Source organism: Bubalus kerabau, chromosome 7 (assembly GCF_029407905.1).
Source record: "Bubalus kerabau isolate K-KA32 ecotype Philippines breed swamp buffalo chromosome 7, PCC_UOA_SB_1v2, whole genome shotgun sequence".
NCBI classification, from domain to species: Eukaryota; Metazoa; Chordata; class Mammalia; order Artiodactyla; family Bovidae; genus Bubalus; species Bubalus kerabau.
Genome location: NC_073630.1, coordinates 53232987 through 53521344, shown reverse-complemented (window position 1 = coordinate 53521344; position 288358 = coordinate 53232987).

Sequence of the window (288358 nt, the reverse complement as noted above, 5' to 3'; positions counted from 1 at the left end):
AATGCTCAAACTACTGCACAATTGCACTCATCTCACATACTAGTAAAGTAATGCTCAATATTCTCCAAGCCAGGATTCAGCAATATGTGAACCATGAACTTCCAGATGTTGAAGCTGTTTTTAGAGAAGGCAGTGAAGACAGAGATCAAATTGCCAACATCTGCCTGATCATCGAAAAAGCAAGAGAGTTCCAAAAAACAACTATTTCTGCTTCATTGATTATGCCAAAGCCTTTGACTGTGTAGATCACAATACACTGTGGAAAATTCTGAAAGAGATGGGAATACCAGACCTCCCGACCTGCCTCTTGAGAAACCTATATGCAGGTCAGGAAGCAAAAGTTAGAACTGGACATGGAACAACAGACTGGTTCCAAATAGGAAAAGGAGTATGTCAAGGCTGTATATTGTCACCCTGCTTATTTAACTTATATGCAGAGTACATCATGAGAAACGCTGGGCTGGAAGAAGCACAAGCTGGAATCGAGATTGCTGGGAGAAATATCAATAACCTCAGATATGCAAATGACACCACCCTTATGGCAGAAAGTGAAGAAGAACTAAAGAGCCTCTTGATGAAAGTGAAAGAGGAGAGTGAAAAAGTTGGCTTAAAGCTCAACATTCAGAAAACTAAGATCGTGGCATCTGGTCCCATCACTTCATGGCAAATAGATGGGGAAACAGTGGAAATTAGCTAATTTTATTTTTCTGGGCTCCAAAATCAGTGCAGATGGTGATTGCAGCCTTGAAATTTAAAGACATTTACTCCTTGGAAGGAAAGTTATGACCAACCTAGACAGCATATTCAAAAGCAGAGACATTACTTTATCAACGAAGGTCCGTCTAGTCAAGGCTATCGTTTTTCTAGTGGCCATGTATGGATGTGAGAGTTGGACTATAAAGAAAGCTGAGCACTGAAGAACTCATGCTTTTGAACTGTAGTGTTGGAGAAGACTCTTGAGAGTCCCTTGGACCTCAAGGAGATCCAACCAGTCCATCCTAAAGGAGATCAGTCCTGGGTGTTCATTGGAAGGACTGATGCTGAAGCTGAAACTCCAATACTTTGGCCACCTGATGCGAAGAGCTGACTCATTTGAAAACACCCTGATGCTGGGAAAGATTGAGGGCAGGAGGAGAAGGGGACGACAGAGGAGAAGATAGTTGGATGGCATCACCAACTAGATGGGCATGGGTTTGGGTGGACTCCCGGAGTTTGTGATGAACAGGGAGACCTGGCGTGCTGCGGTTCATGGGGTTGCAAAGAGTCAGACACAACTGAGCAACTAAACTGACAGAACAAGTCACAAAGCCAGTTTTCTGTCTTTGAAAGGAACTAAATAGTCATGGATGCTAATGGAGGATAGCTAAGCATGGTGCCCTGTATTTCATGGGGTCGCAAAGAGTCTGACATGACTTAGCAACTGAACAATAACAACAAATTGTCACATGGCAAAGAGTGCAGATAGGGGTAGGATTAAAACCTTGGACAATTAATGCAATCAGTCTTTCTTCCTTAGTTACATAATTTTGAAACTATCACTATGAATTATTCAATTAAATAACACATTGATCCGGGGGTTTCTTTATCCTTTTATCTGTTTTTAACCTAACATGTACTGTGTATATATATATATGAGTTCCCAGATAACTCAGTTGGTAAAGAATCCCGCTGCAATGCAGGAGACCCCAGTTAAATTCCTGGCTCAGGAAGATCTACTGGAGAAGGGATAGGCTACCCACTCAAGTATTCTTGAGCTCCCCTTGTGATTCAGCTGTTAAACAATCTGTCTGCAATATGAGAGACATGGGTTGTATCCCTGGATTGGAATGATCCCATGAAGAAGGACAAGGTTACCCATTCCAATATTCTGGCCTGGAGAATTTACAAGAGTCCAACAGGACTGAACGACTTTCACTTTGAGAATCTGTCTTATGATTGAATGTTTTAAGAATATATAGGTAGGTAAGGAGGCAAATGTAAGCTTAAACTATTCATTGATAATACTATTCAGGATACCACAATAGATCTAATGGCTTAACAGGAAATATATTTAGGAGGTAGGAAAACAGTGTGGTTGAGAGCATCCTTACTAGATTCAGTCACCTGACTCCACTATCTCTTATCTCTCTTAGGACTTCAGTTTCTTCGTCAATAATGGTGACAGGGATGAAAATGATACTTACTTGAAATGAATCTTGAGAGAATTAAACAAACACACAGACACAGCAGTATCTAGTATCTACTAGGTATATCAGCATTTTAATAAGTACTATGTTAACAAATTATCATTATGATAAATAATTTGTTGTTATGACGACTTGATTTTTCTTTGTGTGATTCTACTACTGTTGATGGTTGACAGCACATCTCACTAGGCTTCTTAATTTGTACTGAAAAATCTTTTTGAGAGAATCTGATGGAATTTAGGTAATCAGAGTAACTACACCTTTTCACCTGAGTCCACTTACTACCCCAACCAGAGAACCTAGGGCTCACTAGTTGTGAGAATTGAATACCATGTTACAAAGCATCTGCTTCTCATAACTGAGAGCATTACTCTTCCTTTAGTCAATAATGTATTTGTCTAATATTTTTTTAATTTATAAAGAGAAGAGTGTAATGCTTATAAATGTTTTCTTGCACATAAGTGTATTTCCCCAGCCTAAATATGTGAAAGTGAAATTGTTTGGGGTTAGTAGGCTATGAACATGTATTTTTCATGTAAATTACCCAGCAGAAAAAAATGTAAATGACGTGAATAAATGATACAAGACAACAAGTGTTAGTCACTCAGTCATGTCCAACTCTTTTCAATTGCATGGACTATAGCACACCAGGCTCCTCTGTCCATTTAATTCTCCAGGCAACAAGACTGGAATGGGTAGCCATTCACTTCTCCAGGGGTTCTTCCCGACCTAGGGATACAACCCTGTTCTCCCGCATTACAGATTCTTTACACCTGAGCCACCAGGGAAGCTCAAACAACAATCCAATAGATTAAAAGGGACACAATGCAGCTTAATTCCTCCTTAATTACTACTGAGATTTATCATCTATTAAAATATATATATAAGATATTTTATATTTTTTCCTCTATGTTATATGTCAAAATACTTTGTCATTTATCTGCTTGTTGATGTCTTTTTTTTCTTACTGGGGTGTGGTCAATTGCTAAGCTATATTTTCTGAAGAGAAAACTTGCTTATTGCAGGAGGATTTTTAATTTCTTTCTATCTTGATATATCCAAAGCCTATAATAGTAAAATAACATAAGCAATAATACATTTTGTGCAAGTTACAACTACAGCATTTAGTATTATGCTAGTTTGCATAATGTTTTAATAAGGTTTTGTTCTAGTCACTTATGCATAATGACATCTTAATTTCAATGTACATGATTAAAGCTGTATCCTAAAGGCTCTTTAGTGTATTATGAAACTTTTGTGATGCTGTTGTGAGCTGTTTTATAAACTTTATCACTTCGGTACTTTTAAGTTATTACTCATTCTTTTTCTTAAAAAATTATACGTACTTGAGTTTTTGCTTTTCTGATCATTTTCACTATAGTAAAATCATAAAATTTTTAAAAGTATGAAATCTATTTTGTAGCATGCAGATATTTTTTCCCCTAATTTATAAATATCAACCAAATAATTTTATGTGTCTGCATTGGGTTATCTATATAATTCCATAATATTACTGTAATATAATTTATAACATAATAATATACCTGTGTGTTATACTATACCAGTATAATATACACTGCTGCTGCTGCTGCTAAGTCGCTTCAGTTGTGTCCGACTCTGTGCGACCTCATAGACGGCAGCCCACCAGGCTCCCCCGTCCCTGGGATTCTCCAGGCAAGAACACTGGAGTGGGTTGCCATTTCCTTCTCCAATGCACGAAAGTGAAAAGTGAAAGTGAAGTCGCTCAGTCATGTCCGACTCTTAGTGACCCCATGGACCGCAGCCCACCGGGCTCCTCCGCCCATGGGATTTTCCAGGCAAGACTACTGGAGTGGGTTGCTATTGCCTTCTCAGATAGTATACAGTAGAATGGTAAAATTAAAAGGACTATCAAGAACAAGTGTTGGAAAACTTTAGAAAAAAAATCTGAATCTTTCTTTCTTTGTTACTGTTTTAGTTGCTAAGTCACATCCAACTCTTTGTGACTCCATGGACTGTAGCCCACCAGGCTCCTCTGTCCATGGGATTTTCCAGGCAAGAATATAGGAGTGGGTAGCCATTCACTTCTTCATTCTTTGTGTGAGTTTCAATTGGTACAATACTCTGGAAAAATATTTGACCATAACTACTAGAGGTATATATTGTCAATTCCTGTGACCAGGTACTCTCATTTCAGGGTTTTTACCCAATAGAAGTGGCTCTTGTACACTAAATACCAAGAATGTTAGTTTTAGCTTTATTTACTATAGCCTCAAACTTGAATCAGGTTGCATTCATTTTGTATTACTGTGTAACATATGATCATATATTTAGTAGCCTAAAAAAGCAGGAGTTTATTATCACAAAGACACTTTTGATCATAAGCAGTGTACAACTTAGCTGAATACTCTGCTTTGATCATCTAAAAGCTGCAGCTAGGATGTTGTCCATGTTGACTTTTCCATCTAAGGCCCAGGGGCCTTTTTAATATTCACTTGGTAGGTGAGAGCATTCACTTAGGATTTCAAGAGAGAGAGTGAGGATTTATTTGCTCAGTCTCTGTGGTCACCCATAGTTTCTAGAGGGTACCAGAAGTTCTTTGCCATGTGCTCAACTCAACATAATGACCTACTTCATCAGTCTAGGTAATAAAAAACAGAGTTGACTAAGAATATGGAGTCATATATGAGTGATATCTATTCATCTAAGGCAATGGCACCCCACTCCAGTACTCTTGCCTGGAAAATCCCATGGACAGAGGAGCCTGGTGGGCTGCAGTCCATGGATCGCTAAAGAGTCAGACATGACTGAGCGACTTCACTTTCATGCACTGGAGAAGGCAATGGCAACCCACTCCAGTGTTCTTGCCTGGGGAATCCCAGGGATGGGGGAGCCTGGCGGGCTGCCGTCTATGGGGTCGCACAGAGTCGATCACGACTGAAGCGACTTAGCAGCAGCAGCAGCCATGTTTTAGTGGTTAAAAGTAAATTAGGGAGAATTGACATCTTTATCATTATGTAATATCCCTTTTTATTCATGGTAAGTTTCCTTACTCTGAATCTACTTTACCTGACGTTTATATAGGTACTTCAACATTTTTTTTAATTAGTGTCAGCATGTATGTCTTTCTTCATTTTCTTCACTTTTAATCCATCTGTGTCATTATGTTTAAAGTGAGTTACTTGTATACAATATAGAGCTAGATCTTATTTTTTTCAATCCACTCTGATAGACATTATTATTATTTTCATTCTTGTTATATAGACCGTTCACATTTAAAGTGAAATTTTATATAAATAGCTGGACTAATACATATCATATTTGTAAATGTTCTCTACTTGATGCTGTTGTTGTTTCTTTTGTTTTCCACTATTTTTGGTTCTAATTGATTCATTATTTGAGATTCTCTTTTTTTCCTTAACAAATGCATTATACTTCATTTATTATAAATTTCAGTGGCTGCCTCAAAGTTCATCAAATACATTTCCAACTAATCTATATCTACTTTTCTATGGCTAAAATAGTTTCCTTTCTGTTTCCCAGACTCACACTTATCAACTATCAATCAGCATTCGTTTTAGGCAATACAAATGGAGTTTCTTTTTCCCCTACAGAATAACTGCTATAAATTGTATAGCTAATAAATGTCATTATTTTTGGAATAAGTATCATTTACTGAATATCTGTAATACACAACTCAATATTATAGAGATGTTAGATTATGGGGTAGGGAAAAGTTTGGGTAGTAATGAGTGGCTTTTTTGAATCTAAAATTTCTCTCTGGTAAAACACTCCCTGGCATTTTAATAATTATACAACTTACAAGCAACTTTGCTGATGGCAAATATTTGACATGTTGGTTTTTGTTTTGGAAAGTGGCACAAATAAATAGTAGAATCTCTTCTGGGGGAAAAGGAAAAGTATTTGGGGTTTACCACTTAATCAACTATTGCACAAACTCACCCCTGCTGACCACCCATGCTGTCACTTTATTGTACTTTGCTTTTCAGGCTTTTGAATGTCCTGAACTTATTCATCTTGACAACATCCTGGTATTTAATGAAAGACTTATTGAAAAACTTATTTCAATAAGTATTTTCAATGAGTACCTGGTATCTAATGAAAGACTTACTGAATTATTTAAGACAAATAGTTAAAATATGTAAAATTAAGAATAGGCTATGTAAGATTTATCTAATATTTGGAAGACCTGTTGTCCTTACAAATCTGATGCTCTTAGACAACAGGAATATTTCATTTAAATATATTTCCCAAACACCAGAGAGACAAACACACACAGTTATGTTTATTATACCTTATATTAAATAGTTATGTTTAGGTTGTTATGCATGTAGCAAAAATGTGTTCCCAACCTTAATTAGGATCTCTCTCAAAAGCCTTTCTTAATATGTTCTCTAGTGAAAATTGTATTTTAATTTTAAAATAATGAATCAAGATCCAGAATATAGAGTACCTAGTGAGAAATATCAGTTTAACTTAGCTTTACTCAGTGGAGGTTCGATGCATACCAGTAGATATTTTTCCCTGTATTTAAGCCACATTAAGAATGTCAATATATTATACATAGTATTTTAACGTTAAAGTCATTCAAGCTGTTCTAATTATCCAGAGATAAGCCTGTAAAAAAAAAGCACAAGCTAACAAAAATTTCTACAATATATGTTTTATTTTATCAGAAATAAACAGTTTCTGCTTAGCAATTTCAAGTTACCATGTTGCTTAACTTGTCCAAGCTCATTCAAATTCATTTATTTTTCCAAATGTCAGCAATAATCTAAACTGTTCCACATCACAGGCTGCTGACAGTTGGTATGTAAGATAATAAACAGAATTATATTCACTTGGGGCAGTAAAACTCATACATTTTCCTTTCTATGGGCCCCACTATCACATAATTTAGATATTAGTTTGTCAGTGTGATTTTTCAATTCATTCTTCATAGAGTTAATGTAACTGAACTGATGTTTCTGCTCACAGGTGTCAACAGAAATGTTAACTATCTCCATACAAATTGGTGTGTAGGCCAGTGCATTTTGCTATTCCAGAGGAGAATATATGGAGAAATAAAAAAACATATATGTTGTCCACTTCAAAAGAAATCTTTCACATTCCATTTTATGGTGACATAATACTCTTTGAATGGGTGGGAAAGGAACTAAGGGTATTTTTTGTTTGTTTGTTTGCCTTCCTCCCAAGGGACTTTTGGCATTAAAACACTTGAGCTATCAATCTCTTGTATTTCTAGCTTTATTAGTTAAAATACTATCAAAATAAGAAAATCTAAATTGTTTTATTTTCCCTGAAGAAAATATTTGTTCAAATAAAGAAGCATAAAAGTAAAGACTAATGTTAGTTACTAATGTCAAATATTTTCCTATAGTCCTTTGTTCAGGAATCAAATGACAGTATAATTTTTTTAGAAATCCCCAGTAATGTCCCTTATATATCTTTATCTCTCCATCAATATAATGTTGGACCTATTGCTTTCAGAAAAGTTCAGTCAGTTGTAAAAGAATGAAACTAGAACACTTTCTAACACCATGCACAAAAATAAACTCAAAATGGATTAAAGATCTAAATATAAGACCAGAAACTATAAAACTCCTAGAAGAAAACATAGGCAAAACAGTCTCTGATGTAAATCATAGCAAGATCCTTTATGACCCACCTCCTAGAGTAATGGAAATAAAAGTAAAAATAAACAAATGGGGCCTAATTAAAATTAAAAGCTTTTGCACAATGAAGGAAACTATAAGCAAGGTGAAAATACAGCCTTCAGAATGGGAGAAAATAATAGCAAATGAAGCAACGGACAAAGAATTAATGTCAAAAATATACAAGCAACTCCTGCAGCTCAATTCCAGAAAAATAAACGACCTAATCAAAAAATGGGCCAAAGAACTAAACCAACATTTCTCCAAAGAAGACATACAGATGGCTAACAAACACATGAAAAGATGCTCAACATCACTCATTATCAGAGAAATGCAAATCAAAACCACAGTGAGGTACCATCTCACACCGGTCAGAATGGCTGCTATCAAAAACTCTACAAACAATAAATGCTGGAGAGGGTGTGGAAAAAATGGAACCCTCTTACACTGTTGGTGGGAATGCAGACTAGTACAGCCGCTATGGAGAACAGTGTGGAGATTCCTTAAAAAACTGGAAATAGAACTGCCATATGACCAAGCAATCCCACTGCTGGGCATACACACTGAAGAAACCAGAATTGAAAGAGGCACGTGTACCCCAATGTTCATCTCAGCACTGTTTATAATAGCCAGGACATGGAAGCAACCTAGATGTCCATCAGCAGATGAATGGATAAGAAAGCAGTGGTACATATACAGAGTGGAGTATTACTCAGCCATTAAAAAGAATACATTTGAATTAGTTCTAATGAGGTGGATGAAACTGGAGCCTATTACACAGAGTGAAGTAAGTCAGAAAGAAAAACACCAGTACATTAACGCATATATATGGAATTTAGAAAGATGGTAACTATAACCCTATATGTGAGACAGCAAAAGAGACACATACGTAAAGAACAGACTTTTGGACTATGTGGGAGAAGGTAAGGGTGGGATGATTTGAGAGAATAGCACTGAAACATGTATATTATCATATGTGAAATAGATCGCCAGTTCATGTTTGATGTGTGAGACAGGGTGCTCAGGGCTGCTGCAGTGGGATGACCCTGAGGGATGGTATGGGGAGGGAAGTGGGAGGGGGACTCAGGATGGGGAACACGTATACAGCCATAGCTGATACATGTGAATGTACAGCAAAACCCACCACAATATTGTAAAGTAATTAGCCTCCAATTAAAATAAATAAATTAAAAAAAAAGTTCAGTCAGATAAACTAAATCATGCTAGCCTTATAACTTCTTTAATATATTTCAATGAAATTTTTAAGTATTCTAAAAATTCTCAGGGCAATAGCAGTGAAAACCCTAAAGTGATGGATCTTAATTGATTTCTTTCTTATTCATTCTTCTTGCTCAGATAAGCTGTTAACTCATTCTTTAGTGAACTTCTTGCTCTTTTCCTTATCTGAACAGTGTAAATCCTACTCTTCTGAAATACTTCAGCACCATTTCTGTAATTCCATTGCTGTACCTATCACATCATGTTAAAATTTTTTTTGAGAATCTTCTCAGAATCTAAACTTTTTTTGATTCAGCCTCAATTTTGGAGAAAAATAACTGAGCACCTTATGGAGTACTTGCCAGACAAACTCCTTCTGTGAATGTTTCATATTTTGTTGGCTGTTCCCTTGATGATATATGACATTTCTAGGTTTTGATCTAGAGTTTTAAGGGAATAAATGTTGTCACTTTCACAATTCATATCTCATAGTTTTACTCTATAATTTTTGTTTAATATAGCATGTTAGAGGTTTGAAGAGCCCTTCATAAAAATGCCCAGTTTTATAGATGATGAAACTAGGTCACTCCAAGGTTTAAACTCTAAGCCCAAATTTCCTCATCTTCAAAAATACAAACGAACAAGCAAAACCTAACTAAAGAAGTTATTCTAAGAAGTAAATGTGTACTTAAGACATGGTAGGTCGTAAGCATTCAAGCAACAGTATGCACTTGGATTATTTTTCTAACAATATGTCAAATAGTTTTAGAAACTCTCATTTATTGTTTCTTTGTTGAATACATTCAGCAAGTTTCCCCAAAAAAGAAAACCTTGCCTTTCCTGTTAACATTTATATTTGCCTGTCAATTCAATAATATCCTCCCAACCTGCTTTTCATGGAAATGACTGTCCCCAGGCTGCAGATCCTGCTGTGTTCTGCAGAGCTCTCCTGACTGTGTCATATCCATAACGACCTTGTCTCCTGTGCAACAGCTGTGCATTCTCAAGTTTGAGTCAATATGGAAGACTCATAGATAGAACTCACATAGCAGCTTAAACACCTGTGATAGCTTTCACATCTTGCTCTCACACTTTAATTTGTTAAGATTATCTTTTTGTTCAGGTGTTTCTGGTTGTCCATTGAATTATTATTACTTGAGAATTAAGATTAATAGAGGATTGAGATCTGGGAACACATTAATATCACGATTACCTAGTATATGCTTTAATTCCACACTCTCTAAATTATATTTTGTACAATTATAACAAAATAAATATTTATAACCATTTTGTTGAAATCTGTCTCATCCATTAGGCTGTAATTTGTGGAGAGGACATATACCAGGCATATTCAGTTTATTCTAATCCTGACACATGGCTAGGTCTAGAACACACCTGACTATTTGATGAATTTTTTTTTCACATTATTTGCACTCTTTATTTCAACTTGAAAAATAAATATTATTATGCAACCATGTGTCTTTCTTTTATTTCAAACCAGTTATTGGTTTATTCCATCACTGATAATTTTCTTTAGCTTTGATTACTAATTATCTTCATTATCTTACAACAGATATGTTGGTTTCTAAGCATAAGTGAAAATAGAATCTAGATGCATTATAATGATAGATTTATAGTTTATACAAAGAAAAATATTCATATCAGGTATATCTAGGTAGACTATTTAAAAATATATTTGTATTAATTATTAATATCTGCTTTTATATGCATAATTACCTCTTTTTAATAAATTTCTGTTCAGTGTATAAGAGCTTTTATAATGTGGTTGTCTTCTAAATATTAACCTGAATATATAGCTGTATGATTGGCAAGCTACTCTTGTCCATATTTTCTCATGTATGAGAGATAACATATGTCTTTAGCCACTGAGGGCCAGTGAATACTGTCAAAGGGGCACTTTTGAGCAACATTGTTTAGCATCACACCGTAAATTCTCTCAACCAATAAGTGGTGCCTTCTCTTTTGAAGCAAATAGTCCCTTTCTTTGGTGGCCTCACTTTCTTCTGATTTTGAGAGACTTTGGCTGATACTGGAACACAAGAGTTCACGTGGTATGGTAGACCTGCACCAAATAAACAATGAACAGGTATCAAGCTCAATGGTAAAATACAACATTTAGAGTGCTTAAAAAAAACACTTTGTAAAAACAAAACAAAGATGAGCAATCCAGTACTGAGGCTTTCAGAAACAACAGTGTAACAAGGGGAGACCAGTAATTACTTGGAACATTTATGGAAACATCTCTAACCTACAGCATATCATAACTCACAGAAATTTGGAGATGAGAATGTATGGATTACAAGCAGCCCTGCAACCCACTCTCTCCCTTTTATGCTCTGGGGGAAAAAAAATCCATTTGCATTCCTTTGTAAACTTTTTAATAAAACCTCATGGAAAACATATTAATTACACTTACTAGCTGGAAGAGTTCTTATCTATGGACTTTCTTTAATGGTATATACCTGGTCAGGCTACATTGACTGTTAGAAATAAATCTCCCATTTATAGATTTATTTGGGCATTTCTAGCTAAAGAATATCATAATGATTCTGGAACTAATGGGGTATAACAAAGGAGATGTTTTATAAAGATAATGGTTTCCTTTGTGCTAGCAACATATCTTTCACAGAAATGTTAAAACTCAACCAGAATGTTACCTGATGCTGGATTAGCAGAGTTGGGATGAGTCTTAGATTTTTGTATTTTGCACATGCCTTAATATTGCCCCTGTCACTGAATTATCAGTGTAATGAACAGAACTATGATTTCTGTAAGTATGATTTGAGAATTCTATTCCTTGTGTTTTCCAGTGTAAGACATCTGGAAGACACGACCACAGGCCTATGCTATAAGAAACATAGATTGAACTTTGTTATGGATTGAATTGTGACCCCGTTACAATTCATATGTTGAGCTCCTAACCCCAGTGCCTCTGAATGTAACCATATATTGAGATATGTTATTTAGAGTTGTGATAAAGTTAAAATGGGGCCATGAGGGTGGAGCCCTAATCCAATATAGCTGGTGCCCTTATATAAGAAAAGGAAGAGAACCTAGGTATTAGTGTATACAGAGAAAAGGACAGTGGCAAGATAGATACTTGCAAGACAAGGATAGCAGCCTCGGGACAAACCAAGCCTGAGACACCTTGACTTTGGACTTCCAGTCTTCAGACTGTGAGAAAATAAATTTTTGTATAAGCCATCTGATCTGTGGTATTTTGTTATGACCACTTCAACCAACTAATATAAACTAATTTAGTTTGCACTCTTATACCCAGGAACACATATTTTGCTTAAAAAAGTATATACATTTAATGGGTTTCCCATGTGGCTCTAGTGGAAAAGAATCCACCTGCCAATGCAGGAGACTTTATTTATTTATTTTTTATTATATTTAAACTTTACATAATTGTATTAGTTTTGCCAAATATCAAAATGAATCCACCACAGGTATACGTGTGTTCCCCATCCTGAACCCTCCTCCCTCCTCCCTCCCCATACCATCCCTCTGGGTCGTCCCAGTGCACCAGCCCCAAGCATCCAGTATCGTGCATCGAACCTGGACTGGCAACTCGTTTCATACATGATATTTTACATGTTTCAATGCCAGAGACAAAGGTTCAACCCCTGGGTCATGAAGAGCCCCTGGAGAAGTGCATGGCCACCCACCCCAGTATCCTTGCCTGGAGAATCCCATGGACAGAGGAGTCTCATGGGCTAAAGTCCATAGAGTCACAAAGAGTCAGACACCACATTAATGAAGCAACATAGCACAGACATATATGCACATATGCATTTAATATGGTATATTTTCTAATCAGTGATTTAACTCAAAGTGAAAGTTTCATGGAACCTTGAAACTTTAGTTATGATTGTCTGTTATTTTACAAATAGGGAAAGGAGGCCAAAGAAGCAAGGTGACAGACAACCTGTGTGTTCCTAATTACGGTGGTGGTGCTGGTGAGATAGGCCAATACTTAACATATTTCTTTCTCACATTCTAAACTAAAGAGAAATATGAAAAAAATAAAAAGAATCACAGATAGAGGCCAAAAATCATCTCTTTTACTGTTAAAGCATAACTAGAGAAATGAGCCTAATGGAAAGAAATGAGCTTGCTAAATGCATTCCAGAATTCATCATGATAATCTACCCTATCAAGGCAGTGCCAGAACATGGAAGAGATTTCCAGTCATTTCTATTAACAGAGTCAGATGTTCCTCTTGAAAGAGAAGAATAGAATGCTTGTCCTTTTTGTGCAAATAGTATTGGAGAAAAAAAGTAATATGGAGTTGGGTCGCTTCCATTATCCATTGCTACATAGATCTTCAATTAGGATGGGGCTCATGGAGAAAGACTGTCTCAGACCCAGATGGCATATAGGATGGCTTCTTCCCTAACATGCCTGAGTTTTAGCTGGGTTGGCTGAAGCAATAGGGACTGCTTGGAATTTTAGTGTCTCTCCACACAATCTCTTGTTGAGCTAGTTTTATTTTTCTCCCAGTGTGGAAATCTCAGTTTAGCCAGATTTCTGAGATGGTAGCTTACTTCCCTCCAGTACACAAAAATAGAACTACTAGGCTTGCTTAGTGCCTGAAATTTGAAGTTCTAGAATGATTTTTTCACCATAGTTTTGATTAAAATTGTCAAAGAATGACACAAGATTCAAGGAGAGGGAAAATAGACTGCCTCTTCATGGAAGAGTGATGTTAAGAATTGCAAAGCCAGGAGATATTTTTACACCAGTTTTCAAAAATAGGAACCACTGGAGGATCCCAACATGCCAAGTTCAGTCTTACTTAATTTCCATCCCTGATATGGAATTAATAAAGTGTCAGTGAAAAGCTATGGATGCTAAAATATTTGGGCTTAAACTAGTATGAGCTTAAGCTAATGCAAAAAGGAAAATGCAAGAGAAAGAAGAGTTTTACCCTAACAATATTAAGCTAGAGTACATAAAATTGTTAATTGCCTAATTACATTAAAGGAAGTAAATTTTGTATTTAAAATACTGTTCACACGAGTTCCTCTAATATTTATTGTCTTCTATGCCACACTCCATTCTATGCTCTGGGGAGAGAGCAAATCAAGTCATGATCTCACAGACCTTAAAATTTAATGTATGTATGTGTGTGTGTGTGTGTGTGTGTGTAGACAGAGTGGCTTTGAGAAATAAATACATGTATAATATATAATAAAGAAACATAAGGTAAAGAAATATAAAGCCAGATGAGAGGAAGAACATTTTCCTATCCTTTTCCTTTCTGCACATTCTTTGATCATAGCACAATCACTATAATTAACAAGTTACCCTTTTCCCCTTAGTGTTCCCCCAGGTGAAAGAGAACTCTAAGGAAAGACATTGTATTTTGTGTTCCAACTTTATAGTGCGGAATCTGGATCTACTACTGGCTCAATCCGTGGCTAATTTTCATAGCCTATCAATCTGCCTTCTCTTCCCTATTTTTATGTAGGAAAGAATGCACAACTTATCTATCAACCTGCTTTAAATGTTGTTTCCTAAAAACTAGAACACTAAGCCTCTATTTTTAATAGCATATGTCTTTACATGGAACAACAGCCTGGTTCAAAATTGGGAAAGGAGTACAACAAGGCTGTGCCACATTTTAGATTCTATATATAAGTGATATCATATGCTATTTTTCTTCCTGTTTCTTACTTCATTTAATATGATAATCTCTAGTTGCATCCATGTTGTTGTGAATGGCATTATTTTATTTTTTATGGCTGAGTAGTATCCCATTATATATATATATATGTACCACATTTATTTACTCATTCATCTGTTGATAGATATTAGGTTGCTTCCACGTTTTGGCTATTGTGAATAGCACTGCTATGAACATAGGGATGCATGTATCTTAAACAGGCAGCCTTTAATTATTAATATGTTATCTCCATTTTCCTCCTTTCCATTTTATACTTCATTTTACCTCATAATTATATGAATCCAGTATGTAATGTTGAGCAGGATTAAATGGTTATAGTGTAACTTCCACTGAAGACAGAATTTCCCCATAACAACAGGTGATTCTTAGAACATCAACTGAGTGTCCTACAATTCAGTTAAATTCTGATACTATGTACCTGGAGCTGGTTGAGATTTCACAGGTTAAGGGTTTAGTCCTACAAGTCTGTCCTCCCTTACTTTAGATGCCAGTCACAAACCCAGGTTGCCACCTGAACTCTGACCAACCAACTACAGATTGGAGGTTATTATGGCTTCTTCTTTGGATGCAATAAGTTTTAGTTGCTCAGTTGTGTTCAACTCTTTGCATCCTCAAGGACTGTAGCATGTCAGGCTCCTCTGTCCATGGGATTCTCCAGGCAAGAATACTGGCGTGAGTAGCCATTCCCTTCTCCAAGGGATTTTCCTGAGCCAGGGATTGAACCTGGATCTCCTGCTTTGCAGGCAGATTCTTTACCAACTGATTCCAGACTGATAGCTGTACTGAGCCACTGGTTATGAATCAGAAGTTCCCAAAATCCCCTCCTCAAGTTTGACTAAATTGCTAGAAAGGCTCATAGAACTCCGATAAAAAATTTACTTACTGGATTATTAATTTACTGTCAAGAATATAACTCAGGAACAGCAAGATGGAACAGATGCACAGGGCAAGGCATAGAGAAAGGGTGCAGAGCTTTCAAACCCTCTGCAGGCTCACCACTCTCCAGGCACTTCTTGTGTTCATCAATCCAGAAGCTCTCTAAACCCTATCCTTTGGAGGATTTATGGAGGCTTCATTACATAGGCATGATTGGCTAAATCATGACCATTCAACCTCCAGCCCTCTTCCCTCCTCAGAAATCATGGGGATGGGACTGAAAGTCCCAACCCTCCAATTACAATATCAGTTTCTCTGGTAACAAACCCATATCCTTAGATGATTGAAGAGCATTCCAGCTGTCAACTCTCTAACATAACAAAAAACATCTTTAACTTTCTCAGCACTAAAGAAATGCCAAGTGTTTTAGGAGATCTGTGCCAGAGAAAGGGACAAAGATCAACTATCCATTGCTTATTATAAATCAATATCACAAGGACTTAATAGCTACCATCTCTAATATATGCTTGATATGTACTAGACACTGCCTGTTGTGTTCTGACTTTCTTAAATTTTTAAATTTCATCTAATAGTGACAATAATCTAGTAAAACAGATTATTAAACTTAGACTTAGAGAGTTCAAAGCCATGGCCATAGTGAGAGTTTGTATGTGAGCAAGCCGAGACTTTAAACCAAGCCTGGCTCATTCCATAATTTTATGTAGTTAATCAGTATGTTCTTATACTACACTTAATGAAATGGAATATTTTGTATCTTTTTAAAAGTCTAGACTGGCTGATTTTCATTACAAAATTCCCCCTGTTTTAGAGTAAATTATCTAATTATCTTTGGCTTGTAGTATTATGTCAGTCAATTCTTAATCTTTGTTAGGTCGAAAACCCTGCTGAGTATATGGAAAGAAAATATGCAAAAATAACAACAAACTGTGGACAGATGGACATCAATATATACAATTCGACTTCAGAAGTTTTGCAGACTTTCTGAATCCTGTCCAAAATAGCCTTTCAAGTAATATTTTCCAAAGTACAAGGAGGCTATTATTTGCACACCCCAAATTAAATAGCATTGACCTATGTATTGTGTTGACCTGAAACAAATAGACTGACAGATATTTCTCTAGCAAAATAAGTTTATTCAAGATCATCAGAGAATTGCAATTCAGAGAATGCAGCCATGGCCAGCACCACGCAAGTCCCTATACAGCAAGGGAGAAAGACTGCTCTTATAGAGAGGAAAAGGAAGGATTTCAGTCAACAGAGTCCATGGCTTTCCACTCACTGTGTCCCTGCCAGGAAAGATGAGTCTTTATCTTGTTAGGCTCTGCTATCTTCTCAGGGTATAAGAGTGCTCCTTTCTGGTCTCCTAACTCTAATTGAGGTTTCTCTTTATTACCTCTTCACAGTTGTAACATAGGGCTACTTTACATTTTGTATCCATCATTAATGTCTTTATCACCTCAAAAATTTAGTTTTAACTAAGTGAAACTATGTCACAGGCTCAAAGCCTTCAGCAGGAAATGCTCTCCAGCTATAATTGAATAATATTGCTTTTTGTTTATATTCTTATTTGAGGGGCATTTGAGAGCTTTACAAATATTACCTCACCTACTAACAGTGTCCTATGTCAGTGATACAAAATTTTCTTATAAACAAATAATTTAAACTTAAAAAGTAGATTAATTAAAAGAGGTAGTATAAAGTATTGTCAAAAGATTATTAATGTGGTCAGTCAGTTCAGTCACTCAGTCATGTCTGACTCTTTGCAACCCCATGGACTGTAGCATGCCAGGCCTCCCTGTCCATCACCAACTCCCAGAGCTTACTCAAGCTCATGTCCATCTAGTCGATGATGCCATCCAACCATCTCATCCTCTGTCATCCACTTTTCCTCTTGCCCTCAATCTTTCCCAGCATCAGGGTCTTTTCAAATGAGTCAGCTCTTCGCATCAGGTGAACAAAGTATTGGAGTTTCAGCTTCAACATCGTTCCTACCAATGAACACCCAGGACTAATCTCCTTTAGCATGGACTGGTTGGATCTCTTTGCAGTCCAAGGGACTCTCAAGAGTCTTCTCCAACACCACAGTTCAAATGCATCAATCCTGCTCTTAATCTTAGGTTATTAAAATTTGAGAAATATTTTCTTAATGAATGTTAAGTAATCTTGCATAAAATATATAGACCACACTTTGGGTGATTTAGTCTCTTTTTTAATATTAATTATCATCTTGGAAAAGATTGTGTCTCTTAGTAATAGATGATGGTTATTAGTTATATGGGGCTTCCCTGGTGACTCAGCAGTAAAGAATGCTTGCCAGTGCAGAAGATGCATGTTGGATCTCTGGGTTGGGAAGATTCCAAGAAGAAGGAAATGGAAACCCACTCTAGTATTCTTGCTTGGGAAATTCCGTGAACAGAGGATTCTGGTGGGCTACAGTCCATGGGGTCACAAAAGAGTAGAACGCAACAGAGTGACAACAAAACAACAACTTATCTATGTATTCCTGTGTTTTTGCCCTTAAAGAGAAGTATAGTGTGAAGAAAGCAGTGAGTGTAAACTATTCTGCTGTAAGTCATACCAGTGATTCCTTGCTTGTTCCTGTGCCATCTGTGACGTCCTCATGAAAGAATTTGAGATAGAGAAGGAAAGTTGGCTGAAGTGATAATACTGGCATATTTGTGGCCACCCTTACAGACTGAGAAAAGGATCTTCTATTCAGCTTCCCATTCTTAACACACATACCACAGTTTGCTAATACTTAGCCATTTTCAGTTTTACTCTTTCAACTGTATTGTATATACACATATGTATACACACATAAATTGTATATTTAATGTGCAGTTTTATGTATACAATTAACAAAATGTTTTAAAAATCTAGAAAGAAATACAAGTCGAGTGTATACCTGTGGCAGATTCACGTTGATGTATGGCAAAACCAATACAATATTGTAAAGTAATTAACCTCCAATTAAAATAAATAAATTTATATTTAAAAAAAAAAGGTTTGAACAAAGTATTAGGAGAGTTCTTACTTTGCAGATATCAGTTCTAGTTGAGATTATACTTCATGGAAGAGTTTGTTTCAGGAGGGAATTTAGGAAATGAGATCAATTTCTACAGGGGAAAGGTATGATGGAAGAACTGAAGTCTCAGGCCAACAAAACAACATCATTAAAGACATCAATAGAGGATAAGTGAATGACATTCTTAGAAACTCAGAATAAAATTTCATAACATCACTTTTTTCCCCAAAAGAATACCATGCAATGGGCAAGTAATCCGTTTATCTTCATAATCATAGTTAAGGCGCCCTGAACATTTAATTCATATCAGATCAGATCAGATCAGACCAGTTGCTCAGTCGTGTCCGACTCTTTGCGACCCCATGAATTGCAGCACGCCAGGCCTCCCTGTCCATCACCAACTCCCAGAGTTCACTCAGACTCATGTCCATCGAGTCAGTGATGCCATCCAGCCATCTCATCCTCTGTTGTCCCCTTCTCCTCCTGCACCCAATCCCTCCCAGCATCAGAGTCTTTTCCAATGAGTCAACTCTTCACATGAAGTGGCCAAAGTACTGGAGTTTCAGCTTTAGCATCATTCCTTCCAAAGAAATCCCAGGGCTGATCTCCTTCAGAAAGGACTCATTGGATCTCCTTGCAGTCCAAGGGATTCTCAAGAGTCTTCTCCAACACCACAGTTCAAAAGCATCAATTCTTCGGCACTCAGCCTTCTTCACAGTCCAACTCTCACATCCATACATGACCACAGGAAAAACCATAGCCTTGACTAGATGAACCTTTGTTGGCAAAGTAATGTCTCTGCTTTTGAATATGCTATCTAGGTTGGTCATAACTTTCCTTCAAAGGAGTAAGCGTCTTTTAATTTCATGGCTGCAGTCACCATCTGCACTGATTTTGGAGCCCAGAAAAATAAAGTCTGACACTGTTTCCACTGTTTCCCCGTCTATTTCCCATGAAGAGATGGGACCGGATGCCATGATCTTCGTTTTCTGAATGTTGAGTTTTAAGCCAAATTTTTCACTCTCCACTTTCACTTTCATCAAGAGGATTTTGAGTTCCTCTTCACTTTCTGCCATAAGGGTGGTGTCATCTGCATATCTGAGGTTATTGAGATTTCTCCTGGCAATCTTGATTCCAGCTTGTGTTTCTTCCAGTCCAGCGTTTCTCATAATGTACTCCGCATATAAGTTAAATAAACAGGGTGACAATATACAGCCAAGATGTACTTCTTTTCCTATTTGGAACCAGTCTGTTGTTCCATGTCCAGTTCTAACTGTTGCTTCCTGACCTGCATACAAATTTCTCAAGAGGCAGATCAGGTGGTCTGGTATTCCCATCTCTTGAGGAATTTTCCACAGGTTATTGTGATCCACATAGTCAAGAAAGCAGAGATAGATGTTTTTCTGGAACTCTCTTGCTTTTTCCATGATCCAGAGGATGTTGGCAATTTGATCTCTGGTTCCTCTGCCTTTTCTAAAACCAACTTGAACATCAGGAAGTTCAGGGTTCACATATTGCTGAAGCCTGGCTTGGAGAATTTTGAGCATTACTTTACTAGTGTGTGAGAGAATGCAATTGTGCAGTAGTTTGAGCATTCTTTGGCATTGCCTTTCTTTGGGATTGGAATGAAAACTGACCTTTTCCAGTCCTGTGGCCACTGCTGAGTTTTCCAAATTTGCTGGCATATTGAGTGAAGCACTTTCACAGCATCATCTTTCAGGATTTGGAATAGCTCAACTGGAATTCCATCACCTCCACTAGCTTTGTTCGTAGTGATGCTTTCTAAGGTCCACTTGACTTCACATTCCAGCATGTCTGGCTCTAGGTCAGTGATCACATCATCATGATCATCTGGGTCATGAAGATCTTTTTTGTACAGTTCTTCTGTGTATTCTTGCCACCTCTTCTTAATATCTTCTGCTTCTGTTAGGTCCATACCATTTCTGTCCTTTATTGAGCACATCTTTGCATGAAATGTTCCTTTGGTATCTCTGATTTTCTTGAAGAGATCTCTAGTCTTTCCCATTCTGTTGTTTTCCTCTATTTCTTTGCATTGATCGCTGAAGAAGGCTTTCTTATTTCTTCTTGCTATTCTTTGGAACTCTGCATTCAGATGTTTATATCTTTCCTTTTCTCCTTTGCTTTTCACTTCTCTTCTTTTCACAGCTATTTGTAAGGCCTCCCCAGACAGCTATTTTGCTTTTTTCCATTTCTTTTCCATGGGGATGGTCTTGATCCCTGACTCCTGTACAATATCACGAACCTCATTCCATAGTTCATCAAGCACTCTATCAGATCTAGGCCCTTAAATCTGTTTCTCACTTCCACTGTATAATCATTAGGGATTTGATTTAGGTCATACCTGAATTGTCTAGTGGTTTTCCCTACTTTCTTCAATTTAAGTCTTCATGGAAAATGTAAATAAAAAATTTTTGTAAATCTATGAAGCAAGAGGGAGAAGAAAAGAGGAAGTATAAGCATTAATTTCCTAATGGATGGCTAAAATATTTTTTGAAAATGCAATTTTAAAGAAATAAATAAAATTAAATTTCAGGCTTACTTAACACAGTGACTTCAGTTAATGACTTTTTGACAAAAGTTATCTTTAAAAGTTGCAAGTTTTTAATGATTCTTTTTTCAGAGAATGAAATTGTAGCCTCCAAACACACTAAATAAATATAGAATTTGAAGGCAAATTTTGACATTATGATTTTAAGCAGAGATAATCATAAAAATAAGTTTCAAGTTTTAAATCATGATATAGAACATTTGAATTTTACATTCTTTCTCCCTCACTCCCTCATTTCTTTCTGTCCTTCTTTTTCTCTTACTTTTTTATTTTATTTTTTCCCCTCTTCTACCTCTCTTCTCCTCCCTTCTCCTTTCCTTCCCTTCTCTTTAAATTTCTGTGTGTGTGTGTGTGTGTGTGTGTGTACGTGTGCATACTCAGTCATATCCAATGGTTTGTGACCCTATGTACTATAACCCATCAGGTTTTTTTTGTCTAAGGGATTTTCCAGGCAAGAACACTCGAGTGGGTTGCCATTTCCTTCTTCATGAGATTTTCTCTGAGTGCCTTGAAAAGTCTGAATTATAGTCTCTTTCTCTTAGAACTGCTTTCACATTAAACCATTATTCTGGTTATAGTAATTTCAATTATTCTAACCTGACATTAACCACCTTGGGTGAACTCACTGTACTATCCTTAGAGTGCCTTAAAATCACTTTAAAGAGAGCAGCTTCCTATGCCCCATGTCACTGTAATTGGGGCAGATGGCTGAAAAACAAGAGTACCATCTTTCCTAACGGGATTACTATCTTCCTTCCTTTTGGTCATCTTTCATAAGAGCTTCCCTGGTGGTGCAGATGTTAAAATATCTGCCTGTAATGTAGGAGACCTAGGTTCGATCGCTGGGTCAGGAAGATCCCCTGGAGAAGGAAATGGCAACCCACTCCAGTATTTTTGCCTGGAGAATCCCATGGACGGAGGAGCTTGGTGGGCTACAGTCCATGGGTGGCAAAGAGTCGGACACGACTGAGCAACTTCACTTTCACTTTCACAGTAGTAGTGATCTTCGCAAAATAGTCCCTTCTCCAGGACCTATTGTATAGCACCAAGACCTATATGCAATATTTTGTAATGACCTATAATGAAAAAGAATCTAAAAAAGAATTTATAAAGACCTTGTGTGTGTGTGTGTGTGTGTGTGTGTGTGTGTGTATCTCAGTCTTGTCTGACTCTTTGCTACCGTATGGACTGTAGCCTGCCAGGCTCCTCTGGCCATAGAATTCTCCAGGCAAAAATATTGGAGTGTGTTGCCATACCCTCCTCCAGGGGATCTTCCCAACCCAGGAATTAAACCCATGTTTCTTATGTCTCCTACACTGGCAGACAGGTTCTTTACCACTAGCACCACCTGGGAAACCCCATAAATAAATAAATAAAAAATTATATATATATATATATATATATATATATAATTATATATATAATTGAATCACAACTTTATTATATGCCTGAAACTAAGACAACATTGTAAATCAACTACATTTCAATAACATTTTTTGAAAGATTAAAATTCCAATCTATCATCATTTTTGAAAAACAAATTTTATGATTGGCTGGGTTCAGGAGAAGGCAATGGCACTCCACTCCAGTACTCTTGCCTGGAAAATCCCATGGATGGAGGAGCCTGGTAGGCTGCAGTCCATGGGGTCGCGAAGAGTTGGACACGACTGAGCGACTTCACTTTCACTTTTCACTTTCATGCATTGTTGGATAAATGGCAACCCACTCCAGTGTTCTTGCTTGGAGAATCCCAGGGATGGTGGGGCCTGGTGGGCTGCCGTCTATGAGGTCGCATGGAGTCGGACACGACAGAAGTGACTTAGCAGTAGCAGCAGCAACGCTAACTAAGAGCAAAATGTGCATTGATAAAGCTAAATATTTATAAAATAATCTTTAAATTAGTGCAGATTGTAATACTATTTTTATTTCCTGTGACACCAATTTATCTCCTTTTATATATGTTTCTTAAATGACAATGTAGATAAACTTTAAGCCTCAATATTTTCTGCATGTAAATTAATGATAATAATAGTACCTATCATTCAATAATGATAGCAGACTGTTTTAGTCTACTAAGGTTGCCATAATAGAATACTCCAGACTGAATGTCTTAGATGAGAGAAGTATACTTTCTCAAAGTTCTAGATGCTAGAAGTACAAGATCAAGGTGCCAGAAAGGTACTTTCTTCAGCGGTCTCCCTTCCTGGCTGCAAATGGCCTCCTTCTGGCTGTATTTTCACATACCCTTTCCTCTGTGTGTATGAATGCCTTTGTTTCTTCCTCTTCACGTAAGAATACCAGTTCTACTGGATTAGGTCCCTACCTTATCACTTTAATAACATTAAGACTCTTGAGAGTTCCTTGGACAGCAAGAAGATCAAACAAACCAATCCTAAAGGACATCAACCTGGAATATTCACTGGAAGGACTGAGGCTGAAGCTGAAGCTCCAATAATTTGGCCATCTGATGCAAAGACCTGACTCATTGGAAAAGACCTTGATTCTGGGAAAGATCGAAGGCAAAAGAAAAAGAGAACAGCAGAAGATGAGATGGTTAGATAGTATCACCAACTCAGTGGACATGAATTTGAGCAAATTCCGGGAGATGGTGAAGGTTAAAGAAGGCTGGCATGCTGCAGTCCATGGGGTTGAAGAGTCGAACAAGACTTAGCGATGATACAATAACAAAAGCACCTCAAAAACCCTATCTAAAATAAAGTCATTCTGGGCTTTATGGTTTCAATATATAAATTGAGGAAGGGAAGGAATACAATTTAATCCATAACACAGACACTGTTGACTATGCTTAAATTCCCTCAGATCCTTTTATCAATTCTAAATACTCACCTGAAAACTTCTCAGTGCTTTTGCTTTGGCTTAATAATAAAATGAAGTAGCACCTACCACTCTCTCTTCAAGACTGGATCCACTATACACAGTTGGTGCCTGAAAGTTTCTGCCATCCCCTTCTCCCCTATATAGGCTGATTGGCTTATTTTTAGATTGAAAATTTGCTTGATATCTTGACCTTTCCTGTCCTGCTTTCCACTTATCAACACCACACCCCCCGTCACTTAACTTGGAAGACTTTCCTTAATAAATTGCATGCACAGAAATACGGGGTATGCTCATCTAAGAAAAAGATATTACAAGGGCTGAGAGAAAGCCTTAAAAATAATTAGACTCTGCAGGGGGGAGGGGTAAATTAGAGGTTATAAATCAATGTCAAAAATTTTGTTCACAGATTTGCAAAATCATAAATACTTCAATACAGTTTTTTTTTAAAAATAATTAATCTGGTATTTGCAAACATGATATTTCCATACCTGATAGTTACTGTTTCTACCACTATTGTTATTGTGTTTGTTATAGTTGCTATTTTTTTGTTAATTTTATTATAATTCAAGGTTCATATCATGTGTCATGGAATTGATTGAACTTCAATATATTTTTACACTTCAGTATTTTCACCCAAAAATATTGATAAGGGTACTCAATTAAAATTTTTGTAAAAATTTAAATGAGAACATACAGTTTTTTTTTAATCATAGTGAGTCTCATAGGAATTATTAAATAAATACTGGTCTTATAGTGAGTATCTGTAGGATCCCTAATGTAGTTAGTGTGTTTGAAGTAATTAGTCTCAAAACATACCAATTGAAGATTTTAACTTAGATATTCATCTCAATAAAATGATTTTCTCTGTCATTGCTCTTCATAACTTTTCAAAAAAATCTAAATGATATTTTTCAATTTGTTTTTTAAAGGTGAACATGTAATTGGGACTTCCTCCATTGCAAATTTATTTCATTTACAACTACTGAGAACTTCTTTAAGGTCAAATATCTTGCTTTATTTCAATAGCCCATCAAAATAATCAATGAAACATATACATTAGGTTAATAGGAGCTTTCTAGTCACCAAAAGAAATTCTTCACCATTTTACAGCAGTTTTGTTTTCATTTTGAAATAAAATTATTCCTTAAGGATTTAACAAAATAAAATGTTTACATTTAAATTATTGTTTTCATTAAAGCATCAGCTTTAAAATATGTAAGCATCTTTTCAGCTTGGTTAAAGACTGCAGCTTACACTTAAAATGTCACAAGATTGCCTAGGTTGATAGTAAAGTCTTCAAAATGGATTGAACAAGGTGCAGATTGGGAAGAGGGAAAGAAGCAATTTACTGAAGCTAACAAAGTTGACTTATTTCAATATGCTTATTTGCTATGCCAGCAGGGAATAAAAATAGAGGTACTATACTTTCAAAGTGAATCCTAAAGAAAAGGCCTTGTCCTTTGGAAATGAAAGCTCCCTGAATAGGGCCAACCTTGATGCATTATAAGAACTGTACTATCAGGATTGCAATAAAAATGGTTCATTCAGAGGTTAGGGAAAAGTATTATTTCTAGCAGGCATGAAAATAAGAATTTTCTGTTTTACAGGTCTTAAGATAAATCTTTGCAAAAAATAATAAAATGAGATGAAATGCAAAGTAGATTGTCTCTGTATTTTGCCATTTTTCTCAATATACCTCATTGAGAAAAATACTAAATTTCCATGTCTTCAGCAAAATTGTTCCAAATTCAAGCTATTCAATGTTTTCTATGTCCTTAGCCCTGAAGGAAATGCCAAAATTATTCTTTAGCTCTTCCATCTCAATTAAACCCTTGCATATTCATGATCAAAGGCTTTTACTCTACACATGCCAGTCCATTTGTGTGAATAAACTTTGTAGTTTTCATTAATATAAGTATTAATATGTGCTGAATGACCACAAATATTAAATAGCTAGATCTATAATATCATAGGGTTCTTCCATGGAAATGAGTGGAAAATGGGAGGAAAGATTTTGTTTTTTTCCATTTGCTGTGCTTGACATGTGTCAGGCAATTATGATTGTCATACATTAAAACACACTGGAAAACCAGACAGTTTATTAACAGATCCCTAGCTTGGTGAGAGATCTTAAATGCATACTATAAGAGACCTGGAGAGGATCTTGGAAAGTTTGCAATTGCACTAGAGAGAAAATAAGACACAAGACTCAGAAGTCTACATTTTGACCCATTTGAACTACATAAACTTTAGTAAGAGATAAATCAGAAATTTGCTTTGTGTTGCTCTACAGAGCAGAACTAAGGCTAGGGAGAATATTAAACAGAAAGATGATTATTATATCATTGGTTTATTTACTAAATAGTTTTTGAACACCTGCCATGTGTCAAACACTTATCTGGGAAGCAAAGATATAGCAAGCACAAAGCAAACAAGCACACAAACAAATAAGCAGGTAAGAATCACTGCCCATGGGAGTTTACCTTTTGGTAAGGAAAAGTTGAATTAATGGGCATCATTATTAAAACTATTGAAGCAGAAGTATGGGTGATCATATTTAAGTATATTGAGAAAGGAATTTTATACTTGGGGTAAAAGTTGACTTTAAATGGTCCATCAAAGAGCCTGTGCATTTATATAAACATTTGAGCCACCAGGGAAGTCCATTTATATAACTAAATCATTTATTTATGCTGCACTCAATTATTCCCTCGTGCTTCTTTTGTTTTTAAAACACATTTATATTCAGAGATCCAACCAGTCCATTCTAAAGGAGATCAGTCCTGGGTGTTCTTTGGAAGGACTGTTGCTACAGCTGAAATTCCAATATTTTGGCCACCTCATGCGAAGAGTTGACTCATTGGAAAAGACTCAGATGCTGGGAGGGATTGAGGGCCGGAGAAGAAGGGGACGACAGAGCATGAGATGGCTGGATGGCATCACCGACTTGATGGACATGAGTTTGGGTAAACGCCTGGAGTTGGTGATGGACAGGGAGGCCTAGCGTGCTGCAATTCATGGGGTCGCAAAGAGTCGGACAAGACTGAGCGACCGAACTGAACTGAACTGAACTGAATTTTATTTAGATCAAAATTTCTCAGTAAAACAGAATGACACTTACCTAAATTATTTATTTATCATGACAAAGGCTAATATACTATTTTTGTAGGTGATACTGTTATCAATAATAATAATGATATGCTCATATATTATCTTGGAAATGACTCATGAAATAATTGAAAACCAGTATTCAGAATTGAGATATTATAAGAAGGAGTAAGTCTTTAAAAATAAAACTAATTTTATTTTTAAATATCTCTCTTCAGGAGATATCCATTACTGCTTAGTCGTTTGTGCTAGAGGAAAGCAAAACTGCAATAGAAAAGGAAATAATAGAAATAATAATAGAAATAAATCTATAACATGGATTGTACATATCTAGTAAGATGGCCCAAGGCTTCAGTTAGAAGTAAGAAAAAAATATGGCATGTTATTGTAAAGCTGTGAAGCTGGAAATTGTATGACTTACAACACAGTAACTCCACCTGTAGGCTTTTAGATATAGATAAGCTCTTTCACATGGACATTGGAAAAAAATTGGCATAAATATTCAAAGCATAGATTTTAAAATAGCGAATCAGTAGAAGCAACTCAGAGTTTTACTGGCAAGAGAAGCACCCCCCCCAAAAAAAAATAGTTGTAGAAACAAATACCAGTTTGTGGGAAAATCAATCCTTATAACTACTTACATGCATGTTGAATGTTGAAAAATATATTTGATTAAAAAAGCAAGTCAGAGAAAATAGTTATATATATGCTACTGGTAAGTCACTTCAGTCGTGTCTGACTCTGTGCAACCCCATAGACATCAGCTCACCAGGTTTCCCTGTCCTTGGGATTCTCCAGGCAAGAACACTGGCTTGGTTGCCATTTCCTTCTCCCATGCATGAAAGTGAAAAGTGAAAGTGAAGTCGCTCAGTTGTATCCAACTCTTAGCGACACCATGGACCGCAACCTACCAGACTCCTCCATCCATGGGATTTTCCAAGCCAATACAGTATTGTAAAATAAAAATAAATAAATAAATAAAAATAAATAAAAAAATAAAAGTTAAAAAAAAAAAGAGTACTGGAGTTGGGTGCCATTGCCTTCTCCGAGTTATATATATATAAAATGTTTTATATAATATATATTTATAATGATACAAAATATATTAAAAATTGAGGAAAAAGAGGTAGATGTGACTGCTGAAATGGAAAAATTGTCTCTGTAAAACTAAAGGAACCACCCATTAGTGAAGTATTTACTATTATTATTATAGCTATATAGTAGTGTTTTTAGGGAGGAGAGTTCAGGATGGGGAACACATGTATACCTGTGGCAGATTCATTTTGATATATGGCAAAACCAATACAATATTGTAAAGTTAAATAAAATAAAATTTAAAAAAAAATCACTTTGCTCCACTTAAGAGAAGCTGAAAATGGGAGAGTAGATGATAAATGGGTATGTTTGTGCAAGAAAATCCCCCCAAAGCATAACTACATTAAACAAAAATGACACTGCCCCAATTTTTTTCAGTCAAATAAAATGTTTAAAGTATGTAAAAAAAATTTAAATGTGTACATATATGCAACATATAAAATGCACTTATTAATACACATCTATACTTATATGTATATATTTTTTTCTAAGTTGTGTCCGATTCTTTTGTGACCACATGGACTGTAGCCCTCAAGGTTCCTCTCTCCATCAGATTTTCCAGGCAAGAATACGCAAATGGTTAGCCATTTCCTTCTTCCCCACCAGGGACTGAATCCGCATCTCTGGCATTGGCAGGTGGATTCTTTACCACTAAGCTACCAGGGAACCCCTTATAATGTATATTTCAAATAATATATAGCATTCAAAGTCCTTATTATATTTTTCATTTTTATTTTATATGTTATTAGTTTTATTTGCATGTGATGTTAAATAACAGATCTAATCAATATTTGTGTTCTAAGGTGATATCTGACATGTGTAATTTAAATAATTTCATCAGTGTTTCTTTTGCATACAAAGTTTGAGATCTTGTGAGGAATGTATTCATCAGACTTGCAAATTAGAAGAATCATTTTGGAAGGCACTTGATTGGAAAATTGGAGGCAGATAAAAGAAAACGTAAGACAATCTGGAAGAAGCCTACTTTCATTTTTATTAAAGAGATGGTAAATTTCTAGACTAGTTCTGTGACAAGGAAGTGAAGAGGAAGTGTGTCTATCTTCAATTAGAAAAGTTTACTGAATAATCAATTGGACAAGGGGATTATTTTATTATTGGTGGATGGGGCTTCCCTGGTGGCTCAGCAGGTAAAGCATCTGCCTGTAATGCAGGAGCCTCCAAGTGGCCCCTGGATTGGGAAGATCCTCTGGAGGAGGGCATGGCAACCCACTCCAGTATTCTTGCCTGGAGAATCCCCATGGACAGAAGTGCCTGGTGGGCTACAGCCCATGGTGTTACAAAAAGTCAGACATGACTGAGTGGCTAAGAACAGCAAAGTATGTGTGCATGAGAAACTTAGGAAGTTTAATGCTTTTCTAGATTATATCACCAATTATGTCACTAGATATCAAGTAGAGAATACTAAATGGGAAAAGTCCTAGAGAGAGATAATAAAGACTCTCTGGGATTGGCTCAGTGTGAAGTGTTTGGGGTAGATTTAGACATGCATGGTCAGTAGGAAGTTGAATGCATGAGTCTGGAATTTTGGCAACAAATATGATCTAGATTTCACATTTGATGACTGAAGTCTTTCAAGAAAGACAATGTAAAATTAGAAGAGAAAAATATGGAAGGCTGAATACTTTGGGCACTATACCATCAGAAGAATGAGCTGAAAGAAAGGAAACTAAAAGAGATGAAGAGAGGATTGCCTGCCACACTGTGAGCCAAAAAGCAGAAGGGAACAGGGAGAAATATTATCCAAAGAAAAAATATGATATAGGGAGTTTAGAAAAACAGACTCTGGGACTGAGTTATTAAAGAAAGATGAAGAGCAGTGAGACCTGCAAATTGGATAGAATTAAGAGACTGCACATATTTATGATAAAAAAAGTATGATTAATAAATATTCAAAATAGTCTAAATATACAAGAATGTGGGATTAAAGCATATATATATATTTATATATCTGCTTCGAGTTATATATCATTAAAATTAAGTTATCAAATAATAAAACAGTATTTGTGGTATATATAAGATTAAATGATAAATTTAAAACATTACATGCAATGGAATCCAATTCCTGTAATATAGAGCTGCAACAGAATATAATACAAGGTTAAGAAAATCAATTTCTTGTTATGGAGTAAAAATTCTACATTAGTACTTTTCCAAATTTATTCTATGGATATATTTATTTGTATAATCAGAAAAAAGTAAATTTATTTATATAATATAATTTCACCTTTCCATATTGCTCAAAATGCTTCATTCTCAAATTATTATCATGCTTTATATGAATAATAATTGTCTCTTTTGCAAGATTCTGGAGTTTTTCTATTTTTATCTCTTCCAGTTCCTCTCCTATTCTCTTTTGAATATAATTCATGCAGGTCATCACATTCACTGAAGAATTATTTTTTCTCAAGTGTATCAATGACCTTCCTGTTACTGAAAGCTCAGCTTCTCCTTGAATCAAATCTAGGAGAAAGAGTTTTGGGTCAAGTCAAAAGGACAAATTTATTACTTTGCCAGGACTGAAGAATTGATGCTTTTGAACCTTGGTGCTGGAGAATACTCTTGAGAGTCCCTTGAACAGCAAGGAGATCAAACTAGTTAATCCTAAAAGAAATCAATCCTGAATATTCATTGAAAGGACTGATGCTGAAGCTGAAGCTCCAACACTTTGGCCACCTGATGCAAAGAGCCAACTCATTGGTAAAGACCCTAATGCCGGGAAAGATTGAGGCAGGAGAAGGGGACAACAGAGGACAAAATGGTTGGATGGCATCACTGACTCAATGAAGATGAGTTTGAGCAAGCACTGGGAGATGGTGAAGGACAGGGAAGCATGGAGTGCTGCAATCCATGCTGCATAGAGTAAGACATGACTGAGAAACTGAAGAACAAGGCAAACAGGGACACACCAAGCTTCTGCCCTCAAAAACCAAGTGTCCCAACCCCAGAGGATTTGGTGAAGGGTTTTTAGTGGTTCAAAGATATTATATCTCTCTTAATCTCATCTCCCAAAGAAAGGCAATGCCAAAGAATGCTCAAACTACTGCACAATTGCACTCATTTCATACACTAGTAAAGTAATGTCTAAAATTCTCCAAGCCAGGCTTCGGCAATACGTGAACTGTGAACTTCCAGATGTTCAATCTGGTTTTAGAAAAGGCAGAGGAACCAGAGATCAAATGGCCAACATCTGCTGGATCATCGAGAAAGCAAGAGAATTCCAGCAAAACATCTACTTCTGCTTTATTGACTATACCAAAGCCTTTGACTGTGTGGATCACAATAAATTGTGGAAAATTCTGAAGGAGATGGGAATCCCAGACCACCTGACCTGCCTCTTGAGAAACCTGTATGCAGGTCAGGAAGCAACAATTGGACATGGAACAACAGACTGGTTCCAAATAGGAAAATGAGTATGTCAAGGCTGTATATTGCCACCCTGCTTAGTTAACTTCTATGCAGAGTACATCATGAGAAACGCTGGGCTGGAGGAAGCACAAGCTGGAATCAAGATTGCCGGAAGAAATATCAATAACCTCAGATATGCAGATGACACCACCCTTATGGCAGAAATTGAAGAAGAACTAAAGAGCCTTTGGATGAAAGTGTAAGAGGAGAGTGAGAAAGTTGGCTTAAAGCTCAACATTCAGAAAACTAAGATCATAGCATCTGGTCCCATCACTTCATGGGAAATAGATGGGGAAACAGTGGAAACAGTGTCAGACTTCATTTTTTGGGCTCCAAAATCACTGCAGATGGTGATTGCCGCCATGAAATTAAAAGACACTTACTCCTTGGAAGGAAAGTTATGACCAACCTAGATAGCATATTAAAAAGCAGAGACGTTACTTTGTAAACAAAGGTCTATCTTGTGAAGGCTATGGTTTTTCCAGTAGTCATGTATGGATGTGAGATTTGGACTGTGAAGAAAGCTGAGTGCTAAAGAATTGATGCATTTGAACTGTGGTGTTGGAGAAGACTCTTGAGAGTCCCTTGGACTGCAAAGAGATCCAACCAGTCCATGCTAAAGGAGATTAGTCCTGGGTGTTCATTGGTAGGAACGATGTTGAAGCTGAAACTCCAATACTTTGTTCACCTGATGCGAAGAGCTGACTCATTTGAAAAGACCCTGATGCTGGGAAAGATTGAGGGCAAGAGGAAAAGTGGATGACAGAGGATTAGATGGTTGGATGGCATCACCGACTCAACGGACATGGGTTTGGGTGAACTCCGGGAGTTGGTGATGGACAGGGATGCTTGGCGTGCTGTGGTTCATGGGGTCACAAAGAGCTGGACAGGACTGAGCGACTGAACTGAAGTGAATCTCATCTCCATGGTCTTCTAATCTTGATGAGCTTCTCTGGTTTCTTTATTCTTGCCTCAGGTGGTTTCTGAGCTGCTCCTTCCTTGTGTGGCTTTGTGCTGCTGTGCTGAGTCTTGTCTGACTCTCTATGATCCCATGGACTGTAGCCTGCCAGGCTCCTCTGTCCATGGAATTTTCCAGGCAAGAATACTGGAGTGGGTCACCATTTCCTTCTCCAGGGGATCTTCCTGAAGCAAGGATTAAACCCATGTCTCCCACATCTCCTGCATTTCAGGTGAATTCTTTATCACTGAGCCAGCGGGGAAGCCCTCCCTTGATTAGCTGCTGTTTGAATTGCCCTTTTGAATATTGAAGGTCCTGGAAGGCTAGAGTCTTGCCTATAAAAAGTGGGGGACAAAAAGGACACAGCTCCTGGGAGCCTCACAGGGCCTTGCTCAAGTTTTAGTAGTGGCCAAGCTATAGACTATCACAGTGGTCCAAGCAAACACCAGCCAATACATTTAGCTTGTGTGGTGGCAGCAGATGTTTTTGGAATTAGGTTAGATGTGCCATTTGGAAAGACCCTGATGCTGGGAATGATTGAAGGCAGGAGAAGGGTATGACAGAGGATGAGATGGTTGTATGGCATCACTGACTCAGTGGACATGAGTTTGAGTAAGCTCAGGAGTCGGTAATGGACAGGAAGCCTGGCGTACTACAGTCCATGGAGTCTCAAAGAGTCGGACACAACTGAACGACTGAACTGAACTGAACTGAATTGGTTGTGTAAAGTGAGCAAGAGTCAAGCATGGCTCCTGGGACACTGGAGTAACTGGGTGAATTATAAATTTAAATTGCACACAGTGAAGAAAGGAACAGTTTCAGTGGGGATGGGGTGTTTTAGAAGCATTTTGTACATGCTAGAGTTGACATTGCAATGAGGTTTCTGAAAGCAGAATTTGTGTAGTCAATTAGTTCTATGAGTTTTAAGGTATCCTGAGAGAAGGAGAGAGAGGTTAAAGACATGAAACTGGGTAAATTATCCTAAAAACATACTATTAATAGAACAGAAAATTGTCCTTCAAGAAACTAACATTTGGTGTTTGGTTCCATGAGAAGGAAGCAGAATAGAAAATTGAGCTTGAAATGGAAGGACAAATTAGTAAAATGATAAAATAAATCATGAGAAAATATAATTTTGAAAAAGACAAGAAAGGGAAGTCATTAAAGTCTGTGGGTTGTATATATTGTGCTGAACTTTAAAAAAAGTATATATGATGCAGCTGCTGCTAAGTCACTTCAGTCGTGTCCGACTCTGTGCGACCCCATAGATGGCAGCCCACCAGGCTGCCCTGTCCCTGGGATTCTCCAGGCAAGAACACTGGAGTGGGTTGCCATTGCCTTCTCCCGTATATAACATAACATAATTTGAATCAGAAGAGAGGAAAATCATTAAAATTTAATTTTCCCATTGATTTTAATCAAAATAGGCTAACAATCAGAAAATAGGAATTTCCATCAGAATTCTAGACTTCTGCTGAGAAAGTTTCTTCACATTATTGCTTCTTAGGTTCCTTATTATATCACTCTTGTCCTCACTATTAGAAGGACTCTTTCAGTCACAATCTTAAAACATGATTCATCTTTTCACACACTACAGAATTTAGGAAGTGTAGTATGACATAGGCTTTTACAGTATATATATGTACTTCTCAAAACAGAAGGATTTTTATTATCAATCCATTATACAAATGGAGAAATGGTAGTCTTGTAAATTAAAATAACATGCATATATTTCCACTGTACAAAAAGTTGGAGTTTGAGTAAAACCTTGTCTGGTTGATTTCTGATCATATGCTCTAGATCATTTTGAGGTGTTTTTTAGTTTTCAAGTCATATCACCCTCTAAGATATATTTCCAATCTATGTCTTTATATTGGTCAATTTTAAGTCAAAACTTGTTAAATTCTAAGTTTGTTATATTAGGCAAAGTATTCCATCTGTTTTCTTCATTAACTCTGTAAATTTGAAAAAGAGCTCATCATTAGTTTGCATAATTATAAACTAGCACATCAATATTCAGCTATTTGCTGAATAAGCTACCTAAACTATGCAATCTGAAGAATACTTTCTCTAATTTATATGTTAAGAATATGGCATAATTTTATTCCAGATCCTTATCTTGCATATAGTATATTTTGACTAAGGTGGTCAAGCTATTTTTATTTCATCCACTTTATATACACTTCTAAAAAGTTAGATAAAATAATTATTCAATTGTCTTTACAGTACTTAAGTGATTACTAGTTTCTTGTATGTCAGAGTAGGAAATACATGCATGAAATTACCAATAATTTAAATAGATTTGTAAAGCTTATTCTCTAGATGGCTATATTCTTCTATTTAGTGTAGGTCAGTTACCATTACTATAGCTATCAGGGTATCTTAAAACAAAAGGAAGCTTTCTAAGAAAAGAAACAATATGATCATTGCAGTCTTTTCTACTCATTTGTAGATTTTTAATGTCTAAAATACTTTAATGTTAACACAAGCATTATATTCAATGTTAGATGGATTATGATCTGTATCTACCTGGTTCAATGACAAGAATAAAAGGAAACACAGTTTAGATACCAATGCATTTGTCACTCAATTGTTCATCTGTATTTTACTCCACTTTTCATAGTTTAATCTACCAAAAATCTTTTGGGGCATTAGAATTTAGCATATCATAATGCCTAACTGTGCCATTTTGGGAACCTTTTTGTTTACCAGCCTGTGAAGATGGAAGCTTTCATGGAGGTAGGTAAGAAACACGGTATATTGCTAGACAGTTTTTTAATCTCTAAAAGGTGGAAAACATGTATAACATTTAGGATGCTTGTGAGGATTAAATTATCCATATGAAATTCTTAGACTGGTTCCAGGCATGTAGATAAGTTATAGTAAAGCTAATTTTATTGCTGCTTGGTTTGTACTAAGCTCTATTTTTTTTTTTAAGTATACAAATTGACTTATTTACAAAACAGACTCACAGACTTAGAGAACAAACTTGTGGTTACTGCAGAGGCAAGGTGGATGGAAATGGGTGGAAGGGGCAGTTAGGAAGCTTGGGATTGACATGTACACGCTTCTGTATTTAAAATGAATATCCAACTGGGAACTGCTGTATAGCACAGGGAACTCTGCTCAATATTTATACAACAACCTAAATGGAAAAAGAATTTGAAAAATGATAGATTCATGTATATGTAAAAAAGTCTCTTATAGTTTTCTTCCACTGCAACTACAATCATGTTTCCAAGACTAATTCTTGTATCAAAATGTTGTGCCATTTTTCCTTCCTCCAACTTCTACAAATTTTGAATGAAAAATACATTGATCTCCCTTCCAAAAATCTTAACTGTGTTTTTTCCCAGGACTCAAGGCAAGAGGAACATAGAGTGCCAGGTTTCTTTCACAACGTTTGTTCTCTTGAGATTCGTAGCCCAGCTTGCATGTTTTATTTTTTCAATAAAGAGTAGAAATACCCTTTTGCAGCCTACTTTTTCAAGCCCAAATCTCTGTAACCTTTTCCAGTTCATAACTATTGGTACTGACTTTCAATCCAAGTTCTGGAAATATTTCTAGTTATTTCTTTTCCCTAAAAATTGTAGTGTCTTCCTTGCTTCTGTTGGGGCTCCTATGCGAAGATTAGAGTTCATATTTTAAGAAATGGAGTGTACCAGAATTTTAATGACAGCTGCTTAAATTGGTATCACCTAACTGATCTGCCAAGCTCTGCTCACCAGGAGGAGCCACCTGCTAATTTATCTTTGAACTGTTTGACTTTGCCTGATTTATGCTTGGAGGTTTTAAACCCATAGAGACATGTTATCTTGTTCATCTAATAGACACTCTTCTAGAAACTAGTTAGCCTCCTGGCATCTATACTATGTTTTTAGAATCTAAGAGGAAACAGATCTCTGTGTTTCTAAGTGGAGATTATACTTAGTTTGTAACTTGTAGGAGCAGCAGCATAGCCTCCATTTCAGACACCATCCTTTACTCACTCATTTTGTGAGAAGGTGCAGTTTCTTTACTTTTTGATATTCTGGCTTTTTGCATTTGTCAGACATAGCCCTTTCAACATACAAAGAACTAAAATGAGGCCATTGACATAAATGTTCCAAGTAAAACACAAAATAAAATGATAAGATGTCAATATGCCTTAAATACCAAACACACAAACAGACAATACCAATTGCTGGTAAGGATGTGGAGTGACAGAAGCTCTCATTAATTGCTGATGGGAATTCTAAATGGTATGGCCAGTTTGGAAAATAGTGTGAAACTTTCTTTCAAAGCTAAGTAGAATCTTGCCATGTGATCTAGAAATTGCACTTCCAAGTATTTACCCAACTAATCTGAATTCTCACGTCCACAAAAAATCCTGCATGCTGATAATTATAACAGTTTTGTTAATATTTGCCAAAAACTTAAAATAATGAAGTCTTCAATAGGTGAATAAAGATCAAAACTGTCTTACTATCTCTGGGACTTTATCTACTTACAAGAGATATGAGGTACTTTTCTAGGTGACTGATAACATTCTAAACTTGATTTATATTTTGCTTATCTGGATGTATATATGCATGTAAAAATTCATTAATCTGTACATAAAGGATTTGTGTACTTTGATGTCTAAAGCTCAGTTAAGAAAAAAAGAGAAATTATTTGAAAATACTTTTTAATTATATAAATATTTGTATGTAGAGTTGTAATTTGCTTTGTTTTTATAATAGAAAACATTGCACTTTCTACAGAGCATTTTTTACTGATAAAATATCATTTTTGAGTCTGAGCTAATGACAACCATTAAATTAGCAATTCACTAAGCAGTTGAAAAATTACTTCATGCTACTGTGCACACTACTGGCACATTGTGTATAAGCCATTAGCCTTCAGTGTTGAGAGTATAGGAGTGAGCGGTACACTGGATTAAGGAATTCCACGAATGAATCTGTAGTCTGAAGCCATCACGAGGAGTTAAGAACTTTATGTTGGAGTAGTCTATAAACCTCAGAAAACTTTGTCTAAACAGGTTGCTTACATTATTAGAAACATTTGAGACAGTAATCCATTATAATTTCCTGCTTATTCTAGACCATCTTTTCACTGCATAAGAGTTCACATAGAATAAAAAGTTAAGGAATTGTTGCAACATCAAGATATTATGAAAGCCCATGATAACTGGGAAAAAATATATAGGTTATACAAGGTGATTTTTAAAAATTTCAGCTAAATGGATGTTTCAAGAATTTTCTCTCTTCTCACTGTCCCCCTCCAAGCTACAATACCCCCCCTCAAAAAAAAAAAAAGATACTTTGTTGGAATTTGGAAAAATTGACTGGGAAAACTTAACTGAAAAGAGAAATAGTGACAGATCCTTAACTCTGTGTGTGTGTATATGTGTGTGTGTGTGTGTGTGTGTGTGTAAGACTATTTATAAGACTTCTAAGGAACTAAATTTGGTTTGAGCCAGTGAAATGATCTGTTTATTCTTATATCATTTCATGTCATAAAGGTATATTTATTATTATGAATATATATATTATATAATATATAATCATATACTATGATTTATTATATTCATTCTTTACACCTAAGTCAAAGACTGTGTAACAGATTCTTGATATTTTCCTACGTAGTCCCAAAAACTGTGTAGATGCTTAAAGTAGTTCTGGGTTTTTCTGCCAGCAGAGTTACTCTCACCACCTGCTTTGGATGCTCCAGAATTTTTTGTCATTATCCAGGTTCATAAGCCTTAAGATAAATATTCAGATGTGTTCTACTTCACCATTGTTGGTGATATTAATAGAAAGAACATAAACTGTATTACAAAGTAAGATTTCCTCTTTTCCTGATCAGAGTCTAAGCTAATACTTAAAAACCAAAAAAAAAAAAAAAAGAAACATCTTAAAAAGACAAGCACCTCAAAACTAGTGCTCTGCAGCAACAATGCAGAAAAGTATGCGATTAATGGTGAAAGCACCTGTGACCAAACTGAAACAGAATGGTTTGACTCGAACCTCACTGAGACAGAGATGGTGTATAGCTCACGCTGTATGTAAAGGAGCAAACGTCCTCAAACAGCATCATTAATGAATGTGGATAAAGCCCCACAGCTGCACATTTTTTTCCTCAACATTTTATGTGAAGCAAAACTTTTTAAGAGAAGGAAAAAAAAAAGAAAGGAAGAAAGCACTATTTGAAAAAAAATTAGAATAGTCCTTGTTAGCAGACTGTGGAGGCAACAAAGTACTTATGAAACTTCTTTCCCAGGTAGGAAAACTAAAATATGTGTATCCTTTCACTTTCAAGGGTTTCCCTTGTGGCTCAGATGGTAAAGCATCTGTCTGCAATGCAGGAGACCCAGGTTTGATTCCTTGAGTTGGGAAGATCCCCTGGTTAAGGAAATGGTAACCCACTTGGATATTCTTGCTTGATAAATCCCACCAACAGAGGAGCCCGTGGGCTCCACTCCATGGGGTCACAAAGAATCGAACACAACTGAGCAACTAACACTTCACTTTCAAATATTATGTAATAAATCCATAAACTGAATTCCTTTCCTCTTCTGAGCTCTGTTTCATATTTTCAAATAAGTATCTCATAATCTAGTAGAATTTTACTGAGTCACTGCAATGTTTTGTTTGACTATAGTGCCATTAATACTGTTTTATGATAAATTCTGTGCTTATTTGAACACATCTGTTCTTCTATTAATCCAGACCAGTAGGAGAGGAACTTTAATAAAAATTATAAGGTAAAATTAGAAGTATACAAGTTAAATATATAGGACAGAGATGGAGTGATAACATCTGCTTTGTTGAGAATATGTGCTTCTTGAGATAGAAATATTGCTTTAATTCAACTTTGCATGTCTGTATTTCGTATATCACAACTTTAAGTATCATAGTTGTACAGTAAATATTTTGTAAATAAGTGATACTGCATGACTGGTTGAACATCATCTCCATGGAAAATTTAATAGGAAATTACCAACTAAGGTTTACCACACCTAAAGTAAAGCATTCCTGTACTTCCTCCTTTAACATTTGGCCCTTCTCTTTCTCACCTATTAGACACAATCATTGCTTGATAACTTTATATTATTTTACTGTATCTTGACTACATTCTTCTGGTTGGGGGGAAAAAAGTTTTAATGACTATTAGTATAGTACAAAAAAAAAAAAAAAAAAAGTTTAACATTGGAGTTTACCCTGGAATGAAGAGATAGCTCTTTTACTGTAGCCTTTTTCTTACCTTTCTATGTATGCCATGATCTCCTGCCTGGGGAATGCATTTGTGTTGGCGTACATATACCCATAAACTTTGAATTACGTCTAAGAAACTACTCTGGAATCTTTGGAATCTCTATAAAACAAATAAATAAAGAAAAAAAGACCCACTTTATTTTCAAAGTATTATTGGATTTTTTATCATTAAAAATATTAAAATTTGTGAGTAAGTTTTTTTTTTTTTTTTATTGTGGGGTAGATGAGAGACTCACTAAAATTGTTTTAAACTAAACTTTGGCTGAATAATTTAAACTAAAATTATTGAATAACTTAAAAATAATCAAAATTATTGAATAATTTAAACCAAAAACGTCATAGATATGACAGAAAGGAAAAACACTACAAAAAGTAAAATAATGTAATAATAAATTGTCTTTTTAAAGTACTAGAGGGCATCTAGGAACTGGATTCTATTGTGCTGTATATTCAGTTTGTGTGTATTTTTCCTTCATCTGGCTTGGGTGTGTGAAGACAAGATTTGAGGCTTTGTTAGTGTTAGGGTTAGTCTACTTATGGTGAAAGAATGAACCTGTAAAGGCTACAGGCCATAATGATATTCAGATATTCTTTCTTACTTTGTGTCTTTGTCCTTTGAATTATTAAAAATGTGGCTTTTAGAGGAAATAGACATCCGGTCATGTGTGATAAAGGAATGAGAATTTTCAGGCCATGAAAGTTAACAGGAAAGTCTTGTACCATATAGAGAAGTGTGTTCCATAAGGATTAGAAGTCATGCAAATATTTGATTAAGGTTGGTTCTTTAAAAATCTCATTTGTTAATTAAAAAATAAACTTAAATTCTTTACCTTCACCTGCTCACTTTCTTTTTACTCAAAGAGATTTGTACCAGTGCCATTTCTTCTTTACCCCATTATCTTCTGGGTGAAGGAAGGTACCAATTATGATTCTATGCCATCACAACTGATAAGAACTCTGGAGGGATAAGTTCACAGCAGAGTTTCCACATTATAGCTCTTTCAAAGCTCATGCTTTCATCTTCCCAAAGGTGTGGAAAGCTCATTAAATTCAGTATTGATTATTTACACAGCCTAAAATGTATTGGTGAATAAATGATTTCAAATGTATCTTTCAGGCATAAAAACTTCCATAAGTTGCTGTTTTTTATATGTAACTATAGACTTTGAATATATGCAGTGTCATTATTTGCATAGTCTCACATCATTAAAATAACAGAAAAATTAACCTCAATGTGGTACTGAAAATGACATAAAAAGGCAGAAAAAGAGCCTGATACCTATACTGCATTCTTTTCTGTTTATTGAATAATCCTGGAGATAAGCTGAGCATGCAGTTAGTGTAAAGGAAACTCAGGTTTTGTTTCTAATCTATGGAAATAATGTAACTGAAGTTACCTGGGGAAAATATGATTGCAGGAATAGGCTCTTGCCTGATTTTATGAGGAAGGATAGTTCAGTTAAATGAGAAGAAATGAGAAGGTGGTAATAAGCAGTAACAGGTCCTGCAGGCAGAGTCAGTTGGGACCAACATCTGGTTGGTTCATGTCTGCAATCAATATGGCAGTGATTACAGCCTGTAGGTTGAGCTGTGTCTCCTCCACCTGCTCTCAAAGGTGGTTTTATCAGTAAAAGAATATGTTCTGGTTACTGTTTTTGGAGAGAAGCTACATATCTGATAATTCTACTCTCAGCATGGTGGTAACTGGAGAACAATGAACTATCTGGTATAGAGTCACTCTGCTTCAGTATTTTTGCTTTAAATAAAATAGATGAGTAACATTGTCATATTATCACCTATTGTCACATTAAAGATCAACCATATATTTAATCTGCACAAGTACATGAACTAGTCATCTTTTTGTCCATTAATTGAATACTTTTTATCCAATGTATTCATACTGCTACTGAGAAGCAGGCCTTCCTCAAGCATACTCTCCTGGTGTCAACTATGTTCTCAAAGTATTTTGTCAACAGGTTTGATAAATTGGATTAAGAGGACAAACTTCTATAAAATATAATTTAGCAAAATTTGAAAGAAGTAGAATGAAAATATCTTAGTAGTAATATAACATAAACTTTAAATCTGTGATTATTTTTTACAAAAAGCAATCCAGACTCAGATGACATCACTAATAGTTTTATTCACAAATATTTGAAGAAGAGAATATATTGTACAAAAATTTTTACAGAGCAAAAAAAAGGAATGCCTCCATACTTGTTTTATGAGGAAATATGTCTTTGATAATAACACTAAATGAGAACAATATCAAGGCTAATTCTTTTATTGAACATTAATACAAAATGGTAAACAAAATAATAGCAAATCAAACCCAGCAACGTATAAAAATGATAATAATAATGAGTTTCTTAAAAGCATGCAAAGTTGGTTTATCCTATGACGATGAAACAATGTGATTCACTGTGTTAATAAAATAAATAAGAAAAGTATTATGATCACTCTAGACATGTAGCAAAAGCACATGATAAAATTCAAAATCTGTTTTTATAAAAAACATTTAGTAAAATTTAAAGGTAAAAAGGTAATAATCTGATAAAGGAAATCCAAATGACAAATCCAAAATCCAAAATGGCAAATGACAGCAATCTTTATATTTAATGGTGAAATATTGAAAGTTTTCCCAGTGAGATCAAATTATCGGCAAGGATGCTTGTCTCAACACTTTAATTTAATGCTCTCCTTTAAGTCATAGAGAGTGAAGTAAGAAAAGGAAAGTTTTAAAAGTGAAGATTGGAAAAATAAAATATTTAAACTGTTATTATGAGTAAGATCAAGAAATTTTCAGCATGACATATCTACTACATTCATGGAATCAAAGTAAAATTATCAGATTCAGTAAGTAATATCAATAAACAAAAATATACATTTGATATAGAAACAAGAGATCATTAGAATAGGAAGTTTAATACAGAATTATAATATCAATGAAAACATCAAATATCCATGAATAAGTCTAATAAAAGTGTAAAAATCCCTATAGAGAAGTCCATGAACTATTACTGAGAAAAATTCAAGACCTAAAAATTGAAAAAATGTACTACATTCATTAACGCTGACATTCACTAATGTAAAAAGATAAATTTGTGTCAAATTGATCTGTAAAATTGTTATTATTCTAATAAAATCTTAGAGTATTTTTGTGATTATTAAGATAATTCTAAAAATTTATGGAAACGTGGCACTGCTATAAAAATAGACCCATCAAAGATAATAGTCAAGAGGAAGGAAAAGGTGAAGTGGAGTAGGTAGGTAATAACCCATTTTCTAATTCTACTCTGTGTGACCAGCTTGTTCATAAGGCACATAAATATAAACTGGTGTGTGTATAGCTTTAAGCAGTCAAAAGAATTCATCATTTTTCATTTGTAATTGCCAGTTATATAACTTAACAGAAGTTAACTTAGTGTAATCAAAACATAAGTGACAAAATGACAGTTGTTAGTTATATAAGTATTTAATATTTGTTGTTGTTCAGTCACTCAGTAGTGTCCAACTTTTTGTGATTCCATGGAATGCAGCACACCAGGCTTCCCTGTGCATCACCAACTCCCAGAGCTTGCACAGACTCATGTTCATCCAGTCGATGATGCCATCCAACCACCTTATCCTCTGTCGTCCCCTTTTTCTGCTTTCAATCTTTCCCAGCATCAGGGTCTTTTCCAGTGAGTCAGCAATTCGCATCAGGTGGCCAAAGTATTGGAGCTTCAGCTTCAGCATCAGTCCTCCCAATGAATATTCAGGATTGATTTCCTTTATGATAGACTGGTTGGATCTCCTTGCAGTCCAAGGGACTCTCAAGAGTCTTCTCCAACACCACAGTTCAAAAGCATAAATTCAGAAGACAGATAGAAATGTAGTTTTTAAAATTGAAGCATTCAACAAGTTCCAAAGAACTAGGGTTCTTTCTTGTTCAAAGTACTTTGGAATGTAAATATATCAACACCAGTTGAAAAGTAAAGGCAGTAAGTATATAATATCTTAAAGGATCATAGTATATGACATCATAGAAAGCAGAGTTCTAATATTTGCTCTGCCAGTTGCTCATTGTAGGTTCTTAAATCACTTAGACTCACTGATTTCCAGTTTGGTAAAGAATCTGCCTGCCAAAGCAGGAGATGCAAGAGATGCGGATTCAATCCCTGGCTCAATAAGATCCCCTGGTGTAGGAAATGAAAACCCAGTCCAGTATTTCTTGCCTGAAAAATTCCATGGACAAAGAATCCTGGCAAGCTACAGTTCATGGGGACTCAAAGAGTTGGACATGACTAAGCAGGCACACTCACACATAATGAGAAGAAATACTGTCATGGGTATACAGGGCTGTTCTCAAGAGTAAATGAGAACACAATTCAAATACAGCCATTAACACTGTTATTCACCTACAGTTAGTATTCAGTTGCTGTTGGGTATTATTATTACTGACATTGAAATGTTCTAGTGAAAGTAAAATAGTGTTTAGTTTGATGTGCTAGCAAGTTTATTTGAAAGTTTTTTAAAAATATGACATAGTAGAACCAAGAGAGCTAGTGAAAGAAAGCTGAGTCCAAAGAGATGGCTAGTGGTAGAATATGGAGGAATTATCAACGTGACAAAGTATGTAAAGAAGTGATGAAGGAAAGAAAACTGCAGTTGTAAGGCAAGTGAGGAGGAAGAATATTTCTTATTTGAGAGAGAGTAGGTGATACTTGGTGAGAATTCAAAGCAAATAGTTTTAACAAATATAAATTCCATGATATCTAGAGAAAGTTCATGAGTTCAAAACTGAGGACTCAGACAGCAATTAATTAGGAAGCAAGTGTTTGTGGAGAGGTAAGGAGGTGAATCAGAGATTTGGATCATGGGTGGTTGAGATGGAACAAAAATGACCATTAAGTTACCTCTCATGCTGAAAGGTAAATGGAGTTATTGTCTATCCCTTGACTTCAGGCTGATCTTGTAACTAGCTATAGAATCCATCAGAGTAACATTACCACAATTCTGTACCAAACTTTTTAAATGATTGAAATGTCTGTTTTTTGCTTCTTGGAATACTCACTCTTAGAAATCTCCTTATAGCAGCCAACTGTCATATTGAGAAAAAGCACAAGAAACCATGTGGAGAAATCTGCATGAAGGAGAATCAGGGCTCCGGTCAACAATCTTTGGCTTAGCTTCTATCTGATAACCAGCACCAAATTGTTTGAAGAGTGTAACTCATCTTTGAAATGAAGGTAAAGAATATTCTAGTTCTACCTGAACTGCTCAGGGTATGACCCCTAAAGCACAAGCAGGTTGTCCCCACCAAGCTCTGTTCCAAGAGCAAACTTCAGAATCGTATGGCTGATTTTGTTTGCTTTAACTTACTATGTTTAGAGTATAAATCTAGATAACTGAAACAAGTAGCAAGGGGAAGTTTGAAAGAATCTAATCTATAGTGTGCAGTGACTGATTATACATATATTATATATAATTTCCCAGATATTAAAGAAGAACAAAATAGGCAAACAACAACTGCAACAGAAACAGAGAAGGTGGTGAGAAAGAGAGGTAGTGATATACCACTTCAATACCACTATTAATACAATTACTCTATCTGGGAAACAAAAATATCCAAGACTAAAGGAGAGATCAGTAAAAGCTAAATTAAAGGGATTTCTGGAGAGATTGAACATTTAGAGAAAAAAAAAATCTAACTTCCACAAATCGGTTTGTTTACCTACACCTTCTGTTCACACATAAGGAACATAAATTATGATTTATGAGAGACAGAAGGTTACTTTACATATCTACAGAAGGCTTCCCTGGAGTCAAACCCGTCTTATGGTAAAATTAAGGGCAAGTGCCCTGAAGCATGGTCACATAAGTTGGGGCCTGGCCCAAACAGTCTCATGGACTTACAAACCTTTTACTAATAAATGACAGTAATGCTGAGAGAAAACATCCTTTTTCACTCACCAGTGCACATGGAAATTTAAGATGATAGCATTCTATTTTCCTTCTATGAAAGTTTCTTGAAGTGACAAGTATATTCTATAAAAACACATACTTTAAATGCTGTCTTATTTAGAGACATATCTCTGATATTATTCAAAATAACTCATTTTAAATTTTAATTAACAGCATTGAGTTGAATATTATGTTATATATACATACATTGCACACATAGTAACATTCATATATATTTATGAATAATATATACTTATAGGTGTATATATAAGTATACATATTTATATATACACTTATTCATACACATATATACACACATACTCTAACATATATGTTAGAAGTACATCATTGAAGAAAGGATTTAAAGGTAGTTGTAAAAGAGAGAAAAAAGAATCTCAGAGAGTCCAGGTTGACATACAGAGTTTGATTTTGCCTGATAAGCAGGTGGAACAATTAAGTCTTTTTTAGTGAAGTAACATTTTTTTCTTTCTGATCATATAATGCATGCTAATTTAGGAAATGTAAAATAAAGTTCATTCCATAATTTAATTTCTGTATCCTTCTTGTCTTCAAAATTTTTCAAACTTATTTTCAATTTTTTTATGTTCATCATGATAAAAGAGCTTATAATATTTTAGGGGTCAAAACTTAAGATATATTTGGATAAATGGTATCTGAAATATAAAGTTTGTTACTTATGTTTTAGGCATACGCAAAGATGCTCTACATCATATGTTTCCAGGAAAATGAAAATTAAAGCAACAATGAGATAACACTATACACATACTAAAATGACCAAAATCTGGAATAACCAAATCCTGTCAGTAATATAGAGCATCAGGAATTCTCATTCATTGCTGGTGGATGCAAAATGGTATAGCTACCATGGAAGTTAGTTTGGAAATTTCTTGAAAAACTAAACATAATCTTACCATAAGAGCCAGTAATCACACTCCTTTGTATCTAAACAAAGGAACTGAGAATTTATGTTCACAGAAAAAACTTGCACTGAGATGTTTCTATCAACTTTATTCATAGTTTCCAAATCTTGGAAGCAATCAAGATATTCCTCCGTAGGTGAACAGATATATAAATTGTGGTATGTATAGACAAGGAAATATTTTCATCACTGAATAAAACAAGCTATCAAGACTTAAAAAGACATGGAATGACATTAATTGATATGACTAAGTGAAAGAAGTCAATCTAGAAAAGCCACATACTGTATGATTCCAAGTATATGCCAGTTTGGAAAGGCAAATGAGGGAGACAGGAAAAAATGCAGTTGTTCCCAAAAATTGGGATGGGGAGGAAGGAGGACTGTGTGAAAAGCAAAGGTTTGTTGTTTTTTTTTTTTTTTTTGTCTTTTAGGGCAGTGAAATTATTCTGTATAATACTATAATAAAGAACACAGGTCATTTTACATGTGTCAAACCCATAGAAGTTTCAATATCAAGGCTGTGCATGCATGCTCAGTCATGCCCAACCCTTTGCGACCCATGGACTATAGCCCACCAGGCTCCTTTGTCCATGGGATTTTCCAGGCAAGAATATTGTAGTGGATTGTCATTTCCTACTCCAGGGGATCCTCCCAACCAAGGGATTCAATCTATGCCTCTTGTGTCTCCTACATCGGCAGGTAGATTTTTACCACTGCACCATCAGGGAAACCTCAATACCAGGAGTTAACCTTAATTAAACTATGCATTCAGGGCATTAATGATGTGTCAATGTAGGGCTCATAATTTATAGCAGATGTCCTATTCTGGTGGGGAATGTTGACTTGGGATAGCTATGTATGTGTGAAGGCAGGGAATATAGGAAATCTCTGTACCTTCTCTTCAATACTGTTATGAATTTAAAACTGCTGAAAAACTAGTCTATTAGAAACAGATAAAACTTGCGAGATTTTAATCATGATAGAAGCTCATTTCAACACAGCAGGAAAATACTGATGGCTCCAAAACGTAGAAGATAGTAACTGAAATAGTAAAAATGCATGGAGTCACTGATGTGACAACACAGTAAGACAGTTGGTAACAAGAATGGAGATTCATGTTGGAATAAGAGATTCAGTTCAGTTCAGTCCCTCAGTCATGACCGATTCTTTGCAACCCCATGAATCACAGCACGCCAGGCCTCCCTGCCCATCACCAACTCCCGGAGTTCACTCAAACTCATGTGCATCGAGTTGATGACGCCATCCAGCCATCTCATCCTCTGTCGTCCCCTTCTCCTCCTGCCCCCAACCCCTCCCAGCATCAGAGTCTTTTCCAATGAGTCAACTCTTCGCATGAAGTGGCCAAAGTATTGGAGTTTCAGCTTTAGCATCAGTTCTTCCAAAAAACACCCAGGACTGATCTCCTTCAGAATGGACTGGTTGGATCTCCTTGCAGTCCAAGGGACTCTCAAGAGTCTTCTCCAACATCACAGTTCAAAAGCATCAATTCTTCAGCGCTCAGCCTTCTTCACAGTCCAACTCTCACATCCATACACGACCACAGGAAAAACCATAGCCTTGACTAGACGGACCTTTGTTGGCAAAGTAATGTCTCTGCTTATGAATGTGCTATCTAGGTTGGTCATAACTTTCCTTCCAAGGTGTAAGCGTCTTTTAATTTCATTACTGCATTCACCATCTGCAGTTATTTTGGAGCCTCCAAAAATAAAGTCTAACATTGTTTCCACTGTTTCCCCATCCATTTCCAGATTAGGACTATATACTTATAATGAAAACTGTATTCCTAAGAACTAAATATTGGAAAATTATATTTAAATAATTTGTAATTTATTATATCAAAATTTATGTAGTAAGTGACTCACAGGACCTCGACATTCCAGAGAGGGGAATAGGCAATTCATTAAAAAAAAAAAAAAAAGACAGATAAATAAATCAATAAAATACCAAAACAGATTGAAGAGACTTAGAAAATGATGGTAATGCCATTCTCCCAAATTATCCCACCCTCTCCCTCTCCCACAGAGTCCAAAAGACTGTTTTATACATCTGTGTCTCTTTTGCTGTCTCGCTTACAGGGTTATCGTTACCATCTTTCTAAATTGCATATATATGCATTAGTGTAAAATAATTAACCTCCAATTAAAATAAATAAATTTATATTAAAAATAAAAAAATAAAAATAAAAAAAGAAAATGATGGTAATATACAAGTAAAGTGGCGTATACTGGACTCTATAGGTTATCTGGGGGGGCTTTGTTCCAATCGAAAGAAGTGATTTCTAACTGGGAAGTTAGGAGAGCATTTCTGGGGAAGTTGAAAGTAATTGGAGATCACTGAGGAGAGTTAATTGGTTGACGGGTTCAAGTAGGATGCCATTTCAATTAGAATTATTTCCATGTATGCAAGAGGTTTTGATATGGAAAGAGAAATAGGCACTGTGTCAGAGACAATAACATGCACAGATAAGAATTCCATATGGTAAATAAGAAAAAAACTGACCATTGAATTTTTATGGAGAAAGAGCAGGGAATTCATGCATAAATATCATTTATTCATTCCATATATATTCATTGAGTGCTTACTATGTTTTAGGCATGCTGCTGTCAGTAAACAGAGTAGACTAAAGTCTTATCATGGAGCTTTTGTTAGAGGAGTGAGAGACAATAAATAGCATAAATCAATTCTTTTAAATGTGGTCAGGCTTCCCTCATAGCTCAGTTGGTAAAGAATCCGCCTGCAATGCAGGGGACCTGGGTTCAATTCCTGGGTTGGAAAGATCCACTGGAGAAGGGATAGGCTACCCACTCCAGTATTCTTGGGCTTCCCTTCTGGCTCAGCTGGTAAAGAAACCTCCTGCAGTGTGGGAGACCTGGGTTCAACCCCTGGGTTGGGAAGATGCCCTGAAGAAGGAAAGGCTGCCCACTCTAGTATTCTGGCCTGGAGAATTCCACAGACTGTATAGTCCATGGGGTTGCAAAGTATCAGATATGACTGAGTGACTTTCACTTTCATCTATGGACAAAGGTAATCAGCACATTAGAAAAGAAGAACCAAGGAATAGGGGAGGGTGTTGTCAGTATGAGATGCAGTGAAACAAAGATTTCAGGAAGGTGAGAGGATGAACTATGTGGATATCTAGGAAAAGATTAGTCTGATTGCATGATGTTCTATACTTTAGTGTGATCGTATGATGTTCTGTACTTGAAGAACATCAAGGAATCCAGGATTCCAACAATGGAGTGAACAGATAATAGTAGAACATGTTGTCAGAGAAGTCCTGTGTGGTGGGCAGGACTCCACAAGAAACCTTGTAAATCGTTATTTGTAGGCGCAGGCTTCCCTTCTTCCCTTGAATCCAGAGATGAGAGGTCATTGGAAGGCTTTGATTTCACAGGATGACACTGACTGTTCTATTGATAATAGATTGCAAATTTATATATTTCTGAAATGTAATAGTTTCATCTAATCTTAATTATAACATGATATACACTTTTGACTTTTTTTGTTTTTGTTTTTAACTAGTCCTGCTTCTCAAAGCACACTGCACAATTCTCTCTCCACCCATGTACTAATCCTCTAGGAGCCTGGCCTTCATCTAGCTTCGACTCTAGCACACCACTTATAATAACTCACACATTTTCTTCTTATTCATTAGTTACTTAATGTATGAATTTCCAAAAGTCAATCAGTTCAGTTCAGTTCAGTTCAGTCACTCAGTCATGCCTGACTCTTTGCGACCCCGTGAATCACAGCACGCCAGGCCTCCCTGTCCATCACCAACTCCCAGAGTTCACTCAGACTCACGTCCATCGAGTCAGTGATGCCATCCAGCCATCTCATCCTCTGTCGTCCCCTTCTCCTCCCGCCCCAAATCCATCCCAGCATCAGAGTCTTTTCCAATGAGTCAACTCTTCGCATGAGGTGGCCAAAGCACTGGAGTTTCAGCTTTAGCATCATTCCTTCCAAAGAAATCCCAGGGCTGATCACCTTCAGAATGGACTGGTTGGATCTCCTTGCAGTCCAAGGGACTCTCAAGAGTCTTCTCCAACACCACAGTTCAAAAGCATCAATACTTCGACACTCAGCCTTCTTTACATCCAACTCTCACATCCATACATGACCACTGGAAAAACCATAGCCTTGACTAGACAGACCAAAAATCAATACCTGATTGTTAATAGAAAATCTAATATTCATCCAGTGGTAATAGAAAATTTAAAATGGTACAATTGGTTCTATGATTTTCTAATGTAGCAAAAGGGCAAATATTTTGTGTTTCCTTTTTATGTTAACTTTAAGGCCTTTTATTCAGGTAGCATAGTATTATATAAATCCAAACCTCCCTCTTAATGCAGGATAGCCTATTTCATCCTATTGAAAAGTTTTATCACTTCACTCAGGTAAAGTATAAACACACCCACACTGACTTGTCTTTACCTGTTGACTAGTTCTGTAATGCATAATTACGTTACATAAGGACACTTGCTTATTTTACAAGCACACAGAAATGAACAAGTTTTTGCTCTAATGTTTTCTACAAAAGGAGCACATGTACTGAAAAAAAGCAGTAGAAAATCACTTTCATAAAAATATCATCAGAGAGCCAAGGGTTTTAATGGAACATTCAACCTCTCTGATAAATAAATGTTGTCAATTCAAATATGTAATTTAATAGAAATATGATAGCAAAGACCAACTGCCAAATGATTCTTAAGGGGAAAATTTTTTGACATTTAAGAAAATGCACTTTTTGGAAGGCACCTGTCATGGAGTCACATATTCATTTTTAAGGTAATCACTAGTAAATTATAGTGACCCTGCATCTTGTTATACACTGTTCTTTTCTATAATTGATCATCACTTCTTTTGATATGTATGGAGTTGGACTCTTTATGTATGCAATCCTTGAATGTATAATTCCAGAAAGGAATAGTCAAGGAATAGAAGTAGATTCTAATAGAAACATTTTTAAAAGATTCATTTATTGCAAATATACCACATAAGTGCAAAAGACATTATGGAAATACTTGTTTTTCCATAAATTAGATTCAACAGCTGTGTAAATCTGTGCATTTTATGTCTATAAGAGACATAATTGCTAAATCAGGTGTCCTATGTCCCAAAGCATTTGAAATGTAAAGAGGATACTCTTTTCAAAAATAGTGGTTAACTATTTTTATTTCATCCATTTTTTTTTGTATGAAATCCTAGAGTTGGGCATAGTAAAGAAAAGAAAAATGATGGGACTTGTTAAAAATTATACTTGAAGATATTGAATAAATGAACAAACAAAGTGCATTCATACATACAATAAACATATATATGTGTGAAACATATTCATATAAAATCATATAAGCTCTGCTGGAAAATTTAAAGCCTAGTGTTACTTCCAATATAAATGATACTTATTAAAATTCATTCTTGACTTCTTTTTTCTAATTCAGGACATAACACAACTTCCTACTAAAATGAAGGTAAATCAGAAGTTTATTGTTCAGAGACACTCAGCTCTTGTTTCCTCTGCTGACACCACCAATATGAATAATGACAGTATCAGTGATGAGGGCGTTTTTGTGATGCAAATCTCTCCACAGGGAGAGGACTATAGTCATCATGAGTTTATTTCACAATTCACCTTCTTTCTCTAGCAAGCCACTATAATGAGAACAACTGTACCCTTTCTCTAGATTGAAAAGTCAAATTCCCATGGATCACAGCAGGACTGATTTGCGTCCTTCAGCCATCATGGTCATCAATTCCTAAGGACTCCAGGTCCATGAAGAGATTTGCATCTCTTATGATGGTCAAAATGAGCAGGACGATTCCATTGTGGTTTAGTTCATCTCAAGAATGCAGAAAATCTGCCAGTTTGTGTTTGTAGCAGAAAATACAGGTCACATAACTATAACTACTTCATAATCTATTAGATTTTTACATTAACACAATTATTTCTTTGATTAAGCTAATTTACCTTACCCTTCATGACCTGCTCACTCCTCTTTAATTTTCCCATTAAAGCTAATCACTTCACATCATTTCTTAAGTATTAATAAACAAGTTTTCTTAACTCAATTTTGATTTCTTTGAGGCTTGAGGTATCAAAGAGCTTTAGGAGTGTTGAGATCTACAAGATTGGCAAAGTGCTTGGGATATGACAAATGTTCAAAAAATCTACCTCCCACAAAATAATACTGTATCAAGTGTGTCATAATGCCATTTGTTAAAAGACTTTTGGTAAAACTGAATTTTCTGTGTATTATTTCTGTGACTAATATATCAGAAGAAGTAAATTGCATAGTCTGCCAGTGTCTAAAAGTTCTAACCAAATAGAACTTACTTCTATTCATCCGCTGCATAGCAAAACCAATCTATTGACAGCAGGTTGCGGTAAAGGAAAGTACAACATTTCTTACAGGGTGCCAAGCAAGGAGAATGGGCTGTTAATACTCAAAAGTCCTGATCTCCCATTGGACTTAAGGCAAGGGTTTTTAAAAACAACATTTGGAATGAGGATTGCAGCTTGTGCACGTTCTTCTGATTGGTTGGTGGTGAGGTAAGAGGGTGGTATTTCTGGAATCCTAATTATCAAGCTTCTGGCTCCAACCTGGTCTACATGCTTGTGATCTGCATGTTCTTCTCATCCTCTACCTGGGTGGGGATCTTAATTTCTGTTGAAAAAGTCAAAGATATGCATCAAGTTGTTAAAGGCATCCCTTTAGGAGAAATTAAGATTCTATGTTATCACCGAACTTTTGTTTAAGCTATCATTATTTTATTTATTCATTGCTTGACTGCTTTCCCTTAATTTCTGCAGTCCCACTCTTCCCTGACTAGCAACAGCTTGAGTCTGCTCTTTGGAGCTCAGGAAAGACCTAGGAGACTAAAGTACTTTCTATAAATGAGAAGCTTGGGAAATAAAGGAATTTTATGAAGCCAGGAGAACCTTGAGGGGCCCTGCTTGGTTTTAACAGGATATGTTGAAAAAAGTTTAAAGCAAATACCTAGCTGGATAATTTTCAAGTTCAGCTATTTTTATGAATTGATTTGTGAGATAAGAATTCTATAGACCATACTTCAGGAAATGCTCATCTGAGCATGTTTTAGGGATGTTCTTTTGGATAATATTGTACATGCAATGAATCACAATATTAAATATTCATTTTTATGGCAATCCACTATGATAGATATATTTTAACCATGTTTCTCTATGGGTTATATATACATACACACAAAAAAGATAGAAAAAAGGCTTTATTGATATCACTAGGCATGATTTACATTTGGCAATTTTGTGTGAAAGTTTGGAAGTGGTTTGTTAACTGTGGTCACCATTTAGAGCACTATAATACTTGATTATGAAGCATGTTGCAGAATTTATTTCAGACACTGAATTTGTCAGATGTGTATTGCCTATTTTGTTTTTGCTTTTCCTTACTCTTTTTTGTCTTCTCTGTATTAAAAAATATTATTTCCAAATGTTAACTTTTATATTTACTGATTAAATAACATTCTGTTCTATTTAAAGGCTTCCGCCATCCCTTTACTTTGTTCTGCAACAATAAATCTCCAGTAAACACCCTATTCTCAGGAAAAAAGAATATATCATCAGGGTTGCTAGTGACAAAGAGAAAACAAATGAACATAAGCAAGCTTAAGCTCGATTAGATCCACAGGGAAAAATCAATGACATGGAAAAGAACAAAGTTACAGAGGAATGAGGTTGCATCTTCCAACTTGTACACAAAGGAGCATAAAAAGAAAGAAACCACAGGATTACAAGACCAAGTTGATGCCAACACATGAAAAGTAAAGCACACAATGAAAGCAATTAACTGGATAATTGGAGCAAAACCAAACAATTTTGCCTCAATTAAATGGTTTACCTCACTTTAAAGCAATTTTGGACTTGAATTATCCAGAATGGTTTGATAAAATTATTCAATGGGTAGGGTACTTTATTGCCTCCAAGTGCCTCTCCAGAAATGAAATGACAGACTTTTTTTTTTTTTTTTTTTTTTTTCAAAAAAAGGAAGTGACAGATGGGAAACCTTATCTGTTTATGACCATATGGTTGTCATCTTTGTTCTTGGCCTGACTACTTCTCAATCTCTGTCAATGTGTGTGTACTTCTAGCAGTTTATCTTCTGCCCTTTCTATATTAACCAGTTGGAAAATCTGGAGATCTGGATATTCCCAGCAGAGTTCTATAGAATGAAGTTCATGATTTTTTTGTTATTTGAATTCTGTTTTTTTGCCAATATATGTGGCCATTGGTAATAATGAGACATAACATTTATTGTTTTCCTGCTGTGATTTAGAGGCAATAAGCACTGCTATAATCCATACAGAAACAATCAAGATGATAATTATTGTAATTTTACAGAGAAATGGAGGCTCCAATAACTCAAATAATTTACCAGAGGTCACAAAATTAGTCAGAGGCTAAGCTGGAACCAATTTTAAGTTCAGTCTGACCTTAAAGCACATGGTATTTCTATTGATATTATTTTTATATTAGTTCTTGGATATCATTAAAAAATCTTACTTTGTTCTGTTTCTCATAAGAACAGGTATAGAAAAAAGGAAACATTCATTTCATTTTAGGATCAATGGCCTTCAAACATTTTTTTTTTCTTTTTTTAGTATGTTTGCATTAAAAATGAAAGGACCATATTCCTCAACACATTTTTATTTCTCTCCATACAAGAGTCAAATAGACCATTTAAAAAGGTAAATCAGGTTGTGTCACTACCTCACCTGCTCAGAAGCTTCCAGTGACCCATCACACATTGACTAATGTCCAAAGCCCCGACCATGCCAGAAAACCTGTCACCACCTGACTTTCCTCCATTTTACCTTTCCTCCAGCTTACCCCTCCTCCCCCATTCCAATCTCACACCACCCCCATATGTTCTGGCATTTTTCTTTTCCTCAGACACGCCATGATTTTTCACTTCATAAGACCCCTTTTGATAGGTCATCTCCTTGTTTCCTTTTGTCCTCTGTTAAAATTTTAGATTTGCCCCTCCTCTCCCCATAACATCTTTCTCAACATAACTTCACTGTTTTCTGTTCACTTATTCTGCCTTATTAGTTTTTACTGCATTTATCACTATCTAGTATTAAATTACATATTCATTCATTTACTCTCATATTTTATGAAACCTTGACATAAAGAAGCTTTTTAATATCGTGAGTTTGGGGTTGTCTCTATTACCATTGGCTCCTCAGAATCTAAAGTGTTTCTTGTATATATTAATTGTTCATAAATATAGAACTCTCTTTCCTTGTATTAAGTATTAATATAACAATGCTTATTTCTCACATGTTTAGATTAAAACACTAGACATTCTAATATTATTTTAATACTCCCCACTGGAATATCTTGCACTTCCATGGGAAAGGAATGCAGTGTTTTGGAGAATACTAATTTGTATTATTGAAATACAGTATGCTAGTAATGATGTCCTTTTTTTTCATTGAAGTTGGAAACAATTTAAGTGAACATATGAAAAATCAACCATCATCTTTTTTTTCCCCTAGAAAAGCTGTACAGACAAGAGATTAACTTGAGTATGGTCCAATGGCCTGCTAAGATTTCACAGTAGAAATCGACACACTTATCCAATTAGACACAAACTGAGGTGCTCTGGCTTGGAAAATCCCATGGACGAAGAGCCTGTTAGGCTGCAATCCGTGGGGTCGCTAAGAGTCGGACATGATTGAGCGACTTCACTTTCACTTTTCACTTTCATGCTTTGGAGAAGGAAATGGCAACCACTCCAGTGTTCTTGCCTGGAGAATCCCAGGGATGGGGGAGCCTGGTGGGCTGCCGTCTATGGGGTCGCACAGAGTCGGACACGACTGAAGTGACTTAGCATAGAGGTGCACCACAGAAACTTCTCTATCAAGAAATGTGTATAAAATTTAGAACATGGAGGACAGAAACATAGATAATTAACTTATGCAGGTAAGTTAATGCCAAAGGTAAAGTAAAAAGACAAGTCTTGAGCCAGGCACACCCAGAATTTACTCTGAAACTTAGCAATCAGGTAGACAAGCTACATTTTCCTGCAGAAAGTCAGTGATGAGATGGTAATAGTCTAGTAGTATAACTAAAGTGGAACTCCATCCACATGGAAACCTAAGGCCAAGGAAAAGAAATTCTTCTCCTATATTACGTTAAGTTATATTTTATTAATCATTTTGACACAAGTATCAGACTTCTGCTTGACCAAAGTTGTAGATGCTGCTTCCAGGGAAGGAGATAAGTGTTTTCTCAGGACAGTCCACATGCATGACTAATAGCTGCCTTGTGCTGATATTTTTAGAAATCCATCTCCAATTTGTGCCAATTTGTACTCCACACAAAGCACTAAAATTTGATCTGAAAATTCATTAACTTTTATTATTTCCTAGTGTAAATAAAACTCTATATATTTCTCCAGCATAGATCCTCCAAGGCTATGCAAGTAGGTTTGATGATAATAACGTTAGGAATCCAAGATTTCAATATAAGTCAACCTCAATATCAGGTTTCTAGGGAGACATTTTAAAATTACAGCCTTAGTCTGCTAATCTGCCACAACAAAATATTAAAGAGTGGGTGATTTAAACAACAGAAATTTATTTCTCCTAGTTGTGCAAGTTGGAAGTCTAAGATCAAAGTGCCTGTAGATTTGGCTTTTCTGGAGTTCTCTTTACTTGGCTTGTAGATGAATGCCATTTTATTGTGTCCCAGTGATACTGAACCTGGACTTGGCAATACTTGCTGACACACAATAAATCCAATCTACTGACTGAGTTGGGTTGAAGGAAAATATAGAGTTTATTGCAGGGCACCAAGCAAGGAGAAGGGGCAAATAATGCTTAAGAGACCAAAACTCCCCGAGGCCTTTCAGGGAAGGGTGTTAAAGGCGATGTGAGGAAAGGGGCTGCAGGATACATGATGAGATCATGCACAGTTCTCAAATTGGTGGCCATCAAGGTGAAGTTTTGAGTGCCGCCATTCTTCTGGTTTCAACTGGTGGGGTCTACTTTCTTTAGGTCAGCACTTTACATCTGGTGGGTGTCTGATTCCTGAAAAACAACCTGGGAGTGTGTGTCAGACCTTATAAAGGAGGTTTGACATATATCCATGGCTACTCCATTTCTTCTGAGGGATTCCTGCCCGCAGTAGTAGATATAATGGTCATCTAAGTTAAATTCACCCATTCCAGTCCATTTTAGTTCACTGATTCCTAGAATGTCGACATTCACTCTTGCCATCTCTTGTTTGACCACTTCCAATTTGCCTTGACTCATGGACCTGACATTCCAGGTTCCTATGCAATATTGCTCTTTACAGCATTGGACCTTGCTTCTATCACCAGTCACATCCACAACTGGGTATTGTTTTTGCTTTGGCTCCATCCCTTCATTCTTTCTGGAGTTATTTCACCACTGATCTCCAGTAGAATATTGGGCACCTACTGACCTGGGAAGTTCCTTTTTCAGTATCCTATCATTTTGCCTTTTCATACTGTTCATGGGGTTCTCAAGGCAAGAATACTGAAGTGGTTTGCCATTCCCTTCTCCGGTGGACCACATTCTGTTAGAAGACCTACAAGACCTTTGAGAATTAACACCCAAAAAGATGTTCTTTTCATTATAGGGGACTGGAATGCAAAAGTAGGAAGTCAAGAAACACCTGGAGTAACAGGCAAATTTGGCCTTGGAATACAGAATGAAGCAGGGCAAAGACTAATAGAGTTTTGCCAAGAAAATTCACTAGTCATAGCAAACATCCTCTTCCAACAACACAAGAGAAGACTCTACATATGGGCATCACCAGATGGTCAACACCGAAATCAGATTGATTATATTCTTTGCAGCCAAAGATGGAGAAGCTCTATACAGTCAACAAAAACAAGACCAGGAGCTGACTGTGGCTCAGATCATGAACTCCTTATTGCCAAATTCAGACTGAAATCGAAGCAAGTAGGGAAAACCACTAGACCATTCAGGTATGACCTAAATCAAATCCCTAATGATTATACAGTGGAAGTGAGAAATAGATTTAAGGGCCTAGATCTGATAGATAGAATGCCTGATGAACTATGGAATGAGGTTCGTGACCTTGTACAGGAGACAGGGATCAAGACCATACTCATGGAAAAGAAATGCAAAAAAGCAAAATGGCTGTCTGGGGAGGCCTTATGAATGGCTGTGAAAAGAAGAGAAGTGAAAAGCAAAGGAGAAAAGGAAAGATATAAACATCTGAATGCAGAGTTCCAAAGAATAGCAAGAAGAGATAAGAAAGCCTTCCTCAGTGATCAATGCAAAGAAATAGAGGAAAACAACAGAATGGGAAAGACTAGAGATCTCTTCAAGAAAATTAGAGATACCAAGGGAATATTTCATGCAAAGATAGGCTCGATAAAGGACAGAAATGGTATGGACCTAACAGAAACAGAAGATATTAAGAAGAGGTGGCGAGAATACACAGAAGAACTGTACAAAAAAGATCTTCACGACCCAGATAATCACGATGGTGTGATCACTAACCTAGAGCCAGACATTCTGGAATGTGAAGTCAAGTGGGCCTTAGGATCAAAGTTAGTGGAGGTGATGGATTGCCAGTTGAGCTATTTCAAATCCTGAAAGATGATGCTGTGAAAGTGCTGCACTCAATATGCCAGCAAATTTGGAAAACTCAGCAGTGGCCACAGGACTAGAAAAGGTCAGTTTTTATTCCAATCCCAAAGAAAGGCAATGCCAAAGAATGCTCAAACTACTGCACAATTGCACTCATCTCACATGCTAGTGAAGTAATGCTCAAAAGTCTCCAAGCCAGGCTTCAGCAATATGTGAATCATGAACTTCCAGTTGTTAAAGTTGGTTTTAGAAAAGGCAGAGGAACCAGAGATCAAATTGCCAACATCTGCTGGATCATGGGAAAAGCAAGAGAGTTCCAGAAAAACATCTATTTCTGCTTCTTGACTATACCAAAGCCTTTGACTGTGTGGATCACAATAAAGTGTGGAAAATTCTTCAAGAGATGGGAATACCAGACCACCTGACCTGCCTTTTGAGAAATTTGTATGCAGGTCAGGAAGCAACAGTTAGAATGGGACATGGAACAACAGACTGCTTCCAAATAGGAAAAGGATTATGTCAAGGCTGTATATTGTCACCCTGCTTATTCAACTTATATGCAGAGTACATCATGAGAAATGCTGGGCTGGAAGAAGCACAAGCTGGAATCCAGATTGCCAGGAGAAATATCAATAACCTCAGATATGCAGATGACACCACCCTTATGGCAGAAAGTGAGGAGGAACTAAAAAGCCTCTTGATGAAGGTGAAAGAGGAAAGTGAACAAGTTGGCTTAAAACTCAACATTCAGAAAACAAAGATCATGGCATCTGGTCCCATCACTTCATGGGAAATAGATGGGGAAACAGTGGAAACAGTGTCAGACTTTATTTTGGGGGGCTCCAAAATCACTGCAGATGGTGACTGCAGCCATGAAATTAAAAGATGCTTGCTCTTTGGAAGAAAAGTTATGACCATCCTAGATAACATATTGAAAAGCAGAGACATTACTTTGCCAACAAAGGTCCGTCTAGTCAAGGCTATGGTTTTTCCAGTGGTCATGTATAGATGTGAGAGTTGGACTGTGAAGAAAGCTGAGCGCCGAAGAATTGATGCTTTTGAACTGTGGTGTTGGATAAGACTCTTGAGAGTTCCTTGGACTGCAAGGAGAACCAACCAGTCCATTCTGAAGGAGTTCAATACTGGAATTTCTATAGGACACAAAAGAGCAACTGAACTGAACTGAACTGACATATATCCGTCAGGGAACTGGAAGTTCATTGAATCTGCTATGTGGCTAAATCTTGCCAGTTTCCTTGCCTAACATCTGTCCTTTGTTTCCACATCTTCTCATTTGCTAATGATAATTCTTGAGTCAGCCTTTGGAAACTCAGGGCAGGCGTGAGACACTAAATCAAAAGCTTTCATTTCAAAATACAGGGATGTGGGGGCTTGCATACACTTTCAGTAACATTACCTTTTTATGTGCATTTTTTTCCCACTTCTTATAAAGATACCAGTCATATGGAATTAGGATCCTACTGTAATAATTTAACCTTTATTACCTCCTTCAAAGCCCCATCTCCAAATACAGTCATTCTGGGGGTTAGGACTTCAGTATATGAATTTTGAGGGGAACACATAATGTCCAAAATTAAGATACTTTGTAAGTAAAAAGACCAGAATTTTTACATTAAAATTAAAAATTTTTTAGTTTTATAAATTTCATAACTCCATTGTGGCAGGAGGCATGTGAATTTCTGCATGAAATCAGGATCTTCCAGGATTTAGCAACCGAATTGTATCTTACTGGAAATGTGTACTTGGTTTAGAATTTTAGAAGTTGTGCTTGTCATTATCAGGATGTAGAAAGTAAAAAGCTCAATAGAAAAATATCTCATTATGCCAAACTGGCTCCAAGTCTACCAAATTTTGAATAGAAGTCAAACATCAGTCTTTGAGAAAATTATCTAAGATAAAATGTGTTACCTACAAACCATTGCTTAATGTTTCCAGAACAAAAGTTCAATAGAAACTGAGGAAGCAGTTGGAAAAATTCTTGATTTAATATTTTTCAAAATGTAATTCTATTGCTGAAGAAAGAAAGAAGTTTACCAAAAAAAAGAAGATTAAATTTTGTTTGGTATGTACTCTGTGATGGCTGGAGTTTGGCAGAGAGGAAGTAACTCCTATCAATCATTGCTATATACTTTGTACTTCATCTAACATATAATTTAATTTAAAGGCTTTATAAGATACAGATAAAGCACATGTGGCAAAAAACAAAACAAAACAAAACAAAAAAACTGGTAGTGTTTACTTTATAAGAGGTGAAGATGCAGGTATCAGGTTGTTATATACCACTAGGAATGCTACGCTTCATCACTTAGGTCAGGCAATGATGCTTAGTATTAGTATTAAAAGTAACTTTTCCTTGATCAATGAAACATCAAAAAAAAAAAAAAAAAAAGTCCTGCTGCTGCTGCTACTAATTACTAATTTGTGTTTTATTTATTTATTTGCCATTTGCTATTTCCTTGCTCAGTCAGGTCTGACTCTTTGCGACCCCATGGACTGTAGCCTACCAGGCTCCTCTGTCCATGGAATTTTCCAGGCAAGAGTACTGGAGTGGGTTGCCATTTCCTTCTCCAGGGGATCTTCCAGACCCAGGAATCGAATCTGGGTCTCCTGCATTCCAAGCAGATGCTTTACCATCTGAGCCACCAGGGTAAAAAAAAAAAAAAAAAAAAATGTAACCTCTCTCATTAAAGTTCCTTAGAAATGTCTTATTTTTGTGCTTTTTGCTTTATCCCCCCTTTCATTCGTAGTTTAATTAGCCATTACTGTGTTAGTTATATAGTGCTTATTAACTGTAAGCCAAAAGTGTGATGGCTTAGACAATACACATTTATTATTTCACAATGTTTGTGATCAGGAGGCACCAAGTACAGGTGTTCCTGGCACAAAGTGTCTCATGGTTTTGCAGTGAGAGTGTTGGTGAGATTTGTGGTCTCATCTAAAAGCTTGACTATGTAAGGATCCACTTCCAAGCTTATCGTAGGGTTGGTAGCATGATTCAGTTCAGAGCTAGCTGTTAAGTTCCCTTAGTTGTTTTCCTTTGAGCCTCTTTACAGAACAGCTCAGAGTTGGCAGCTAGCTTCCTTCAGAAGTAATCCAAGAGATCATGAAAGAGTGTGTTAAAACTGAAGTCACAGAATGCTCAAACCTAAACTCAGAAATGCCATCTTGTCACCTTCTGAATTCATTCAAACTGAATCACTAAACCTAGCCTGTACTCAAGACTAAGTAAGAATACAAGACTATGAGTGCTAGGAGGTAGGGACCATGTGGGGATTATTTGAGTGGTTTCTTAGCATAAGCAATTGGTCGGTTTACATATTTTTTCTTGAAGTATTGCTTATTTATTTACTAGTTCTTATACAGTATTTTTGTTTCCTAATTCATACATTTCTTCTATATAATTCCCTTCCTTCACTTTTCTCTTGTTATTTTTTTCCAGTATTTTCAGTTGGATATTTAATTTACATAATTTTATCTTTTATTTTTATTGATATGAATATTTAAAGATTTGAGGATCTCTTCTGCTTGCTATTTTAATTTATCCCATATATGTTATCTTATATACCCTTATCCATGTTTCTTCATTATCATCATTGTATAAAAATCTGCTTCCAGTGAAATTGTTTTTTGCACAATCCCCACCTTATCTCTGCTCTATTGTAGGCTTATAAAAGTGCCATTCTGGTGTAGCATATTTATTTTATTATTTTCATATAAAGTGAAAGTTGCAGAATTCTTTCTCTATTTCAAGTTATAGTTGGGAATTTTGGGTCAAGTGACCATATGTTCCATTTTGTCCTAGACAAGTCTTGGTCCATTGTTATTCCAGGGTAGCTATTGACAGCACCTCCTTTATGCCAATAAATTATTTTTTTTTTACATCCAAGAGTATACAATTGTACCAACAATGGATTTTATTTGCCTTCTTGGTGTGTGTGTGTGTGTGTTTGTGTCTGTGTGTGTGTGCGTATTTATAAAGAGAGAGAGTCTAACTTACCCAGGTACTATTTTCTTATAAAAATATAGAACCCCCACAATCTTTGGAAACTTTTGAAATAAGAAAACTTTTAACGAATCATTTTCTGAGTAACATTTGATGCCTTTTTAAAGAGAATTAATTAAAATTAATTTAGACTCTGCCCTGATCAAATATTCTTTGTCACTGGTGAGTTTTAACATAAGTGATAGTGTAAGAATATGATTGAGGCCATCAAATGAGACTCTGAAAGTCTTGGGTTTGAGAAGAACTGATTTTGCCAATATCCTTTTGCCTTTTCAACTCTGAGAATTAGTTTCCCATGTTATAAAAGTGTAATAACGTCATAGGATTGTTGTGAGAGTTAAATGCCCAGTACATAACAGAAGATTAGTAATGTGTAGTTATTAGCTTTAACTATTAATTATGTTGAATCAAAATCCTTTTTTGGGGGCTCCTTGACTTGAGGGATTTTGGATTTTAATAGAAAGTAAATGCTTGCAAATGGAGTGTTGTTCTGTATTAATAGTTTACAATGATAGAGAAATTTTAAAAGGCACAGAAACTACTAGAACATGAAAAATGTAAACATTATGTATAAAAAGGCATGATAAAATTCATGTTGCATAGAAAAAGGGAATCATTGACACACATTTGAAAGACAATAAATTAATATAGCAAAATCTAAAATTTAATTAAACAAGTATTGATCCAGTAGGAGAAAATGGGAAAAGTTTTAAATAGAGATTTTGCAAAAGCAGAAAGCAAGCAAGACAGAAATTGTAGCACATAACAAATACATATAACACAAATATTAATGATGAAAATCTAGTGTGTAAGTAGAACCATGCTATTTTTCAGCTCTAATACTTATAATATTTAGAGTTAAATAGCAATACTAAAAATATTTTTCTTTTTAGGATGCAGAGAGTGAACTTACTTAAATCCTGGTGACAGTAAAAATAACTACAACTGGTGTGAGAACTAAAGTTTTCAAAAACTTTGTTTACTATTATTGACTTCATAATTTAGTGTGAGAATTTCATCTTAAAACTATAACCAGAAAATATAATTAAGATATATGTGTAAACAGAAATGTTGATCTCCAAGTTATATAATAATGAAATATTTAGGATCCAAATTACCAAAAACAAGAGAATATAAAGTACTATTTTGTTAGAGCAATGAAATAGAATATAATTTTAGAGTAGTTAAAATTTTGCTATTGTCGTAAAAGTACTCACAATGTGATTGCAAATGAAATAGAATTATGCATAACTCTGTAGAATGAGGTTTGAATTTTTAGCAATGTATATGTTAACATTCACATATATTACACTCACATAAAAAAAAAAAGATTGAGGAAAATAATATAGTAGAATGGTCATGATTGTTATTCTCTTTGACATTTGTGAAATGATTTTTAAACTGTTTTCTTCCACAGTGTTACCCTCCTATTTCTCCTGAGATGACTTCTTAGGTTCTATATGAATGCCCTTTCCTTTCTCTTCTTCTTTTTGCTCACCTTCTTGATGAAAGTGAAAGTGGAGAGTGAAAAAGTTGGCTTAAAGCTCAACATTCAGAAAACGAAGATCATGTCATCTGGTCCCACCACTTCATGGGAAATAGATGGGGAAACAGTGGAAACAGTGTCAGACTTTATTTTTCTGGGCTCCAAAATCACTACAGACGGTGACTGCAGCCATGAAATTAAAAGACACTTACTCCTTGGAAGGAAAGTTATGACCAACCTAGATAGCATATTCAAAAGCAGAGACATTACTTTGCCAATGAAGGTTCGTCTAGTCAAGGCTATGGTTTTTCCTGTGGTCATGTATGGATGTGAGAGTTGGACTGTGAAGAAGGCTGAGCACCGAAGAATTGATGCTTTTGAACTGTGGTGTTGGAGAAGACTCTTGAGAGTCCCTTGGACTGCAAGGAGATCCAATGAATCCATTCTGAAGGAAATCAGCCCTGGGATTTCTTTGGAAGGAATGATGCTAAAGCTGAAACTCCAGTACTTTGGCCACCTCATGCAAAGAGTTGACTCATTGGAAAAGACTCTGATGCTGGGAGGGATTGGGGGCAGGAGGAGAGGGGACGACAGAGGATGAGATGGCTGGATGGCATCACTGACTCGATGGACATGAGTCTGAGTGAACTCCGGGAGTTGGTGATGGACAGGGAGGCCTGGCGTGCTGCGATTCATGGGGTCGCAAAGAGTGGGACACGGCTGAGTGACTGATCTGATCTGATCTGATCTTACTTGTAGGTAAGGCTGCTTATTGACAGCATAACCTAGGAAAACTACCAAATTAAGGCTATAAGATGCTAAAATGATTTTCAACTTAAACCAATGGAAAAATTATCACTAGATATATTTCCTTTTCCTAGTTTTTAGGTTTTCTTTGATGGAACAATAAAACTGGGAGAATTTGGTGAGGCAATTCAGACCTATGAATATTTCCTTTCCTACTCTAACTACGAACGTGTCACAGATGATATAATGAATCAGCAGAAAGTGAAAATTCTTATTTCCCGTCTCTTCACAATACCACCTCAAATCACAATCTTCATGATATCATTTAATGATTACTGAAGGCTGAATGCCAGATGACTTCGTGAGGTAGTACTCTTCCAGGAATTAATGTTTTATTCATTTGCATGAAACTTACTCTCATTATAACATCTGCAATATCAGGAGAGGGGTTCTCCTTGATGAGGCAGCTGCGAATTTGAGCTGTCAGTTTTCTCTTAAAATGACTAAAATTATATTATTGATACATTCCATTTTTGTTATCAAAGAAAATTAAAACTCCTACAGTTTACAAAAATTGTTTCACATAAAATCAAAGAGTACCAGAGGATGGAGGAGGGGAAAATGAGAAGTCTTTAATCAAAGTGAAAAGTGAAAGTGTTGGTCACTCAGTCTTGCCCAGTTCTTTGTGACCCCATGTACAGTAGCCTGCCAGGTTCCTCTGTCCATGGAATTTTCCAGGCAAAATATTGTAGTGAGTTGCCATTTCCTTCTCTAAGGGATCTTCCTAACCCGGGGATTAAACCTATGTCTCCCGTGTCTCCTGCATTGCAGGCATATTCTTTACAGTCTGAATCACCAGGGAAGCCCCTTTAAACAAAAGTCATAGTCAAAAGACTTTAACAGAAGTCTTTAATCAGTTAAGCAAGAAGAGAAAGTTCTAGAGATATACTCTACAAGATTGTAGCTATAGTTAACAAAACTGTATTGTACACTTAATTTCTTAAGAGGGTAGATCTCATATTGTGTTCTTATCAAAATAAAATGAATTTAAAATAATAAAACAGAGATAATTATATCATAAATATATAATTTCTGACAGTCAACATAAAATTGTACAGCAAAGTAGTAAGTTAGAGAGACAGCCATGATCAAGTAAAAAAAAAATCCTAAATTTTTTCACTTCAAGTAAAATATATTAAAAAACCAAATGATTATTTTGTTGGGCAAAATTCTATAATGACTCTCAGCGACTTCTCCCTCTTGAGTGTTGTTATGAATTTTGTATGTAAGCAGATGAATACCAGATTTTAACTTAAAAATCAGTAGATCAAAAAATGTCACAGAAGACTTGAGGACTCCTTTGCCTAAACATGGTTCAGTTGTAAAAGATCCACTTGTGAATGCAAGAGATGCAGGAGGTGTGGGTTCAGTCACTGGGTCAGGAAGATCTCCTGGAAGAGAAAACGGCAATCCAATACAGTATTCTTGGTGGAAAAATCCCATAGACAAAGAACCCTAGCGGGCTACAGACCATGGGGTTGCAAAGAGTCAGACAAAACTGAGTGACTGAACACACAATACCTTTGCCTAAACAACCACAAAGTCATGTAGTCCCACACAAATAAAGAAACCATCTTTGAGAGGAGCAGGACATGAGGAGAAATATTAAAGATGAACAATTACAATGTAAGAACTAACATTACTTAAAGTGACTATATTGTTTGTTTAACCTAATATTATTGGAGAGAACTGTAATAGTATTCTTTTGATATCTAGAAGGTTAAGTCATTTACAATAATTATAGGTAAAGAGGTGACACTATTTCTGCCACCCTAGTCATAACATTAATAGATATTTGATACCAGCATACACACATATATCTTTACTTAAAAACTAAAAATTCTGTATATTCAAACTTTTAAGTAATCAATTTATGTTTTCACATAAAACAGTACAGTGAAAGAGCAGTTTTAAATTCTAATAACATATTTTTTAATTTTTAATAACATTTTATTTCATTTATTCTGATAACATACTGCAGTCTAAGTGTAAGCAATAATGTAAATATTTTGCCCTATTTAGAAGACACTAATCTGAGCAAGTAACTACTTGAAAATCATGATTGCATTACCTGATTATGGGTAGTTGATACATTTTGTAATTTTCTAATATGCTATAGACAGGACTGAAAAGTCAATCAAATTTAGTTGCAGTCAGTCTTCAGCCTTTTTTTTTTTTTTTTTAATTTTTCCTGAACAGACATAGTAAGATGTCTAGTTTCCAATTCCAGTGGCATCTGGAATGAGCATGGAGTTCTGCAGCTCATTAGAGTGCTGGACCAGAGTGGGAGATTTTTTTTTTTTTCTTGTTTCTTGATACTAAGTTCAAGTGTTCATATTTTTTATCTTGTCAGTATTGGCATAATAGATACTTCCAAATTTGGAGTTTTGGAAGGTAACCAGGAAGGTTTTTGATTTCATTAACAATAGAACATTTCACAAATTATCACTGAATAAGATGTTATTCCATCCATCTTATTAACCTGAAATGAAGATCTCAATATTTTCATTTTTATTCTTTTCTTTTTTCCTTTTTGTACTTTTGGTGTATGTTTGTGAATGCTGAGGAATTCTAGGAAAATAGGAGGCATAAAACTCATATTGTTTCCATATCTGATGATTCTTTATTAAAAAAAAAGTAGAATATAGAATCAGACCCTAATATTCTGAAATGAATTTGCGAATAATTAACTTGTGTGACAAAAGTAAATCTTGTGTTGATTCATAATAACTATCCACTATTGTATTTTCAAATCTTAGTCCCAGATAGAATTTATTTCAATCCCTGAAAGATAGAACTGAAAAGTATTATTCCACTTATATTCTAAGGATGATTCAGTTATTCAATCAGGAAGACCATTATGTTGAGATATAGGTCTTACACATTTATTTATTAAAAGTTACTTTCCACCTACTCTCCAAATATCCAATTATTTATATAGATAAGAGATTTATATTTTTAAAGTTGCAACTTACATTTTCTTTTTTCTTTTTTTAATATAAATTTATTTATTTTAATTGGAGGCTAATTATTTTACAGTATTGTATTGGTTTTGCCATACATCAACATGAATCCACCACGGGTGTAAACGTGTTCTCCATCCTGAACCCCCCTCCCACCTCCCTCCACATCCCATCCCTCTGGGTCATCCCAGTGCACCAGCCCCGAGCATCCTGTATCATGCATCGAACCTGGACTGGTGATTTGTTTCACATATGATATTATACATGTTTCAATGCCATTCTCCCAAATCATCCCACCCTCACCCTCTCCTGCAGAGTTCAAAAGATTGTTCTATATATCTGTGTTTCTTTTGCTGTCTCTTATACAGGGTTATCATTACCATCTTTCTAAATTCCGTATATATGTGTTAGTATATTGTATTGGTGTTTTTCTTCCTGGCTTACTTCACTCTGTATAATAGGCTCCAGTTTCATCCACCTCATTAGAACTGATTCAAATGTATACTTTTTAATGGCTGAGTAATACTCCATTGTGTATATGTACCACTGCTTTCTTATCCATTCATCTGCTGATGGACACCTAGGTTGCTTCCATGTCCTGGCTATTATAAACAGTACTGCAATGAGCATTGGGGTACATGTGTCTCTTTCCATTCTGGTTTCCTTGGTGTGTATGCCCAGCAGTGTGATTGCTGGGTCATAAGGCAGTTCTATTTGCAGTTTTTTAAGGAATCTCCACACTGTTCTCCATAGTGGCTGTACTAGTTTGCATTCCCACCAACAGTGTAAGAGGGTTCCCTTTTCTCCACACCTTCTCCAGCATTTATTGCTTGTAGACTTTTGGATCACAGCCATTCTGACTGGTGTGAAATGGTACCTCATTGTGGTTTTGATTTGCATTTCTCTGATAATGAGTGATGTTGAGCATCTTCTCATGTGTTTGTTAGCCATCTGTATGTCTTCTTTGGAGAAATGTTATTTAGTTCTTTGGCCCATTTTTTGACTGGGTCATTTATTTTTATGAAATTGAGCTGCAGGAGTTGCTTGTATATTTTTGAGATTAGTCCTTTGTCAGTTGTTTCATTTGCTATTATTTTCTCCCATTCTGAAGGCTGTCTTTTCACCTTGCTTATAGTTTCCTTTGTTGTGCAGAAGCTTTTAATTTTAATTAGGTCCCATTTGTTTATTTTTGCTTTTATTTCCAATATTCTGGGAGGCGGATCATAGAGGATCCTGCTGTGATTTATGTCAGAGAGTGTTTTGCCTATGTTTTCCTCTAGGAATTTTATAGTTTCTGGTCTTATGTTTAGATCTTTAATCCATTTTGAGTTTATTTTTGTGTATGGTGTTAGAAAGTGTTCTAGTTTCATTCTTTTACAACTGGTTGACCAGTTTTCCCAGCACTGCTTGTTAAAGAGATTGTCTTTAATCCATTGTATATTCTTGCCTCCTTTGTCAAAGATAAGGTGTCCATATGTGCATGGATTTATCTCTGGGCTTTCTATTTTGTTCCATTGACCTATATTTCTGTTTTTGTGACAGTACCAAACTGTCCTGATGACTGTGGCTTTGTAGTAGAGCCTGAAGTCAGGCAGGTTGATTCCTCCAGTTATATTCTTCTTTCTCAAGATTGCTTTGGCTATTCGAGGTTTTTTTGTATTTCCATACAAATTGTGAAATTGTTTGTTATAGCTCTGTGAAAAATGCCATTGGTGGCTTGATAGGGATTGCATTGAATCTGTAGATTGCTTTGGGTAGTATACTCATTTTCACTTTATTGATTCTTCCGATCCATGAACACGGTATATTTTTCCATCTATTTGTGTCCTCTTTGATTTCTTTCACCAATATTTTGTAGTTTTCTATATGTAGGTCTTTAGTTTCTTTTGGTAGATATATTCCTAAGTATTTTATTATTTTTGTGGCAATGGTAAATGAAATTGTTTCCTAATTTCTCTTTCTATTTTCTCATTATTAGTGTATAGGAATGCAAGGGATTTCTGTGTGTTGATTTTATATCCTGAAACTTTACTATATTCATTGATTAGCTCTAGTAATTTTCTGGTGGAGTCTTTAGGGTTTTCTATAGAGGATCATGTCATCTCCAAGCAGTGAGAGTTTTACTTCTTCTTTTCCAATTTGGATTCCTTTTATTTCTTTTTCTGCTCTGATTGCTGTGTCCAAAACTATGTTTAATAGTAGTGGTGAAAGTGGGTACCCTTGCATTGTTCTTGACTTTAGGGGAAATGTTTTCAATTTTTCACCATTGAGGATAATGTTTGCTGTGGGTTTGTCATATATAGCTTTTATTATGTTGAGATATATTCCTTCTATTCCTGCCTTCTGGAGAGTTGTTTTTTTTTTTTTTAATCATGAATGGATGTTGAATTTTGTCAAAGGCTTTCTCTGCATCTATTGAGATAATCATGTGGCTTTTATTTTTCAAAATGTTAATGTGGTGTATTACATTGATTGATTTGTGGATATTGAAGAATCCTTGCATCCCTGGAATAAAGCCCACTTGGTCATGATGTATGATCTTTTTAATGTGTTGTTGGATTTTGATTGCTAGAATTTTGTTAAGGATTTTTTCATCTATGTTCATCAGTGATATTGGCCTGTAGTTTTCTTTTTTTTTGTGACATCTTTGTCAGGTTTTGGTATATTTTAAAATAAGTTAAATTTCTCCATACTTCAATATCAGTTGGTTTCATCATTCAATTCCAATGCACAATTTCATACCTTAATGGACAAATGGTTGTTTTTCTTTTCAGAATTCGTTTTAACAATATAAATACATTCTAAAATTTGATATATATATGTTAAAAATATTAAGGGCCACAAAAGATTTTCCTACCACATAGATGCTTGATCTATTCATACGATCCAAAATGAAATCATTTTGGATCATGTGATCCATTCATTGGCAAAATGAATATTTTGTCCTATTACCATATACAGTGAAAATAATATGTAAGCATTAATGTATTAAAATATTCTCAAAGTTTGATTAGATGATTGTGGTATAGATTTGGGTGTTAGAAAGAAGATATATACAAAAGAAATATGAGTAGAATTTATCTATATATCCATGTGAAATTAAAGAGAATGAATCATATACTAATCACAATGTGAATAAAGCTTAAAGGAAAACAACAAGAAATATAAACCATAAAAAGTGAAGAAAGTGAGTTGGTCTAGATTCTTCCCCCTTCCTCACCACCTGTCATATTCGATTATAATTTTCTATTCCCTAAACATTCTTAAATCAGCCTCCATTTATTGTCCATCTATAATTTTCCAATTTTAAGGTATCTTGACATTTCCTGTCATGAATGAATTTGGCTTAAGTTTTAAAATTTAGATAATATATATATGAAGTAAATGTTTTTTGAGATTTTGCATATCAACAATATAGGACATTGCCAAATGAAAGGAAAGACAAAATTTGAACCATATGATTTTTCTAACTTACTAACTAAACACAATTTCTAGGTAAAAGCCCAAAAAGGTTATAAAGGCTAACTGTATATTCATTGAAGAAATAGAGTTCAAAATGTACTTAAGCCAAGATGACTAAAATTCACAGGGCAGACCCCAAATCGAACAGACACACACACACACAAAGAGAGAGAAAGAGAAAGCGCTGAAGTTATACAGTATCCCAAGTATACAGCTGAGTGCACATCAGCACATGTTTATGAGAAAAATAGATCCAGGAAAAGATTACCAGAAGTGATCAGGTAGGATAATCGTGAAAATGATGTGTGGTAAAGAATCATTCATATTCTCTCCAGTCACAATGGAAATATATGCTAACACACACTCTTTTAACTAGAATCCATAAAAGATTATTCCCTCTTGTAGTGAGGCCAGGTTAGCTCTAGAGGAAAGACTATCCAGACTTTCCTAAGAAAGCTTGAAAACAAGGCTCAAAAGGTAGAAACTGTTCCCAAATAACTCAGCTACATTTCGGAGCAAAGGGAGAAATATTTGTGTTCAGTCTTTCAGTCGTGTCTGACTCTTTGCGACCCCATGGACTGTAGCCGGCCAGACTCCTCTGTCCACGGAATACAATATATAAAGTATTCTAAGTATAAAGAATACTAGATTGGGCTGCCATTTCCTACTCTAGGAGATCTTCTTGACCCAGGGATCAAACTGAGACTTCTGTGTTTCCTGCTTGGCAGGCAGATACTTTACCACTGCCCCACCTGGGAAGCCCCATAAATATTTATAGGAGTGCAGAAAATTCCAGCAACCAATCAAGTAAAACTGATGTTTAATATTTATTAAAAAAAAAAAACCCAGGTATGCAAAGAAGCATAAAAATGTAATGCACAATAAGAATCATCAATCAGTTGAACTATATTCCAGTAAGCTATACATGATAGAATTGGTAGAAAAGGACAAGAAATCATACATCGTATGTGGAAAATATGTTCTATATGTTCATAAAGTAGTGTGTAAAGATAACATAGAGAAAAAAGATAAAACAGAGATCCAAAATAAACATCTAGAGATGTTCTTTAGACTTAAAATTAAAAGTACACTAATTTGAATTAGGAGATGCTTCCCTGGTGGCTTGTATGGTAAAGGATCCATCTGCAATACAGGAGACCAGAGTTCAGTCCCTGGCTCTGGAAGATCCCCTGGAGAAGGGAATGGCAACCCACTTCAGTATTCTTGCCTGGAGAATTCCATGGACAAGGAGCCTGGTGGGCTACAATTCATGGGATCTCAAAAGAGTTGGGACACGACTGAATGACTTTCACTTTCAGATAATATAAAAGAAAAATATTACTTCATTTAAATATATAATAATCAAGAAACTAGAAAATGACATGTAGATTTTTAAGTGTCTGGAAAGAATAAACAGAGTACTGATGAATTATGAGCCATCAAATGGCTCAATGTAAATGTAACTCAATTATCAGGTAAAGAGGTGGGAGCATCAGAGAAAATATTTGAAAAAAATAATAAATTTTTCCCCCAAATTTGAGACAAATTATGTTAATAAATCAAATATTCCAAGAAGCTCAGTTAATTTTAAGCATAGTTAAGAAGTGAAAAACAGTACCTAGGGACATCATAATCATATGGCTTAAAGTCAGCAATAACAGAAAATGCTTTAGAGCTGTGAGAAAAAAATATTAATATTATGTACATAGGAATGGAAATAAGAATGAGAGCAGATATATTGTCAACAACAATTCAAATCAGAAAAAGGGAGAAGTATCTTAAAAGTACTGAAAAAGTATCAACCTGAAACATTATTTCAGCAAAATATACTTTGAAATGAAGCCAGAGTAAAGACCTGTGAGATATAAATATATGATACGATAGATCATCAGTGTCACTATAAGAAATGTTAAAGAAAGTCCTTAAGGCAAAAGGAAAATAATGAGAAATTGAAATGTTAGTCTATAGAAAAAATAAAAATATGAAAATAATCATATGCAGTTAAAATGCTTTTTATTTTTAAAATTACCCAGAATGATAATTGTTTTAAGAAAAATGAATAATAAAGTATTGTGGGTTTTATAACATATATAGAAGTAAAATATAAGAATACAATAGCATGATAGGAAGGAGGAAATGTAAGCATACTGTTTTAGATTTTGCATTATGCAGAAAATTGTACAGTTTTATTTGAAGGGAGATTATGAGACATTAAAATGTATACTTTAAATTCTAAAACAACCATTAAAATAATAAAACAGAGTTATAGACAATATGTCAAAAATGAGATAAAATAGAATTGTTAAAATGAACTCAGTCCAGAAAAAGACAGAGAAAAATGGGAATAAAGTACAAAAAGGGAAAAAATTATACAAATAGTAGATTTAAGTTAACTCTATCAACAATTTAATCAAATATAAAGGATCTGTATACTTAGTCACTCAGTTGTGTCCGACTCTTTGCAACCCCATGGACTGTAGCTTGTCAGGCTCCTTTGTCCATGGAATTCTCTAGGCAGGAATACTGGAGGGGGTTGCCATTTCCTTCTCCAATAAAGGATCTAAACACACTCAATTAAAATTCAGAAACTGTTGCAATGGATAAAAATGACCCAAGTGTATGATGTCTATAAGAAACCCACTAAAAATTTAAGACACAGATTAGAAAATGAAATGACCAGAAAAATTATTTTGCACAAACTAATCATAAGAAACCTGGGCTAATATCATTTCCTTTCTGTATTTTTTCTCCTGATCCTTAGTTAGATCATCTTTATCTCAATTACTTTTGCTGTTTTACCCCTAAAATTCTTTTTGCAAAAGAAATTTTAAGATGCATTTTGATCATGTGTGTAGAATTGCTAACTAAATTCCTGCAAACATAAAAAACTATATACTGAGATCTGAGTCTCATAGATTTACTTCCTTTCCATTTAAGTCTTTTAGCTTACATTAGTGCCGTGTTGGGTAAATATTTATTGAATAACATAAATCCTCTCCAGTATATGTAAGATGCAATTTAAAGTTACACATACAACCTTGGGTGATTTATGTCAATGTATGGCAAAAACCACCAGAATATTGTAATTAGCCTCCAAATAAAATAATAAATAAATAAATAATAAAGTTAGTAACTACCTACAGTAGAAGACAATTACATGTTTCTTGAAAATTTGTATTTGAAGAATGTGATTTCATTCCAAGCAAATATAATCAGAAAAGATTGATTGTAAGTTGTAAATTTTGAGGCTGGATGGTAAAATTTGAGCAGAACATCAACAGAAGAGGAAGAATATTTGAGAAAGAGGAATTGTACTGCTGAAAGTTTGCCAGTCACGGAAATTTTATCCTTAGTTTTTCTTTCTAATTTATTTTTATATCAATGTGGAAATATGAGTAGGTAACTTGATTGGAAGAAAGGGACTGTGTCATGAAGATATAGGAAACAGGGTTTTTATATGAATTAAAAAAGAATAAAACTTTAAAGCCAAACAGAAGTGCAGATGCTATTTTAAAAGAAATTGGAAATCATAGGTTTATTTTGGCAAGGAAGTTATAAAATCACAGAGTTGTTTTCACAGGATTAATCAGGAAGTTATGAGATAAATTTTTTTGCAATTCTGTTATTAGTCGTTCATTTATTTAGGTTACATAATCCTTCTTTAGACACCCTGTTTTAAAATAGAATGTTAACTTGAGATAGACTACATGCTTTAAAAAATCTTTTTTTAAATTATGAAATTCTGAAAGGAAAGAAAGTCTTTTTAAAAGGAAATCTTGCCATGCTTTATTTTGAAATAGACTACTTTTCAGAATCGTTTCAGATTTAAAGTGAATTGAGTTTCCATATACTCCACACCCAGTTTTCACTATTTGTTGTTGTTCAGTTGCTCAGTCGTGTCCAACTCTGTGACCCCATGTACGCCAGGCTTCCCTGTCCTTCGCCATCTCCCAGAACTTGCTCAAATAGTTTCCACTATTAACACTTTAAAATACTGTGGTTCATTTGTTGCAATTAATGAACCAGTATTGACACATAATTATTATTTTTTTAGTTACTATTTTTTAATTTTTAAAATTTGTAATTGAAGGGTAATTGCTTTACAATGTGTTGGTTTCTGCTATATATGAACATTAATTAGCCATAGGCATGTATATGTCCCCTCCCTCTTGAACCTCCTTCCTACCCCTAACCCCTTCCCACCTGTCTAGGTTGTCACAGAGCACCAAGTTGAGTTCCGTGTGTTATACAGCAAATTTCCAGTAGCTATTCTCTTCTCCATGGGATTTTCCCAACCTAGGGATTGAACCCAGGTCTCCTGCACTGCAGGCAGATTCCTTACAGTCTGAACCATCAAAGAAGCCATAATATTATATAGAGTATGTTTAAAATGTCAAATAAAGATATTTTTTTTGAAAAATTTGTGAAATTTGAAAAAATTATTTTATAACTTCTTTTATAAATAGCCTCTTTTATATGTGGGAACTTTTAAGTCACTGATCCAACTTCTTTAATAATTATGACATTAATAGGCCTTCTCTTTATTTTCCATTTTACCATTTTAGATAAGAATGTGTAAATATTTCTTTAGCATCCTCTTGTATTTTTAAACATCTATGAATTTAAAATTAGCATTTCAATTTCAACTTCCAATATTGTTTATCATTGACCTGCTCATTACATATTTTTTCTGTTTCAATCTTGCCAGAGTATTATACAAGTTTCATTGTTCAAAAAAAGGGACAACAAAAACCTAACTGGAAACTTTCTTATATATTTTATCTAAATCTGTTCTGTTTTTCTTTTTTTTGAAATATAAATGTATTTATTTTAATTGGAGGCTAATTACTTTACAATATTGTATTGGTTTTGCCATACATCAACATGAATCTGCCACAGGTGTACACATGTTCCCCAACTTTAAACCCCTTCCCACCTCCCTCCCCATACCATCCCTCTGGGTCATCCCAGTGCACCAGCCCCAAGCATCCTGTATCATGCCTCGAACCTGGACTGGCGATTCATTTCATATATGATATTATACATGTTTCAATGCCATTCTTCCAAATCATTCCACCCTCTCCCTCTTCCACAGAGTCCAAAAGACTGTTCTATATATCTGTGTCCCTTTTGCTGTTTCGCATACAGAGTTATCATTACCATATTTCTAAATTGCTCTGTTTTTCTTATTATCTGTTTTATTCCATCTTTCTGGATTGACCTTTAACTCAGTCTTCAGCATCTATTTTCAGTCATGTCTTACTAGCTGTAACTTTTGCTTTAAGTACTATTTATAGCATCATTTTAATATGTAATATTTTAATATAATTTACTTCTAAATCAATATCTAGGCTTCCCTGGTGGCTCAGAGGTTAAAGCGTCTGCCTCCAATGTGGGAGACCTGGGTTCGATCCCTGTGTCCAGAAGATCCCCCAGAGAAGGAAATGGTAAACCACTCCAGTATTCTTGCCTTGAGAATCCCATGGACAGAGAAGCCTGGTAAGCTACAGTCCACGGGGTAGCAGAGAGTTGGACATGACTGAGCGACTTCACCTTCAAATCAATATCTATTTATTTATTTTTACTGAGATATAATTGATTTATAATATTATATTAGTTTCAGGTGTGCAACATAGTTATTCAAATTTTTTGTAATTATAGTTAATTTAAGGGTATTATAACATATTGGCTATATTATCTGTCCTATAAAGTATATCCTCATAGCTTTTTTTTTTAAATTTCATTTTATTTTTAAACTTTACAATATTGTATTAGTTTTGCCAAACATCGAAATGAATCCGCCACAGGTATAACCGTGCTCCCCATCCTGAACCCTCCTCCCTCCTCCCTCCCCATACCTTCCCTCGGGGTCGTCCCAGTGCGCCAGCCCCAAGCATTCAGTATCGTGCATGGAACCTGGACATAGCTTATTTTTTACATGTAGTACCTCTATTTTACCTCTAAATCTGCTACTCCCATTTGCCCATCCCCCCCTTTCTTCTCCCCACTAGTAGCCACTAATTTGTGCTCTATATCTGTGACTGTTTATTTTGTTATATTCAATCATTTATTTGGAAACCATCAGCAAATTGAAAAGTCAACCTACAGGATGGACCTGTGAGATAATTGAAGTGAATCTTGAATAACATGCTTGGGCTGAAGTGTGTGTGGTGTGTGTGTGTGTGAAAGTAGAAGTGAGATAGTAGGAGCAGGCACCACCTAACAGTGGTTACAGCAGTGCAGCATAAGCCTGATGGGAAGAAACACGGGAGTGTACTTACTGACACGCTGAGAGTGCTTGTCTTTACATTTAATGAGAAAACAACAAAATGTTTTAAACAAGGATATGAAACATTTCAGACTTCATTGTGTGCAAAATTTGGACTAGATTATTAACTGACAGAAAAGCTATTTAAGAATACATGTGATACAGTAAGGACAGAAACAAAACTCGTTTGAAAACAAACAAGTTTTCAAACTTGAAAACAAATTTTCAAGACATGTGATGAAGATAAACTCTATAGAAATTGGCAACAGTTTAAATTTTGGGGAGAGAAGATTGAAGAAAGGAAGACAAATCAATCTGAAATCTGGAATATTGTGATGTATTAAATATTCACCAACCTATAAAACTCTAGAGAAACAATTTGAAGAAACAATCACATATACCACACAGAGACGCATGGGCACACACCTACACAGGCTTTGTCCTTGTTGCATTTTATGGGTAGAATATCAAATAAATATCCATATTAATATATAAAAATGAGTTTTTTAGCTGTGTTTTCTATTAAGCAGCTTCTCTTATGAAAATACTACCAATTCTCATGTTTTTTTTTATAAGAGAATATATTGGTCCCTTATGGAAAATTGTTGAATTCAGACAGCTATGTAGTACTGGAGAATTTTAAAATACGTATTTAAATCTGAAGTTTTCTTTCCTTTCTTTCTTTATTTTTTCTTTTTCTTTTTTTTTTTTTTTTTGGTTAAGAGGAAAGGTGATGACTTTAATCTTGACCAGCTTGAGTTTGAAATGTCTGGAAGCATGCATGGGGTTTCTTTTCTATAATCAAATATTTTCTCTCATACAATTACCAAGTATTGTCAAGAAAAGAAAGAGATGTGTAAAATATTTGTTTTTCTATGTTGAGTAAAGAATGATAGTGCGGTAAGAAAGGGATTTGGAAAAGGTAATTGACGTACTTCTCATTTTATTTAATATTTACAAAATTGTCTTCTATGACTAAAGGTTGAGATACATATTTACCTATTTCCATGAAGCCAAGTCATAATCAAGGATTATATAAGCCAGACTCTACTCTTTCTTTACTGGTGTTACCTAAACGTATAGGTAAAGATGAAGTACTCTGATTTTAGTAGTGAAACTTTATCAGGATGTTTAAAATCACTAGTTTCACTGTCTCTTATTTTGTCTTGTGTTTTCACAACATTTTAGTAAAATAGATATCACTAATTCACACATTTTGCTTCTGTTAGATCCATACCACTTCCATTCTTTATTGTGCCCATCTTTGCTTGGAATGTTCCCTTGGTATATCTAATTTTCTTGAAGAGATCTCTAGTCTTTCCCATTATAACATTTTCATCTATTCCTTTGCACTGGTCATTGAGGAACACTTTCTTATTGCTCCTTGCTATTCTTTGGATCTCTGCATTCAGACGGGTGTATCTTTCATTTTCTCCTTTGCCTTTCACTTCTCTTCTTTTCTCAGCTATTTGTAAGGCCTCCTCAGACAACCGTTGTGCCTTTTTTGCATTTCTTTTTCTTGCAGCACAGTAAAGGATAGAAATGGTATGGAGCTAACAGAAGCAGAAGATATTAACAAGGGATGGCAAGAATACACAGAAGAACTATACAAAAAAGATCATCATGACCCAGATAACCACAATGGTGCCATCACCCACCCAGAGCCAAACATCCTGGAATGTGAAGTCAAGTGGACCTTAGGAAGCATCACTATGAACAAAGCTAGTGGAGGTGATGGTATTCCAGTTGAGCTATTTCAAATCCTAAAAGATGATGCTGTGAAAGTGCTGCACTCAATATGACAGCCGATTTGGAAATTTCAGCAGTGGCCACATGTTTGGAAAAGGCCAGTTTTCATTCCAATGCCAAATAATGCTCAAAGTAATGCACAATTACACTCATCTCACACATTAACAAGGTCATACTCAAGATTGTCCAAGCCAGGCTTGGAGAACCATGAACTTCCAGATGTTCAAGTTGAATTTAAAAAAGGCAGAGGGACCAGAGATCAAATTGCCGACATCCACTGAATCATTGAAAAAGCAAGAGAATTCCAGAAAAACATCTACTTCTGTTTTATTGACTATGCCACAACCTTCGACTGCGTGGATCACAACAAACTGTGGAAAATTGTGAAAGAGATGGGAATATGAGACCACCTGATCTGCCTCCTGAGAAATCTGTATGCAGGTCAAGAAGCAAAAGTTAGAACTGGACATGGAACAACAGACTGTTTCCAAATCAGGAAAGGAGTGTGTCAAGGCTGTATATTGTCATGTGCTTATTTAACTTATATGCAGAGTACATCATGCAAAATGTCAGGCTGAATGAAGCACAAGCTTGAATCAAGATTGCCGGGAGAAATATCAATAAGCTCAGATACACAGATGACACCACCCTTATGGCAAAAAGCAAAGAACTAAAAAGCCTTTTTATGAAAGTGAGAGAAGACAGTGAAAAAGTTGGCTTAAAACTCAACATTCAGAAAACCAAGATCATGACATCCAGTTTAATCACTTAATGACAAATAGATGGGGAAACAATGGAAACAGTGAGAGACTTTATGTTTTTGGGCTCCAAAATCATTGCAGATGATGAATGTCGTCATAAAATTAAAAGACGCTTGCTCCTTAGAAGAAAAGCTATGACCAACCTAGACAGCATATTGAAAAGCAGAGACATTACTTTGCCAACAAAGGTCTGTTTAGTCAAACTATGGTTTTTCCGGTAGTCATGTATGGATGTGAGAGTTGGACTATAAAGAAAGCTGAGTGCTGAAGAATTGATGCTTTTGAACTGTGGTGTTGGAAAAGACTCTTGAGAATCACTTTGATGGCAAGGAGATCAAAAAACTCAATCCTCAAGGAAATCAGTCCTGAGTATTCATTGGAAGGACTGATGCTGAAGCTGAAACTCCAGTACTTTGGCAACCTTATGCTGACTGACTTATTGGAAAAGACCCTGATGCTGGGAAAGACTGAAGGTGGGAGGAGAAAGGGTCAACAAAGGATGAGATGGTTGGATTGCATCACCGTCTCAATGGACATGTGTTTGAGTAAGCTCAGGGACTTGGTGATAGATAAAGAAGCCTGGCATGCTGCAGAGAGTCAGACAGGACTAAGCAACTAAACTGAATGAATTCACATCTTTGTCTCACCAATCTCTGTATTTCCTCAAAATTCTGTGAGATAAAGAGAATGGTAGAAAATTGAGATGTTGAGAAATATCCTGTGTTTTCTTAATAAATTTAAAATTGGATTGAAATATAGGAATACTTAATAGGAATTTTCAACTTTATAATACAGTAAGTCCTCTACATATGAAACATCAACTTGCAGAATTTCAAGATGTGTGCATATGCACTTTCATGTTCAATCACCTGAGTTAGTTCATGTGTCTGGTGCATATTGTCATGTGTGTGCATCCTTTACAAGTAGGTGTAATTTTGTGTGTTTTACCATACAGTATTATATAGAATATAGTAGTACGGTATCTTCCTTTCAAGCCTAGGATGTCCAGAAGCAAGTGTAAAACTATCAATGATTAACTGGAACTGCTAAGAAGCACCAAGCCATAACTATGTAAACAAAAGAGAAAATAATTGTGTGAGTGGCACAAGAGAAAAAATGGTAGATATCCCTTGTTCTTATAGCATGATTCACTTAAACATTGGCAAGATTCTAGTGAACAAGGATAAGATCATGGAACCTGTGAAGTCTGCTGTGCCAATGATATCAATAATAATGGCCAAGAAATGGGAGGAAATGGAGAAACTTCTCAAAGTGTTTGGATACAGGATCAGCATCAGTGCGGAGTCCCATTCAGGTTAATGCTGATTGAAGAGAAAGTGGAAAACTTCTATGGAGACTTGAAGAAACACAGTGAAGAATCAGAGGTGTATCTTTTAATGCCAGTCTTGGCTGGTTTCATCAGTTCAGGGCTAAAGCCAGACTTCACAACATGAAAGTAAGTGGTGAGGTGTGAGTGCAGATATGGTAGCTACCTGGGAATTCCCTGACATATTTTGAGAAATTACTGCTGAAGGCATGTGTTTTACCTGAGCTGTGTTTTAATGTGGATAAGACAGGACTGTACTGGAAGAGGATGCCAGGCCAAAGTTACACCTGTACAGAGGAAAAGTTAATGCCAGGCCATAAAGCATCAAAGGATAGTTTAACTCTGTTGCTTGCTGGCAATGCTTCCAGTGATATCAAACTGAGACCTCTCTCAGTTTATCATTCAGACAACCCAGGAGCCCTTAGAAACATAGCCAAGGTTCTCTTCCTGTTGTATGGAAGAGTAACTCCAAAGCCTGGATCACACAAGGCTATTTTCCAAGACTGACTTTTCACTACAGTATCCCAGAGGGAGAAAAATATTAACTAGAGTAGGATGACCTTCAGCATTCTTTTGATGCATTTCAGTGCTCTGGACCACTCCCCATTCATGGACAGCTTTTATCCCAACATCAAACTAGTGCATCTCCCACCAAATGTTACATCATTCATCCAGCCTATGGACTAGGGAGTTACAGGGACTTCCAAGAAATATTATTTTCATCACCTGTTTTGTCAGGTAATAAAGGCAAGTAGGAACAACTTTGCAAAAATTAAGGACTATAACATCTACAAGGCCATAAAATACACTGATTTCATTTGGCATGAGGTTACGGGCCATCACTGCAAATGGGGTTTGGAAGAAACTTTGTCCAGTTTGTTCAAAATTTATGTGGATTTGGCTGTTTGTCTTTGAATTCTGCTTTTAATCCTCCTGAGTAATCTCTGAATTCTATGGTAAGGAAACAATCATTATTTACAATTGGTATGTGGGTTTTCTATTTTGAACAATGTTGAGAACTTCTCTTAATTTATACATGTTCTTGACAGGTTGGTATGGTTTCTGAAACAAATTGGCTAAAAAGATGAAAGCTTAAGGATGATTGAACATATTTGTTGTATTTAAAAAACAGAATTGCATAAATTAATTTGTTGTCTCTTTAAAATATATGCAGCAAAGACTTCTCTTTTGAGATTCATGCAGCACATAGGATCTAATGTTTCTAATTAGTTGCTGTGTTTCTGTTTTTGCTTTTATGGCATCCATCCACTAGCGACCATCACAATTTAAAATGAGTTTCTTTTTAAGTGACAGGCATATTACAGAAGACATGTAAAAGTGCTGAAGGAATATTGGAATGTAAAGATAGGAAATTTTGTAACATTTCTGAAAAATGGAAAGTTTCTTTTATCGATTTCTTGAGATAGTGTCTTTTAGAGAGGGAGAGATCTGTCTTATTTTATTTTATTATTTTTTTAATTTTATTTTATTTTTAAACTTTACATAATTGTATTAGTTTTGCCAAATATCAAATGAATCTGCCACAGGTATACATGTGTTCCCCATCCTGAACCCTCCTCCCTCCCCATTCCATCCCTCTTATTTTAAAATTTGGTTGTCTATTTTTGTTCATTTCATTAATTTTATCTATCTATGCCTATATATTCTTTATACATATATAGCTTCCCCATGCCTAACCATAGAATTTTACATCTACTTGTTCTATATCTAGACAGATTTGTTGCTTGGACCTGCAAAAAATAATGAATTTTTAATTACTTAAACATTTTAATTTGTGTGTTGTATTTAATTGAAAATATTGTTTGACTTAATAGTCACTGATATATTTTCTCTGTTAATAATAGAACCACTTGTTCTTAGATCAGACTTTATGAGGTAAAATTGAGTGGATTTTCTAGATTTGTGGCTAGGTATGGGTATGTCCAAAGAAAGGCAATGCCAAAGAATGCTCAAAGAATGCTACCACACAATTGCACTCATCTCACATGCTAATAAAGTAGTACTCAAAATTATCCAAGCCAGGCTTCAGCAATATGTGAACCATGAACTTCCAGATGCTGGTTTTAGAAAAGGCAGAGGAACCAGAGATCAAATTGCAAACATCTGCTGGATCATGGAAAAAGCAAGAGAGTTCCAGAAAAACATCTATTTCTGCTTTATTGACTATACCTACAGCCTTTGACTGTGTGGATCACAATAAACTGTGGAAAATTCTGAAAGAGATGGGAATACCAGACCACCTGACCTGCCTCTTGAGAAACCTGTATGCAGGTCAGGAAGGAACAGTCAGAACTGGACATGGAACAACAGACTGGATCCAAATTGAGAAAGGAATATGTCAAGGCTGTATTTTGTCACCCTGCTTATTTAACTTATATGGAGGGTACATCATGAGAAATGCTGGGTTGGAGGAAGCACAAGCTGGAATCAAGATTGCCAGGAGAAATATCAATAACCTCAATATCAATAATGGTAGGCAGATGACACCACCCTTATGGCAGAAAGTGAAGAACTAAAGAGCCTCTTGATGAAAGTGAAAGTGGAGAGTGAAAAAGTTGGCTTAAAGCTCAACATTCAGAGAACTAAGATCATGGCATCCGGTCCCATCACTTCATGGCAAATAGATGGGAAAACAGTGGAAACAGTGCCTGACTTTATTTTTGTAGACTCCAAAACCACTGCAGATGGTGATTGCAGCCATGAAATTAGAAGAGGTTTACTCCTTGGAAGTAAAGTTATGACCAACCTAGATAGAACATTAGAAAGCAGAGACATTACTTTGCCAACAACAGTCTGTCTAGCCAAGGCTAAGGTTTTTCCGGTAGTCATGTATGGATGTGAAAGTTGGACTGTAAAGAAAGCTGAGCACTGAAGAACTGATGCTTTTGAACTGTAGTGTTGAAGACTCTTGAGAGTCCCTTGGGCTGCAAGGAGATCCAACCATTCCATCCCAAAAGAGATCAGTCCTGAGTGTTTATTGGAAAGACTGACATTGAAGCTGAAACTCCAATACTTTGGCCACCTGATGTGAAGAACTGCCTCATTGGAAAAGACCCTGATGCTTCGAAAGATTGAGGACAGGAGGAAAAGGGGGCGACAGAGGATGAGATGGCTGGATGGCATCACTGATTCAATGGAGATGAGTTTGAGTAACTCCAGCAGTTGGTGATGGACAGGGAGGCCTGGTGTGCTCTGGTCCATTGCATCAGGAACAGCCAGACATGACTGAACAACTGAACTGAACTGATTGATATGTCAAGAGAAAGGAAGTTTGAAAAGAGAGTAAGAGTAAAACTCATGCTAATTATGTTGAAAGGCAAATGGTAGTTAAAACCAAGCAAAACAAAACAAAATAAGAAACCTTTCTGTATGCCAATTCCTTCTTAGCACTTTTAGCCTAGTTCTATGAGAAAGGTATTCTTGGTCCTTAGGTAACTCCTCCATAAACAAAGAAGGGATAGTATAAAGTTTGGTTAAATCAGAATCTTTCTGCCTATGGCTGGCAATTGGAGTTGACTGAGTGCATCATCATATGAGGTCTCTAATTCAATAATTCTGTACCAGGAAACAGAAGTAATTACAAGTATTGTGCATCTGCAGAGTTAGCAGCATGCTACTGGTGTTCCATTTTAAAATGCTGTGAGATAACTAGCCAAAATTAGATTGAAGACATTAGTGTGTCTCTAGAAAAACCCTTTAAGATGATCCCAAGGTTCTGTCCTCAATACGAGATACCTGGGTTCAATCCCTAAGTTGGGAAGATTCCCTGGAAAAAAGCACAGCAAGCCACTTCAGTATTCTTGCCTGGAGAATCTCCATGGACAGAGGAGCCTGGTGGGCTACAGTTCAATGGGGTCACAAAGAGTCAGACATGAGAGCAGCTAAGCACAATGCAGCACAGCATTATGTTCCAAGGTAGCTGTTATTATATTGAAGTGTAGTGCTGTAGACCAGAAGGGAAATAGAGTCCAATAACTTTATTATTGGACTTAAATGCACTGTCTAGATAAGAAGTTTAGTTGTCTTAAATATACTGTATAGATAAGAAGTTTAATTGTAATAACACATGTTAGAATTATCTTTGTTGCTGTAAGTCACTGTTTGCAGTAATTTGGTATGTTATAATAGGTAGCCAATACACCATGAGAGTTTAATAATGCACACAATTGGCACTGTGATTTGTTTTATTCCAATAGTAAAATATATAGTATAATATTAATATGCAATTAGACACACACAGAATCTTTATGTATTATCAGAAAATCAGTTTAAATTATATGCTAGACAATGAGATAGATAGCAAAGCCCTGCTCCTCATGAGTTAGTTTATTTCTCCAAGGCTTTCTGCATGCATGCTAAGTCACTTCAGTCATGTCCGACTCTTTGCGACCCTATGGACCATGGCCTGCCAAGCTCCTCTGTCCATGGGATTCTCCAGGCAAGAATACAGGAGTGGGCTGCCATGTCCTCCTCCAAGGGATCTTTGCAACCCAGGGATCAAATCTGCCTCGCTTACATCTTCAGCACTGGTAGGCAGGTTCTTTACCACTATTGCCACCTGAGAAGCCCAAGACTGTCTATATAATCTCTCTTATTTTTTAATCCAAAGAAATTATGGAAGCAAATTTTATTGCCATCTATTTTCCCTTGCTTACAGGTCTGTGTACATAGTTTTGTACAGTGATTTTATCAACAAAGGCATTTTTCTACCAATTTTTTAATTCACTGATGATATATTGCATTTTTCTGATTCAAAATGTCCTTCAAATTTTAACCCTGATGAATTATACAATTGATATGGATATCAAAATACATTAATAGTTTTGGAATGCTAATATTGAGAAAAAGAAGTAAGCAATACAGGCTATAACATTTATTCCAGTTTCTTCTCTCTAAGTGGAAGCTGAGGCATAAAGAAGGCTACAGTTCAAAATAGATGATGATACAATTGCAGAAGGATGTGCATAAGAATAAATGCATTTTTTTTCACATGGAGGCTAAAAAATTGCATCTATATTTAATAATGGTATTTAATGGTAATGATTAACTAAGAATATCAGGTTGCAAATGTAAAAAAATATAAATATTTTTATGTGAAATAAATTAAATAAAGTGAAATAAAATTAAATAAAGGATTAATTAAATTATAGAAGTACTGATATGTACATGAAAACACTTAATTAAACAGATACAAAAAACTTTATGAGCAACTGAATATTAATAACTTGACTGAGAAAGACCACAAAACTGGAAGATAGGAAATGGAAGTTGAGTGTAGTTATTTATTAGCTGTGATCAAGATCAGGTAACTCAATGTGTTTTGGTGTCTGATTTCTTGTATAAGATGATAGTAACTGTCTCTTGAATTTACATATGATTAAATGATGTGAGATTATTGTTATCTTCAGCAAGACTGAAAGCAAAATTAACCTGAACATTGATGAATCCTATATCAACATTATAAATCAGATTACAAATGAAGAAAGGACAAATAAAATTAATGCAAACTAATACATTAAAGTATATTACACTAGCTGTCATGTGTTCAGTTCAATTCAGTTCAGTTGCTCAGCTGTGTTTGACTCTTTGCGACCCCATGAACTGCAGCACGCCAGGTTTCCCTGTCCTTCACCAACACTCGGAGCTTGGTCAAACTCCTGTCCATCAGTCGGTGATGGAATCCAACCGTCTCATCCTCTGTCTTTCCGTTCTCCTCTTGCCTTCAATCTTTTCCAGCAGCAGGGTCTTCTATAAGAATCAGTTCTTCACATCAGGTGGCCAATTGTTGGAGCTTCACCTTCAACATCAGTCCTTCCAATGAATATTCAGGACTGATTTCCTTTAGGATTGACTGGTTTGATCTCCTTGCAGTCCAAGGGACTCTCAAGAGTCTTCTCCAACACCACAGTTCAAAAGCATCAACTCTTTGGCGCTCACCTATTTTATTGTCCAACTCTCACATCCATACATGACTACTGGAAAAAACGTAGTTTGACTAGATGGACCTTTGTTGGCAAAGTAATGTCTCTGCATTTTTAATATGCTGTCTATGTTGGTCATAGCTTTTCTTCCAAAGAGCAAGAGTCTTTTAATTTCATGGCTGCAGTCACCATCTGCAGTGATTTTGGAGCCCCAAAACATAAAGTCTCTCACTATTTCCATTGTTTCCCCATCTATGAAGTAATGGGACCAGATATTTCCCATGTAGTAATGGGACCAGATGCCATAGTCTTAGTTTTTGGATGCTGAGATTTAAGTCAGCTTTTTCACTCTCCCCTTTCACTTTCATCAAGAGGCTTTTTAGTTTCTCTTCACTTTCTGCCATTAGGGTGGTGTCATCTCCATATCTGAGGTTATTGATATTGTCCCAGCAATTTTGATTCCAGATTGACCTTCACCCAGCCCAGCATCTCCCATGATGTACTCTACATATAAATTGAACAAGCAGGGTGACAATATACAGCCTTGAAACACTCTTTCCCAGTTTAGAACCAGTCCACTGTTCCATGTCCAGTTCTAACTTTTGCTTCTTGACCTGCATGCAGATTTCTTAGAAGGCAGGTCAGGTGGTCTGGTATTCCCATCTCTTTCAGAATTTTCCACAGTTGGTTGTGATCCACAGAGTCAAAGGCTTTAGCATTGTCAATGAAGCAGAAATAGATGTTTTTTATGGAATTCTCTTTCTTTTTCAGTGATCTGACAGATGTTGGCAATTTGATCTCTGGGTCCTCTGTCTTTTCTAAATCCAGCTTGAACATCATGAATTTATCAGTTCATGTACTGTTGAAGCCTAGCTTCAAGAATTTTGAGCATTACTTCACTTGTGTGTGAGATGAGTGCAACTGTGCAGTAGTTTTTTGGCATTGCCTTTTATGGGGATTGGAATGAAAATTGAACTTTTTGTGTCCTGTGGCCACTGCTGAGTTATGCATATTTTTTGGCATATTGAGTGCAGCACTTTCACAGCATCATCTTTTAGGATTTGAAATAGCCCAGCTGGAATTTCATCCTCTCCACTAGCTTTGTAAATAGTGACGCTTCCTAAGGCCTGCTTGACTTCACATTCCAGGTTAAGTGATCTAGGTGAGTGATCACACCATCGTGATTATCTGTGTTGTAAAGATATTTTTTGCATAGTTCTGTGTATTCTTGCCACCTCTTAGTATCTTTTGCTTCTGTTAGGTCCATACAGTTTCTGTCCTTTATTGTGCCTATCTTTGCATGAAATGTTCTATTGGTATCTCTCATTTTCTTGAAGAGAACTCTAGTCTTTCCTGTTTTATTGTTTTCCTCTATTTCTTTTCATTGATCACTTAGGAAGGCTTATCTCTTTTTGCTATTCTTTGGAACTCTGCATTCAAATGAATATATGTTTCCTTTTCTCCCTTGCCTTTTGTTTATCTTCTTTTCTCAGCTATTTGTAAGGCCTCCTCAGACAACCATTTTGCCTTTTTTGTATTTCTTCCTCTTGGGGATGGTTTTGATCACAGCCTCCTGTACAATGTATGAACCTCCATCCATAGTTCTTCAGGCACTCCCTCTAGCAGATCTAATCCCTTGAACCTATTTGTCACTTCCACTGTATAATCATAATTGATTTGATTTAGTTCATACCTGAATGGTTTAGTGGTTTTCCCTACTTTCTTCAATATAAGTCTGAATGTTTCAGTAAGGAGTTCATGATCTGAGCCACAGTCAGCTCCCAGTCTTATTTTTGCTGTCTGTATAGAGTTTCTCCATCTTGGCTGCAAAGAATATAATCAATCTGATTTTGGTATTGACCATCTGGTGACATTTGTGTGTAGTCATCTCTTGTGTTGTTGGAAGAGGGTGTTTGCTGTGACCTGCTTGTTCTTTTGACAAAAGTCTGTTAGCCTTTTCCCTGCTACATTTTGTACTCTGAGGCCAAACTTGCTTATTACTCCAGTTATCTCTTGACTTCCTACTTTTGCATTTTGGTTCTCTATGATGAAAAGGACATCTCTTTTTGGTGTTAGTTCTAAAAGGTCTTATAAGTTCTCATAAAATTGTTCAGCTTCATCTTCTTTGACATTAGTGGTTGGGATATAGACTTGGATTATGTGATATTGAATGGTTTGTCTTGTAAACAGTGATCATTCTTTCGTTTTTGAGATTGCACCCAACTAATCTTGTGTGTTAGATACCTGGAATAAAAATCCAATCATGTTTTCAAGAGTGTGTACTCTAATGGGAAATATAGAGACTAAAATGCACTTACAGTAAAAGTGTGAAGATAAATACTAGTTATTTCTTAAGTCTTCTTAGAAGAAAAGTTAGGAGTAAAAATTGAGTAAGAATTACACTTGAAAAGAGTTAGAAGTGGGACTGAGCATGAGAAGGATGGGAGCTGGTGTTTGTTTTTGGAAGTTTGAAATAGAGAAAGGAATTCTGGGTAGAATTAAGAACATAGGCAAAGTTTGGAGATAATGGAGAAGTGGTACTTTGGGAGAAAGTTCAGATATAAAGGATGGTAGAAGCATATAGTTCTTGGTGGGAATTGTTGAGATGTGAAGTATGAGAGTAAAACACGGGCAAAGTACAAGCAGTCATATAACATTTGGAATGAATGAAATAAGCAGGTAAAAAATAAATTCAACTCCAAATAAAAGATATCCAAACTCCAGGAGCTGGTGAAGGACAGGGAAGCCTGGCAGGCCTGAGTTCATGAGGTGGCAAAGAGTGAAACACAACTGAGCAACTGAACTGAATTGAAAAAAAAAAAAATTCAACTCCAAATAAAAAATGTAGAGGTAGCATTTTAGAATATAATAGACCATATGGAATACATTTGCAGGGTAGGATATTTTTATTAATCAATATAAATTGAGATAATAGTTCTTTGCAAAATTTTATAGCACTTTGTTCTTAAAAAAAAAAAAAAGTAGTCCAAATGTTAGTTGTATATTACTTGACTTTTAAAAAATAAAAATTCATTCCAGATAGTTTGGTTTGTATGATTTATAGTTATGGTTTACGTTAAGCTAAGGAAAACCTTAATCTCTAAACCTGACCATATGTTACCTTAATTATAAAAGAATCTTTTTAGATATCATTGAATTAAGACTCTAGATAAAAATTATCCTAGATTATCATAATGGTTTAATATAATCACAAGATAACTTCTACAAGAGGAACAGAAGAGGGTCAGATATACAAGGTGATGTGACAGTGGAAGCAAAGATCATTTTAGAGAGAAATTTGAAAATGCTATGCTGTTGACTTATAAAATGAAGGAAAGATTGTGAGTCAAGTAGTGCAGGAGACCTCTAGAAGCTGGAAAAGACAAGGATGCAGATTTCCCACTAGAGTGTATAGAAGGAATATTGACAAAACCTTGATATTATCCTAACAAGACCTAGTTCAGACTTCTGACCTCCAGAATTATATGATAGTGAATTTTTGCTAAGCCCTTAAATTGATGAAGGTGAAAGAGAAGGGTGAAAAATTTTTGGCTTAAAACTCAACATTCAGAAAATGAAGATCATGGAATCCAGTCCCATCACTTCATAGGAAATAGATGGGGAAACAGTGGAAACAGTGTCAGACGTTATTTTGGGGGGCTCAAAAATCACTGCAGATGGTGACTGCAGCCATGAAACTAAAAGACGCTTATTCCTTGGAAGAAAAGTTATGACCAACCTGGTTAGCATATTGAAAAGCAGAAACATTACTTTGCCAACAAAGGTACATCTAGTCAAGGGTATGGTTTTTCCTGTGGTCATGTATGGATGTGAGAGTTGGACTGTGAAGAAAGCTGAGCACCGAAGAATTGATGCTTTTGAACTGTGGTGTTGGAGAAGACTCTTGAGAGTCCCTTGGACTGCAAGGAGATCCAACCAGTCCATTCTGAAGATCAGCCCTGGGATTTCTTTGGAAGGAATGATGCTAAAGCTGAAACTCCAGTACTTTGGCCACCTCATGCGAAGAGTTGACTCATTGGAAAAGACTCTGATGCTGGGAGGGATTGGGGGCAGGAGGAGAAGGGAATGACAGAGGATGAGATGGCTGGATGGCATCAGTGACTCAATGGACGTGAGTCTCAGTGAACTCTGGGAGTTGGTGGTGGACAGGGAAGCCTGGAGTGCTGCGATTCATGGGGTTGCAAAGAGTCAGACACGACTGAGCAACTGAACTGAACTCAACTGAAATTTGTAGTAATTTGTTACAACAGGTGTAAATGATGCATATGATTGGATTCCAGTTTATTTTTGTATCAGCCCTTGTTTTGGGTTTTACCTTGTCCTTGATCACCCCCACTTTACATTAATCTTTCTTGTTCCAACTGTCTGCCTTGAGAACTTCAAGCTCTAGCAACAGACATGAATAAAACTGCCTCACGGAGACCATTTGGCTCTTACAATTGCATATGGCAGAATCCCTTTAATGAATTTTATTTAGTGTGTCTAGGGGTTTTGATTCTCTGAACAAATGTTATGACTACTTGAACACCATTCCACAAAGTGCATGGAATTTTGTATTAATGCTCATCTTAAAAAACTTTTCTCTACATTTGTCATGATAACTTCTTGTACACAAATGTCTCTGCCATCATTAATAGGTTCTGGGTCACTAACAGACTCTTACTATCTCTTATTCCTTAACTGACCATGGAAAAATAACTCCACATAGTTAGCATACCCCAAAGGACACAAACAGTGGTATAATTATTTAGGGCTTAAGTAAAGTATTAGCTACATATGAACATATTGAATTTCAACCATTCCAAAGGTGGTATTTGTGTATTTATTACACTAGAATCAACCCTGGGATTTTGACATTTTATGTATATAGTGTTTAGAGGATGATGAGTTTTATGATATCAAGAAAAATGTGATATTTAAGGATTTTTTTCTTTTTATGATATTTGCAAACTATATTCATTTTTAATTGGCTTTAATCAAGTTCACCCAACATCTATGAATTTTTTATAGAAGATAAATTGTGTATTTAAAGGATAAGGAAAAGAGGATAAACGACTCTTTCAAGTACTCTTGGGAGTTAATTTGTTTAAAAATTCCATTTCTTTGCTTTGTTGTTTATAAGGAGAAATTTGTCTATAAGATATCAAACTAAGTTCAAGTGAAATTGTGATTGGAGGTCTCAGTTCCCTTGATCTATTCTTTGTGTAATACTGTAAATCATATAGACACATTCTACCTCCTGAAGCCAGCCAATCTTTTGCCTTGCAATAGCTTTGCAGGAGGCTCTGTCAAGTACTGCCTGTGACTTCAAACTCACATCAAAGAAAGCTATACTAGCCCTGGACCATGAGAATGTTCAGGCAGTTGGTGAATTTCATCTCAACCATGAATTTCTCTCATTTATGTTCCAAAACATATTTATAAGTGAATAGAATTCTCTTGAAGGTATGGGGAACTCCAAAAGTATTAGAGTTAGAAATATTGATATTAATTTCAAAACTGTTAGTGTATGCATGCATGCTTGACTCTTTGCAACCCTATGGACTGTAACCTACCAGGCTTCTCTGTCCATGGGATTTCCCAGGCAAAAGTATTAGACTGGGTTGCTATTTCCTCCTCCAGAGGATCTTCCTGACCAAGAGATGGAATCATGTCTCCTGCATTACAGGCAGATTCTTTATGACTGAGTCACTGGGAAAATAGATGACATTAAAGCTATGAGGGTGGATGCGGCAACCTAAGAAACTTCCCCTTTACTCTTGAAAATATAAACTACTCAAGAATAAAAACTAACACTTAAATGTGAGATACCAAAAGAATGAAAAAGTAGAATGTAAAAATCACCAGAAAATAGAGTCCTTCAGGTTACTGGAAAAGAAAGATCTAATGTATAAATCCAGAAAATTAAGATGATTTGGAGATATTATATACTACTCTATCAAAGACAAGTTTACATAATCAGACTCTTTTTTTTAATTTTGAAAATTAATATTTTTACTTAATAAAAAGCAAATTAGTTTTTCTCCTCCTAAAGAAAAAAATAGAGATATTTTTAGTGTATAATATGTTTTGGAATTTTTTAATGCCATTTATAAATATACATACACACAACTCAATCTATCTATTATTGTCTTTTCTATTAATAGATTTGTGGCCTTTTTCCTAATTATTTTCTGTAGTTCTAAGTCTCATGTTAATGTAATTTAGAAAGCTAATGTTAGATATTTTATATTAATGTTTATTTCAGATTTAACAGCATATTGCAAATGTTGTTGCAATGACAAGAAATCCGCCAAAATTTAGTTTTTATAAATTTAAGGATAACAAAATAAACATTGCTATATAGATGAATAACTAGGATAAATATTTGGAAAAACTATCACAAAATATTAGAATGCAGAATACATAAGGATTACAATTCTTTAATATTTATGAAATATTCATTTTAAGTAAATCCCTGATTGTTCTTATCACATTTGGAGGCATTATTTAATTTTCTTCTGTTATGGACATTTCTTTGATTTTATTGTCTCTGAAAGTACCCCCTACCTTCCCCCTTTGATTCTCCCTTTGTTTTAAATACCTTCTCTGTCTTCATTCACTAAATATCTTGTCAATTATTTGAATTTTCCCAAACATGAAAGAGAGTTGCTGACCTTAGCTGTTTCTGTTTTCTTCTGTACAACAATCTATAAAACTAAAGAGTTAGGCTCCATTTAAATACAAAAGAAGGGAAACTATTGAACATGTATTCTGAATGCTATGCTATGCTATGCTAAGTCACTTCAGTCGTGCCCGACTCTGTGTGACCCCATAGACGGTAGCCTACCAGGCTCCCCCGTCCCTGGGATTCTCCAGGCAAGAACGCTGGAGTGGGTTGCCATTTCCTTCTCCAATGCATGAAAGTGAAAAGTGAAAAGTGAAAGTGAAGTCGCCTAGTCGTGTCCGACTTCTTAGTGACCCCATGGACTGCAGCCTACCAGGCTCCTCCGTCCATGGGATTTTCCAGGCAAGAGTACTGGAGTGGGGTGCCATTGCCTTCTCCGGTATTCTGAATATACTTGTATTCTGGAAAATATGAGAAATTAAAGTGTTAGATATAATGAAAAATGATGAAGCAAGATAATAGTACAAAATCATTACTCATTACTTAATTTTTAGATATCTAGAGAAATTTAAATTTTACTGACAGGAAAATTCAAGTGAATAAAGATGATGTGTAGAAAATAAGACATTTATTATATTTTCATATAAGTCAATGACTTGTATCCAAATAGCAATTGAGTCTGGATAGTGTTATTTGACTCATAAGAAACTAATTAGATTATGGTTATTTGAACATACTCAAGCAATTATTACCAAATCAAAAGATGAACTGCAATTTGAATTTGTAACAAATAATTTAAACATAAATGCAAAGCAGTGTAAAAGTTTCCCAAGAAATTTATGTAGGTGTTAAGAAATAAGAAACAATATAAAATGATGAAGTTTTGATTGAAGAAAATGTAGAGATAAATAATTTAGGAAACACAGTTCTTTATTTTTAATTTTAATTTATTTATTTTTAATTGGAGGATAATTGCTTTAAACTGTTGTGTTGGTTTCTGTCATACATCAACATGAATCAGCCATAGGTGTACATATGTGCACTCCCTCTTCAAACTCCCTCCCACTTCCCACCTCATCCCACCCCTCTAGGTTGTAAGAAACACAATTCTTTAATAGCAAATATGATAGTTACCTTAAGATTTGCAAAGCAAGAAATTCTACATTAAAAGAATTTCAATGAATTATGCATGCCCTTGAAAGACCGGATCATATTTGGTCAAAAGAATCAGTTCTCAGTTGATAAATCCTCCTATAAGTTCTTGGCTTACTGAAAACTGTAGGTGCATCTCTTTATAAATTATGACTGTTCACTTTTGATATGTCTTTTGCTTCCTATATTTTCCAAGATACATCAAGTGTACTTATGACCACTGGAGAGATGGCACAGAACTCAGTCAAATTCATTGTTAGCTTTCATCAAATCTTCAGAAGCATCTTCTTTTTCTCTAAACTTTTTCAGCCCTATACAATATGTAGATATGATTCTGATGTTTATATTTTTAATAGACATCAATAAAACTGTATTCTACCACCAAGGATGTTTCATGATCATCTTAAGGGATTGTGTTTTTTTTTTTTTTAAAGTATATTGTGTTTAAGTTAAAAAAAAAAAATAAGACAAGCAACCCAACACTCTTTCAATGCAGTCATCATCTGGGATTGTTTATGACTACCTAGTGCCACTGGGAACTAGGTACCCTCAGCTGCCATATCTGAACGTCCCTTCCCCTTCCAGCTGTTCCTGACTAGATCAAAATTGATTCCTTTCATTTGCTATCTACCAGACATTGAAAAAAATGATTCATTCTCTGCTTTTCACTTTGTTAAAAGTCCTTGTAAATAATTACAATCAGACAGAAAAGTTTTATTATCAAGATAATATAACCTTTAAAAGTATCTGTTATCTTTGAAAAGAGTTTTATTGAATACTTAATATTCTTTAAAAAGCATTACTTTTTATCACTGATCACACTATAAAACACACCTACATACATGAGAATTGCTTGAAATATTATATATTTACAGTTTAATAATTTTAATTTTAAAGGATTAATTAAAACATTTTATTATACAGTTAATATTGCAACAGCTCTCATTGCTTCAAGAGATCTCTACTTGAGATATACCCTAAGACAGTGAATAGCAAATAGTAAATTCTCAAAAAAATAGCAATCATTTTGTCAGCATAGTCTGAAATTTAATCTGTAGTAAAATACATGGGAAAACTTTTCAAAATCTTACTTGGCACTTTTGTACAATTCTAACTTGAAAGAAACACACACACACACACACACACACACACAAACACATATACCACAATATTCAAGCAACAATATGAAGTCTCTAGTAAATTTATTTATCATAACTGAAAACAATAATGAGTAATCCCATCTATGTTTACTTAGAAGAGTGAATTCTAGTAGTAGATAATTCCATAATTTGTAAATGAGATTTCTGAAGGAATTTTTCTTTTCTTTTTTTTTTCATGTTTTTAAAAGGTGAGTCACAAGAGTATACTGGAAGCACAAAGAATTTCCTGCAGTGCAGAAAGAGAGTACTTCTCAGGCCCTCAGGATAATTTCAGAATATGATTCTTCATCATTAGAATTCAGTGCCAAATTTTTTGTCTCCAGGTTGAGTATATCTGATGATACTGAATCTGAACTCTGTGTGAGAGACTTGTAGAAACAATCATTTGTAGTGGTGATAGCAACAATCACATTCTAATTTTTTTCAGTTTTATATACTGTAAAAAATATTCTTCTTGGGGGCACGTAAAAGTGGAACAGTTAGCAGCTGCTGGTGTTGGAGAAAGTCATTGAGAGGCCATGAGTGCTGTTTAACCCACCAGCTGCAGCTGGGCTACCAGAGGCTCCTCACTCCCTTCTTTGTTCTTGGAAGGTAGATACTGTCCATAGTCCTCACACTAGGAGCTGTTTCAACAACACAGCCTTGAGAGAGCAATGTACTGCTGAGACTATCAGGACTGAATATGTGACTGAACCCAATTAAGGTCTCAAACTTTTAGATTCTGGTGGGGAGAAATGGAGTTATACTCATCTTGTGGCCACCTAAGACAAGTTTTGTGTATATAAGTCCCCTTGCTTAGTAAACCTGCCACCTACTAGTCTGGAGTAGTTTGCCTGTTTCTTTTGCCTCTCCTTGCCCTCCATGTATGGTGGCCAGTTTCAGAATTCACTCAGGAAATTTGCAAGGCTGTGACCCACCAATGAGAAATATTAAGCTAAGAAGATGACATTCTGCTTAACTATTTGAAGTAAGATATGTGATTACACAATGTCATTCATTTTCTGCTTTGTTCTCATCTTGGCTTATCATTTTCACTCGAGCAAAAATACAGCTTAATTGGTCTAGTGCCCCCTGTACATAAATGACTACATGGAATCATATGTCTCCTCACTCTGTATTTTGAGTCAAACACATGGAAGATTAATATAAAAAATAAAATTCATGTTTCTCAAACCCAGTTAATTGCTAAGTGAGAGAATAGACGAAGACTGTATTTACAGAAATTGCCTCTAGACCAGATCATGCTCTAAGATTTTTAATGACTGGAATTTTTCTCCAGATATTTTTTCCATTTAAAAGAGCAAATGTTTACTTCTTTTCACTGTTTTAAGACACTAGCCTTCTAGCATTCATCTTTAAAAAATGACCTATGCTTTTAGAAACCGTGTTTTGATATTTAAAAATAAAAGACAATTATAAAGTTGTTGGTGATTTTGTGCATGTAAGACATGAAGATATTTGATATATATATATATATACTTTTTTTTTGCAGAAGGGTTTCAGAGGTTTAAAATGATGCTGATAAAATTCAGTTAATTAACTTATAAAGCTTTTAAACATAATTAACAAAATTTAATTTGGGAGGGTCAAGCTAGAAGAATTCAAAGTGGAATACATGTGAGAGAAAGAAACTGAACTGTGTCACTGAGAAATCAGTATACAGCTTGCATCCCTTCATTTTATGTAACTCATATTTCATGTAATATTAAAATCATAAATATAGCAGGTGATACTAATGAGGACACTAGACAACTAGTCCAAATACTTTTTTGTTTAGCACATTTTGTCATTAATTAATCTGGTAACCTTGAACTAGTCCAGCACTGAAGTCCTCACATTTTCTATGTGTAAATTAAAGAATCTACCTTAGATCATCTGTTATAAAGTTCTAAAATTTAATATTAAATAATAGAAAAAAAGACTGGCTTATATGAGTAAATTAGGTCAACTAAATGAAAATATACAGTTAGACCTAATCTAAGGCCTCTGATTATAAGATTTTTGTACACTAAATACCAGCAAATCTGGGTTGTCTTTAGTTTTCTCTTACCAATGTGAATTAACAGCATTTGAGAAACTGGCAGAATAACCCAGACACCACTTAAAATAAACCAATATCAAATCAAGCTTTCCTGTGCAGGCAAGCTTTCTCCTATCAATATAATTTTAAAAGAGAGAGCAACAAAGGTCATAAATAAACCTATTTGGGAAAAAAAAATGTTTCTTAAATGATTTCTTCCCATTTACAGTAAACTTACTTTAAACATTGATGGAGACGACAAATGTAACTGTAAACAACAAACACATTTTGCTTGAGGGCCCCACAGCCTTACAGAAAAAAATTCACATTTTGAATCTGCTTTCTTCCCCTTTCTTTCCTTCTCTTTCATCCATTCTTGCATTTCCTTACAGCCTTACTTTTCATCCTATCAGATTTCTTTTTCAGTTGCCTTTCACATAGCTCTGCAAAAAATAAAATATTGCCTTGAATTTACTGTCCATTTTGTCTCATTTGTCTACAACTTTGTTCATCTTGAAAATCATCAATTAAGTGGGCTGAGAGTTGCTTATTATGAGATAACATCTTTAAGAGGGTGTCTACAGAGAATGCTGGGCACTGCTCTTTTGAAAAGTGCTTCTTTTAAAAATTAGCTCTGCTTAGGACCATCCGATGGTCCTTCGACTTACTTTGTCAGGATTTTAGCTTCTGCATCACTTAGCTGTGGGTATAGCTGGAAGCAGGTCAACCTGTGACTTATGCCTTAATAAAGTGTTCCTGTTATTAGCTTACCTTGCCCCGTGTGTGTTCACTGCTGACTCAACGATACTTCTAATTAGAGTTCTTCATTCTTGGCTATTTCAGTACCTGAATATTGTATTGCAGGTGCTGTTGTGAAAGAACTAATCAATAGTAAACGAATTATGGAGAATTAATTCCCTTATTGCTGTGCTTATACTCTGCAGGGTTTAGGTGTTTGTTTTTTTTGTTGTTGTTGTTGTTGTTTTTTTTCCTCCTTCCTTCTTTACCTGGTCACCAAATTGTGTTAGATTGTCATGTTCCCTGAGATAACAAATCTTGAAAATAGCTCTCAAAGCATGGCTCTATATTATTTTCTAAGTGAGAACATCTTCTCATGGTGTAATAGGCAATTCAGACATCCCTGGGCATTCTAAGTGAGATATAAAGCAGGTCATCCTCTGAGTTTGAAGGAGATAAATGTGGTAAAACACTGTACCAATGATGCTTTAGTCTGCTGACCTTGGTGTGGGAATGAAAAGTGATTTTAAATTCAAAGAAAAGTTAGTAGAGCTTCACAGCAACTTATTAGGCTGATATCTTAAGCTTGCATTTTTCTACTTTTTGTGCCTGACCCCATCAGCCTCTGGAATTCATCACAACAATCTAAATGCACTCTCCGTTGTCAGTATCTAAATACTTCCCCAAGTTTTTACAAGCTAACACAGCAGATTCCTAAATAGCCTGTAGATTCAGTCTTCCTCCTCTTGTCTAGGGTTTGGTGTATGTCTACTCTTGTTTCAGGAATGGTGTGTGCTCCTTCCTTTATGAAACACTTTCTGAAAATTTTAGGCACTTACCCAACACTCTAGTAGAGCTTCTTTATCATATTATGTTTTACACTGTAATGTATTCATCAATAGACTTTATTTTCCTTGTTAGACAGTGATATTGATGAAGGAAGAAGACTCTTTACCCTATTGGAATTTGTATGTTCAACATCTGGTATGATTCCTCATATATATTGGTAGTGGTTCAGTCACTAAGTGATGTCTGACTCTTGGGAACCCATGGACTGCAACAGACCAGACTTTTCTGTCCAGGGGATTTTCCAGGCAAAAATTCTGGAGTGGGTTGCCATTTCCCTCTTTAGGGGATCTTCCCAATGCAGGGATTGAACCCAGGTCTCCTATATTGATGGTGGATTCTTTTTTTTTTTTTTAATTTATTTTAATTGGAGGCTAATTACTTTACAATATTGTATTGGTTTTGCCATACATTGACATGAATCTGCCACGGGTGTACATGTTTCCCATCCTGAACCCCCCTCCCACCTCCCTCCCCCTCCTACCCCTCTGGGTCATCCCAGCACACCAGGCCCGAGCACACTGTATCATGCATCAAACCTGGACTGGGATTCGTTTCACGTATGATAATGTGTTTATGTTTCACATCACATGTTTATGTATCACATATGATACTGTGATACATGTTTCAATGCCATTATTCCAAATCATCCCACCCTCACCCTCTCCCACAGAGTCCAAAAGATTTTTTATACATCTGTGTCTCTTTTGCTGTCTCGCATACAGGGTTATCATTACCATCTTTCTAAATTCCATATATATGTGTTAGTATACTGTATTGGTGTTTTTCTTTCTGGCTTACTTCACTCTGTATAATAAGCTCCAGTTTCATCCACCTCATTAGAACTGATTCAAATGTATTCTTTTTAATGGCTGAGTAATACTCCATTGTGTATATGTACCACTGCTTTCTTATCCATTCATCTGCTGATGGGCATCTAGGTTGCTTCCATGTCCTGGCTATTATAAACAGTGCTGCAATGAACATTGGGGTGCACGTGTCTCTTTCCATTCTGGTTTCTTTGGTGTGTATGCCCAGCAGTGGGATTGCTGGGTCGTATGGCAGTTCTATTTGCAATTTTTTAAGGAATCTCCACACCGTTCTCCATAGTGGCTATACTAGTTTGCATTCCCACCAACAGTGTAAGAGGGTTCCCTTTTCTCCACACCCTCTCCAGCATTCATTGCTTGTGGACTTTTGGATAGCAGCCATTCTGACTGGTGTGCAGTGGTACCTCATTGTGATTTTGATTTGCATTTCTATGATAATGAGTGATGTTGACCATCTTTTCATGTGTTTGTTAGCCATCTGTATGTCTTCTTTGGAGAAATGTCTGTTTAGTTCTTTGGCCCACTTTCTGATTGGGTCGTTTATTTTTCTGGAATTGAGCTGCAGGAGTTGCTTGTATATTTTTGACATTAATTCTTTGTCAGTTGCAATCCTGAGAAAGAAGAATGGAACTTGAGGAATCAACCTGCCTGACTTCAGGCTCTACTACAAAGCCACAGTCATCAAGACAGTATGGTACTGGCACAAAGACAGAAATATAGATCAATGGAACAAAATAGAAAGCCTAGAGATAAATCCACACACCTATGGACACCTTATCTTCAACAAAGGAGGCAAGAATGTACAATGGAGAAAACACAATCCCTTTAACAAGCGGTGCTGGGAAAACTGGTCAACCACTTGTAAAAAACTGAAACTAGAACACTTTCTAACACCATACACAAAAATAAACTCAAAATAGATCAAGGATCTAAATGTAAGACCAGAAACTATAAAACTCCTAGAGGAAAACTTAGGCAAAATGCTCTCCAACATAAATCACAGCAGGATCCTCTATGGCCCACCTCCCAGAATATTGGAAATAAAAGCAAAAATAAACAAATGAGACCTAATTAAAATTAAAAGCTTCTGCACAACAAAGGAAACTATAAGCCAGGTGAAAAGACAGCCTTCAGAATGGGAGAAAATAAAAGCAAACGAAGGTGGATTCTTTACCACTAGGGAAGTCCAAATATACTCGGTCTTCAATAAATGTTTATCCGACTCTTTGTGACCCCGTGGACTGTACTCTACCAGGCTTCTCCATCCATGGGATTCTCCAGGCAAGAATACTAGAGTGGGTTACCATTTCCTTCTCCAGGGCATCTTCCCGACCCAGGGATCAAATCCAGTTCTCCTGCATTGGAGGCAGATGCTTTAACCTCTGAGCCAGCAGGGAATGTATAATGAATGAATGACTGTCTCATGGAATGATGGTTACCTGAAGAATTTGTATATGATAAAAACTTAAGTTCATCTTTTGGCTTGGCCTCTGAATAACTCTGTGACTTTGTTCATATCACTTCTTTTATTATCCACGTGCTTCTTTGTAAAATGAGATAACGGTAGACTCAGTCTCACAGGTATATAGTAAAAAGCAATGACTATAGTTTGTCACAGTGCCTGACCTAATGACTGAACAATTGCATATGTGTGTGTATGAGTGTTTATATGGATTTTCCTGTAGCATGTTTTAAAGTATTCATAGACATTGAATAACATGAAGTACGCTATACAAATTGATTCTGTATAACATAGTGTATAGAAACAAACAAGAACACATATGTATCATTGGTGTTAAAGAATATTGCACTTCCTGTCCTTCAATTAAATGAGTGAATTTTTATTTTTGTTTTTGTCTTGTTTTTTTCTCCATAGAAAACATATTATGACAAACAAATGAACTCCACTTGTGTCTTGTCTTCCCTCTATTTCCATGAATTGAAATATTTTCTGTTTTATACTATAATTAATTTGTTTTGAGATTATTTGGAAATAAGTAATATATCCCCTTCAATTAATTCCAATAGGTTACATTTTCTTCCCCTCTCTCAATATTATCTTTTTTTTTTAAATAAGAACACTGTCTCACATCTCTCAGCTGTGAAACACAGGTGCCAAAATATATGGTTTCTTAATTCCCTTTTATGTCAAAAAATTGATTTTTTGCTCAAGTGACTATTTATAGCCAAGGTACCATGGTGATTATTAAAATATTTATTAATTATACAATATGTAAACTAGTAATGTATACCAGGAAAGAGAAATTTGAAGAGGTATTTCAAAGGTAAGAGCAGAGTCAGAATTGTTCATCATTCATTCATCCATTCTTTATTACCTTTATTTAATAAGTTTATTATTGGCCTCTTACTTGGTAACAAATGGTACCTAGTATGTATGAAATGCTTACAGTATTCTAAATTCCAGGCTTTACATGAATTATATCATCTAAACCTCTACAACAAGGCTGTTTATTATTATCAGTGTTGTTATTATTATACAAGTGAGATAAAAAACTACTAAAGAATGTACTAAGATCACATAGCAGGTAAGTGGGCAACCTGGGCATGAAACTCATGTCTTTCCGAATCTGCGGCTATTCAGTGGCCTTAGTCCCAAAGTAGGATACCACTTTCTCTATGACTGGAGAGAATGGCATGGGCTCTAAATTGAAAGAGGTCATATTTCAACTCTAAGAAGGAAGCTCACGTTATATAATGATGAAGTCCACAGTGCTGTGAGGTTGAAGGTTATATAACTAACTCTCTCCCTCTCTCAAAGTTATCACTATTAAACCTAAAGAGAAATTCATCATGTGACCCTCAAAAAGAAGGATACTGAGTGAAAAACAGCATTCATCCACTTGTCATTACAGGTATTCACTAAGCTCCTATGCTGTGTAATGCACAGTGCTGGATGCTACTGATGGAATCATGAATTAAGCCAGGTCTTTGCTCTCAGTAACTGAAGAACATTTTGGTACTTATTTATTTATCTAGCTTTCTATTTCTAAGAGGCCCTGATCCTCTCCATGCTTGTTTGTTTGTTTGTTTGTTTTAATCCCTTGAATATATTGCCATGGCTTCTTGATAGGTTAAAATTTTCAAAATATTTTTCCGATGACTTTTTTTTCACTATGCTCTCCTCTTCAATCATGTTTTATTGCTCACATCTCTGTTTTGGTCTCCTTTGCCTTTTCTGTATTCACTTAGTCTGTCTTTGTCCTCAGCACTTGCCATTGCCTTCTAAGCAACACCTGTGATTTTTAAAATGATTTTTAAAATGTGCTCCCTCATAACAGGCTGTGACCATCACTCTCATCCCGTCCCAACTTCATCTTTAATGGCTTCATTGTGGAAGCTCAAAATCAATTTTGCTAGTTTAACATCAAGAAAGTTTTAAAAATTATTACAAATAAGGGCTTGGTTTTAATTTTCTAGCCTGTTGTTGTTGATAAATCTCTTTATTTGAGCAGTCTAAGAGAGTACTTTTGTTCAATGTCAAAGTAAAATGCTTAGAGAAGTACCTGACACATAGTAGGTGATACTAAATTATTATGAGTATTATTGAATAATGGTGAACTCTTGAAACACTTGAAACTTACATAGTATTGTAAATCAATTATACCTCAATAAAAAATAGCAAGCCCCAAATATCAAAGCACATACATTACATTACCACAGGTAAACTTAGGTAGCCAAGTGGAAATTTACTATATAATGCAGGGAGTTCAACCTGGTGCTCTGTGACAACCTAAAGGGGTTGGATGAGGTGGAAGGTGGGAAGGAGGTTCAAGAGGGAGGGAGCGTACATGTACCTAGGGCTGATTCATGTTGATAAATGGCAGAAACCAATACAATATTGTAAAGCAATCATCCTCCAATTAAAAGTAAATAAATTTAAATAAAAAATAAAACTGCTAAAAATCATTTATAAATACAGAAATTAATTGTGACTCTGAAGTGCTCTAAGCAATCATTTTTAAAAGATGGCAGTATATTATGCCTTGGAAGTTGAACACATATTTTCTTAGAAATATAGCAAGTGAGATGAGTGAATAAAACTCATTTATGCAGTTATGCAAGATGACTTGCACACAAATGTTCCCTATCACTATGCCAAATTGTCCATAGTGGAAAATAAAAGACTGAAAACACGCTTTGGAGATCACAATCCAAATGCTGCCAGGTACTTAGGCTTCTTACAATATAGCCGAGTATCCTTTTTACCTGCTGGGAAAGAACTGTAGAGAAAATATACAAGAGCGAGTAGACGATGAAATTAAAATCACATTAAATTATACAGAATTTAAATTTTAGCCACAACTCCATTTATTTCTCTGAGGTTTCTCCTCTTTTTGAAAGAAATAGAGGTCAATATGTCCCCATTACAAGATGAAACATTATTTTTAAATTTCACTTTGGCTGTCTTTCTAAATTAGTCACTGAAGTCTTATATTGAACCATATATTTAGTAAACAGCTGACATGCAAGGATTTTAGTTTGGGTTTTCCAAGTCTCTTTTGCAAGCTTTAAGTTGGAAAAGTAAGATAGTATAATATAATGATTAAAAAAAAAAAAAGACTCTAGACTCTAATATCAAACTGCTAGAATTTTGTCTAGACTCTGCTGCTTGTGATTAGACTCTCTGTACTCATATTTCCTCAGCAGAAAAGATGGTTAGAATAATATTATTATTTTTACTTAGGGCTTCATTACAAAGATTAAATATATAAAACCCTATACAACACTTAGAACAAAATCTGAAATTGGAACTATTTAAATAGCACGTTTTCTATGAATATTTATAGCTAATGTTTTTTCACATATATAAATTCCATAGTAAACTATTTAGTGTTTAGAAGTTTTAGTTCGGAAAATGTATTCATTTGAAGTAAACATATTATGTTGTATAATGTGAATTTTGGAAGATCACAACACATTTGGTACCTGTAATGTTCTCGACGGAGAAGGCAATGGCAACCCACTCCAGTACTCTTGCCTGGAAAATCCTATGGACGGAGGAGCCTGGTGGGCTGCAGTCCATGGGGTCGCTAGGAGTCGGACACGACTGAGCGACTTCACTTTATTTTTTCACTTGCATGCATTGGAGAAGGAAATGGCAACCCACTCCAGTGTTCTTGCCTGGAGAATCCCAGGGATGGGGGAGCCTGGTGGGCTGCTGTCTATGGGGTCGCACAGAGTCGGACATGACTGAAGCGACTTAGCAGCAGCAGCAATGTTCTCAAACAGCTAACAGTGAACAAAATAGGTGAAAAAAATCCTTACTTTTGTGGAGCTTAGATTCTGTCATTCTTACTCTTTAAAATCTTATGATCTGATAGGCATATATATATCCAACAAATCACATTACAAATACTATAGTAGGATAAGTAAACACTGGGTAGTAAATAATTATCAACTAAAAATCATGGTAAAAATCTGAGCTGCAACTTGAAAGATGAGTGATGCTACACTCACAGGAAAAAGCAAGGAGAACAATTCTTATCAATTTGGAGAACAATATGATCTAAGCAGAAAAATTTGAGTGAGTCCCATGTAGCTTGAGAATCAGAAATAAGGCAAAGTGTGATGAATGTTGATGATGAAATGTATTGTTAAGAACAGGCTCTTAAGACCATGTGAAGGTGGGTAGAGTTTCTTGGAACAGACAATGAAGAGGAATGGAAGGTTTAAGCCTGTGTACGCAAGGGCTTATGCTTGCATGCTATATATTCCCACCCCAGAGACTTAAGATTCACCATTTTTTCCTCACTTCACGGCAGTAAAACAGCTGTTACAAAATGATTCAATACCTCAATTTCTGAATCCTAGAGAAATCATTCACAAACAATCTATTATACTCATGTTCTCAATTTACAATCAAGAGGTTATTTTTGTGAGAGAGATAAAGAGAGGAATATTTGCCTGACTCGTTGACATCTACCAATATTCCCATATACATTTATAAATTAATTTTTTCAACAGATATTCTATGGCAAAAAGTGTTTAGAAAATGATGACCAAAATTGAACACAGAACTTGATTTCAACGATCGTAATAGGAAGGGCAATAATCAGAATACACGGATAACTATTTTTGTGTTTGGAAATTAACTTTATGATAAAAGAAATTCAACAAAACATTGGAGTGGGATTCTGAGAAATGAGGGAAGAGATATAATTATATTATCAATATAGACTGATATCAATGAAGATATTGATGACACTTTTTTATAAAGGTGGTGGAGTTTAAACTAGGCTCTGAAAAATCTGAGGATTTTAGCAGAGGACTCTGGATGCAAGGAAAAGGAATTGTATGAACAAAGATAAGTTGATCTATTTGTTTGTTTTCTCCAGGACACCATTTATATCTTTTGTGTTATAGGTTCAGATATGTTTAAGGAGGCTCATGAGAATGTTATATTCAGACTTTGGAGATGAATACTCCTTCTGGTATTAAAAGCTTTTTTAATCTCTGGAGTACTTTACTTTGGATTACATTTACTCTGGATTACATTACTTTACTTCTAACCCTTGCTTCTTCAGCTGCCAAATAGGAATAATAATAGTAGCTACCTCATAAGATTATTGTGAATATCAAATAAAAGAATACATAGAATAACATTAGAATAGTGACTGAATGACAGATACTGGCAGTGTATTGCTCAAAAAACATTAGCTATTTTCTTTATTAAGGAAAATTAAAAGGTGGCATTTATTGTGAAATAAATTTATTGGTAAACTTGAAACCGTATACAATGACAAAATATAGAGGATGATGACATAATTTTGGACTTAATGGAAAAGACGTGTGAAAACAGTTTTTGACTGAAAGACTGACAATTTGGAATTTATTATTCTAATGCTGTGGCTTATTAGCAAGAATTCATAGGGAATGCAAACAGTCGGACACGATTGAGCAACTTTCACTTGACTTTTCACATTTCATAATCCTGAGTGTTTCTGTATTAAAAGTTAACAGATTTCACAAAGGCTAAATGATTTTAAAAAAATACAATTATCCCAAGGGAGCAAGTTGCTGCAAGATTACTTTGTAAACAAAGTAGTATTTATTTTCAACTCTCATTCTTCAAATCTCTTGACAATCCTTATAGAGTTCCTTTATTTCTCCCAATGATGACCTCCTTTCAAATCCTACTCTGAGGTTTAGAATAGTGTAAAATATTCACTGACAATGAGTTATAATTGGTATGCATTACTCTGTCTTGAGTGGCATGGTTCTTTTTCTATTCTATAGGTTATCACTAGAGTAAATGATAATTTTTATGATGAAATTTCAAATAGTTTTTATAATGCAATATTTGGGGATCTGAGAAATTTACATTGTTTTCTTTAAAAGCAAACTGCATCAAAAACTTCTTTAACTATCAAAATTGTAGTTTGTCTATGTTCCTTAAAGTTTTGTAATTTACTATTGGTGTTTAGCTTGCATTTATCTTTTTTCTTGTTGTGAATATAATAGAGAATTGTAATGTCAATCATTGCTTATCCAACAAATAAAATTCTAAACAATAATAATAATTATTATATTTATAAACTACTACATTAATTATGCCAATAAAATCTTTCCTACAAAGTTATGATTCTAATTACTACTTATTCCTAGTCATTTATTTAGTTAAATGAATAAGTTAAACATAAACATCTATGAATTGATTGTTATGTGTACTATGCATCTACAAATGATGCAGTTGCTAAAGACTTTGACTATACTTGGGGAGGATTATACTGTCACTACACCATTTCCACCCCTCATGCATTTAAAACAAACTTTGACTTACACTATCTTGTAATGCTCTAAATAAACATCTAAAATTATTATCCCTCTGGTGTGTAAAGAGAAAATATCAAATGAAGTAAAACACAATATATTATCACCAAAATAATGAGTACCCTTACCAATGGATGAAGCTGATATTTGTAAAACCCAGTCAGTTCAGTTCAGTCACTTAGTCATGTCTGACTCTTTGTGACCCCATGGACAGCAGCACACCAGGCCTCCCTGCTCATCACAAATTCCCGGAGTTTACTCATACTCATGTCCATTGAGTCAGTGATGCCATCCAACCATCTCATCCTCTGTCATCCCTTTCTCCTCCTGCCTTCAATCTTTCCCAGCATCAGGGGCTTTTCCATCGAGTCAGTTCTTTGTGTCAGGTGGCAAAAGTATTGGCGTTTCCACTTCAACATCTGTCCTTTCAATGAATACTCAGGATTAATTTCCTTTAGGATGCACTGGTTGGATCTCCTTGCTGTCCAAGGGACTCTCAAGAGTCTTCTCCAATACCACAGTTCAAAAGCATCAATTCTTCAGCACTCAGCTTTCTTTATAGTCCAACTCTCACATCCACACATGACTACTGGAAAAACCATATCCTTGACTACACGGACCTTTGTTGGCAAAGTAATGTCTCTGCTTCCCAATATGCTGTCTAGGTTGGTCATAACTTTTCTCCCAAGGAGTAAGCATCTTTTAATTTCATGGCCGAAATATAGAAAAAAAAAAAAGGCTCTGCATAAAATAAAGGAAATTTTAACATATACTGAACATATGTAAATTCTCCAGGAAAGTGCATTTACTGAAAATAAAGCATAGAATTATTATGTTAACTTAACTGAAAGTAGACTCATAAAATATCACTAAAGCTAGGATTTTTAGAGCATATGACTATCATTATAATTTCTAGAAAAACACATTTTCCTTCTGTCATGTCCTATACATTGTCATGGAACAAAATCTTCTCCTAGTATGTCAAGATTTATCATCTTCAATAAGCACATTCACAGATTATAACAAATATAAAACTTTTATGTAACAACACAAAACTCTTAATAAACCTAGAATGTTAACTATTTTTTTCTTTACAGATCAGCCCTTCTATTTCTGTTAATGTGGTATACTAAATATACCTCAATAGAAAGTAAAATTTGTGCAATTTTACAAATACACCAAAGTTGTTTCCATGCCCTCCTATCGTCTAAACATAAAATTAATGACTTCAAGGTCTTATAATTTATATATTTTTATCACATATAAATGATTGTATATAACATTTCCTCCTGAAATATTTTGAGCACATTAAACCAAGTCAATGAAAATTGGCAGTAAGTTTAATTCTTTCTATTTTAGCACTGAAAGAAACTTACTTGGAAAATCTGATTTCCATTTTCATAACACTGTCATTTATCATATTATCTGTCTTTACACTAACCAGAGAAATCAGTTGTAATTAACAGTGCTTTCTTAGCCAAAGAGGATGCAATTGCAGACATCAGACTATAATCTCTAGAATTAAAAATATGGTATAAAAATGATAAATAAAGGCAAGTAACAAAAAGTTAAAGAATTATCACAATTATCCACACATATAATGATGAATTTGTCTAAAACACTCCGAGTTTTTGTCAATTTGTTACTTTCATGTATGTATTAAGAAAGTTCTTTCTGTCTCAATACTTACATTTTAATGAAATTTCCTAGGTGGTACTAGTGGTAGAAAACCTGCCTGCCAATGCTGGAGATGTAAGAGATGTGAGTTCAGTCACTGGGTCTGGAAGATAACCTTGGAGGAGGAAATGGCAACCCACTCCAGTATTTGTGCCTAGAGAATCCATGGACAGAGGAGCCTGGTGGTCTACAGTCCATAGTGTCACAAAGAGTTGGACATGACTACAGAAATACAGCACACATATAGCACAGAGCACACAGTAAAATATATACATATATATTTATATACAATACACATAATAGAAAACTGATTTAAATTGTAATGTAAAATATACAGATTAAAAATATTTACTGACCTGTAATTGAACACAATTTACATCATCATCATCACAATACACAGATTTGACAATAATCACTATTGTGGAATCAATAGATGAATAATCTTAATAAGGAATACAAGCAGTATGTTAAATATTGTTTCTGAATTAAAAATCCCTATAAGAAAGAAGTAGAAAACAACGTACAGTCTTATCCTGGAAATTAAATCAATAAAATAAATCAGAGCTTTAGCATGTTGATTATAGAACAACTGTTTGATTAATTTTGATGCTGTTTTTGAAATAAGATATTTACTTCACTATTGTAGATCCTACAGAAGAGACACACACACAGAAATAAAGATGAAAAAATGCAAGCAGGGTCGATAAATAGGAAAACAATCTTGCCTGGTCTTTTCACAGAAAAGTTATGAAGTAGTTTAGGACAACTGACCAAAAAATAACAAATTTGGGAGCTTTTTTAGAAATGATAAGAGATGAAAAGCTGCCCTCTAAACTTACTCTTTTTTGAGCTACATAAACAACAGAAAATTGGGGAAATAGATCTAAATTTTGAGACATACATACATTTGTAAAAGAATAGAAGATGAAAATTTTAGTGATAGTGTTAGTTTATGTGATCTTCAAATTATAAGTGAAAATAAATAGTAAACATTTATAAATTGTCAATAGTCATATTTACATATGTTATTTTTCCTAAAATGTTCTTGTGGGTCCTGTGATTTTAGAATAAAAATTCCTGAGGCTAATTTTATTGAATTGGGTTTACTCCTCTAATACCTTTCTCTTGAAAGGTAGACTTTCATAATAAGAAGTTTTAAGATGTTTGAAGATGTATGTATTTTTCTGTTTGCTGCTGATTATTTTCAATGTTTTTTTTTTCCTTTACAGAAAATGTACCAGCTCTTAAGCAACAGTTAGAACTGGACATGGAACAACAGACTTATTCCAAATAGGAAAAGTAATGTCAAGGCTGTATATTGTCACCCTGCTTATTTAACTTATATCCAGAGTACATCATGAGAAACTCTGGGCTGGAAGAAGCACAAGCTAGAATCAAGATTGCTGGCAGAAATATCAATAACCTCAGGCATGCAGATGACACCACCCTTATGGCAGAAAGTGAAGAAGAACTAAAGAGCCTCTTGATGAAAGTGAAAGAGGAGAGTGAAAAATTGGCTTAAAGCTCAACATTCAGAAAACTAGGATCATGGCATCTGGTCCCATCACTTCATGGAAAACAGATGGGGAAACAGTGGAAACAATGGATGATTTTATTTTTCTGGGCTCCAAAATCACTGCAGATGGTGACTGCAGCCATGAAATTAAAAGATGTTTACTCCTTGAAAGAAAAGTTATGACCAACCTAGACAGCATATTAGGAAGCAGAGACATTACTTTGCCAACAAAGGTCCGTCTAGTCAAGGCTATGGTTTTTCCAGTGGACATGTATGGAAGTGAGAGTTGGACTATAAAGGAAGCTGAGTGCAGAAGAACTGATACACTGGAACTGTGGTATTGGAGAAGGCTCTTGAGAGTCCCTTGGACTGCAATGTGATCCAACCAGTCCATCCTAAAGGAGATCAATCCTGGGTGTTCACTGGAAGGACTGATGTTGAAGCTGAAACTCCAATACATTGGCCACCTGATACAAACAGCTGACTCATTTGAAAAGACCCTGATGCTGGGAAAGATTGAGGGCAGGAGGAGAAGGGAATGACAGAGGATGAGATGGTTTGATGGCATCACTGATTCAATGGACATGAGTTTGGGTAGACTCTGGGAGTTGGTGATGGACAGGGAGGCCTGGCATGCTGTGGTTCATTTGTGACCTCTCTGGGGTTGCACAGAATTGGACATGACTGAGTAACTGAACTGAACTGAACTTAATGCATAGCATTAAAAGCCCACTATATTGTGGTCCCACCTTATTTTTACTGTTGAAATTTGCACATGTGTTCTCCAGTCAAGCAGATATATTAGCAGTTTTCATATATTTTTAACATTTCTTGGCATTTATTAAGCTTATGCTTTTGGTATGGAATGATTGATTTCACCATAGTTAACCTTTCTATTTTTTTTATTTTTTTTTTGCCACCAATAACATCCTTCCTAGGAACTCTCAGACCATGTTTTCTGTCTACCTGGCACACATTTGTTTTGTTTTGAAGATTTTATTTTTTATATCAGTTCATAGCAAACTGAAAGCACAGAGATTTCCCAGTACCCTCTGCCTCTAGGTATGTGTAGCCTCTCCTGTTATCAACTTTGATCATCAGAATGATACATTCAGTATAACTGATGAACCAATATTCAGTTTAGTTCTTTCGCTCAGTTGTATCTGACACTTTGTGACCACGTGGAACAGCACACCAGGCCTTCCTGTCCATCACTAACTCCCAGAGTCGACTCAAACTGATATCCATTGAGTCAGTGATGCCATAGAACCATTTCATCCTCTGTTAGTCCTTTCTCCTCCTGCCTTCAATCTTTCCCATCATCATGGTCTTTTCCAATGAGAAAAGACCTTTGCAGAAAAGTCTTCGCATTAGGTGGTCAAAGTATTGGAAAAGTTTCAGCTTCAACATCAGTCCTTCCAATGAATGTTCAGGATTGATTTCCTTTAGGATGCACTGGTTGGACCTCCTTGCTGTCCAAGGGATTCTCAAGAGTCTTCTTCCAACACCTCAGTTCAAAAGCATAAATACCTCCGTGCTTAGATTTCTTTATAGTCCAAATCTCACATCCATACATGACTACAGGAAAACCATAGCCTTGCTAGACAGACCTTTGTTGGCAAAGTAATGTCTCTGCTTTGTAATATGCTGTCTAGGTTGGTCATAAATTTTCTTCCAAGGAGTAAGTGTCTCTTAATTTCATGATTGCAGTCACCATCTGCAGTGATTTTGGAGCCTAAAAAAATAAAGTCTCTCACTCTTTCTATTGTTTCCCCATCTTTTTGCCATGAAGTGATGGGACCAGAAGCCATGATCTTAGTTTTCTGGATGTTGAGTTTTAAGCCTACTTTTTCACTGTCCTTTTTCATGTTCATCAGGAGGCTCTTTAGTTCTTCTTCACTTTCTGCCATAAGGGTGGTGTCATCTGCATATCTGAGGTTATTGATATTTCTCCTGGCAATTTTGATTCCAGCTTGTGCGTCATCCGATCCAGCATTTCTCATGATGTACTCTGCATATAAGTTAAAAAGGCAGGGTGACAATATACAGACTTGACATACTCCTTTCTCAATTTGGATCCAGTCTGTTGTTCCATGTCCAGTTCTAACTATTTGTTCCTGACCTGCATACAGATTTCTCAAGAGGCAGGTCAGGTGTTCTGGTATTCCCATATCTTTCAGAATTTTCCACAGTTTATTGTGATCCACATAGGCAAAGGCTTTGGCATACATAGTCAATACAGTAGAAGTAGATGTTTTTCTGGAATTCTCTTGCTTTTTTGATGATCCAACAAATGTTGACAATTTGATCCCTGGTTCCTCTCCATTTTCTAAATCCAGCTTGAACGCCTGGAATTTCACGGTTCACATACTGTTGAAATGTGGCTTGGAGAATTTTGAGCATTTCTTTGCTTGTGTGTGAGATGAGTGCAATTGTGGAGTACTTTGAACATTCCTTGGCATTGCCTTTCTTTGAGATTGAAATGAAAATTGACATTTTCCTGTCCTTTGGCCATTGCTTAGTTTTCCAAATTTGCTGGCATTTGAGTGCAGCACTTTCACAGCATTATCTTTTAGGATTTTAAATAGCTCAACTGGAATTCTATCACCTCTATCACCTCTATCACGTTTGTTCTTAGTGATGCTTCCTAAGGCCCACTTGACCAACATTGGCACATAGTAAATACCAACACTGGAAGCTTACTTTAGTTTTCACAATTTGGTGTTAATGCATTCTATGTTTGAAAAATGTATAATAACATGTATTCATCAATATAATATCATACAAATATTTTTACTCTCCTAAAATTCCTCTCTGTTCCCCCTATTCCAACACTGCAGTTCCCAACCCTTGGCAATCACTGATTGTTTTACTGTCTCAATAGTGTTGCCTCTTTCAAAATGTCATGCGATTGGAATAATACATTATGTAACCTTTTCAGATTGGTTGCTTTCACTTATTAATATGCATTTAAGATCCATCCATGTATTTTTAATATTTGGTATTTCATTTCTTGTTATCACTGGATAATATTCCATTGTCTGGATCTACCACAGGTTAATTATCCCATTCACTTGCTGAAGGAAATATTGGTTGTTTCCAGGTGTTGTTAATTATGAATAAAGCTGCTATAAACATCTGTGTGAAGGGTTTCATGTGGGCATGTTTTCACCTTTTTTAGTTGTTATTTCTAGATCTTAGGAATAAATTTGTTTTGTAAGAAACCACTAAACTGTCTTCCAAAATTGTTGTACCATTTTTGCTTTCCCACCAGCAAAAAATGAAAGTTCCTGCCATTCCACATCCTCAACAGCATTTAATGCTGTCAGTGTTCCAAATTTGGTCATTCTATTCATTTTAAAAGATGTGTAGTAGTAACTTCTTTTAATATGCATTCTTTTGATGACATATGATGTTAAGCATTTTTAATAGGCTTATTTTCCACCTGCATATCTTCTTTGATGAACTGTTTGTTAACATCTTTGACCCTTTTTTTAAAATCAGATTCTTTGGTTTCTTATTGTTGAATATTAAGTGTTTCTAGCATAATTTTTCAGATGTATATTTTGAAAACATCTTCTCCCAGTAAGTGATTGATTTGTCTTTTCATTCTTTGGATATTATCTTTCACAAATGGTTTTAATTTTAATAAAGTCCAACTTATATTGTTTTTTATGGATCATGCCTTTGGTGCTATGTCTAAAGTCATCACCATAAACCAATCATCTAGGTTTTTGCCTATGTTATCTTCTAGAAGTTTTATGATTTTGTGCCTTACATTTAGGTTTTTAATGTATTTTGAGTTAATTTTTGTGAAGGGTATAATCTTTGTGTATAGATTTATTTTATGTTATTTTTTAATTTTTGCTTGTGACTGTGATGTTGTTGCAGAGGAGTCTGGAAAGCTACTGTCCATGGGATCACAAAGAGTTGGGCATGACTTAAGAACTGAACCGGCATACACATCCTGTTGTTCCAGCATTTTTGTGGAAGAAACTATCTTTTCTCCATTGTATTATTGCCTTGACTCCTTTGCCAAAGTTACTTAATATGTGTGAGGGATTATATCTTGGTTCTCTATTCTGCTCCATTGATTTATTGGATGGTGACTATAAATAGTTGGAATTGAGTGTTCTTGCTTTTAGTAAGCATTGAATTTGGAAACTGTCAGTCCATTTTGTTCTTCAACTGCAATATTGTGTTGGCTAATCTAGATCTTTTCCATCTCTATATAAATTTTAGAATTCAGATTGTCAAATTCCATGAAATAACCTGCTGGGTTTTGTGTGAGATTACACTGAATCTATAAATCAAGTTTGGAATAATTTTAATCTTAACAATTGTTGGGGTCCTTTAATGGACCGGAACCTGATGGTCCGGAGTTGATGGTAAGAAAGTGAAAGAGAGAAAGAGGCTGATATTCCCTGGTTTATGCAAAGAACCAATAAAGCCCTGACACAGGGCTTGCATCGCTCATGAAGGCACAGGGCCCCCCTCGAGCAGGTGAAGACACAAGGTGCCTTCGCAAGAGGGTCTTAGAAGCCCAGGCAGGAGAGTGAGCACGATGGGTTTCTATGCTCCAGAGAATTAGCCAGGGAGAGAGAGAGAAAGAAACAAAAAAGACATGGAGACCTAAGCTCTGATGCAGCAAAGATGCTTTAATGATCTTTCTATGAGTATATATAGGCTGTTGAACAAGAAATTTCTTTCAACAATGATAAAGATCAGAAAACCAAACGTACAGCAACCATTACCAAGGGAACGTGAACGTGACGTGAAGTCTCTCAGTCGTGTCCAACTCTTTGCGACTCCATGGACTGTAGCCTACCAGGCTCCTCTGTCCATGGGATTTTCCAGGCAATAGTGCTGGAGTGGATTGCCAGGGATTGATAATGGTCACAAAGTCGGGAGACAATTCATATCTCAAGACTAAGCAGTTTTGTCGTAAAGAGAATGTTTACTAAAGGAGATTCAAGCCTGTCTCACATAATGACCTCAGTCCTGGGAGCAGCTTGCTGCTCCACTTGATAAGTAACAAAGGACTTATGAGAAACAGCATGTAGGAATCCCCCTGTTAAACACTCCCTGACAAACAACGTTGATACTTTCTATCCATTAACATTGAACAACTCCATTGCTTAGTTCTTTTTTGAGTTTGTTCAACAAGCTCAAAATTTATTTATTATGTATTTAGCTCTTTTTTGTTTCTTCATCAAAATTTTCTTTATTTAGTTCTTTTTTTTAGTTTTCTCATCAAAATTTTATAGTTCATCTCATATAGATATGTTGTTTGTATATATTTTGTTAAACTTATGCTTAAGTAATTAATTTTGGGATGCTAATAAGGTGTATTATGCTTTTAATATCAGATTTCACTTGTTTATTGGTGTTCTATAGGAAAGCAATTGACTTTGGTATGCTAATCTTCTATGCTTCAACTTTGCTATATTTATTAATTGCAGAATTTTTTAATAATTCTTTTGGATTTTATACATAGATGATTATATCATCCGTGATCGAAGACACTTCCAAGTCTTCCATACCAATCAGTATATATTTTAGTTCTTTTTCCAGTCTTATTATATTTTCAAGAATTCCAGTATGAGGGTATAATTAAATGGTGAAATGGGAGATCCTTGATTTCTATCTGACCTGAGTGGGATATCTTCCAATTTACATTATTAAATATGATTCTAACCATATAACTTTTTGTATATAGTCTTTAACAAGTTGAGGAAGTTTTCTTCTGTTTCTAGTTCACTGAGAGATTTTTATCATGAATAGGTGTTGTGCTGTATGTGAGTCTTCATTTTTGTCCAGTTCTTTGTCATCCCATGAGTTATAGCCAACCAGGATACTCTAGTCATGGGATTTCCCAGGAGAGAATACTGGAGTGGGTACCATATCCTTCTCCAGGAGATCTTCCTGACACAGGGTTTGAACCCACAATCTTGCATCTCCTATATTAGCAGATTGATTCTTTACCACTAGTGACCCCTAGGAAGACTTTGGATATTGGATTTTTTCAAATATTTTTTTTTCTATAGCTATAGATATGATCAGGCTTCCCTGGTGGCTCAGATGGTAAAGAATTGGCCTGCGATGCAAGAGACCTGGATTCAATCCCTGGGTTGGGAAGATCCCCTGGAGGAGGGCATGCAACCCACTCCAATTACAGTCCATGAGGTAGCAATGAGTTGGACACAACTGGACAACTAAGCACAGTATAGCATAGGTATGATCATATGATTTTTCTTTTATAGCTTATTAGTCTGAGGGACTACACTTATTGATTTTCAAATGTTGAACCAGACTCTTATAGCTTGAATAAATTTCACTTGGTGAAATTGGTTTATAGTTTTGTTTATTTATGGTTGGCCATGTTGATAACTTGCTGAGAATTGTTGCATTTATGTTTATGATAGGTATTGGTATGTAGTTTTATTTTCTTATAATGTCTTTGGAGGCTTCTAGTAGTAGGGCAATGTCTGTTTCATAGAAGGAGCTAGTGAGTATTCCCTTTGCTTTTATCCTCTGAAAGAGATAGTAGAAAATTATTATAACTTTTTTACCTAAACTGTTAGGTAGAATTTACTAGCAAATCATCTAAGTAAGGTGTTTGTGTTTTAAAAGATTATTATTTAATATAGATTATCAGAATTGTGGGCATACAGTTACTCATAGCATTTCTTTCTTATTTTTAATGCCTATGGGATCTGTAGTAGAGTTCCCTCTTTTATTTTGATATTAGAAATCTGTATACACTCTTTTTTCCATAGTTACCTAGCTAGAGATGTATAGATTTTATTGATATTTTTAATGAAACAACGTTTAGTTTCCTTGATTTTCTCTAGTGATTTTCTCTTTTCACTTTGATTTGTTTTAATTCTTCTCATTATTTTTTTCCTATTTAGTTTGAATTTAATTTGCTCTTCATTTTCTTTAGTTTTCTAACATGAAAACCTAGATTCTTGATTTTAGATAATTTTCTAATACTTGCACTCAAGCAAACCCTCCAGGTTTTGCTTTTCTAACATCCCCCAAATTTTGATAAGTTGTGTTTTAATTTTCACTTAGTTCAAAATATAAATTCTCTTAGGATTTCCTTTTTGACACATGTTTCTCATAAGTATGTCTTAGAGTTTTCATATAATTTGGGATTTTCCAATTACCTTTATGTTGTTGATTTCTAGCTTAATTCCATTGTATTCTGAAAGAAGACCTTGTATGACTTCTATTATTTTAAAATTTGTTAAAGTGTGTCTTATGGCTCAAAATGTATTCTGTATTGGTGAATGTTCCGTGTGACCATGAGAAGAATGTGTATTTTCTTGTTGGATGAAGCCATTTAAAGACATCCATTTATATACAGTTGATTGATGGTGTTGTTGGGTTCAGTTACGTACTTTCTCATTTTCTGTCTTCTGGATTTGTTCATTTCCAGTACAAGGTTGCTGTATTCTCCAGATACACTTGTAGAGTCATCTGTCTCCTTGAAGTTGTACCAGTTTTTGCCTCAAGTAGTTTGACCCTCTGTTAGGCATATACACATTAAGGATTGTGATATCTTTTTGGTGAATTGATCCCTTTATCATTATGTAATGTACTTATCTATTCTTGATTACTTTCCTCAGTGTGAGGTAGGCTCTGTGTGAAATTAGCATCTTTTCCTGTTTTCTTTTTATTACTATTGGCATGGCTCATATTTCTTCATCCATTTACATTTAATCTACATATGTCTTTATAGTTAAACTAAGCTTATTTTAGCAATATGCAGTTGGTTTTTATTTTCTTGGATCATTCTGACAAGTCTGCCTTAACTAATACATTTATGAATTACTTATATTTTAAGTAAAATAATATTTTCTATACCAGATATTTAGAAGAATATTTAGATGGCATTTTATTTATCAAGGTGCTTCATATTTAGTAATGTTCATTTTAGTTCTCCCAGATATGATTCTCAATTTCCATGCAGTCAGTTTTTGTTAATGTCTAATTGTTCTTCCATAATTCATTTAGAGATCTTTTTATTCACATGTTACATTTCAATCATATTATATCTAGGCTGCTTGGGATTGATTTAAAATAAACACATTATGTGAAGAGATGGTAAAAATCAGCAAAATAAAATGTCATTACAAACTGCCTTATGCTTTTATAGGCAAAGATGATAAGATTTACTATAAGATCTTTTATTCAGTTTGACAAATCACTAGCCAAGCTTCTTGCAATCTCTGGTTTCAAATTACTAAAGTAATAAGCAATAAGTTAAAAACCACATTCAGTTATGTGTTTAAATATGGCAAAATGTGTAAAACTTAATGATTAAATTAATGGGAATACCATGATTTGGACCACTTTCTTAAAAGAGTTTAAGAATTTCCCTGTTTATTCTTGGGGAAAAAATAAAATTGAGTATACAAAATAATAATTATATAATGTTTGCTGACTCTCAAGCCTCATTTCTTTGCAAGTGCCACTTTCTTCCAATATTCCAATGTACCTTCTTTCTTATTTTCATAGGACTACCCCATGTGATTCTCATTCTAGGATTCTCTGCACAAGCAACATGAACCTCATCATTTGTCAAATGCTATTTTCTTAGTAAAGCCTTCTTTATCTCTCCATATCAGGTCATCTCTTAACAACCCACATCCTAATGCCCATTATTTATATAGATTGTTCTTTTCTTATGAAGCTTAAAATCTGATGTAGAAATCATTAATGAGTTATAATCATAGAAATAAATATATAATTAAATATGGTAGATAGTACACTAGAGAATTACCCTGTGCTTTAAGCGCAAGAAAAAATAAAATTCTGAAGTTTAGGGGAAAATCCTCAAAGTAAGAAAAGTTAAATTACTTATTTGTAATAGCAGAAGTAGAAAATCAGGTGACCAGAGCTCTTCTCTGTATGTAAACACAACTATGCATGTGATTCGTTGCAGAAGAGTAAAGATGGAAATATTACTTAGTTTTACCTGCCACTATCGTTCTATAATGTGATTTCTGTGTGTGTGATATTTCCTCCTTTCTCTTCTTTAACAAATTTTGTATCTCTGAATTATTTAAGACAATAAAGGTTTTGTTTACTTGTTTTGTGAAAGCACTACTCTGGTCTTTAGAGTTTCTATCTATAGAAAAACTTAAGGAGTAACTTAAGGAAAATCCAGTTCATTGAATCATCTAATAAGAAAAGTAGTACAGCATGTATAAATAACCCTCGAAAATGAATGGAATGACTCAAATTAAAACACAAAGAGATAAATGAGACAAAATATTATTGGCAAGAAAATCTCAGGAAAGAAATGAAAGGAAGGAAAAAAAACAAATGCAGATATGACATATGTTTTTGGTTTGACAGCAAGGATTTCATTTTATATTATTTTCCATACTAATAATTCTTTATAATGTGTCTTATTATGTGACCCAGAAATTTTTACAGAAGAATTATAGCATACTTTTAAGAGAAAATATTGTAATTCTATTTGAAATAACTGAAATCAAATATAGGAATCATTAATTAATATTATTTTAAATGCAATATTCCAAATAAACTTTGGGAGATATATTTATTAATGTCAATGCAATTATTTAAAATAAAATAGTAGCAAACAAAATCCAGAATTAATTAAAAAATATATAGTTATAAAGATTATTTTAGAAATGGGCTGATATTTTACTATTAGAAAATTATTAAAATTTTCTATATTATTAAATGTACTTGTTGAAAATACAACTATTATCATAGTGGCTGAGAGTACTACCATTAAAATTCGAATTTTACTTACTTAGGAAAATAAAAAATGATGATCTTAGCCCAAGCTGGAAATACTAGAATATTCTCCACTGAATTGGAAAAAGGGAACAACATGAATTGCTCTTGGTAATTTTTATTATTTACATTTAAACTGTACATTCCAACCCATGCAAGTGAAGAGAAGAAATCATTTAGAAATAAAAATAAATGGAAAGGAAGTGATAAAATTATTGCTATTTTCAGACTCTAAAATTTTGTACTTCCCAAATGCAGAAATTGCAAACCCAAATGCAGAAATGCAGACTGCAAGTCATAGCATATTATAGCTATATAATGAGTATAAACATTTGCATATAAAATTCCAGACTTTCTAATTAAAAGCATCATGAATAACAAGAGATAGTGGGAGAAGGAATTTGTTTATTTTAACAACTAAAAATATAAAATGCTTTGAAACAAACTTATTCTGAAATATGTTGGCTCCATGTGTAGAATGTATATATTCTGGACAAACCAATGACTACTTGAAAAAAATGAAACATATTATATTATTGTTTAGTGCTATATATCATAAAAATGTCAATGTCCTTTAAATTAATCTACATATCTATGTATGTCATTAATGAAATCCCTTTAAAATATTATCATTTTAATTGGACAGGTAATAGCATAGTTCCTGTAAGATGATAAATAATGATAGAGTTATAACTTAACTGAGTATTATTAGCCAAACATTATTTGAGATCCTTAAGTATAAACATAACAATCCTTTGAGGTAGGTATTATTATTTTCTCAATTTTTCCACCTGATGAAACGGATTAAGGAACTTGCTAAAGAAGTAGGAAACGAAATTTGATTTCACATGGTGTGAATATGGAGTTGGCACCCTTAGAAAATATACTATTAAAACAGCCAGAAAGCTGAATAAGAACAGTAAAGCAATACTTGTTCTCCAGAAGCAAAATATATCTTGAAGCTTTAGCAGTTGAGAATAGTAAAATACTGGCATATGCCAGGCAAATGAATAATTGATATGCAGATATAAAAACAGACAATAAAAAATATTAAGCATATGCTGATAATGACATTTCAGTGCAGTGAGTAAAAGATGACTATTCAATATTTTGCTTTTTAAATAATTGAGTAGCTTTCTGGAAATAAAAGTATATTGGATTTATAATCCAAACATAACCTAAATGTAAATTCCAAATGATACAAAGATTAATAATAGAAAATAGCAAAACTATATTAAAATAATATAAATTTTTATTGTTTTAAAATTTCAGAATGTTGAAAATCATTCTAACCTCGATCTAAAATCCATATATACAATAAAAATTCATATATATTCAACTGTCTTCAGTTTAAAGATAATGATGTAAAACACCATAAGCAAAATTTAAAGGCAAACTGATGAACTGAGAAACATATCAATGTTCGTACCATAAACAGAAAGCTAAGCATCTCAACATTTATATAATATATATATAAATATATATATTATATATATAAATATATAATAAATCATACAAAATAAGAAGTAAAATCAGATCAGATCAGATCAGATCAGTCGCTCAGTCGTGTCCGACTCTTTGCGACCCCATTAATTGCAGCACGCCAGGCCTCCCTATCCATCACCAACTCCCGGAGTTCACTGAGACTCACGTCCATAGAGTCAGTGATGCCATCCAGCCATCTCATCCTCTATCATCCCCTTCTCCTCTTGCCCCCAGTCCCTCCCAGCATCAGAGTCTTTTCCAATGAGTCAACTCTTTGCATGAGGTGGCCAAAGTACTGGAGTTTCAGCTTTAGCAGCATTCCTTCCAAAGAAATCCCAGGGCTGATCTCCTTCAGAATGGACTGTTGGATCTCCTTGCAGTCCAAGGGACTCTCAAGAGTCTTCTCCAACACCGCAGTTCAAAAGCATCAATTCTTCGGCGCTCAGCCTTCTTCACAGTCCAACTCTCACATCCATACATGACCACTGAAAAAACCATAGCCTTGACTAGACGAACCTTTGTTGGCAAAGTAATGTCTCTGTTTTTGAATATGCTATCTAGGTTGGTCATAACTTTCCTTCCAAGGAGTAAGCGTCTTTTAATTTCATGGCTGCAGTCAAATAGCTCAGTAGAAAAATTATCATAAGATATGAACATATAATTCATAGAATTCTCTAAAACAAAAGAAATTAAAATAGCACACTTTAACTTATCAGATTGGTAAACAGATAAATATTTCTCAAGTTTTGTACTAACAGATCTGCTCATTCGTTATTGATGAGGCCCTGTCTCCTATATGAAGAGCAATTGGGACACCTCTATTAGGGTGGCACAGTGGTAAGAATCTACCTGCCAATGCAGGAGCCAAAAGAGACACAGATCCCTGGGTTGATCCAATCCCAAAGAAGGGCAATAACAAACAATGTTCAAACTACCATACAACTGCATTCATTTCATATGCTAACAAAGTAATGCTCAAAATCCTTCAAGCTAAGTTAGAGTAGTACATGAACCAAGAAATTCCAGATCTACAAGCTGTATTTGGAAAAAGCAGAGGAACCAGAGATCAAAAAGATGGGAATACCAGATTGCCTTACCTGTCTCCTGATAAAACTCTATGAGGGTCGAGATATAACAGTTAGAACTGGACACGGAACAACAGACTGGTTCAAAATTGGGAAAGGTGTACGGCAAGAATGTATATTGTCACTCTGCTTATTTAACTTATATGCCAAATACATCATGTGAAATGCCAGGCTGGGTGAATCATAGGATGGAATCAAGATTTGCCAAGAGAAATAAATGCAGACAACACCATTCTAATGGCAGAAAGTGAAAAGGAACCAAAGAGCCTCTTGATGAGAGTGAAGGAGGAGAGTGAAAAATCTGGCTTAAAACTCAACATTCAAAAAACTAAGATCATGGCATCTGGTCCCATCATTTCATGGCAATTAGGTGAGGAAAATGGAAATAGTAACAGATTTTATTTTCTTGGGCTCCAAAATCACTGTGGATGGTGACTGCAGTCATGAAATTAAAAGACACTTGATCCTTGGAAGGAAGGCTATGCCAAACATAGACAGCATATTAAAGGGCAAAAACATCACTTTGATGACACTGATCTGTATAGTCAAAGCTATGGTTTTCCCAGTACTTATGTATGGATGTGAGAGTTGGATCATAAAGAAGGCTGAACCCCAAAGAATCAATTCTTTTGAATTGTGGTTCTGGAGAAGACTAAGAGTCTCTTGGACAGCAAGGAGATCCAACCAGTCCTTCTTAAAGGAAATCAGTCCTGGATATAGATTGGAAGAACTGATGCTGAATTTCCCATGCTTTGGCTACCTGATGTGAAGAGCCAACTCACTGGAAATGACCCTGATGCTGAGAAAGACTGAAAGCAAAAGGAAAAGAGGGCAGCAGATGATGAGATGGCTAGAGAGCACCAATGACCCAATGTACATGAGTTTAAGCAAACTCTAGGAGACAGTAGGGGACGAGGAAGCCTGGCATGCTATAATCCATGGGATCACAAAGAGTCAGACAGGACTTAGAGCCTGAACAACAGCATATAGCATTCTTTCTCAATATAAAAGCAAGGAGTTGGAAAAAAAAAAAAACATATATTCACATTGGATTTTGGACATTTTAAATGATCTTTTGGAAGATTATTAAAATTTGATACAAATTACACAAAATTATGAGGAATATTTACTCTTTTGTGCTATAAATCATGGGGTAAACTGGATGAAGGAGATCAGTTACAGGAGACAAGTATTTTTTTTTTTTTTCAGGATGGGGAACACGTGCATACCCGTGCCAGATTCATGTTGATGTATGGCAAGCAACAGTTAGAACTGGACATGGAACAACAGACTGGTTTCATATAGGAAAAGGAGTACATCAAGGCTGTATATTGTCACCCTGGTTATTTAACTTATATGCAGAGTACATCATGAAAAACGCTGGGCTGGAAGAAACACAAGGTGGAATCAAGATTGCTGGGAGAAAAATCAATAACCTCATATATGCAGATGACACCACCCTTATGGCAGAAGGTGAAGAGGAACTAAAAAGCCTCTTGATGAAAGTGAAAGTGGAGAGTGAAAAAGTTGGCTTAAAGCTCAACATTCAGAAAACGAAGATCATGGCATCTGGTCCCATCACTTCATGGGAAATAGATGGGGAAACAGTGGAAACAGTGTCAGACTTTATTTTTGGGGGCTCCAAAATCACTGCAGATGGTGATTTCAGCCATGAAATTAAAAGACGCTTACTCCTTGGAAGGAAAGTTATGACCAACCTAGATAGCATATTCAAAAGCAGAGACATTACCTTGCCAACAAAGTTTCATCTAGTCAAGGCTATGGTTTTTCCTGTGGTCATGTATGGATGTGAGAGTTGGACTATGAAAAAGGCTGAGCGCCGAAGAATTGATGCTTTTGAACTGTGGTGTTGGAGAAGACTCTTGAGAGTCCCTTGGACTGCAAGGCGATCCAACCAGTCCATTCTGAAGGAGATCAGCCCTGGGATTTCTTTGGAAGGAATGCTGCTAAAGCTGAAACTCCAGTACTTTGGCCACCTCATGTGAAGAGTTGACTCATTGGAAAAGACTCTGATGCTGGGAGGGGTTGGGGACAGGAGGAGAAGGGGACGACAGAGGATGAGATGGCTGGATGGGATCACTGACTTGATGGACGTGAGTCTGGGTGAACTCTGGGAGTTGGTGATGGACAGGGAGGCCTGGTGTGCTGCGATTCATGGGGTCGCAAAGAGTCGGACACGACTGAGCGACTGAACTGAACTGATGGCAAAACCAATACAATATTGTAATCAGCCTCCAATTAAAATAAATAAATTAAAAAGAGACAAGTATTTTTGAAATGCATTTAGTTTATATGGGAAAATGAATGTTTCACATTTTTATGCTAGTTTATCTAACTGAAAGCAAATGTAAGTAAAATAATAAACCTTCAGAAAAGAACACGTATGATGGGAAATAAAATTGTAAACTACTGTAAAGGCAAAAACAAATTATCTTTCTATGACTATTTTGTTAGACAGCATTTATGATAAAGCAGAAATTAATTTCTTTTGGCTAGTTTGCCTCTATGTTGATTGGTTTTTTCTTCCTCCATAAAATAATGATGTTTTATCATGAAATAATCACCTTATAGAAAGGTATTGTTAAGAATCAAATTTTTATGTTATAATTTAGGAAAATAGAAGGTGTGATTGGAGAAAGAAGGCAAGATACGCAGTACCAAAAAGAAGATTTTTTTTTTTTAAGTCAGAAAACAAAGTAGAATTTAAAACTAGAAGGGATGCTGTTTCCCTTTTGTTTTTATCTGACAAGAAAAATAAAATGTATAGTAAAATAAGGACACTGTAAATTGGACACTGGGAATTACAGCGTTGGTCTAGTTAAATTAGTCACAGTGAAATTCAGACAGCTTTTCTTTTCTGAAATGTGAAATAATGAGGTAGTTAATAAGTACCAAGATTCGTTGACTCTTCAATAATGTATTTAGTTTTCTGTTTTCAAGTGACAGTTCATGTCAAAATAAAAGGCATAAGGAAAGTATATATTAAAAGTTATGAAAAAGAGTATGCTTATCTATACCTATTATACATTATAATTACTGGTTGTGTAGAGTAAATAGGGAAAATGAAAGTGAAATTTGTTCAGTCGTGTCCGACTCTTTGTGACCCCATGAACTATATAGTCCATGAAATTCTCCAGGTCAGAATACTGGAATGGGTAGCCTTTCCCTTCTTCAGGAGATCTTCCCAACCCAGGGATCAAACCCAGGTCTCCCACATTGCAGGAGGAGTCTTTACCAGCTGAGCCACCAGGGAAGCCCAAGAATACTGGAGTGGGTAGCCTATCCCTTCTCCAGGGGATCTTCCTGACCCAGAAATCAAACTGGGGTCTCCTACATTGCAGGCAGGTTCTTTACCAATTGAGCTATAAGGGAAGCCCAAGGTAAATAGGGAAGTTTCCAAATGATTTATATGGAAAATTTGCAATCTGTTCTTTCATTGTAGTCCTGATTTTAAATTTCTGTTCCAGTGTCCTCATATATCACCAGATATTTCAGAAATAATTCTTTTCAAGATTTAACAAGAAGAAATGTCTCAAAAGCCACCAACCATAGATCTATGGGATTGCATACATGTATACATGTATCTTACCTTGCTCAAATGAAGAATAAAGTGGTTTTGATTATTTCATTTTATAAATAAAAATTGTTGATTATTGTGTGACTTTGAAGAGTATATTTCTAAAGGACTATATAGTTGATATGAAAGCTTTGACATTCAAAATGTAAGGATTTTTTTTTTTCCTTCATCCAATGTGACACTTAGAAAATGTCATCTGTTACCTATGCTTGGATGGGATGAGAGGCTGGGGAGCCAAGTCAGGAACTCATAATTAACAGAAGGAAGCAACAAATGCAAGATTAGGAGACTATTTGTTTTGAAAGTAATTTTTTGTTACCTATTACAGGGCTTCCCTGGTGGCTCAGTAGTAAACAATCCACCTGCCAAGCAGGAGTTATTGTTATTCAAATTGTAGCCCACCAGGCTTCTCTGTCCATGAAATTCTCCAGGCAAGAATATTGGAGTGGGTTGTTGTTGTTACTCAGTTACTGAGTCATGTAGGACTCTTTGTGACCCCATGAACTTCAGCACGCCAGGCTTCCCTCTTCTTCACAAACTTCTGAAGTTTGTTCAAACTCATGTCTATTGAGTCTGTGATGCGACCCAACCATCTTATCCTCTGTCACCCCCTTCTCCTCCTGCCCTCAATCTTTCCCAGCATCAGGATCTTTTCAAATAAGTCAGCTCTTCACATCAGGTGGCCAAAGTATTAGAGTTTCGGCATCAGTCCTTCCAATGACTATTCAGGGTTGATTTTCTTTACAATTTACTGGTTTTATCTCCTTGCTATCTAAAGGACTCTTAAGAGTTTTCTCCAAGTATTGAGATGTGGGTTCAGTCTCTGATTCGATAAGGTCTTCTAAAGAAGGAAATGACAACCTACTGCACTATTCTTGCCTGGGAAGTTCCATGGAAAGAGAAGCCTGGCAGGTTACAGTTTATGGGGTCATAAAAGAGTCAGACATGACTTAGTGACCAAACAACAGCATCATTAGAATGCTCACATTAGAATGCACTTTCAAGGAAGAGAATGTGTGTGAATTGATCACTAGGTAACAAAGGAACTGTATGAAATGTCACATGTCATTTTATAATAGAACCGAATATCTGTACTTTAAATAGTATAATTCGAAAGGTGCCTATCAAAAAGGAGTTCTCCCTGTTAGCATTGGTCAAGGAACTGTTGTTTTCAAGGGCAATAATGAGGCTTGGATAGGAAAGGGAAAATATGGAATCAAGGTAAAAGGAGAGTATGCTATGGGTCAGATTTGATAAAGGAAAACTATCTCAAACTCTCTTATAGGAGGGCATCACCCTAGCATTTCTAAGAGAAAGGCGGTCATATCCCATCTATATGAATTTATGTGGTGATACCTCAGAAACTTATGTTTAGGGCTATTGTTAGTGAATTAACTATATATAATTGGTTTTTATAAAAGCCTTTTTAAATTGTCAACTATTTCATTAATTAATTATGATATATAATTCTACATACTAAAGAGTTACTTATGCAGTGTTTAACACTGGATGAAGAGAAAATAAATAAGATATCATACATGCTATTAAGTACCTCAAGTACTATCTAATGAATTCTAGAATTAAAACAGCATATTCAGTATTACTGTTAGGTTGTGATAATATAGCAGGTAAAAGTCTCTCATATTCTCTGAGTTTTATGCCATAGCATTTTAAGAGGAAACAGGGGTACATTTTTAAAACAAGTTTCACTGAATATACAGTTGAATATACATTGCAGCACACTCACCTCTAATACCATTCTCATAGTAGGACATTTTGACTAATATCACAGATATAATCTAATGCCTTGTAGAAGAAAGCATCAATAAATTAACAAACACATTTTCATTCTTATTTTGACTAGTTTTATTGTCTTTAAAACTTTACTGCATATAATACATACTATAACTAATCCAGAGAGATTAATGCAATGCTTGCTATGTGCAGTGTGCTATCCTGACACCATGTAGGTAAGGTTTAAACAAAAGTGAAATATAGAAAATAACTTTACAAAGTTGTATAATATTAAATGAGCTGAAAGAATTGACTTTACAGGGCCAAGTATGTATTTTCAAACAGTGGCACTTAGCTGGGGCCAGGTATGGCCATCACTACCCAAGTCTGGCTTTATTATTTATAACATTTGGTTTTTCCCAGTGGACATTCATACTGAAACCCCTAAAATCTAATGTCAGTAACTACGATAATACAGGGAAGAGTTATGTTCACTATGAAAAGTTTATGCAGACCCTAATGAGAGTTTTCAGGAAGGAAATTTACTTCTGGTTAGATATCAATATATGTTTGATTGAAGACATAGTACACGTGTAGAGTGAATTGTCTTGCAATTGTATTAAAAATAAAACTCTGATATCTTCACACTTTCTGCAAGACATTATTTAAATTATCAATTGGTTTTTGATCAATTATTGATCAAGAAATAGTTCTGCCAGTCACTTTGAGCTCAGAGATAAGACTATCATTCCTCCATGAGGAGTCTACCAATTTCTCATAGAAGACTAAATAAGTAATTCCACATGTTCAGAGAAACAGAAGGGAAATGTAGGACTGCTATGATATTGTCATGTTCCATTTGGAAATGACATTTAAGTGAGATTTACAATTTTATAGTCACTGGAAATAATAAAAGCTGAAAACATCTCAAATGCTTCATGGTGAAGTTACAAAAATCATCTTGGAAAAATATCAATATCATTCTGAGTCAAATCTTGATAAGTTTATTCTTGTGGGAAAATTAAGTGTTTTTAATAAAATTGTTCTTTACTAGATAACTTCTCCTAAAATGAGGAACTTAAAAGTAAGTATTTTGCTTTTGTCTTTTTGCTTATGTCTTTGCTTATCCCTCTAGGATCTCACACTTCTTATCTATCACTGTTTAGCTTTTCTCTTTCAAGGTGTTACTCTAACAGTCAACTAAATTTTTAGTGCTCTTTAGAAGTTCCGCTCTTCCTGCAGCAACCTTCCATGACATAAAATTTCTTCCAGCAAAGTCACAGTAGCCCCTATTGTTTACACAAACTGATATATCAGGTCCTGGAAAACAGCTGAAAATATTATGATCACACTTATGTGAAATAACATAACAGTGGCAGAAAATATAGTTTACTAGTTCATAGCTCTGAAAGCAACAGATTCTTTACTTTTGGTATTTTATCAATGACAGATTTTATCTACTTTCATTTATCTTCTCCTCTTTATACTTGGGCTCTTGGGATAACATAGAATGGTTGGGATAATCTTCTTGAATTCTAGGTAAGGTATACAAATAATTATAAATGAGATAAATATGAATGAGTCATGATTTATTGTCAGCATATCTGTGTCTCAAAAATATTTCTTGGTTTAGTGAGAATTGTGACACATAAGGCACATTTCTGTCCTTCCAAAGCTTCCAAGCATCATGTGCTTCTCATGGCTTCAATTATAGTGTTACAGAGAAGTTAATTTCATAAAGTGTATCCTCCCTCTGCTTCATGTACAGAGACATATACACATACACACTTATGTCCAGTGAACCAACCAACAAAAGATTATATTTGTGCAGATACTTTTCAAATTTCCATCTATAAACTCTATGTATTTAATTAAATTAAGTGTTTATTTTGTTTTTGACTCCACTGGGTCTTTGCTGTCTTGGCAGGCTTTTCTCTGGTTGCAGCAAGCAGGGACTACTCTTCATTGTGGTGCTCGGGCTCCTCACTGTGGGGGCTCCTCTTGTGGCAGAGCATAGGCTCTAGAAGTGCATGCGTCAGTAGTTGTAACACAGGGGCATAGTTGCTCTGTGGCTTCTGGCATCCTCCTGGAAGAGGGATTGAATCCATGTTGCCTTCATTGGCCGGCAGATTATTATCCTCTGCACCGCGAGGAACACGCAACTCTTTGTATTTTGAAAACATCAGATAAGAGGTCCACTCAGCATATAGATGGAGAATGCCATCTGGGAATATATAATGACCCCATGGATTTTTTTTTTTCCAAATCCTGCTTCTAATCATCAACCTTCAAATCAGACATTCTTATTTATCAAGGCCTCAGATATAACAACTCTCAGGTCCACTAATTTTTTCTAATAAAAGAGACAAATATTATAGCTCAGTTCAGTTCAGTCGCTCAATCATGTCCTACTCTTTGGAACCCCATGGACTTCAGCACACCAGGCTTCCCTGTCCATCGCCAACTCCCAGAGCTTACTCAAACTCATGTCCATTGAGTTGGTGATGCCAACCAACCATCTCATCCTTTGTTGTCCCCTTCTCCTCTTGCCTTCAATCTTTCCCAGCATCAGGGTATTTTCCAATGAGTCAGTTCTTCACATCAGGTGGCCAGAATATTGGAATTTCAGCTTCAGCATCAGTCCTTCTAATGAACATTCAGGAATGATTTCCTTTTGGATAGACTGGTTTGATCTCCTTGCAGTCCATTATACCTCAATAAAGCTGAAAATGTAAAAGAAACAAATGGATCAAGCCAAAATAGAAATCCATTAGTCAAATACAAGAAACAATACCACTGTTTCATGAACTGCATATAAAGCTACCACATTTTCATTTATAGTCATGTTACCTGGTAATACAAATTACTGAAAATATGCTTGATGAATGAGAACTAAAACAAGCATTTTTTTGTATAATTAGAGTGCTTAAATACATCAAATTTTGATGATTTGGTGTGTGTATGTACATAGGCATAATTTACCTTTAAGGCAACTAGATGTTAACTTTGTCTTAATGTGACAGATACTTCACTGTACTGCATCTAGATGAATATCTTCAATGTTTGCCTCTGTGCTTTACTGTCTGAATATTCCACTGTTACCCCAAACCTTCTTATTGACCTAGTATTTCATTAGCACTTTATTACCAATAATATGGTTACAAACATTTTTGGTGTCTTGGTAATCATTTGGTCTCTTTGAGGTGATTTTGCATATTTGGTCTAACATTTATGTTTAGTTGATTTCATAAAATTTTCATAGGACAGCTATTTTCCTCATTTTAAAACTATACGTGAGGCCTCCCCAAGTGAGTCAGATGGTAAAGAATCTGCCTGCAGTGTGGAAGACCTGGGCTCAAGCCTTGGGTCAGGAAGATTCCCTGGAGAAGGAAATGGCTACCCATGCCAGTACTCTTGCCTGGAGGATCCCATGGACAGAGGAGTCTGGTGGTCTACAGTCCATGGAGTGACAAAAAAATTGGATATAACTGAGTGACTAACATTTTCAATTTTCATAACTATACTTAAGTAAATCAAACTGTCCTCATGACCACCTACACAATCATTATATTGTTTGCCTTTGGAAATTTTTTTTTCTTCCTTCAGTAATGATCACCTGGTCTTACATGGACAGTGTGCATTATTACACACTTCAGAGGTGTAACCCACCATTCTTGATATTACATATATATTGAAAGAAAATTTCTGAAAGTTTTGACAGAGGGGGTTACATAAGTAGCATTATGAAGAGTTATCCAATGGAGTACAGTGTGGACTACATAATGATATGTAATTTTAAATTTTCTAGTAGCCACACTGATAAAAGTAAAGTAAAACAATTTAAATAATTATGTATTATTTTATTTAATAAAAATATCTTGTTATATCTTTTATTCAATATATAATCCATATAGAGTTATGAATAATGTATTTTCCATGTACAAATTCAACTGTGCATTTTACACTTAAAGTGTGGCACAATTCAAAGTGGCCACATTCCAAATGTTTACTGTCCATAAATGGCTAGTGGTTGTCAGAAGGCCCAGAAGTTTTCTGTTCAGTTCAGTCACTCAGTTGTGTCCGACTCTTTGCGACCCCATGGACTACAGCATGCAAGGCTTCCCTGTCCATCACCAACAGCTGGAGCCTACTCAAACTCATGTCCATTGACTCAGTGATGCATTCCAACCATCTCATCCTCTGTCCTCCTCTTCTCCTCCCATCTTCAGTCTTTCCAAGCATCAGGGTCTTTTCCAATGAGTCAGGTCTTCGCATCAGGTGGCCAAAATATTGGAGTTTCACCATCAGTCCTTCCAATGAATATTCAAGATTGAATTCCTTTAGGATGGACTGGTTGGATCTCCTTGAAGTCCAAAGGATTCTCAAGAGTCTTCTCCAACACCGCAGTTCAAAAGCTTCAATACTTCGGTGCTCAGCTTACTTTATAGCCTGACTCTCACATCCATAGATAACCACTGGAAAAACCATAGCCTTGACTAGATGGACCTTAGTTGGCAAAGTAATTTCTCTGCTTTTTAATATGCTGTCTAGTCTGGTCATAACTTTTCTTCCAAGGAGCAAGTGTCTTTTAATTTCATGACTGCAGTCATCATCTGCAGTGATTTTGGAGCCTAAAAAAATAGTCTCTTACTGTTTCCATTGTTTCCCCATCTATTTGTCATGAAGTGATGGGTCTGGTTGCCATGAACTTAGTTTTCTGAATGTTGAGCTTTAAAACAAATTTTTCACTTTCCTCCTTCACTTTCATCAAGAGGCTTTTTAGTTCCTCTTTACTTTCTGCCATAAGGGTGGTGTTATCTGCATATCTGAGGTTATTGACATTTCTCCCGGCAATATTGATTCCAGCTTGTGCTTCCTCCAGTCCAGCATTTCTCATGATGTACTCTGCATATGAGTTAAATAAGCACCGTGACAATATGCAGCCTTGATGTACTCTTTTTCCTATTTGGAACCAGTCTGTTGTTCCATGTCCAGTTCTAACTGTTGCTTCCTGACCTGCATACAGATTTCTCAGTAGGCAGTTCAGGTGGTCTGGTATTCCCATCCCTTTTAGAATTTTCCACAGTTTATTGTGATCCACACAGTCAAGGCTTTGGCATAGTCAATAAAGCAGAAGTAGATGTTTTTCTGGAACTTTCTTGCTTTTGCCATGATCCAGCAAATGTAGGCAATTTGCTCTTGTTCCTCTCCTTTTTCTAAATCCAGCTTGAATATCTGGAATTTCACAGTTCACATACTGTTGAAGCCTAGCTTGGGGAATTTTGAGCATTTCTTTACTAGCGTGTGAGATGAGTGCAATTGTGTAGTAGTCTGAGCATTCTTTGGCATTGCCTTTCTTTGGGATTGGAATGAAAACTGACCTTTTCCAGTCCTGTGGCCACTGCTGAGTTTTCCAAATTTCCTGGCATTTTGAGTGCAATACTTTCACAGCATCATCTTTTAGGATTTTAAATAGATCAACTGGAATTCCATCACCTCCACTAGCTTTGTTCATAGTGATGCTTTCTAAGGCCCATATGACATCACATTCCAGAATGTCTGGTTCTAGGTGAGTGATCGCACCATCCTGGTTATCTGGGTCATGAAGATCTTTTTTGTATAATTTTTCTGTATATTCTTGTCACCTCACCAGTAACCTTAGATATGTACAAATATCCCAATCCACAACTTCTAAATTTTCATATACAATAACTTCAATTCCTTTTTTATGATGTATATATTACTATTGGGGCTTCCCTGGTGGCTCAGATGGAAAAGAATCTGCCCACAATGAAGCAGACTTAGGTTCAGTCCCTGGGTGGGAAAGATCCCCTGGAGAAAGGAATGATTACCCGCTCCAATATTCTTGCCTACACAATTCTATGGACAGAGGAGTCTGGCAGGCTACAGTCCATTGGGTCACAAAAGGTTGTACATGAGTGAGTGACTAACACTTTCACATTGTTTCTTAATATGATTTTTTATATTTGCAGACTAGGTATCTACTCTCTTTTATTATTTTTGATTATTTGACAGCTTTTTATAATATCAACTTTAAAGATGGGAAAACATTTATATATCACTTTTCACTTTTGTTAAAACCTTTTTTTTTTTTTAATATTTTAGTCCATGTGTGTGTGCATGTTATGTGCCAAGTCACTTCAGTCATGTCTCTTTGCAACCCTATAAACTATAGTCCTCCAGGCTCCTCTGTCCATGGGATTCTCCAGGCGAAAATACTGGGATGGCTTGCCATTTCCTTCTCCAGGGGATCTTTCTGACCCAGGGATTGAAAATGCGTCTCCTGTGACTCCTGCAGTGCAGGTGAATTCTTTACTGCTAAGCCACCAGGGATGTCCATATAATGTGCTAAATTAAAAATGTAAGCATCAAAAATTGTATAAACTTAAAATTGTATAAATTGTATAAATTTACTTGACTAAAATATGTGGATAATATATCTTTTCATATTAATTTATATTTGAATAGTGCATTAGAATTAACTGGTTCTAATTTTTCAGCTGTAGATTTTAAAGTATTCTCAATACATTCCAAATCTTCATTTTTAACTCCTCATTTAGGTGCATGTGACAATTTTTTAATTAAATGATTGTGTAAAGGGAAGACATATTTTTTTTTCCTGACAGGAAGTCATAGGGTCATTTTTAAAATAAATTTAGGAAGAGTGTAGAATATAAATTTATATTTGAAATAGTCTATTCAATTTTCTCAAAGGTCTTTAAACTTTCTTCAGATAATAGAAAGATTCTTTAATGGCTTTATATTATTTGAACCATGGTCTACATCACAAAATTCTAAAAAAAATCAGGTATGTGGCACCTAGACAGATATATCTGATTCATACAGCATTTGGGTTTAGAAAAAAGTCCTGTACCCTTGACTGGAACAATACATTTTTGAAGGATATTCACTATCCAGTATGTATTAGTTAAAAAAAAATGTATTCACTATGAGAATTTCTAAGGATGGTAGAAAACACTTTTGCTCTACCTTTGTAGGTATATTTTTGTCTGATGTATATTAGTGTGATTATCAGTCTTTGAACATATCAAAAATAGGAGTCACATTTTAGGTATATTTACATATCTTCTAATCTACTAAATAGCACTTTTTATATAACATATACCTCATAGAGTATAAATAAGTAACACATGACCAGTTAGATAACTAAATTGTAAACTTTTAAAAAGTCACTTTATTGGATAAAGATAAATATTTGCTGTTGTCGGTCAGTAGCTCCGTCCCGTCTGACTCTTTGTGACCCCATGAACTGCAGCATGCCAGGCTTCCTTGTCCTTCACCTTCTCTCAGACCTTGCTCAAATTCACATCCATCAAGTTGGTAATGCCATCCAACCATCGCATCCTCTGTCATCTTCTTCTGCCTTCAGTTTTTCCCAGCATCAGGGTCTTTTAATAAGTCAACTCTTCACATCAGGTGGCCAAAGCATTGGAGCTTCAACTTCAGCATCAGTCATTCTAATGAATATTCAGGACTTATTTCCTTAAAGTTTGACTTGTCTGATCTCATTATAGTCCAAGAGACTCTCAAGAGTCTTTTGCAACCACCACAGTTCAAAAGAATCAATTCTTCAGCACTCAGCCTTCTTTATGGTCTAACTTTCACATCCATACATGACTACTAGAAAAACCATAGCTTTTACAAGAGGGACCTTTGTTAGTAAAGTAAGGTCTTTGTTTTTTAATATGCTGTCTAGGTCGGTCATAGCTTTTCTTCCAAGGAGTAAGAGTCTTTTAATTTCATGACTGCAGTCACCATCTGCCGTGATTTTGGAGCCTAGGAAAATAAAATCTCTCACTGTTTTCATTGTTTCCCCATCTATTTGCTATGAAGTTATGGCACTAGATGCCATGATCTTCACTTTCTGAATGCTGAGTTTTAAGCCAGCTTTTACATTCTTCCCTTTCACCTTCATCAAAGAGGCTTTTTGATTCCTCTTTGCTTTGTGCCATAAGGGTGGTGTCATCTGCATATCTGAGGTTATTGATATTTCTCCCAGCAGTCTTGATTCCAGCTTATTCGTCATCCAGCCCTGATGCATTATGTACTCAGCATATAAGTTAAATAAGCAGAGTGACAATATACAGCCTTGATGTACTCCTTTTCCAATTTTGAACCTGTCCATTGTGGAAAACATAAACAATAATAAAATCATTAATTCTCATCTTTATTTTCTATAACTGAGGCACAAGGACAAACTATCTATGAAAATTTTATCAGGGGAAATTTTTGTTTTTAAAATACTTTCTTTTATGTTTTAATAACATGCCTTTAAAATAATTTATAAGCTATGTGTTCTAATTGTGATTTTTATTATTATGCATCATGGTGGGAAATTTTCCCATTTTATTTGACTTTAGTAGACAATTAAACAGGTGGCTCAGTTGTAAAGGCAGGAGATGAAGGTTCAGTTCTTCAGTAGGGAAGATTCCCTGGAGGAGGAAATGGAAACTCATTCCAGTATGCTTCCTAGAGAATCCATGGACAGAGGAGCTTGGTGAGCTACAGTCCATAGTGTTGCAAAGAGTCGGTTATGACTAAGCTTGCATGCAGATAAAGTGCTGTTAAATTCTGCACTCAATATGTCAGCAAATTTGGACAACTCAGCAGTCGCCACAGGACTGTAAAAGGTCAGTTTTCATTCTAATCCCAAAGAAGAGCAATGCCAAGGAATGTTCAAACTACCATTCAATTGCACTTATTTCACATGCTGCTAGCAAGGTATGCTCAAAATCCTTCAGCAGTACATCCACCAAGAACCAGATAAACAGGCTAAGATCTGAAGAGGCAGAGGAACCAGGGATCACATTGCTAACATTCCTTGGATCATGGAGAAAGCAAAGGAGTTACAAATAAACAGGTACTTCTGCTTCCTTGGTGGAGAAGTTGGGCGGGCTATGGTCTGCGGGGCCACAAGGAGTCAGACACGACTGAGTGACCGAGCACACCCAGGTAGCACAGTGGTCAAGAATCCACCTACCAGTGCAGGAGACACAGGTTCATGAAAATCCCCTGGAGTAGGAAATGGCAACCAGATTCAATATTTTTGCTTGGAGAATCCCATGGACAGAGGAACTGGGCAGGCTACAGTTCATGAGGTCACAAAGAATCAGACACTACTGAGTGACTGAGCACACACTGAGCATAAAATTTTCAAGAAAGCAAACTAAATTCCTCTTATTAAATACTATAGTAAGTTTTTATAATCCAAATTTTATCTTGTTTCAAAAATATAATGCATTCAAAATATAATTTCTCTAAAATTTGAATACCCTTTTATATTATATAATTAGCACACAAAAAAGGAAAAGATCAATCACTATGCTTTTTTCAGAACAGAGAGCAAAGACGATGTTTGTTGAGAGAATGGATGATTAGCATTAGCATATGTCTTTATGATACTAACTAGAAGCATAAATATATTGTTATTTATCAGGAAGTTATGCAGTGTTTTCTAGTCATGATATCTGATCCGTTATCAGATCCCTACTTCAAAGGTAGAGGACAATACCTAGTTAATATTTATCTACTCTTATTTAAGCATCCATCTTAGGCAGAGATGGCATATTTTGATAGGTTTCCTGGATGGTACATCACAGTCAAGGTGAGAATTTAGAAGGCAAGTGGATGAGAACTGCTGTGATATGGGAAAGCAATTTACAAATTTCAGTGTGGACTATCAGAGAATACAAACAGGATTGTGGCAGATACCTATTCTGTTTCCCAGGTAGCTCAGTGGTAAAGAACCACCTGCCAATACAGGAGACATAGCTTTGATCCCTGAGTCAGGAAGATCCCCTGCAGATGGAAATGGCAACTTTATCCACTATTCTTGCCTGGGAAATCCCATGGACAGAGGAGCCTGCAGGCTGCAGTCCATTGGGTCACAAAAGAGTAGGATAAAACTTTGGGATTAAAGGACAATCTATTCCCCTATCTTAGTTGCTTTCTCACTCAGAAGTTGAGAGAACAAAATGTATGCCCTGAATGGTCAATTTAGAATCTGTACTTTTGTAAAGTGCCTAGATTTTAAATCATATATCCTACGTTTAGTTCTTTATTAATTTACTGGCATCTTAGTAAATCTGTAATTACTAAAATATTTTATTACTGAAAAAATGACAAGTTTTCACAGAGATTTAAATAATTACATTTTAGCTATTTTCAAAGTTATGTATTTGAATATTATATTGCTAGGTATAAGGTTTGGAAATCATGACATAAATTTGCATAAATTCAGTTAACTGTATTAAGTAAACAACTAATTAGAATATTTATTGAATTCTATTATAGTCCCTGTTCACTACAAAACAAAATGATAATAAATTTCTCATTTTCAAAACTGTTGGATTATAAGATACACAGTTAACAACAACAATAAAAAAAGGTAGCACATGCTATTATATACTTATACAAAAATCTGACAAGATGATTTATGTTGTTTTATTGTAATTATGACATGAACAATGTGAATATTTCAGAAGTATGAAAGGTCAGACTTCAGCTATGAAAAAGCAATTATAATGATATTAGAAGCAGAAAAGAAGGAATGGAGGATTTTTTAAAGTATGAAAATAAGTAGATAAAATACATTTAATTATTTCTACTCCATTACTTATATACACTTGAATATTTGGAAGAAAATGAGGAAACACAAACACTCATACTCACACTTAAGCTTACATGTTGTCTATTTTTTTCTGTTCTGTTCAGTTCAGTACATTTCAGTTATGTTGGACTCTCTGCGACCCCATGAACACAGCACGCCAGGCCTCCCTGTCCATCACCAACTCCCAGAGTCCACCCAAACCCATGTCTACTGAGTCAGTGATACCATCCAAACATCTCATGCTCTGTCATCCCCTTCTCCTCCTGCCCTTAATCTTTCCCAGCATCAGAGTCTTTTCCAATGAGTCAGTTCTTCGCATCAGGTGGCCAAAGTATTGGAGTTTCAGCTTCAACATCAGTCATTCCAATGAACACCCAGGACTGATCTCCTTTAGGATGGACTGGTTGGATCTCCTTGCAGTCCAAGGGACTCTCAAGAGTCGCTCCAACACCACAGTTCAAAAGCATCAATTCTTCGGCAGTCAGCTTTCTTCACAGTCCAACTCTCACATCCATACATGACTACTGGAAACCATAGCCTTAACTAGATGGACGTTTGTTGACAAAGTATGTCTCTGCTTTTTAATATGCAGTCTAGGTTGATCATAACTTTCCTTCCAAGAAGTAAGTGTCTTTTAATTTCATGGCTGCAATCACCATCTGCAATGATTTTGGAGCCCCAAAAAATAAAGTCAGCCACTGTTTCCCCATCTATTTGCCATGAATGATGGGACCAGATGCCATGATCTTCGTTTTCTGAATGTTGAGCTTTAAGCCAACTTTTTCACCCTCCTCTTTCACTTTCATCAAGAGGCTCTTTAGTTCTTCTTCACTTTCTTTCAAAAGGATGGTGTCATCTGCATATCTGAGGTTATTGATATTTCTCCTGGAAATCTCGATTCCAGCTTGTGCTTCTTCAAGCCCAGCGTTTCTCATGATGTACTCTGCATATAAGTTAAATAAGCAGGGTGACAATATACAGCCTTGACGTACTCCTTTTCCTATTTGGAACAAGTCTGTTGTTCCATGCCCAGTTCTAACTGTTGCTTCCTGACCTGCATATAGGTTTCTCGGAAGGCAGGTCAGATGGTCTGGTATTCCCATCTCTTTCAGAATTTTCCAGTTTATCGTGATCCACACAGTCAAAGGCTTTGGCATAGTCAATAAAGCAGAAATAGATGTTTTTTTCTGGAACTCTCTTGCTTTTTCCATGATCCAGAGGATGTTGGCAATTTGATCTCTGGTTCCTCTGCCTTTTTTAAAACCAGCTTGAACATCTGGAAGTTCATGGTTCATATATTGCTGAAGCCTGGCTTGGAGAATTTTGAGCGTCAACTTTACTCAAAATTCTCCAAGCCAAGCTTCAGTCATATTAAAGTGTTATTATTTTAATGTCTTTCTATTAAGCATTGTGAATTTATTGCACTGAAAATTGTATTTAGATAACACAGGGTTTCCAAATTCACTATTCTTTAACACAGAATATTGACTTACATTTGAATAATAAATACAATTAATTTATGGGACAAAATGTGTTCTTTTCTTCACATACATATTTATACCAAAAAAAAAGCAACACCAAAAGCTTTATCTTTAAAGATTCTACTCTACATAGAATATATATGAGATATATGATACATATTCTTACATATGTTAATGTATATAATTTAGACATTCTTGAATAAGTGGATTTTGACAAGAATAGTCAACTTTTTTTCCTGTGAGTACATAAATCTGAGTTAAATTTCTATATTTCCAGAAGTTACTTTTTCTTTTCTTTAACTTATCTTAAATCTTTAAAAATTGTCACAAGTTGTGCAGGTTCTCTCAGTTATTTGTTTAAATTTTCAAAGAAATCTTATGTTATAAAAATATTAATATATGATGCTATTTTACTGTAAATTTGTGTAAAGGATGAAAGGGACTTGGTAGTCATTTTCATCATGTTGAAATTCCAGATGGTGAAATTCTAACATATTTATTTAATAAGCACTATTAGTATTATTGTATTTTACATGTGCCAAAGAGAATCGGTCATAATAATCCTATTGGTTAAATAAATAATTGGTTAAATTAATCATATAAATTAATCAAATAATAATAACTTGATAGTATCCAAGGATACTATCAAGTTATTATTATTTGATTAATTTAAAAAGCTTACAGCACACAAAAAATAAATTGTGGATAATATAGTTAAAGCAAAAGAGAAAAGAATCTGCTTGAACAGATGAAATCATGGGGATTTATTTCAAAGGTTGGCTTCTTTCAATATTGTTTTCTTTTAATTCTTTGAGTTTTACACATATTAATGTCACATCACTAAAATGCAAGTGTGAAAAAAAATCAAGTTTGTTTTTATTCACACCATGAAAGTTCTTAAGGATTAAATCGATTTTGATTCACCACCTGGCTTGTTTGATTTTGATTCACCACCTAGGTTTGTTTTATGAAACCAAGTCTGTATGTATGTGCATGCGCATGTATGTGTGTTTGAAAGCTCCAGTCAATACCTTATCACTGTTTGAAAGTTGACATTCCAGGGCCTCAACTTATACTTATTAATCATATAAATATATATTTGCTTTAATATATTATTTATATATTAGATTATGACTACTAAACATTTTGGGTTTCCAGGTGGTGCTAGTGGTAAAGAACATGACTGCCAATGCAGAAACTTTAAGTGACACAGGTTCGATTCCAGGGTAGGGAAGATACCCTGGCACAGGGCATAACAACCCACTCCAAGATTCTTGCCCAGAGAATCTCAGGGACAGAGGAGCTCTCGGGCAGGCTACAGTCCATAGCGTCACACAGAGTTGGACATGACTGAAGCAACTTAGCATGGCATGGCCCTAAACCTAATATATCTAAGAGAAAATTAACAACTTCTAGGTTTGCTCAGAAGAAAGACACAATGTATAAATTATTTACAACATGTTATTATGTAAATTAAAATGTCACTGAACCAACTAGGACAAAACACTTTTGCTGATATAGATATGTAACCTGTAGCTATTGTTGACTAACAAATCACATCAAATTCCAGTGGCTTAAACAAACATTTATTATTATGTCCCATGAGTCAGGAGGGTGTGGATTTGCACATCTCATCTGGGCTCCCTCAGGCTTCTGCAGGCATTTGGCTCATGCATATGTGGTCTGGAGGCTTCACTCAAGGCTGGCTTGGTCAGAATAGCTGTCAGGGGTACTTCTGCTCCATGTGGCTTTCACCTTCTTCTTCTGACCTGAAGACCAACCTGGGCATCTTTCCAATGAAAGTGGTAGAAGTATAAAGAGATAAGCAGAATACACTGGGTCCCCTGATATCTAAACTTAGAAGTGGAAGCATCATTATTTTTGTTACTCAGTTAGCCAACTCATGACTGAATTCACTGGTGGGGATTGCTTCCCATGCACAGTAGGAGAACACTGCAAAGGATATAGATTCAGAAAAAGATGGCATGTTGGGACAATTGATGCAAGGTTACTACAGGATGAAAAGTTAATTTTTGTAGGTTTGGATAAATACATTATATATTTATATAATATATACATTCAACATATATGTATATATTAAAATATCTCATGAAGATTTAGTCTTACAATTAAACAGAGAGAAAAAAATAGCCATTAGATACCACTTTTTAATCAGATATGCAAAACCAAAAAAGAAATTGATAATAACATTATAAAGAGTTGTCCTTTGCTAGTATATAAGTAAGTTCACTCAATTTGGAATATTGTCAATATACAATAATACTGAAAAATTCAGAAAAGTTATGACTTACCAATTCAATCTTTAAGTACTTAAATATTGTGGGTCACCATACATCTGAGAAATTGACAAAATAAATCTGTTTTTCAGAAAAAAATTATATGGTACCTATAAGAAAAAGTTCACATATTTTTAGATATTTAATTTTAAGCCTACAGCCAATATAATACCTGGTAAGAGTGTATGAGTTTCACTCACAGGTATGTAGGAGTTAAGGATGAATATGTTTATGCAACACTGTCTGGAATAACAAAATTTGGTATTATCCCACATGTCTAAAGAGAAAGATCTACAGAATACAGTGTGGTTACTCAAAGGGAGAAATATCTCAAAACCATATGAAGTCTGCACTAGATCCTTAGATTGTTGTTCAATTGCTCAGTAGTGTGCAACTGTCTGCAACTCCATAGACAGCAGCATGCCAGGCTTCCTTGTCATTCACTATCTCCCAGAGTTTGCTTAAACTCACATCCATCAAGTTGGTGAGGCCAAGCAACCATCTCATCCTCTGTCTACCCCTTCTGCTGCGCTCAATCTTTCCCAGCATCAGGTAGCCAAAGTGTTGGAGTTTCAGCTTTAGCATCAGTCCTTCCAATGAATATACAGGGTTGATTTCCTTTAAGATTGACTCATTCGATCACCTTGCAGTCCAAGGGATGCTCAAGAGTCTTCTCAAGCACCACAGTTTAAAAGCCTCTGTTCTTCAGTGCTCAGCCTTTTTTATGATTTAATTCTCACATGACTACTGGAAAAAAACATAGCTTTGACTAGACAGACCTTTGCTGGCAAAGTGATGTCTCTGCTTTTCAATATCCTAAGTTTGTCATAGCTTTTCTTCCAGGGAACAAGTGTCTTTAAAATTTCATGGTTGCATTCACCATACTCAGTAATTTTGGAGCCCCCGAAAATAAAGTCTGTCACTCTTTCCACAGTTTCCCCATCTATTTGCCATGAAGTGATGGGACTGGATGCCATGATCATCATTGTTTGAATGTTGAATTTTAAGCCACGTTTTACGCTCTCTTCTTTCAGCTTCATCAAAAGGCTCTTAAGTTCTTCTTCACTTTTTGCCATTAGGATGGTGTCATCTGCATATCTGAGGTTACTGATATTTCTCCCAGCAATCTTGATTCCAGCTTGTGATTCATGCAGGCTTGGCATTTTGCATGATGTACCATACATGTAAGTTTTAAATAAGCAGGGTAACAATATACAGCTTTGATGTACTCCTTTCCCAATTTTGAATATGCCCATTGTTCCATGTCTAGTTCTTACTGTTGCTTCTTGACCTGCATACAGGTTTTTTAGGAGGCAAGTAAGGTGGTCTGGTATTTCCATCTCTTTAAGGATTTTCCACATCTTTTTTATCTACTAAGTGAAAAGCTTTATTGTAGTCAATGAGGCAGAAGTAGCTGTCTTTCTGGAATTTCCTTACTTTTTCTATGATCCTTAGATATCAATATGAATGAATTTCAGTAGTGAAATGAATGATAAAGATAAAATTGAGTGTTAGACCTTAAACACTGTGAAATTTTTCAGTTAAGACTTTCACAAAATGCATTATATGATTATGGATGCATATGATTTTGACTTGGACTCACATTAACTATTGGGCTTCCCAACCCACTTGGTAATGCAGGAGACATAAGAGACACAGGTTCGATTCCTGCGTCAGGAAGATCCCCTGGAGGAGTGCATGGTAACCCATTCCAGTATTCTTGCCTGGAGAATTCCTTGGATAGACAAGCCTGGTGGACTATGGTCCATAGCATCACATAGAGTCAAACACAACTGAAGCAACTTAGAATGCACGCAGGCACATTAACTATCAAAGCAAGTGTGACTATTGCCACAGATTGCAGATTTTATTTGAAATAAAGCATAGAAAGGGAAAAGAAAGATCTGAATGGATTATTATAATGCACACCTGAATAAGGATTATAATTGAAAAAGTCCAAAACTCTGACTTGATATCACACACAAATTTTGTGTTTTCCCCCAAGGAAAACAAATAATGCTTTTAATATTATATGTGTGTGTGTGTGTGTGTGCCTACACATTATGTATATATACTTACATATATTCTATGATACATATTATACATATAATATAATTGAATACATTAGTTCATCTGTCTAAACTTCAACTTTCTCACTCATTAAAGATATGGTACCAGTCACTACTTGATAAATTTACAGTGAAGATTAATTGTAATGATATGGGCAAAGTAGTAATCAGCATCAGTTTAATAGTTAAACTAACAGTTTGTCAGTTTAACAGTTGTTGGTTTAACACATTTATTGTTACTGTACATGAGGTATCAGTTTAAGTCACAGAGAAAGTAGTGAACACACAAATGATGTTTCTTCTTTCATGGATCTTGATTTTTAGATGACTGCTGTTCAACTAATGAAAGAACATATGGTAGATGGATCAATAGATGAATGAATATACAAATACAAATAAATAGAATGATAAATGCTATATTGGAATATTAAAATAAAGTTGAGATGATCAACAGTGATTGGGTAGTCATCTTTAGGAAGAGTTACTCAAAAGGCTATCTTTTAACTGAAAATAAGTGGTTTTATCCAACCATTGGGAAAACTGAGAGAGATCATTACTAGAAGAGGAAAATCACTAAGATAGAAAACAATGTGTGTATTCAAGGAAGTATAAAAGACCTGAGTGGTAGGAATATTGTGGGGAAGGAGAAGAATGGTAAAAAAATAGTTATAGAAAGGTACTTGAACCGTATATGTATATGAAAATGAAGGCTGCTGCTGTTGCTGCTAAGTCGCTTCAGTCGTGTCTGACTCTGTGCGACCCCATAGACGGCAGCCCACCAGGCTCCTCTGTCCCTGGGATGCTCCAGGCAAGAACACTGGAGTGGGTTGCCATTTCTTTCTCCAATGCATGGAAGTGAAAAGTGAAAGTGACGTCCTTCCGTCGTGCCCTACTCTTAGCGACCCCATGGACTTCAGCCTACCAGGCTCCTCCATCCATGGGATTTTCCAGGCAAACGTACTGGAGTGGGTTGCCATTGCCTTCTCCAGAAAATGAAAGCAGGGAGCCATAATTTGATTCCAAAGGCATATGAAAAAAATTGCATGGTTTTCAGCAAGTAAGTGATATAATCTGATTTACATTTAAAATAGCCTCTTGGCAAACTTGAAGACAATGCATTTCTGGGAATAAAGTATAAGAAAGATTTAGGACAATTTTGAAGTAATCCAGGTGTGATATGATAGTGTTATGAACTAAGGAGAGAGAAATAATGGAAAACCAGTAGGTATTCAGATATTCAGGAGATACCAGAGAACTTCCTGATGAATTGGGCATGGTAACTAAAAGAAAGGGCAGAAACCAGAAACATTCTAGCACGATAATTGCTAATTATTGTGAGGCAATTCCTAATGATTATTATATGGGTGTTGTTTTTGCCTTAAGTGGCCTTGGAATAGCAAATAAAGCATAAATGCAAATAAATACTTACATTATATACAAAACACTTATAGTTGATTTTAAAAAATAATATTAGCAGTAGTATATTAAGAAAATCTAGCTTACTTATCATGTGTGGTGCTAAGTTGCTTCAGTTGTGTCCAACTCTTTGTGACCCCATGGACTGTAGCCCACCAGGATCTTCTGTCCATGGGATTCTCCAGGCAAGAATACTGAAGTGGGTTGACATGCCCTCCTCCAGGGGATCTTCCCAACTCAAGGATTGAACCTGCATCACTAATGTCTCCTGCATTGGCAGGTGGTTCTTTATCACTAGTACTACCTAGGAAGCCCTTACTTATCATAGTATGCAAAAGTATTCCTCATCAGAAAGCAATACATTGAACAATAAATAAAAATAATTGCTATAAAAAAGTTAAGGAGATCCTTAAGTAAGAGACAAAAAGTTAGGAAAGCTGCTGTATTTTTGTTTGAAGTTTATTTCTGAGCCTCTATCAGCTAAAGTCAAAAGAGATATCTAATGAGTTAACAAATTATAATTTTCTAATAGTTGGCTACATCTGAGGCAACAGTTAAAACACAACACTTTTTCTGGCTCTGAGCTGGGAGACAATTTAAACAATGTAATGAACAGCATACCCTCTTGGTTTCTCATATTATTTCAAAATAATATTTGAGCTTTGCATTTACATAAACAAGTGGCCCACTGAAGCAGAGCCAAATCCATTCTCCTTGTGGCACGGAAAGAGAATGCTGGCAGCATTAAAACCGCGGTTTGTCCCCAATGAACAGACAATATTACTTATGGAAGAGGCTCAAGTTCCTTAAAATCCCAGCATGCAATTAATTATTTTATTCACTAAAACATTTGCCATTTTCATTTGGTTTAGAATAATTATGTTAGAACAATTGTGTGCAAGCAGTTACTTTAAATCACCTAAATAAGGATCAATTGTGTTCTTTGTCCCTTTTGGGAAAGCACACAAGTGAGAAACAAAAATGTAACATACAAGGGGTAATTGAATGAAGCCATTTGCAGATATAGTCTTGTGAGAGGACCTTTTGTTTTATGAGAGATGGCGATTTGTATGTTGGTGTGTTTGCTTTCCTGATGGAACATCTTCCTGGAAGTGTTCAAGAACTTCAAAAAGCGAACTTTTTTGGACATAGGAAATGGGCAAAAATGGCATCACTGGGAAAGAAAAAAAAATAGTGGAAGTGCAGCAAAGGGAAAGGGTGTGATGAGAAAAAATAAGGGTGAATAGTTAAGCACGGATTGAGATTTTGTGATATAATGATGAATGCTGGAGATAAAGATTAGAAGGTAGATTAAAAAATGGAATCTAGAGTTGCTTTCCTGTTTTCAAATGTATACTGCCCTATAGAGAACATGGAAATCTATTGGCAATTAAGGTATATAAAACCCATGCTTTAGGAAAATCAATTGGACACCAATGAGAAGGAGAAAGATGGAGTCTCCATGGAGCTAATTTGGTGTCTTGCACTCACCATCCAATACTCAGACATGAAACTGTTGGACTACTTTAGTTCAACAAATCTCTAAAAATGTACATCTCTGTGTAATAAAGACTAAGGGAATTGAGCAAAAAGTTTTAGCATATCACAGGTACTGCTTGCTACTTATTAAAGAAAGAGGATGGCCAAATTGTAACAAAAAGTCTTGACAGATGAATGGATGGAGAAGAAACTTAACAGGCAGGAAATGAACATGATTCTCCATGCAACAAACCAGGAAAGCCTGCATTTATGAACTTATCACATATATATATATATATATATATATATATATATATATATATTAATACTTATGGAATAAGAATCTAGCCCTACATTACTTTCCATAAAAAAAATCCACTGAAAACAGAAAATTAAGTTAAAAAAACACAAAAAACAATCTGTAACATCACTAGAAATCAAGAAATAGCAAGCAGCAGGAGAGAAATAGAAAAATGCTTCATTCTGAGCTTTGGTTTAGACCAGTCCATAAGAAACAACTATCTCTTCAACATTTTGAAATCATTGACAAGTAAAATGCATTGATTTGTATTTCCTAAAAGAATGCTTATTTTTTATAATTTAAATTTTATCTTTTCAAAGTTGAAAAATACAGCAAAATCTAGCTGATTATGAAATACAGTAAAATAATAAATATAACAAAATATGAATACAATATATATAAAAATGTAATGTAAAAGATATAGTAGAAATAAGTATAGAAATATTATGCACTAAATACATATAAAATATACTAAACTTTATTTATATTGCTATATGATAATAAAATAATATAAAATATAGTTTTGCAATTATAGGATTTCCCAATATAAGTATATGCATCTTTTCATTTTAAATTTAGTTGTTTTATAAAAGTTATTCTTGATTATGTTTACCACAGACAAAATATGGGTCATTATTAAATTTTAATATTTATATATCTATTTTATTAATTGGCTAAAATATTTATGTTTTTATATTTTATTTTCATTGCATACATTTTATAGCTCTTCTAATTCTTGAAGTAAATTATTTTGTTTATTTTATTTTTAATTTATTATGCACCATTAAACATGTAACATATAACTTTAACATATAAACACAAATAATATAGCTAAACACATAAATTTTTGTCTGAGTACAGATTTTTGTCTCTATAAAGACTGATAAATAATGCTTTGTTTTATTTACTAAATCTGATCAAATTGCAATTTCACATTGTGTTTTAAAAATATAAAAATTTAAAGAAACCATTATTGTTATTTTCTGGTTTTGTTGTGAAATGAAAATTGCTATACAGTCCATGGAATTCTCCAGGCCAGAATACTGGAATGGGTAGCCTTTCCCTTTTCCAGGAGATCTTCCCAACCCAAGGATCAAACCCAGGTCTCCCACATTGCAGGCAGATTCTTTACCAAGTGAGCCACAAGGGAAGCCCAAGAATACTGGAGTGGGTAGCCTATCCCTTCTTCAGTGGATCTTCATGACCCAGGAGTCAACCTGGAGTCTCCTGCATTGCAGGAGGATTCTTTCCGAACTGAGCTATCAGGGTAGCCCCTGACATCCAGTTTTCTTGAATTATGATAAAAGAATATGAATTTTATTTGTTCATTTTTATTATTGCTGTTGTGCCTGGTGCTGCTAAGTCACTTCAGTCATGTCCAACTCTGTGTGACCCCATAGACGGCAGCCACCAGGCTCCCCTGTCCCTGGGATTCTCCAGGCAAGAACACTGTAGTGGGTTGCCATTTCCTTCTCCAATGCATGAAAGTGAAAAGTGAAAGTGAAGTCGCTCAGTCGTGTCCGATCCTCAGCGACTCCATGGACTTCAGCCTTCTAGGCTCCTCCGTCCATGGGATTTTCCAGGCAAAAGTACTGGAGTGGGGTGCCATTAAATTTTGTGACTATTTCCAGGGCTTTGGAAAAATTTGCTCTTCATCTTTTGGTACTAATTTGATGTATTTTCATTGTGCTAAGCATATAAATTAAATTACTAATATCCTCTATGTGATTTATTTACTTTGCATTGATTTCTTTTTCCAAAGACTGAAATATGTATGTCAATGTCAAAAATCACTTGACAGGTTTTTCTTGTTGTTCTTTCTCCTTTATGATTAATCCTTTGTTGAGACCAAATTTTCAAATAAAAAAGCCTGGTGCACTCCCCGTAAGTTTGTATTATGTTTTTCAATGTAATTATCAAATCCTTGTCCTGTGAAAGGTTTGTCAATTGACCCTTGGATGACAATGTCACTGTCATTGACTATTGTTTAATTTTTGTACTTTCTCTCCAATAGTACTCACTCCACCGTAATCCTCACACCTCAATCTTCCAGGGAATTGTTTCAGAGTTGTGTTGTGGACAGCTTAGGTTAAGGGATAAATTAACATTCATTAAAATATTACGTCCTTTAGGAATAGAGCTACATTTCAGTGTAATATAGGCTTTGGATGCTTTAAACCAGAACAGATAAAGTATCTTTCAAAATGTTCTCTTATCTCTCACTTTTAGGGTACAGTACTTTGTGCATGCTATGAAGCAAAACTTCAACTGGTTTTCTTCATTCTCCATCTGCCTTCATATTAAAGGTGGATTACTTTCAGAATCTGGACTTATAATGCAAGTGTGTTTTTCCTGTGTCTCTGTGTGAATCCTACTGAGAAGTTTGGTGACACGACATTGGAGTCAGACAGCATATTTAACCAGAAATCATGTAGTTCACATATATAACAAGAAAAGAGCAGCTAGCTATTTTCCTAATCATCAGTCCCCCTGACCCCAAAGCTGGAAACATTCTATTTGCCCTTCCAGACCTGTTCATTTCTTTCTCCATCTTGGTCTGTGACCTCCTCATCAGACTCGTCCTCTGGCTCCTTGTTAGATTTTGAGATGGGAAGCATGATAGATTGGAAGATGGGGATATAATAGGATTAGGTATCTCTCTACTCCAGACCAGGTCTCTACTGATTGGCTTAGGAGTAATGCAAGTTTCCTACACCACTCCTTTGTAAATCTCTCTTTTATTAAAATATCCTATTATAAAGAGTGTGTTATTTGTCCCCCCAGGGACACTGCACTGATTAAATTATGCTTATACAGCATTTGCTACATTCTGTTATTAATATATATCCCCAAACCAGGCTTCCCTTGTAGCTCAACTGGTTAAGAATCCACCTGCAATGCAGACAACCCTGATTCAATCCCTGGGTTGGGAATATCCCCTGAAGGAGAGCATGGCAACCCACTCCAGTATTCTTGACTAAAGAATCCCCATGGACAGAGGAGCCTGACAGGCTACAGTACACAGGGCCACAGACAGTCAGACATGACTAAGCACAGCACACAGTATCCCTAACCTATCTCTCCAATTCCCAGTATTGACAGTTCCTGATCTAGGTGAAAACCTTAAGCTTGGAGCTGTTATATTAAAAAAAGAACAAATATGACTCATGGGATGCCACCAAAATGGATCTTTATTTTAGCTACCACTGACACTTCATATGGGCTCAAAATGCCTGGATCTTCTACTGCTGCAAGATAGAACTTAGGAAAACTTCAATAAAACTTATTTCAACTTTGACTTTCACACACACACACACACACACACACACACACACACTCCTACCTATTTCATTTAAACAATTAACATTCCAAGTCTGATTGTAATGTTGAAATTTCATCTTATCCATCTCAGTATCCTGTAGGAAGGAAGCCTGTTCTCCATCTTCATCACTACAGTTTTTCAGTTGCTTAATCTTGTCTGACTCTTTGTGACCACATGGACTGCAGCACGCCAGGCTTCCCTGTCCTTCACTATCTCCCTGAGTTTGCTCAAACTCATGTCCATTGAGTCGGTGATGCCATCCAACCATCTCATCCTCTGTCATGTCCTTCTCTTCCTGCCTTCAATTTTTTCCATCATCAGGGTGTTTTTCCAATGAGCCGGCTCTTCACATCAGGTGGCCAAAGTATTGGAGCCTCAGCTTCAGTATCAGTCCTTCCAATGAGTATTCAGGGTTGATTTCCTTTAGGATTGACTGGTTTGACTTTGATATCCTTGCTGTCCAAATGACTCTCAAGAGTCTTCTCCAGTACCACAGTTCAAAAGCATCAATTCTTCGGCATTCTGCTTTCTTTATGGTCCAACTCTCACATCCTTACATGACTACTAGAAAAACCATAGCTTTGACTATACAGAGAACGGAATGGCAACCCATTCCAGTATTCCTGCCTGGGAAATATCATGGACAGAGGAGCCTGGTGGGCTACACTCCATGACATCACAGAGTCAGACATGACCGAGTGACTAATACTTTCACTTTGACTATATAGACCTTTGTTAGCAAAGTGATATCTCTGCTTTTTAACATGCTAAGTTTGTCATAGCTTTTCTTGCAAGGAGTAAGTGTCTTTTAATTATATGACTGCAGTAACCATCTGCAGGGATTTCAGAGCCCAAACAAAGTCTGTCACTCTTTCCATTGTGTCTCCATCTATTTGCCATGAAGTGATGGGATTAGATTGGATGGTATTAGTTTTCTTAATGTTGAGTTTTAAGCCAGATTTTTTACTCTCGTCTTTTGCATCATCAAGAGGTTCTTTAGTTTTTCTTTGCTTTCTGACATAAGGGTGGTATCATCTACATATCTGAGGTTGCTGATAGCTCTCTCAGCAAACTTGATTTCAGCCTGTCAGTCATCCAGCCCAGCATTTTGCATGAAGTGCATATGCATTTTGCTTATAAGTTAAATAAGCAGGGTGACAATATACAGCCTTGACATACTTCTTTCTCAATTTAGAACCAGCCCATTGTTCCATGTCCGGTTCTAACTGTTGCTTCTTGACCTACATACAAGTTTCTCAAGAGGCAGGTAAGATGATATGGTATTCCTATCTCTAAGAATTTTCAGTGGTTTGTTGTGGTCAACACTGTCAAAGGCTTTTGCCTAGTAAATGAAGCAAAATTAGATGTTTTTCTGGAATTCTCTCTAGAGGAGTCATTCAATTTTGATTACTTCATAACTTTGGAAAAACTTTACCTCATCAGAATACATATCACCCTCATTTTGCCATTCTTTTTCTCTGCATGGTTCACATTTTCTCCATTTTTTCTTAGTAATTCAGTGACATTTGAGAGTTTAATATGTGACAATGTTGAACTTTGCCTGAGCCCTGTGTTCTGGAAAACAGCAACAGTTAAGAAATACTCCCATCCTTTGTGTCTGGAAAAGAACTCCTTTCAAAGAAGCATTTTTCTCCCTTTGACTAAAATAAGAATCCCAGATGGACTGAGCCTCTTCCTTACCTATGACAGAGACAGACAAGATCCCAAAATTCCCATTGTTTGTCTAATACATGATTAGCTGAATGGTTGTCTTCAGTAGCTACGCAGTACAAAATGCTTATTAACTCATCCGAACCAAAATTTAGCCAAGTGTTTCCTCTCTATGAAAGACACTGACTTGACCTACTCTTGAGTAGGCATATGAATGCAGAAAAATCTCCCCCTAATGGCATCTCTTGAGAATTTACCTATCTCAAGGAAAAACACTCACCTGTCAAGTGTCTGAAGACACCATGTGTTTAATCCCACACTCCCACACCTGGTTATTCCAACCTTTTTCATTCTTCCTTGTAAAAGAGAATACATTTTGCCTCATAGATGCTTAACTTTGTATAACTTGGAGAAGCTTCATGCCCTTTGTTCAGACTATTGCAACAGTCCTTTTCCCTTTATTTCAATAATTCCCCTATCCCTGTTGTGACAGTATTCCTAAGTCTGGATTTAATTTTTATTTGACATAATAATATCCTAAATGATACTGATAAATAATCTCTATGATTTAAACTTTATCATTTATTATTTATTTATTTATTTTTGCAATTTTATTTTTTTTAATTTTATTGTATTTTTAAACTCTACATAATTATATTAGTTTTGCCAAACATCAAAATGAATCCACCACAGGTATACATGTGTTCAAATGACAGTTCTATAAAATGTCTCCAGTTGCCCACATTTCCTACTTTGTCCTAGCCTCTTTTCATTTTTTCAAAAGTTTTCTTCTCATTTACTAAAATTGATGCCAAGATACAAAACTTCATATATCGTCATGAAGCCATTTTCCCCTTTTTGATAAAAAATAACCCTTCATCTTTACGTTTGAATCTCAGTCCTCCCAAACACTATGCACCTTGCTCAACCAATTAGCTCTTCAGACTTGCTTCTTGTATCTCTTTTCCTCTCCATCTATGTTAGAATTTCTTAGAGGCCTCAGAATATATACTGATATTCTCAGAAAGCATCTCCTTTGCTTTAATCTCTTCTCACTTCAACTCCTCCTGCTTCCTGGTTCCAGTTATGTGGTAGTCAGTGAATTCCTCTCCCTAGTTCTCTATGGGGTCTCAAAGTTGGACATAACTGAGCACGAGCACACATAGGTAGCTGAGAAAGTCCACAAATGAAGGCACTTCTTTAGAAACAGGCCTAGAAGTTGCAAGACTGATGGCACCCTGTTGGTAGTGGTAGCACACAGAGGGGCAACAGCTCAGTACTTATTAGAACCCAAAGATCATGAGCATCAGTATCTGTCCTTTACCAAACAAAAGTCCACCTGCCTGTAAAAACTGCAACTTTTGCCATTAACTGTAGATAATATGAAATATTTTGAATACCACCACAATCTATAACATCCTATTTCCTGACATAGTTAATTAAGTTCATGCATGTAACACACTGAAAACAGTGAACAGTGAATGTTAATTGCTATGTAAGTGTGAGCTCTATTATTATTGTCATCATCATAGTTATTACTATTAACCTTGGTCCCCTTTAGATAACAGATTAGCTTATTTAAACCAAGGTACCCTGGAGAACCAGCCTACTTTCTTTATATTATCTATTTAATAATAATACTTTTCTTAAAAATTAATTTTGAAATAAGAGTATAGGATTAATTCCCTAAATTTATTGTAAAGCATTTATGTAACTATTTCTGTGTAGGACTACAAAAGACACAAAGAGGTATCATCTAAAAACTATAAAAATATTGCTAAAATACATGGCCTCATGGCTTTATGTATGAAATGTTGTATTTGAATTATTATAAAGTAACATTGTAATAAACTTCAAATAGTTTTCTAGTTTCTATTCTTTTGTGTTGCCCTACCTGTTACAGCGGACAAGGCAATGGCACCCTACTCCAGTACTCTTGCCTGGAAAATCCCATGGAGGGAGGAGTCTGGTAGGCTGCAGTCCATGGGGTTGCTGGGAGTCGGATACTACGGAGCGACTTCACTTTCACTTTTCACTTTCATGCATTGGAGAAGGCAATGGCAACCCACTCCAGTGTTCTTGCCAGGAGAATCCCAGAGATGGGGGAGCCTGGTGGGCTGCCGTCTATGGGGTCGCACAGAGTCGGACACGACTGAAGCAACTTAGCAGCAGCAGCAGCAGCACCTGTTACAGCTAGTGGGCTCTAGAATAAACAGACAGATAAAAAGTAAAACTGTTTTGGTAAATGAAATGGATGTAGGGAGGATTCAACAAGTGATAGATAAAAATGTTGATTCTTACATTGAGTCGCGTATTCATCAGAGATTGGCTATTGGAAGTAAGTCTGTGAAAAAAAAATGTAGGAAGAAAACAAGTATGATATTAAGGGCAGGATGTTTTTCAATTTTATGAACTTCAATTGAGCATAAAGTCAATGCATGTGGAGTGAAAAAACCCAAGCATGGCTGATCCTGATATTCAGATCATCCAAAAACCGTGGATTTAAAACAAGTGAAAATATTGACATTATAAATGCTGAACTATTGATTAGGCACACAATGGGCCTGTTAGCATAAAAGCACAGTTTAAAACTCACATGTGAGCAGTCCAAAATACAGTATAACATGATGAAAAAGGCTTTGCTGACTACTGGTACCACAGACAAAAAGTCTGTTAGCCTCTGAATCTCATATTTCTCCCATCAGGAAAGTTCTTTAAATCTGATATTGATGACTTTACATGACAACAGAAGATCACTAGATTTTCACTTACCATTCCTTGTATCACTGGAATATCCATTTAAGTGGTTTTAAGAATTGAACCATGATTGAAACAGCTCTATTTTTAGATGGCTGTAAAAAAGTTTTTTTTTTTTAATTTTATCGATAGAATTGCCCTAAATGCTGTCACTAAAACATTTTTCCACAACAAATTCCTGTGAAATATTATGATATGGGCTCATATTCCTTGTTTTGTATATGCCTAGTCTAGCACTGAAATAAAAGTGTGTATCTTTGATTAAGACAATTGCATTTAAATTGTCTGCTTATTTTTTTAATGATAGATCAACAGCATCTTTGTACTATGTCACTTAGTAATTGCATCCTATGATATATGGCTCATTCAGATTTCAAATGCTTTGGTTTTATCTCTCCAAAGAGCTTAATACTTTTGTTGAAACAGTCATAAAGTACCGTAAAGCCCTAGACACATCAAAGTACTAATAAAAATTTGTTTTACAGGCAGTTTTCTGAAACCATTTTCATTTGGTTGAAAAATCTAGGAAAAGTCATCTCAGAATTTAATTTAAATAATGCCTTTATTTTATTATATTCTTAATTGTGAGAGAAAGTAGAGTTAATGGTATAAAACCGTTAAGCCACATGACTGATAAGTACAAATACAAAAAGATTAGGTGGATTAAAATTTAATAAAAATTACTAATAAAGCCATAAACATTTTCTTATATCTCATGAAAGAAACAAAAACAAAAAATACTATTACTTAACAGCTGGTAGTCTCATGGTATAAATAAGTGATTATTCCAATATCCAAGAGATGTTTGCCAAATATCTACTCTGTGCAGTCAATGTGAAATAATCTGAAGATGAAGGAAAGAAAATACCACATACCAATGTTTGCAATCTATTAGAATATATAAGTCATATGTACAATATATATGCAAATTAAATATAAGGGCCTCAAATATATTTAAATGTTCAACTTTAATAAATCTGGGTAAATATTTTAATGGAAATATCCAAAAACATGTGTTAATATTTAAACAATAATGCTTTGTTTATTAAATATATATATAATAAATTATTTATTTTGTGAAAGTATAGTGAACAAACTACACATATCCACACAATGTTATACCATGATATATTAGAAGTCATGGTAACTTCCCCAGCTTCATGAATTGATACCCTACTAAATAAAGCAGAAGGTTAGAAAATAGTAGCATAAAATCTTTGTCTATCTGTAAACATATATGAGTTATGCGTGTGTTTGTGTGTCTCTGTGTTGTATCTTACTATCCTTGAGCTACCCTAACAGACTGCCCTAGCTTGGGTGGTTTAAACACTGTTTTAACATTTATTTCTTATAATTCTGGAAGCTGAGAAGTCCAAGATCAAAGTACCAGCCAATAAATTTTTTGGTCAGAGTTTTCTTCCTGGCTTGTGGACGACTTACTTCTCCCGTGTCTTCACATAATTGAGCAATAAAAAGAGAAAGAGAAAGAGACAAGCTCTCTCTCTTGGAAGTGAAAGTGTTAGTTGCTCATTCATGTCTAACTCTTTGCAACCCCATGGACTGGCAGGCTCCTCTGCCTATGGAATTCTCCAGGCAAGAATACTGGAGTGGGTGGCCATTTCCTTCTCCAGGGGATCTTCCCGACTCAGGCATCAAACCTGGGTCTCCCACATTTCAGGCAGACTCTTTACTGATCGAGCCATCATGGGGGAAACCCCTGTGGTCTCTTACAAGGGTCTGGTCTCTTATAATCCCACCATGTGGACTCTATCCTTATGACCTGAACAAAACCTAATTATTTCCCATCCCCAAATACTGTCACATTGGAGGTTAGGGCTTAAGCATATGAATTTATGTTGTTGGAACAGCACAATACAGTCCATAGCAGAGAGAGAGAAACAAAGAAAGACAGTGTGTGTGTGTGTGTGCTGATTAGACACTTCTCAGTTAATCTGCAGGATTTCCAGCTTGTAAACTGGCCTTTAAGATTTTGTTAAAATTGGCTCAGACTTGCCTCACCCTTTCATGTGCTTTAGTAAATAATCATTCTTCCTAAAATCTCTGAATTCTAACGGTATTCACCTGTCACTTGGTCCTGCTGCCCCTGTCACTCTGACTCTTTCATTTCCATCTCTCTGTTCAGGCAACAGCTGTTTTAACATGTCATTTCCCTCTTTCATCCCCTTCCTTCATCAACCCCAAAATTAAATGTTTGTGTGAGCTAAATGCTATGGACATCTGGCACAGTAGGGAGATGTTACTCCATAACAGAGTACTTAATACTGAATGTTGTTCTTGCTAGCGCTTCAAAGTCACTTAGGAACTGAGTTGTGGACCTAAGTCTGTCTGCTACTCATTCTTCCCTTTGAAGCACCAAGTTTCTCACCATCTTGAATGACTCCCTGTCCCCTTCCTCTTGGCTGATAATCTAAAAAGCAAATATTCTTCACACATTTTTATGCACAGAAATACAGCTTTCTCAAGTTCTCCACTACAAACAAGGGTTTATCTTTCTAAATCTCAGAGTGTATTAATGCTTCTCACATTCTCCAGCGTTTGTCAGCACTGGGAAACACTATCATTCCACTTATGTTTATACAATGGGACAATTCAAATTTTGTATTCAATTTTTCTCATCATTGCCAATGAAATCTTTACCATCTGAGCAACCAGGGAAGCCCCCCTCCCCTGTAGAGTAAAAAACAGTGCGTTTATTTCATGTATCACAGTTGGATGAACAAAAGCAATTATAATGAGAACAAGAAAGTGAGAGAGAGAGAGAGAGACAGAGAATAAGATCTTTCTTACTAGCATTTACTTTGCTTCTTATATACAATATACATGTACAATATACATAATATACATGTATAAGAAAATGAAATATATGACAATGTACAAAAACATCAGCCATAATGGTACAACTGGAGGTTATTTCACTTACCTGAATTATTTTTTAGTGCATATATGAATATTATAGCTTAAAGTAAGTAATAAAAAAAAGAGTGAGATATGGGACATAATAACAGTAAACATTTTATACAATATCTTAAAAACACTAGCATTCATATATTTTCCTCAGCAAATTTAGACTAGAATTCAATTTTTCATTCCTCACAGAAAATGTGCTTTTCACTTCCAGTTGAAATGGCAACCCACTCCAGTACTCTTGCCTGGAAAATTCCATGGACTGAGGAGCCTGGTGGGCTACAGTCCATGGGGTCGCAAAGAGTCAGACATGACTGAGTGACTTCACTTTCACTTTCTTACCTTGATCTATATTTCTATTAATGCAAACACAGCATTTTGTTTCCAAAAGAACACAATACACTAGAAAATGCAAAGTAAATAATTAATATAATGTATGTATTTGATAGAACCACCCAGAGAATCTTTCACTCACTGATAGCATTATGATGGTCCATTTGAAACACTGTTTTTATTGTTTAGTCACTAAGTCATGGCTGACTCTTGGTGAACCCGTGGACTATAGTCTGCCAGGCTCCTCTGACCATAGGATTCCCCAGGCAAGAATACTGAAGTGAATTGCCGTTTCTTTATCTAAAGGATCTTCTGGACCCAAGGATCAAACCCACATCTCTTGTATTGGCAGGTGGATTCTTTACCACTGAGCCTGCAGGAAGTCCAATTGAAACATAGTTAGGCTTTAAAGCCAAATATTACAGAGAATTCTCTGGCATCCCAATGGTTAGGACTCTGTGCTTTCACTGCCAAGGGCTGGATCTCTGGCCAGGGAACTAAAATCCCATAAGCCATGTGGCTATATATATATATATATGGAAAAATTTACAAAGATTAAGTGCTTGACATTTTTGACAAGTAAAACTTTCAAATTTTTTTAAATATATAAAGTTTAAAAAAATAATTTTTGAATCTTTAAGTTATAAATAAACTCAAACCATCTCTGAAACCCAAGGTAATTTGTTGTTTCTTTTTCGATTCTACCTCTTTGAACCATTAAACTAATTTTCAGTTTCAAGACTTGTTTTCTTATTATTTCAGCCTGTCTCCCAGAGAATTTGTTCCTTGAGGATAGGGGCCATGTCTAAGCCACATTTTTGTTTCTGTTATTAAAATACGGCCTGAATAAGGGTAAATGTTGCATAAAAGCTTACTGAGTAAGTACATGAGCAAGAGCACACTGGTCTCGATTGGAGAAAATAACTTTTCCCCCTAATGTTAGCTGACAATGGGCAGATAGTTGGGCTATTTCCTCCATCTGTTGCCTTAATTTCCAAGTCTCTCATGTTCTACTGTGAAAAATAAATAGTTCAGTGATTACCTTTTAAATTTGATGAATGCTAGCAAAAATCTTGATTATTCAAAGCAAAAAAAGAAAATCTAAATGTATGCCAAAAGTTTCCTGAATTATTATATCAATTCTTGATTAACTTTGTAAATATTCATTAACCTTAGAAGAGAAAAATGTAAAATTTTGATATATCAGTTCAGTTGGATTTTGAATAAATAACTGTACCTCACAAATATCTTCCCAGAGATGACTTTTATAGGAGCTAAATATAACTGAGAGAAAAATAGAAAGATGCAGCATAATCTCATCTATGAACTAGCTGCCACTGTGCTGAAACCTAGTTTCAAATACTTTCAGATATTATCTTCCTTTGTAGCCCTTTCACTGTGAAATAAATTGGAGGCACTATATTGAAAAATTATCATACAAAGAGTTCAAATGTTTTAATTAATGTTAGACAGCAGTACTACTGAGTGTTGTAAAAAATTGCAAGTGAGAACATGGCCTGAATAAGTCAACTGTACCATTTATGAAGAATTACACCTGTTTGGTAATACTGTAGTCCATAACCCAGTCAGCATTAAAATGCAGAAACAAAAATTCTTGAGTATATAAAACTGTGAGAGAAAATGGCTTTGAATTGATTACCAGTCCAAGAATAATACTTGCATAGAGTTTACTTTATTGATGGTGTGCTTATCATCCCATTTCTATAAATGATTGATAGCATTTTATTTAAAAATCTGCTAGGCTAACAATTTCATAAACTCTATTTGAAAAAATCAAAACACTGTATAAATTTCAGCTAGTATCTTATAAATGAGATCTCTTGGTAAAATAGTTACCTGTTATGAATACATATATAAATATATATATATATATATATACACTACTCCTATAATTATAAAAGTATAAAATTATATTTACAAATGCTTTAATATCAATATAGAAAATATGTTGATTCATATTTAGTTTGTAGAAGTCTTTAAAGTTTATGAGAAAAAATAGTCATTATTTTAAGATCCCTTTACATATTTACTATTATAACCATTTCCCAAAGAGAAGGTAAAAAATGCAGAAATTCTGGATAACCTTGCTATTTGTAAAGAGAGACTGACATTTTATTCGAATTGATGATTTGATTTATTTTCAAATAAAGTCAGTGTGTGTGTTAGAAGGTATGCATTTGTGTAGCTAATGAAATCAAGAATTGATTCAATTGATACTTATACAAACAAATATACACACTTTGCTAAATTCTAAAAATGTCTCTAAGAGCTTGATGAAATTTCTTATTTTAATTGATCTCACTTTCTAGTTGGTATTTTTACTAGTAAACCAAAAAATATCAACCATATAACCAATGTGGTTGTGTATACATTAAAGATATGTTGATGTATGGCAAAAGCCATCACAATATTGTAAAGTTATTATCTTTTAATTAAAATAAATAAATTTTTAAAAAAGAGATATGTTGGTGTATATATTAAAATTTTGTTGTTTTGTCATTGGTTCATTAGTAGTAAAAATACTAACCTATGAACATGGCTTAATTTCAGGGAGTTAAGACAGAAGCCAGGCATAGGAAGTTTATTTAAGGTATTTATATTCATCTATACTGTTTAAATTACTTTTTGTAAGAACACATTATTTTTAAAGAAATGTTTAAAAAGATATGTAAAATAATACTTGAATGAAACAAAAAGAATTAGTGTGCTTCTCTGGTGGCTCAGACAGAAAAGAAACTGTCTGCAATATGGGAGACCTGGATCCAATCCCTGGGTCGGCAGGATTCCCTGGAGGAGGGCATGGCAGCATACTCCTGTATTCTTGCCTGGAGGGAGCAAGCCCACAGTAAAGCCTGGTGGGCTACTGCCCATGAGGTCACAGAGAGTCAAACACGGCTAAATGGCTGAGTACAGTGGTCCTCAAAGTAGTCAAGAAAGGTGATATCAAAAGACAGTAGAATTTTCAAATTTGGTGGAATGGGGAATGGTAAATTTGAGAAGAGCATTCTGAAAGATGGCACAACATTCACTAGTCATAAATACCTTCAAGACAGGTACAAGAAATAATTAATTTTTTAACAGCGTTATAAATTATATCTTTCATATACTATGAGCTCAATAATTTTCTTCTACAAATGAAAGAATGCTTTACTACATTATCCTACATTGGTTATGACTTTTTTTTCCATTTTAATAGTGAAGGTAAGTATCAGATGAAAGTAAACTATTTTATGTGACACTGGAATACAGTAACAGACACACAACAGTCAGAGGACTAATCAATCAATGGGGAAAGAGTGTATGAGTGATCCACATGGATTCACTACACACAGAGCTTACAGGGTACTTTAGCATAGTGGAATGTATGGCGTCTAGACTCCCATTGCTGTGTATGAATCCAGTTCTGCTTTCATTAGCTAAGTACATTTGGACAATTTCATCTCTATGTCATAGCTTTCTCATCAAAATCTGGGAGAATAAAAGTAGCATCAATGGCTTATGTTTTTGTGAATATTAGATGTGATATTAAATTGAAGAAAGTAGGGAAAACCACTAGACCATTCAGGTATAACCTAAATCAAATCCCTTATGATTATACAGTGGAAGTGAAAAGTGGGTTCAAGGGATTATATCTGATACATAGAGTGCATGAAGAAGTATGGACAAGGTACATAACATTGTACAGCAGGCAGAAATAAAAACCATCCCCAAGAAAAAGAAATTTAAAAAGGCAAAATGATTGTCTGAGGAGGTCTTACAAATAGCTGAGAAAAGAAGAAAAGCAAAAGCTAAAGGAGAAAAGGAAAGATATATCCATCTGAAGGCACAGTTCCAAAGAATAGCTAGGAGAAATAGAAAGCCTTCCTCAGTGATCAATGTAAAGAAATAGAGGAAAACAATAGAATTGGAAAGACTATAGATCACTTCAAGAAATTAGAGATAATAAGGGAATATTTCATGCAAAGATGGGCTCAATAAAGGACAGAAATAGTATGGAGTTAACAGAAGCAGAAGATATTAACAAGAGGTGGCAAGAATACACAGGAGAACTATACAGAAAAGATCTTCAGGACATAGATAACCACAATGGTGTGATCACTCACCTAGAGCCAGACATCCTGGAATGTAAAGTCAAGTGGGTCTTAGGAAGCATCACTACCGACAAAGCTAGTGGGGGTGATGGAATTCCAGCTGGGCTATTTCAAATCCTAAAAGATGATGCTGTTAAAGTGCTGCACTCAATATGACAGCAAATTTGGAGAACTCAGCTGTGGCCACTGGACTTTAAAAGTTCAGTTTTCATTCCAATCCCAAAGAAAGGCAATGTCAAAGAATGTTCCAACTAACACAAAACTGCCCTCATCTCACATGCTTGCAAAAAAATGCTCAAAATTCTCCTAGTGAGGCATCAACAGTACAGGAACTGAGAACTTCCAGATTGTTGAGCTGGATTTCAAAAAGGCACAGGTACCACAGATCAAATTGCCAACATTCATTGGATCATCAAAAAAGCAAGAGAGTTCCAGAAACACATCTATTTCTTTATTGATTATGTCAAAGCTTTTGACTGTGTGGATGACAACAAACTGTGGGAAATTATTCAAGAAATGGGAATACAAGACCACCTGACTTGCCTCCTGAGTAATCTGTATGGATGTCAGGACACAACAGTTAGAACTGGACATGGAACAAGAGAATGGTTCCAAATCGTGAAAGGAGTACTTCAGGGCTGTATATTGTCACCCTGCTTACTTAATTTATATGCAGAGTACATCATGTGAAATGCTGGGCTGGATGAAGAACAAACTGGAATCAAGATTGCTGGGAGAAATATCAATAACCTCAGATATCCAAATGACACCACCCTTATGGCAGAAAGTGAAGAAGAATTAAAGACCCTCTTGATGAAAGTGAGGGAGGAGAGTGAAAAAGTTGGCTTAACATTCAACATTCAGAAAACTAATATCATGGCATCTGATCCCATCACTTCACGGCAAATAGTTGGGGAAAAAATGGAAACAGTGACAGATTTTATTTTGTGGGGCTCAAAAATCACTGCAGATGGTGACTGCAGCCATGAACTTAACAGACACTTGCTCCTTGGAAGAAAAGTTATGAACAAACTAGACAACGTATTAAAATCAGAGACATTCAGTTCAGTTCACTTCAGTCACTCAGTCATGTCCGACTTTGTGCGACCCCATGGACTGCAGGATCCCAGGCCTCCCTTTCCATCACAAACTCCAGGAGTTTACTCAAACTCATGGCCATTGAGTCAGTGATATCATCCAAAATCTCATCTTCTGTTGTGCCCTTAGCCTCCCAATATCAGTCTTTACCAGTATCAGGGTCTTTTCCAATAATTTAATTTTTTGCATCAGATGGCCAAATTATTGAGTTTAAGCTTCAGCATAAGTCCTTCCAATGAATATTCAGGACTGATTTTTTTTTAGAATTCACTGGTTGGATCTCCTTGCAGTCCAATGGATGCTCAGGAGTCTTCTCCAACACCACAGTTCAAAAGCATCAAATTTTTGCCACTCAGCTTTCTTTATGGTCCAACTCTCACATCCCTACATGACTACTGGAAAAGCCATATTTTCACTAGATGGACTTTTGTTGGGAAAGTAATGTCTCAGCTTTTTAATATGCTGTCTCAGTTGGTCATAATTTTTCTTCCAAGGAGCAAGCCTGTTTTAGGTTCATGGCTGCAGTAACCATCTGCAGTGATTTTCCAGCCCCACCAAAATAGTCTGTCACTGTTTCCCCATCTATTTGCCATGAAATGATGGGACCAGATGGCATGATCTTCATTTTCTGAATGTTGAGCTTTAAGCCAATTTTTTTACACTCCACTTTCACTTTCATCAAGAGGCTCTTTAGTTCTTCTTCACTTTCTGCCATAAGGGTGGTGTCATCTGCATATCTGAGGTTATTGATATTTCTCCCAGCAATCTTGATTCCAGCTTGTGCTTTATCTAGTCCAGCATTTCTCATGATGTACTCTGCATAGAAGTTAAATAAGCAGGGTGACAATATACAGCCTTGACATACTCCTTTCTCAATTTGGAACCAGTCTGTTGTTCCATGTCCAGTTCTAACTGTTGCTTCCTGACTTCCATACAGGTTTCTCAAGAGGCAGGCCAGGTGGTCTGGTATTCCCATTTCTTTAAGAATTTTCCACAGTGGTTCATGATCCACATAGTCAAAGGCTTTGGCATAGTTAATAAAGCAGAAGTAGATGTTTTTTTCTGGAACTCCCTTTGTTTTCTTGATGATACAATGGATGTTGACAATTTAATCTCTGGTTCCTCAGTCTTTTCAAAATTCAGCTTGAACATCTGAAAATTCACATTTCACATACTGTTGAAGCCTGGCTTGGAGAATTTTGAGCATTACTTTACAAGCATGTGAGAAGAATGAAATTGTGCAGTAGTTTGAACATTCTCTTGCTTTGCCTTTCTTTGGAATTGGAGTGAAAACTGACCTTTTCCGGTCCTTTGGCCACTGCTCAATTTTCAAATTTGCTTGCATGTTGAGTGTAGCACTTTCACAGCATCATCTTTTAGGATTTGAAATAGCTCAAATGGAATTACATCACCTCCACTAGCTTTGCTGGTAGTGATGCTTCCTAAGTCCCACTTGACTTTACATTCCTGGATGTCTGGCTCTAGGTGAATGATCACACCATCGTGATTATCTGGGTCGTGAAGATCTTTTGCGTACAGTTCTTCTGTGTATTCTTCCAATCTTTCCTTAATATCTTCTGCTTCCGTTAGGCCCATACAATTTCTGTCCTTTTTTGTGCCCATTTTTTCATGAAAAGTTCCCTTGGTATTTCTAATTTTCATGAAGAGATCTCTAGTCTTTCCAATTCCATTGTTTTCCTCTATTTCTTTTCATTAATCACTGAGGAAGGCTTTGTCTTGTGTCCTTGCTATTCTTTGGAATTCTGCATTCAAATGGGTATCTCTTTCCTTTTCCCCTTTGCTTTTGGCTTCTCTTCTTTACACAGCTATTTGTAAGGCCTCCTCAAATAGCCATTTTGCCTTTTTGAATTCCTTTTTCTTGGGGATGGTCTTGATCCCTGTCTCCTGTACAATGTCACCAAACTCCATCCATAGTTCTTTAGGCACTCTGTCTATTAGATCTAATCCCTTGAATCCATTTCTCACTTCCACTGTATAATCATAAGTGATTTGAATTACATCATACCTTAATGGTCTAGTGGTTTTCCCTACTTTCTTCAATTTAAGTCTGAATTTGGCAATAAGGAGTTCATGATCTGAGCCACAGTCAGCACCCAGTCTCGTTTTTGCTGACTGTATAGAGCTTCTCCATTTTTGGCTGCTGCTGCTGCTGCTGCTAAGTCGCTTCAGTCGTGTCCAACTCTGTGCAACCCCAGAGACAGCAGCCCACTAGGCTCCTCGGTCCCTGGGATTCTCCAGGCAAGAATACTGGAGTGGGTTGCCATTTCCTTCTCCAATGCATGAAAGTGAAAAGTGAAAGTGAAGTCACTCAGTCATGGCCGACTCTTAGCGACCCCATGATCTGGGGCCTACCAGGCTCCTCCGTCCATTGGATTTTCCAGGCAAGAGTACTGGAGTGGGGTGCCATTGCCTGGCTACAAAAAATATAATCAATCTGATTTCTCTATTGACCATCTGGTGTCGTCCATGTGTAGAGTCTTCTCTGATGTTGTTGGAAGAGGGTGTTTGCTATGACCAGTGTGTTCTCTTGGCAAAACTCTATTAGCTTTTCCCTGCTTCATTCTGTACTCCAAGGCCAAATTTGCCTGTTACTCCAGGTGTTTCTTGATTTCCTACTTTTGCATTCTAGTCCCCTATAATGAAAAGGACATCTTCTTTGGATGTTAGTTCTAGAAGGTCTTGTAGGTCTTTATAGAAACATTCAACCTCAGCTTCTTCATCATTACTACTCAGGGCATATACTTGGATTACTGTGATATTGAATAGTTTGCATGGAAATGAACAGACATCATTCTGTCATTTTTGAGATTGCATCTAAGTACTGCATATCAGACTCTTTTGTTGACTATGGTGGCTACTCTACTTCTTCTAAGGGATTATTGCCCACAGTAGTAGGTATAATGGTCATCTGAGTGAAGTTCACCCATTCTAGTTCCCTGAGTCTTAAAATGTCGACGTTCACTCTTGCCATCTCCTGTTTGACTACTTCCAATTTGCCTTGATTCATGGACCTAACATTCCAGGTTCCTATGTAATATTGCTCTTTACAGCATTGGATCTTGCTTCTATCACCAGTCCCATCCACAACTGGGTGTTGTTTTTGCTTTGGCTCCGTCTCTTCATTCTCTCTGGAGTTATTTCTCCACTGATCTCCAGTAGCATATTGGGCACCTACCGACCTTAGGAGTTTATCTTTCAGTGTCCTCTCTCTTTGCCTTTTCACTCTGTTCATGAGGTTTTCAAGGCAAGAATATGGAAGTGGTTTGCCATTCCCTTTTCCAGTGGATCACATTTTCTCAGAACTCTCTACTATGTCCCGTCCATTTTGGCTGGCTCTTCATGTCATGGCTCATAGTTTCATTGAGTTAAACAAGGGTGTGGTCCAAGACATTACTTGCTGACACATGTCTGTCTTTTCAAAGCTATAGTTTTCTGGTTGTCATGTATGGAAGTGAGAGTTGAACCATAAAGAAAGCTGAGTGCCAAAGAATTGATGCTTTTGAAATGTGGTATTGGAGAAGACTTTTGAGAGTCTTTTGATCTGCAAGGAGATCCAAACAGTAAATCTTAAAGGAAATCAGTCCTGAATATTCATTGGAAGGACTGATGCTGAAGCTGAAACTCCAATAATTTGGCCACCTGATGTGAAGAACTGACTCATTTGAACAGACCCTAATGCTGGGAAAGATTGAAGACAGGAGGACGAGAGGATGACAGAGTATGAGATGTTTGGATGGCATCACCTGCTCGATGGACATGAGTTTGAGCAAGCTCCGGAAGTTGGTGATGAACAGGGAAGCCTGGCATGCTGCTGACCATGTCGTCAGAATGAGTCTGACTCTACTGAGACCCTGAACTGAACTGAAGACATAATATTACATAAACAGTATTAACAATAGCATCTGGTATCTAGTAAACCCTAAATAAACTTTCCTTCTCATGACTACAAAAACCAATAGATTTGTTGCCCTTTCCCATGTAGTTAAATTAAGAAATTCATTTCCAATTTATTATATATTTTTATTTCAATTCCAGTTTAATATACATTATTTTTATAGTCTATGTAGTTTAATGTAAACATGAAATTATACTGTTGTTAGTCCCTACAAAATAAATATATGTCCAACACACAGACCTTTTGACTTGAAGAGGCACTCTGTGGATTACACTGCTTCTGTTAATAAGTACATCCGAAGGTAATTTTAATGTGAATTATGTTATTATTATTACCTTATTTTAACATGTATGAAGATGCATAAAATTGTAGGGCAGTTCTTTGGAGAGTAAGGACATTCTACTCTTCTTTCAGAAAAAAACAGCAAAGCACAATTCATTATTATAGGTATTATTACTTCTAGTCTATTTTTCAGACTTTTATTTTTCTTTCAGGCTAGTATGTTAATGACCTATTTTTTTTCTGTATCTTTCTCAAAATGCCTCAAGCATGTTAGAAGACTTGTCTAATATATTTTGAAGTACTTGAAGTGTTTCCTTGTGATTATGTAGCATAAGAGGTACAAAACTTGATTTATAGAAGAGAAATTTTGTTCTCTATGGAATGGTTCAATAATTAAGAATATCATGAGCTTCCTTGATATCTCAGATATTAAAGAATCTACCTGCAATGTGGGAGACCAGGGTTCAGTCCCTGGTCTGGGAAGATCCCCTGAGAAGAGAATGGAAACCCACTCTAGTATTCTTGCCTGGAGAATACCATGGACAGAGAAGACTGGCAGGCAAAATCCATGGAGTCACAAAGCGCTGGACACGACTGAGTGCCTGACAGTAACAATATCATAGAAACCATGTTATCATATGCTGTTATGATGGTATTATTATTGTTTTTATCACCTCTCAAATAATTTCAATTGTTCACTAGATTGAGAATTATAGAAATCCACAAGTTTACCAGATATGCCATTTATATGCACACCATTTTATTAAATTTTAATATTTGTGACAGGATACTAAGTGATACATCATTCAAATTAGTGTTCATTATTTGAATGTTTTATATGATAACCTGAATTCCAATTAGCTCATTGTAGTGTATTTTTTTTACATAAATATTTTATTTGTTAGGTTTCTACTGCATTACACAGAGAAGAGAATTTATAACTCCTGGAATTATGGAACATACTATTTTTACATTTCCATTGCAGAATTATTATGACCACTTTTCTTGCATTAGTTTTAAAATAAAAAAAATAATACCCGATTTAAAATTACCTACAATTTCATGTGACAAATTTGTCAAAACTTTTTTCTTTCCTTACATTTCTTGTGGTGTTCTGGATTAGGAGTAAAATGTTTTGATGTGATATCTACTGTCACTGCATTTCATGTCTGGGATGACATAATTATGAAAAATAAAGCTTAACTTAGAGAAACAGGAACAAAAAACCTGAATTCTTTTTTTAAGAATGCTCAAACTACCACACAATTGCACTAAAATGACATGCTAGCAAAGTAATGCTCAAAATTCTCCAAGCCAGGCTTCAGCAGTACATGAACCGTGAACTTTCAGATGTTCAAGCTGGTTTTAGGAAAGGCAGAGGAACCAGAGATCAAATTACCAATCTGCTGGATCATCAAAAAAGCAAGAGTTCCAGAAAAACCTCTATTTCTGCTTTATTGACTGTGCCAAAGCCTTTGACTATGCAGATCACAATAAACAGTGGAAAATTCTGAAAGAGATGGGAATACCAGACCACCTGGCCTGCCTCCTGAGAAATCTGTATGCAGGTCATGAAGCAACAGTTAGAACTGGACATGGAACAAGAGAATGGTTCCAAATTGTGAAGGAGTACTTCAAGGCTGTATATTTTCACCCTGCTTATTTAACTTATATGCAGAGTATATCATGAGAAATGCTGGACTGGATGAAGTACAAACTGGAATCAAGATTGCTGGGAGAAATATCAATAACCTCAGATATGCAGATGACACCACCCTTATGGCAGAAAGTGAAGAAGAACTAAAAAGCCTTTTGATGAAAGTGAAAGAGGAGAGTGAAAAAATTGGCTTAAAGCTCACTATTCAGAAAACTAAGAGCATGGCATCTGGTCCCATCACTTCAAGGCAAATATATGGGGAAACAGTGGAAACAGTGAGAGACTTTATTCTGGGGGGCTCCAAAATCACTGTAGATTTTGACCTCAGCCATGAAATTAAAAGAGGCTTGCTCCTTGGAAGAAAAGTTATGACCAACCTAGACAGCATACTTGAAGAAGGAAATGGCAACCCACTCCAGTATTCTCCCTTGCAGAATCCCATGGACAGAGGAGCCTGATGGGCTGCTGTCCATGGGGTCGCACAGGGTCAGACATGACTGAAGCAACTTAGCAGTAGCAGCAGCAGACAGCATACTAAAAAGCAGAGACATTACTTTGCCAACTAATGTCCATCTAATCAATGCTATGGCTTTTTTTTCCAGTAGTTATGTATGGATGTTTGAGTTGGATTATAAAGAAATGGTATAGTGGTGGTGATCAGTCATGTCTGACTCTTTTCTACCCTGTGGACTGTAATCTGTAAGTTTCCTCTGTCCACAGGACTTTCCAAGCAAGAATACTGGAGTGGGTTGCCATTTCCTACTCCAGAGGATTTTCCTGACCCTGGGAATGAACCCACATCTCTTTCATCTTTTGCATTGCCAGGTAAATTCTTTGCCACTAAGCCACATGGGAAGCCCTACTATAAAGAAAGCTGAGCACCAACGAATTGATGCTTTTGAACTGTGGTGTTAGAGAAGACTCTTGAGAGTCTCTTGGCCTGCAAGGGGATCCAACTAGTCCATCCTAAAGGAAATCAGTCCTGAATATTCATTGGAAGGACTGATGCTGAAGCTAAAACTCCAATACTTTGGCCACCTGATGTAAAGAACTGACTCATTGGAAAAGACCCTGATGCTGGGAAAGATTGAAGATGGGAGGAGAAATGGATGACAGAGGATGAGATGGTTGGATGGCATCACCGACTCATGACACATGTTTGAGTCGACTCCAGGAGTTGGTGATGGAAAGGGAGGCCTGACGTGCTGCAGTCCATGAGGTCTCAAAAAGTCAGACATGACTGAGCAACTGAACTTGAGCAGATTGATGAATGCTTCCTGTATTTGGAGTTCTTAGAGCTTTTTTTGTGCTTGGAGTTCTTAAAGCATTTGGATCTCTTTGCAAAAATTTTTCAGCCTCTATTTTTTTTTATTTTTTGCCCCACGTTCCCTGAAGACTTCAATTATACATATATTTGGCTGCTCCTAGTTGTGCCACAGTTCACTGATGCAATCTTCTTTCTTTTACAAGTTATTTACATGCATATTTCACTTCAGAGAGTTTCTGTTGTTATCATTCAAGAGTTTCTATTGTTATCCTTGAACAGATATATATATATATATATATATATATATATATCTGTTGTACTTCAAACCTACTATTTTTTTCTGAAATATTTAGTATTAACCTCACACACAATGTTTTTCATCACTGACATTTTAGTTGTCATTTATAGAATTTTGGTTTGGTATCTTTTCAAATGTTTTTTTAATGTCTCCATTTAACATAGCCAATCCTTTCTGTAACTCCTTCAACATATGGATTACAGTTATAATAACTGTTTAATGTTCTCATCCAGTATTTTCTGTGTCACTTATGGGTCATTTGTATTGAATTTTTTTCTTTTTGTTCACTGTAAATTATAATTTCCTGTCTTTTCATGCCTTGTAATTTTTATGAAATACCAAATACAAGAATTTTACCTTGTTTAGAGTTGAGTATTTTTTATGTTCCTTTATTACTCTGAAGGCTTGTTAAGGCATACACTTACGTTATTTTTGCTGTTGTTGTATAGTCACCAAGTCATGTCTGACTCTGAAATGCCATGGACTGGAGCCTGCCAGGTTCCTCTATCCATAGCATTTTTCAAATAAGATTACTGGAGTGGGTTTCCATTTTCTTCTTTAGGGGATCCTCCCTACAGACCAGAGATTGGATCTGTATATCCTGCATTGTCAGACATTCTTTACCATTGAGCCACCAGGGAAAGGGATTAATTCTCCTGGGTTTCTGTTTTTAAAGCTTTTTAGGTGAGTCCACAGTAAATTTTGAGTGAGTGAGTGATAGTCGCACAGTCGTGTTGGGCTCTGCAACCCCACTGACTGTAGCCTGTCAGACTCCTCTGTTTATGGAATATTCTCTAGGCAAGAATACTGGAGTGAGTTGCCATTTCCTTCTCCAGGGGATCTTCCTGACCTAGGAATCAAACAGAGGTCTCCTGAATTGCAGTACATTTTAGTCTAAAGTTAACTTCCCCAATCACAGATGCAAAAATCCTTAGTCTAATGGATTCTCTGTGAATTATGAGATTTTCCCTTGGGCTAATGGGAATACTTTTTCCCCCTACTTTGTCCCTGTATGAACTGGGGGCATACTCCTTCTAATCTTTCTATTAGTTTATTTTTCTAGCCATCGATAATATCCTCACATATACACTGACTACTGTTCCAATGAATATTTGAAAGGAATACTGTGAAGATCACCAATATTCTCTGTCTTTGCTACACTCTCTCTTCTTGCTTCTGTGAACTCTAGCCATCTCGGATTCTGTGGATTCTCAACTCCACATTTTTAAGTTAAAGAGACTTCCATATTCTGCCTAAGCTTTCCCTCTCTTCACCATGGCCTGATAGCTTTTCCTAGGTTAAGGGTTGGGAAAATCATGAAGCTCATCTTTTCCCCTGATTTTCTCAGTGCTCACTATCCCTCATTGCTTGATGACTAATAATTAAAAATATGCTTTTTCAGGCATTTTAGTCCAGTTTTTAAGTTGTTTCAGTCAAGAGGGTAAAACTGGTTCCTGTTCCTCCATATTGGTTCAAAGTATCAGTGATGTGAACTCATTATCTGTGCTAGTTCTACTCACTACTGATTTGTTGTTGTTCAGTCACTAAGTCGTGTCCAAGTCCTTGCAATGCTACGGATTGCATCATGCCAGACTCCTCTGTCCACTCTCTCTAAGTTTGCTCAAATTCATGTCCATTGAGTTAATGATGCCATCTAAAGAACTCATCCTCTGTTGCCCCCTTCTCTTCCTTCCCTCATTCTTTCCTAGCATCAGTGACTTTTCCAATGATTTGGCTCTTTGCATCAGGTGTCCAAAGTGTTGGTACTTCAGCTTCAGCAAGAGTCATTCCAATGAATATTCACTTAATTTCCTTTAAGACTGACTGGCTTGATCTCTTTGCATTCCGTGTGACTCTGAAGATATCCTAAGAGAATTCATTAGCTACTTTCTTGATCAGTGTCTGGAGAATACTTGAAGATCACTACCTTTACAACATTACAAACCAGTCTTTGATTTTCTGCTGTATGAAACTCTAAAAATGGTAGTCTTAATCTAGATTTTATCACCTCACAAATGCTTATTTTTAATTTTTCAGAAATGTAGAAAACCAGTTGTTAAATATCACCATTATTTTAAAATGCATAATATAATTTATAATTAAACAATATATTAAAAATACACACAATAAATATTCAACACACCACTTACTACATTCTGTTATAATCTACTGATGGTTAAGTACTGAGGTTAAATATGTTTATCTTTCTGATGAAAACGCTGGAAAAATAGCCCCGTAATGTGCAGTTCTTCCAAACTTTGTATCCAGTGACATCATTAGTAGCTTAAAACCAACCATGATGTGAGTATTTATGCCCTAGAAATCAGGAAACACTAATAGAAACTTTGGCTAATTTTTTATTTGTAATTGTCTAAAATTCAGAAAGTGACAGAAAATATCAATAATGTAGGTTAAACTTAAGAGTGTGTTATATCTATAGACAATATAATAAATGCTACTCCCCCAGTTTTTAGGGGATAGTCTTCCAGCAATTGAAAACTGTGCTGTTGGTTTTTGCTTACATTTATTCTTAATTCTGTTAAAGAAGGGTCCTCCACAAATTCATAGTTTTTGGAGAGTATTTCATGAAAAATATTATTTGAAATATATCACACCTGTTTAATCAAGTTAGAAAAATTTTAGTTGTTCTATAATTTACCTTGACTCTTAAGAAATTGTATATATACATGCATATATTTTGGAGAAGGCTATGGCAACCCACTACAGTACTCTTGCTTGGAAAATCCCATGGATGGAGGAGCCTGGTAGGCTGCAGTCCATGGGGTTGCGAACAGTCAGACATGACTGAGCAACTTCATTTTCAATTTTCACTTTCATGCATTGGAGAAGGAAATGGCAACCCACTCCAGTGTTCTTGCCTGGAGAATCCCAGGGACAGGGGAGCCTGGTGGGCTGCCATCTCTGGGGTCGCACAGAGTCGGACATGACTGAAGCGACTTTGAAGCAGCAGCAGCATGCATATATTTAAGCTCCCAATATTTTTACTATATGACTATTTTTGGTGTTTTTAAATTCCATTTTGTAATATAGATAAATATAATAAATAAAAACTCATTCTAGATGGCTAGGCTTAAAACATAATACTTCTGTAATTTATTTCCTTGTATAGTTATTTTCAGGTGAATATTTCACAGAATATTAAAATTCTCAATAACTAAAACTTCTGACATGCATTTTCCACTTTAATAGTCAGGTGAGCATCAGCATAGTTCTTTTTGCAATTTAATAGAATAAGGTTTATTTCAAACTCCTGAAGGAATTTAGAAAAGATAAATTACTTAGTTTGCATTTATTCATAAGCCAAATAAATGTGCTGTTTTAGGTGTTCCAGGACAAAAGATGACAATTCCAGAGACTGATTGTCCTTCTGGATGTGATTTTTCTTTAGTTTCACTCACAACTAATAAGGAAATTAATTGCCATATATTTTATTATTAGACATCCATACCTTAGATATTTTCATAATTAAAAGTATACATTAATTTACTAAATGTGTGAATCAGGTATCAGGTGCACAGCTTTGCTCAGCATTAAGGATATACCCCTGACAGAGAGAGCTCCTTTCCAGGTTTGCATACTCCATTGCAAGGAAATAATTAAATACAACTGAATATGACTAAAATTTTATTAGAATGAGTAATAGTTGCATTAGCCACACAAAAAAGGGAGCCTCAGCCTCAATGTTTACATGAGTTATTAGAGTGTTTACATATTTGAAGTTTTCTTCCTCTGTAGTATCCATAGTAAGTGAAATCTCAGGAGTCTTATCTGTGAGAACTAAGGTGAAAAACATGAGGGAGGATGTGTAATTTTTCTTAAACCATATCATGGCTAACTACCTGTCTGCTACCAGTGACCCCATTCAAAGGATTCACTGCACAGAGAATTGTTCCCTAGAAAAAGAATGCAATTGGTAAAGGAAACTAGACAAAGAATGTTCAGATGAATGAGAGTCTGCATTTGAGTTCAATCAGTGGTGAAACAAAGAACATATTCTTTAAGATTCTTGGGAATGACAGGGAAATTAGATGAAGTAAGAAAAGCACATCAAGAAAAATATTTACTTCAATAGAGTTTCTCTCTTTAAAAAAAATCCACCATATAAAGAAACTGAAAGCTGGGAGATTATTTTTGACACAAATTTTGGAATCTAAAACTCTTCAGATTTCATAAATAGTTTATACATAACACATAATCCTGACAGCAGTGAAAAACAATGTAAAGAATAATGATAACCAATTCATCTAACACAGTTATCAGTATGGAAAATAAAGATTCCAATTGAATTTGTATGCTTGCTTTCTGTAAAAGCCTTTTTTGAGTAAAGGATATAATGAAAGTGATGTTGTGATAGGTGTGTCCTCATGGGAAGGCATAACTTTGGTCTTGGACAAAATTTGGTCAAATTTTAGTTCTGCCAGTTCTAAGTGTAGGACTCAAAGCACGTGCATTCTCATTTATAAAAGGGACATAATAACTACTACTCACAATTGTTTTGATGAATCAAAATAAACAGAATGATATATAAAATATTAGCACAATGAACAATTAACTAGCAGAAGAACATAACAAAAGCTAACTAAGCATTTTGTTACCCATATTATTTCTAGATGTCAGAATACTTATTTTGCATTATAACACTGCTGTATACTATATGTGATGAATTTTTCATTCTTTATCAGATAATTGAATATTTCATATAAAGTCTACAAATAGTTGAAAACTTGATATTCTTTTAAATTATTAAACCTAACTTAGGACCACATTTATTATTATTATTTTATCCTATCCCTTTATTTTTTTAATTTAAATTTATTTATTTTAATTGGAGGCTAATTACTTTACAAATTGTATTGGTTTTGTCATACATCAACATGAATCCACCACGGTTGTACACGTGCTTCCTGAATCCCCCTCCCACATCCCTCCCCATACAATCCCTCTGAGTCATCCCAGTGCACCAGCCCCAAGCATCCTGTGCCCTGTATTGAACCTGGACTGGCGATTAGTTTCTTATATGATATTATACATGCTTCAGTGCCATTCTCCCAAATCATCCCACCCTCTCCCTCTCCCACAGATTCCAAAAGACTGTTCTATACATCTGTGTCTCTTTTTCTGTCTCGCATACACGGTTATCGTTACATCTTTCTAAATTCCATATATATGCATTAGTATACTATATTGGTGTTTTTCTTTCTGGCTTACTTCATTCTGTATAATAGGCTCCAGTTTCATCCACCTTATTAGAACTGATTTAAATGTATTCTTTTTAATGGCTGAGTAATAATCCATGGTGTATATGTACCACAGCTTTCTTATCCATTCATCTGCTGATGGACATCTAGGTTGCTTCCATGTCCTGGCTATTATAAACAGTGCTGCGATGAACACTGTGGTACATGTGTCTCTTTCCATTCTGGTTGCCTTGGTGTGTATGCCCAGCAGTGGGATTGCTGGGTCATAAGGCAGTTGTTGTTTTTTTTTTCATAAGGCAGTTCTATTTCCAGTTTTTTAAGGAATTTCCACACTATTCTCCATAGTGGCTGTACTAGTTTGCATCCCTACCAACAGTGTAAGAGGATTCCTTTTTCTCCACACCCTCTCCAGCATTTATTGCTTGTAGACTTTTGGATCGCAGCCATTCTGACTGGCATGAAATGCTACCTCTTGTTGTTTTGATTTGCATTTCTCTGATAATGAGTGATACTGTTCATGGGGTTCTCAAGGCAAGAATACTGAAGTGGTTTGCCATTCCCTTCTCCAGTGGACCACATTCTGTCAGATCTCTCCACCATGACTCGCCTGTCTTGGGTTGCCCCACGGGTTTGGCTTAGTTGCACTGAGATAGACAAGGCTGTGGTCTTAGTGTGATTAGATTGACTAGTTTTCTGTGAGTATGGTTTCAGTGTGTTTGCCCTCTGATGCCCTCTTGCAACACCTACCATCTTACTTGGGTTTCTCTTACCTTGGGCGTGAGGTATCTCTTCATGGCTGCTCCAGCAAAGCACTGCCATTGCTCCTTACCTTGGATGAGGGGTATCTCCTCACTGCGGCCCTTCCTGACCTTCAAAGTGGGATAGCTCCTCTAGGCCCTGCTGTGCCCGCACAGCCTGAAAAGGCAAAATGATAGGATACTGAAAGAGAAACTCCCCAGGTCAGTAGGTGCCCAATATGCTACTGAAGATCAGTGGAGAAATAACTCCAGAAAGAATGAAGGGATGGAGCCAAAGCAAAAAGAATACCCAGCTGTGGATGTAACTGGTAATAGAAGCAAGGTCTGATGCTGTAAAGAGCAATATTGCATAGGAACCTGGAATGTCAGGTCCATGAATCAAGGCAAATTGGAAGTGGTCAAACAAGAGATGGCAAGAGTGAATGTCAACATTCTAGGAATCAGCGAACTGAAATGGACTGGAATGGGTGAATTTAACTCAGATGACCATTGTATCTACTACTGTGGGCAGGAATCCCTCAGAAGAAATGGAATGGCCATTATGGTCAACAAAAGAGTCCAAAATGCAGTACTTGGATGCAATCTCAAAAACGACAGAATGATCTCTGTTCATTCCCAAGGCAAACCATTCAATATCACAGTAATCCAAGTCTATGCCCCAACCAGTAATGCTGAAGAAGCTGAAGTTGAATGGTTCTATGAAGACCTACAAGACCTTTTAGAACTAACACCCAAAAAAGATGTTCTTTTCATTATAGGGGACTGGAATGCAAAAGTAGAAAGTCAAGAAACACCTGGAGTAAGAGGCAAATTTGGCCTTGGAATATGGAATGAAGCAGGGCAAAGACTAATAAGGTTTTGCCAAGAGAAGGCACTGGTCATAGCAAACACCCTCTTCCAACAAAACAAGAGAAGACTCTACACATGGACATCATCAGATGGTCAACACCAAAATCAGATTGATTATATTCTTTGCAGCCAAAGATAGAGAAGCTCTATACTGTCAGCAAAAACAAGACCAGGAGCTGACTGTGGCTCAGATCATGATCTCCTTATTGCGAAATTCAGACTGAAATTGAAGAAAGTAGGGAAAACCACTAGACCATTCAGGTATGACCTAAATCAAATCCCTTATGATTATACAGTGGAAGTGAGAAATAGATTAAAAGGCCTAGATCTGATAGATAGAGTGCCTGATGAACTATGGAATGAGGTTCGTGACATTGTACAGGAGACAGGGATCAAGACCATCCCCATGGCAAAGAAATGCAACAAAGCAAAATGGCTGTCTGGGGAGGCCTTACAAATAGCTGTGAAAAGAAGAGAAGCGAAAAGCAAAGGAGAAAAGGAAAGATAAAAACATCTGAATGCAGAGTTCCAAAGAATAGCAAGAAGAGATAAGAAAGCCTTCTTCAGCAATCAATGTAAAGAAATAGAGGAAAACAATAGAATGGGAAAGACTAGGGATCTCTTCAAGAAAATCGGAGATACCACAGGAACATTTCATGCAAAGATAGGCTTGATAAAGGACAGAAATGGTATGGACCTAACAGAAGCAGAAGATATTAAGAAGAGATGGCAAGAATACACAAAAGAACTGTACAAAAAAGATCTTCACAACCCAGATAATCACAATGGTGTGATTACTGACCTAGAGCTAGACATCCTGGAATGTGAAGTCAAGTGGGCCTTAGAAAGCATCACTACGAACAAAGCTAGTGAAGGTGATGGAATTCCAGTTGAGCTATTCCAAATCCTGAAAGATGATGCTGTGAAAGTGCTGCACTCAATATGCCAGCAAATTTGGAAAACTCAACAGTGGCCACAGGACTGGAAAAAGTCAGTTTTCATTCCAATCCCAAAGAAAGGCAATGCCAAAGAATGCTCAAACTACCACACAATTGCACTCATCTCACACACTAGTAAAGTAATGCTCAAAATTCTCCAAGCCAGGCTTCAGCAATATGTGAACCGTGAACTTCCTGATGTTCAAGCTGGTTTTAGAAAGGCAGAGGAACCAGAGATCAAATTGCCAACATCCGCTGGATCATGGCAAAAGCAAGAGAGTTCCAGAAAAGCATCTATTTCTGCTTTTGACTATGCCAAAGCCTTTGACTGTGTGGATCGCAATAAACTGGAAAATTCTGAAAGAGACGGGAATACCAGACCACCTGATCTGCCTCTTGAGAAATTTGTATGCAGGTCAGGAAGCAACAGTTAGAACTGGACATGGAACAACAGACTGGTTTCAAATAGGAAAAGGAGTTCGTCAAGGCTGTATATTGTCACCTTGCTTATTTAACTTATATGCAGAGTACATCATGAGAAACGCTGGATTGGAAGAAATACAAGCTGGAATCAAGATTGCCGGGAGAAATATTAATAACCTCAGATGTGCAGATGACACCACCCTTATGGCAGAAAGCGAAGAGGAACTAAAAAGCCTGTGGATGAAAGTGAAAGTGCAGAGTGAAAAAGTTGGCTTAAAGCTCAACATTCAGAAAATGAAGATCATGGCATCCGGTCCCATCACTTCATGGGAAATAGATGGAGAAACAGTGGAAACAGTATCAGACTTTATTTTTTTGGGCTCCAAAATCACTGCAGGTGGTGATTGCAGCCATGAAATTAAAAGACGCTTACTCCTTGGAAGGAAAGTTATGACCAACCTAGATAGCATATTCAAAAGCAGAGACGTTACTTTGCCAACAAAGGTTCGTCTAGTCAAGGCTATGGTTTTTCCTGTGGTCATGTATGGATGTGAGAGTTGGCCTGTGAGGAAGGCTGAGTGCTGTAGAATTGATGCTTTTGAACTGTGGTGTTGGAGAAGACTCTTGAGAGTCCCTTGGACTGCAAGGAGGTCCAACCAGTCCATTCTGAAGGAGATCAGCCCTGGGATTTCTTTAGAAGGAATGATGCCAAAGCTGAAACTGCAGTACTTTGGCCACCTCATGGGAAGAGTTGACTCATTGGAAAAGACTCTGATGCTGGGAGGGATTGGGGGCAGGGGGAGAAGGGGACGACAGAGGATGAGATGGCTGGATGGCATCACGGACTCGATGGACATGAGTCTGAGTGAACTCTGGGAGTTGGTGATGGACAGGGAGGCCTGGCGTGTTGCGATTCATGGGGTCGCAAAGAGTTGGACATGACTGAGCGACTGATCTGATCTGATAATGAATGATGTTGGGCATCTTTTCATGTGTTTGTTAGCCATCTGTATGTCTCCTATCCCTTTCTGATAACTATATTAGTTCTTATTATAAAAATTACATGCCTCTAGTATTTCTCTGTAGACATAGGTAACATATTAAACACTATAACCACAACCTTATGCATTGTATGTATATATTATTTAGAAATACTGTGGGTGATACTACTCTGCCCCTGATGCTATGATGAGTGATTAGGGACTTAAAATAATTAAGACACAATTCGTGACATATAGTTACTAACATAGTACCAAAGACCTTTGCTGTCACTATGAGTAGAATATTTATGTGTTGTAATAAATTATAGCAGTGACATATGTAAAGATAGGGTGACCAAAGTCTGTGAGTAGATAGGTAAGAAAACACAACCACAGTAAAAAGAGTCATGTCCATTCAGTAATGTCTGACTCTTTGCAACCCCATGGACTGTAGCCAGGCTTTTCTGTCAATGGGATTTTCCAAGCAAGAATACTAGAGTTAGTTCCCATTTCCTTTTCCAGGGGATCTTCCTGACCCAGAGATAAAACCCATGTCTCCTGAGTTTACTGCATTGCAGGTGGATTCTTTATCCACTGAGCCTTGGGGGAAGCCAATAAATAAAGATACTAGAATTTTGCTTTCTATGATTGGATGGAGTTAAGTGTAGAAATGGGGAATATATATTTATACCCCAACAATAAAAGGAAGACACATGTAAAGCAATACCAGAACCTGCATCTAAGGTATTCCTAAGATAAAATTTAAAGGGTTTGAAATCACAATAAAAAAATGTACTTTCAAAAAGTTACCACTCATGATTTTAACCACTCTACAGGTTTAAACTTGGCAAACTTCTGCACATATTCAGCAAAATATTTCATCAGTACTGATTTAATTTACTAGTACTGATTATTTCATTACTGATTCAATATTATTTTATTTCTTTTGTTGCTGTGTTTATCTACTGGTTTTATTTATTTATTTATAATTCTTATCAGATTTAATCAAATAGCCATTTCATTAAGTTATTTTAAGTCAGGCAAAGTCAGGAGACTATAATTGAGGTTCAAAGTCTTTGAATATGTAAGCCAAAGAAAATTTTGTTTGGGATTAACTTTTCTCAGGTCTCTTCTGAGTCTTTTTTTTTTTTTTACCTTTTTTTTTATTTTATTTTTAAACTTTACAATATTGTATTGGTTTTGCCAAATATCGAAATTAATCCACCACAGGTATACATGTGTTGCCCATCCTGAACCCTCCTCCCTCCTCCCTCTGCATACCATCCCTCTGGGTCTTCCCAGTGCACCAGCTCCAAGCATCCAGTATCGTGCATCAAACCTGGACTGGCAACTTGTTTCATATATGTTATTATACATATGTCAATGCCATTCTCCCAAATCATCCCACCCTCTCCCTCTCCCACAGATTCCAAAAGACTGTTCTATACATCAGTGTCTCTTTTGCTGTCTCCTGCACAGGGTTATTGTTACCATCTTTCTAAATTCCATATATATGCATTAGTATACTGTATTGGCGTTTTTCTTTCTGGCTTACTGCACTCTGTATAATAGGCTCCAGTTTCATCCACCTCATTAGAACTGATTCAAATGTATTCTTTTTAATGGCTGAGTAATACTCCATTGTGTATATGTACCACTGTTTTCTTATCCATTCATCTGCTGATGGACATCTAGGTTGCTTCCATGTCCTGGCTATTATAAACAGTGCTGCCATGAACATTGGGATACACGTGTCTCTTTCAATTCTGGTTTCCTCAGTGTGTATGCCCAGCAGTGGGATTGCTGGATCATAAGGCAGGTCTATTTCCAGTTTTTTAAGGAATCTCCACACTGTTCTCCATAGTGGCTGTACTAGTTTGCATTCCCACCAACAGTGTAAGAGGGTTGCCTTTTCTCCACACCCTCTCCAGCATTCATTGCTTGTAGACTTTTGGATCACGGCCATTCTGACTGGCGTGAAATGGTACCTCACAGTGGTTTTGATTTGCATTTCTCTGATAATAAGTGATGTTGAGCATCTTTTCATGTGTTTGTTAGCCATCTGTATGTCTTCTTTGGAGAAATGTCTATTTAGTTCTTTGGCCCATTTTTGGATTGGGTCATTTATTTTTCTGGAATTGAGCTGCAGGAGTTGCTTGTATATTTTTGAGGTTAGTTGTTTCTCAGTTGCTTCATTTGCTATTATTTTCTCCCATTCTGAAGGCTGTCTTTTCACCTTGCTTATAGTTTCCTTTGTTGTGCAGAAGCTTTTAACTTTCAGTAGGTCCCATTTGTTTATTTTTGCTTTTATTTCCAATATTCTGGGAGGTGGGTCATAGAGGATCCTGCTGTGATGTATGTTGGAGAGTGTTTTGCCTATGTTCTCCTCTAGGAGTTTTATAGTTTCTGTTCTTACATTTAGATCTTTAATCCATTTTGAGTTTATTTTTGTGTATGGTGTTAGAAAGTGTTCTAGTTTCATTCTTTTACAAGTGGTTGACCAGTTTTCCCAGCACCACTTCTTAAAGAGATTGTCTTTTATCCATTGTATATTCTTGCCTCCTTTGTCAAAGATAAGGTGTCCATATGTGCGTGGAATTATCTCTGGGCTTTCTATTTTGCTCCATTGATCTATTTTTCTGTCTTTGTGCCAGTACCATACTGTCTTGATGACTGTGGCTTTGTAGTAGAGCATGAAGTCAGGTAGGTTGATTCCTCCAGTTCCATTCTTCTTTCTCAAGATAGCTTTGGCTATTCGAGGTTTTTGTATTTCCATACAAATTGTGAAATTATTTGTTCTAGCTCTGTGAAGAATACTGTTGGTAGCTTGATAGGGATTATATTGAATCTATAAATTGCTTTGGGTAGTATACTCATTTTCACTATATTGATTCTTCCAATCCATGAACATGGTATATTTCTCCATCTATTAGTGTCCTCTTTGATTTCTTTCACCAGTGTTTTATAGTTTTCTATATATAGGTCTTTAGTTTCTTTAGGTAGATATATTCCTAAGTATTTTATTCTTTCCATTGCAATGGTGAATGGAATTGTTTCCTTAATTTCTCTTTCTGTTTTCTCATTATTAGTGTATAGGAATGCAAGGGATTTCTGTGTGTTGATTTTATATCCTGCAACTTTACTATAGTCATTGATTAGTTCTAGTAATTTTCTGGTGGAGTCTTTAGGGTTTTCTATGTAGAAGATCATGTCATCTGCAAACAGTGAGAGTCTTACTTCTTCTTTTCCAATTTGGATTCCTTTTATTTCTTTTTCTGCTCTGATTGCTGTGGCCAAAACTTCCAAAACTATGTTGAATAGTAATGGTGAAAGTAGGCACCCTTGTCTTGTTTCTGACTTTAGAGGAAAAGCTTTCAATTTTTCACCATTGAGGATAATGTTTGCTATGGGTTTGTCATATATAGCTTTTATTATGGTGAGGTATGTTCCTTCTATTTCTGCTTTCTGGAGAGTTTTTATCATAAATGGATGTTGAATTTTGTCAAAGGCTTTCTCTGCATCTATTGAGATAATCATATGGTTTTTATTTTTCAATTTGTTAATGTGGTGTATTACATTGATTGATTTGCGGATATTGAAGAATCCTTGCATCCCTGGGATAAAGCCCACTTGGTCATGGTGTATGATCTTTTTAATGTGTTGTTGGATTCTGATTGCTAGAATTTTGTTAAGGATTTTTGCATCTATGTTCATCAGTGATATTGGCCTGTAGTTTTCTTTTTTTGTGGGATCTTTGTCAGGTTTTGGTATTAGGGTGATGGTGGCCTCATAGAATGAGTTTGGAAGTTTACCTTCCTCTGCAATTTTCTGGAAGAGTTTGAGTAGGATAGGTTTTAGCTCTTCTCTAAATTTTTGGTAGAATTCAGCTGTGAAGCCATCTGGACCTGGGCTTTTGTTTGCTGAAGATTTTTTATTACAGTTTCAATTTCTGTGCTTGCGATGGGTCTGTTAAGATTTTCTATTTCTTCCTGGTCCAGTTTTGGAAAGTTGTAGTTTTCTAAGAATTTGTCCATTTCTTCCACGTTGTGCATTTTATTGGCATATAGTTGTTGATAATAGTCTCTTATGATCCTTTGTATGTCTGTGTTGTCTGTTGTGATCTCTCCATTTTCAGTTCTAATTTTATTGATTTGATATTTCTCCCTTTGTTTCTTGCTGAGTCTGGCTAATGGTTTGTCAATTTTATTTCTCCTTTCAAAGAACCAGCTTTTGGATTTGTTGATTTATGCTATGGTCTCTTTTGTTTCTTTTGCATTTATTTCTGCCCTAATTTTTGTTTGTTTGTTTGTTTTAATTTTATTTTATTTTTAAACTTTACATAACTGTATTAGTTTTGCCAAATATCAAAATGAATCCGCCACAGGTATACATGTGTTCCCCATCCCGAACCCCCCTCCCTCCTCTCTCCCCATTCCATCTCTCTGGGTCGTCCCAGTGCACCAGCCCCAAGCATCCAGTATCGTGCATCGAACCTGGACTGGCAACTCGTTCCAACATGATATTTTACATGTTTCAATGCCATTCTCCTAAATCTTCCCACCTTCTCCCTCTCTCACAGAGTCCATAAGACTGTTCTATACATCAGTGTCTCTTTTGCTGTCTCATACACAGGGTTATTGTTACCATCTTTCTAAATTCCATATATATGCGTAACCCTGGGGTTCTTCATTTCTTCCTTTTCTAGTTGCTTTAGGTGTAGATTTAGGTTATTTATTTGACTTTTTTCTTGTTTCCTGAGGTATGCCTGTATTGCTATGATCTTTCCCCTTAAGACTGCTTTTACAGTGTCCCACAGGTTTTGGATTCTTGTATTTTCATTTTCATTAGTTTCTATGTAAATTTTGATTTCTTTTCTGATTTCTTCTGTGGTTTGTTGGTTATTTGGCAGCGTGTTGTTCAGCCTCCATATGTTGGAATTTTTAATAGTTTTTCTCGTGTAATTGAGACCTAATCTTACTGCACTGTGGTCAGAGAAGATGCTTGGAATGATTTCATTTTTTTTTTTTTTTTAATTTACCAAGCCTAGATTTTTGGCCCAGGATGTGATCTATCCTGGAGAAGGTTCCATGTGCGCTTGAGAAAAAGATGAAATTCATTGTTTTAGGATGAAATGTCCTATAGATATCAATTAGGTCTAACTGGGCTATTGTATCATTTAAAGTTTGTGCTTCCTTGTTAATTTTCTGTATAGTTGATCTATCCCTAGGTGTGAGTGAGGTATTAGAGTCTCCCACTATTATTGTGTTATTGTTAATTTCTCCTTTCATACTTGTTAGCATTTGTCTTACATATTGCAGTGCTCCCGTTTTGGGTGCATATATATTTATAATTCTTATATCTTCTTCTTGGATTGATCCTTTGATCATTATATAGTGACCTTCTTTGTCTCTTTTCACAACCTTTGTTTTAAAGTCTATTTTATCTGATATGAGTATTGCTACTCCTGCTTTCTTTTGGTCCCTATTTGCATGGAAAATCTTTTTCCAGCCCTTCACTTTCAGTCTGTTATGTGGCCCCTGTTTGGGGGTGGGTCTCTTGTAGACAGCATATGTAGGGGTCTTGTTTTTGTATCCATTCAGCCAGTCTTTGTCTTTTGGTTGGGGCATTCAACCCATTTACGTTTAAGGTAATTACTGATAAGTATGATCCCGTTGCCATTTACTTTATTGTTTTGGGTTCGAATTTATACACCGTTTTTGTGTTTCCTGTCTAGAGAATATCCTTTAGTATTTGTTGGAGAGATGGTTTGGTGGTGCTGAATTGTCTCAGCTTTTGCTTGTCTGAAAAGCTTTTGATTTCTCCTTCATATTTGAATGAGATCCTTGCTGGGTACAATAATCTGGGCTGTAGGTTATTTTCTTTCATCACTTTAAGTATGTCTTGCCATTCCCTCCTGGCTTGAAGAGTTTCTATTGAAAGATCAGCTGTTATCCTTATGGGAATTCCCTTGTGTGTTATTTGTTGTTTTTCCCTTGCTGCTTTTAATATTTGTTCTTTGTGTTTGATCTTTGTTAATTTGATTAATATGTGTCTTAGGGTGTTTCGCCTTGGGTTTATCCTGTTTGGGACTCTCTGGGTTTCTTGGACTTGAGTGATTATTTCCTTCCCCATTTTAGGGAAGTTTTCAACTATTATCTCCTCAAGTATTTTCTCATGGTCTTTCTTTTTGTCTTCTTCTTCTGGGACCCCTATGATTCGAATGTTGTAGCGTTTAATATTGTCCTGGAGGTCTCTGAGATTGTCCTCATTTCTTTTAATTCATTTTTCTTTTTTCCTCTCTGATTCATTTATTTCTACCATTCTATCTTCTAATTCACTAATCCTATCTTCTACCTCTGTTATTCTACTATTTGTTGCCTTCAGAGTGTTTTTTATTTCATTTATTGCATTATTCATTATATCTTGACTCTTTTTTATTTCTTCTCAGTCCTTGTTAAACTTTTCTTGCATCTTCTCAATCCTTGTCTCCAGGCTATTTATCTGTGATTCCATTTGATTTCAAGATTTTGGATCAATTTCACTATCATTATTCAGAATTCTTTATCAGGTAGATTCCCTGTCTCTTCCTCTTTTGTTTGGTTTGGTGGGCATTTATCCTGTTCCTTTATCTACTGGGTATTCTTCTGTCTCTTCATCTTGTGTATATTGCTGAGTTTGGGGTGTCCTTTCTGTATTCTCACAGTTTGTGGAGTTCTCTTTATTGTGGAGTTTCCTCGCTGTGTGTGGGTTTGTACAGGTGGCTTGTCAAGGTTTCTTGGTTAGGGAAGCTTGTGTCAGTGTTCTGGTGGGTGGAGCTGGATTTCTTCTCTCTGGAGTGCAATGGAGTGTCCAGTAATGAGCTATGAGATGACTATAATTTTGTAGTAACTTTGGGCAGCCTGTATATTGGAGCTCAGTGCCTTGTGCCTGTGTTGCTGGAGAACTTGCTTGGTATGTCTTGCCCTGGAACTTGTTGGCCCTTTTGTGGTGCTTGATTTCAGTGTAGGTATGGAGGCGTTTGATGAGCTTCTGTCAATTAATGTTCCCTGGAGTCAGGGTTTGGACTTAAGCCTCCTGCTTCCAGTTATCAGTCTTATTTTTACAGTAGTTTCAAAACTTCTCCTTCTATACAGCACCATTGATAAAACATCTACATTAAAGATGAAAAGTTTGTCCACCATGAGGGTCACCCAGAGAGGTTCACAGCGTTACATGGAGAAGAGAAGAGGGAGGAGGGAGTTAGAGGTGACCCGAATGAGATGAGGTGGAATCAGTAGAGGAGAGAGTGGGCTAGCCAGTAATCACTTCCTTATATGCACTCCACAACTGGACTGCTCAGAGATGTTCACGGGGTTATACAGAGAAGAGAAGAAGGAGGAAAGAGACAGAGGTGGCCAGGAGGATAAAAAGGGGAAATGAAAAGGAGGGAGACAGATCCAGCCAGTAATCAGTTCCCTAAGTGTTCTCCACCGTCTGGAACACACAGAAATTAATAGAGTTGGATAGAGTAGAGAGGGGTTAGGGAGGAGACACAGGCGACCTGGTGGAGAAAAATGAGAGTCCCAAGGGAACGAGAGCAGTCAAGCCAGTAATTTCGTTCCCTAGTGAAAAATGGGTACTGAAGATTGGGTTCTTAAAGGTACAAAATTGATAGCAAATACATAAAAGCAAAAATTAAAAATCCAGAGTAGAGTTTGGAATTTCAAAAATACAATGTTAAAGAAAAGAAGAAGGAAAAGAAAGAGAGAAAAAAACAAACAAACAAACAAAAACAAAGTTGCAAAAATTATAAAGAAAATAGAGGTACAAAATTGATAACAAATACCAAAAAGCAAAAGTTAAACATCTAGAATAGAGTTCGGAATTTCAAAAATACAAAGTTAACAAAAGAAGAAGAAGAAAAAGAAAGAGAGAAAACAAACAAACAAACCAAAACAAAGTCGCAAAAATTATAAAGAAAATATAGGTACAAAATTGATAACAAATACCAAAAAGCATAAATTAAAAATCTAGAGAAGAGTTTGGAATTTCAGATATACAATGTTATATAAAAGAAAAAGGGTAAGAAAAAGAGAGAAAAAAAAAAGTCACTTGATAACAAATACCAAAAAGTTAAAGTTAAACATCTAGAATAGAGTTTGGAATTTCAAAAATACAAAGTTAAAAAAAAAGAAGAAAAAAAAAGAAAGAGAGAAAACAAACAAACAAACCAAAACAAAGTCACAAAAATTATAAAGAAAATATAGGTACAAAATTGATAACAAACCAAAAAGTAAAAGTTAAACATCTAGAATAGAGTTTGCAATTTCAAAAATACAAAGTTAAAAAAAAAAGAAGAAGAAAAAGAAAGAGAGAACACAAACAAACAAACCAAAATAAAGTCGCAAAAATTATAAAGAAAATATAGGTACAAAATTGATAACAAATACCAAAAAGCATAAATTAAAAATCTAGAGTAGAGTTTGGAATTTCAGATATACAATGTTATATAAAAGAAAAAGAGGGAAAAAAAGTCACAAAAATTATAAAAGAAAATATAGGTAGAAAATTGATAACAAATACCAAAAAGTTAAAATTAAAAATCTAGAGTAGAGATTGGAATTTCAAAAATGCAATGTTAAAGAAAAGAAAAAAAAAAACAAGGTCACAAAAATTATAAAAAATATATATATGAAGTTTGCTTTTTAAAAAAAATAGGGTCTTCTTTTTTTTTTCTTTGCAAAGTAATAGTAGGTTATAAAAGTGAAAATTAAAGGACTAATAGAGGACCTAGACATTTTTTAAAAATTAAAAAAAAAAAGAAAAAATGAATGATTGTATAAATAGTAAAAATATATCTAGGACTTTCTCTGGTTTTGTTGTGAGTATTGTGGGGTCAGTTCATTTTCGGCTAGTTCCTTGGTATGACTTATATTTCTCAAGATCTATAGGCCCCTTCCTATGTAGTCGGTACTAACCACCGGGTTTAATCTATTGCCTGTAGCTTCCAAGGCGGTTCCCTCTGTTATAGCTTCTTCTGTTTGCTGGTCTCTTCAGTGTCTGGTTTCTGCCCTGACTCAAAGGGGGCAGAGGTGGACACTTTCTTTTTTTTAGGCTCACTTGTTCAGTCGCGCTGTGGGAAGTGGGGGACGCTGCAAGCAAATAACACTGGCGTGTGCTCGCATTGCCTCAGCCACACTGGTCCTGCCCCCACTCACGGCGCCTCCCTGCCCACACTGTTCAGGCTCCAGGTTGCTCCGCTGGGAACCATCCATGGCAGGCCCTGGGCTGCTTGCACCTCCCGGGTCAAAGCTGCTCAGGTTCAGGCACTCGGGTAGTCCTCAGAGGCGCAGACTCGGTTGGGCCTGCTGTTTGTGCCCTTCCCAGGTCAGAGCAGCTCAGGTGATGAGGTGTTTGGCGAGCGCGATTGCTGCTACTTATCACCTCCCCGCCGCTCTGTTATCTAGGTGTACAACCTGCACACCTTCTCCGGTGGATGTTGACCATCCAGACCCCCAAGAAGTTTTAGTTAGCAAAAACGCCTGCTTACAGTTTTATAGATAATGTCTCTCTGGGGCTGCAATTGCCCCCTTCTGGCTCTGGCTGCCTGTCACCAGAGGGGGATGGTCTGCAGCCGGCTATCTCTGTTCAGTCCTTTGTTCCGTGCGCAGGCCTGATGGTGTCTTAGGTTAGGGCTGGCTTTTTGCGTGGTAGATATCCCACAGTCTGGTTTGCTAGCCCAAATTATTTCGCTCAGATAGCACTTGGGGTATTCAGGCCAGATCCTTACTCCAAGCGATGCAACCCGTGCTGCGCCTCCCTGCCCAGCCCCTGCTTACTGTGGCGTGTGCACGAGTCTGCGCTGCTTCTCCACTGGGGGAGTTACTGTAGGGCTCACAATCTGCAGGTTTTAATTGTTTATTAATTTTTCCTCCCTGTTATGTTGCCCTCTGTGCTTCCAAGGCTTGGCACAGATTCGGCAGTGAGAAGGTTTCCTGGTGTTTGAAAACTTCTCTCTTTTTAATTCCCTTCCCGGGATGGAACTCCGTCCCTCCCTCTTTTGTCTCTTTTTTTGTCTTTTATATTTGATCCTACGTCCTTTCAAAGACTTGGGTTGCTTTTCTGGGTGCCTGATGTCCTCTGCCGGAATTCAGAAGTTGTTTTGTGGAGTTTACTCAGCGTTTACATGTTCTTTTGATGAATTTGTGGGGGAGAAAGAGTTCTCCCCGTCCTACTCCTCCACCATCTTAGCTCCTCCTCCCTCTGGTTTATGTATATATATATATATATATATATATATATATCAGTTCAGTTCACTTCAGTTCAGTCGCTCAGTTGTGTCCGACTCTTTGCGACCCCATGAATCGCAGCATGCCAGGCCTCCCTGTCCATCACCAACTCCCGGAGTTCACTCAGACTCACGTCCATCGAGTCCGTGATGCCATCCAGCCAATTAATCCGCTGTTGTCCCCTTCTCCTCCTGCCCCCAATCCCTCCCAGCATCAGAGTCTTTTCCAATGAATCAACTCTTCACATGAGGTGGCCAAAGTACTGGAGTTTCAGCTTTAGCAGCATTCCTTCCAAAGAAATCCCAGGGCTGATCTTCTTTAGGATGGACTGGTTGGATCTCTTGCAGTCCAAGGGACTCTCAAGAGTCTTCTCCAACACCACAGTTCAAAAGCATCAATTCTTTGGCGCTCAGCCTTCTTCACAATCCAGCTCTCACATCCATACATGACCACAGGAAAAACCATAGCCTTGACTAGGCGGGCCTTTGTTGGCAAAGTAATGTCTGTGCTTTTGAATATGCTATCTAAGTTGGTCATAACTTTCCTTCCAAGGAGTAAGCATCTTTTAATTTCATGGCTGCAGTCACCATCTGCAATGATTTTGGAAACTAAAAAAATAAAGTCTGACACTGTTTCCACTATTTCCCATGAAGTGATGGGACCGGATGCCATGATCTTCGTTTTCTGAATGTTGAGCTTTAAGCCAACTTTTTCACTCTGCACTTTCACTCTCATCAAGAGGCTTTTTAGTTCTTCTTCACTTTCTGCCATAAGGGTGGTATTGTCTGCATATCTGAGGTTATTGATATTTCTCCCAGCAATCTTGATTCCAGCTTGTGCTTCTTCCAGTCCAGCATTTCTCATGATGTACTCTGCATATAAGTTAAATAAGCAGGGTGACAATATACAGCCTTGACAAACTCCTTTTCCTATTTGGAACTAGTCTGTTGTTCCATGTCCAGTTCTAACTGTTGCTTCCTGACTTGCATATAGGTTTCTCAAGAGGCAGATCAGGTGGTCTGGTATTCCCGTCTCTTTCAGAATTTTTCACAGCTTATTGTGATTCACACAGTCAAAGGCTTTGGTGTAGTCAATAAAGCAGAAATAGATGTTTTTCTGGAACTCTCTTGCTTTTTCTATGATCCAGCGGATGTTGGCAATTTGACCTCTGGTTCCTCTGCCTTTTCTAAAACCAGCTTGAACATCAGGAAGTTCACGGTTCATGTATTGCTGAAGCCTGGCTTGGAGAATTTGAGCATTACTTTACTAGCGAGTGAGATGAGTACAATTGTGTGGTAGTTTGAGCATTCTTTGGCATTGCCTTTCTTTGGGATTGGAATGAAAACTGACCTTTTCCAGTTCTGTGTCCACTGCTGAGCTTTCCAAATTTGCTGGCATATTGAGTGCAGCACTTTCACAGCATCATCTTAAAAGATATGTATAAAAGATATACAAATCTTTTATTTTTCTTAAAATATCCTTTATTTTACTCTTTCTTTTTGTAGCTTTTGTTTTACTACATTGGTTTTCAGTAGGACATAGTTTTCTTCACTATTGAGGAATAACCTGGCAGATCATTTGACTTTTTTTTTTTTCCTTTCATATGGCACATATGGAAATTGGACTAGTAAAAAAGACAAGTTCTGGTGAAGCTCTAATTACATTAAAAAAATCATTTATGATCTCTTGAAAAATTCAGTTCAGTGGAAGATACAAACATCTACTGCATCTAAAATTATTTTTTGTTTTGAAACTTGAAATGCTCTCTTGCATATATGTGGATTTTTCATTTTTCCAGGTGGGTTGTGGTTTTGTATGCTTATAACTTTTTTATAATTTGGTCTCCTTATGGATGATATAAAACTGGCTTTTTCTTACTAAATCTTTCCCACTGTATACAATACTACAAACTCTTTTTTTTTTTTTTTTAAACAGGTAGATCAATTATTTTTTGATTTTTTGGCAAAACTTTGAAAAGCTTGATTCTGCCATTTTTTCCATTATAGTTAAAAATCATTTTCAGTGTCTGTATTCATGAAAATCAGAAAATTTTGTGAATCTAATCTTTGTTTCCTACCTTCTATGTTTATTGTTACTGTTAACTTTCATTGTAGAGAGAATAGTTCCCTCCACCCATCTCCCAACAAGATATTTACATGCTGTTATGATTAAGTAATATGATATGACGTGAGAAGAGTATCCAGGTGGGATCAAAGTAACCACAAGGGTCTTTATATATGTAGTCAAGGTCAAAGGCAAATGAAATTGCACCTCTGGACAGTAGGTTTGGCCCCTATCAATGAGTTACAGACTACACTTCCTAACAGACAACTCTAAGGATTTTGCACTTGGCTTAGATAGTCCCCACTATTTTGTAAGCTAATGACTTGCTATTAATTTATTAATGTATATTTCTTATTGGTTCTGTTTCTCTAGTTGAGCTCTATGTCCACAGTTCCTATTATGATTACTACAGAATGATTTACTAATGGCCAACAGTCTAATGTAGCTCAGTGGTAAAGAATCTGTGTGCAATGCAGGACACCTGAGTTTGATCCCTACAGTGGCAAGATCCTCTGGCAAAGGGAATGGCTGCCCACTCCAGTATTCTTGCCTGGCGAGTCCCATGGACAGAGGAGCCTGGCAGGTTGGTCTGTGGGATCACAAAGAGTCAGACACGACTGAGCAACTAACACTACTATCACTAACCCACTACTGAGATCAGCATTTTCTCCAATTGACTGTTTTGACCTAAATAAGCAAACTGGATAGAAAATGGTAAATGAGATTTCTTTCAAATAGTAGAATTGTTTCTGATTTAAATGATAAAAGAAAGTGATAGACCTCTCTTTCAACAACCTAGAATGAGTTTAGATGAAAGATTAGACACTATACTCTCATGGAAAGAATTGTCTCTTATTACAGCATAAATTTGAAAATTTTATACTTTGCCAATGGAGCTTTCAAAGATATAAATTAGAAAATAGAAGGAGTACCATATCTCGATTACTAATCTTCTTCCCTGAAATACACATACCTCACCTCATTTAGGGTGTTCTTAAGAGTGCTCTAAATATTTACTTAGTCCAGGAATTTGGGAATGTAAATTTCTGCCTAAAATATTATTAAATCCACATTTCACCTTCTGTCCAGTGCACGCTCACTAAGCTTGAAAAAGAGGTGTAATTTATTTTCCTATTTTGCAGTTGAAAGAAAGTGAAAGTGTTAGTCTCTCCGGGCATGTCCAGTTCTTTGCAACTCCATGGACTGTGGCTCACCAGGCTCCTCTGTACTTTTGAATTCTCCAGGCAAGGATACTGGAGTGGGTAGCCATTTCCTTCTTCAGGGGATCTTCCCGACCCAGGGATCGAACCCAGCTCTCCCACATTGCAGGCAGATTCTTTACCATCAGCTTTTAAAATATATGTTTCAAAATCTATTCTGTTCTTCCCAAATATCAGAAGTTACTTTCAGATATAGTTTATAGATTTAATTAAATTATAAAGTCACATATGATAAATGTTTTATTAGTACAACAAATGGACAATTGGTTTCAGATGAGTCTTGGTACAGTTAGCTAAATGATGATATATCAATGATGTAAACTTCCTATTTGTCTTTGCTATGCCTTTTACAAAGGGAATTTTCTTCAGTCTCACATGGTAGCTTGAGGGTAATTCAGTACGTTCCCTCATAGCAGCAATGTGACCATAGTAGGTTTTGGTTTTGAAAGCTCTAATTGTATAATTCAGCGATTCATATGATCTCTTTGCCATTTTCATGAATTGCTGCAACTGTCCAGCAATGAATCAGTCACTATTGCCAAAAGAATGGGATGTTCTCAGTGGCTTAAATTACTCAGAGTAGGACCATCCCTGGATTTGTGGAGTAGATTCAGTCTCATCTAAAACACATGGATGATCATAGGGGGATGTATGAATTGCACAAGGCAGGGATAGACATGGAAAAAACAACCATCAACACTAATTCAGGAATTGTGTGCTGAGATATGTCTGATAGTGGGATATTCATTTTATCAGAATACATAAAATATGTAGATGAAGAAACCAATAATAATAACATACAACTAATATTTACTGAACATTGCTTAAAATGCTTTAGATGTGTCCATTCACCTAATCTTGAAAAATAACAGGCAACTAATAATGTTATTCTCCTTTTATTGATATGGAAACTGAGGCATTGAAAGGGTATTTGACCAAGGTCATTCAACTAGAAAGTGAATTTAGAGTTTTCCAGATCCTGAAATCTTGAAAATTTAGACCATGTTGGAAAGATTAAAAAGGTTGCCTAAGGAGAAGGAAATGGCAACCCACTCCAGTATTCTTGCCTGGAGAATCCCAGGTACGGGGGAGCCTGGTGGGCCACCATCTATGGGGTCACACAGAGTCAGACATGACTGAAGTGACTTAGCAGCAGCAAGGTCATAAGCAACTATATGTAAGAGTTGTGATATGAATCTAGGCTTCCTATTTATTTTCCATGTCACACCTAAAAATCTCCTTTCTAAATTAAATTATGTGTACCTATGGTTCAACTATAAACACAATTTATTTATTTACAAGTTATTCTTTTCTTACTACAGTCATATACTCAATATTACATATCTCCTGTGAATAGTGATGAGCTCAACCTTGACAGAAGATACTTTATAACTGTTTGGTTAATAAAAAAGCAAATTAACTAATTAAGTGATACTTTAAAAATCATGATAGATGATAAACTCAATTTTTCTCACTAGTTGTATTTTTTAACATTAATTCTTTAATACTGTATTTAATACCACATATTCCTCAAGTAAATGTTTGAAAATATCCACAGAAATAAACAAAAAGTTTTATCAAAATATACTTCTTCAAATATCCAGAAAGTACATCACTCTTCCAAATTCAATGTAAATGAATTACACGATTACCAAACACTGAGCCATTACCCTAAAGGCAAATTGTCTTTAATAGTTTTCAAGTACCTTTGAGGCAAAAATATTTTAGAAAACGTATTTTGCAAAGTAACTAGCAATCACCTCTCAGTCAAATAAATAAAATAAAATGACAAAAATGTATCTAATGTTTTGATTTCATATTTTTAATGAAATGTAAATCAGAGAGTATAATCTGGCTTTATGCATATATGAATGTCAATGATATTTCAGTGTTATTTTTCACATTACATTCTTTACCAAGTAATGTTACCATCTTGACATTAGAAAGCATATGAAATGCCAGAAATATATTTTCTTCTATTTTAAAACAAATCAACATTATTTAAGTAAAATCTTAGCTATTTGTTTCAGAGAAGGAAATAGCAACCCACTCCAGTATTCCTGCCTGAACATATCCCATGGACAGAGAAGTCTGGCGGGCTGCAGTCCAAAGGGTGGCAAAGAGTCAGACATGAATGAGCAGCTAAAAATGTATAGCTGTTTGTTTAATTCATGTGTGTGCTTGTGTATGTGTGCCACGTTCAAACCTTAGTAATTTCATATGCACATACCTATGTTTTACAGATTGGCATTTGCTTTTATTAAACCCTAGAATGGCATAAACAAATGCTGTTTTCCCTGTTAAATCTTTAATAACCGGATTCTATCCTAAGTTATACTCCAATATGACTTCATCTATACTTTTTAATCCCTGCTGTTTTGTTTTTCACTATTTTGTCTTTTTTTTTTTTTTAATTTCAATCATTCAACATAGTTTTGGAAGTTTTGGCCACAGCAATCAGAACAGAAAAAGAAATAAAAGGAATCCAAATTGGAAAAGAAGAAGTAAAGCTCTCACTGTTTGCAGATGACATGATCCTCTACATAGAAAACCCTAAAGACTCCACCAGAAAATTACTAGAACTAATCAATGACTATAGTAAAGTTGCAGGATATAAAATCAACACACAGAAATCCCTTGCATTCCTATACACTAATAATGAGAAAACAGAAAGAGAAATTAAGGAAACAATTCCATTCACCATTGCAATGGAAAGAATAAAATACTTAGGAATATATCTACCTAAAGAAACTAAAGACCTATATATAGAAAACTATAAAACACTGGTGAAAGAAATCAAAGAGGACACTAATAGATGGAGAAATATACCATGTTCATGGATTGGAAGAATCAATATAGTGAAAATGAGTATATACAGTATACTAACGCATATATATGGAATTTAGAAAGATGGTAACAATAACCCTGTGTACGAGACAGCAAAAGAGACACTGATGTATAGAACAGTCTTATGGACTCTGTGAGAGAGGGAGAGGGTGGGAAGATTTGGGAGAATGGCATTGAAACATGTAAAATATCATGTATGGAACGAGTTGCCAGTCCAGGTTCAATGCATGATACTGGATGCTTGGGGCTGGTACACTGGGACGACCCAGAGGGATGGAATGGGGAGGGAGGAGGGAGGAGGGTTCAGGGTGGGGAACACATGTATACCTGTGGCGGATTCATTTTGATATTTGGCAAAACTAATACAATTATGTAAAGTTTAAAAATAAAATAAAATTTAAAAAAATAAATAAAATAAAAAAACAATAAATTTCAATCAATACTATAACAGTAGCAATATATAACAATTAACATTATAACAGTAGCTACCAACCCCAGGCTTCTCTGATGTCGAATAACAAACTCAAATCTCTTTACAATTTCATTACATATTTTAACTAATGAATGAATATGTGGCCAAGTATTTTAATGTCAGCTCTCCAAATCCACAGACACTATCAAACTGTAAATAAACAAGGTATAGTTTAGTCAGAGGAGTACAAAGCCAGGTGTCACTCCATGATGAGAACATGACTTCTGTTGCTGTATTAAATAGCATTGGTGCTCCATTCAGATAATTTTCTTTTTAAGTGAGTATACCCTTCTTTAAATACGGTGTGGCTACTAATGCTCCTAATGGCATGTACTAAGGATTAGCCTCCACAGACAAGAGCTACCTAATCTGCTTGCTAGTGTGTTGATGGCAGGAGTAAGTCTCCGACCCACCACACCCCATCCATATCCCCAATGCTTTAAGAGTGTCGAGGCCCCCTCCGATGTTGCCTGTCTTTTCTGTGTTACAGCTGTGGGCTTGTGGGAAGTAGAGGGAGTCACCTGTCTCATATTCCCCATCCTTGATGGAGTTCTGGCACATTGGTCTGGTGGATGGTGGGAGGAGTCCTGGCAGCAGAGCAGGCACCCAAATATGCTAAGCTTTAGGCCAGAGACATCTGTGGTGGTCTGTTCTCACTCAGAACTGAGGAAATATCTGTGTTAGAGGTCATATAACATGCAGTAGCTAATATAAAACACCACAGTCTTCCCTGATGGTTCAGCAAGTAAAGGATCCATCTGAAATATAGGAAATGTAGGAGACAGGATCAGGAAGATCCCCTGGAGGAGGGCATGGGAAAACACTCCTGTATTCTTGCCTGGGAAAATCCCATGGACAGAGGAGCCTGTCCATGGGATCTCAAAGAGTCAGACATGACTGAAGCAACTGAGCACACATGCATAAAACACCACTGCAGTTTGAGAGACCATAGAAGAAAGGTACAAGTTATAGCTTTGTGCTTTATCCTGCTTTTGTGCTTTTGTACAAGTTCCCTCTCTTCCTAAAAGGAAACGTATAAACCTCTAGACTTTTTCTTATCTTGATAAGAAATATAGATGTTATCAAATAACTGTCAGTTTTCTTCTTCCCTTTTTTTTCAATTGTCTTCAATGCTACTGTCCATGGGATCACAAAGAGTCAGACACAACTTAGTGACTGAACAATGACAACACTTTATATGCAACAGTGAGTGGTTGCAATAGAAACTCTCCTTTGGAAAAGGAAAGGCTAGGAGGCACATGGGGTAACTGGTTCACATCAAGGATTCCACCAGACCAACCCTGCATTGTGAGGTCCCTTGTCAAGAATCATGAAATATCTGAAATGATACCCTACTCACAGTCTATTAACTTGACCAGATTTCTGGATGTTGGTAGACTAAATATTTCTAGGTCACAGATGAAAGACAGTTTAATATCACAGCAATGTCAGCATTTACTTGTCTTGGTTCTCCGAGCCCCAGTTCTCACAGGGAAACATGAAGACCTTGTGTATCACCTTCAAAAAAATAAGTTGTGTCACAGTAGATGAAACATGAGCTTAGGGAGTCTGAATCTTTTGTAATGGACAGGAAATGAACCTGTTCTTAACTTTAGCTTTCAAGGATATTTGACATAGAAATGTTTGATATATACAAAGTTTGCCATAAAAACAGCGTTAAAAAGATAGTCTGAATCAAAAGGGCGATTACTGTCATAAAATGTGCAAAAACATGACACCCATAGAGACGTGTCTCTCCAAATACCTTCATCTTGATAACAGGTAAATGTATTGATTATATGCTTATTCTGCTTTCTGGAATAAAGTGTCTAGTATTCTTTATGATCTATGATTTTTCTTTGTGTCTTAATTTTGTAATTATTACTACTTATAATGAAATTTTAATTTTAGAATAGTTTTTGATTTACAGTAAATTTATAAGATGATACAAAGTTTCTGTATACCATGAGTTTCCTCTATTATTAATGTCTTGTGTTATTTTGGTATCATTATCATAGTGAATCAACTTTGATATTAATACATATGAAATCTAAATAAATTATGATGCTTACTTAATTAACTTTCACCTAAGGCTCTTTTTTTGTCCCAAGGTTCCAGTCACATGGGCTTACCTGCTAGCTTAGCTAGTAAAGAATCCACCTGCAATTCAGGAGACCCTGGTTCATTTCCTAGGTCAGGAAGATCCCCTGGAGAAGGAATTGGCTACCCACTCCAGTATTCTTGGGCTTCCCTGGTGGCTTAGATGGTAAAGAATCTGCCTGTGATGTGGGAGACCTGGGTTTGTTCTCTGGGCTGGGAAGATCCACTGGAGGAGAGCATAGCAACCCACTCCAGTATTCTTGCCTGGAGAATCCTCACAGACAGAGAGGTGCCTGGCAGGCTACAGTCCATAGGGTTACATACCACATTGCTTTAGTCATTATGTCACATTGTGTCACATTATTTCTTTTTGTTATAGTTCTCAAGACTCCCTTTTAAAAAAATTTTTATTTCATGGTTGTATTGGAGTATTATTGATTTATAACATTGTGTTAGTTTCTGTTGTGCAGCAAAGTGAGTCAGTTATACATACACATGTATCAACTCTTTTTTAGATTCTGTTCCCACATAGGTCATTACAGAGTTAGTGGAGTTCCCTGGACTACACTTAGTAGAGTTCCCTGTACTATAAGAGTTCAGTTAAGTTCAGTCGCTCATTCGTGTCTGACTCCTTGCGACCCCATGAATCACGGCATGCCCGGCCTCCCTGTCCATCACCAACTCCCAGAGTTCACTCAAACTCATGCCCATCAAGTGGATGATGCCATCGAGCCATTTCATCCTCTGTAGTCCCCTTATCCTGCCCCCAATCCCTCCCAGCATCAGTGTCTTTTCCAATGAGTCAACTCTTCGCATGAGGTGGCCAAAGTATTGGAGTTTCAGCTTTAGCATCAGTCCTTCCAGTGAACACCCAGGATTGATCTCCTTTAGGATGGACTGGTTGGATCTCCTTGCAGTCCAAGGGACTCTCAAGAGTCTTCAACACCACAGTTCAAAAGCATCAATTCTTTGGTGCTCAACTTTCTTCACAGTTCAGCTTTCACATCCATACATGACTACTGGAAAAACCAGAGCCTTGATTAGATGGACCTTTGTTGGCAAAGTAATATCTGCTTTTGAATACGGTATCTAGGTTGGTCATAACTTTCCTTCCAAGGAGTAAGCGTCTTTAAATTTCCTGGCTGCAATCACCATCTGCAGTGATTTTGGAGCCCCTAAAAATAGTCTGACACTGTTTCCACTGTTTCCCCATCTATTTGGCATGAAGTGATGGGACCAGATGCCATGATCCTAGTTTTCTGAATGTTGAGCTTTAAGCCAACTTTTCACTCTCCTCTTTCACTTTCATCAAGAGGCTTTTTAGTTCCTCTTCACTTTCTGCCATAAGGGTGGTATCATCTGCATATCTGAAGTTCTTGATATTTCTCCCAGCAATCTTGATTCCAGCTTGTGCTTCTTCCAGCCCAGTGTTTCTCATGATGTACTCTGCATAGAAGTTAAATAAGCAGGGTGACAATATACAGCCTTGACATACTCCTTTGCCCATTTAGAAGCGGTCTGTTGTTCCATGTCCAGTTCTAAATGTTGTTTCCTGACCTGCATATAGGTTTCTCAAGAGGCAGGTCAGATAGTCTGATATTCCCATCTCTTTCAGAATTTTCCACAGTTTATTGTGATCCACACAGTCAAAGGCTTTGGCATAGTCAAGTTAGTAGAGTTAAATCTAGTAGTTAGAGTTAGTAGAGTTCCGTGTACTATACAGTAAGTTCTTATTACTTTGGAAGGAATGATGCTAAAGCTGAAATTCCAGTACTTTGGCTGCCTCATGCGAAGAGTTGACTCATTGGAGAAGACTTTGATGCTGGGAGGGATTGGGGGCAAGAGGAGAAGGGGACGACAGAGGATGAGATGGCTGGATGGCATCACTAACTCGATGGACGTGAGTCTGGTTGAACTCCGGGAGTTGGTGATGGACAGGGAGGCCTGGCGTGCTGCAATTCATGGGGTCGCAAAGAGTCGGACACGACTGAGCGACTGATCTGATCTGATTTTATAGATTGTAGTGTGTATTTGTTAATCTCAATCTCCCTATTTATTCTTCCCTCCCTTTCCTTTTTTTGGATGACAGTTACAGTTTTGAGTAGTAACATTTCTCAATTGCCATTTGTCTGATAGGTTTCTCATGATTAGACTGTGGTTATGGAGAAGGAAATGGCAACCCACTCCAGTGTTCTTGCCTGGAGAATCCCAGGGACGGCAGATCCTGGTGGGCTGCTGTCTACGGGGTAGCACAGAGTTGGACACGACTGAAGTGATGTAGCAGCTGCAGCATGGGTTTTTAAGAAGATAATTAAGATAAAGTACCATCCATCACACTATATTGTTGTTGTTCAGTTGCTAAGTTGTGTCCGACTCTGCAACCCCATGGACTTCAGCACACCAGGCTTACCTGTCCTTCACTATCTTCTTAAGTTTGCTCAAACTCATGTCCATTGAATCGATGATGTTATCTAACCATCTCATTCTATGTCGTCCCCGTTTCCTCATGCCCTCAGTCTTTTCCAATGAGTCAGCTCTTTGCATCAGGTTGCCAAAGTATTGGCCACATTATATTAAGGACATAGATTACCAACCCAATTTACAATGGTTGGCATTAATCCCTTAGCTGAGATATTGTTTGGCAGTTTTCCCCACTTTAAAATTATTGATTTTTGTTTTTTGGTTTTTTTTTTTTTTTTTCCTTTCCATACCATACTTTTTGGAAGTAATCACCAGGCCCAGCCAACATTTAAGAAGTTCCCCACCTCTCTGAAGGCAGAGTATGCATATAGGTTTTTAAAAATTCTTCTTCGTGGGAGATGTTTCTTTTCCCTTATTTATTTAATCATTTATTAATATTAATGCAGCCTCATGGATATTTATTTTTCACTTTGAGTTATGACCTAATATTTTTTTATTTGCTTTGATGCTCAAATTTTTAGTCCATTGAGACTTAATCCATAGGAAGATCTTTCAGTTGGCTTCTGTGTTCCTTTGATATTCCCCCTATATTTGTGAATATCTGTGCTTCTGACACTGGAAGATTCTTCAGTCTTATCTTTGATCTATCCTGCCAAAGGCCTAGAGGCAGTTATTTCTTCAAGGAGCCTTGGTTCCTAATTAGATAATGGAATATAATATATCTTGCATATTGTTTGAATGAACAATAAAAAATAACATTGAATAAATTAAAAAACACAATATGAAATATATTTAGGCTTTTGTATATGGTTTGCAACTTTCAGAGGGTAAAGCTTATAGTAATTATTAAAATCCAAAATTTAAATCCTCAAAAACTCAACACTTCACTTCTTTTTCAGATTTTCAGGGGGCCTCTTTGCATCTCATAATAAGGAAACTGGGCTCCTCCCATCTGTAAGTTTTGGCATCTTTAAGACTTCAGTTTTTGTTGTTGTTTGTTTGTTTGCTTTCACTTAGTAGACAGTGTCAAAAATTAGCAAAAGGAAATTTGTTTCTTATCACTTGTCCTAACAACTGGACATGACGTTTGTCCTTCCATGCATTTGACTATCTTCAGATGTTTAACTACACCTAGCTGCAGTGGGGGTTAAAAACTGCAGTCCCTGGCTGGATGCTGTTGTTGTTTAGTCCTTGAGTTGTGTCTGATTCTTTGCACCCCATGGATTGCAGCCCACTAGGCTCCTCTTTCCATGTGATTTCCCAGGCAAGAATACTGGAGTGGGTTGCTATTTCCTTCTCCAGGAAAATCTTCTAGATTCAGGGATCTGAAGTGGAGCCGATATAATAATAATATAAATTAAGTGTACAATAAATGTCATGTGCTTGAATCATCCCCAAACTATTCCCTACCCTGGTCCCTGGAAGAATTTTCTTCCATAAAACCAGTCACTGGGGCCAAAAAGATTGGGGACCGTGGCTCTCTAGGGCTCTCAGGATCCATCACCTGGAGGCAGTAGGGCAGCTCGACCTTGAGGTTGACCATTGCCAGTCTTCCTGATATAGGTGATCTGGGAAAGGAAGTCCCACTATCCTAAGAGGTTGGGGAACATGATTTCTCTCCATCACTTGGGTTGAGACATCACCCCTTGAGCCCTTGATGTACTTGGTGTGGCCTTCTCTGGTGAAGACCCATGAAGGGCAGAATGGCTAAGAAGCATCAAGTTCTGAGCAGATGCTGGAGGTTTGATGAAATTTCTGCTGGAGTTGAGCATATCCCTAAACTCCATCACATCAGAAGGGGTACATCTTAGGAAGGGCATGGAGTGAACAAGATTGAGCCTCATGGAGACCCATCCACAGTGGTATGGATCCCGGGTGCATTCATGGGCTAACTGTAGGCACATCTTCTGGCTGCAGCTTTCAGAGTTCAGCCCATTAAATTAAGGTAGGATCATGACAGCCCAAATCCACCAGCCAGCTGTGTCTGACTGGGTAACACTGGGGCTGGATGCTGCTTCTCAGTAAAAACTTTAAACTATGGAAGGTGAATACAATTATCATATGGATAGAAGGTCTTTATTTCCAAGTGCCATTTTTTAGTTAAAGCCTTCAGTATTTCTGCATCTCAGGCCACTATGTTAGACAACCCCTAACTAACACATAAATCTCAATGTCCTTTTGTAAACTCTTTTAAATATTTCTAGTATATTTGTCCTCCATGTTATTCTACATACAGTTGTCAAATTAACATACCCTAAATCAAAGACATTTTCATCGAATTTCCTTATCCAGAAACTCCTGATGATTACCCATTACACCCAATAATGTTTTAAACTCTGATCTGATTATTCAGATCTCTGCATGAGCTATATATTCCAAACTTTTCTCACACTGTTTCTCAATATATGTTAACTGATGCAGCCAGTCTGACTTGCTCATCATTCCTAGAACACACCATGTGCTTTCCCTCCTCCATATTTTAATACCCTCTCCCAGGCTTCTCATTGTGCTGCCTTTTTACTTGCCTTTAAATCCTGAATTAAATGCCGCCTTCCTTCAAGATGATGGAAGTGAATTTTCTATTTTTGAATTTTAATAGAATCTTGTAGCTTTTGAAACTACTTTCCCCAAATTTTTATGACAATAGCATTACTGTCATAACTACACTATATGGACCTGGGGAACAGATCTTAAAATATATTCACCTTTATATTACTAGCAGTAAATAATAAATTATCTTGTAGATTTCTAATGTCCATGCTCAGTTGCTTCAGTCATGTCCAGCTCTTTGTCACCCTATGGACTGTAGTCTTCCAGGCTTCTCTGTCCAGGGGATTCTCCAGGGAAGAATACTGAAGTGGGTAGCCATTTCTTTCTCCAGGGGATCTTCCAAGACCAAGGATCAAACCCACAGCTCCTGCAGCCCCTGCATTGCAGGTGGGTTCTTTACCCACTGAGCTACCTGGGAAGCTCTATCATACTAGCAGGAAATAATAAATTATCTTCCATGACTTTTTCACTGAGTAAAAATTTAATTAATCATGGACAAATGAGTTTAAGTTAAAAAAGCTTGCATTGTAAAATTTATACAAAAAAAATTGTTCTTTCATGTTAAATTGAGACCAGTAACAAAGAGTCTAAAACATTTAAAACATGACCATTTATATTTTCTCTTATGATTTAAAAGACTTTATATAACAATAAAGTTAGTAAAGATAAATTAAAATAGCAGGCTGTTAAAATATTTAAACAGTAAATTATAATAAATATAGATAAATATATTATAGATTTGGAGTTTAAGCATATATACTTTTTGCATCATATAAAGATATAAAAATATTAATAGACAAATGCATCAAAATAGCTACTTATTCAACAAAAACAAAGATTTCTATTTTGCTACATTATTGTAATGTCCTTTTAAACAGAATGCTACTTTTTATTGTTATATGAGTATCTTTTGATATAGTAACATACATTACAGAAGAAAAAAATAGCTGTCATTTTATTTCTACAGCCTGATACATTAGAACTTTAGGTTAATATGTTCTAATGTGGTAAGATTGAGACAAATAAGGAGATATTAGAAAGGTCAATGACTAAAGAGCTAATCATTAACAGTTTGTAAATTACAAAGATTTAGCAAAGCATTCACTGAAAATATAATTAGAAAAATAAGATGAAAGTTAAATCTACTCTGCTTTATGGAACTAGATACTACTGTCTTTCTCAAAAGTGAAGTGATTTAAAAGAATTTCCAGAACAGTCCATTCTTTTAACTAACTTCACACCAACCACTTAAATACATATTCCAAATTATTATAATCATGTTATAATCATTTTATCTATCTATTCTATTTAATATATTTTGTAATATTAAAATATAAACTACTAATTTTAAGGTTGTATTTGTATTTGCAATAAGTGTCTGATAAACTGGAAGGCATTTTAAGTACTTTTCATTCATTCAATCAAATCATGTTTATGTAACCTAAGTTACTGTCCAGCACTGGAAGGAAAATATTGATTTTATTGTCATTGCTCTAATTTTGGCAGTTTCCAAGCATTTGTCCTGGCCTCCTGGAATGTATAATGTAAGATATGGGCCTTCATTTAACAACCGAAAATTTGACTGAGACATATGTGCAATACCAAACACCAGGACTTTATGATCAGGAGCATTCTTGTTGAGTAAAGAGCAACCACCGTTGATGCAGTTTAGGAGAACTGAGGGAATGGGAATTGATCACGCATGTCTGAAGGGCCTAAGTATAAAATATGATGGCTTCTCTGAAGTGAAGTTTGCCTAAGATTCTACCATAGTCCTTTATGTGCAGTTGCCAAGAGCAGAATAAGATACTAAGGCTATTTGGAATACTGTATAATTTGTTTTCTCACTATTTTTTTGACATTTTTAAAAAGTGAATGATCTTTATTACTTATACTGATGATGTCTGTTAAATGTGATGCTTGATTGTCATTCTGAAGACATTGATCATTGATGCTAATTAGAGCAAAGTCGGCATTGTGGGGCTGTATCAAATCTGAAATTTTGCAAGCAGCACCTGTGAGAGTAAGTCTGATTATATATGTGTTGACATTCATATAGTTTTGTTTTTTGTGTCATTACTCTATTTCAAGCTATGATGTTTCTAAACATTATCATTAAACAGTATTTTATCAGATGTTTTGGTCAAAGTTGTTTGCCTTTCACTGTACAGATCATCCCTTACTTATGGTTCAACTTACAATTTTTAAACAGTTCAATCACTCAGTTGTATTCAATACTTTGTGATCCCATGGACTGAAGCACACCAGGCTTCCCCGTCCATCACAAACTCACAGAGTTGCTCAAATCATGTCTATTGAGTCGGAGATGCCATCCAACCACCTTATCCTCTGTCATCCCCTTCTCATCCTGCCTTCAATTTGCCAGCATCAGGGTTGTCACATTAATGGTGGCCAAAGTACTGGAGCTTCAGCTTCAGCATCAGTCCTTCCAATGAATATTTAGGATTCATTTCCTTTATGATTGACTGGTTTTAACTCCCTGCAGCCCAAAGGATTCTCAAGAGCCTTCCCCAAAACCACAATTCAAAAACATCAATTGTTCAGTGCTCAGCTTTCTTTATGGTCCAACTCTCACATCCATACGTGACTACTGGAAAAGCCATAGCATTGGCAATAAGGACCTTTTTTGGCAAAGTAATGTTTCTGCTTTTTAATACCCTGTCTAGGTTTGTGATCGCTTTTCTTCCAAAGAGCAAGCATCTTTTATTTTTTTAAATTTTGTTTTATTTTTAAACTTTACAATATTGTATTTGCTTTGTCAAATACCGAAATGAATCCGCCACAGGTATACATGTGTTCCCCATCCTGAACCCTCCTCCCTCCTCCCTCCCCATTCCATCCCTCTGGGTCGTCCCAGTGCACCATCCCCAAGCATCCAGTATCCTGCATCAAACCTGGACTGGCGACTCGTTTCATATATGATATTATACGTATTTCAATGCCATTCTCCCAAATAATCCCACCCTCTCCCTCTCCCACCGAGTCCAAAAGACTGTTCTATACATCAGTGTTTCTTTTGCTGTCTCGTATATAGGGTTATTGTTACCATCTTTCTAAATTCCATATATATGCGTTAGTATACTGTATTGGTGTTTTTCTTTCTGGCTTACTTCACTCTGTATAATAGGCTCCAGGTTCATCCACCTCATTAGAACTGATTCAAATGTATTCTTTTTAATGGCTGAATAGTACTCCATTGTGTATATGTACCACTGCTTTCTTATCCATTCATCTGCTGATGGACATCTAGGTTACTTCCATGTGCTGGCTATTGTAAACAGTGCTGCGATGAACATTGGGGTACTCGTGTCTCTTTCCCTTCTGGTTTCCTCAGTGTGTATGCCCAGCAGTGGGATTGCTGGATCAGAAGGCAGTTCTATTTCCAGTTTTTTAAGGAATCTCCACACTGTTCTCCATAGTGGCTGTACTAGTTTGCATTCCCACCAACAGTGTAAGAGGGTTCCCTTTTCTCCACACCCTCTCCAGCATTTATTGCTTGTAGACTTTTGGATCGCAGTCATTCTGACTGGCGTGAAATGGTACCTCATAGTGGTTTTGATTTGCATTTCTCTGATAATGAGTGATGTTGAGCATATTTTCATGTGTTTGTTAGCTAGTATGTCTTCTTTGGAGAAATATCTATTTCGGTCTTTGGCCCATTTTTGATTGGGTCATTTATTTTTCTGGAATTGAGCTGTAGGAGTTGCTTGTATATTTTTGAGATTGGTTGTTTGTCAGTTGCTTCATTTGCTATTATTTTCTCCCATTCTGAAGGCTGTCTTTCCACCTTGCTTATAGTTTCCTTTGTTGTGCAGAAGCTTTTGAGTTTCATTAGGTCCCATTTGTTTATTTTTGCTTTTATTTCCAATATTCTGGGAGGTGGGTCATAGAGGATCCTGAAGTAATGTATGTCGGAGAGTGTTTGGCCTATGTTCTCCTCTAGGAGTTTTATAGTTTCTGGTCTTACGTTTAGATCTTTAATCCATCTTGAGTTTATTTTTGTGTATGGTGTTAGAAAGTGCTCTTGTTTCATTCTTTTTTTTTTTTTAATTAATTTATTTATTTATTTTAAATTTTATTTTATTTTTAAACTTTACATGATTGTATTAGTTTTGCCAAATATCAAAATGAATCTGCCACATGTATACATGTGTTCCCTATCCTGAACCCTCCTCCCTCCTCCCTCCCCATTCCATCCCTTGTTTCATTCTTTTACAAGTGGTTGACCAGTTTTCCCAGCACCACTTGTTAAAAAGATTGTCTTTAATCTATTGTATATTCTTGCCTCCTTTGTCAAAGATAAGGTGTCCATATGTGTGTGGATTTATCTCTGGGCTTTCTATTTTGTTCCATTGATCTATATTTCTGTCTTTGTGCCAGTACCATATTGTCTTGATGACTGTGGCTTTGTAGTAGAGCCTGAAGTCAGGCAGGTTGATTCCTCGAATTCCATTCTTCTTTCTTAAGATAGCTTTGGCTATTCGAGGTTTTTGTATTTCCATACAAATTGTGAAATTATTTGTTCTAGCTCTGTGAAGAATACCGTTGGTAGCTTGATAGAGATTGCATTGAATCTATAAATTGCTTTGGGTAGTATACTCATTTTCACTATATTGATTCTTCCAATCCATGAACATGGTATATTTCTCCATCTATTAGTGTCCTCTTTGATTTCTTTCACCAGTGTTTTATAGTTTTCTATATATAGGTCTTTAGTTTCTTTATGTAGGTATATTCCTAAGTATTTTATTCTTTCCATTGAAACGGTGAATGGAATTGTTTCCTTAATTTCTCTTTCTGTTTTCTCATTATTAGTGTATAGGAATGCAAAGGATTTCTGTATGTTGATTTTATATCTGCAACTTTACTATAATCATTGATTAGTTCTAGTAATTTTCTGGTGGAGTCTTTAGGGTTTTCTATGTAGAAGATCATGTCATCTGCAAACAGTGAGAGTCTTACTTCTTCTTTTCCAAATTGGATTCCTTTTATTTCTTTTTATGCTCTGATTGCTGTGGCCAAAACTTCCAAAACTATGTTGAATAGTAATGGTGAAAGTGGGCACCCTTGTCTTGTTTCTGACTTTAGAAGAAAAGCTGTCAATTTTTCACCATTGAGGATAATGTTTGCTGTGGGTTTGTCATATATAGCTTTTATTATGGTGAGGTATGTTCCTTCTATTCCTGCTTTCTGGAGAGTTTTGATCATAAATGGATGTTGAATTTTGTCAAAGGCTTTCTCTGCATCTATTGAGATAATCATATGGTTTTTATTTTTCAATTTGTTAATGTGGTGTATTACATTGATTGATTTGCGGATATTGAAGAATCCTTGCATCCCTGGTATAAAGCCTACTTGGTCATGGTGTATGATCTTTTTAATGTATTGTTGGATTCTGATTGCTAGAATTTTGTTAAGGATTTTTGCATCTATGTTCATCAGTGATATTGGCCTGTAGTTTTCTTTTTTTGTGGGATCTTTGTCAGGTTTTGGTATTAGGGTGATGGTGGCCTCATAGAATGAGTTTGGAAGTTTACCATCCTCTGCAATTTTCTGGAAGAGTTTGAGCAGGATAGGTGTTAGCTCTTCTCTAAATTTTTGATAGAATTCAGCTGTGAAGCCATCTGGACCTGGGCTTTTGTTTGCTGGACGATTTTTATTACAGTTTCAATTTCTGTGCTTGCGATGGGTCTGTTAAGATTTTCTATTTCTTCCTGGTCCAGTTTTGGAAAGTTGTAGTTTTCTAAGAATTTGTCCATTTCTTCCACGTTGTGCATTTTATTGGCATATAATTGCTGATAGTAGTCTCTTATGATCCTTTGTATTTCTGTGTTGTCTGTTGTGATCTCTCCATTTTCAGTTCTAATTTTATTGATTTGATATTTCTCCCTTTGTTTCTTGCTGAGTCTGGCTAGTGGTTTGTCAATTTTATTTCTCCTTTCAAAGAACCAGCTTTTGGATTTATTGATTTATGCTATGGTCTCTTTTGTTTCTTTTGCATTTATTTCTGCTCTAATTTTTAAGATATCTTTCCTTCTACTAACCCTGGGGTTCTTCATTTCTTCCTTTTCTAGTTGCTTTAGGTGTAGATTTAGGTTATTTATTTGACTTTTTTCTTGTTTCCTGAGGTATGCCTGTATTGCTATGATCTTTCCCCTTAAGACTGCTTTTACAGTGTCCCACAGGTTTTGGATTGTTGTATTTTCATTTTCATTAGTTTCTATGTAAATTTTGATTTCTTTTCTGATTTCTTCTGTGGTTTGTTGGTTATTCGGCAGTGTGTTGTTCAGCCTCCATATGTTGGAATTTTTAATAGTTTTTCTCCTGTAATTGAGATCTAATCTTACTGCATTGTGGTCAGAAAAGATGCTTGGAATGATTTCATTTTTTTTTTTTTTAATTTACCAAGACTAGATTGATGGCCCAGGATGTGATCTATCCTGGAGAAGGTTCCATGTGCACTTGAGAAAAAGGTGAAATTCATTGTTTTAGGATGAAATGTCCTATAGATATCAATTAGGTCTAACTGGGCTATTGTATCATTTAAAGTTTGTGCTTCCTTGTTAATTTCCTGTTTAGTTGATCTATCCCTAGGTGTGAGTGGGGTATTAGAGTCTCCCAGTATTATTATGTTATTGTTAATTTCTCCTTTCATACTTGTTAGCATTTGTCTTACATATTGCAGTGCTCCCGTGTTGGGTGCATATATATTTATAATTGTTATATCTTCTTCTTGGATTGATCCTTTGATCATTATGTGGTGACCGTCTTTGTCTCTTTTCACAGCCTTTGTTTTAAAGTCTATTTTATCTGATATGAGTATTGCTACTCCTGCTTTCTTTTGGTCCCTATTTGCATGGAAAATCTTTTTTCAGCCCTTCACTTTCAGTCTATATGTGTCCCCTGTTTTGAGGTGGGTCTCTTGTAGACAACATATGTAGGTGTCTTGTTTTTGTATCCATTCAGCCAGTCTTTGTCTTTTGGTTGGGGCATTCAACCCATTTACGTTTAAGGTAATTATTGATAAGTATGAGCCCATTGCCATTTACTTTATTATTTTGGGTTCAAATTTATACACTGTTATTGTGTTTCCTATCTAGAGAATATCCTTTAGTATTTGTTGGAGAGCTGGTTTGGTGGTGCAGAATTGTCTCAGGTTTTGCTTGTCTGTAAAGCTTTTGATTTCTCCTTCATATTTGAATGAGATCCTTGCTGGGTACAATAATCTGGGCTGTAGGTTATTTTCTTTCATCTCATTAAGTATGTTTTGCCATTCCCTCCTGGCTTGAAGAGTTTCTATTGAAAGATCAGCTGTTATCCTTATGGGAATTCCCTTGTGTGTTATTTGTTGTTTTTCCCTTGCTGCTTTTAATATTTGTTCTTTGTGTTTGATCTTTGTTAATTTGATTAATATGTGTCTTAGGGTGTTTCGCCTTGGGTTTATCCTGTTTGGGACTCTCTGGGTTTCTTGGACTTGAGTGATTATTTCCTTCCCCATTTTAGGGAAGTTTTCAACTATTATCTCCTCAAGTATTTTCTCATGGTCTTTCTTTTTGTCTTCTTCTTCTGGGACCCCTATGATTCGAATGTTGTAGCGTTTAATATTGTCCTGGAGGTCTCTGAGATTGTCCTCATTTCTTTTAATTCATTTTTCTTTTTTCCTCTCTGATTCATTTATTTCTACCATTCTATCTTCTAATTCACTAATCCTATCTTCTACCTCTGTTATTCTATTATTTGTTGCCTTCAGAGTGTTTTTGATCTCATTTCTTGCATCCATTCAGCCAGTCTTTGTCTTTTGGTTGGGGCATTCAACCCATTTACGTTTAAGGTAATTACTGATAAGTATGACCCCGTTGCCATTTACTTTATTGTTTTGGGTTCGAATTTATACACAATTTTTGTGTTTCCTGTCTAGAGAATATCCTTTAGTATTTGTTGGAGAGCTGGTTTGGTGGTGCAGAATTCTCTCAGCTTTTGCTTGTCTGAAAAGCTTTTGATTTCTCCTTCATACTTGAATGAGATCCTTGCTGGGTACAATAATCTGGGCTGTAGATTATTTTCTTTCATCATTTTAAGTATGTCTTGCCATTCCCTCCTGGCTTGAAGAGTTTCTATTGAAAGATCAGCTGTTATCCTTATGGGAATTCCCTTGTGTGTTATTTGTTGTTTTTCCCTTGCTGCTTTTAATATTTGTTCTTTGTGTTTGATCTTTGTTAATTTGATTACTATGTGTCTTGGGGTGTTTCGCCTTGGGTTTATCCTATTTGGGACTCTCTGGGTTTCTTGGACTTGGGTGATTATTTCCTTCCCCATTTTAGGGAAGTTTTCAACTATTATCTCCTCAAGTATTTTCTCATGGTCTTTCTTTTTGTCTTCTTCTTCTGGGACCCCTATGATTCGAATGTTGTAGCGTTTAATATTGTCCTGGAGGTCTCTGAGATTGTCCTCATTTCTTTTAATTCGTTTTTCTTTTATCCTCTCTGATTCATTTATTTCTACCATTCTATCTTCTAATTCACTAATCCTATCTTCTGCCTCTGTTATTCTACTATTTGTTGCCTCCAGAGTGTTTTTAATTTCACTTATTGCATTATTCATTATATATTGACTCTTTTTTATTTCTTCTAAGTCCTTGTTAAACCTTTCTTGCATCTTCTCAATCCTTGCCTCCAGGCTATTTATCTGTGATTCCATTTTAATTTCAAGATTTTGGATCAATTTCACTATCATTATTCGGAATTCTTTATCAGGTAGATTCCCTATCTCTTCCTCTTTGGTTTGGTTTGGTGGGCATTTATCCTGTTCCTTTATCTGCTGGCTATTCCTCTGTCTCTTCATCTTGTTTAAATTGCTGAGTTTGGGGTGTCCTTTCTGTATTCTGGCAGTTTGTGGAGTTCTCTTTATTGTGGCGTTTCCTCGCTGTGTGTGGGTTTGTACAGGTGGCTTGTCAAGGTTTCCTGGTTAGGGAAGCTTGTGTCGATGTTCTGGTGGATGGAGCTGTATTTCTTCTCTCTGGAGTGTAATGAAATGTCCAGTAATGAGTTATGAGATGTCTATGGTTTTGGGGTGACTTTGGGCAGCCTGTATCTTGAAGCTCAGGGCTGTGTTCCTTTGTTGCTGGAGAATTTGCTTGTTATGTCTTTCCCTGGAACTTGTTGGCCCTTGTGTGGTGCTTGGTTTCAGTGTCGGTATGGAGGCGTTTGATGAGCTCCTGTCAATTAATGTTCCTTGGAGTCAGGAGTTCCCTGGAGTCAGGGATTGGACTTAAGCCTCCTACTTCCAGTTATCGGTCTTAATTTTACAGTAGTTTCAAAACTTCTCCTTCTATACAGCACCACTGATATAACATCTACGTTAAAGATGAAAAGTTTCTCTACTGTGAGGGTCACTCAGAGAGGTTCACAGCGTTACATGGAGAAGAGAAGAGGGAGGAGGGAGTTAGAGGTGACCCAAATGAGATGAGGTGGAATCAATAGTGGAGAGAGTGGGCTAGCCAGTAGTCACTTCCTTATGTGCACTCCACAACTGGACCACTCAGAGATGTTCACGGAGTTATACAGGGAAGAGAAGAAGGAGGCAGGAGACAGAGGTGGCCAGAAGGATAAAAGGGGGAAATGAAAAGGCGGGAGACAGATCCAGCCAGTAATCAGTTCCTTAAGTGTTCTCCACCGTCTGGAACACACAGAAATTCACAGAGTTGGGTAGAGTAGAGAGGGGTTAGGGAGGAGATACAGGTGACCTGGTGGAGAAAATGGAGAGTCCAAAGGGAGAGAGAGCAGTCAAGCCAGTAATCTCGTACACTAGTGAAAAATGGGTCCTGAAGATTGGGTTCTTAAAGGTACAAAATTGGTAACAAATACATAAAAACAAAAATTAGAAATTAGAGTAGAGTTTGGAATTTCAAAAATGCGATGTTAATGAAAAGGAGAAGGAAAAGAAAGAGAGAAAAAACGAACAAAGAAAAACAAACAAGGTCGTGAAAGTAATAAAGAAACTACAGGTACAAAATTGATAACTAATACCAAACAGCAAAAATTAAAAATCCAGAGTAGAGTTTGGAATTTCAAAAATACAACGTTAAAAAAAAAAAAAAAAAAAAAAAAAAAGAAGAAGAAGAAAAATAAAGAGAGAAAACAAACAAACCAACAAAAACAATGTCGCAAAAATTATAAAGAAAATACAGGTACAAAATTGATATCAAATACCAAAAAGCATAAATTAAAAATCTTGAGTAGAGTTTGGAATTGCAGATATACGATGTTATATAAAAGAAGAAGAGAAAGAAACAGAGGAAAAAAAAAAAAGTCACAGCAATTATGAAAAAAACTATAGGTACAAAATTGATAACATATATCAAAAGGCTAAAATTAAAAATCTAGAGTAGAGTTTGGAATTTCAAAAATGCAATGTTAAAGAAAAGAAGAAAAAGAAAAAAGAAAAAAAAAGAAAAAAAAACCACGGTCAAAAAATTATAAAATATATATATGAAGTTTGCTGAAGAAGAAAAAAAAAAAAAAAAAATAGGGTCTTTTTTTTTTTTTTTTGCAAAGTAATAGTTATAAAAGTGAAAATTAAAGGACAATAGAGGACTTAAAAAAATTTTTTTTTAATTAAAAAAAAAAAAGAAAGAAAGAAAGATTGATCGTAAAAATAGTAAAAATATATCTAGGTCTTTCTCTGGTTTTGTTGTGAGTATTGTGGGTTCAGTTCATTTTTGGCAGTTCCTTAGTCCGACTTATATTTCTCAAGATCTATAGGCCCCTTCCTATGTAATCCGTAGTAACCACAGGGTTTTAATCTATGGCCTGTAGCTTCCAAGGCGTTTCCCTCTGTTAGAGCTTCTTCTGTTTGCTGGTCTCTTCAGTGTCTGGTTCCCGCCCTGACACAAAGGGGACGGTGGAGGACCCTATTTTTTTTTTTTTTTTTTTTTTATTAATTTAGGCTCACTTGTTCAGCCGCGCTGTGGGGAGGGAGGGAGGGATGCTGCAAACAGATAACACTGGCGTGCGCTCGAAGTGCCTCGGCCACACTGGGTCTGCCCCCGCTCACGGCGCGTGTAACCTCCCTGCCCACACTGCTTGGGCTCTAGGTTGTTCCGCCGGGAACAATCAGAGGCCGGCCCTGGACTGAGCTCCCAGGTCCAAGCCGCTCAGGTTCAGGCACTCGGGTAGTCCTCAGAGGCGCAGACTCGGTTGGGCCTGCGTTTTGTGTTCTTCCCAGGTCGAGCAGCTCAGGCGATGAGGTGCTTGGCGGGCGCCAATGCTGCGACTTATCGCCTCCCCGCCACTCGGTTATCTGGGTGTAAAACCGGCGCACCTTCTCAGGCAGATGTTGACCGTCCAGACCCCCAAGAAGTTTTAGTTAGCAAAGAAGCCTGCTTACAGTTTTATAGATAGTGTCTCTCTGGGGCTGCGATTGCCCCCTTCCGGCTCTGGTTGCCTGTCACCGGAGGGGGAGGTCTGCAGCCGGCTATCTCTGTTCAGTCCTTTGTTCTGTGCGCGGGCCTGGCGGTGTCTTAGGTTAGGGCTGGCTTTTCGCGTGGTAGATATCCCACAGTCTGGTTTGCTAGCCCAAATTATTTCGCTCAGATAGCGCTCAGGACATTCGGCCCGATTCTTACTCTAAGGGACACAGCCCGTGCCGCACTTCCCTGCCCAGCCCCCGCTTGCTAATGCCGTGTGCAGGCGTCTGCGCTGCTTCTCCGCTGGGGGAGTTCCCGTAGGGCTCACAATCCGCGATTTTTAATTGTTTATTTTTTTTTTTTTTTTCCCCTCCCTTTTATGTTGCCCTCTGTGCTTCCAAAGCTCGGCACAGATTCGGCAGTGAGAGGGTTTCCTGGTGTTTGGAAACTTCTCTCTTTTTAAGACTCCCTTCCCGGGACGGAACTCCGTCCCTCCCTCTTTTGTCTCTTTTTTTGTCTTTTATATTTTTTCCTACCTCCTTTCGAAGAGTTGGGCTGCTTTTCTGGGTGCCTGATGTCCTCTGCCGGCATTCGGAAGTTGTTTTGTGGAATTTACTCGATGTTTAAATGCTCTTTTGATGAATTTGTGGGGGAGAAAGTGTTCTCCCCGTCCTACTCCTCCGCCATCTTGGCTCCTCCCCCCCATTTCTTGCATTATTCATTATATACTGACACTTTTTTATTTCTTCTAGGTCCTTGTTAAACCTTTCTTGCATCTTCTCAATCCTTGTCTCCAGGCTATTTATTTGTGATTCCATTTTGATTTCAAGATATTGTATGAATTTCACTATCATTATTTGGAATTCTTTATCAAATAGATTCCTTATCTCTTCCTCTTTTGTTTGGTTTGGTGGGCATTTATCATGTTCCTTTACCTGCTGGGTATTCCTCTGTCTCTCCGTCTTGTTTATATTGCTGAGTTTGGGGTGTCCTTTTTGTATTCTCGCAGTTTGTGGAGTTCTCTTTACTGAGGAGTTTCCTCGCTGTGTGTGGGTTTGTACAGGTGGCTTGTCAAGGTTTCTTGGTTAGGGAAGCTTGTGTCAGTGTTCTGGTGGGTGGAGCTGGATTTCTTCTCTCTGGAGTGCAATGAAGTGTCTAGTAATGAGTTATGAGATGTCTATGGTTTTGGGGGGACTTTGGGAAGCCTGTATCTTGGAGCTCAGGGCTGTGTTCCTGTGTTGCTGGAGAATTTGCTTGTTATATCTTGCCCTGGAACTTGTTGGCCTTTCTGTGGTGCTTGGTTTCAGTGTAGGTATGGAGGCGTTTGATGAGCTCCTGTCAATTAATATTCCCTGGAGTCAGGGTTTGTACTTAAGCCTCCTGCTTCCAGTTATCAGTCTTATTTTTACAGTAGTTTCAAAACTTCTCCTTCTATACAGCACCATTGATAAAACATCTACGTTAAAGATGAAAAGTTTGTCCACCATGAGGGTCACCCAGAGAGGTTCACAGCGTTACATGGAGAAGAGAAGAGGGAGGAGGGAGTTAGAGGTGGCCCAATGAGATGAGGTGGAATCAATAGAGGAGAGAGTGGGCTAGCCAGTAATCACTTCCTTATGTGCACTCCACAACTGGACCGCTCAGAGATGTTCACAGAGTTATACAGAGAAGAGAAGAAGGAGGAAGGAGACAGAGGTGGCCAGGGGGATAAAAGGGGGGAATGAAAAGGAGGGAGACAGATCCAGCCAGTAATCAGTTTCCTAAGTGTTCTCCACCGTCTGGAACACACATAAATTCACAGAGTTGGATAGAGTAGAGAGGGGTTAGGGAGGAGACACAGGCGACCTGGTGGAGAAAAAGGAGACTCCAAAGGAAGAGAGAGCAATCAAGCCAGTAATCTCGCTCCCTAATGAAAAATGGGTCCTGAAGATTGGGTTCTTAAAGGTACAAAATTGGTAACAAATACATGAAAGCAAAAATTAAAAATCTAGAGTAGAGTTTGGAATTTCAAAAATACAATGTTAAAGAAAAGAAGAAGGAAAAGAAAGAGATAAAAAAACAAACAAACAAAAACAAACAAAGTCGCAAAAATTATAAAGAAAATATACGTACAAAATTAATAACAAATACCAAAAAGCAAAAGTTAAAAATCTAGAGTACAGTTTGGAATTTCAAAAGTACAATGTTAAAAAAAAAAAAGAAGAAAAAGAAAGAGAGAAAAAACAAACAAACAAAGTTGCAAAAATTATATAGAAAATATAGGTACAAAATTGATAACAAATACCAAAAAGCATAAATTAAAAATCTAGAGTAGAGTTTGGAATTTCAGATATACAATGTTATATAAAAGAAGAAGAGAAAGAAAGAGAGTGAAAAAAAAAGTCACAAAAATTATAAAAAAAATATATAGGTACAAAATTGATAACAAATACCAAAAAGCTAAAATTAAAAATCTAGAGTAGAGTTTGGAATTTCAAAAATACAATGTTAAAGAAAAGAAGAAGGAAAAGAAAGAGAGAAAAAAAAATACAAAAACAAGGTCACAAAAATTATAAAAAATATATATATGAAGTTTGCTTTGAAAAAAAATAGGGTCTTTTTTTTGCAAAGTAATAGTAGGTTATAAAAGTGAAAATTAAAGGAATAATAGAGGACTTAAAATTTTTTAAAAAATTAAAAAGAAAGAATGAGTGTAAAAATAGTAAAAACATATTTAGGACTTTCTCTGGTTTTGTTGTGGGTATTGTGGGGTCAGTTCATTTTCGGCTAGTTCCTTGGTCCGACTCATATTTCTCAAGATCTATAGGCCTCTTCCTATGTACTCGGTACTAACCACAGTGTTTTAATCTATTGCCTGTAGCTTCCAAGGCGGTTCCCTCTGTTATAGCTTCTTCTGTTTGCTGGTCTCTTCAGTGTCTGGTTTCTGCCCTGACACAAAGGGGGCGGTGGTGGACACTTTTAGTTTTTTTAGGCTCACTTGTTCAGTCGTGCTGTGGGGAGGGGGGGACCCTGCAAACAAATAACACTGGCGTGTGCTTGCAGTGCCTCAGCCGCATTGGGTCTGCCCCCGCTCACGGCGTGTGTAGCCTCCTTGCCCACACTGCTCAGGCTCTAGGTTGCTCCAGCAGGCACCATCTGTGGCTGGCCCTGGGCTGCTTGCACCTCCCAGGTCCAAGCTGCTCAGGTTCAGGCACTCAGGTAGTCCTCAGAGGCGCAAACTCGTTTGGGCCTGCGTTTTGTGCCCTTCCCAGGTCTGAGAAGCTCAGGTGATGAGGTGTTTGGTGAGCGCGATTGCTGCGACTTATTGCCTTCCTGCCGCTCGGTTATCTAGATGTACAACCCGCGCACCTTCTCAGGCAGATGTTGACCGTCCAGACCCCCAAGAAGTTTTAGTTAGCAAAAAAGCCTGCTTACAGTTTTATAGATAATGTCTCTCTGGGGCTGCGATTGCCCCCTTCCGGCTCTGGCTGCCTGTCACCGGAGGGGGATGGTCTGCAGCTGGCTATCTCTGTTCAGTCCTTTGTTCTGTGCGGGGGCCTGGTGGTGTCTTAGGCTAGGACTGGCTTTTCACGTGGTAGATATCCCACAGTCTGGTTTGCAAGCCCAAATTATTTCGCTCAGATAGCGCTCTGGATATTCAGGCCAGATCCTTACTCTAAGTGATGCAGCCCGCGCTGCACCTCCCTGCCCAGCCCCCGCTTGCTAGTGATGTGTGCAGGCGTCTGCGCTGCTTCTCCGCTGGGGGAGTTACCGTAGTGCTTGTAATCTGCGGGTTTTAATTGTTTATTTATTTTTCCTCCCTGTTATGTTGCCCTCTGTGCTTCCAAGGCTTGGCACAGATTCGGCAATGAGAAGGTTTCCTGGTGTTTGGAAACTTCTCTCTTTTTAAGACTCACTTCCTGGGACGGAACTCCGTCCCTCCCTCTTTTGTCTCTTTTTTCGACTTTTATATTTTTTTCTACCTCCTTTTGAAGACTTGGGTTGCTTTTCTGGGTGCCTGATAAGCAGGGTAACAATATACAGCCTTGACATACTTCTTTCCTGATTTGGAACCAGTTTGTTGTTCCATGTCCAGTTCTAACTGTTGCTTCTTAACTTGCATACATATTTTTTAGGAGGCAGATAAGGTGGTCTGGTATTCCCATTTTTTTAAAGAATTTCCCACAGTTTATTGTGATCCACAGAGTCAAAGGCTTTAGCATTGTCAATGAAGCAGAAGTAGATCTTTTTCTGAAATTCTCTTGCTTTCTCTATGATCCAATGGATACTAGCAATTTGATCTCTGGTTCCTCTGCCTTTTAGAAATCCAGTTTATGAATTTGGAAGTTCTCGGTTCATGTACTTTTGAAGCCTAGCTTCGAGAATTTTGAGATTACTCTCCTAGCATGTGAGATGAGTGCAATTGTGTGGTAGTTTCAACATTCTTTGGCATTGAGATGAAAACTGTCTTTTTCCAGTCCTGTGGCCACTGCTGCTTTCCAAATTTGCTGGCATATTGAGTGCAGCACTTTCACAGCATCATCTTTTAGGATTTGAAATAGCTCAGCTGGAATTCCATCACCTCCACTAGCTTTGTTGGTAGTGATGCTTCCTAAGGCCTACTTGACTTTGCACTCCAGAATGTCTGGCTCTAGTTGAGTGATCACACCATTATGATTATCTAAGGTCATTAGATGTTTTTTTGTATAGTTTTTCTGTGTATTCTTGCCACCTCTTCTTAGTATCTCCTTGTTCTGTTAAAGATCTATAACATTTCTGTCGTTATGTTATGGATATTGTGCCGATCTTTGCATGACATGTTCCCTTGGTATCTCTCATTTCCTGGAAGAGATCTCCAGTTTTTCCCATTTTATTGTTTTCCTCTATTTCTTTGCATTGATCACTTAGGAAAGTTTTCTTCTCTCTCCTTGCTATTCTTTGGAACTCTGCATTCTGATTGATATATCTTTCCTTTTCTCCTTTGCCTTTTGCTTCTCTTCTTTCCTCAGATATATGTAAGGCCTCCTCAGACAACCATCTTGCCTTTTTTCATTTCTTTTTCTTGGTGAATGTTTGGATCACTGCCTCCTGTACAATGTCATGAACCTCCTTCCATAGTTCTTCAGGCCTTCTATCTATCAGATCTTATCCCTTGAATCCATTTGTCACTTCCACTATATAATTGTAAGGGATTTGATTTAGGTCATGCCTGAATGGTCTAGTGGTTTTCCCCACTTTCTTCAATTTAAGTCTGAATTTGGCAATAAGAGATTCATGGTCTGAGCCACAGTCAGCTCCTGGTCTTTTTTTTTTTTTTTTTTCCTGACTGTATAGAATTTCTCCCTCTTTGGCTGCAAAGAATATAATCAAACTGATTTTGTTATTGATCATCTGGTGATGTCCATGTGTGGAGTCACCTCATGTTGTTGGAAGAGTGTGTTTGCTATGACCAGTGCATTCTCTTGCAAAACTCTAATAGCCTTTTCCCTGCTTCATTTTGTACTCCAAGGCCAAACTTGCCTGTTAATCCAGGTATCTCTTGACCTCTTACTTCTACATTCCAGTTCCCTATGATAAAAGGACAACTTTTTGGGGAGGTAGTTCTAGAAGGTCTTCTAGGTTATTATAGAGCTGTTCAACTTCAGCTTCTTTGGCATTAGTGGTTGGGGCATAGACCTGGATTACTGTGATATTGAATGGTTTGCCTTGGGAATGAACAAAATCATTCTGTCATTTTTGAGATTGCACCCAAGTACTGCATTTTGGACTCTTTTGTTGACTATGAGAGCTACTCGATTTCTTCCAAGGGATTCTTGCCCATAGTAGTAGATACAAATGTCATCTGAGTTAAAATCACCTATTCCGGTCCATTTTAATTCACTGATTCCTAAAATGTCAATGTTCACTTTTGCCATCTCCTGTTTGATAACTTCAATTTGCCTTGATTCATTAACCTAACATTCCAGGTTCCTATGCAATAGTCTTCTTTTCAGCATCACACTTTGCTTCTATCACTAGTCACATTCACAACTGGGTGTTGTTTTAGCTTTGGCTCCATCTCTTCATTCTTTCTGGAGTTATTACTCAACTCTTCTCCAGTAGTAATTTGGACAACTCCTGACCTGGGAAGTTCATCCTTCAGTGTCATATCTTTTTGCTTTTTCATACTGTTCATTTTAAACATTATAATGGGGCCAATGTTATATGTATTCAGTACAAACTGTACTTCAAATTTTGAATTTTTATCTTTTTTCATGCTAGCAATATGCCTTGTGATACTCTCTTATGATGCTGGGCAGTGATAGTGAGCCGTTCCTCACAGTTAACCATATGATCACAAGGGTAAACAACTGATAAACGTACAACAATTCTGTATCATACAACCATTCTGTTTTTGACTTTAAGTGTATTATCTAATATATTCCATGAGATAGTCAACACTTTGTTATAAAATGGGTTTAATTTTGCCCAACTGTAGACTAATGTAAATGTTCTCAGCATGTTCTGGGTAGGCTAGGTAAACTATGATGTTCAGTATTTTGAATGTATTAAATGCATTTTTTATTTAGAATATTTTCAATTTATAGTAGGTTTATCAGGATGTAACTCCCTCATAAGTCAAGGAAGATCTGTACTTCTTAAGTTTTAGCACTCAGAGTAGAGCAATATAAGTTAAAACATAAATGTAGAGATTTATTTATACATTATGGATGCACTGAATTTATACATTCATTGTATGTATACATTGTAAATGCACTGAATTTATACATTCAGTGCACTGTGAATGCACTGAAAAATACTGATTCACTACTTCATGTATTTTACCTAGCTTGATGTAATGCCAGGAGGTATTCCAAAATCTTTGATAGTAAGTATTTTGGAATTTATGATATAAATTAAAAAGCTTAATATGAAGACATCTCAAGGCTCAAAAATTACTTGTATTTATTAAATCTGTCTTATTTAACTCATGTAATTTTGTTGTCATGAAGGCTGGACTTAATGGAATATCTCTAACATTTGAAAAATAAAGTGAAAGTCTTGAGTCACTGTCAAATACTACAATTACCGTATACTCACAACAGCCCAAAGAAGATAGTTGAATGTGAAAAGGCTTGTCTTTATGATGAAATTTCAGGATGCAGCAATAAGCTTAACTGGAATAGGTTTTTTTTGTTTTTCATAAATTTGTGATCATTAAATGCATAACACAGTCTTAATTTTTATGAGTCTACATGCCAATTCAGATAAATTAACATTATGATCCATAGCCATACCCATCTAAAATGATCAGCTTCTACATATTTGTTCTGGAGAGACATTTCATATGCAAGATTGTAAGAATCCATGTTCAATACCTTTGTGAAAATACATTTCCAAAAGTGTCACTTTTTGATCATCATATCAATGCTCTAGCTTGCAATTATTTCATGTAACAAATAGATCCCAAGTCAATTAATTTTGTATCTGCTATATTCCAAGCACTTTCCTTTCAGGTGATTTTTGAAGTGACTGGGATATTCATAGGTTCCTATTGCATCTTCATCACAATAGTGAATCCTAATTCTATGCAATATATAACTGGATCCAACAAAACTGAACTAATATAACTGTTTTTCAGTTGATTACTTTACTGTTAGATAAAATGGTTCCTTTAATTTTTTTCTTTGAATATTGCTCACCTTTTTCAAAAAAAAAATTTAGCTGAATGATTGCTATGGTGTAAAATGAATGTTGCATGCATTTTAAAGTAGGAGCAAAGTGTCTTAACTGTAGTATTTCTTGATTGAATTGATTTAATACAACATTTTAAAACAACTTTCAGATGCTCTGCTATGCATCAAAGCTGTACCAATAAATACCACATAAGAAAAATCATAGAATGAATTTCATATAAGTTATTGGATGCTTAACCCAACCCTACACTGACAATCTTTATTAGATATATTCTAACAACTTATTTATATTATAAATGTGATTTACTTTGTTCTGTCAGACTGTGTGTTATAAACATAAATGATAATAACAATATTCCTTTCAGAAAATTGCTCTTGTTTTTTTCTATAAATTTCAGCAAGAATAACCATATTCAAAAACTGAAGGCACATGTTAACTATTGTTAAATTTTCAGAAACATTTCTCAAGCATATTTTTTTAGCAGAATAAGAAGTGAATTATGTTGCTTGGTCTATTGAATTATCTGTAGTTTGTGTGGTATAAGCTCTAAAAATATGACAGTAACATTTGGTCTGAAATATATAACAAAACCTGGAAAAGAAATATATTGTGGGGATTTATACACCGATCAATGCACAGTGGAATAAGGCACATAAATCCCCAGATATCAATGGAAAAACAGAGAATATTATTTGAAAGATATAGCTAAGAAAAGAGGGAGTATGCAGGTGGAGTGTTGCTTCCTTATTATGTATGTAGCACTAAGTAATGGTAGTATATACTGTGTAAAACTAGGGAAACAAAACACAAATCTTGGACCAAAATTTAGATTCAGTGCTCAGAAAGATACCTGGCTCCCTCCCCACATTAGTGCTACCAGGATTGTTATAAAGTAAAGCATTTGGAACTTCTTTTGGCTAAGGAAGCAACATACTGAAGTACACATGATCTGTTTAATAGTACAATTTTGAAGAATTTATTTAAATAGCTTCCCGTGAATATTTCCTATGGGGAAAATGTTTTATATATATTTATAATATTAGTACTGTAAATTGCTAGGCAACTTTAACCTAATTATTCTTAACTGGATTTTACATTATGTATAACACAAGAATGTTCTTTTCTACTTTAGCTTTTATTTATACTTTTAGGTATTAGTATGTGACTCTAATCTCTTTCAAAGGGAAGATGTATTTTGTATTTTGTTGAATCCAAGGCATAAACAATATACTTAAGAACTGTTTTAAAGAATTAATATATATCATAACAAATTATAAAACTCTTAATTGATAAAGAACTAAAAATAAGAAATGTTTATTGAGTGTCAGGCATTGTTCTGAATTTTGTATACATGTTATCTCTCCCATCATGTAGCTATTATGAGATTAAGTTAGTTAATTTGAAATGAATGATTGTAAAAGTTAAAAAGATTAGATAAGAAATAGAGGAAATTGGGGAATGTCCCATTAATGTGTAGTCATCTTTCTTAGAATTTGTTCTTTATTTTTCTAATAGAATTTTTAAGAAAATGATTAAATTTCATAGCATGGAACTTTTAGTAATTCTTAGCAATTTTGAGTTACTATAATGTCACTTTGGTGTGGAAATTAGGGACAAAACATTAGCTGCATATTGAGAATGGAGTTCTCACAAGTGACCTAAAAGACTTTTGCTAGTAAAGGAAGCACATGCATGCCCGCACACACACACACACATTCAGAGTCAGTCAGAAAGGAGATATAATGTGATGAGGAGAAAAGCAAAGTTGAGATGGTACTGATAAAAAGTAGAGTTTATCCAATGCATGTCCAATAAATTCATCCAAATACTATAAAAATGAATATAGATACAAAGGACATGAGGTTTAGTCTTGATCTAATCCTTATAACAACTTTGAAGTGTTCTTACCTCCCTAACTTTTATTTTTCTATCTCTACAATGCCACAGTTCTTTCTTGACACCTCTTATTGTTTTTGGTAATGAAATATTTTATTATATACTAATGCCAAGTAGCAACAGTATTATACATAAAGTATACACATCTACAATGATTGATTAGTAAAATTAGTGTAGACAGCAGTAAGCATAAATTCTAATTATAGAATATTCAGAAAAATGAACTGCAATTATCAAGTAAGATAATCCTACAAATGTAATGAAAAATAGCTTCTAATTATTTGCTTAAATTTCTAATCACTTTTTTGTAGGATACAATTTCAAAGATAAATAAAATATAAATTATTAACATTTAATATGCTCACACTTTATAATTACTTGAGACACATATTAGTTAGTGCAATTTACAATAATACCTAATACAACTGGCCTTTTATATACAGGTTTAATATGAGGACAAATTATTTTAGAATTGAAGCAGATTATAAGTTAGTATATACTTTATTTTTTAAAAAAATAATTGCTTTCCTATTAGAAAATATATTGCAATTTCACATGAGGCAATATAATTTGTCTTAGTATGTTATCTTTACATTTCAGACCATTATATATCATTAAATTTGCCATGGTATATTGAATTTTAGAAACAAAACAAAATGTCCACATACATCCCATTGTTGCTTTCAGAGAAAGCTACAATTAGTGACCACATTGCTTAGTCATAATTTTTTTTAGTTAGGGGTAAGTTTGTACTATTGGTTTTTGGATTATTTTCTCTTTGTATTATCTCTTTCTGAAACTCTATATATGACCTACACTTTCTCAATCAATCCTCCATGATTCATAAGTTTTCATTTATTTTTACCCCAACATTTTTCTTTATTTCCAAAGCTTATGTTGTATTTATTTTTTTATACATAGATAAGAACATGGTAAAAATTCCACAGATAATAAAGATTCCAAAGCACAGTATCTTAATGACCAGGGAAACAACCTTTCTTTACTTGTCTGGACTGTTGGCATAATTATTAACACATAGGGTTTGATCATGTGATGACTACTTAGAAAGCTGGAAGGGGCTCAGAGCAAACTACAGGGCTTTCTGCTCTCATGACAGAGATTATTTTCCAGTAAATGAAGATATATTTAAAACTCCTCAATGTTTTCACTTCATCTTTCAGTAAACATATACACAGTCAGTTGTAATATCAGGAGGAAGAGGAACTAACTTATGAATTATTAAAACTAAAACTGAATGCCTCCTACAAAATTTTTAACTTCATTCTCATTTTCAATCAAATTAGTTATATTTAACAAGAAATATTACATGAGTATGTAGTCAAAGGAAAATGAACAAGAGATAAAGTATATATGAAAACACTCATGATACATACTTCTACTTCATCATTTTGTTTTATTTATACAGCCAAGATTCCCTTAGTACCTTAAATAGGGCCTGTATTACAACAAAGAATAAAATATGGAAAGCCTATTGCTGATGTAATTTACAAAGAGGGAGCTAGGGAATAAACATAAGAAAATTAAATCACATGTGTAAAATTGACCTGTAGTATATGTGTTGCACTCAGGAGCTTCAGTCGTGTCAGACTTTGGGAAGCCTGTAATGAGTAGTATGGAAGAAATAAGAGAGGGAAGAGAGAAGGACTGTGAAACTGTGACAGTGGTTAAAATTACGAACAGGGTGATCAGAGAAGATTAGTGAGGAAGGTTCCCATTAGGTAACATCTTGAAGAATGTGAAAAAATTGGTCATGTAGGTATCTAAAGGTGAAAGCATTCCAGTCAGAGTCAAGTCAGTGAAAAGACCCTGAGATGGTACATGCCTGGCATGGTCAAGGAAAGAAGGAATGAGAGCAATGAACCTAGACTGGTTTTAGCAAAGAGGAGAGTAGCAGACAAAGTTAGAGAGACTAGAATCATGGAAGTAGGTGTTGACTATCGTAAAGCCATTGGCTTTTATTTGGCTTTAAATAGGATATAATTGAAAGGTTTTGAGTAGAGAGATGGCGTGGCCTGTGAAAATGAAAGTCTCTCAGTCATCTGCGATGCTTTGTGACCCCATGGACTGTAGCTTGCCAGGCTCCTCTGTCCATGGAATTTCCCAGGCAAGGATACTGTTCAGTTCAGTTCAGTTCAGTTGCCCAGTCGTGTCCGACTCTTCGTGACCCCATGAATCACAGCACTCCAGGCCTCCCTGTCCATCACCAACTCCCGGAGTTCACTCAGACTCACACCCATCGAATCAGTGATGCCATCCAGCCATCTCATCCTCTGTCATGCTCTTCTCCTCCTGCCCCCAACCCCTCCCAGCATCAGAGTCTTTTCCAATGAGTCAACTCTTCGCATGAGGTGGCCAAAGTACTGGAGTTTCAGCTTTAGCATCATTCCATCCAAAGAAATCCCAGGGCTGATCTCCTTCAGAATGGACTGGTTGGATCTCCTTGCAGTCCAAGGGAGTCTCAAGAGTCTTCTCCAACACCACAGTTCAAAAGCATCAATTCTTCGGTGATCAGCCTTCTTCACAGTCCAACTCTCACATCCATACATGACCACAGGAAAAACCATAGGCTTGACTAGATAGACCTTTGTTGGCAAAGTAATGTCTCTGGTTTTGAATATGCTATCTAGGTCGGTCATAACTTTCCTTCCAAGGAGTAAGCATCTTTTAAAAGGATACTGTAGTGGGTTGCCATTTCCTGACTTATGTTTAAATAGAATGACTCTGTCTTCTTTGTAGGGAGTAAGTGTAAGTGGTCAATGTTGGAACAAGGACACAGATAGGGAAGTTATTGAAATGGTTCAAGTAAGGTATCATGATAGCTAGATCTGGATGACCGCAGTGAGGTATGACATGATAAGGTTCAAACCAGAGTCATAGCAGTTCAGTAAAGAAAAATGATTACAATCTGAAGCTATTTCCTAATGGAATATCTGGGTGTCATACAAGAAAGGGGATAATCAGAGATAAGATCAAAGTTTGGGGCAAGCCAACCTGAAGGATGGAGATGTCATTCACAGAGATGGAAAAACTGTTACTGCAGTAAGTTTGAGAGGAAAGATCAAATTAATTTGGGGCATGGTAAGTTTAAGATGATTCTTAGACATTCAAATGGGGATTTAGGGCAGACATTTAGACAGGTGAATCTAGAGTTGCATATAGAAGTCTTGGATGCAGATATAAATTTAGGAGTTATTGCTTGACATATGAAAGTGTGAGCAATTAAAATCATATAAAATGAATTGATGAACAAAAAAATCTACAACTATATATCTTAAACTGTATACTAGGTTTGACTCACAGGATATATTAATAATAAACATAGTTATTAGAATTATACAAAAATATTCAAGTCTTTTATATAAGGATACTATGAGCTGTAAAAACAAGCCAATGTAAATATCAACCCATGCAACACACATGAGGCTTCTGTATTTAGTTGCTAAATGGCAGACCATGACTAATGCTGTCTTTTTCTCAGTAGTTTTTAGTACTTTGATTAGAAAGTCAGATATACATCTTTTTTTTTTTTAATTTTATTTTATTTTTAAACTTTACATAACTGTATTAGATTTGCCAAATATCAAAATGAATCCGCCACAGGTACATCTTTTGAAATTAGATCTGTATATAAGTTTTCTTAGATATCACACTTGTTTTCATTCTAAGCTTATAAAATATCAATTTAAAATGGCCCAAACAGTTTTAAGTGGACTGGAACATATTGATTGAAAAATTCTTTAATTTGAAATGTTTCTGTCAGGTTAATAAATTGGAGTAATAAAATCACATTGAAAATACCTGCCTGTGCAAAGGAGGCTATATGAAATCAATGGGGAGGAACATATGTACGTGACAAACTGTAAATTTTCTTAATGGAAATTAGTTTGATGTAAACAATGTTTGATTGTTGAAATGCTTTCAATATGAGATATGCTGAAGCAGTCTTGCTTATCTATGCATTTATCTTGTGTACATGCTGTTAAGAGGAAAATGCAAATACTTTTATGGAGAGAAAAATATGTGCAATAGAATTTTATTAATTCTAAAAACACCAAAAAATAATTTGGTTTAGATTAGTCATACTCCAAATTAGGATAATGTATCAATAAGTTTCAGCATCTGGATTCAAGGACATATTCATATTATTATTCAAAAATAATAAAATTGATTCAGTTTTCTATTAATTTCAAATAGAAATAGGATTTGAACTATGTAAAATGATAGGATAATTCACATTTTTGGATAGACATAGATGTCATAAAAATGGATTGGCTTATTAAAATTTATAATGAAATAAGATTGTATTAAATTTAAAATTCCTGAAAACTAAAGAGCAGCATTTAGTGATTTCTATTTAAATTACTGTTAAACAGTTTATTGCAGAAACCTCTGGATTATAAAGTAACAGAACGATATTACAGTGGCAGCAATTAAATATAAACCTCAATATGTACTAGTTAAATAGTCCTGTAAACTGTCTCAAGTTGAATTTATAATCCTAACTTAATGCATTGAGACGGGGCGGGGGGTGGGTTCTAAAGATTGAGCTTTGGATCTCTCTCAGACGGTAAAGCGTCTGTCTGCAATGCAGGAGACCCAGGTTCGATCCCTGGGTTTGGAAGGTCTGCTGGAGAAGGAAATGGCAGCCCACTCCATTATTCTTGTCTGGAAAACCCCATGGACGGTGGACCCTGGTAGACTACCGTCCGTGGGGTCGCAAAGAGTCGGACACGACTGAGTGACTTCACTTCACTATACACATTTCTGAAGCCAAGATGTTTATTAGTTCTAAGCTTCTGCTCTTGTGAAATAATTCCACTTGTAATAATATTTTTCTATAGAATAACACTAAGCTAATATTGATAACACCCTTGCAGATGGGTTTATTAGATCTGGTTAATAATTTTTTTTCTGGTCATCTTTATTCCTCCATTTCTACTCCTTTCTGCAATGACTTAAGGGTAAAAAAAATAAATAAAACAGCTTTTGTGAAATTTAACTGTGGAATAAAACATTTTTATTTTCTTTTTGTGGTCATTTCCCTATTGCAATATTAATATGTTGCAAAAATATTAGTATGTTGCAAAAAAGACATGTTTGTATTTTTATTGCTGTTGTTTTAACCAATATTTATAAAAATTTAATCACAAAACCCAGAACTCATTCCAAGATCTATATCAGACATCTCTGCTCATAAATTTTCTTGTGCTTGATTTAATAAAATACTTACTAGTTTTTTTTTTTTTTTTAAGAAACAGAGATTTCAGTCTCTGTTCTTGATTGTACCAAAACAAACCACAACAATGACTTCTGTAGGAAATTTTCAGGAATAAATATTGAGAAATCATACAGACATTTGTACTAAAACTTGTGACCAAACATTAACAAAGTTTAAATATGAAAAATAAAATAGTTCTATCTAGTTACAATTTAATCGCCTGATAAATGTATAGTCACTCTTTAGAAACCCCTTCTATGTGGCAATGGCAATGCTAAGAGCAAAGATAGAGCTCATGAAACATGAACTACTATCTAATGACCAAGTTATTCCTATCTGAACTTGCCTTTCTTAAAAACAGACTGAACCTATATAAGTGTCAAGAGCAATGTTGTGATGAAGTGTGTAGGTCTGGAATCTGGCAGATAGGGTTCAAGTTCTTGCTGCATGACTGAAACGGTATAAGAGGGTATTTGACTGTAATCAATCTGAGTTCCTTCATTTGTTAATTGGAGATAAAAATAGCCTTGTTGTGTAGTTTGATGTGAAATTTAAATAGCATGATGAAATTATATCTTCTATCAAATAGCTCACATGATTGTGTTAGCTGTTAAAGTTAGCTCTTAATATCTTTTAGAAATGCTTTCTAATATACTACTTTACTTGTAAATACATTTCCATAAGACTTGACTATGGGAGACATTTTAATTTCTGTTTAAGTGAAGTTTAAGAATAACTGGCTTTTGACATAAAATACTAGATATAATAATGGTGTTTGTAGTAATTGCAGCTGAAGCAGTAACAGTATATTAGACATTCTTATGGTGAAGTAAGATGCTTATTTAGCACATCAGTGACCACAGTGAAGAGCTGTTATATAAGAAGCAAACGATAGAGTAAACTAAAATTTAGAGTTTTTGAAATACCAATATTATTTTAAGACTTGTAAGGTTAATGCTAAAATATAATTTATCTAAAGAGACAAAATGGAAAACTTAATGACCTTAAGAGATATTCTTCAATGAAAAGATTAATCTTAATTTTGTTAAGAATCTTATGTTTCACATATTATTTTATAAATATAAAACATTGACCAAATGATAGCAAAATATATTTGGAAGTAAAAGTAGATAAAAGTAACTCAAAGTTTGAACAAAAAAGATTAACATTCAACTTGTCTCCCTAATAGCTTTAAGAGTAATGAAATGGTTATTTGAAAAAGAAATTATGGTATTTATATATCAGATACTTCAAATTATATATGAATATTTGGAATATGACTAACAAAGGCCAAACATCAGATAAAAGGATGTAATTTGGTAAATGGTTTTAAGAAAATTGATTATTTGAAAAAGGATATATTTACATATTTACTTCCAATAACACAATAAAACAGATTTCAGATAAAGCATTTTGTTAAATTACAAAAAGAAAAAAAAGAAATAAAAGGTGATTTGAAATACATATATACATATATATGTATGTATGTGTATATATATATAATGAGAATGTTTTTCTACAGTAAAATGGAAAGTGGCAGAATGGGAAATTTGATCAATTTTATCATAACAAATTAGATCTTCAGAACTTCATATAACATTATGAAGGTAAAAAGTTAAAGTCAAAGTCACTCAGTTGTGTCTGATTCTTTGCAACCCCATGGACCATACAGTCCATGGAATTCTCCAGGCCAGGATCCTGGAGTGGGTAGCCTTTCCCTTCTCCAGGGGAATCTTCCCAACCCAGGGATAGAACCCATGTCTCCTGCATTGCAGGCAGATTCTTTACCAGCTGAGTGATAAGGGAAGCCCCTGATATATAAATATAAATATAAATATATTATATATATAAATATATAATACACACACACACACACACACACACATATATCAGTCAGTCAGTCAGTTCAGTTGCTCAGCCGTGTCCGACTCTTTGCGACTCCATGAACTGCAGCACACCAGGCCTCCCTGTCCATCACCAACTCCTGGAGTCGACCCAAATCCATGTCCTTCAAGTCAATGATGCCATTCAACCATCTCATCCATGTCGTCCCCTTCTCCTCCTGCCCTCAATCTTTCCCAGCATCAGGGTCTTTTCCAATGAGTCAGCTCTTCGCATCAGGTGGCCAAGTATTGAAGCCTCAACATCAGCCCTTCCAATGAGCACCCAGGATTGAGCTCCTTTAGGATGGACTGCTTGGATCTCCTTGCAGTCCAAGGGACTCTCAAGAGTCTTCTCCAACACCACAGTTCAAAAGCATCAATTCTTTGGCACTCAGCTTTCTTTATAGTCCAAATCTCACATCCATACAATATAATTATAAACAAGATTAAAATACCAACATTACAAATAAAAAGAATAATTTTTGAAAACACAGTGGATAAGAGGTTGATATTATTTAAGTAGCATTAAGGATTTGCTTTCTGAAGAGAAAATGGTGATTTCAAATTAAAATGTACAAGGGATATAATAAGAATAAATTATAAAATATTACAATAACATTACTTCACTACTAAGAAATTTAGAGAACATCAGAAAAGTAAGACCAATACCTCCTTATAGTTTTGATGAAAAGGCAATATAGTACAGCTTTCACATGTTGACATACTATTGCATAGAAATTACAGTCTAAAACAGGTTCCTGAAGAAACAATCAGAGATAAGCACAAATATACAGGTAAAACATATAATTCCAAATGGTAATGGTATTGTAAATCAGTTTGCAATAGTCTTTTAAATTATGTCTTAATAGAATGTTTCACTTCATGGAAATTATGCTTATTGCTCATATTATACCAAACTATAATACAAGAATATAATGATAATATAAGAATATAGCAAATAAAATATCTTGCTGACAAGTAGAGAAGAAATCACAATATTTAGCAGTGTTTGGGTCCCCAGTGAAGACTGGTCATGTGAGTCACCAGTGAGAGACCTATTCAGTATAAGATACCTATTAGGGGTCAAATTATAAAACCCCAAATTATATTGAAATCCTAAACTACAGTTTCTATAAATGTGACCTTTTTTGAAAATAAGATGATCAAATTAAGATGAGATCATTAGGGTGGTAGACCCTAATCCAATATGGTTGGTGTCCTTGTAAAAAATGGAAAATTTGAACATAGACATGTGCACAAGGAGAAAAGCATAAAAAGATGAAGGCAGAGGTTGGAACAGAGTTTCCCTATTCCATAAAGAATCTCTGGATGACAAAACTGTAAGTGTGAAAATTGCTAGCTTTTAAATTATACATTATATTTGTACACATTATAAAATGATTTGCTAGTAGAGATAGAGACAGATATAGATACGAAAGACACAAGCACTTTTGTATATTTCTGATATAAGGTGGTCATGCACCTCAACATCAAGTACACCAAATATGTAATGGCTGAGTTTCAAGCAATTAAAATTTCTTCCTTTTTTTCCTAGGTTCACTGAACTATGTTCATTGATAAGTTGGGAATAATAGATCTGCAGAGCCTTCTCTTTTGTTGAAGAGACAAACTAAACAGAAAAAATAGATAACAGTATAAAGCTGAAAATGCATGGAGATAATATATATGATTCAGAAAAGGAAGCATTACAAGATGCTAGTGCAGTTGTGGGAAAAGTCTAATGAAGGACACTTGGAACACAGCTCTATAACAGACAGAGGAACAGGCACAAGCTAGTGAAAGAATAATAGCATTAGAAAAAAGTGTAGATAAAACGTTTTTGTTTTTGTTTTGTTTTTCCTGAAGATTAGAGTTTTGGTTAATTCTTTTCTATAATTTAATGGTGCATTTATTTTGCCAAAAAGTCAAGGGAAACAAAAAGTCTGATTTTAATGAATGATGGTCACCACATTGGCCAACAGCCTTTTTGGGAAAAAATTTTTTTTTTTTTTCCCTTGGGAGAGTGGGAAAGATTGTTAACACAGTTTTATCAGAATTTGTTAGAGATAAACAATAGCCAGAGATGCCTATTTAGAGCTTTTAAAATAAGCTGTCTAAGCATGAGTTCACCAGGAAAACAATTGTGTTCTTAGGCATAGTTATAGAGGATGAAGTATGAAGAAATAACTCAAAATCAGAATCAATAAATGCTCCCCATTAATTAAATGGGTGGAGTAAAATAAATTCAAAGATCAGAAACCACTGTTCTTAAGGCTTAGAACGTTTAGTGCTTTGCAAATACATATAGAAATTAGAAATTAACACAGGTTCTTGAGGTAAATTTTTGATCATAATGAGTCTAAGGCCATGCAGAATTTTTTTTTTTTATTTTTATTGGAGAATAGTTGCTTTCCAATCTGTGCTTTCCATTTTTAATTCAAATAGTTGCTTTCCAGGAGTTGCTTTCCATTTTTAATCCAAAATGGATTAAAGATCTAAACCTAAGACCAGAAACTATAAAACTCTTAGGGGAGAACATAGGCAAAACACTCTCCGACATACATCACAGCAGGATCCTCTATGACCCATCTCCCAGAATATTGGAAATTAAAGCAGAAATAAACAAATGGGATCTAATTAAATTTAAAGCTTCTGCACAACAAAAGAAACTATAAGCAAGGAAAAAGACAGCCTTCAGAAAGGGAGAAAATAATAGCAAATGAAGCAAGTGACAAACAATTAATCTCAAAAATATACAAGCAACTCCTGCAGCTCAATTCCAGAAAAATAAACAACCCAATCAAAAAATGGGCCAAAGAACGAAACAGACATTTCTGCAAAGAAGACATACAGATGGCTAACAAACACATGAAAAGATGCTCAACATCACTCATTATTAGAGAAATGTAAATCAAAACCACAGTGAGGTACCATTTCACACCAGTCAGAATGGCTGCTATCCAAAAGTCTACAAGCAATAAATCCTCGAGAGGATGCAGAGAAAAGGGAACCCTTTTACACTGTTGGTGGGAATGCAAACTAGTACAGCCACTATGGAGAACAGTGTGGAGATTCCTTAAAAAACTGGAAATAGAACTGCCATATGACCCATCAATCCCACTGCTGGGCATACACACTGAGGAAACCAGAAGGGAAAGAGACACGTGTACCCCAATGTTCATCACAGCACTGTTTATAATAGCCAGGACATGGAAACAGCCTAGATGTCCATCAGCAGATGAATGGATAAGAAAGCTGTGGTACATATACACAAAGGAGTATTACTCAGCCATTAAAAAGAATACATTTGAATCAGTTCTAATGAGGTGGATGAAACTGGAGCTGATTATACAGAGTGAAGTAAGCCAGAAAGAAAAACACCAATACAGTATGCTAACACATATATACGGAGAAGGTGATGGCACCCCACTCCAGTACTCTTGCCTGGAAAATCCCATGGATGGAGGAGCCCATTAGGCTGCAGTCCATGGGCTCGCTCAGAGTCGGACAGGACTGAGCGACTTCACTTTCACTTTTCACCTTCATGCACTGGAGAAGGAAATGGCAACCCACTCCAGTATTCTTGCCTGGAGAATCTCAGGGACAGGGGAGCCTGGTGGGCTGCTGTCTATGGGGTCGCACAGAGTAGGACACGACTGAAGCGACTTAGCAGTAGCAGCAATGCATATATATGGAATTTAGAAAGATGGTGATGATAACCCTGTATGCAAGACAGCAAAAGAGACACAGATGTATAGAACAGTCTTTTGGACTCTGGAAGAGGGAAGAGGGGTATGATTTGGGAGAATGGCATTGAAGCATGTATAATATCATATAAGAAATGAATCACCAGTCCAGGTTCAATGCAGGATACAGGATGCTTGGGGCTGGTGCACTGGGATGACCCAGAGGGATGGGATGGGGACGGAGGTGCGGGGGTAGGGGGGAGGAGAGTTCAGGATTGCAAACACGTGTACACCTGTGGCAGATTCATGTTGATGTATGGCAAAACCAATGCAATATTTAAAGTAATTAGCCTCCAATTAAAATAAATAAATTAAAAAAATAAAATAAAATAAAAGAAGAAACATTTAAAAAATTTTATTGGAGAATAGTTGCTTTCCAATCTGTGTTCGTCTCTGCTGTATAGCAAAGTGAATCAGGTATACATATACATATATCCCCTCTTTATTGGATTTACTGAAGTAGAATGGATTTGTGAATACTTCATGCTTAAGAAAAACTTCATGAAAGGACGCAAAAACCTTGGCAGTATATTCTATCTCTTCTTTCTCTGACCAGTCAGGAGTGACTTCTGGAAATAACCACTCTGTGGAATAGAACAGACTCTTGGCTTGCTCATTACTGAGCCGCGAGCGCAGTGTCACATAGGTCTAAGTGAAAAAAAACCGAAATCCATTAGAAACAAGTCTGAAGACACTTGCATATAGTCATGCTGTGGAGTTATGGACCTGTTTTTGCTTAAAAACATTCCAAAAATAACTGCATCTTAAAAGTCACCAAGGAATACATAATTTTGAATGGTTTTCATGTTAAAAACTAATTTTTCCGGCTCTCATGATGTTTATTGCTGACATCTACAGAGATTTACAAAAAAAAAAATGTTTAATATTGACTTGTCAAATATAATATTTTCTCTGTCCTTCAATAATTTTCTGAGAACATGCTTGCTTTCATTTATTTCTTGAAATTATTATTTTTAATGGCAGTTAATCCAAAGAGATGAAAAAAAATCAAAACAAAAAACAAGCCAACACAAATCATTTCTTGAAGTGTTTTCTGGTCCACTTGAGAAAAACAAAATAGTAACATTTCAGAGCCAATATCCATTAAAATATAATTAGCTTGTTGTTCATGAAGATGTCTCCATGGGTACTCAGTATCTAAGGAAAGACATGACCCTGGCTGAGGTGTAGTGTCCTACAGGACTTAATAGATATGACGCTGCCTTTTATTTATTTGTATTTAAACTTTGTGAGTTAGCTTCTCAGTCATGTCCAACTCTTTGTGAACCCATGAAATGTAGCCCATGGGGGTGGCAGAACTTTATTTTTAAATAATTTTAAATTTCAGGGAAATTACAAAAAAACACAAAGAGTTGCTGTAAAACTCTTACCCAGCTTCTCTGATTGTTAACATCTCAGAGTACCAGGTACCTTGTCAAAACTAAGAGACTGACATTGATATATTACTATTAAAACTCAAGTGGACTTTATCACTTTTTCTATTGATGGTCTTTTTTCTGTTTCTTGATTTAATCAAGGTGCTATAGCCAGTTTGTGCTATTATAATAAAAATGCCATAGACTGGGTAGCTTAAACACATCAGCTGATTCAGTGGTGAAGGTCTATTTCCTGTTTATAGATAGCTGTCTTCTGTCTGTGTCCTGACCTGACTGAGAAATGGAATATTGCTTGTCATATCTGTAAACAAGGGATGTCACAATCATCAGCAATTGTAGCCATCACCAAAGGTGAGCTGCTGAGCCTTGAGGGAACTCGGGAAGGAAAAGAATACCTGCCACATAGCAGCCATCAGACTACAGCTGCTCTCCTTTCTAGGCATTATGAATATAGCAGTAAAAAGGAAACAGCAGCAACAAAGGGGGAAAAATAATAAGCGTGCTATCACACAATGGGAGAGAGAGTTATACCAGATAGTGGAATGCACATTTGTTTAATTAATAAATAAATGAATACTGTTTCTGTGTCTGATATCCATCTTCTCCCTTCCACTACCATTTTGCCTGGCTAAATCATACTCATCATGAAATGCAATGCTTTAACTTTACTTTTGCAAAAAATCTTTCCTAAACCATTCCTGACAATGCTAGGTTTGCGTTTCTTATTATTTGCTTGTTTGGACCACAGCCTGTGTTTTCCTTCAGATCTCTTATGGTGATTATAGTGTTCACTGCTCATTGCATTCTTTCCCATAAGATGGAAATGAAGCTAAAGAACTATGTTTTCGTCTCTTGGTCCCATTGCTGCTATCCTTTTTAGCCCATACCAGGAAACCAGTAGTTATTTGTTGAATTAATGAAAGAAGGAATGGAAATGAGAAAAGATTAGATATGGAATATGTGCAGGTAATGGAGCAGCTACTGACAGTAAGGGCAAATTTCTCTGAAGACTCTTTATTTGGTACCTTTACTGGAGGCAAAGGCTCCCTGGTGTACTTCAAGGAACAAGGTGTAAATTGTGTGTGAAAATGTCATTAACTCTTTGAGGTCGTGAGAAGTAGTCTTGAGGTTCCAGAGCATTTTCAGACAATTCAACAGAAATTAGTAAGACATGGGAGAGGGTTTTAAAATGTACATATGAGTTGATTTTGTGGAGGAAAGTAAAGCCCTTATCTATATCTTAGAAATCTGAGCTTCCCAGGTAGCTTAGTGGGTAAAGAATCCACGTGCAATGCAGGAGCTGCAGGAGCCGTGGGCTTGATCCTTGGGTTGGGAAGATTCCCCCTGGAGAAGAAAATGACTACCCATTCCAGAGTTCTGCCTGGAGAAGCCCATGGACAGAGAGAAACCTTGTGGACTATGGTCCATAGAGTCGCAAAGAGTCAGACAGGACTGAAGCAATTGAGCATGCACATTAGAACTCTGCAAGAGAATGCAATCTCTGTTTTGTTTTTTTGTTTTTTGTTTTTTTTCTTTTTTTTTTCCCCCCACTCATCTTTCTTACATGGGAATGCTCTGAAAACCAAAAATTCTAAATCATGGCTTACTGTCTTCATTAATGTGATTTGACTATTTATTCCCTTCATTATCATTATTTTAATACTCTGAAGAGCAGAACTTTGCACGAGAAAATAAAAGTGGCAAATAATTTGATTACTTATCCTAGAAACTACCTGAAGCCCATAGACTCTTCAATAGCAAGCATCAAAGGATAGTTTACACACCAACACTCTGATTTCACCCCTTGTCTCAAATCCCTCTCCCTTTTGTACCCACCAATCCTTAACTATTACATTATGACCCTATGGAATCCTAACCAAGCCCCCGCTGAATGTGTAATCTTAAAGCAGATTTCAAAATCTCATAAATATCTTAAATTTTGCCTCACTAAATATTTATGAATGTGGTTATTTCCTTTGCTACAGTAAGTGATATCTCAAGTTGTTTTGGTAATATTTTAGGGGAACCCACATTCAACACTATTCAGATTAATGCATTTGCTTCCAATTTTTATTAACCAACACATTTAAAAGTCCATTGTTATATTTCATTTTTGAAGGCAAAAAAAAAAAAAACCTCTTAAAAAGGAAGATTATTTTTATTATCTTTCAGCTATCCATTTGAGAATTATTAAATTGTTTACTTTTGAAATACATTTTTAAATTTAATAGTAAATATATATATAATCCTAAACCAGAATGGTACCGCCATTTTCCTTGAATGACTGACAAATGCATTGTAACTTTATTACAATCCAACAATATTCTTAACACCAACATATCATCACTGAAAACCCTTTGAAAATATTGTTTATGATTTTTTTTAAAAGAATATGTTTTAAATCATATTCATGTGGGCCAGGAGAATTAGGAAAGTGCATTTCATAGTTTCATAATTTTGGTTCTGTGTCATGGCCATTTATAACATAGATCTATGAAATTTTTAATTTTATCCTACTTTGCAGAGTATTCTCATAATCATTTAAGATATGAATTAAATTTTATTTTACAAAGTAAAACCAAAGGACTACCAGTCAATAAATTTCAACCATGAAAGAAGTGAATGAAGCAGTATGTAAGTGCCCAAAGCAGAACAAGTACAAGCGCAACAGTAAATGCCACTGTCCCTGCCTCTCAGAAACTTGTGGTACAATTCATATATCATGTTGTCACTGTCAAGCCCAGTGTCATTATCATGCCTTTTACTTAGGAAAAGCACAGACCAGAGATCTAGGATCTTGGGTTTTCCTCCTTTCTTTAACTTCCTTTGCAACTTTGTTGAAGTAAATTCATTTTTCAGCTTTTCTCTGTGAAATGAGAGGGTTGGAATAGATAATTGGTTTTCCAGTTGTTTTTCACAGAGATACTTCAAGGACACTTTGATGGAAGGAGTAATGGGTTAAGTAAGAAGAACCCTTAACTCCCCACTGCTTCAAACACAACAGTTCTGCTTGTTCCCTATATTTATCTTGGACTTTGAAACTAGCTTTCATTTGAACAAACAAATCAGCACATTAAATAAAAACAAACAAACAAAAACCAAAATAAACAAAATGTAACATTCCATTTTTCACAAATATATAGTTTGGAATGAGGCAAACAATAAACTTCAAGTTCTGTAGCTAAAATGTGTCTCAATAATATAATAATGATAATGTGATTTGTTCAGTCTTTATATTATCCCCCAAAATTAAATGCATAATCTGATTTCTTCTTGGCAAGAACATTGAAAGGCAGGTATTACATATCATGCTTTTTTACAGAAAAGAAAATTTGAACATTGATTTCCAATTATCCAATTCCCTAATATTTTTGAGAGCTGACTTGTGCCAAGGTTTTGCTAGGTATTTTTAGGTTTCATGTTCATAATACCTTATGCAACTATATATATAGCAAATACTCAGAACTAGAGTTAAAGTCTAGAGTGGCTGATGGTCTTTATCAATGTGAATAATGATAATAAAACCACTTCCATTGAGAATAATACAGCTCACTTTGACTTGGAGGTATATACCCTTGCATAATACTACATACCAAAAGTTTTATTTAATTTCATAATGCAATGAGATATACTCTCCAATATTCCCATTTTAAGGATGAGGTAACCTAACTAAATAGGACTTCCCTGGTAGCTCAGGTGATAAAGAGTCTACCTGCAATGAAAAAAACCCAGGTTGAGTCCCTGAGTCAGGGAGATCACCTGGAGAAGGAAATGGCAAGCCACTCAAGTATTCTTGTCTGCAGAATTCCATGGACAGAGGAGCCTGGCGGGCTACAGTCCATGGAATTGCAAAGAGCTGGACACAGCTGATCAAGTTTCACTTATAACTTAAATTAAGCAAGTAAAGTAGTTTGTGTATGTCTAACTTCAGAGGACTAGTAAGGAACAGAGCTAACATTTAATCCTAAACTGAGATCAAAGCCTTCATTTAATCTATATAACTTCCTGCTTAATTTATTTCAATGCTGACTTCCAATTTAAAAGTGGTTAATTTATTTAAAATGTGATTAAGTGTAACAGAGCCTGAGGACTAACACTCCCAACATTAAGAAAGCATAAAGCTACCATGATCAAGACAGTGAGATATCAGTGAAATACACAAGTAGATCAATGGAACAGAATAGAGAGCCTAGAAAGAGACCCATATAAATACACTCCACTGATTTCTGAAAAAGAAGCAAATGCAATCCAGTGGAGCAAAGCAGTCTTTTTGACAAATGGTTCTGGAACAACTGAACATCCATATACAATAAAAAAGTGAATCTAGACACAGGCTTTATATTTTTCACAAAAAATTAATGCAAAATGAACCACAGACCTAAATGCAAAACCATAAAACTCTTAGAAGATGGAATAGGAGAACATCTTCATTGCCTTGAGTTTGGAGGTGTTTTTAAATATGTGTGCCCAATCTTGTCTGACTCTTTGGGACCCCATTGACTATAGCCCTCCAGGCTCCTCTGTCCGTAGAATTTTCCAGACAAGAATACTGGAGCAGGCTGTCATTTCCTACCCCAGGGGACATTCCTGACACAGGGACTGAATGTGCATTTCTTATGTCTCCTGCATTGGAAGGCAGATTCTTTACCATTGTGCCATCTGGGAAGCCTGTCTTTATATATACAACACCAAACAACACCCATGAAATAAAGAATTAATAAGCCGGGCTTCATTAAAATAAAACAAACAAGTGTATACAACTACTGTTTTGTGAAAGACATTGTTAAAGTACGAAAAGGAAAGCATCAAACTATGAGAAATTTTTGGAAAACACTATCGAATAATGAATCATTATCTAAAACACTCTTAAAAATCAATAATAAAAGCAAACAAATTAATGAACAAATGGTCAAAAAGCTTTGAGACACCTCAATAAAAAAATAATCAACACATAAGCACATGATAAAATGCTCCACATCATATGTCATGATGCAAATGCAAGTTAAAATAGCAAGGAGTAATATATTACATATCTTTATATAATTTATATAGATATAGATTATGTATCTCTGAATCCATGGAGCTAGAAGTTTTGCATAATTATTTCTCAGGTGTGTTAACTAAATAACTTGGAAATATTCAAAGAGTTTCTAACTGAGAGTCATAGCTAACAAAGATAAAGCTTTTTTTCTTAGCCTGTAGCTGTTTAGTTTAACTGAGATATAGAAAAGTATTATATAAATTTAAATAAACAAAGTAATGTAAAGATTTAGAATGAAAACAACAACAACAATGAGATTCCACTACACACCAACTAGAATGGTCAAAATCCAGGACATTGACTACACCAAATGCTGGCAAGAATGTGGAACAACAAGAACTCTCATTCATTGCTGGGAGAAATGCAGCATGGTGCAGGTGCTTTGGAAGATAGTTTGGCAATTGCTTATAAAACTAAACCTCTCTTACCTGAGGATTCAGCAATTGTGCTTTTTGATATTTCCCCAAAGGTGTTGGAATTTATGACCACACAAAACCCTGCCTACAGATGTTAATAGCAACCTTACCCATAATTGCTGAAACTTGGAAGAAATTAAAATGTTCTTCAGTAGGTGAATCTGTAAAAATATTGGAACATCTAGACAATAACTATTATTCACAAAGCTGAAGAAATGAGCTATCAAGCTGTGATAAAACATATAGAAAACTTAAACACATAATACTAAGCAAAAAAGCCCATCTGAGAAAGGCAACATACTGTGTACTTCCACCTATATAACATTCTGGAAATGGAAAAGCTATGGACACAGTAAAAAGATTAGTAGTTGCCAGGGATTAGTGAAAAACAATAAATAAGTGGAACACAGGGAGTTTTCCAGTAGTAAATGACTTTGTATGATACAGTAATGATAAATACATGTCATTATAGAGTTCTCCAAGCTCATAGAATACACACCAGGATTAAATATACAAAACATGGACTTTGAGTGTTTTTATGCCAATATATTTCATTAGTTGTAACAAATTATCATTCTAATGGGGCATGTTGGTATCTGGTGAGATTATGCATTTGTGTGGAGATAGAAAAATGATGTTCTTTTCATCATAGGGTACTGGAATGCAAAAGTAGGAAGCAAAGATATACCTGGAGTAAAGGGAAAGTTTGGCCTTGGAGTACAAAATGAAGCATGGAAAAGGCTAACAGAGTTTTGCCAACAGAACACACTGGTCAAAGCCAACACCCTCTTCCAACAACACAAGAGGGTCCATGTCCATCTCTACACATGAACATCGCCAGATGTTCAATACTGAAATCAGATTGATCATATTTTTTGCAGTCGAAGATGAAGATGCTCTATACAGTTAGCAAAAACAAGACCAGGAGTTGACTATAGCTCAGATCATGAACTTCTTATTGTAAAATTCAGACTTAAAATGAACAAAGTAGTGAAAATCACTAGAACATTCAGTTATGACCTAAATCAAGTGCTTTATGATTATACAGTGGAAGTGACAAATAGATTCAAGGTATTAGATCTGATAGGCAGAGTGCCTGAAGAACTATGGACAAGGTACATAACATTGTACAGGAGGGAGTGATCAAAACCATCCCCGAGAAAAAGAAATGCAAAAAGGCAAAATGGTTCTCTGAGGAAGCTTTACAAATAGCTGAGAAAAGAAGAGAAGTGAAAGGTAAAGGAGAACGGGAAAGATATACTCATTTGAATCCAGAGTTCCAAAGAATAGCAAGGAGAGATAAGAAAGCCTTCCTAAGTGATCAGTGCAAAGAAATAGAGGAAAACAATAGAATAGGAAAGACTAGAGATCTCTTCAAGAAAATTAGAGATACCAAGGGAACATTTCATGCAGAGATGCACACAATAAAGGACAGAAATGGTATGGACTTAACAGAAGAAGAAGATATTTAGAAAAGGTGGCAAGAATACATAGAAGAACTATACAAAATGATCTTAATGATCCTGATAACCATGATGGTGTGATCACTCACCTAGAGTCAGACATCCTGGAATGCAAAATCAAGTGGGCCTAACATCAAAGCTACTGGAGGTGATGGAATTCCAGCTGAGCTATTTCAAATCCTAAAAGATGATGCTATCAAAGTGCTGCACTCAACATGCCAGTACATTTTGAAACTCAGCAGTGGCCACAGGATTGGAAAAGGTCAGTTTCATTCCAATCCCAAAGAAAGGCAATGCCAGAAATGTTCTACCTATGGCACAATTGCACTTATCTCACAGGCTAGCAAAGTAACTCTCAAAATTCTCCAAGCCAGGGTTCAACTGTATGTAAACTGTGAACTTCCAGATGTTCAAGCTTGATTTAGAAAAGGTGGAGGAACCAGATATAAAATTGCCAACATCTGTTGGATCATTGAAAAAGCAAGAGAATTCCAGAAAAAACATATACTTTTACTTCATTGACTATGCTAAATCCTTTGATTGTGTAGATTACAACTGTGGAAAATTCTTCAAGAAATGTGTAAACTGGGCCACCTAACCTGCCTCCTGAGAAACCTGTATGCAGGCCAAGAAGTAACAGTTAGAATAGGGCATGAAACAATGTTCTGGTTCAAAATTAGTAAAGAAGTATGTCAAGGCTGTATATTGTCATCCTGGTTATTTAACATCTATGCAGAGTACATCACGTGAAATGATGTATAAGCTGGATGAAGCGCAAGCTGGAATCAAGATTGCCAGGAGAAATATCAATAACCTCAGATATGCAGATGACACCACCTTTATGGCAGAAAGCAGAGAGGAACAAAAGAGCATCTTGATGAAAACTGAAAAAGGAGAGCAAAAAAGCTGGCATAAAAGTCAACACTCAAAAAATGAAGATTGTGGCATCCAGTTCCATCACTTCATGGCAAATGGATGGGGGAAAAAAAAGAGTGGCAGGCTTTCTTATCTTGGGCTCCAAAATCACTGCAGATGGTGACTGCAGCCATGAAATTAAAAGACACGTGCTCTGTGGAACAAAATCTATGACCAATCTAGACAGCATATTAAAAAGCAGAGACATTACTTTGCCAACAAAGTTTCTATTTTCAAAGCTATGGTTTTTCCAGTAGTCATGTATAGATGTGAAAGTTGTACCATAAAGAAAGCAGAATGCCAAAGAATTCATGCTTTTGAACTGTGTTTTTGGAAAAGATTTTTGAGAGTCCCTTGGACTGCAAGCAGGTCAAACCAGTCCCTCCTAAAGGAAATCACTCCTGAATATTCATTGGAAGGACTGATGCTGAAGCTGAAGCTCCAATACTTTAGCCACCTGATGTGAAGAACTGACTCATTGGAAAAGATCCTGATGCTAGGAAAGAATGAAAGCAGGAGGAGAAGGGGACAAAAGAGGATGAGATAGTTGGATGGCATCACCGACTCGATGGACCTGTGTTTGAGCAAGCTCTAGGAGTTGGTGATGGACAGGGAAGCCTGGTGTGCTACAGTCCATGGGGTCATAAAGAGTCAACACGACTGAACTGAACTGAGCAGATATGAGAGCTTCCCTGGTGGATCAGTGATAAAAAATCTGCCTGCAAATGCAGGAGATGTGGGTTTGATCTCTGGGTTGGGAAGATCCCCTTTAGGAAGCAAAGGCAAGCCACTGCTGTATTCTTGCCTGGGTAATCCAATGGACAGCAGAGCCTGGCAGGTTATAGTCCGTGGGGTCACAAAAGAGTTGGACATGACTAAGCAACTAAGCAACATCAACAGATGTTATATGAGAACTGTCTGTAACTTCATTTTTTCTATGAATCTATAGCTCCTCTAAAAAAGAAACTCTATATATTAAAAATAAATGTTCAGCACCATTAATCAGTAGGGAAGTACAGTCAAAACCATAATGAGATATCATCTCATGACTGATATGGAAAAAAGCAAAACTTTGTGCACTGTTAGTGGGAATGTAAATTGGTCCAGCTATTATGGAAAACAATATGGACATCCTCAAAATACTAAAAGTAGTACTGACAAATGATCCAGAAATCCCACTCCTAGAGATATATCCTAAAATCACCATCTTGAAGAGATATTTGCACATCCCCCTGTGAAAGTGAAAGTCACTCAGTCGTGTCCAACTTTTTGTGACCCCATGGACTGTACAGTCCATGGAATTTTCCAGGCCAGAATACTGGATTGGGTAGCTGTTCCCTTCTCCAGGGGATCTTCCCAACCCAGGGACTGTCCCTCTCCACTGTTAATTGCAGCATTATTCACAATAGCCAAAATATGGAACATCAACAAAAAGTAAATGTTATTAATAGATGGACGCATAAAAAATGCAATATACATAATGGAATATTTCTCAGCCATAAAAAGAATTTATAGTAACACAGGTGGAATTTGGGTGTTATGCTAAGTGAAATAATTCAGAGAGAACAGTAGCATATGATCTCACTTATTTGTGGAATAAAAGAAAAAGGAATCCATAAAGAAAGAAAATAGATTGATAGTTGCCAGACGAAGGAAGAAGGAAAATGGGCAATGCTGGTCCAGGTTTTTTTTTTTTTTTTTTTTAAATAAACCTCCAAATAAAATAAATCAGTTTTGAGGATGTAATTATATATATATATATATATATATATATCTTTTTTTTTCCTTTTTTTATTTCCTGAAATACTTGTGGTGGAATTAGAGTAGCTGGAAGAAAGGAACTTTATAATAAAAGGAGTCAGTAACAGATACAAGGGCACATTTTAATAAGAAAAGACAACCTCTGCCTTTCAGCTTTAATTTGGTGTTTCAGGGCCTGTGTATGCCTTAGTCAAGAAGCAGAAAACACAAGCCAGGACTTGTTTGTTCTCCCTAGCATATTCTTATAATAAAGCAGATTTGGAAAATCTCATGACTCACATAATACTCATAAACTCATTGCACACTACCATTCCTTTGCATGGGGCTTAAAAACAACACCTATTGGACAGTGGCAGAATTTTGGTTTCTACTGATTTTCTTGTTCAGTTTATACACAATGATCTTTACCTTGATAACTACTATACTAAAGATACTTTAAAATAAAACAAAGTTATGACTGTAGTCTAATAATTTATCATTGCATCCCAAGTGGTGCTTGTGATAAAGAACCCACATGCCAATGCAGGCGACATAAGAGATGTGGGTTTGATCCCTGTGTCGGGAAGATAACTTGAAGAAGGGCATGACAGCCCACTCCAGCATTCTTGCCTGGACAATCCCATAGATAGAGGAGCCTGGTGGGCTACAGTCCATAGGGTCAAAAAAGTCAGGCATGACTGAAGCAACTCAACATGAACAGCCTAAATTAAGATGGTTCCCATAAAATCTGTAGTAGGAGGGTATAGTTTTGCATTTCAAATGCTTGCCTATACTTTAAGATTTGGCTACATAGTCTAATGTAATGTTAATTTTTCTCAATCCCTGGATTAGAATTACATCACCATCTCTTCTTCCTTATCACATTTGTCATTTTGCTCAGTTACTTTTTATCTGTAGCTTGGGTGTTATTCTATAAACTATAAATCTTTCCCAGGAAAATGTGCTTTATAATCTATACTGAGTTTCAAGACCAAAAATTAATTAGAATAATTAATTGAATGAGAAGTATTAAAAACTCAAATTACAGTTCCACAGAGAAATATACTTCATTCTTGATTACTTTTCTGCATGTATCAAAACATATTTTCTTAGAAATCTATTCATAAAACCATGATACATTTTGTTTTTATTCTGTCAGTTTGGGAGCCAAAATGAAAACTTGCAGAAAAGTGTAAAAAGAATTGTTGAAAAAATTCAAGTTAGCGAATCTTTGCATTACAACAAATACATACATTTTCTTTGAGTAACACATGGTTTGGAAAGGTGTTACTAATAACAGGAAATTTGCATATTTTGCTAACAAATTTACATATGTACCATAATACATAACACAGTATACATAAATTTTCATAGATACATCTCTTTCATTTAAAATACCCTATCAATAATGCTTACTATAGCAAAACCCAGTATATCTATTCACAAGAAAGACCTAAAATGAAGAATACATGATCAATTAAGTCAGTGGGAAATGAAATTCCACCACAGGATCAAAAAGGTAATGCTTTCAAAATTACAATTAAATAATATCTTTAAAATTAAGATGTTGAAAATAATAGTGGCATGCTTTTATATTAAAAAAATCCTGCTGTGATTAAAAACTCTTCTTTCTGTCTAGTGTTGTGTTGAGGAAGCATGGATATCTGAGACACACTTATTCTTCCCTTTGTATTTTTGGCCAGCAGCCAGTTAAGGCTGTAACTCTAGCCTGTGGAAATTGGTTGAGTAAATGGAGACAACGAACCAGGTGCAGTGCATGAAGATGAGGGAGGCTGAAATTATAGAGTTAGTGAGGTGTGATTCTACTGTTTCAGCGGGGACTTCCACTCCTACTGTGGGAGGAGGGGTGTAGAAAGAAACATCACATCAATCAAAATACTTTTCCAGTATATAGGCATGTTTATTTCTATCTCAAATGCCTTCCAATGTATTAGGTTTACCTATATGAAGAGATATTAAAGAAGTTTTGTGTATGTTGGATCATATTTTTCTTTTTCTCTTACCAAATCTGCATGCCCACTGATGGATAGACTTGAAAAAAATATGTTGTGGGCATCTAATAACAGGAAGACACATTTATACATTTAATCTCAGGGTCACTTAAAAAGTATTCTGTCAGTGGAGTCTTAAACTTTTGCACATAATTAGCTGCTTTTCTTGTGCATAATTTAAAAATCAGCTCAAGATGATTTGATTATTTGTCAATGACATATATTTTATTTCTGAACTTGTAGCATCTCTCACTGGAGAAGGAAATGGCAACCTACTCCACTATTCTTGCCTGAAGAATCCTATGTACAAAGGAGCCTGGCAGGCTACAGTCCATAGGTTGCTGAGAGTTGGACATAACTGAAGCGACTTAGCAGCAGCAGCAGCAGCAGCATCTCTCAAAAAAGGTAGGCTATATGACCCTTACAAGAAAACATTTGACATTAACATGCTCTCAGTTCTCTGCAGAAACACTGACTATTATTTTTGGTTTATGATCTTTTCTCATTTCCTCAATTTGTATAAGTTTTCTGACACTGATCAAGCAACTTCATCTGTGTTATGTTTCCCTGGGAAATTGTGCCGCCTGTCGTTTTTCCTCCCTTGTGTATAACAGTACGGCATACCTCTACGCAGTTTACAGGGAATATCTTACATTTTGATACATAACCCAATGAAAGAAAAGGAAAAAGTCAAGTGACCTTAACATTCTTAATAAATTCAAGAAAAAATATTCTTCAGGTAGATATTAAAGTTATTAAATCATTGCTAATTAACTTTTAGCAATTATCAAGCCTGGCACTTTCTGTGAAACCTTCCATTTTGAAAACTTCATTAACACTGCTCTCACTTAAACCAGGCTGAAATAATTCATCTATCTGATGTGTGTTACTAAAACAACTTACTCTATCTTGTTTAAGTTGAACATCAATTAAATAAAGTGTAGGAAATAACTCACAGAATCTCAATGAAGCCTAGAGAATCAAGCTTAGAAAAGTCTATGAGACCAGGAAAAAATTCTAACTATGTTATACTTCCACCATTGATGGAATGGTGATGCATGGTGGATGCAATACCACCATCTTTGGTATTGCAAAGATACCAAGGTAAGGCAAATCTCATTCTTTTGAGATTCCTGTAAGGATAAACCTGGAAAAAATTAATACTCCAAAAAGGTACCCTATCAAAAGTATATACTCCAAAATTAACTAGAAGTATGAACAGTCTTCATAATATTTATTTTTAAATAAAATATTAATTATTGACTTTATTCCTGGCATGTTCAATTAGGTCATTAAAATTATGACATACTTCTTAATATTTGTTGCTGTCCTTTGAATATTTTCTTCTCCTTGTTAGTGGAAGCACACTGACTGAAACTGCCCACCCAGGCCAGGCACCATAGTAACCATATACATGAATTGTTTTGCAGGAGGTCCTGGTAAGGAACACAGAACTAATAAGCCACTACTAACCGACAGAGTTCAGGAAAGGTCAAAAGGAGACACCCTAGTCCGACCATTTCCCAGAATCCTTCTCTCTGGCGTCCATCTTGCCTGAACAAGGCATGCACCACCAGGAAGGACTCTGAGTCAGAATGATTGGCTAAAGACAACTGGGACACTAATCCCATTACCATAAAACCCAAGACTGTGAGCCACTTGGCAGAGTTGTTCTTCTGGGTTCTCTTACCCTACTGCGAGAAATTTTATTGGGAAAGAGCACTCAGGTGCCCTTTCCTAATAAAATTTCTTGCTGGGTTAGCACATGTGTCTCCTTGGACAATTCATTTCTGAGGGTTAGACAAGAATCCAGTTTCAGGTCCTGGAAGGGGTCCCCCCTTCCTGCAACATTATTACTCCTTCAAAATCAAAGAATGATTTTATGCAGCAAAATCATAGACTTTATATAGAGAATGACCTCATATCTGACTATTAGTACAGTCAGGACCCTAAGAGATAGTGTTGATAGAAGAAATATTTGTAATCATTTATTTTATCAAAATGCAATTTCTTATCATAGAAAATAGGAATAATAAAGTTTTCACTAACATGATACTAGAGCTAAGAATAGTTTTCATCTCTCCAATGTTATTGAGATAATAAAATATATTCTAAAATGGTGTCAAATAACTGAAATTGTAATTGTGTTTAAACAATGTCAGATTGGAAATCCATTTAATTGACTGTTGCTTTTAAAATATGAAATCAACACACAGAAATCCCTTGCATTCCTATACACTAATAATGAGAAAACAGAAAGAGAAATTAACGAAACAATTCCATTCAACACTGCAACAAGAATAAAATACTTAAGAATATATCTACCTAAAGAAACAAAAGACCTATATATAGAAAACTATAAAACACTGGTGAAAGAAATCAAAGAAGACACCAATAGATAGAGAAATATACTGTGTTCATGGATCTGAAGAATCAATACAGTGAAAATGAGTATTCTACCCAAAGCAGTCTATAGATTCAATGCAATCGCTATCAAACTACCAATGGTATTTTTCACAGAGCTAGAACAAATAGTTTCACAATTTGTACGAAAATACCAAAAACCTCGAATAGCCAAAGCAATCTTGAGAAAGAAGAATGGAACTGGAGGAATCAACCTGCCTGACTTCAGGGTCTACTACAAATCCACAGTCATCAAGACAGTATGGTACTGGCACAAAGACAGAAATATAGATCAATGGAACAAAATAGAAAGCCCAGAGATAAATCCATGCACATATGGACACCTTATCTTTGACAAAGGAGGCAAGAATATGCAATGGATTAAAGACAATCTCTTTAACAAGTGGTGCTGTGAAAACTGGTCAACCACTTGTAAAAGAATAAAACTAGAACACTTTCTAACACCATACACAAAAATAAACTCAAAATGGATTAAAGATCTAAACGTCAGACCAGAAACTATAAAACTCCTAGAGGAGAACATAGGCAAAACAATCTCCGACATAAATCACTGCAGGATCCTCAATGACCCACCTCCCAGAATATTGGAAATAAAAGCAAAAATAAACAAATGGGACCTAATTAAAATTAAAAGCTTCTGCACAACAAAGAAAACTATAAGCAAGGTGAAAAGACAGCCATCAGAATGGGAGAAAATAACAGCAAATGAAGCAACTGACAAAGAATTAATCTCAAAAATATACAGGCAACTGCTACAGCTCAACTTCAGAAAAATAAATGACCCAATCAAAAAATGGCCCAAAAAACTAAACAGACGTTTCTTCAAAGAAGACACACAGATGGCTAACAAACACCTGAAAAGATGCTCAACATCACTCATTATCAGAGAAATGCAAATCAAAACCACAGTGAGGTACCATTTCACACCAGTCAGAATGGCTGCAATCCAAAAGTCTACAAGCAATAAATGCTGGAGAGGATGCAGAGAAAAGGCAACCCTCTTACACTGTTGGTGGGAATGCAAACTAGTACAGCCACTATGGAGAACAGTGTGGAGATTCCTTAAAAAACTGGAAATAGAACTGCCATATGACCCAGCAATCCCACTGCTGGGCATACACACTGAGGAAACCAGAAGGGAAAGAGACACGTGTACCCCAATGTTCATCACAGCACTGTTTATAATAGCCAGGACATGGAAGCAACCTAGATGTCCATCAGCAGATGAATGGATAAGAAAGCCATGGTACATATACACAATGGATTATTGCTCAGCCATTAAAATGAATACATTTGAATCAGTTCTAATGAGGTGGATGAAACTGGAGCCTATTATACAGAGTGAAGTAAGCCAGAAAGAAAAACACCAATACAGTATACTAACGCATATATATGGAATTTAGAAAGATGGTAAGGATAACCCTGTATGCAAGACAGCAGGGGAGATGCAGATGTGTGAAGGTGTCTTTTGGACTCTGTGGGGGAGGGTGAGGGTGGGGTGGTTTAGGAGGGTGGCATTGAGGCATGTACGGTCTTGTGTGTGGGGCGGGTTGCCAGTCCAGGTTCGATGCATGATGTGGGATGCTTAGGGCTGGTGTGCTGGGATGACCCAGGGGGATGGTGTGGGGGGTGGGTGGGAGGGGGTTTCAGGGTAGGGGACACGTGTGCACCCATGGCAGATTCATGCTGATGTATGGCAAAACCAATACAATACTGTAAAGTGATTGGCCTCCAATTAAAATATATAAATTTATATTTAAAAAAATAAAATATGAAATTATTCTGGGATTTTTTTCTGGTTTTCACTAGAACATTTCCAGTGACGAAGTGTAGATTTTATTATAAGCAACATGACATTGTACATCATTAAAATATACTCTTAAATTAGCTTTTGTTATCCTACAATTTTATTTTTATAAGTTCAGTGAAGGTATAAAACATATTTAGAATATTAGAGGTACATCAATAATGTGTTACAATTGTCATATCTATGATAGTAACCTATAGAATCTTCTCATCATCTAAAACTATAAAATTCCAAAGGAGAAATTTCATCTTGATAACATATCCCCTTGTTTAACACTTGAAGAAAAACATTTTTTAACAGAATCAAGAGACAAATGCAAAAAAAAAAAAAAAGTCGGCTGTCTCCTAGGAAAATGCATACACAAACACATGTGCCCACCCACACATACACACACAGACACACATACACACACACAGTCCAATAGCAATAGCAATATTAAATGCTTCAAGGTTAAAGGATAAAGCTGAGATACTATGATAGTCTTTGGCTGGATTAACTTTTTCCTATTATCAGTACTTTGTTCAACAGAATAATTTCCAGGACAAAAATAAATATGTTTGGATTTAACAAAAAGTGGGCAAATGTATTCAAGTTCTTATTTCAGATTGACAGCATCTTTATATTCAATGGCATCATTTGGAAACTCTAGGATCTATTAATTTTTACTTTTGTCATATTATTTAAATACATTGTAGTGTATTAAATACTAGAGAAAAATAAAATGCATAGATATAAGAGACTGTTGTTAAGTATATGAGAAAAAATGTCAATAATAGCATTCCTGTGAAGAGCTTCAGTTCCACATTTCATTACTGAATTGTCAGCTTTCTGGAATGTCCTTATTTGATTAAAACTGAAATTACTGATCAAATGGTATACATATCATAGAGACAGGCTATGATATGATGAAATTTTCAAAAACTAAACTACACTGGAAAACAAGGAAAAGGAATATGTTTTTCTTTCTTTGTTAAGAAAGAAGTAAATCATTGTCTTTTTGCCAAAATCTACTTTAAGGTAAATGCCTTGCATTACATCCAAATTGAGTTAGATTCAGTGTAGCAATGTGGGGTTGTATAATTGTTGCTGAAACCTGAATGAGGCATCTATAAATTTGCCTAACACTAGGACAGCTTAGAAAAAATTCAAACTGACCATGATAGCACTGCATGTTTATTTGCTCAGCCATGTCTGACTCTTTGTGACCCTTTGGGCTGTAGCCCGCCAGGGTCTTCTGTCACTGGGATTTTTCATGCAAGAATATTGGGGTGGATTGCTGTTTTCTCCTCCAAGAGATCTTCCTGACCCAGGGGTTGAAAGCATGTTTCCTGTGCTTCCTGCATCGCAGGCGGATTCTTTACCTGCTAAGCCATCAGGAAAGCCTTGACCAGAAGAGTGGATAGGACTAATTGTATTCTGGAGCTACAAGTCTAGTATTTGCCAGAATAGGAAGAGCAAAACAGAGCAGCAATTATGATGTAAATTTAGGAAAGCCTGGAGATAATAAAGCAGGTGAAGAAAGCAATAGGATTGTTTGTGAGCAAATACACTTGGATGTGGCCAAGGTGGAAAGTACCAGAATAGGAGTTTTTCTCTCTCCACATCAGTCTGGGGATTAAATGCAACCTGGGTAAGAAATTTCCATCTAGATCAGAGTAGATTATAAGGCCAAAGTAAATCTGGCAATTTACAATGGAATGGGAAACTTAAAGCTGGCAGTTTAAAGGTTTTTGTGTTTAGTAGCTCAGTGGTGTTCAACTCTTTGTGACCCTTTGTACTGCAGCCCCCCAGGCTCCTCTGTCCTTGGGATGTTTCTGGCAAGAATTTAAGAGCTTTCAGAATATAACAACAACAACAAAAGGCTTGTATATGTAACCAATGCCCTGTGGTTCTTACCCACAAAGACAGCTATTACTGTGTTTGTGTCATAGGGAGGAAAAAATGTAGCCCCAAATGAATTCCATTCTAAGTTGCACATACACGTAATGTAAAGCAACATACAATTTATAACAGATAATAAGGTAACAAAATAAATAGAACTAAATCTCAAGATGAATATACTGATAGAGTAAGAAAGGGAACATATTGCAAATGTAAATAAGTGACAATTATGAAAAAGAAAAAAGTAGCTGCCTTGCTTTTGAAAGAATAAAAAGATGTACTCTACATTTGAAAGAATATAAAGATCTCAGAAGAACGAAGGCAGTCAAAAGATAAAATGAATGACTGTCTTTTAAATTAGTGTGAAGATGAATGAGTTAAAGCTCTCAAGTACTGATTTGCATCTATTTTTGGTTTGAAAGCTTAAAACTAAAGAATCTCGAAAATATGTGCTAACATTCCTTCCTGTTAATAATTTTTAAACTATGTTACCAATGAAAAAATTGGTGGAATTAGAGTCTGTTGTTTTATATATATGTTGTCGTGTCAGCTATTTTAAATGGGACAGCAGTTTTTTCCTCTTCACCGGTGTGCAGCTACCAGAGAAAATATCCACAGGTCCTCTTGGCTTCCAATTTGCTTTCAAGCTGGAGATCACGTGTAGTTAAGGTGATATTCCAGGTTCTTCCTCAATGGAACCTGTCCCTATCCCTTGTCTATTAAGCTGTTAATCTATGAGCTGATTTAGAAACAGAACTAATTAAAGTATTGTCACCTTTCACTGCAGAGGCTATCACCAGATATCTGCTTGCCAGATCTCAATTTAAAAACCTTATTGATACTGTATTTGATCAATATTGATCCAGTTGATAAATACTATATTTGGGCGTCTGTCTATTTTGCCTCAAGGACACTAAATTCTATTAGCCATCACTATACATCCTTGTGGAGCAAAGTGCCATAATCTTCATTTAGGCCTTGACTCTAATTCACAAGTGATATAATTGGGCTTCTGCCATTCCAGAAACCCAGAGTGCCCAATAAGCAATAAACACTACCCTCTTCCCTCAAACCCTGTGAGTTGCATATTTCTTTTTCCTGTAGGAAAATGATGTACATAGGCTTTCCTGTACATAACTGCATTAGAGAAAATACATTTCAAAAAAATCCCATTCTAAAATTGTTTGCTTAATCTGGATGTCCATGCCAAGGAAGTTCTAGCATCTCTACTTCATTTTCCAGAGCTGTCTTTATATCAAACTTTGAGAAGCAATCTCAGGAAAATATTAATATCATCTACAGGTATATATAAAAACCTTTATATCTAGAGAAATGATTTAGTGCCCTCATGTCAATATGTTCTGTTAACTGTGGTGACCCAAGGATGAAAGAGTAGATTAAACCAAGGACAGTCTTGGAATGGAATGGGATGGAATGGAATGGAAAAACCAGACCCTTGTTTTACTTCCCTCCCTCATGTTTTATTTGGCAAAACTAATACAATTATGTAAAGTTTAAAAATAAAAAAAAACTAAAAAAAAACTATTAATGGAACAGTATAACCTGCTTCCCCTCCTACCTCATAGGGAGGAGGTATTTGCATTACTCTTCCCCCCTACCCAGTATACATGCTTCATCCAATCAGTGAATGACCCACAAGACCCCTATCCCACTCCTTGTACCCTCAGTATAAAAGTGGACTAAAGACCCCTGTTCAATGTCTAGCCTTGAGCTGGCCCACTGTTCTAACAGTGTCTCCCATTCTAATAAACTTTATTTCCTTCTCATTCTGTCTCATGTCTGGAAATTCTTTTCCAACCCGCACCCAGACTAGGACATTAACCATTATCAGATCATCTCTATTCTCATGGTAAAACAACAATGTCATTAGCTACTCCAAATGTACTTACCTACCTACCTAGTAGACAGGTATTAGTCCCTGATAATGCCTATTAGTCCCTACATTAGCTAGCCCATGCAATTCTTTCAGTATGTAGATTATTTCTTGTCAGAGCAAGGGCTTTACTTTATAACTTGGGTTACTATAAGATCCACCCCTTACTTTTTCAAAGAGGCAATGAAGATTGCAATTGACTATTTTGAAAAATCTCAAGAAATATCCATGAAAACACTTGCCCTATGTGAGCTCTTTATACAGTCCCAAGAAAAACACCTGCTGCCTTCTTCAGGAAAGTGGGAGAGAATTATGTTTCCCACCTTAGAGGATTCAGGAGAATCTGAAGGGTTCAAAATTTTCAAGCTCACTTATCCAGATGCCTTTGTCCTAGGTCTCACCCTTCCCAGGCTTTCCCAAGCCTTTGACACAGGAAACCTATTAAGACTGGATATAGAGTTTACACTGAAGTTTTGTGATCATCATTCAAAACCTTAAGCTTGATTTATAGTGGCTGCAGGTGATGTGGATCTGCTTAAAACCTGAAATAGAGGCCTTCTACCTTTACAGCTTGCCCTAAGCGAACAAATGTATTCCAGGGAACTGTAATTTTCTTTTTATCAAACTTCAAATGCAGTTATTAAAAAGCTAAGCCATTCAACAATTGTCGTAATTATTACTCCTATACTGTTCAAGCAGCAAAGTCAAAGCTTATTGTGGCACACTGTGCTCCAGTGTTTCTCATACAAATTAATTACAGATAGAAACTTAGCATTTATGTTTTGTTACATACAGGAGAAATAGGAAACCTAATTACCACCAGTAATATGGTCCTTTTAGTTGTCAGAGTGAGGAGTAATGTAGGTCAAAAATCCATCCTGGACATCTACTATTTAGGATCCTTCCTGGTAGCCACTGTCATGCACAGGTTCATCAGAAAGCAGAGTGTGAGGGAGATTCTGAAGGAAGATAATTTCAAAGAAATAGGGCAGAGTGAAGTACAAGGACAGAAACCAGCAAGGGCCAATTCAAGGATTCATTATCAAGATGGCCACAACTAATTGAGATGAATTGCTTGATATATTTGGACTGTCCACAAGCAAGCCATACAAACGCATCTCAGAACTGGCCCTCTTGGCAAAATGTATTCAATCCATCTTATCTCATTGTTTTCAGAAAGATAGTAAATATCTCTAGCATCTGGTAGCTGTTTCTACTAGTTTAGCTATGGCATTCTTTTATTGACTTTTTTTTTTTTTTTTACATAACATCAACATCAGACAAGGGCTCTCTCTGACTGCCACAGAACAAGAGAAAAAAGGACAAAAGTAAATATACTTTGCAAGCATGAAAGTATGACCAAACATGCCCTTCTTCTCATAGTGTCTTCTTCAGTGGCCATCTCAGCCCCTCACTGTTCCTCTGGCATTCAAGATTAAAAAAAAAAAACAACTTAATCTTAAAGTTATATCTGACATCTTACAGTATTCAATCCAGAACAGCTTAAACTTCCTTGAACCTTCCAACAAATCTAATAGATGTCCAAAAGTCTATGATAATATGATAATTAATCAGAGTTTCCCTGAAAAATTGAAGCAATAAGAGAGATTAGACAGATATAGAGGTACATATATAACAGGCTGCTGCTGCTGCTAAGTCGCTTCAGTTGTGTCCGACTCTGTGCGACCCCATAGACATCAGCCCACCAGGCTCCCCCGTCCCTGGGATTCTCCAGGCAAGAGAGAATGCATGAAAGTGAAAAGTGAAGGTGAAGTCACTCAGTCATGTCCGACTCTTCGCAACCCCATGGACTGTAGCCTACCAGACTCCTCCGTCCATGGGATTTTCCATCTAAGCCTACTGGAGTGGGTTGCCATTTCCTTCTTTGTATAGAGCAGGAGAGTTATTATATTTGGCTTACATAATTATGTATCTTGAGACATCCCACAGTTAGCTGTCAGCAGACCAGAGAACCAGGAAAGCCAGTGGTGGAACAGTTCAAGTACACGTGACTGAGAATGGGGGATTGATGGTGCAAATTCCATCTGGGTCCAAGGTCCAGGAACCAAAAGTATCAAGGCCTGAGTGCAGGAGGAGATGGATGTCCCAGCTCAAGTAAAGAGAGCACATTTACCCTTCCTCCATCTATTTTGTTCTATTCGGGTCCTCAATGGATTGTATGATGCCCACGCTCATTGGAGAGGGTCATCTTTCCTCAATTTGCCAATTCAGAAGCTTCTCTCTCCCAGAACACTCTCACAGACAACCATACAAATAATGTTTTATCATCTATATAGGAATCCTGTGTCCCAGTCAAGCTGACAAACCGAATTCATGATTAAAACTTCCTAGTGGCTCAGACTGTAAAGCGTCTGCCCACAGCGTGGTAGACCCAGGTTTGATCCCTGGGTTGGGAAGATTCCCTGGGGAAGGAAATGGCAACCCACTGCAGTACTCTTGCCTAGAAAATTCCATGGATGGAGGAGCCTGATGGGCTACAGTCTATGCGGTCGCAAAGAGTCGGACACGACTGAGCAACTTCACTTCAACAACAATTATAGGTAGGGTGCCAAACATTTCATTGTTTCCAGTCTTCTTTGCTACCAGCACATAACAAACCTAACTTTGAACATTCTACAGTCTTTGCCTGGTGAGCCCCAGTGGAGGAACATGTTAAACTCTGAAACTGCCCATGTTTGGGTACCAAGTTACCATGGGAACCTCAACAGCACAGCTCCAGAACATAAGGTAAAGTGCTATCACATGTGTTTGCATGAATCTTTCCAGAGGCCATAGTAACATGCTACCAGAGATGGGAGCCAACTGAATTTGATGTGAGATATATGCAATCTTGGATATAGTATCTACACAAAATTGAGAAGTTATTTGTAGTACAATGAGAAATGAACTTCTTAAGCTAATCAGCATTTGCATATGTAAAACACACTATAGAAAGCTATATCAAGATAATAATATATTATAACTCTAATGATCATTGTATATGGTATATGATCAAATGGTACACTAGGAAAATTATACCAAGATGATGAGGATTAGTTAAAATGATTGCACAGTGAACATTTCAAAGTTATGACTATGAAATTTTAGATATCTCATGAACCGTTTTAATACATACCCATTTAAAAATTATGAATTTGCTTATAAGTTTAGCTGTAATGGACTAATATCTTCTTTGAAGTTATCTCTACATATTGAAAAAAAATTGAATTTGAACTGTAAAAAATGGTCTCTAATTCACTACAATAGCCAGGATGGTCCTCTGGAGAAGAGGTGAGCTTTGAGGTAACCATTTAAAGGCTTTATAGATTGTAGTAAATAACTGAAATGGCTCTCCAAAGAGACTGTTGCTAAAATAGACTGTTAAGATTTGTGTAGACCTGTTGTCCTGTGAACTCTAGATACTTCACATTTTCCTTCCATATGTTTCCCTTGAGATTTGCACTGATATTTAAACAAAATAGCTGTCTGGAGATATTTTTCAGTTCTGGAAAAACAACACTTTTTCATCTAGGTTTCTTATGCCAGAGTGACCATTTACAGAATTCTTCTTCTATAACAATATGAGAAGAATATTTTCCTTTTCTTATTTCAATAAATAAAATATTTTCAACTTTAATATTAGCTTTCATCTTCTATAAAATGTTGAAAAACTAGGCTTAACATTTTAAGTGTGCATTGTTACTTACTACTATAATATACTTTTTATTAATCCAGAACAAGACAAATTTTCTTCAGTTTAAACCAAATAATCAATATTAAAATCAGATGTAAAAATCTCAGCTTTAGTTCAGATGTTTTATTGTCTTTATCCTTCATTCATGTATTCCTTTATTCAGCCAGTAAATATTTATTGAATATTTTTGTACCAGGCACCATGCCAGGTACTTGAAAACAGTTGTAAACATGATGTCCTCAACCCCTGTTCTCATGAGGTCTATAATTTAATACCATTATGCTTAAGAATCTCACAGTAAATATGGAAAAGGCTTTCGGTATTGGGGATGACCTTTAGAAGATACTGAAATGCAATTTTAATATTATCTGCAAGTATATAGGTATTTTCTTATGCAGATTTGGAGAAGAAGACTTTCTTATCAATCAGAGAAGTTATTCTCTTTAGATGAGAAAGGTAATTTGGTAATGCTGCTGCTGCTAAGTCGCTTCAGTCGTGTTCGACTCTGTGCGACCCCATAGACAGCAGCCCACCAGGCTCCCCCGTCCCTGGGATTCTCCAGGCAAGAACACTGGAGTGGGTTGCTATTTCCTTCTCCATTGCGTGAAAGTGAAAAGTGAAAGTGAAGTTGCTCAGTCGCGACCTACTCGTGGTGACCCCATGGACTGTAGCCCACCAGGCTCCTCCATCCATGGGATTTTTCTAGGCAAGAGTACTGGAGTGGCTTGCCATTGCCTTCTCCAAATTTGGTAATACATATTCCAAAATAGTACTTTCCCACCATAAGCACTTTGGTATTTTGCTTGGCAAACACTGAAAAGAAATGAGCATATATAGTTGAAGACAACTGAAAATAGCATGAGTGTTTCTGCTTTTTACTGGATGCTTGGGGCTAGTGCACTGGGACCACCCAGAGGGAGGGTATGGGGAGGGAGGAGGGTTCAGGGTGGGGCACACATGATTCATTTTGATATTTGGCAAAACTAATACAATTATGTAAAGTTTAAAAATAAAATAAAATTTATAAAGTAAAAAAATAAATAAATAAAATCTTGGTCACTTAGTAGTTCATCAAGCCTGCTGCTGCTGCTAAGTCACTTCAGTTGTATCTGACTCTGTGCGACCCTATAGATGGCAGCCCACCAGGCTCCTGCGTCCATGGAATTTTCCAGGCAAGAGTACTGGAGTGGGGTGCCATTGCCTTCTCCGTTCATCAAGCCTAGGATATCTTTATTTTAGCATTAGCATCACTGTCTTCTTTGAGAAAACTGTGAGCAGTATTTGGTGGAAACTACAAAATCAGCTGAAGGAACAACAAAAAAATACCTTCAAAATGGTTAATACCAAGAATTACAAATAAGAACTATTTTCCCCTCTTTATATTTATGCAAATTCTGACATTGCTAATAAGTAAAAACAATAAATAAGGCATTTTCTCATGTATAATTATTTTGAAGAAAAATTTTCCAGTCGTCGATTAGTACAATTATTCTGTAAAAGGAGACTATGATGTAAAAGAAGCAAAGGAATAAATAAACAAAATGTGGAAGCATATTTACAGGGGGATATTAATTATGAGATTATTTACTGAAAGGTAGGTAGTGAATTACCTTAAATACATTAATAAATGAAATTCCAAATTTGTATGGTTTAAAATGTAAGTGAAAGACAAGATATGATAATTCAGTAATTATTATATCCACTTTATGTCTAGTTTGCATTCTGTTAAAATTTTTATGAAAATTTACTTCTTTTTTAAAAAAAATAAGTGAAATAAATTTAAAAGCTAGTTTTTTGTTTTTTTTTTTTAAACATATTGCTCTGAAAATTAATGCTTTGGAGATGATAACTGACTCAGTAACTTTTTTCAACCAGTTATATGTAGGGATATATTCTGCATATATACAGACATCATTAAAGAAATTTTGCAGTGATAATTTTATAACCAAATTTATAACAATGTTTAGAAAAGAATAAAAGCATGTGAGATCTCAAACTCCTGTTCCAATATTTCATTTAATCTTTCCCTCCATTCTGTAACAGTTGCCAAATAGAAATATATATTTTTAAAAAAATACTGAGTAGTAATACATATTTAACACTATCAAATGTATACGTGCAATATCAGTTACTGCCAGAAACAAGAAGTATTGGAAGGTTTTGACTGCAAAACCCCAGGAGGAAACTTTAGAGTGACAGAATTTTCTGTATCCTGACTGTGGTAGTGATTTTATGAGTCTGTTCATTTCTTTATACTCTCAACACTGTAAACTCCAGGAGAGTAAAGTTTTTTATTTGTAAAATTTTTAAAAAATGAATAAAGTAGATCTAAGTGTCTACTCTGTAGGCTTTTCATGTAATATGCAAAAATTTTCACAAGATAAAAATTTTGTGTTCTACAACCTACTATTTATACGTTATCAAGTTTATATTTCTTATTATTCTAGATTAATGAATTCATAATCTTTACCAAAAATTGTTTGAAGAGTTTTACTTTTTATACTTCAAATTATGCTTAACTGGTATTAATTTTTTTAAGTTATGATTTTAATATGTTCTTATTACTAAAGTTTTCTGGAATTCTAGTGTTTTTAGATGTCCCAGTTCCTGTTTCCTTTCCCAAGAAGTCCCAGCCTAAGTATATCAAATTTGCCTAGGTTTTAAATTATTTCACTTTCATGTGACCCCTATGAATTAACTTCTTAAACATCAGTACTCTCCCTTTCCCTGTGATGGAGATACCTCTGACTTGCAAGCAATGTGCCTACACTAGGAACAATGCCCATCTACACCCTGGAAACCAAACTGACACAAGAGGATGCATCTGCCAATTGATATCAAGGATGTTGAAAATTTAATGACTGTATTTATCAGAAAGTTTCTAATGCCAAAATTTACTGGAGGAGAGATAGAAAACACTAACAAGAAATTCAATCAGAGATAACACTTAAAAAACTTACATCCAAATTTTTTAATACTAGAAGTTGCTTTTTGTTTTGTTTTGTTTTTGATAGGTAAGAAGTAGATTTACTTAGAGAGATACATTCCACAGATAGAATTCCCTCTGCCTCAAAAGGCTTATATGTCAGAGGTTTAACAAGCCTTTATATTCAAAATAATATCTATGTTATTTGTGTTATTATAGACCAAAATCAGATGAAAATCCCACCTTCACATATTATCTGAATCTTAATTCCCAAAGCTGTTAACCAAATTAATGATAAATACCATATTCAATCATATCAAATTTGAAAATATAAAGCTGATGAATAAATTTGACACAAATTGTCAGCAAATTTTTGCTAAAGTTTACATGAGAATTCCAAAATATTTTTAAAAGATTTTAACCTTTGGCAGGAAGCAGGAGAGAGCAGGAACTGGTAGCTATAGGAAGAAGTGTCCATGGAGTTCCCTGTGCCATCATAGAGCAACAGTGGTAGTATCATCAGAGTTGGCCTGTCACAGACCTTTATGCTTTCCAGAGACCCAGCACAGCGGGAAGAGCACTTAAATGTTTTCCTATCCCTGACTTCTTGCTTTAAGAGACGTAGAGAACTCATTGGAGAGAGCAACCATGGACTAGTAGCCCTTGGGGTGAAGAGACTGCAGAGGGTCAGTGTGGAACTCAGAGATCTATGCTGACTGGGGACAAGATTTCACTCCACAGTGAAGTTTGAAAGTGAAAGTGTTAAGTCAGTCATGTCCAACTCTGTGTGACCCTATGGACTGTAGCCAACCAGGTCATCTGTCTATGGAGTTCTCCAGACAATACTCAAGTGGGTTCCCATTCCCTTCTCCAGGGGATCTTCCCAACCCAGGGATCTAACCTGGGTCTCCTGCATTGCAGGCAGATTCTTTATTATCTGAGGTACTAACTCACTGCCACTTAAACTCATTAAAATTTCCTCCATAAAAATGGTATTTGCTCTGGTATAACATTTGTGACTTCCCCAAATCCACATGCTGGAATCCTAATGCAAACATGTATGTGCTATGAGGTGATTAAATCATGAAGATGGAACCTTCATAAATGGATTAGTTCTCTTATAAAAGAGATCACATAGAGCTCCCTACGTGACTCATTGGAAAAGACTCTGATGCTGGGAGGGACTGGGGGCAGGAGTAGAAGGGGACGACAGAGGATGAGATGGCTGTATGGCATCACTGACTCGATGGACGTGAGTCTGAGTGAACCCCGGGAGTTGGTGATGGACAGGGAGGCCTGGTGTGCTGCGATTCATGGGTTCGCAAAGAGTCAGACACGACTGAGTGACTGAACTGAACTGAACTGGGAGCTCCCTAACCCCTTCCATCATGTGAGGCCACATCAAAAAGTCTACACCTCATACGAGGGCTCTCCCAGAACCCATCATGCATGTAGGCACCCTAACCTCAGATCACCAGTCTCCAAAACTGTGAGAAATACAGTTCTGATGTTAGTAAGCCAGCAGTCTGTGGGATTTTGTTATTGCAGTCCAAATGGACTAGGACAGCATTCAAAGCAAATATTAAATTCAGTATGTGAAAATAGACAAAATTTCATGTTCGCACATTTGATTTTATATTTTTAGGTACAATTTATAAAATAACATAACTAGAAAGAAGTAAAAGCTGTTGCCTTTAACAGCTTTCTTCTAATTGATACTCACTTGTGGTTTCCACAAGGTTCTATACTATCTATGATACAAAATATTTATTTCTTCATTCATCTTAAATGCTTGCTCAAAAGTCCATATTTTTTTTTTTTATTTAGCAAGAACTTTCTCACACTTAGTTGGAGTGATTATACCCATTTATCAAAAATTTCTAAAGCTATGTAAATGAGATAAGCTTTATCCACAAATAATGTTCAATATCACAGTTTAGAAAATTAAATACTATTAATGATAGTAGAATATATCATAAGTTAATAATAAAGCAATGTTACACAAATAAAATTCAATATCACTTGTAAATTGTAATTATAGTTCACAAAAGAGTAAGTTCACTGAGTATGTATAGGACAAGACTTTCAGATTTTAAAATGTTAGAAATATATACATATATATATATTTTAAAATGAGCTACATATGATAGTGATATATATATTAAGAAGCACATGTTTATGTGTATTGGGAAAAGATTCTGTATTATCAGTTCACTATTCATTTTCATTTTGATGGTCTTCTTAAGTTAACAGGTCATTTGTTGAATGTTAGAACACACAGAATTATATAACTTAGTATAAAATCTAGCCCTCTCTTTTCTTTTTTTTTATTTTTTTTTAATTTTATTTTATTTTTAAACTTTACATAACTGTATTAGTTTTGCCAAATATCAAAATGAATCCGCCACAGGTATACATGTGTTCCCCATCCTGAACCCTCCTCCCTCCTCCCTCCCCATTCCATCCCTCTGGGTCGTCCCAGTGCACCAGCCCCAAGCATCCAGTATCACGCATCGAACCTGGACTGGCAACTCGTTTCATACATGATATTTTACATGTTTCAATGCTATTCTCCCAAATCTTCCCACCCTCTCCCTCTCTCACAGAGTCCATAAGACTGTTCTATACATCAGTGTCTCTTTTGCTGTCTCGTACACAGGGTTATTGTTACCATCTTTCTAAATTCCATATATATGCGTTAGTATTCTGTATTGGTGTTTTTCTTTCTGGCTTACTTCACTCTGTATAATAGGCTCCAGTTTCATCCACCTCATTAGAACTGATTCAAATGTATTCTTTTTAATGGCTGAATAATACTCCTTTGTGTATATGTACCACTGCTTTCTTATCCATTCATCTGCTGATGGACATCTAGGTTGCTTCCATGTCCTAGCTATTATAAACAGTGCTGCAATGAACATTGGGGTACACGTGTCTCTTTCCCTTCTGGTTTCCTCAGTGTGTATGCCCAGCAGTGGGATTGCTGGATCATAAGGCAGGTCTATTTCCAGTTTTTTAAGGAATCTCCACACTGTTCTCCATAGTGGCTGTACTAGTTTGCATTCCCACCAACAGTGTAAGAGGGTTCCCTTTTCTCCACACCCTCTCCAGCATTTATTGCTTGTAGACTTTTGGATCACAGCCATTCTGACTGGTGTGAAATGGGACCTCATAGTGGTTTTGATTTGCATTTTTCTGACAATGAGTGATGTTGAGCATCTTTTCATGTGTTTGTTAGCCATCTGTATGTCTTCTTTGGAGAAATGTCTATTTAGTTCTTTGGCCCATTTTTTGATTGGGTCATTTATTTTTCTGGAGTTGAGCTGTAGGAGTTGCTTGTATATTCTCGAGATTAGTTGTTTGTCAGTTGCTACATTTGCTATTATTTTCTCCCATTCTGAAGGCTGTCTTTTCACCTTGCTAATAGTTTCCTTTGATGTGCAGAAGCTTTTAAGGTTAATTAGGTCCCATTTGTTTATTTTTGCTTTTATTTCCAATATTCTGGGAGGTGGGTCATAGAGGATCCTGCTGTGATGTATGTCAGAGAGTGTTTTGCCTATGTTCTCCTCTAGGAGTTTTACAGTTTCTGGTTTTACGTTTAGACCTTTAATCCATTTTGAGTTTATTTTTGTGTATGGTGTTAGAAAGTGTTCTAGTTTCATTCTTTTACAAGTGGTTGACCAGATTTCCCAGCACCACTTGTTAAAGAGATTGTCTTTAATCCATTGTATATTCTTGCCTCCTTTGTCAAAGATAAGGTGTCCATATGTGCGTGGATTTATCTCTGGGCTTTCTATTTTGTTCCATTGATCTATATTTCTGTCTTTGTGCCAGTACCATATTGTCTTGATGACTGTGGCTTTGTAGTAGAGCCTGAAGTCAGGTAGGTTGATTCCTCCAGTTCCATTCTTCTTTCTCAAGATCGCTTTGGCTATTCGAGGTTTTTTGTTTTTCCATACAAATTGTGAAATTATTTGTTCTAGCTCTGTGAAGAATGCTGTTGGTAGCTTGATAGGGATTGCATTGAATCTATAGATTGCTTTGGGTAGTATACTCATTTTCACTATATTGATTCTTCCAATCCATGAACATGGTATATTTCTCCATCTGTTAGTGTCCTCTTTGATTTCTTTCATCAGTGTTTTATAGTTTTCTATATATAGGTTTTTAGATTCTTTAGGTAGATATATTCCTAAGTATTTTATTCTTTCCATTGCAATGGTGAATGGAATTGTTTCCTTAATTTCTCTTTCTGTTTTCTCATTATTAGTGTATAGGAATGCAAGGGATTTCTGGGTGTTGATTTTATATCCTGCAACTTTACTATAGTCATTGATTAGTTCTAGTAATTTTCTGGTGGAGTCTTTAGGGTTTTCAATGTAGAGGATCATGTCATCTGCAAACAGTGAGAGCTTTACTTCTTCTTTTCCAATTTGGATTCCTTTTATTTCTTTTTCTGTTCTGATTGCTGTGGCCAAAACTTCCAAAACTATGTTGAATAGTAATGGTGAAAGTGGGCACCCTTGTCTTGTTCCTGACTTTAGAGGAAATGCTTTCAATTTTTCACCATTGAGGATAATGTTTGCTGTGGGTTTGTCATATATAGCTTTTATTATGTTGAGGTATGTTCCTTCTATTCCTGCTTTCTGGAGAGTTTTGATCATAAATGGATGTTGAATTTTGTCAAAGGCTTTCTCTGCATCTATTGAGATAATCATATGGTTTTTATTTTTCAATTTGTTGATGTGGTGTATTACATTGATTGATTTGCGGATATTGAAGAATCCTTGCATCCCTGGGATAAAGCCCACTTGGTCATGGTGTATGATCTTTTTAATATGTTGTTGGATTCCGATTGCTAGAATTTTGTTAAGGATTTTTGCATCTATGTTCATCAGTGATATTGGCCTGTATTTTTCTTTTTTGTGGGATCTTTGTCAGGTTTTGGTATTAGGGTGATGGTGGCCTCATAGAATGAGTTTGGAAGTTTACCATCCTCTGCAATTTTCTGGAAGAGTTTGAGCAGGATAGGTGTTAGCTCTTCTCTAAATTTTTGGTAGAATTCAGCTGTGAAGCCATCTGGACCTGGGCTTTTGTTTGCTGGAAGATTTTTGATTACAGTTTCAATTTCCGTGCTTGTGATGGGTCTGTTAAGATTTTCTATTTCTTCCTGGTCGAGTTTTGGAAAGTTGTAGTTTTCTAAGAATTTGTTCATTTCTTCCTCGTTGTCCATTTTATTGGCATATAATTGTTGATAGTAGTCTCTTATGATCCTTTGTATTTCTGTGTTGTCTGTTGTGATCTCTCCATTTTCATTTCTAATTTTATTGATTTGATTTTTCTCCCTTTGTTTCTTGATGAGTCTGGCTAATGGTTTGTCAATTTTATTTATCCTTTCAAAGAACCAGCTTTTGGTTTTGTTGATTTTTGCTATGATCTCTTTTGTTTCTTTTGCATTTATTTCTGCTCTAATTTTTAAGATCTCTTTCCTTCTACTAACCCTGGGGTTCTTCATTTCTTCCTTTTCTAGTTGCTTTAGGTGTAGAGTTAGGTTATTTATTTGACTTTTTTCTTGTTTCTTGAGGTGTGCCTGTATTGCTATGAACTTTCCCCTTAGGACTGCTTTTACCGTGTCCCACAGGTTTTGGGTTGTTGTGTTTTCATTTTCATTCGTTTCTATGCAAATTTTGATTTCTTTTTTGATTTCTTCTGTGATTTGTTGGTTATTCAGCAGCGTGTCGTTCAGCCTCCATATGTTGGATTTTTTAATAGTTTTTCTCCTGTAATTGAGATCTAATCTTACTGCATTGTGGTCAGAAAAGATGCTTGGAATGATTTCTATTTTTTTGAATTTACCAAGGCTAGCTTTATTAGCCCTCTCTTTTCTAACCTCATGCTCCAGAACTAAAAGGGATGTGTTTGTGTGCTCAATCGGTCAGTTGTGTCCGATTCTTTGTAGCCCCATAGACTGTATCCTGCCAGGCTTTTCTGCCCATGAAATTTTCCAGTCTAGAATACTGGAGTGGGAAGCCATTCCCTTCTTCAGGGGATATTCTCAACCCAGGGATCCAACCACATCTCTGGCGTCCCCTGCATTGGCAGGTGGATTCTTTAGGATTAGTGCCACCTGATATCCCTGAAGATTAATAAAATTATCTATTTTACCGTATATTCTAGACACTAATGCTTCTTACATGTTGGTAAGAGAACTTTATACATACAAAAGTAGTGCTATATTTGGGCAGCTAGATATGGCTTAATATATGACCTTATGAATTAAACCTTTATTTTTTTTTCACTTACTCAAAAATATTTCTATTATTTATTATAAACCATATGCATTTTCACTGAATAAAATAAACAGTAAAGAAAACAGAACTACATAGCAATAAAACAGAGTCACTTTGAATATTTTGATCAGTATCTTTCCAGATAGAGGATAAAATGGAATCAGTACAGAGAACTAGATATGTATGTTTGTATTCCAAAAATAATTATTTTATGTTATATTCATATATGTAAATTATATATATGCATGTGTACTATGTGCATATATAACTATCCCAAACTATAATAATAGTATATATTGTGCTTTATTGAAGAACTTTTCCTAATGATTTTTTTAAATATTTTAGAAATCATTTCATTTTCATACCTATATACCTGAATCATTATAATCATCATCATACTTTTTATGGTCACATAAATGAGAAATTTGTATGCAGGTCAGGAAGCAACAGTTAGAACTGGACATGGAACAACAGACTGGTTCCAAATAGGAAAAGGAGTACGTCAAGGCTGTATATTGTCACCCTGCTTATTTAACTTATATGCAGAGTACATCATGAGAAACACTGGGCTGGAAGAAGCACAAGCTGGAATCAAGATGGTCGGGAGAAATATCAATAACCTCAGATATGCAGATGACACAACCCTTATGGCAGAAAGTGAAGAGAAACCAAAAAGCCTCTTGATGAAGGTGAAAGAGGACAGTGAAAAAGTTGGCTTAAAACTCAACATTCAGAAAACGAAGATCATGGCATCTGGTCCCATCACTTTATGGGAAATAGATGGGGAAACAGTAGAAATAGTGTCAGACTTTATTTTGGGGGCTCCAAAATCACTGCAGATGGTGAATTCAGCCATGAAATTAAAAGACTCTTATTCCTTGGAAGAAAAGTTATGAACAACCTAGAGAGCATATTCAAAAGCAGAGACATTACTTTGCCAACAAAGGTCCATCTAGTCAAGGCTATGGTTTTTCCTGTGGTCATGTATAGATGTGAGAGTTGGAATGTGAAGAAAGCTGAGCGTCGAAGAATTGATGCTTTTGAGCTGTGGTGTTGATAAGACTCTTGACAGTACCTTGGACTACAAGGAGATCCATCCAGTCCATTCTGAAGTAGATCAGCCCTGGGTGTTTTTTGGAAGGAATGATGCTAAAACTGAAACTCCAGTACTTTGGCCACCTCATGCGAAGAGTTGACTCATTGGAAAAGACTCTGATGCTGGGAGGGATTGGGGGCAGGAGGAGAAGGGGACGACAGAGGATGAGATGGCTGGATAGCATCACTGACTCGATGGACGTGAGTCTGAGTGAACTCCGGGAATCGGTGATGGACAGGGAGGCCTGGCGTGCTGTGATTCATGGAGTTGCAAAGAGTCGGACACGACTGAGCGACTGAACTGAACTGAATATGTCTTTTACAGATGAAATATAATTTTGTGATCAATCTCCTTATTTAGAAGAAAATACATTAGTAAATTTTAATGTTATACGTAATTCATGAGAAATATCAATCATTCCATTTTATTTTAATAAAATGTACCTTAAAAACTTTTCTAGCAAATAACCACAGCGGGGAAAATATAGAAGTTATATTTGCATGGTGCTCACATATTTGTATCTAATTATTTCCTTTAAAATCATATTAGAACTACCATTATTTTCTCAAAGAAAATATTTTAATTTTTTTCCATATATTGCTAAATTATACTGAAAAAAATTTGAGCCAAATTAGAAACCCATTAAAATGTATGAAAGTAATCTACATATTACTACTGCCATTGCAGGTTTTCTACAAATATTGATTTGTCAGTCACATTATGGGCTTCCCATGTGGCTCTGTGGTAAAAGAATGCACCTGCCAATGCAGGAGGTGCAGAGCCTCCAATTTGATCCCTGAATCAGGAATATCCCTTGGAGGAGGAAATGGCTACCCACTCCAGTATTCTTGCCTGGAGAATGTTATGTTCAGAGGAGCTTTGTGGACTATAGTTCATAAGGTTGCAAAAAGTTGGCCATGACTGAGCATGCATGCACAGGTGCCTCATTATTTTAATTTAAATAATTTAATTTGGATAATTTAAACTAATGATTAGATCAAAAAATTAATATACCTGATGAAATTTGGTATTTTTTCTGGAGGCCCTAGGACATAATAATTAAAATCTTGAACAATGGTCCCAGACTGCATTTGTGTAAATATTAGGTCAGCCAACTTTCACCCATATGACCTGGGCCTAGTTACTTAGTTACTGCATACCTCATTTTCCCCCTCTTTAGGGTATAGGTTTAATAAAAAATGAGGATTAAATGTTATATATATATATATATATATATATATATATATATATATATATATATATATCATGGCCTTCGCTGGTGGCTCAGCGGTAAAAAATTCACCTGCCAATGCAGGAGATGCAGATTCAATACCTGGGTCAGGAAAATCACCTGGAAAAGGAAATGGCAACACACCCCAGTATTCTTGCCTGGGAAATTCCATGGACAGAGGCAACTGGTGGGCTACAGTCCATGGGGTTGCAAAAAGTCAGATGTGACTTCAGACACTGAACAACAAATGGTTAAAAGGAAGTCTTATTTGTGTTGATGAGAATTTTTTTCTGAATAAATGAAACACTGGGTGTTTTTGCCTCTATCTAGAAGGGTCTGCGTTTTCTTGAGAAGTCAAGAAATAAATACAAGGTGGTTAATAAAAACATAGATCTATCTTGCCTATGTTTTCAGGTAGATGATCAGTCATAAGGAAATGCACAAAAGTCACATTACAGGCGATTTCTGGCTGATAATTTTCAGTATACTGGTTTTGTGTAAATAATGACAATACTTCAGAGGAGAACTGCTGCAGTTTCATACTCAATAAAGGGTGGGGGGAATCACCTTGTCACTACTTGTTGCTACTTGTCACTCCCAACTTTAACAGCTAGTTCCATTTTCCCATGAAAAACAGACAACAAAGAGAAATGGCCCAAAGTTTCAAAATTTGGAAGGTAGAAAGGGCAATTGGGAAGGCAAACATTACAACAGAGACATTGACATGAAAAGTAATTCGGCAAAGTCAGAATCACCCTGAGTCCCTCGGCTCTTTAATGACAGGCCCACATGCTCCATCTCCATGTTGTCTCATCTCACCATGAGCTTCTGCATTTAGAGACATTATATTAAAAGTTTCTAAAAGACCTAGACCTAACCTAGTCCTCACCATCTGAATGGGAAATTGTGCCAGCTTTGTGTCCTCTTATTTCATACCAGGCAGTGTAATTAAAAATGAGTCTCACTTTGGGAACCACAGAAAGACATCTTTCCTTGAAACACAGGTATAGTGCTATTTCTGGTAGATTCCAGCAGTCTAATTCATTCAAATGTCCAATAATAACCCAGCAGGGACAGTACCTGGGGTCCAAGCATGAAGTTTGTGTCTCTCAAACCTCTTGCTTATAATAAAAAAGCTACAGAAATTATTTTCCTGTGGCAGTTTTAGTCCTTCAAGACAATGAAGAGAGAAAACGTTTCTTCCAGGTGTCTAAGTATGGTATCATTGTTATCTATACATTCTAAATATTCTACGTCCTTGTTTGTACTGGACCATGCTCAATTCAGACAGGAAGGTCAGCATGATAAAGCAAAAAACATAGATAATCAAAATTGTAGGGGGAAAAAAAAAACTCTTCCACTATCAACCTCTTATATAAACTTGCCTCAGCCCCTTTTGTCCATATATACATATGTATGTATGTATATACTGTATAATGCAAAATAAGTAATAAATGGGGCTTCCCAGGTGGTGCTAGTGGTAAAGAACCAACCTATTAATGCAGGAGACATAAGAGACACGGTTTGATCCCTGAGTTGAGAAGATCCCTTGGAGAAGGACATGGCAACCCATTCCAGTATTAATCCCTGGAGAATCCCATGGACAGAGGAGCCTGGCAAGCTATAGTCCATAGGGCTTCAAAGAGTCGGACACGAGTTAGCATTCATGCAAATGATACAAAAATAATTATTATTATAATACATTAGCAGTACATATTTTATCCTTTGCAAACACATCTCCCAAATGTCTATTACTGATTCTTCTTTGAAGGAACTCAACAAATAATAATACTAAGACTAATTGGCATTCCTTAAAATATAACATGGCTGACAAAACACAACCCCCAAGTAAAGAGATTCTCAAGAACACAGAGAAAGCAAGTGTATTGCTGCCTGCATTCAATTACTGTATTATAAAGCATTCATTCCTTTGGAAGAACCTATTATTTTTCAAAATAATGCAAAGTCTCAGCAGGTGTCATCATAGTGGGCTGTGCAAGCTGTATCTCTGCCAAACTCCAGTAATTATTTAGACCAGTCAGAGTCTGTGTGTGCTTGACAACAGAGTCAGCATTCACTACATCACTTCAAATTGTTCGTTGGATCTTATTGTTAAGATCATGAAATTCATTACTGGGGACTAAACCCTTCATTATATATTTTGTCAAAGTTCTCAAGCAATACAGTATTTGAAAAAGAACAAGCAGAATTAATTTCCTATAGGGAGCATTTAGAAGCAAAACAATTAATTAAATAAAGAAAGAAAGGAAAGGATTTACAAAATACATGCTACATTGTCACGAAATAGTGACAGCTCTTTTCTACCCACGTCAGTCAGATCAGCAAAAGCACACAATATTTAAGAATACTCAATAAACTTCTTTTGAATGATACCATAGCTTTGAAAGTTCATTTTTTCAAAATACTATCTTTCTTAAAATCAAAGAATACCTATTGCTTGAAGTGGTATTTTTTTTCACAACTGATATTTAATTTGAGGAAATATTCAGTGATGTTAGAATGAGACATTAACTACCATATAAGGTTCATGTAATAACTATTTTATTTCAGGCTGTATTTTTGATAAATAATATTTATCATCCCATTGAAGTTCTGAGAGTAGAAAAAATCCACTAGATTTAACTAACTGTGGGATTTTCCTATACTTAAAAGGAATTCTGGAAATTACTTTCTATTTGTTAGTCATGTCCACTCTGACCTCTATCCTAAAACTTAAATAACACACTGCAAAGACCTTTGTAGATGCTTTTTTTTTAAATAGACTAAATCCAACTTTCTCTTCAATAGAGCATAAATCTAAAGAAACTTGGCAATCTCTGAGAGACAGAATATTTAATGCATACCAAATATGTTCACAGCCAAGGAAACCAACCTACATTATAGACAATGTGTTAGGATTTTAACTTCCCCAGATGACCATTTGCTCAGTGAATCATCCAGGTATATCAAAAGACATCACAGCCTGTCCACATAGCTTGAAGTCTACCTCTTTCTGGATGGGTTTGCTGACTGTTCTGTTTACTCTCCCTTAATTAAAATGTGTTCCTCTTATCACAGGGTAAGGTGAATCCAATGAAGTTCAATACCTTCTTCTGCTTTTCATTTATTGTTAGCACTTTCACAGATGATGTTTCTTCTTTGATGTTTTCATTATCTACCTGTATTCCTGAACTGTTCTGAATGTTCAAATGCAAATGTTCTGCAGGATGTCACATTTCTCCCATTCAACTTCATAGTCATCTTGCTTTTCCCCATCTATCTTCCTAGAATATTTATGAAACAATCTATTTATAAGTTATATATCATTAATTATCCTAGAAGTGAAATACAGAATATGAAAATCAAGTTACCTATAAAAGATAACAAATTTGAATCTATAAGGTCACCTGCGTGGTGCTGGGTGGTGTGCTATGAATTGTGTGTGGATGTGTGTGTGATTGCTTTATAAACAAGGGCCAATACATTTTTTCCCCCAAATTTTCCCTATCGTTTGAGAACTTGGGTTTCTCTGTAACAGGTCTGTTTTCCCTGGCCTGGTGTTATTGATTTCTAAGATTTCATTTCAAACAGTATAAAATAGGTCATCCTTGTCTGGGACTTGTCTTTCACAATTCAGCCATTTCTGTTTCACAGGTATGCAGATTTAACAAATTGTCTTGGCCCCCTGCAGTTTCCAATTATTACAGTTTACATGATTTAAATTAAACTGTGGGCCTCAGCCGGCCCTAGGGAGAGAGAGAGTATAGGATTCTTTCTCTGACATTCTGAGACCAGGGAAATGTGGGTCCCAAGCCCAGCACAGCTCCAGACAGAGAACAAATCATCACAGCAGAAGAAAGTTACCTCAGTCCCAGGAGGAAATCCCTAGCAATCAGCCAGTAGTCCAATAACAAGAAGAAATCTGCTCAAGAGTTTCTCTGTTTTATATCTGAATGGACTGTAGACTCATGTTAGCAGTCCTGATACGAAGCAGTTTTAAGGCAGGAAATTAAAAAACTGCTAATGAAAGACTCTCAATTGCTTGGTATTGAAAATCCACTCTTTGCAATAAGATACAGACACATCTGAAAGTTTTGGTATAGTAATTCCTGTCAAAATGTATTTGACCTATGACTCTAATATCTTTTCCTGGTTTCATTTGTGGTGATCTAATATCAAAAAGCAGAATGCCCCTCCTGCCCACTAAGGGACAAATGGAATGTTTCCATTATAGTAGTTCAAATATGGAGTGATACTAAGGATCATATACAACAATACTCTCCTCCTCTGTCCCTGATTTAGTCCTTGGATCCACAATAGTCCCAAAGTGAACTGTCCTGCTGGATCATGAATGCTTCCAATGATGAACATTTTCTTTTGCTCAGTGATGTATTAATAGCACCAAGTGGCTCATTATTTCAAGAGAAGACTAAGGTGAAGAAAATATGGTTAAGAAAGAGTTTTCCATTTGATTTACATGGGTGATTTTATCAATTAAAAACTCATGGTTACTGCCTATGAGCAATCAGCTCTTTTATCATAAAAAGATGGCCACTTTCCAGGTTAGGTTAATATTAAAAATTCTTTCTAGTCTCTTCCCACCATTGTTCACTCTTCCTAACCTATCTCACTGCCACACATTAGCAGAGGATAATTCTGTTTATGTCTGTGTTGTTTTCTCACTGAGTTCCTATATATTTTCATATAATGATTTAGGGTAAAATTAGAACCCAGTTGTATCTTCCAGCAACAAAAGTATTTCTTTGTCTCATTCGATTTAATATGTAAGATCCTCCATGTTATACCAACAAATTCTGCTTTCTAAGTGTCCTTCATGGATATGTGGACATATCTTCACTTTATTTTCTGATTGTCATTTACAGGAAGGGAGAGAGTATAAAGTTCTTACTCAGTGGTAGAGTTTAGGTGTTCCACATTTTTACTGAAAACCAGAATGACTGAAATCATCCAAAGGAAATGACTCAATATGAAGAGTAGTGAGAAAATTTCTTTTACATTAAAAAGAATTCTCAGCAAAGTAAGAAAAATAAGAAGGGGATTTAAAAAAGTGTTGGCACTAATTGGTGCCACATTAAGCAGATAAAATTCTGGTAGATTGTCCTTCTGGCCTGAGAATCTGAAGGAAAGAATGGGGGCAAAAACAAAAAGTAAAAAGTCTTAGGGAAAATTCTGAAAATAATTGAACTAGATATCAAGAATCTAAAAAAAAAAAAAAAAAAAAAAAAAGCTGCAAGCATTGCCCAAGTCTCTGGCTGATATTCAAACCAGATAAATTCCAGGGAAGACAACATGCATCCTAGTTAAGAATGAAAAAATAATACTGAGATGTGAGCTGCCACCTACAAGTGAGTCCAACCAAGTTAATTGTGTATTAAAGCCAGATAGCAAAGAAACAAAGCAACACTCTTCAGACGAATAGAATTTAGAGTCTCACAAATTAACAATCACAATGTCTTTACTAATGTATGAACTAAGGAAACAATATCAAACAGACCATCAAAGTAAGGAGAATGGGAATACAATGTTGAAACTTGGTGGGGTAAATAATGGGGAAAGACAAATTATATATATGGCTCTTTTTACTATGGGATTTCCCAGGCAAGAATACCAGAGTGGGTTCTCATGCCCTGCTCCGGGGTATCTTCCCAACTTAAGAATCGAACCTGCATCTCTAATGTCTCCCGCATTGACATTTTATATATATAAATGTATTTGTGTATATGTATATAATATGGGCTTCGCTAGTGGCTTAGTCAGTAAAGAATCCACCTGAAGTGCTGGAGATGCGGGTTCAATCCCTGGATTGTTGGGATGATGCCCTGGAAAAGGAAATGGCAACTCACTCCAGTATTCCTGACTGGAGAATTCCATGGACAGTGGAGCCTGGAGGGCTGCAGTCCGTGGGGTCGCAAGAGTCAGACAGAAATTAGCGATTAAACCATATATATGTATATATACATATATATGTATATATATATATATATTTTAGATTGCATGAAATTGAAATATGACTAGGGAAAATAATGTCTGCTTTGGAAAAGATAGAGTATATGTTTTATTTCCTGGAAAAATAACTTAAAATTGAGCTGCAAAACAGCTTAAATTAATATCCCAGTGTTTAAATAGGATGTCAATGTGAAGAAGAAACCATAGCCAAGTGCATAGAAAACACTGTTACAAGGTGAAGTAAAGTAAAAGAAGGATAAGGTATATTTATATGATTTTCCCTTATCTTTTGTATCTTAGGTATAACTGATGTGATGGGAGTCGGGGAATGTTTTATTATTAGTTGAACAACTGATGTAAAATATCATAAAAATAAGATGGGTACCATCTAAGGCAAATCCCTTGGTATGCTGTGGTATTTCTTATACTGAGGGAATGGCTCATGCTGGAATTGTTCCCTGCTTCTTAGAGAAAAGACAGTCACTATGATTGGCTCTTCAGAAACATAGTGATTATTATAATATAATTAATTCATAAGTAATCCTGAGACAATGTGTAAGTATTGACTAACAAAGTAAAACCACAAGAAAGGCATCTCTCAGACTGACTTTTTAGTGTATAGAAATTGTCTTAACTTGTGTTCCCCCCAAATCAGAGCTCAATACAAAAACTTAGGGTCAGAAGTTTTATAGTCACTATTAGAGTTACAGGAGAAGGCAATGGCAACCCACTCCAGTACTCTTGCCTGGAAAATCCCATGGACAGAGGAGCTTGGTAGGCTGCAGTCCATGGGGTCGCTAGGAGTCAGACACGACTGAGCAACTTCACTTTCACTTTTCACTTTCATGCATTGGAGAAGGAAATGGCAACCCACTCCAGTGTTCTTGCCTGGAGAATCCCAGGGACGGGGGAGCCTGGTGGGCTGCCATCTCTGAGGTCGCACAGAGTAGGACATGACTGAAGTGACTTAGCAGTAGCAGCAGCATTAGAATTACAAGCTTCCTGATGGCAGGGCCTTCTCTGGTGGGTGGATCTAGGTCTTGTTCCTCTGCTGGGCAGAGCTATGCTTAGGAAAACTTCAAGCAGCCTCTCTGCTAATGGGTGGGGCTATTTCCATTTTGTTGGTTGTTTGGCCTGAGAAATCCCAGCACTGGAACCTACAGATTGTTAAGCAGAGCTGATAGCAACCCCTGGGAGGGCTCACACAAAGAAGTACTTCCCCAAACTGCTACTCCCAGCGTCTTTGGCCCTTTGGTGAGCCATAGCCAACCCTGCCTCTGCAAGAGACCCTCCAATAATCAGGTAGGCCTGATTCAGTCTCTTATGAGGTCACTGCTGTTCTCCCTTGGGTTCTGGTGTGCACGAGACATTGTGGATGCCTTCCAAGAGTGGCATTTCTGTTTCCCTAGGTCCCATGGATTTCCTATGACCAAACTCCACTGACTTTCAAAGCCAGATTTTCTGGGGACTCCTCCTCCCATTGTCAGACCTCTAGACTGGAAAGACTTGACATTAGGCTCAGGACTTTAACTCCTGTGAATGGGCTTCTATGGAACAACTGCTATCCAGTCTATGGGCTGGCTGCCCTGCCAGTATGGAATTTGATCTTACGATTGCACCCTTCCTACCATCTCGTTGTGGCTTCTTCATTATCTTTGGATGCAGGTTTTTTTTTTTTCTTTTTGATGGTGATGGATTTCAGTGTTTTTTGTTGATGGTTGCTCAGCAGTTAGTTATGATTTTGGTGTTTACCTAAGGAAGGTTAAACTCATGTCCTTACTCTTCCATCTTGAACTTGACATCTATACTTATTACATTAAATGCAAAATATAAACCCCTTATATAGCACTCTGGATTTTATTTTATTTTGTAAAATACAAGTCTCTGGAAAGGTCTTATAAAATCTCTTAATTTAGTTTATATAAATCCTAATCAAATTGATCCAGATTCTATCATATACAGTATCACTGAGCATGATTAAACAAAAAAAGTCTCTTATTCAAAATGTATAAAAATGATAAAAATAATGAAAAGTAGAAATTTTTATATAGTGAAGCAAGCTTCCAATGAGTGAGATTTGCTTATGAGAAAACCAACATATTGGGCTACCCATTGGGCTACCCAATGGGTAAGGAATTCACCTACAATGCAGGAGATGCAGGCAGATGAGATTTTGATCATCTGGTTTGGAAGTTCCCCTGGAGGAGAGCATGGCAACCCACTCCAGGATTCTTGCCTGGAGAATCCCATAGACAGAGGAGCCTGGCAAGCTGCAGTTCTTAGGGTCACAAAGAGTAGGACATGACTGAAGCGACTGAGCATGCACGCAAGCACACAAACCAACATATTAAAGTTTTGCTGCTGCTACTGCTGCTGCTAAGTCACTTCAGTTGTGTCCGACTCTGTGCAACCCCATAGACGGCAGCCCACCAGGCTCCCCCATCCCTGAGATTAGTGTTAGCACTGTATTTTCCTTCATATTCCTCTGTAACATTTCTAGATCCATTGCAGTCATTCAAAACACCTGAACTTTCTGTTTATTAAAATGCATACCATCATTTAAGAGCCAGTTTAAATATCAATATCCACTTAAATTAAGACTTTGGCTGATTCATGTTGATATATGGCAGAAACCAACACAATATTATAAAGAAATTATTCTCCAATTAAAAATAAATTAATTAAAAAAAGTTTCTGCCTACAAGTTTAAAAGTACATAAGTTTTAAAGAATTTAGTGACATTTATTTTAAGAGACATCATTATCCAACATTACCATCATCTTCATTCTCATAATTACTTCTTATATTGCAGTTATTTCTGAATTTCTTATCTCTACTCTTTATCAAGGACTTTCCTATCCAGTAGTTTATGTTGCTAAAGTTTTTACCTTTGTAGTCAAATCATGGCTGATAAATTAACACTCAAACATTAGTAGATTTTTGTTCATATATTAACCATAACATTTTATTTGGACCAAATAATTTTATATGGTTTATAGACTATATTCTCACATAAACTGTCATGTCTGCTTCTTTTCATTCTGAAGCCTATAAATAATCAGATGGCTTTTTATGGCATATTTTTAAAATAATATTTTCCTCTATGTAGATTAGAATCACAACCATAATGCAAAAGCAACAGTCATCCTGTTAAGAATCATTTATGCAGTTTCATGAAATAAGTAATACTTTTGAGTTAGAATGCGAAGAGTTATATTTTGATACTGTTTTCTTTAGATATAATGTAAGGGAAATATCCAAGTATAAGGAGCAAAGAACCATACTAATTCTATTCACAAAATATATTATAATTTAAAAGCTTTTTCTGATGTAACTTGTTACCTAATAAAACCATTGTTTGTCAGATATCCTGTTTTCAAATTAAAGTGAGATTTTGCTTCATGTCTCTTCTGATTGTTTTTCATTTAATATTTATTGCAAACCTATAGCATTCCTATAAAGATAAATTCAGTAATAGACAAAATTGTTTCACCTAAAATGCTTACAAAATGAGAAAAATGTCTCAAAGAACAGGTACATATAGTTGATATTTTTCTCCATGGAGATTTCTAAGCTTCATATTCAATGGCAAGTAATGAATTTTGTTGATTTCATACACTGTAGATTTATAGTTGTGCTGATGCTGGCTGAAGGATAACCTATTACCCAATAACTTTGTTCTTTCCAGAGGGAGTAAAAATCATTTTACAGGAATCCCTTCAAACAAAGAGTTAAGCTCAGAGCCTGAAATTTGACTTTGTTTTATCTTTTCCTGTTTAGAACATTTTTCGGGACTTAGCAACTGCATTTCACCTGCTCTCAATCAGGATATGTTTTACATTATATCATACGTTGATGAAAGAAGCAGGAGACATTACAGTTCTAAATCCTCAAGTGTTTCAGCACGAAGGACAAAAAGGAGGAAAAAAAAAAAATCTTGCTTTATATAAGATTTCAGTTTTTCCACATATTGTGCTTTCACTTGAAATGTAATTGAGCTCCATGAGGGATTTGGCACACCTTCAGAAGTAATAAAAATCATTAATGAACTTCACAATTAAGGAATGATATTTATTGAAAAACCTGTTTCCTGCCAAGCTGCTGAAGAGCACACACCCTTGTTTGGAAGATGTGTCTGCCATGTGGTACTTCAGCTTACAAAGCAGCTCATCATATTTCAGATTTGAAAGTACACAGAAGAAAGGATAGAGAACACTTACATAGGCAAAGTGGAACAAAAGGAGATCACATTGTTTCTAGTGAGTATTAATGACCTATATATTGTCAACTTGAAATAGTTCCATATTTAAGAGTTATTTTTAATGAACAACAGAATGGGAAAGACTAGAGATCTCTTAAAAAAAAATTAGAGATTCCAAGGGAACATTTCATGCAAAGATGGGCTCAATAAAGGACAGAAATGGTATGGACTTAACAGAAGTAGAAGATATTAAGAAGAGGTGCCAGGAATACACAGAAGAACTGTACAAAAAAGATCTTCACCACCAAGATAATCAGGATGGTGTGATCACTCACCTAGAGCCAGACATCCTGGAATGTGAAGTCAAGTGGGCCTTAGAAAGCATCGCTACAAACAAAGCTAGTGGAGGTGATGGAATTCCAGTTGAGCTATTTCAAATGCTGAAACATGATGCTGCACTCAATATGCAAGCAAATTTGGAAAACTCAGCAGTGGCCACAGGACTGGAAAAGGTCAGTTTTCCCAAAGAAAGGCAATGCCAAAGCGTGCTCAAACTACCACACAATTGCACTCATCTCACACGCTAGTAAAGTAATGCCCAAAATTCTCTAAGCCAGGTTTCAGCAATACGTGAACCATGAGCTTCCAGATGTTCAACCTAGTTTTAGAAAAGGCAGAGGAACCAGAGATCAAATTGCCAACATTCGCTGGATAAAAAGCAAGAGAGTTCCAGAAAAACATCTATTTCTGCTTTATTGACTATGCCAAAGCCTTCGACTGTGTGGATCACAATAAACTGTGGAAAATTCTGAAAGAGATGGGAATACCAGACCACCAGACCTGCCTCTTGAGGAACCTGTATGCAGGTCAGGAAGCAACAGTTAGAACTGGACATGGAACAACAGACTTGTTCCAAATAGGAAAAGGAGTACATCAAGGCTATATATTGTCACCCTGCTTATTTAACTTCTATGCAGAGTACATCATGAGAAACGCTGGTCTGAAAGAAGCACAAACTGGAATCAAGATTGCCAGGAGAAATCTCAATAACCTCAGATATGCAGATGACACCACCCTTATGGCAGAAAGTGAAGAGGAACTCAAAAGCCTCTTGATGAAAGTGAAAGTGGAGAGTGAAAAAGTTGGCTTAAAGCTCAACATTCAGAAAACGAAGATCATGGCATCTGGTCCCATCACTTCATGGGAAATAGACGGGGAAACAGTGGAAACAGTGTCAGACTTTATTTTTTGGGGCTCCAAAATCACTGCAGATAGTGACTGCAGCCATGAAATTAAAAGATGCTTACTCTTTGGAAGAAAAGTTATGACCAACTTAGATAGCATATTGAAAAGCAGAAACATTACTTCACCAACAAAGGTCCGTCTAGTCAAGGCTATTGTTTTTCCAGTAGTCATGTATGGATGTGAGAGTTGGACTGTAAAGAAGGCTGAGTGCCGAAGAATTGATGCTTTTCAACTGTGGTTTTTGAGAAGACTCTTTAGAGTCCCTTGGACTGCAAGGGGATCCAACCAGTCGATTCGGAAAGAGATCAGCCCTAGGTGTTCTTTGGAAGAAATGATGCTAAAGCTGAAACTCCAGTACTTTGGCCACCTCATGTGAAGAGTTGACTCATTGAAAAAGACTCTGATTGCTGGGAAGGATTGGGGGCAGGAGGAGAAGGGGATGACAGAGGATGAGATGGCTGGATGTCATCACTGACTCGATGGATGTGAGTTTGAGGGAACTCTGGGTGTTGGTGATAGACAGGGAGGCCTGGAGTGCTGCGATTCATGGGGTCGCAAAGAGTCAGACATGACTGAGTGACTGAACTGAACTGATTAGCTCAATCACAAGCTTCACATTTTAAGAGATATTAGTCAGTAAAATTCTCATCATTCCAATTTCAGTTCAGTTCAGTCACTCAGTCATGTCCAACTCTTTGCAGTCCCATGGACTGCAGCATGCCAGGCTTCCGTGTCCATCACTAACTGCCGGAGCTTGCCCAAACTCATGTCCATTGAGTCAGTGATGCCATCCAACCATCTCATACTCTGTTGTCCCCTTCTCCTCCTGCCTTCAATCTTTCCCAACATCAGAGTCTTTTCCAATGACCCTGTTCTTCATGTTCATCGTGTCAGGTGGCCAAAATTTTGGAGTTTCAGCTTCAGCATCAGACATTCCATTTCAGGACTAATTTCCTTTAGAATGAACTGGTTGGATCTCCTTGCAGTCCAAGGGACTCTCAAAGAATTTTCTCCAACACCACAGTTCAAAAGTATTGAAAAATATTGGCATTCAGCTTTCTTTATAGAAATGTTCTTGGCTTTCACTGCCTGCATAGGTCCAAATGCACTGATTTATCTGTAAGACATTCAGGGTAATAATAAATGCCACTTCTGCTCCAATGCCTGATCAATAATTTTGTGTAGTCTAAGATAAAAGAATCCCAGGACTTTTACCTCAGAATCAAGACAAATTTAAAAGAAATTAATATGGCCAGCAGAATACTGTAGTTGTTTAGTCGCTAAGTCGTGTCCAACTGTTCGAGACCCTGTGGACTGTAGCCCGCCAGGCTCCTCTGTCCACGGGATTTTCCAGGCAAGAATACTGGAAGTGGGTTGCCATTTATTCCTCCAGGGAAACTTCTGGACCCAAGGACTGAACCCATATCCCCTGCACTGGCAAGTGATTCTTAACTGCTGAGACACTGGGGAAGCGCAGCAAAATATAGTTGACCTTATCAAGCCCTGACTTATCAAATCCTCACTTAAACCCCATCTCACCATATCATGTAGCCTAGTTTATGCTTTGTAATGGTTACAGGTCGAATGAATGGCATCAGTTTCTGATCATATCAAATATTTTGAAAGCATAGATCCCACCAAAGCCCCTCCCTCCAGGTTTGAAGTCAAACAAATCAATATTTTGGCCAAAATGATGAGACTGATAGTTTCCACTATGTTTCTAGTCAGCGTTCTCCTTTCCTATCTGCCACTTAAAATCCAGGAAGTTCTGTTAACCTGTTCTCTCCTTATTGATTGGTGACTTAGATGGTAAAGTGTCTGCTTACAATGTGGGAGCCCCAGGTTCAATCCCTGGGTCCGGAAGATCTCCTGGAGAAGGAAATGGCTACCCACTCCAGTATTCTTGCCTGGAAAATCCCATGGGCAGAGGAGCCTGTTAGGCTACAGTCCATGGGGTCACAAAAGAGTTGGACCTGACTGAGAGACTTCATTTTCTTTCTCTTCTTTAGAGGAACAAATCTTATTTATTTTTCTATATTAAGACCTGCATCTGCACCTCTATTATAAACAAATATACCTTCTGGCTGATTTTTCACTGAACCCGTTTTGCTCCTCCT